This window comes from Atractosteus spatula, chromosome 14 (genome assembly GCF_055471065.1).
Source record: "Atractosteus spatula isolate fAtrSpa1 chromosome 14, fAtrSpa1.hap1, whole genome shotgun sequence".
In the NCBI taxonomy this organism is placed as follows: domain Eukaryota; kingdom Metazoa; phylum Chordata; class Actinopteri; order Semionotiformes; family Lepisosteidae; genus Atractosteus; species Atractosteus spatula.
In genome coordinates, this window is record NC_142719.1 from 7,872,019 (window position 1) to 8,154,104 (window position 282,086).

The window sequence follows — 282,086 nt, forward strand, 5'->3', positions numbered from 1 at the left end:
AATAGAAACGTGTAGTATTTTCGGGGTCGGCGAGGACGGACACAGAGATTCCTACAGTCGTTGAATGAAACACGTGCTTTTATTTTTCGGCACAGGCAGCACAGCACCCCCGCGCCCCTGCGCTAGCAGAGAGAGTGAGCGAGCAGGTAGTTACACAGCGATAGGGTGGCAATTGGGTACAAGTATAAAAGGGGTGCGAAAGCAGGGAATTATTTACAAGAATGCGGCCGATCTCACCAAACTGTACGCCCGTTTTGCAGTGGGTCAGCTTTACTGCTCAGCGGCTTTCCTAGTACCCCAGCCGGGCGCTCTTCGGCCGCAGCGCCAGGCGAATGCGCTACAATAGTAATTTCGTGGGTTTCATACAAGTTTAGAAGCATCATGAAAGAATCAAGCAAGATCTTCAGAACTTAATATTTTAATACCTTTGCAGTTTTTATTCTCATGGCGCCTCACTCGATATTACCCTTGGGGCGATGCATTTACAAGCTGTGGTTGTAATGTATGTAAAATCACCGTGATTGTAAGATCTATGGTTTTTATTTTCTAAGGCACGTTTTCCTTTGCTTTCCTTACCATGACACGCTGTAGCAAAACGCGTAAATGTGGGATACCATCGCGCCAAGCCCTCCGCAGCATGTCATGATAGGGACCCCATGTATATCGCATGTATATCGAGGCAGTGTATATCACGACTGGCGCCTTGCTTCCATGCCACCCTGGTACCGCTGTCGCACCAAAGGTCTCATATCCGGACATGATATACCCAGACAGGACGTGTAGCGATATATGGACTTTGTGTCGCGACATGGGGTCAGCATATCCTGTCAGGGTATGTCCTATCGCAACATATGGACTCCATGTCGGGACGTGAGTCGGCACGCATATCGCGATATGCAGGCTCTATGTCGCAACATGGCAGTGGGGCACTTTTTTCGGGTATGTCATATCGCGATATGCGGGCTCTATGTCGTGACATGGGGGCGGGGTACTTTTGACCAGGTATGTTCTATCACGATATGCAGGCTCTATGTCGCGACATGGCGGCAGGGCACTTTTGTCGGGGTATGTCATATCGCGATAATGGGGCGGGGCACTTTTGTCGGGGAATGTCATATCGCGATATGCGGGCTCTATGTCGCGACATGGGGGCGGGGCACTTTTGTCGGGGTATGTCATATCGCGATATGCGGGCTCTATGTCGCGACATGGGGGCGGGGCACTTTTGTCGGGGTATGTCATATCGCGATATGCGGGCTCTATGTCGCGACATGGGGGCGGGGCACTTTTGACGGGTATGTCATATCGCGATATGCGGGCTCTATGTCGCGACATGGGGGCGGGGCACTTTTGTCGGGGTATGTCATATCGCGATATGCAGGCTCTATGTCGCGACATGGGGCAGGGCACTTTTGTCGGGGTATGTCATATCGCGATATGCGGGCTCTATGTCGTGACATGGGGGCGGGGCACTTTTGTCGGGGTATGTCATATCGCGATATGCGGGCTCTATGTCGCGACATGGGGGCGGGGCACTTTTGTCGGGGTATGTCATCGCGATATGCGGGCTCTATGTCGCGACATGGGGGCGGGGCACTTTTGTCGGGGTATGTCATATCGTGATATGCGGCTCTATGTCGCGACATGGGGCGGGGCACTTTTGTCGGGGTGTGTCACATCGCGATATGTGGGCTTCATGTCATGATATGGGGGTGGGGGTGTTTTGTCGAGGTATGTCATATCACGATATATGGACTTAATGTCGCGAGTGGCGCCATGACTGTGGTGCTCCAGTCGCAATGGGTATCGCGATGTGATCGTGATGCGCGCACTCCTATCGTGACATGCTATCGGAGTCATGACCGCGCTGTGGATGCCATGACGTTCTTTGTCTGCTATTCAGTTTTGACCTCATTGCGACTTCATTTAGAATTATCAGTAATTGGAAACCAATGCAGGTGTTACTGCATATCCAGCGTGCTCATACAGCACACACAGTACACACGGAACCTCGGCTGTGGCGCTTTACCCTATCAGAGTTTCGATTCTCACTTTTCACCCAATCGCGGCCGAACTGTTGGGGGGTTTAGCCAGTCACGGGTCTGAGAGCTGTTCAAGCCAGCAGCGCCAGGTGGATCGGCTTGTTTACTGTAAATGAGAATCTTTTTTTAAAATGCTTTCCTTATTTGCACTATAACTACATCGGCTTATTTTGAACCGTCTTTATTGATTCACAATGTCCCGTACTCTTCGAAATAAATACATTTTTTATTTGCAATATAACCGTCTCCGCTGCTTTCTGTAACGAATACATGGTATTTGTTGAATTTTAATCGTTTAAGGTAGGGGAAACACCTTCTGCTTTGTGCTTCAAACATGAATAGACATGTAAAGTTTATTTTGATTCTATTATTATGCTCGTGCTTTTAAATTTTATTTTTTTTGTTAAATTATATCGATCTTGAAACGAATACTAAAAATGTGAATATGGGCTCTCGTGTTGTACCAGCGGCAATTTGGAAACTGGCGTCTCTTCACCAATGAAAGGAGTACACAAGCAATACATTTTCGAGAACATGGTTAAAAATGAAAAGAAAATATCTAACTCAATGTTCTAACATAGAAGTATTGGTTCTGCATGGTATTTTAAATACAATATTTCGGACGGATTTTGAATCTTGCGTTTTACGTTGTGTTCATTGTGTTTTGCAATAAATGATGAACTTCTGAGTAAGTCGTAAAATACTGAATAATCGAAAAGCAAGCATAAGAAATACTTAGAACTGTTACAAGCAACAAGTGAAAATGAGCTCGTGCAGCGTTTCTTTAGCTGAAGACAATGTCCTCATATGAGAGACCTTTGCAAACTAGCTGTCATTTGAACGGGAATTTGCCGACTCTTAGACAGTGACGAGATTATCGCCATATTCAATTCCAAGTCCCGACGCCTGCGTCTGGTCTAGAAGGCCAAAAGCTCACAACAGAGGCAGGCACTGATTGTTTTTTGTGTGTGTCCGCCGTGGCACAGTAGCGTTCAGCAGCCTAGGTAATTGTTGCTTAACCTCTGTGTGTATGTGAGGGAGACACTATGTATACATACATAAGGTTCCGCTAATTCTGCTGATTATACCGATCGAGGATTGTAAATTGGAGGGTGAGCACGAAGAGGTTCTAAAATTTCTCCTGTAAACACATTACAAGTTTTGGAATGCATGAATAGCATTAAGATAATATGGACGGATAGATGCGAGTGTGCGTTTTCCAGATAACTATTCAGATCGCCTCTGAATGCCCTGCAGTATTTTTAAGTGAACGACGTTTACAGAGCTAAAATACATCCAAAGTCTGTATTTGCCGCTTTTATTAGCACACTATCTTGCAATTAAAGGTACGATGAATTGGCACTGTAGTGCGACTGTAACAATTGAGTGTTAAGTCTTGTGGGAAGTCACGAATTTCCCAATTACTGTAGGTGTCTTTTGGCATCGAAAATAGAAACGTGTAGTATTTTCGGGGTCGGCGAGGACGGACACAGAGATTCCTACAGTCGTTGAATGAAACACGTGCTTTTATTTTTCGGCACAGGCAGCACAGCACCCCCGCGCCCCTGCGCTAGCAGAGAGAGTGAGCGAGCAGGTAGTTACACAGCGATAGGGTGGCAACTGGGTACAAGTATAAAAGGGGTGCGAAAGCAGGGAATTATTTACAAGAATGCGGCCGATCTCACCAAACTGTACGCCCGTTTTGCAGTGGGTCAGCTTTACTGCTCAGCGGCTTTCCTAGTACCCCAGCCGGGCGCTCTTCGGCCGCAGCGCCAGGCGAATGCGCTACAATAGTAATTTCGTGGGTTTCATACAAGTTTAGAAGCATCATGAAAGAATCAAGCAAGATCTTCAGAACTTAATATTTTAATACCTTTGCAGTTTTTATTCTCATGGCGCCTCACTCGATATTACCCTTGGGGCGATGCATTTACAAGCTGTGGTTGTAATGTATGTAAAATCACCGTGATTGTAAGATCTATGGTTTTTATTTTCTAAGGCACGTTTTCCTTTGCTTTCCTTACCATGACACGCTGTAGCAAAACGCGTAAATGTGGGATACCATCGCGCCAAGCCCTCCGCAGCATGTCATGATAGGGACCCCATGTATATCGCATGTATATCGAGGCAGTGTATATCACGACTGGCGCCTTGCTTCCATGCCACCCTGGTACCGCTGTCGCACCAAAGGTCTCATATCCGGACATGATATACCCAGACAGGACGTGTAGCGATATATGGACTTTGTGTCGCGACAGGGGGTCAGCATATCCTGTCAGGGTATGTCCTATCGCAACATATGGACTCCATGTCGGGACGTGAGTCGGGACGCATATCGCGATATGCAGGCTCTATGTCGCGACATGGGGGCGGGGCACTTTTGACCAGGTATGTTATATCGCGATATGCAGGCTCTATGTCGCGACATGGCGGCAGGGCACTTTTTTCGGGTATGTCATATCGCGATATGCGGGCTCTATGTCGCGACATGGGGGCGGGGCACTTTTGTCGGGGTATGTCATATCGCGATATGCGGGCTCTATGTCGCGACATGGGGGCGGGGCACTTTTGATGGGTATGTCATATCGCGATATGCGGGCTCTATGTCGCGACATGGGGGCGGGGCACTTTTGTCGGGGTATGTCATATCGCGATATGCGGGCTCTATGTCGCGACATGGGGGCGGGGCACTTTTGTCGGGGTATGTCATATCGCGATATGCGGGCTCTATGTCGCGACATGGGGGCGGGGTACTTTTGTCGGGGTGTGTCATATCCGATATGTGGGCTTAATGTCGTGATATGGGGGTGGGGGTGGTTTGTCGAGGTACGTCATATCACGATATATGGACTTAATGTCGCGAGTGGCGCCATGACTGTGGTGCTCCAGTCGCAATGGGTATCGTGATGTGATCGTGATGCGCGCACTCCTATCGTGACATGCTATCGGAGTCATGACCGCGCTGTGGATTCCATGACGTTCTTTGTCTGCTATTCAGTTTTGACCTCATTGCGACTTGATTTAGAATTATCAGTAATTGGAAACCAATGCAGGTGTTACTGCATATCCAGCGTGCTCATACAGCACACACAGTACACACAGAACCTCGGCTGTGGCGCTTTACCCAATCAGAGTTTCGATTCTCACTTTTCACCCAATCGCGGCCGAACTGTTGGGGGGTTTAGCCAGTCACGGGTCTGAGAGGTGTTCAAGCCAGCAGCGCCAGGTGGATCGGCTTTTTACTGTAAATGAGAATCTTTTTTTAAAATGCTTTCCTTATTTGCACTATAACTACATCGGCTTATTTTGAACCGTCTTTATTGATTCACAATGTCCCGTACTCTTCGAAATAAATACATTTTTTATTTGCAATATAACCGTCTCCGCTGCTTTCTGTAACGAATACATGGTATTTGAAGAATTTTAATCGTTTAAGGTAGGCGAAACACCTTCTGCTTTGTGCTTCAAACATGAATAGACATGTAAAGTTTATTTTGATTCTATTATTATGCTCGTGCTTCTAAATTTTGTTTTTTATTGTTAAATTATATCGATCTTGAAACGAATACTAAAAATGTGAATATGGGCTCTCGTGTTGTACCAGCTGCAATTTGGAAACTGGCGTCTCTTCACCAATGAAAGGAGTACACAAGCAATACATTTTCGAGAACATGGTTAAAAATGAAAAGAAAATATCTAACTCAATGTTCTAACATAGAAGTATTGGTTCTGCATGGTCTTTTAAATACAATATTTCGGACGGATTTTGAATCTTGCGTTTTACGTTGTGTTCATTGTGTTTTGCAATAAATGATGAACTTCTGAGTAAGTCGTAAAATACTGAATAATCGAAAAGCAAGCATAAGAAATACTTAGAACTGTTACAAGCAACAAGTGAAAATGAGCTCGTGCAGCGTTTCTTTAGCTGAAGACAATGACCTCATATGAGAGACCTTTGCAAACTAGCTGTCATTTGAACGGGAATTTGCCGACTCTTAGACAGTGACGAGATTATCGCCATATTCAATTCCAAGTCCCGACGCCTGCGTCCTGTCTAGAAGGCCAAAAGCTCACAACAGAGGCAGGCACTGATTATTTTTTGTGTGTGTCCGCCGTGGCACAGTAGCGTTCAGCAGCCTAGGTAATTGTTGCTTAACCTCTGTGTGTATGTGAGGGAGACACTATGTATACATACATAAGGTTCCGCTAATTCTGCTGATTATACCGATCGAGGATTGTACATTGGAGGGTGAGCACGAAGAGGTTCTAAAATTTCTCCTGTAAACACATTACAAGTTTTGGAATGCATGAATAGCATTAAGATAATATGGACGGATAGATGCGAGTGTGCGTTTTCCGGATAACTATTCAGATCGCCTCTGAATGCCCTGCAGTATTTTTAAGTGAACGACGTTTACAGAGCTAAAATACATCCAAAGTCTGTATTTGCCGCTTTTATTAGCACACTATCTTGCAATTAAAGGTACGATGAATTGGCACTGTAGTGCGACTGTAACAATTGAGTGTTAAGTCTTGTGGGAAGTCACGAATTTCCCAATTACTGTAGGTGTCTTTTGGCATCGAAAATAGAAACGTGTAGTATTTTCGGGGTCGGCGAGGACGGACACAGAGATTCCTACAGTCGTTGAATGAAACACGTGCTTTTATTTTTCGGCACAGGCAGCACAGCACCCCCGCGCCCCTGCGCTAGCAGAGAGAGTGAGCGAGCAGGTAGTTACACAGCGATAGGGTGGCAACTGGGTACAAGTATAAAAGGGGTGCGAAAGCAGGGAATTATTTACAAGAATGCGGCCGATCTCACCAAACTGTACGCCCGTTTTGCAGTGGGTCAGCTTTACTGCTCAGCGGCTTTCCTAGTACCCCAGCCGGGCGCTCTTCGGCCGCAGCGCCAGGCGAATGCGCTACAATAGTAATTTCGTGGGTTTCATACAAGTTTAGAAGCATCATGAAAGAATCAAGCAAGATCTTCAGAACTTAATATTTTAATACCTTTGCAGTTTTTATTCTCATGGCGCCTCACTCGATATTACCCTTGGGGCGATGCATTTACAAGCTGTGGTTGTAATGTATGTAAAATCACCGTGATTGTAAGATCTATGGTTTTTATTTTCTAAGGCACGTTTTCCTTTGCTTTCCTTACCATGACACGCTGTAGCAAAACGCGTAAATGTGGGATACCATCGCGCCAAGCCCTCCGCAGCATGTCATGATAGGGACCCCATGTATATCGCATGTATATCGAGGCAGTGTATATCACGACTGGCGCCTTGCTTCCATGCCACCCTGGTACCGCTGTCGCACCAAAGGTCTCATATCCGGACATGATATACCCAGACAGGACGTGTAGCGATATATGGACTTTGTGTCGCGACATGGGGTCAGCATATCCTGTCAGGGTATGTCCTATCGCAACATATGGACTCCATGTCGGGACGTGAGTCGGCACGCATATCGCGATATGCAGGCTCTATGTCGCAACATGGCGGTGGGGCACTTTTTTCGGGTATGTCATATCGCGATATGCGGGCTCTATGTCGTGACATGGGGGCGGGGCACTTTTGACCAGGTATGTTCTATCACGATATGCAGGCTCTATGTCGCGACATGGCGGCAGGGCACTTTTGTCGGGGTATGTCATATCGCGATAATGGGGCGGGGCACTTTTGTCGGGGTATGTCATATCGCGATATGCGGGCTCTATGTCGCGACATGGGGGCGGGGCACTTTTGACGGGTATGTCATATCGCGATATGCGGGCTCTATGTCGCGACATGGGGGCGGGGCACTTTTGTCGGGGTATGTCATATCGCGATATGCAGGCTCTATGTCGCGACATGGGGCAGGGCACTTTTGTCGGGGTATGTCATATCGCGATATGCGGGCTCTATGTCGTGACATGGGGGCGGGGCACTTTTGTCGGGGTATGTCATATCGCGATATGCGGGCTCTATGTCGCGACATGGGGGCGGGGCACTTTTGTCGGGGTATGTCATCGCGATATGCGGGCTCTATGTCGCGACATGGGGGCGGGGCACTTTTGTCGGGGTATGTCATATCGTGATATGCGGCTCTATGTCGCGACATGGGGCGGGGCACTTTTGTCGGGGTGTGTCACATCGCGATATGTGGGCTTCATGTCATGATATGGGGGTGGGGGTGTTTTGTCGAGGTATGTCATATCACGATATATGGACTTAATGTCGCGAGTGGCGCCATGACTGTGGTGCTCCAGTCGCAATGGGTATCGCGATGTGATCGTGATGCGCGCACTCCTATCGTGACATGCTATCGGAGTCATGACCGCGCTGTGGATGCCATGACGTTCTTTGTCTGCTATTCAGTTTTGACCTCATTGCGACTTCATTTAGAATTATCAGTAATTGGAAACCAATGCAGGTGTTACTGCATATCCAGCGTGCTCATACAGCACACACAGTACACACGGAACCTCGGCTGTGGCGCTTTACCCTATCAGAGTTTCGATTCTCACTTTTCACCCAATCGCGGCCGAACTGTTGGGGGGTTTAGCCAGTCACGGGTCTGAGAGCTGTTCAAGCCAGCAGCGCCAGGTGGATCGGCTTGTTTACTGTAAATGAGAATCTTTTTTTAAAATGCTTTCCTTATTTGCACTATAACTACATCGGCTTATTTTGAACCGTCTTTATTGATTCACAATGTCCCGTACTCTTCGAAATAAATACATTTTTTATTTGCAATATAACCGTCTCCGCTGCTTTCTGTAACGAATACATGGTATTTGTTGAATTTTAATCGTTTAAGGTAGGGGAAACACCTTCTGCTTTGTGCTTCAAACATGAATAGACATGTAAAGTTTATTTTGATTCTATTATTATGCTCGTGCTTTTAAATTTTATTTTTTTTGTTAAATTATATCGATCTTGAAACGAATACTAAAAATGTGAATATGGGCTCTCGTGTTGTACCAGCGGCAATTTGGAAACTGGCGTCTCTTCACCAATGAAAGGAGTACACAAGCAATACATTTTCGAGAACATGGTTAAAAATGAAAAGAAAATATCTAACTCAATGTTCTAACATAGAAGTATTGGTTCTGCATGGTATTTTAAATACAATATTTCGGACGGATTTTGAATCTTGCGTTTTACGTTGTGTTCATTGTGTTTTGCAATAAATGATGAACTTCTGAGTAAGTCGTAAAATACTGAATAATCGAAAAGCAAGCATAAGAAATACTTAGAACTGTTACAAGCAACAAGTGAAAATGAGCTCGTGCAGCGTTTCTTTAGCTGAAGACAATGTCCTCATATGAGAGACCTTTGCAAACTAGCTGTCATTTGAACGGGAATTTGCCGACTCTTAGACAGTGACGAGATTATCGCCATATTCAATTCCAAGTCCCGACGCCTGCGTCTGGTCTAGAAGGCCAAAAGCTCACAACAGAGGCAGGCACTGATTGTTTTTTGTGTGTGTCCGCCGTGGCACAGTAGCGTTCAGCAGCCTAGGTAATTGTTGCTTAACCTCTGTGTGTATGTGAGGGAGACACTATGTATACATACATAAGGTTCCGCTAATTCTGCTGATTATACCGATCGAGGATTGTAAATTGGAGGGTGAGCACGAAGAGGTTCTAAAATTTCTCCTGTAAACACATTACAAGTTTTGGAATGCATGAATAGCATTAAGATAATATGGACGGATAGATGCGAGTGTGCGTTTTCCAGATAACTATTCAGATCGCCTCTGAATGCCCTGCAGTATTTTTAAGTGAACGACGTTTACAGAGCTAAAATACATCCAAAGTCTGTATTTGCCGCTTTTATTAGCACACTATCTTGCAATTAAAGGTACGATGAATTGGCACTGTAGTGCGACTGTAACAATTGAGTGTTAAGTCTTGTGGGAAGTCACGAATTTCCCAATTACTGTAGGTGTCTTTTGGCATCGAAAATAGAAACGTGTAGTATTTTCGGGGTCGGCGAGGACGGACACAGAGATTCCTACAGTCGTTGAATGAAACACGTGCTTTTATTTTTCGGCACAGGCAGCACAGCACCCCCGCGCCCCTGCGCTAGCAGAGAGAGTGAGCGAGCAGGTAGTTACACAGCGATAGGGTGGCAACTGGGTACAAGTATAAAAGGGGTGCGAAAGCAGGGAATTATTTACAAGAATGCGGCCGATCTCACCAAACTGTACGCCCGTTTTGCAGTGGGTCAGCTTTACTGCTCAGCGGCTTTCCTAGTACCCCAGCCGGGCGCTCTTCGGCCGCAGCGCCAGGCGAATGCGCTACAATAGTAATTTCGTGGGTTTCATACAAGTTTAGAAGCATCATGAAAGAATCAAGCAAGATCTTCAGAACTTAATATTTTAATACCTTTGCAGTTTTTATTCTCATGGCGCCTCACTCGATATTACCCTTGGGGCGATGCATTTACAAGCTGTGGTTGTAATGTATGTAAAATCACCGTGATTGTAAGATCTATGGTTTTTATTTTCTAAGGCACGTTTTCCTTTGCTTTCCTTACCATGACACGCTGTAGCAAAACGCGTAAATGTGGGATACCATCGCGCCAAGCCCTCCGCAGCATGTCATGATAGGGACCCCATGTATATCGCATGTATATCGAGGCAGTGTATATCACGACTGGCGCCTTGCTTCCATGCCACCCTGGTACCGCTGTCGCACCAAAGGTCTCATATCCGGACATGATATACCCAGACAGGACGTGTAGCGATATATGGACTTTGTGTCGCGACAGGGGGTCAGCATATCCTGTCAGGGTATGTCCTATCGCAACATATGGACTCCATGTCGGGACGTGAGTCGGGACGCATATCGCGATATGCAGGCTCTATGTCGCGACATGGGGGCGGGGCACTTTTGACCAGGTATGTTATATCGCGATATGCAGGCTCTATGTCGCGACATGGGGGCGGGGCACTTTTGTCGGGGTATGTCATATCGCGATATGCGGGCTCTATGTCGCGACATGGGGGCGGGGCACTTTTGATGGGTATGTCATATCGCGATATGCGGGCTCTATGTCGCGACATGGTGGCGGGGCACTTTTGTCGGGGTATGTCATATCGCGATATGCGGGCTCTATGTCGCGACATGGGGGCGGGGCACTTTTGTCGGGGTATGTCATATCGCGATATGCGGGCTCTATGTCGCGACATGGGGGCGGGGCACTTTTGTCGGGGTGTGTCACATCGCGATATGTGGGCTTAATGTCGTGATATGGGGGTGGGGGTGGTTTGTCGAGGTACGTCATATCACGATATATGGACTTAATGTCGCGAGTGGCGCCATGACTGTGGTGCTCCAGTCGCAATGGGTATCGTGATGTGATCGTGATGCGCGCACTCCTATCGTGACATGCTATCGGAGTCATGACCGCGCTGTGGATTCCATGACGTTCTTTGTCTGCTATTCAGTTTTGACCTCATTGCGACTTGATTTAGAATTATCAGTAATTGGAAACCAATGCAGGTGTTACTGCATATCCAGCGTGCTCATACAGCACACACAGTACACACAGAACCTCGGCTGTGGCGCTTTACCCAATCAGAGTTTCGATTCTCACTTTTCACCCAATCGCGGCCGAACTGTTGGGGGGTTTAGCCAGTCACGGGTCTGAGAGGTGTTCAAGCCAGCAGCGCCAGGTGGATCGGCTTGTTTACTGTAAATGAGAATCTTTTTTTAAAATGCTTTCCTTATTTGCACTATAACTACATCGGCTTATTTTGAACCGTCTTTATTGATTCACAATGTCCCGTACTCTTCGAAATAAATACATTTTTTATTTGCAATATAACCGTCTCCGCTGCTTTCTGTAACGAATACATGGTATTTGAAGAATTTTAATCGTTTAAGGTAGGCGAAACACCTTCTGCTTTGTGCTTCAAACATGAATAGACATGTAAAGTTTATTTTGATTCTATTATTATGCTCGTGCTTCTAAATTTTGTTTTTTATTGTTAAATTATATCGATCTTGAAACGAATACTAAAAATGTGAATATGGGCTCTCGTGTTGTACCAGCTGCAATTTGGAAACTGGCGTCTCTTCACCAATGAAAGGAGTACACAAGCAATACATTTTCGAGAACATGGTTAAAAATGAAAAGAAAATATCTAACTCAATGTTCTAACATAGAAGTATTGGTTCTGCATGGTATTTTAAATACAATATTTCGGACGGATTTTGAATCTTGCGTTTTACATTGTGTTCATTGTGTTTTGCAATAAATGATGAACTTCTGAGTAAGTCGTAAAATACTGAATAATCGAAAAGCAAGCATAAGAAATACTTAGAACTGTTACAAGCAACAAGTGAAAATGAGCTCGTGCAGCGTTTCTTTAGCTGAAGACAATGTCCTCATATGAGAGACCTTTGCAAACTAGCTGTCATTTGAACGGGAATTTGCCGACTCTTAGACAGTGACGAGATTATCGCCATATTCAATTCCAAGTCCCGACGCCTGCGTCTGGTCTAGAAGGCCAAAAGCTCACAACAGAGGCAGGCACTGATTGTTTTTTGTGTGTGTCCGCCGTGGCACAGTAGCGTTCAGCAGCCTAGGTAATTGTTGCTTAACCTCTGTGTGTATGTGAGTGAGAGACACTATGTATACATACATAAGGTTCCGCTAATTCTGCTGATTATACCGATCGAGGATTGTAAATTGGAGGGTGAGCACGAAGAGGTTTTAAAATTTCTCCTGTAAACACATTACAAGTTTTGGAATGCATGAGTAGCATTAAGATAATATGGACGGATAGATGCGAGTGTGCGTTTTCCGGATAACTATTCAGATCGCCTCTGAATGCCCTGCAGTATTTTTAAGTGAACGACGTTTACAGAGCTAAAATACATCCAAAGTCTGTATTTGCCGCTTTTATTAGCACACTATCTTGCAATTAAAGGTACGATGAATTGGCACTGTAGTGCGACTGTAACAATTGAGTGTTAAGTCTTGTGGGAAGTCACGAATTTCCCAATTACTGTAGGTGTCTTTTGGCATCGAAAATAGAAACGTGTAGTATTTTCGGGGTCGGCGAGGACGGACACAGAGATTCCTACAGTCGTTGAATGAAACACGTGCTTTTATTTTTCGGCACAGGCAGCACAGCACCCCCGCGCCCCTGCGCTAGCAGAGAGAGTGAGCGAGCAGGTAGTTACACAGCGATAGGGTGGCAATTGGGTACAAGTATAAAAGGGGTGCGAAAGCAGGGAATTATTTACAAGAATGCGGCCGATCTCACCAAACTGTACGCCCGTTTTGCAGTGGGTCAGCTTTACTGCTCAGCGGCTTTCCTAGTACCCCAGCCGGGCGCTCTTCGGCCGCAGCGCCAGGCGAATGCGCTACAATAGTAATTTCGTGGGTTTCATACAAGTTTAGAAGCATCATGAAAGAATCAAGCAAGATCTTCAGAACTTAATATTTTAATACCTTTGCAGTTTTTATTCTCATGGCGCCTCACTCGATATTACCCTTGGGGCGATGCATTTACAAGCTGTGGTTGTAATGTATGTAAAATCACCGTGATTGTAAGATCTATGGTTTTTATTTTCTAAGGCACGTTTTCCTTTGCTTTCCTTACCATGACACGCTGTAGCAAAACGCGTAAATGTGGGATACCATCGCGCCAAGCCCTCCGCAGCATGTCATGATAGGGACCCCATGTATATCGCATGTATATCGAGGCAGTGTATATCACGACTGGCGCCTTGCTTCCATGCCACCCTGGTACCGCTGTCGCACCAAAGGTCTCATATCCGGACATGATATACCCAGACAGGACGTGTAGCGATATATGGACTTTGTGTCGCGACATGGGGTCAGCATATCCTGTCAGGGTATGTCCTATCGCAACATATGGACTCCATGTCGGGACGTGAGTCGGCACGCATATCGCGATATGCAGGCTCTATGTCGCAACATGGCAGTGGGGCACTTTTTTCGGGTATGTCATATCGCGATATGCGGGCTCTATGTCGTGACATGGGGGCGGGGTACTTTTGACCAGGTATGTTCTATCACGATATGCAGGCTCTATGTCGCGACATGGCGGCAGGGCACTTTTGTCGGGGTATGTCATATCGCGATAATGGGGCGGGGCACTTTTGTCGGGGAATGTCATATCGCGATATGCGGGCTCTATGTCGCGACATGGGGGCGGGGCACTTTTGTCGGGGTATGTCATATCGCGATATGCGGGCTCTATGTCGCGACATGGGGGCGGGGCACTTTTGTCGGGGTATGTCATATCGCGATATGCGGGCTCTATGTCGCGACATGGGGGCGGGGCACTTTTGACGGGTATGTCATATCGCGATATGCGGGCTCTATGTCGCGACATGGGGGCGGGGCACTTTTGTCGGGGTATGTCATATCGCGATATGCAGGCTCTATGTCGCGACATGGGGCAGGGCACTTTTGTCGGGGTATGTCATATCGCGATATGCGGGCTCTATGTCGTGACATGGGGGCGGGGCACTTTTGTCGGGGTATGTCATATCGCGATATGCGGGCTCTATGTCGCGACATGGGGGCGGGGCACTTTTGTCGGGGTATGTCATCGCGATATGCGGGCTCTATGTCGCGACATGGGGGCGGGGCACTTTTGTCGGGGTATGTCATATCGTGATATGCGGCTCTATGTCGCGACATGGGGCGGGGCACTTTTGTCGGGGTGTGTCACATCGCGATATGTGGGCTTCATGTCATGATATGGGGGTGGGGGTGTTTTGTCGAGGTATGTCATATCACGATATATGGACTTAATGTCGCGAGTGGCGCCATGACTGTGGTGCTCCAGTCGCAATGGGTATCGCGATGTGATCGTGATGCGCGCACTCCTATCGTGACATGCTATCGGAGTCATGACCGCGCTGTGGATGCCATGACGTTCTTTGTCTGCTATTCAGTTTTGACCTCATTGCGACTTCATTTAGAATTATCAGTAATTGGAAACCAATGCAGGTGTTACTGCATATCCAGCGTGCTCATACAGCACACACAGTACACACGGAACCTCGGCTGTGGCGCTTTACCCTATCAGAGTTTCGATTCTCACTTTTCACCCAATCGCGGCCGAACTGTTGGGGGGTTTAGCCAGTCACGGGTCTGAGAGCTGTTCAAGCCAGCAGCGCCAGGTGGATCGGCTTGTTTACTGTAAATGAGAATCTTTTTTTAAAATGCTTTCCTTATTTGCACTATAACTACATCGGCTTATTTTGAACCGTCTTTATTGATTCACAATGTCCCGTACTCTTCGAAATAAATACATTTTTTATTTGCAATATAACCGTCTCCGCTGCTTTCTGTAACGAATACATGGTATTTGTTGAATTTTAATCGTTTAAGGTAGGGGAAACACCTTCTGCTTTGTGCTTCAAACATGAATAGACATGTAAAGTTTATTTTGATTCTATTATTATGCTCGTGCTTTTAAATTTTATTTTTTTTGTTAAATTATATCGATCTTGAAACGAATACTAAAAATGTGAATATGGGCTCTCGTGTTGTACCAGCGGCAATTTGGAAACTGGCGTCTCTTCACCAATGAAAGGAGTACACAAGCAATACATTTTCGAGAACATGGTTAAAAATGAAAAGAAAATATCTAACTCAATGTTCTAACATAGAAGTATTGGTTCTGCATGGTATTTTAAATACAATATTTCGGACGGATTTTGAATCTTGCGTTTTACGTTGTGTTCATTGTGTTTTGCAATAAATGATGAACTTCTGAGTAAGTCGTAAAATACTGAATAATCGAAAAGCAAGCATAAGAAATACTTAGAACTGTTACAAGCAACAAGTGAAAATGAGCTCGTGCAGCGTTTCTTTAGCTGAAGACAATGTCCTCATATGAGAGACCTTTGCAAACTAGCTGTCATTTGAACGGGAATTTGCCGACTCTTAGACAGTGACGAGATTATCGCCATATTCAATTCCAAGTCCCGACGCCTGCGTCTGGTCTAGAAGGCCAAAAGCTCACAACAGAGGCAGGCACTGATTGTTTTTTGTGTGTGTCCGCCGTGGCACAGTAGCGTTCAGCAGCCTAGGTAATTGTTGCTTAACCTCTGTGTGTATGTGAGGGAGACACTATGTATACATACATAAGGTTCCGCTAATTCTGCTGATTATACCGATCGAGGATTGTAAATTGGAGGGTGAGCACGAAGAGGTTCTAAAATTTCTCCTGTAAACACATTACAAGTTTTGGAATGCATGAATAGCATTAAGATAATATGGACGGATAGATGCGAGTGTGCGTTTTCCAGATAACTATTCAGATCGCCTCTGAATGCCCTGCAGTATTTTTAAGTGAACGACGTTTACAGAGCTAAAATACATCCAAAGTCTGTATTTGCCGCTTTTATTAGCACACTATCTTGCAATTAAAGGTACGATGAATTGGCACTGTAGTGCGACTGTAACAATTGAGTGTTAAGTCTTGTGGGAAGTCACGAATTTCCCAATTACTGTAGGTGTCTTTTGGCATCGAAAATAGAAACGTGTAGTATTTTCGGGGTCGGCGAGGACGGACACAGAGATTCCTACAGTCGTTGAATGAAACACGTGCTTTTATTTTTCGGCACAGGCAGCACAGCACCCCCGCGCCCCTGCGCTAGCAGAGAGAGTGAGCGAGCAGGTAGTTACACAGCGATAGGGTGGCAACTGGGTACAAGTATAAAAGGGGTGCGAAAGCAGGGAATTATTTACAAGAATGCGGCCGATCTCACCAAACTGTACGCCCGTTTTGCAGTGGGTCAGCTTTACTGCTCAGCGGCTTTCCTAGTACCCCAGCCGGGCGCTCTTCGGCCGCAGCGCCAGGCGAATGCGCTACAATAGTAATTTCGTGGGTTTCATACAAGTTTAGAAGCATCATGAAAGAATCAAGCAAGATCTTCAGAACTTAATATTTTAATACCTTTGCAGTTTTTATTCTCATGGCGCCTCACTCGATATTACCCTTGGGGCGATGCATTTACAAGCTGTGGTTGTAATGTATGTAAAATCACCGTGATTGTAAGATCTATGGTTTTTATTTTCTAAGGCACGTTTTCCTTTGCTTTCCTTACCATGACACGCTGTAGCAAAACGCGTAAATGTGGGATACCATCGCGCCAAGCCCTCCGCAGCATGTCATGATAGGGACCCCATGTATATCGCATGTATATCGAGGCAGTGTATATCACGACTGGCGCCTTGCTTCCATGCCACCCTGGTACCGCTGTCGCACCAAAGGTCTCATATCCGGACATGATATACCCAGACAGGACGTGTAGCGATATATGGACTTTGTGTCGCGACATGGGGTCAGCATATCCTGTCAGGGTATGTCCTATCGCAACATATGGACTGCATGTCGGGACGTGAGTCGGCACGCATATCGCGATATGCAGGCTCTATGTCGCAACATGGCGGTGGGGCACTTTTTTCGGGTATGTCATATCGCGATATGCGGGCTCTATGTCGTGACATGGGGGCGGGGCACTTTTGACCAGGTATGTTCTATCACGATATGCAGGCTCTATGTCGCGACATGGCGGCAGGGCACTTTTGTCGGGGTATGTCATATCGCGATAATGGGGCGGGGCACTTTTGTCGGGGTATGTCATATCGCGATATGCGGGCTCTATGTCGCGACATGGGGGCGGGGCACTTTTGACGGGTATGTCATATCGCGATATGCGGGCTCTATGTCGCGACATGGGGGCGGGGCACTTTTGTCGGGGTATGTCATATCGCGATATGCAGGCTCTATGTCGCGACATGGGGCAGGGCACTTTTGTCGGGGTATGTCATATCGCGATATGCGGGCTCTATGTCGTGACATGGGGGCGGGGCACTTTTGTCGGGGTATGTCATATCGCGATATGCGGGCTCTATGTCGCGACATGGGGGCGGGGCACTTTTGTCGGGGTATGTCATCGCGATATGCGGGCTCTATGTCGCGACATGGGGGCGGGGCACTTTTGTCGGGGTATGTCATATCGTGATATGCGGCTCTATGTCGCGACATGGGGCGGGGCACTTTTGTCGGGGTGTGTCACATCGCGATATGTGGGCTTCATGTCATGATATGGGGGTGGGGGTGTTTTGTCGAGGTATGTCATATCACGATATATGGACTTAATGTCGCGAGTGGCGCCATGACTGTGGTGCTCCAGTCGCAATGGGTATCGCGATGTGATCGTGATGCGCGCACTCCTATCGTGACATGCTATCGGAGTCATGACCGCGCTGTGGATGCCATGACGTTCTTTGTCTGCTATTCAGTTTTGACCTCATTGCGACTTCATTTAGAATTATCAGTAATTGGAAACCAATGCAGGTGTTACTGCATATCCAGCGTGCTCATACAGCACACACAGTACACACGGAACCTCGGCTGTGGCGCTTTACCCTATCAGAGTTTCGATTCTCACTTTTCACCCAATCGCGGCCGAACTGTTGGGGGGTTTAGCCAGTCACGGGTCTGAGAGCTGTTCAAGCCAGCAGCGCCAGGTGGATCGGCTTGTTTACTGTAAATGAGAATCTTTTTTTAAAATGCTTTCCTTATTTGCACTATAACTACATCGGCTTATTTTGAACCGTCTTTATTGATTCACAATGTCCCGTACTCTTCGAAATAAATACATTTTTTATTTGCAATATAACCGTCTCCGCTGCTTTCTGTAACGAATACATGGTATTTGTTGAATTTTAATCGTTTAAGGTAGGGGAAACACCTTCTGCTTTGTGCTTCAAACATGAATAGACATGTAAAGTTTATTTTGATTCTATTATTATGCTCGTGCTTTTAAATTTTATTTTTTTTGTTAAATTATATCGATCTTGAAACGAATACTAAAAATGTGAATATGGGCTCTCGTGTTGTACCAGCGGCAATTTGGAAACTGGCGTCTCTTCACCAATGAAAGGAGTACACAAGCAATACATTTTCGAGAACATGGTTAAAAATGAAAAGAAAATATCTAACTCAATGTTCTAACATAGAAGTATTGGTTCTGCATGGTATTTTAAATACAATATTTCGGACGGATTTTGAATCTTGCGTTTTACGTTGTGTTCATTGTGTTTTGCAATAAATGATGAACTTCTGAGTAAGTCGTAAAATACTGAATAATCGAAAAGCAAGCATAAGAAATGCTTAGAACTGTTACAAGCAACAAGTGAAAATGAGCTCGTGCAGCGTTTCTTTAGCTGAAGACAATGTCCTCATATGAGAGACCTTTGCAAACTAGCTGTCATTTGAACGGGAATTTGCCGACTCTTAGACAGTGACGAGATTATCGCCATATTCAATTCCAAGTCCCGACGCCTGCGTCTGGTCTAGAAGGCCAAAAGCTCACAACAGAGGCAGGCACTGATTGTTTTTTGTGTGTGTCCGCCGTGGCACAGTAGCGTTCAGCAGCCTAGGTAATTGTTGCTTAACCTCTGTGTGTATGTGAGGGAGACACTATGTATACATACATAAGGTTCCGCTAATTCTGCTGATTATACCGATCGAGGATTGTAAATTGGAGGGTGAGCACGAAGAGGTTCTAAAATTTCTCCTGTAAACACATTACAAGTTTTGGAATGCATGAATAGCATTAAGATAATATGGACGGATAGATGCGAGTGTGCGTTTTCCAGATAACTATTCAGATCGCCTCTGAATGCCCTGCAGTATTTTTAAGTGAACGACGTTTACAGAGCTAAAATACATCCAAAGTCTGTATTTGCCGCTTTTATTAGCACACTATCTTGCAATTAAAGGTACGATGAATTGGCACTGTAGTGCGACTGTAACAATTGAGTGTTAAGTCTTGTGGGAAGTCACGAATTTCCCAATTACTGTAGGTGTCTTTTGGCATCGAAAATAGAAACGTGTAGTATTTTCGGGGTCGGCGAGGACGGACACAGAGATTCCTACAGTCGTTGAATGAAACACGTGCTTTTATTTTTCGGCACAGGCAGCACAGCACCCCCGCGCCCCGGCGCTAGCAGAGAGAGTGAGCGAGCAGGTAGTTACACAGCGATAGGGTGGCAACTGGGTACAAGTATAAAAGGGGTGCGAAAGCAGGGAATTATTTACAAGAATGCGGCCGATCTCACCAAACTGTACGCCCGTTTTGCAGTGGGTCAGCTTTACTGCTCAGCGGCTTTCCTAGTACCCCAGCCGGGCGCTCTTCGGCCGCAGCGCCAGGCGAATGCGCTACAATAGTAATTTCGTGGGTTTCATACAAGTTTAGAAGCATCATGAAAGAATCAAGCAAGATCTTCAGAACTTAATATTTTAATACCTTTGCAGTTTTTATTCTCATGGCGCCTCACTCGATATTACCCTTGGGGCGATGCATTTACAAGCTGTGGTTGTAATGTATGTAAAATCACCGTGATTGTAAGATCTATGGTTTTTATTTTCTAAGGCACGTTTTCCTTTGCTTTCCTTACCATGACACGCTGTAGCAAAACGCGTAAATGTGGGATACCATCGCGCCAAGCCCTCCGCAGCATGTCATGATAGGGACCCCATGTATATCGCATGTATATCGAGGCAGTGTATATCACGACTGGCGCCTTGCTTCCATGCCACCCTGGTACCGCTGTCGCACCAAAGGTCTCATATCCGGACATGATATACCCAGACAGGACGTGTAGCGATATATGGACTTTGTGTCGCGACATGGGGTCAGCATATCCTGTCAGGGTATGTCCTATCGCAACATATGGACTGCATGTCGGGACGTGAGTCGGCACGCATATCGCGATATGCAGGCTCTATGTCGCAACATGGCGGTGGGGCACTTTTTTCGGGTATGTCATATCGCGATATGCGGGCTCTATGTCGTGACATGGGGGCGGGGCACTTTTGACCAGGTATGTTCTATCACGATATGCAGGCTCTATGTCGCGACATGGCGGCAGGGCACTTTTGTCGGGGTATGTCATATCGCGATAATGGGGCGGGGCACTTTTGTCGGGGTATGTCATATCGCGATATGCGGGCTCTATGTCGCGACATGGGGGCGGGGCACTTTTGACGGGTATGTCATATCGCGATATGCGGGCTCTATGTCGCGACATGGGGGCGGGGCACTTTTGTCGGGGTATGTCATATCGCGATATGCGGGCTCTATGTCGTGACATGGGGGCGGGGCACTTTTGTCGGGGTATGTCATATCGCGATATGCGGGCTCTATGTCGCGACATGGGGGCGGGGCACTTTTGTCGGGGTATGTCATCGCGATATGCGGGCTCTATGTCGCGACATGGGGGCGGGGCACTTTTGTCGGGGTATGTCATATCGTGATATGCGGCTCTATGTCGCGACATGGGGCGGGGCACTTTTGTCGGGGTGTGTCACATCGCGATATGTGGGCTTCATGTCATGATATGGGGGTGGGGGTGTTTTGTCGAGGTATGTCATATCACGATATATGGACTTAATGTCGCGAGTGGCGCCATGACTGTGGTGCTCCAGTCGCAATGGGTATCGCGATGTGATCGTGATGCGCGCACTCCTATCGTGACATGCTATCGGAGTCATGACCGCGCTGTGGATGCCATGACGTTCTTTGTCTGCTATTCAGTTTTGACCTCATTGCGACTTCATTTAGAATTATCAGTAATTGGAAACCAATGCAGGTGTTACTGCATATCCAGCGTGCTCATACAGCACACACAGTACACACGGAACCTCGGCTGTGGCGCTTTACCCTATCAGAGTTTCGATTCTCACTTTTCACCCAATCGCGGCCGAACTGTTGGGGGGTTTAGCCAGTCACGGGTCTGAGAGCTGTTCAAGCCAGCAGCGCCAGGTGGATCGGCTTGTTTACTGTAAATGAGAATCTTTTTTTAAAATGCTTTCCTTATTTGCACTATAACTACATCGGCTTATTTTGAACCGTCTTTATTGATTCACAATGTCCCGTACTCTTCGAAATAAATACATTTTTTATTTGCAATATAACCGTCTCCGCTGCTTTCTGTAACGAATACATGGTATTTGTTGAATTTTAATCGTTTAAGGTAGGGGAAACACCTTCTGCTTTGTGCTTCAAACATGAATAGACATGTAAAGTTTATTTTGATTCTATTATTATGCTCGTGCTTTTAAATTTTATTTTTTTTGTTAAATTATATCGATCTTGAAACGAATACTAAAAATGTGAATATGGGCTCTCGTGTTGTACCAGCGGCAATTTGGAAACTGGCGTCTCTTCACCAATGAAAGGAGTACACAAGCAATACATTTTCGAGAACATGGTTAAAAATGAAAAGAAAATATCTAACTCAATGTTCTAACATAGAAGTATTGGTTCTGCATGGTATTTTAAATACAATATTTCGGACGGATTTTGAATCTTGCGTTTTACGTTGTGTTCATTGTGTTTTGCAATAAATGATGAACTTCTGAGTAAGTCGTAAAATACTGAATAATCGAAAAGCAAGCATAAGAAATACTTAGAACTGTTACAAGCAACAAGTGAAAATGAGCTCGTGCAGCGTTTCTTTAGCTGAAGACAATGTCCTCATATGAGAGACCTTTGCAAACTAGCTGTCATTTGAACGGGAATTTGCCGACTCTTAGACAGTGACGAGATTATCGCCATATTCAATTCCAAGTCCCGACGCCTGCGTCTGGTCTAGAAGGCCAAAAGCTCACAACAGAGGCAGGCACTGATTGTTTTTTGTGTGTGTCCGCCGTGGCACAGTAGCGTTCAGCAGCCTAGGTAATTGTTGCTTAACCTCTGTGTGTATGTGAGGGAGACACTATGTATACATACATAAGGTTCCGCTAATTCTGCTGATTATACCGATCGAGGATTGTAAATTGGAGGGTGAGCACGAAGAGGTTCTAAAATTTCTCCTGTAAACACATTACAAGTTTTGGAATGCATGAATAGCATTAAGATAATATGGACGGATAGATGCGAGTGTGCGTTTTCCAGATAACTATTCAGATCGCCTCTGAATGCCCTGCAGTATTTTTAAGTGAACGACGTTTACAGAGCTAAAATACATCCAAAGTCTGTATTTGCCGCTTTTATTAGCACACTATCTTGCAATTAAAGGTACGATGAATTGGCACTGTAGTGCGACTGTAACAATTGAGTGTTAAGTCTTGTGGGAAGTCACGAATTTCCCAATTACTGTAGGTGTCTTTTGGCATCGAAAATAGAAACGTGTAGTATTTTCGGGGTCGGCGAGGACGGACACAGAGATTCCTACAGTCGTTGAATGAAACACGTGCTTTTATTTTTCGGCACAGGCAGCACAGCACCCCCGCGCCCCGGCGCTAGCAGAGAGAGTGAGCGAGCAGGTAGTTACACAGCGATAGGGTGGCAACTGGGTACAAGTATAAAAGGGGTGCGAAAGCAGGGAATTATTTACAAGAATGCGGCCGATCTCACCAAACTGTACGCCCGTTTTGCAGTGGGTCAGCTTTACTGCTCAGCGGCTTTCCTAGTACCCCAGCCGGGCGCTCTTCGGCCGCAGCGCCAGGCGAATGCGCTACAATAGTAATTTCGTGGGTTTCATACAAGTTTAGAAGCATCATGAAAGAATCAAGCAAGATCTTCAGAACTTAATATTTTAATACCTTTGCAGTTTTTATTCTCATGGCGCCTCACTCGATATTACCCTTGGGGCGATGCATTTACAAGCTGTGGTTGTAATGTATGTAAAATCACCGTGATTGTAAGATCTATGGTTTTTATTTTCTAAGGCACGTTTTCCTTTGCTTTCCTTACCATGACACGCTGTAGCAAAACGCGTAAATGTGGGATACCATCGCGCCAAGCCCTCCGCAGCATGTCATGATAGGGACCCCATGTATATCGCATGTATATCGAGGCAGTGTATATCACGACTGGCGCCTTGCTTCCATGCCACCCTGGTACCGCTGTCGCACCAAAGGTCTCATATCCGGACATGATATACCCAGACAGGACGTGTAGCGATATATGGACTTTGTGTCGCGACATGGGGTCAGCATATCCTGTCAGGGTATGTCCTATCACAACATATGGACTGCATGTCGGGACGTGAGTCGGCACGCATATCGCGATATGCAGGCTCTATGTCGCAACATGGCGGTGGGGCACTTTTTTCGGGTATGTCATATCGCGATATGCGGGCTCTATGTCGTGACATGGGGGCGGGGCACTTTTGACCAGGTATGTTCTATCACGATATGCAGGCTCTATGTCGCGACATGGCGGCAGGGCACTTTTGTCGGGGTATGTCATATCGCGATAATGGGGCGGGGCACTTTTGTCGGGGTATGTCATATCGCGATATGCGGGCTCTATGTCGCGACATGGGGGCGGGGCACTTTTGACGGGTATGTCATATCGCGATATGCGGGCTCTATGTCGCGACATGGGGGCGGGGCACTTTTGTCGGGGTATGTCATATCGCGATATGCAGGCTCTATGTCGCGACATGGGGCAGGGCACTTTTGTCGGGGTATGTCATATCGCGATATGCGGGCTCTATGTCGTGACATGGGGGCGGGGCACTTTTGTCGGGGTATGTCATATCGCGATATGCGGGCTCTATGTCGCGACATGGGGGCGGGGCACTTTTGTCGGGGTATGTCATCGCGATATGCGGGCTCTATGTCGCGACATGGGGGCGGGGCACTTTTGTCGGGGTATGTCATATCGTGATATGCGGCTCTATGTCGCGACATGGGGCGGGGCACTTTTGTCGGGGTGTGTCACATCGCGATATGTGGGCTTCATGTCATGATATGGGGGTGGGGGTGTTTTGTCGAGGTATGTCATATCACGATATATGGACTTAATGTCGCGAGTGGCGCCATGACTGTGGTGCTCCAGTCGCAATGGGTATCGCGATGTGATCGTGATGCGCGCACTCCTATCGTGACATGCTATCGGAGTCATGACCGCGCTGTGGATGCCATGACGTTCTTTGTCTGCTATTCAGTTTTGACCTCATTGCGACTTCATTTAGAATTATCAGTAATTGGAAACCAATGCAGGTGTTACTGCATATCCAGCGTGCTCATACAGCACACACAGTACACACGGAACCTCGGCTGTGGCGCTTTACCCTATCAGAGTTTCGATTCTCACTTTTCACCCAATCGCGGCCGAACTGTTGGGGGGTTTAGCCAGTCACGGGTCTGAGAGCTGTTCAAGCCAACAGCGCCAGGTGGATCGGCTTGTTTACTGTAAATGAGAATCTTTTTTTAAAATGCTTTCCTTATTTGCACTATAACTACATCGGCTTATTTTGAACCGTCTTTATTGATTCACAATGTCCCGTACTCTTCGAAATAAATACATTTTTTATTTGCAATATAACCGTCTCCGCTGCTTTCTGTAACGAATACATGGTATTTGTTGAATTTTAATCGTTTAAGGTAGGGGAAACACCTTCTGCTTTGTGCTTCAAACATGAATAGACATGTAAAGTTTATTTTGATTCTATTATTATGCTCGTGCTTTTAAATTTTATTTTTTTTGTTAAATTATATCGATCTTGAAACGAATACTAAAAATGTGAATATGGGCTCTCGTGTTGTACCAGCGGCAATTTGGAAACTGGCGTCTCTTCACCAATGAAAGGAGTACACAAGCAATACATTTTCGAGAACATGGTTAAAAATGAAAAGAAAATATCTAACTCAATGTTCTAACATAGAAGTATTGGTTCTGCATGGTATTTTAAATACAATATTTCGGACGGATTTTGAATCTTGCGTTTTACGTTGTGTTCATTGTGTTTTGCAATAAATGATGAACTTCTGAGTAAGTCGTAAAATACTGAATAATCGAAAAGCAAGCATAAGAAATACTTAGAACTGTTACAAGCAACAAGTGAAAATGAGCTCGTGCAGCGTTTCTTTAGCTGAAGACAATGTCCTCATATGAGAGACCTTTGCAAACTAGCTGTCATTTGAACGGGAATTTGCCGACTCTTAGACAGTGACGAGATTATCGCCATATTCAATTCCAAGTCCCGACGCCTGCGTCTGGTCTAGAAGGCCAAAAGCTCACAACAGAGGCAGGCACTGATTGTTTTTTGTGTGTGTCCGCCGTGGCACAGTAGCGTTCAGCAGCCTAGGTAATTGTTGCTTAACCTCTGTGTGTATGTGAGGGAGACACTATGTATACATACATAAGGTTCCGCTAATTCTGCTGATTATACCGATCGAGGATTGTAAATTGGAGGGTGAGCACGAAGAGGTTCTAAAATTTCTCCTGTAAACACATTACAAGTTTTGGAATGCATGAATAGCATTAAGATAATATGGACGGATAGATGCGAGTGTGCGTTTTCCAGATAACTATTCAGATCGCCTCTGAATGCCCTGCAGTATTTTTAAGTGAACGACGTTTACAGAGCTAAAATACATCCAAAGTCTGTATTTGCCGCTTTTATTAGCACACTATCTTGCAATTAAAGGTACGATGAATTGGCACTGTAGTGCGACTGTAACAATTGAGTGTTAAGTCTTGTGGGAAGTCACGAATTTCCCAATTACTGTAGGTGTCTTTTGGCATCGAAAATAGAAACGTGTAGTATTTTCGGGGTCGGCGAGGACGGACACAGAGATTCCTACAGTCGTTGAATGAAACACGTGCTTTTATTTTTCGGCACAGGCAGCACAGCACCCCCGCGCCCCTGCGCTAGCAGAGAGAGTGAGCGAGCAGGTAGTTACACAGCGATAGGGTGGCAACTGGGTACAAGTATAAAAGGGGTGCGAAAGCAGGGAATTATTTACAAGAATGCGGCCGATCTCACCAAACTGTACGCCCGTTTTGCAGTGGGTCAGCTTTACTGCTCAGCGGCTTTCCTAGTACCCCAGCCGGGCGCTCTTCGGCCGCAGCGCCAGGCGAATGCGCTACAATAGTAATTTCGTGGGTTTCATACAAGTTTAGAAGCATCATGAAAGAATCAAGCAAGATCTTCAGAACTTAATATTTTAATACCTTTGCAGTTTTTATTCTCATGGCGCCTCACTCGATATTACCCTTGGGGCGATGCATTTACAAGCTGTGGTTGTAATGTATGTAAAATCACCGTGATTGTAAGATCTATGGTTTTTATTTTCTAAGGCACGTTTTCCTTTGCTTTCCTTACCATGACACGCTGTAGCAAAACGCGTAAATGTGGGATACCATCGCGCCAAGCCCTCCGCAGCATGTCATGATAGGGACCCCATGTATATCGCATGTATATCGAGGCAGTGTATATCACGACTGGCGCCTTGCTTCCATGCCACCCTGGTACCGCTGTCGCACCAAAGGTCTCATATCCGGACATGATATACCCAGACAGGACGTGTAGCGATATATGGACTTTGTGTCGCGACAGGGGGTCAGCATATCCTGTCAGGGTATGTCCTATCGCAACATATGGACTCCATGTCGGGACGTGAGTCGGGACGCATATCGCGATATGCAGGCTCTATGTCGCGACATGGGGGCGGGGCACTTTTTTCGGGTATGTCATATCGCAACATATGGACTCCATGTCGCGACATGAGGGTGGGGCACTTTTGTCGGCATTGGGCCGGGGGCGGTTGTCATATCGCGATATGTGGGCTCTATGTAGCAACATGGTGGCGGGGCACTTTTGTCGGGGTATGTCATATCGCGATATGCGGGCTCTATGTCGCGACATGGGGGCGGGGCACTTTTGTCGGGGTATGTCATATCGCGATATGCGGGCTCTATGTCGCGACATGGGGGCGGGGCACTTTTGTCGGGGTATGTCATATCGCGATATGTGGGCTTAATGTCGTGATATGGGGGTGGGGGTGGTTTGTCGAGGTACGTCATATCACGATATATGGACTTAATGTCGCGAGTGGCGCCATGACTGTGGTGCTCCAGTCGCAATGGGTATCGTGATGTGATCGTGATGCGCGCACTCCTATCGTGACATGCTATCGGAGTCATGACCGCGCTGTGGATTCCATGACGTTCTTTGTCTGCTATTCAGTTTTGACCTCATTGCGACTTGATTTAGAATTATCAGTAATTGGAAACCAATGCAGGTGTTACTGCATATCCAGCGTGCTCATACAGCACACACAGTACACACAGAACCTCGGCTGTGGCGCTTTACCCAATCAGAGTTTCGATTCTCACTTTTCACCCAATCGCGGCCGAACTGTTGGGGGGTTTAGCCAGTCACGGGTCTGAGAGGTGTTCAAGCCAGCAGCGCCAGGTGGATCGGCTTGTTTACTGTAAATGAGAATCTTTTTTTAAAATGCTTTCCTTATTTGCACTATAACTACATCGGCTTATTTTGAACCGTCTTTATTGATTCACAATGTCCCGTACTCTTCGAAATAAATACATTTTTTATTTGCAATATAACCGTCTCCGCTGCTTTCTGTAACGAATACATGGTATTTGAAGAATTTTAATCGTTTAAGGTAGGCGAAACACCTTCTGCTTTGTGCTTCAAACATGAATAGACATGTAAAGTTTATTTTGATTCTATTATTATGCTCGTGCTTCTAAATTTTGTTTTTTATTGTTAAATTATATCGATCTTGAAACGAATACTAAAAATGTGAATATGGGCTCTCGTGTTGTACCAGCTGCAATTTGGAAACTGGCGTCTCTTCACCAATGAAAGGAGTACACAAGCAATACATTTTCGAGAACATGGTTAAAAATGAAAAGAAAATATCTAACTCAATGTTCTAACATAGAAGTATTGGTTCTGCATGGTATTTTAAATACAATATTTCGGACGGATTTTGAATCTTGCGTTTTACATTGTGTTCATTGTGTTTTGCAATAAATGATGAACTTCTGAGTAAGTCGTAAAATACTGAATAATCGAAAAGCAAGCATAAGAAATACTTAGAACTGTTACAAGCAACAAGTGAAAATGAGCTCGTGCAGCGTTTCTTTAGCTGAAGACAATGTCCTCATATGAGAGACCTTTGCAAACTAGCTGTCATTTGAACGGGAATTTGCCGACTCTTAGACAGTGACGAGATTATCGCCATATTCAATTCCAAGTCCCGACGCCTGCGTCTGGTCTAGAAGGCCAAAAGCTCACAACAGAGGCAGGCACTGATTGTTTTTTGTGTGTGTCCGCCGTGGCACAGTAGCGTTCAGCAGCCTAGGTAATTGTTGCTTAACCTCTGTGTGTATGTGAGTGAGAGACACTATGTATACATACATAAGGTTCCGCTAATTCTGCTGATTATACCGATCGAGGATTGTAAATTGGAGGGTGAGCACGAAGAGGTTTTAAAATTTCTCCTGTAAACACATTACAAGTTTTGGAATGCATGAGTAGCATTAAGATAATATGGACGGATAGATGCGAGTGTGCGTTTTCCGGATAACTATTCAGATCGCCTCTGAATGCCCTGCAGTATTTTTAAGTGAACGACGTTTACAGAGCTAAAATACATCCAAAGTCTGTATTTGCCGCTTTTATTAGCACACTATCTTGCAATTAAAGGTACGATGAATTGGCACTGTAGTGCGACTGTAACAATTGAGTGTTAAGTCTTGTGGGAAGTCACGAATTTCCCAATTACTGTAGGTGTCTTTTGGCATCGAAAATAGAAACGTGTAGTATTTTCGGGGTCGGCGAGGACGGACACAGAGATTCCTACAGTCGTTGAATGAAACACGTGCTTTTATTTTTCGGCACAGGCAGCACAGCACCCCCGCGCCCCTGCGCTAGCAGAGAGAGTGAGCGAGCAGGTAGTTACACAGCGATAGGGTGGCAATTGGGTACAAGTATAAAAGGGGTGCGAAAGCAGGGAATTATTTACAAGAATGCGGCCGATCTCACCAAACTGTACGCCCGTTTTGCAGTGGGTCAGCTTTACTGCTCAGCGGCTTTCCTAGTACCCCAGCCGGGCGCTCTTCGGCCGCAGCGCCAGGCGAATGCGCTACAATAGTAATTTCGTGGGTTTCATACAAGTTTAGAAGCATCATGAAAGAATCAAGCAAGATCTTCAGAACTTAATATTTTAATACCTTTGCAGTTTTTATTCTCATGGCGCCTCACTCGATATTACCCTTGGGGCGATGCATTTACAAGCTGTGGTTGTAATGTATGTAAAATCACCGTGATTGTAAGATCTATGGTTTTTATTTTCTAAGGCACGTTTTCCTTTGCTTTCCTTACCATGACACGCTGTAGCAAAACGCGTAAATGTGGGATACCATCGCGCCAAGCCCTCCGCAGCATGTCATGATAGGGACCCCATGTATATCGCATGTATATCGAGGCAGTGTATATCACGACTGGCGCCTTGCTTCCATGCCACCCTGGTACCGCTGTCGCACCAAAGGTCTCATATCCGGACATGATATACCCAGACAGGACGTGTAGCGATATATGGACTTTGTGTCGCGACATGGGGTCAGCATATCCTGTCAGGGTATGTCCTATCGCAACATATGGACTCCATGTCGGGACGTGAGTCGGGACGCATATCGCGATATGCAGGCTCTATGTCGCGACATGGCGGCGGGGCACTTTTTTCGTGTATGTCATATCGCGATATGCGGGCTCTATGTTGTGACATGGGGGCGGGGCACTTTTGACCAGGTATGTTCTATCGCGATATGCAGGCTCTATGTCGCGACATGGCGGCAGGGCACTTTTTTCGGGTATGTCATATCGCGATATGCGGGCTCTATGTCGCGACATGGGGGCGGGGCACTTTTGTCGGGGTATGTCATATCGCGATATGCGGGCTCTATGTCGCGACATGGGGGCCGGGCACTTTTGTCGGGGTATGTCATATCGCGATATGCGGGCTCTATGTTGCGACATAGGAGCGGGGCACTTATTTCGGGTATGTCATATCGCGATATGCGGGCTCTATGTCGCGACATGGGGGCGGGGCACTTTTGTCGGGGTATGTCATATCGCGATATGCGGGCTCTATGTTGCGACATCCGGGCTGGGCACTTTTGTTGGGGTATGTCATATCGCGATATGCGGGTTCTATGTCACGACATGGGGCAATTCACTTTTGTCGGGGTGTGTCATATCGCGAAATTTGGGCTTCATGTCGTGATATGGGGGTGGCGGTGTTTTGTCGAGGTATGTCATATCACGATATATGGACTTTATGTCGCGATTGGCGCCATGACTGTGGTGCTCCAGTCGCAATGGGTATCGCGATGTGATCGTGATGCGCGCACTCCTATTGTGACATGCTATCGGAGTCATGACCGCGCTGTGGATGCCATGACGTTCTTTGTCTGCTATTCAGTTTTGACCTCATTGCGACTTGATTTAGAATTATCAGTAATTGGAAACCAATGCAGGTGTTACTGCATATCCAGCGTGCTCATACAGCACACACAGTACACACAGAACCTCGGCTGTGGCGCTTTACCCAATCAGAGTTTCGATTCTCACTTTTCACCCAATCGCGGCCGAACTGTTGGGGGGTTTAGCCAGTCACGGGTCTGAGAGGTGTTCAAGCCAGCAGCGCCAGGTGGATCGGCTTGTTTACTGTAAATGAGAATCTTTTTTTAAAATGCTTTCCTTATTTGCACTATAACTACATCGGCTTATTTTGAACCGTCTTTATTGATTCACAATGTCCCGTACTCTTCGAAATAAATACATTTTTTATTTGCAATATAACCGTCTCCGCTGCTTTCTGTAACGAATACATGGTATTTGAAGAATTTTAATCGTTTAAGGTAGGCGAAACACCTTCTGCTTTGTGCTTCAAACATGAATAGACATGTAAAGTTTATTTTGATTCTATTATTATGCTCGTGCTTCTAAATTTTGTTTTTTACTGTTAAATTATATCGATCTTGAAACGAATACTAAAAATGTGAATATGAGCTCTCGTGTTGTACCAGCGGTAATTTGGAAACTGGCGTCTCTTCACCAATGAAAGGAGTACACAAGCAATACATTTTCGAGAACATGGTTAAAAATGAAAAGAAAATATCTAACTCAATGTTCTAACATAGAAGTATTGGTTCTGCATGGTATTTTAAATACAATATTTCGGACGGATTTTGAATCTTGCGTTTTACGTTGTGTTCATTGTGTTTTGCAATAAATGATGAACTTCTGAGTAAGTCGTAAAATACTGAATAATCGAAAAGCAAGCATAAGAAATACTTAGAACTGTTACAAGCAACAAGTGAAAATGAGCTCGTACAGCGTTTCTTTAGCTGAAGACAATGTCCTCATATGAGAGACCTTTGCTCACTAGCTGTCATTTGAACGGGAATTTGCCGACTCTTAGACAGTGACGAGATTATCGCCATATTCAATTCCAAGTCCCGACGCCTGCGTCTGGTCTAGAAGGCCAAAAGCTCACAACAGAGGCAGGCACTGATTGTTTTTTGTGTGTGTCCGCCGTGGCACAGTAGCGTTCAGCAGCCTAGGTAATTGTTGCTTAACCTCTGTGTGTATGTGAGAGAGAGACACTATGTATATATACATAAGGTTCCGCTGATTATACCGATCGAGGATTGCATTCTAAATTGGAGTGTGCCTCTGTGCTGGCAGGACGGTCAGTTAGAGCCCGTGCCACTCACTTTTGCAGAGGCCCACCCAAAAATCAATTCAATCAACCTTGCTCAGCGGCCCAGTGGAGTAGGATTCCTCTGCTGGCTCGCAGGATACAAACCGGCACCCTTCCAGCCACAGGCGCAGATCCTGAGCCACAGAACTACCACACTGCACATTACAAATGAAATATATTATTAAAGTAGTAACAGCGATGTGATTATAATTACCCATCTCTACTTAAGACTGCTTTCACGTTCACAACAAAAGTTACTTTGTTCATTCAAATGTTTCCCTGATCATAGCCTGAACTCTGAATTGCAGAATTCAGAATCCTATTTGCAGAAGGTATATTGTTCCATCTAGAATGCTTTATAATTGTATGAATAATTTACTACCCATTTATTAAGGGTACTTTTGCAATCCTAAACTCAAATGTTTGCTGCAGTCAATGTATTGAAAGCACAATGAAATTATACATAAAGAAGCAGAGAGATCTTAATTAGTCATTAAATATGAAGTAGCCTCAGCTTCCCAGCTGGACAATGAAATGACAGGTTGACAGAAAAAATACTACAGCAGCACCTTAACTCAGAGCTTAGTAGTAACCAATGAGCAGTAAGAGACTAATACTTTGACTCATGATTTTTAATCATGTTAAGAGTTTGTACAAATATTTATATGGTATAGCCATATCACAATGCAACTCACAACTGGCAACCCACTGAAGCTTAGCAGGTGTGAGTCTGGTCAGTATGTGGATGGGAGACCTCTTGGGCAAAACTAAGGTTGCTGCTGGAAGAGGTGTTAGTGTGGCAAGCAGGGGGTGTTCACCCTGTAGTCTATGGGTCCTAATGCCCCTGTATGGTGATGGGGACACTGTACTGTAAACAGGTGCTGTTTTTTGGATGAGACGTAAAAACCAAGGTCCTGACTCTCTGCTGTCATTAAAAATCCAAGGGCGTTTCTCAAGAAGAGTAGGGGTGTAACCCTGGTGTCCTGGCCACATTTCCCATTGGCCCTTACCAATCATGGTCTCCTAATTCACATCTATAAATTGGCTTCATTACTCTGTTCTCCTCCCCACTGAGAGCTGATGTGTGGTCAGCGTTCTGGCGCACTATGACTGCCGTCGCATCATCCAGGTGGGGCTGCACATTGGTGGTTGTGGAGGGGAGTCCCCATTTCCTGTAAAGCACTTCGAGTGGAGTGTCCAGAAAAGCGCTATATAAGTGTAAGCAATTATTATTAATATTTCGATGAAGTAAAAACAGTTATTATGACACCATCATTCTTCTAAGAGTAAAACATTCATCATAGAATTACTCTTTCTCGACACAGTTAAACCACAAGAGGTAATACATATCACTCAAGTTAAACGTGTATTCTGAACTTCAATATATTTTCTTGTAAATGTTGACTACAATATTACAAATACAAAACCAAGCTAGAGGTTAAAGTTTCTGTACGACAAATAACGAGATATAGGCCTAATTTTCCATTTTAATCCCTCACTTTTTGATGTATTTTTGGCTCGAATTTCAAATAGTTACATTCGATCTTCAACGTGCAAGTAAAAAATACGGTAAAGAGCAAACCTCAAAAAACGAAAATTATAAACTCTTCTTTTCGGAACATTACGGCAGAGCAAATTGTAGCGTTGAAGTTCAACCGAACTACACACTTTGGCTTTTCATTGGTAACCAATCAAAATAAAGAATTTCTGTAATAGACAGCTTTATTATCCAATCCAACACCGCAGAGCGTCTTCTTTTGCCAATTAGATTTATCAATAGGCGGAGCGTAGAGCACACGAAAGAAAGACTTGTTAACGGTTACAAGAAGCAGGGGAAAGTGTGTGAAGAGTCTTGTAAACTCATTTTCAGGTGAACTTATTTATGGTTTCGTTTACAAAAAACAAAGCTTTCGACGTAATTCAGTACCTAAAGGTAAGAGTTAATTAAAAGCGTTCTTACCAACGATTCGTACACAGAATATATCGGCTGTAATCGGCAGGTTATATACATTTGAAATGGCCAAAATGTAACTAGATCTTTGCTTAACATTAAGTTCAAAATACATAGTTATTTCTCTGTAATACTTTTGAGATTAGAAAAGTGGTTCTGTTTTTTACTTTGTTGCTTATGAGAATTATTTTGGATGTAATGTGCTAGTTAAATACAGCTGGATATGGCTTTGATCGAAAATGTATCTTTTTACCACCATGAAATTGTTTGTTACCGTGTTTCCAAGTCCTGCCTCCGTTGATCTGCAGCTGTTTTGTGTGGATGTCAGGAAGCCCTGTATCGCTGCCCAAAAGCCCCACTGCTGTTGAACTCACTGCGTTAAAATAGAGAAGAAATCACTTTGTTACAGTGCGTGGAACAAATTGTTTATTTTTGTATATGTGGTGTTCACTGTGCTAGACTATGAAGGTTATTGGTGTTCTGTTTTTTATTTAGGCATACACTCGATTCGTGTATGGTGCTTTACTTTTAAATGTGCAATTAGTCATACAGTTTTTAAGGATCAGCTGAGGTTATTAATATTAAATACTTCCCACTCTAGAGAATCACGATACTTTTGCTATCAGAGTATGGGATGCAAAACCTTGATATTTAGCTTCTGATGGGTGAGCTTGTCTGTTGGAAACTGCCTGGACTGTATTGTGTGGATTTAAAATCAATATTAATTGCTTGAGCTGTGTATCCAGTCTCCCATTAAAGTTATGGAAAACCGTAGGGAAAGCACAACTGTCGGCATTAATTGACTGCGAGTCTGCTTTAAGTGTTTTGAGCTTAATTGTAAATGGGGTGTAATTGCTGTGTGTGACAGTAATTCATATAAAATAAAACATTTAGCATTTTATTTTGCATTAATCTATTGTTATTTGGAAAAAATCAAAACCAATAACAGAAGGCTTTGAAAGATGTCGTGGTAAGGTCAGTGATCATGATTATTATCTCAGATATTGAGATATTCAATGTAAAGGAATGATCTGTGTGAATTTGATGGTATTTGATAGTGTGCAGTAAAATCTAATTCAGCTATCATTGCAGGTGCTGCAACAGTCTATAAAGCAGTTTTTTCAATGTTATACAGTAATTCTTTTTTGTTTTGGAACAACCTTAATATAATGTACAGAAGAGATTCCTCCTCATTTGGGACCTGAAGCCGTGTTCAGCTTACTTTGAATGGTAAACATTAATGATTGCAGCTGTTGTCAATTGACTGTGATTTCTCACTTTGTACAGCTGTCTGTCCTGTTGCTCCAAGTTAGGAAAGGCCACCCACGGTCATTTATTATGTGCCTACTGCACTGGTTAGTGGTTTCAGTTTGCTCAAGGGGGCTCAAATATTCCACTTTAAGGGACTAATGTATGCAGGGTTGGTCCAGTTAGTTCATGTTGGATTTGTGCTTAAATGTGTGGAAAGAAAGTCACTGTCTCTTTTAACTTGGAGGTTAAGAGGTCATAGTAATGTTTTGCTTTTCTGTTTATTTCTGCTGCTCTGGTTTTGTAACACTGCTCCCTCTTCGTGAGGCTTGAGTAATAACCAGCTTAAAGCAATAGATAGTGTTCCTGACATAGGATCCCCTTCATAGCAATACACAGGTCCCGTGACACAACATTTGAAGCTGTTTTACAGGAGGAACATTTGGTCCCTGGCGATTTGCTTTTTTTAATCCCCGACTGCACTCGTCTGTCTGTGCATTGGCTTTATTAGTGTAGTGGAGAGAACATTGTAGTTCAGTGGCTTTAGTTTCTAGTCAAGACTGCAGAAGTGCTTTTCTGAATAATTCTTTGGAAGCTGAAAGGGAGATGGAGATCAGTCCCTTAAAATTACGATTTCAGGTGCATGTTAATAAACGTGTAAGTATGTATGGCTTAGCACAGTTGAATCCCAAGTGATTTCAGCTTTTTATTTTGGATTCAGCATATTAACAGGCTTGTAAAGATCATGTCATGCCTGATTTTAAGTTTTAGTCAGGGTATTTGGAGCCCTGGAATTGCTTTCTTCAGTAAGGTTATGGATTACAGAACTGCAATTTTCTCTCAGGTGTCAGTGAATCAAATGAGCATCTTGCAGAGATCTCAAGACTTGATGTACCAGCACCCAAACCTTTCAGGTGAATATCAAAGATTGGTCAGATTGTTGATGTGATGGTGTTGCGTTGAGGTTTATTAAATTCTCAAAAGCCTTTTGTAAGCAACTGATGGGAAGATCTACAGTGATGTAAACGTTCATGTTAGTATGGATTTGAGTTATAATGTGGTACAGGCATACTTAATGGTTCATATTTTGTAAAGGTAAGTTTTATGCTTCTTTTTTATAGTAAAGAACTTTTCTCTCCATATAGCTGCCTTGTGTTAACTATTGGAGAGAATCCCATCTCCAGTATTTTAATTTTAATTTCAAAAAGACCCTACTGTAAACAACTGAGAAATATAGTATGTAATTTAAGTTTTTCTAGAACCTTTTTAACACTTCTCTGTTTAGAAAGATTGGCCTGTGAGCAAAGAATGTTGTTTATGTACAGAACTGGTAACTATTTTTTAATGATGTAATATTTGGTTTGTAAGCCCCATATTCTGGGATTAATATGCAGTTGAACAGACTAGAGCCCAGGCGTGCACGTGGCCTAGTCGTCCTTATCGGACATCGTGAGAGTCTCCGCAGGTCTGACTGTTTTGGTGTCTCCCTCTGTTGCGCAGCAGGCTGCCCGGACATGGAGTGGCAGACACCCGCTGTGTCGGAGAAGTTCCAGAGCCGCTTTGGGCGGCGTCCCAGCACCGCTGACAGCGGCGATACCGGACTGGGCACCACCCCGTCGGACAGCACTGAAGGTGAGAGCAGCCTCTGTCCGGCAGCCTAGGCACCGTGCTCTTGCTGTAAAATGGGCTTTGTCTAAAGTACAACCGCGTGTGGTTGATCTCAGTCTTGGAGAAGTTTGATATGTCATGCAAACTAATGTGTGTTTAGGAAAATTGCAGTAGCATTTATATGGTGAGTTTTCACACGTGACTGCAACTTAAGCCTATGTCTTTGTTGGCACACTGCTCTTTTTGCAGCAGGAGATTGGACTTTGATTTTTCCACAGTTTAGTATTTATGGTATTGTAAGACTCCTGGTTTCCAGGAATACAGGATATTTTTAAGCTGGTGATGTTGTAATGTTCCAGGGATACCCAAGTGGTGTGAAGGGAGAATATATATTCACTGCAGGCCAAGAATATCTTCCATGAGTAAACCTCATGATGAAGAAGTATCAAATTGGAGGCCTAAATGGGAAAAGTGGACTCATTGTGATATGTAATGTTTCAGGGACGGTATCGCCCGTATTGGAAACAAAGTAAGATGTCAGCGAACATCCTAAAGCATGTTTGTATTTGATAGCAAAATGACCAGGTTAGGCAAATCCTAGCCTTTTACAGTACTTGACTACCGGTTTGTTTTGTGTGCTGCTCTAAACAGTGTGCACTGCTGAACAGGGAGGCACTCCAGGCATCTGTGCTGGAGATGCCAACTATGTGCTCACTGACGCAGTACTTTCTGTGCTGAGGATACTAGGGTTTCTCTTGCTCAAGAACACATGCCCATGAGCTGTCAGGCAAATTATACGTTCATATCTATCAAGCAACTACTGTGAAACTTTCTGGAGTTTCTGCACATACCCAAATGCAATTGTGGCTGGCTTGAGGCAAAACCTTAACCAAAGAGCTGCATATGCATACTTCTTATTTTGAAAATACCTGAAACTTTACCATGCTGGGGGTGGATTTTTTTAAAGGTATTCCTAGTAACATGTTTGAATCAGATTTGTCTTTTTCTCCTTGCGGCTTAAATTAAGTAGACCAGATAGTCTCTGTTATTTGTACAATCCAATCCTTACGAATAGCCTATAAGTAGCAGGAAATCAAAACTTTTCTCTTTATATTGGAGTTGCTTAGCCTTGTTTAGACTTGACTCATAATAAAAGAGCAATTGATGTCGGTATACCTTAAGGGCATGGTTATGCTGTAGCTTGCAAGTGAGTAATTCTATTTTATTTAGTTTCAGCTTTCATTTGAACCATTTTAAATTTGATTTTTGATTGTCTAATGTATATGCTTCTGCAGCCATTGGATCGGATCCTGTTTTCAAGACCTTTAGCTCTAATTTGATTTGTAAAGGTTTTTGCAAAAAGCAATATTTTTAAGTGCACTGTACAGCTTTTGAAGAAGGGTAAAAAACACGGACTGAAATAACAAGCTTATACAGATCAAGGCATTTAGTGTAACCTGAGAATGAGGGGCTATTAATATCGCTAACCTTTCTGTGCGTCTTCCTGTGGAACAGACAGTGAAGGACTGGAAAAGGGGATAACAAGTGTAATCTCTCACCCTCCTGTAATTTTTTGGAATATAATTCTCTGCCACTGTATTGTGATGTGTGTGGGTGCCAGTGTGTTGGGCAGCTGTAGAATCATCTTGGAATTCAAGGTGATTGCTGAGCTCTGCTGAGTGCCACATAAGCAGATCCTGAAAAATGAGCACTTGTCAGCATACAAAATGAGCCTTCGTCATTTTCCTTTTGCTTGTGCGAATGGAGCCGCAAAAACTGGTTGTCTTTTTCTGATAATTGAAACTAGGTAAGTTGACTTTTCAGTGTAATTAACCTTTTAATCCTAATTATTATAAATATATTTTTATTTAAAGGAAAGCATGTAATTCTATCTTAATTCACAAAAAGCTAATGTACTCTTCCCCTTTCCCATTCTTTGTTGGTGTTAAACATTTATTCTGTTATGCTCATTTTTTTCTTGTTTCAAATTCATTGTCTTTTTTTTGCTTTAAAGCATTTATGAACTCTGAATTACTTTCATTCAGTGTTACTAAAAGTGCTGGGCAGATGTATGTGCTATGTACCAGACAGTTCTTAAAGTTTTCCTTTTTTGTTTCAGTTTGAGAGCTGGAAATCATTTATTTGGTTTGGCATAAAATTTATTTCAGATCCTCAGCTTATGTAATATCATGTTAATTTAAAAAGGCATATGCATGTCTTTGGTACTCTGAAGAAGCTGCTCATTGTCTTTGAGATTGGACCCAGCTGTTCTTAAAACGTGAGAGACACCCAATTTTGTTTTTTCCCACTGTTAAGAAAAGGGTGGTCTAGGATTGTAGTTGATGAATTTCTGTGTTGCCACATAGATCTTAACTCCATGTCCAAAGGAAGATTTCAAGCCAGAGTTTATAGGCAATTTACAAAAAATAGCAAACTTCCCCAGTTAGCTTAAGACTTTTTAAGCACATTTAGCATGGCTGATGTTCACCATGTCTTGTTACAGATTTCCGCAGTTCCAGTGGCAGCCCCTCCTTCCAGCCAATTAGGAGCCAAGTCACCATCCCCACTGCTCATGTCATGCCCTCCACTGTGGGCATGTCGCCTTCCAAACTGCACTCTGTGGGCAAGCACCAAGCCTGCACTCAGATGAATGGGGCAGATCAAGACTCCAGCAGCAAATCCTCTCCCGTCTCCAAGCAGGAGTCTCCCAGCCCTGAAATGCGCACTCTTGTGAATGGAGATTCCAATGCAAAGTCTGCACCTGGCGATTGCTTGAGTCATTACAGGACTGTAGTAAATGGACTAGACCATTCCCTCTTTCCCAACAGCGAGCATTCGCGCCTGGACGAGTGCAGGAAATTTGACATGCCTGCTATCGAACCCACTCTGAACCAGTCGGCACTATTGAACACTTTTTATGCAGACCCCAGGTACCGCCTGCAGCTGAGCAGCCAGCCTGATGGTACTGAGGCAGGGAAAGAGGGTCATTGCTCTGTGGACACAGCCTACAAAGCTCTCCCAGAAAGCAAGGCCGCAGGCTCTGCCTCTGATCTGTGTGGGCAAAGGAACGGTTTCCTCCCCAGTTACTCTAGTGCTGCGCCTGGAGGACCTCACTCTGCCAGTGCTTTCACAGCTCCGCAGGCTTTACCGTCCCAGCTGTGGATGAGGGAGCAGGTGAATGCCAAAGGATACGACTCCAGGTTGCTGGATCGCTCCTGTGACCTGGCTGCCTGGCAGCAGCAGAAGCAGCAGCTTGAGAGCATTCGGCTGCAGATGGAGCAGATGCAGGTAAGGTGCTATGTTTCAGTGAGATGGAAAAATAAGCCATGACAATGCCTCACGGCTATATATTGAACAGATCTAAAGTATTAAACTTGAGAGATTTTTGTTAATGCAGCTCTTTCTATAACTCAGGAAAAGGCTGATCGCAAATATGTATTAGAAATATTCCTCTGCTATTGCTAATTTGTATTAGTGGTATTTTTTAATGTGCTATAGCTAATATGTCTCAATGTTTCAGTTGCTCTCCTCAGGCTCTGGACAATATTCTTCATTGTATCCCTCTGTCCTGCATCAAGAAGGCAATAAGTGGGATGCTGTAATTAAAGCTAACGAAAGCCTAATTAAGGAGAAAGAATTGGTCATTGAAAGGCAAGTACCTTGTACTGAATCCTTCTTAATTCTGAGTGCGCGTGTGTGTGCACAATTAGTCATTGGTGAATTCATGAATTTGACTTTGCAAGGAGGGATATGAAGGTTTGTGGGGAGGTTCCTTTTTTTCTAAGAATTGCCAAATTTACAGCAACAGAATGAAATATATTTGTGAAAGGGCTGAATTGATCATCCATCCATTTTCTAAGCGCTTCATCCAATTTAGGGTAACAGGGGAGCTGGAGCCTCTCCCAGTAAGCCACAGGCGTCAGGCAGGGTGCGCCCTGGACGGGACACCAGTCAATCGCTGGACACACACAGACACCAGGGAAAACTTGCCGAAAAGCCAGTTAACCTCCCAGTATGTCTGTGGATTGTGGGAGGAAACCCAGGGCTCCAGTGGCTAAGCACTGCTGCACCGTGCTGCCCACTAAGCCGATCATAAGAAATTTATATTTTGGTTGTATAGATGTGATGATTCAAAATGGTAAGATTCCTTGCTTGATTTGGACTCCAGGCAGAAGCAGCAGATGTCTCAGCTGGAGCAGAGACTGAGAGAGAGTGAACTGCAAGTCCACAGTGCTCTTCTTGGCCGGACAGCTCCCTATTCTGATGTTTATTTACTGAGACTGCAGGTAAGATACTGACGGCAGCTAGGAAAAAACTGAGGTATTGTAACATCCTGTGAGAATGAGGACTCTAGTAGCACGTCTTCTAGCCTATAAAAGTTACTTATAGGGGTCTATCTTTTGTGAGATGCTTTTAATCTTATTTTAAATTAATCACCGGTTAATCAGTAATATGTGAGACATGTTGTCACAAACATTGAATATTTGAAAATAATTAATTTTCTTTACTTGTTCTTTATTAGATATTGGGGTCAGTATGAAAAGGCCTCAGTGAATTATCCTGTTTGTTACTGCTTCTAATGAGGCCGATGAAGCCATTTTTACATAGCTTACAGTCTGTATTCTAGCACTGAATTATTAGTGTGCCCATTAACTCTTTGCTCTTTATTCAAAAGGAAGTGAAACCAATGTGTAACTGAAATATTTGTTCTCTGAGCAGATTCAGCCAACTGTTACAGTTGTTATTGAATGCAGAATGTCTGGCAGTGTAACAGAGCTATGTAGGAAAGAGCTCACCTAACACTGAAGTTAATGCAGGTCACACCTGTCTTCTGTTAGATCTGACCCCAGCTGTTACACAATTATATCAATTTGGCAGATGTATACCTAGAGATAGTATAGTAGAAGCGATGAGCAAAGATTGATTGCCGGAAGAGGATTTCTCTCAGTGATGAGACCTTGCACATGTAAATCAAATCCCATAGCCTCTCCTTCTGCCTGGTGTCCACAGGAGGCCCAGAGGGAGAACACGTTCCTTCGAGCGCAGTTTGCCGAACGGACCGACGGCTTCAGCAGGGAGAAAGCTGAGTCTGAGAGGAAGCTTGCAGCAGTTGAGGCTGAGCTGCGCAAGTTAAATGACACCTTACATCAAATGACACAAAAGCATGCAGAGGAAATGAAGAAGCAGGAGGAACGGGTAGGAGTCTGAAAATAGACCTTATATGAGCTCCAAGGGTGCATGGCCAATCCGGATATGCTTTTAATCTGAAGTATCATAGTATACTTTAAGGTGTGAGAATCTCAAAGTACTTTAATTTGTTGATAGTGAGTTAAAAGCCTTGTAGGGAAAAAACCAATCACCTTAGTTTTAAAAACAATTGTTTAGGGAGTCAACAGCAAAAAACCTGGTTCTGTGGCCTTTTACTTTAAATTTTGTAGACGCAGAAAGAGCATAGCATCTAGATTTAAAATGCATCATAGTCTTGCTTTATGTGGTCAATGTTGTATCTGATGGGTAAGCGGGTCAAAGACTTAACATTCTGGATCAGTGGTTCTCAAACTTTTTGGACCAAGTACCACCCCTAATCCAACCAAAACATCCAAGTACCACCTACAAGTCATCATCTCATAGGAACCCCAGAAATTCTCAGTGACCAACATGAGCGCGCGTGCACACACACTCACACATACATATAATAAATATTATAATAATAAACTTTATTTGATATAGCGCCTTTAAAGGTGGCTTCTCAAAGTGTTTTACAGAAAAACAACATTAACAACAACTAATAAAAAAGCACCATTTCAGTGAGAGGGGTGAGCCTGTTTAGTTGAGCAAAGCAGATGTGAATTAATTTTTCGAGCCTTGATACAATTCACAACAGATTTTAAATCGTCAGGCATGTTCTTGACGGCAAAGGTCTCGCGGTGGATGTTGTAATGCGTCCATTAATTTCTGGAGCAACCTCTCTAATTCATGCAACTACACCGTTATGTCGGCTTGTCATTGCTCTAGCACCGTCTGTACAAACTCAGACGCATTTTATCCAGTCGATGCCATTATCTTCGATAAATTCATTTAGAAGCTGAAATACGTGCTCTCCTGTAGTTCCTGTTGGTAGCGGCTTACAGAACAGAAAGTCCTCACGGGACGTACCCTGAAACTCGTATCTAATGTAAACGAGCAAATTGGCCAAATCGACTACAGACTCATCTAATTGCAGTGAAAAACATCTGCTCATCTTAACGCGCTCTGTCAGCGTACTTTTGATATAATCCTTCATTTCAATAATTCTATGAATGACTGTGTCTTTCAGGGGGAGGGGGGCAGCAGGTCGAGCTGTTTAGCAGCTTTTTCTCTACACATAATATGTGTCAGCTCTTTTGCCAACGGTAAATAAGGTTCTTCAAAAATAGTGTAGCTTACCTGCTTTAGCAATCCGCAAGCTTGCATTTTTCCACGTTTCCGTTTTTATTTCCGTATTTATTTAAAGTTTTTATTTCATGCGCATGGGAGCGAAACACAGAGACGCTCGGTGTATTTTTCTCAAATTAGAACAGTTCTTAAATATTTTTCTGTTATCACGCTTTCGTATGGTCACAAGATTACCTGCGTTCGTAGCACGTATTTCTATGCATTCCTGTGTTTACAACGTTGGCATTGTTCCAAAATCACGCACATTCTCCTTCCTCCCTATTTGCTGGAGATACAGTAGCTTTTTTAAATACAATTGGTCACTTGCATCCGTAGCACGCATTCCTATAGAGTGGTATAGAATTACAGAGTATCTCTTGTGTCCACTGAAGTATTAGCGCGCACTGTATTGTAGTACGTAGGCTGCATATTCGACACGTATTAAAATACAAAATATGAAAACCCGTCCCGATTTTTCAGCGCACACGACACAGTTCCAGGGTCATTTGGCGTACCACCTGGCGGCACTCCACGTACCACTGCCGGTACGCGTACCACAGTTTGAGAACCACTGTTCTGGATAATGTGTTGGACTCCATGTTAGTATTCTAGCAGCTGATTTCTGTATTGACTATAAATCTATACTAAGCATGCAAAGAAACCTATCAGAGAAAAAAAAGTATACATATTTAAATATAGGCTAAATATTTTGGTGTCATTTTTAGCATTCTTGGATGACTAGAATAATCCTGAATGTCTTCGATGGGTGCATAAGCACTATGGCATCTTATTAGTGAAACAGCTAACTAGGCTCAAACTACAGATGTACTCTTTGTATTACTTCCAGTCTTAGCCACACATGTTACTAGTCAGTGACTTTCACACAAGACATGCTGTTGATGACAGATGTCACAGGTTAATTATGTTGATTAACATGTTTGTTCATTAAATTGTCAGTGCACCTACAATGAAAAATGTTTTTCCTAATTACTGAGGTTTGTTTTACATCTTTTGATGATTAGTGTGTATCTATACCTTCAAGACAGTCCATAGTTAGTAGTTGATTTGACATGTTACTTGTGAGTGTTTGAAAGCTGTACAAATGCTTTTTGACTATATACTGTATGGTATCTTTTTGCCCAGACCTGAGACAAATTGAAGAAGTTAATCTAAAAGCATAGCTTCCCCTTATTTAGATTGTTTTGCAAATTTCTTCATTTCTGTTCACATAATCTTAAGGGGGGTCTTTTCTGTGTTCACCCACTTTTTGCAGGTTCGCAGCAGAGACAAGCACATCAACAGCCTGAAGAAGAAGTGTCAGAAGGAATCTGAGCAGAACCGCGAGAAGCAGCAGAGGATTGAGACTCTGGAGAGGTACCTGGCTGACTTGCCAACCCTGGAGGACTACCAGAGACAGAGCCAGCAGGTAGTGTGCTGCACAGTTGATCTCTCAAATCAAGTGTTTTTTCCCCAAGCTCAGATAAAGTATGGAACAGCTCTTTGGGGTGAGGCGATGTCATGAAAGGGTTTTGTCTTGCAGCTGAAGGAGGTGGAGGAGAGGTCCAGCCAGCTGCAGGACACTGTTTCTGATCTGGAGGCCAGGCTGGTGGAGGCCCGGGCCGCGGGCCGAGAGCGAGAGTCTCAGCTGGAGAAGCAGAGGCAGAGGGAGCTGGAGCTGCTGTCCACTGTGCACAGGTACACCGCTGCACTGAGCTCAGCAGAAGTTCAACACTTCTGTCCTCTTCAATATTACAGATGAAGTAAAACCCAGTTGTGATCATGTTACTGATGCTATTATAAATTATATGGTGTAACTCAACTGTGCATTTTTATCCTCTGTAGCTGCAGTGTCAGGTTTTAAGTGTTACCATCATTGTTCTGTGAGCACTGTTTTTTCCATAACTCCAGCCCTCTTTTTTCAGTTTAAATCATTGGTCAGTCTAAAAAGGAAAAAAAGTGGGTTTACTGCCATTGTGGTTATGCATTTGATTCTTGAAGCGTATTTTCTTGTGAGCAATAATTAACCTACTTATCTGTTGCTGTGACATTGCTGTTCCTTTAAAGCATTCTTGCAAATGTTTAAGTGTTGTGCAGAAAATGGGTTAAAAACATCTGTAATTGAAGGGGATTTTGAAAGTAAGAATCATGGATCAAATCATGGTTTCATATGTATGTACGTCGTAAATGTATTGTTTGAATCAAAAAATAATTTTAACTTTTTTTGACTGAGACATGTAGAACTTGAGACATGTCAAATATTTAGGGCTGTAAGCATTTAAAATGCATAAGATGGAGCGAGTATTCTTGTGTTGGCGGAATGAGGGCTCAGTCTTATGGGCTCTGCCGTCTCAGTCTGCAGGAGAAGGTGAAGGAAAGTCTGGAGGATGGAGCTAGACTACCTTCGGTGGACATGGAGAAACTGAAATCTGAGAACTCCGCTTTGAAAGACGAGCTGCAGAGGGTAAAGAAGGTATGTTACAGATCACTCAAAGCACTTAGGTGCTTAAATCCCCACAGAAAGCAATAGGGTTCATTGTGCGTAGAGACTGTAACTGGTGGCTTGGTTTGATGCCCAGTTTGAGAACCAAAGGATATGCTTAAGTTTAGACAAGGTACTGGGAGAGTAAAATTACACTGCGGTTGTGTGTGTTGTTACAGCAGGCATACCCTCTCCAGCTTTTGTTACAGTCTCATGTTTATTAGGTGAATTACAGTTGTTGCATGATGTTATGGACTCCTTAGCGATCACAGTGTAGTTGTGTATTGCAGATTGGTAGATTTCAAAATGTAAATGGGATTAAGTTGGTGTTTTCAGAGGATTTCTTTTCCTTTGTTATAAGGTTATGGAAATACAACAGAAGAAAATGGAACAACTTGGGTCCCAAATAAGAGTGAGTAATACTACTGTGTGACATTTCCTAGTCAATCTCATAAACCACAAGTGAGTAAATGGTTGCAATGTGAAGCGTGAATAGATTTTTTTACCCCCTTCCTTAGTTTCTTTTTAGACTACAGTAAACTAAAAATTAAGATAATATTCTCATTGACAATGCTGTGAAAATACCCTATACACAGAACCTTAAACATTTGAAGATGGTCCATGCTGTGAAACAAGTCCCTGTGAGTCAGTCCTGAGCTGCGATTTCTTCTGGCGTTGCTAGTCCACAATCTTCTCGAGCCCCTCAGAGCTAACAGGGTGTGTGTCCTTGAGAGCGCTCCAGTAAGCAATTGTGGGCTGATGTTGCTCTTCCTCCAGGGGTTGCAGGAACAGGTGCTGCAGGAGGAGGGCACCAGTCAGGCCCTGCGAGAGGAGCTGGCAGGGAAGGACAAGGGGCTGCAGCAGCTCCGCTCGGCTGTCAAGGAGGTCAGTGAGAAGCACGGGCTGGGAGAGAGAAACCAGCTGTCTGATTTGTGTTGGGCCGAGTGATGGTTAGCACCACTGCCATACAGCGTAATGGGTTTGAACCCAAGGCTTTATACCATCAATAATTTCAAAATGCTAAAAAACCTACACAGCACCCAGAAAGACAGTTTTGTAAAAGAATGTGCAAAAGAAGCTACTATTATTGCTTTGATATGTTTGTTTGTAGTTTTTGAACCATTGACTAATTGATGTTCTACTCTCCTGTGCTGCACCGAGTGTAAAAGAAATGGAGCCAAGTGAGAATGAAGAGCTTCCTCTCACTTAGGGCCTCAATGTGTAGAGCTATGGTCACATCTTTCTGGTGTATTTATTGAATCTGAAAATGTACGTTAAGATGTTACCATTCTTTTGTGTGAGTTCCAGTGTAAATGCTCATGGGGTTATTAATGGATCTGGATGTGTTTCAGCTTTCTGCACAGAACCAGGAGCTGATGGAGAGGAATCTCACGCTGCAGGAGAAGCTGGGCCAGCCGGATCGCAGCGCCCCCGTGGCACCGCAGAGCGCCCAGCTCGCACAGCGCCTGCACAGCGAGATGGCAGCCTGTCTCTGTGACCTGCAGTCCCTCTGCAACATCCTCACCCATCGCGCTCAGGGCAGGGACCCCAACCTCTCCCTGCTGCTCGGAATAACCTGTAAGGCCCAAACTTGACAACAACCTTTTCTTTCTTTCAGATGATTGTCTAAATAGGGTTTCTGCAAGTAACACATTGAAAATTCAAAAGAGCAAGAATGTATTTTTATTTGGCCTTTATGACAAATGTGGGATTGTTTTTCTTTAGTAGAATAGTAATGTGCTAGTGTCACTTATAACAGGGTGTTAGACACTTTTAGTGGTAAAGTACACAATGGGTAAATCAAGCTGGAGATTTATTCATTGCGATAACGAAAGGAGGACAGACAAAGTTAACAGGTTAATCTCATCTCTCACTCACTTTGCCAAGGACAGCAACAGGCTTTTATTTTAGAAGGTGGGCAAAATTTATATACAAAAACATACATTTTTATCATTTGTCAGTAACAGTTTGTTACTTTATAACTTGAAAGAAGATCAGAAATAATGGCAGTTAGGTCAGCCCTGGGTAGATAATCAAGATATCTATTTAGCTAAGACCCCTATTCCCTTTCATGCTGCTAAATCACACGTAGGATACATGAGTTACACCTCCAGTCTAAAGAAAACACCTTGGAGGAACTTCGGTCAGCTGGGAATGCACAAAAACTGTAAAACAGTTCTTGATGGCTTCATTGTTAACTCCTAACAGGCATAGGTTCCTTCAAGGCAGTGAAAAAGTCCAATCTCTTCCATGTTCCCCAGCTCCATTTCCAAAGTGTCACCCATGAAAAGATAGAGACTGGGTGCCATCTGACCTTCTTCTATTTTCTTGAGCTTTCCTATCCACCATCAGTGTTTTGTTAAATATACAAAAGCTCATTTTGACATGTTGTAAGTATTTTACCAGCTGCTTTCACTCTTTTAGGCCTTTAACAATGATCAATAAGATGTATGTTGGGAGCCCAGTGAGTAAACCAACATTCATGGTGGGTTTTTTTTTTGTCCTGCAGCTACACAGATGGCTGCCGATGACCAAGATGACTGGCAGAACCCAGAAGTTCTTTCCAAGAAGCTGTCGGAGGTCAAACAGCTTCGTCAAGATGTGGAAGGGCTGAGGACCACCATATTGGACCGATATGCACAGGACATGGGTGACAACTGCATCACACAGTAACCAGAGCGGGGCTGCAGAGGGATGTGGCTTTCTACCTGAGCCAGGCAGTGCCTTAAAACACAACATATTCTCAAATGAAGCAGCTACTCTTGTTCAACACTAGATGTGGCATAAATACAGTCTTAAGATTTAGTTATTTAACAAATCAAGAGTCCTACTTATGCCTGTTTGTTTGGAAACTGTCAATTCTCAGTTTTACATTATCGTCAGACTTCAAAAGTACCAACATTCATTCATTGTGGACACTCTACAAGGGTGTAATATTGGGCAGAGAAAAAATATCTTAATGATTTTTTGTTACTTTAAAGTCTTCAGTAATGGGCAACACCCTCAGAAACTGTCTAAGGAGTGAGACACATTCTTCTATGACCCCATATACCCCGTTTACTATTAACACTATTATTACTATTCAAATATGTTCCTGTGTGGGATGCTTTGATGTGGTTGACAATCAACTGAAAATGTTCAAATGTTTTTGAGTGTCAGAAATGTAATGATTGATTGTAACATGCCATTTTTTATGGTAATCAACTGTAGTATAAATCACTGGAGTGGAATGGTGGGGGGGTAAGTGAATGGGACTGGTCCAGTCAAGTTTACACATTTAGGGTTTAGACTGCAGGACAAGAGTGCTCAGTGTTTACCGTGCTTCTGTACAGCCTCATTGTTTTCCTAGCTGTCTCTTGTGCTACGTGATCTTGTGACGGCAGGATAGCCATATTCTAACGGTCTTCAAATTCATCCTTCGTTTTTTTTCTGTGACTGTGTTAGTATTAACACTTCACGAACCTTGTAAAATCTTAAATCCAAGAAAAAAAAGGAAACATGTTCGTTTCACTGATTTGTATGCAAAATAAGTTAGTAGATCATCCCAAAGAAAGTTTTGGAAGAGATGAAACAGTTGTTGCCCAGGAGTCACAGGGGGCATTAAAGTACCTATGTTTTCTTAAATCAGTACGTTCATTTTCCTGGAAGCACAGTACAAGTTGTTTGGCAGATTCTGCTGCTGTAGAACACTTCCATGCTAGCTGAAATAACTGAACTTGATTTTGTGTTCCTGTAGCAAACCTTATGGTTTCCTAAATTACTCTACAGTTAATTTAATAGAATCCATCTCCTACATTTGCTGCTTTTTGTGCACACTCTGCAGCTAAAGGTCACTTACTTTTTTGTATTTTACAAGTCTGCAACAGTAGCAAACTAAGGTGCTTCAGTCTACCCACTGGAGCTATCATTTGGAATTTTGTTTAGCAGTGAGTAGCTGTGTATCTGGAATATTTGTTCTTTATTTTCCAATCTACTGATTTCAGTATCCATTTGTTGTAAAAACCTATATCAGAGAGGGTTTTTTTTTACATTCTGAGATTCAGCAATAACTGTGGTCTGAGACTCTTTCAATGTAGTTTCACAAGGGAAGAAAAAATCCGTACCAGATCAGCAAACCTTTTGGTTTACAAATGAGAAATTGTTTAGAATCAGTAAGGTGATAATTACAATGGAATAACTAAAATGTGAAGACAGAATTGAACTATAGCCTCTGTTCTGGGCAGTCAAAACCTAATGTATATGCCTATAGGTGTTGAAGTGGAAAATATGCAGAAATGTCAGGTTCCAGCTATGCGCATATAACAATCAAGCCTGCGTGATAACCTTCCAAGCATGCACCCTATGTATCTGGCTAATTTTTATAGGTAAAATTTCTTTTCTAGACATTAATTCTAGACTTGTGTCAACATGCACTGTCCATTTCCCTGACTTATACTATCTGGCTGTACTCGCACAAGCATAGGCAAGTTTCTAATGCAAGAAAACTGTATTAACAGTCCTTTACGGGACAGCAGACGAATAATGTGCAGAACAGCAGTGTCAGTGCCTTGTGCATTGAGCATTGAGCAGAGCGCAGTGCCCTTGGACAAAAACAGTTTTAGAAATCTGTACTTCTCTTCAGGTACACAATTTAGTAATCTGGGACCTTTTGATCCCTGTGTATTTTTTGCACATTCTAGGAATCATACAGTCTGGCTTGGCATAATCTAATTCATTGTTTAGCTTGTGTACGAGTTAAAAATGGTTTCTGACAAAATTTTTGTAGGGTTACCAAGGATAAGATTTTGGCAACTGCAGCTTTTTTAGTGTGTTACCTATTCAAAAAAGTGTTACTTTTAGTACAAATGAGGAAATACTGTTAAGTGACGCCAGCAGTTCAGTTATGTGAGGGTCAGGATGAGTGTTCTTGGGAGGCTTGTTGTGCAATGGCCCCACAATCCAGGGCCCTAGTGACACTGTAGCCAACATAACATTTCTGGGCATTTGAATAAAATACCTTGACTGAATGAATGTAAAGTTCCTATGAGCTTGCTAATCTTCGAGCCATTCAAACCTGCCTTGTTTTTCTTAGAAAGTTGTAACAAGACAAATGTTTATATTAAGAATTTATTTTTTTCTTGAAATGTATTTATACTTTGTTTAGAAATAAAGCTTTTTCAGTAAAATAAAATGTTTGGGTGAAGTTCGTGCTCCATATCAGGGCTTCCTGATTCTGCATCCTAGAGGCGTGTCTGTCCATTCATCCTGCATCAGAAAGTCACCTGTCCTGGGCAGTGTACTAAATCAAACATCGCTAATCTGGAATAGATTGAGGTTTGATAATGGAAGCAGATCTATGTTTGGGTTGTCCCAATCAAGTTATTGATATTGGTATTTGTTTTAATGATTTTTTTAATGATAAATATTGAAATTTGTTTCAGGTCTAAAGCAATAACCCTAGAACACCTGCAGCAGTGAGAAGACTTAATGGGGGGAAATTACATGACCATGATGCTATACATCTCTAAACGTTTTTCTTTTTAGAATGTGGACTCATGAGCTGGCAGCTGTTGTGATACTGTTAAGTGATCAGCAGCATCAATTAAAGTAGTTTTCTAAAAGAGTTCAGTTTTTAAAAATAGTCTTTACTTAAAGCTTCACTACATCTATGAACACCAGAAGTCGAATCTTGCATGTTTTATTGATTTTACACAGATATTTTAAAAAATGCACTGTAGTAAGTTCTTCTGCTGGTAAATTAGTGTCGAGGTATTACTGTGCAACTGCAGAGCTCTGAAGTGTGGAGGTTTAAGCGTTATAGACATGTACAGGACTGACATCTTTGCCTTCCATTATCCCCGGACTAATCCTATTCATCTGCATTAAAAGGGAACTGGATCACACGCCCAGTTTGTCTTGGGGAATTACTGTACAGTTCAATGTTTTCCCCGAGGGCGTTGAAAGAGATTTACCTTTGCTTTAACCCATTCGTGCCAACACGGGCTTTTCTGCCTTGCTGATAATAGAAGCTTATATCCTACAATTGTATTTGAAGACGTGAGCGCCCCCACTGAAATAGAACCCTTGTCTATATCTTTTCAGACTCTTAAAAAAAATCGACTTCAAATTCTGGCCGAAAGAAAAACAAAAACCCAAACAATTCGAGTTTTGGATTGGTCGTGTGCGGTGTTGTATCTTTAAGAGCGGTGCCAGGGCGCTGGTTGGTGTCTTTATATCACATGGTAAAGAGCGATTTGCGAAAAGAGGAGAGGCGATTGAAGGGAAAGAGAGCGGCTGCACGGAGCAATCCCAAACAGATACCGAGAGCTGCAGCAATGGGCGTAAAACTGTACTACACCACCGTTACCGCTTCTAGAGAGGTAAGAGAACCCGCCTGGCTTCACAATGCATTGCTGCATCTCTGAAAAGCCGCCCGGCCTTTGAAGTGAACGGGCATGCGTTTAAAAGCCCGAAGCGGTGCAAGACACGCCCAGCTCCCTATTATTCGTCTCATTTCTGGGCCGAGTGTACCCTAATCGAATTAGTGTTGAGGAATCCGAGAGCTGTTGCCTCAGGGTGCATGAAGCCCGATTGTGTCTGCGGGCTTAGCATGTGAAGGGGCGACTGTAGCGGCGTTAGAAACTGGGTACAAATAAACGGCACAGGCACAGTCCTGTGGCAAGTAGGGAGGCGGAAGTCGTATTGTTCCCGTTCTTCATTCTGCGGCTCGTTGTAGACCGAGCTCGTTAAGGTCTTTGAAGTGAGCGGCGAGCGGGGACTAGTGTGTGGAAAAGTACTGGGTCGATTTCTGCGTCGAAATAATCTATTTGCAAGTCCGGATGGGGAAAAAAGGGAAGTCTGCAAGTGAATGCAGAAAGGCACTGGGTGGTTTCCGGATATTGGTGTATAGCGCTGTTAGTTGGAAGTAACCTGCAGTTTGTGTGGGGAAATAAGTAGTGTATTTGCGCACTGTCCACGTAATCACAGATGCAACCGGAATATGCGTTTTGAATCTGAGCTAGCTACCTGCCATACCATGTGGAGACCAGTGTTACAGAAACAGCTAGGCTGTCAGATTTTGTCCTTCTGATGGAATAAAGCGCGCTGTTTCAAAAGGTGGTGATTTTTTTTTAAGTCTGAGCGGTGGGTCCTGTCTGTGGCGCGTCCAGACGGCGTTCCGCCTACAGCTTGTGACCTGAAAGGATTGGACGACAGACCTGGGAATTACTGCAACCACGACGTTTCTTAAATTAGAGGACGAACTTCACATCAAAGCCGTTTAATCATTGTCTTGTGATAAGAGTGCATTTGTCCCCGCCCATTTAAATCCCCCTAACGTTTGGATTTTAACACTGAGTCCGATTACGGATGTTTCTCTTGAAATGTGTTGGTAAATTTGCTTCTGTTTCCATTCTGTTTGACCTTTTGTAGAGATAGGGTGCCGTTCCCAGTATGGGAGTGTTTTTGGGTGTGCTCAGCTGAGGTTCAAACGGGCCTTTTCAAATTCCCTACCACCACAAATGGAGACCATTGTGCAGAAACCACGCATCCTGTTTCCATTTCAAAAGTTATCGGTTCCTTATCTTGTATAAAATATGATTCACACCATTTTCCTCCGTATCAGCTTTTAAATCATTAACACGAACGACAGGGATAGTTGTACCGTGTTGCAGTATCACGGTAAATCTCAAAAAGTGAAGAATGCGAATTGTATCTGCTTCACGTCTGAAGTGTAACCGGCCCCTTGAGTCGAGCTCGGTAACCCCAGTTGCGGCTGCAGCTTCTCGGTAGTCCGTGCCCCGTTACTACAGGCTGTCCGCGGCGACCTGCTCACCCTCCCTCTGCGCCGCAGATTAAATCCCAGCAGGCCGAGGTGATGCGGATCCTGGAGAGCAAGAGCGTCCAGTTTGAGCTGATCGACATCTCCGTGGGCAACGAGGTGCGAGAGGAGATGAGGAGCAAGGCGGGCAACGCCACCGCGGTGCCCCCCCAGATATTCAACGGAGACCAGTACTGTGGGGTGAGTGACCTTGGCTGCAGTCGGCTCCCGGTGCGCTCAATAAGGAGTGATTCCTATAATCCACGAGCAGCATGTGCTGCCATCCAAGAATGTGACCTGAATATGGGGTGTCTGAAAGTGCTCCCTTGTTTTTGGATCAGAGGGGTTCCCAACCTTGGTCCCTGGGAGTGACCCCCATTTCAGCTTGTCTTAGAAGTCACCCCGGGTCACCTGTTGCTTAGAGACTGGGAGTGTTGCCGAATATTTTTAAATTCTCAAAATCAAAAAAAAATCTCATCTGTGTTCCCAACTACCTCTGAATTACTTGACTGAACCACCTGTTTAATTGATCGGGGTGGGGTTGTTTCATGTTTTGTATTTCGATGTAATAGTTAAATCAGATTTTGATTTGTTACTTGTAAAATCGACTGGGCTGTGCCCGCACCAGCACCAGGGTCGGAGAGCTCAGGTTTCGACCACGCTTTGCTAAAAAGCTTCGTTCTGTGGTCTTTTCGGTCATTGATAATTGTTACTGGAGGTTTGACCCTCAAATTGTCCAAACTGTGCGATTTATTATCCCAAGGAAGACATTGGTCTAACTGGTATAAAGTAGAATTGAGGTTTTCAAATTTTGCATCTATAGATGTTTCGAAAACGCAGTCAAATCCACATGGGCTTAGTTCGGCTACGAAAAAGCTGTACAGTCACTGCGTTTGCCGATCTGCCTCACCCTTCCTTCTCGGTGTGAGTTCAGCTGGGAAACCGAATCAGAGCCGTGCTTTCAGAGACTTTCCGTGCAGATGAGATTTGCTCTGACTCCTGTCTCGGCCAGGTCTGGGAGAGCAGCTGTTGGGATGTCCCAAGGCGAGTCAGGTCTCAACAGGAGATGATGATGGAAGAGGGTTCACTGCGTCAGTGGCGTTTTACTTGTTGAAACAAGCCCGCCTGTGTGCTGTAACTTTACAGGTGTACCTCAGAGTAGGGCTCAGCCCAGTGCGCAACAGGGAGGCATGTGGCAGATTCACTCAGGGGTGTGGTGATCAAGTCAAACCGTGGCTTCAGCATTCCTGCGCAATTTCTGCCGTCTGACAAACTATCCGCTTGGCAGGAAGTGAAGCTGAAAGGAAAGGAAGTTTAACTCCCGTCGTTCAGAGCCATATCCCTGAGAGTTTGTCTTCGGTGCTCTTGAGTGGGAGAGTTACGTGATTAAAGGTAGTGTTGCTACTCTGCTACACCTGACTTTGCCACTACTTACAGTCCATCTTGGCGTCTTTGTTTCCTTTCGGTAATGCAGGGAAATGGCTTACAAGCAGGGTTAAAATGTTGATCATTTCCAGCTTTGTGACATGATGAAGCTCGGTTTGTGTGGATTAGGATCTGCGCAGCCTCCAGGGGGCGTGTTGTCCAAGTCCAGTCTGAAGGGAGGAGACTGGGGGAGGGGTGAACGCACCGATGGCACACTGACGCTCTCCTGCGTCCTCTTCTCCCAGGACTACCAGATGTTCTCCGAGGCAGTGGAGGCCGACACGGTGGAGAAGTTCCTGAAGCTGGAATGAGCAGCCGGGACGGAGCCTGCCCGCCAGCGTCCTTGCCCAAGCGCCATGCCGAATGCCAAAAAACCCAAATCAATCAAGCACGTCTTCGCTGGTCACCCAGGCAGAGCGGTCCTGTTAACCTGCTGAACGCGGCACTCTTACCCGCCTGGACCTCCTTCTCTTTCTGTTCTCCTCTCTTATTCACTCCCCACTCCTCCTCCAGAAAGAGTAGAAAAGGCACTAATACTCGTCTTAACCATTTGGGATCAAGTGAAGGTGTGTGTGTGTGTCGGGGGGGGGGGGGGGTTAGGTTAGTGTGGTGATTAGATTAGCTGACCTTGGTGAACATGCGCACTTCATGATTAGACCAATTCTGCTTAACACAACGGACAAACTAATTACTTTCTGAAAGACAAATGCTTCAATGTATTCCCCAAAGCTCCCTGAGATTTTTTTTTCAAATATTATATTTTCGCAAATCTGCAATGCTGTTCTGAAAAGCATGAACCACGTTAAACTTCTTGCAACAAGGTCAATCTGGGGACTCAGATCATCAGGACCTTACATTTCAATTCTGTTACATGTTTAAACAAAATTCTGTTGAACTGTTGCACTGCAGACATTTAGATCATTTAGCTCAGTAGTACATTATGAATAAATGCTAATGTCTGCAATTCACTTTTAATCTCTTGCTAAACCATCATGCTTCTGTAATGCAAAAAAGCTGTACACTATTTACAGTTCTCCAGCTCAGTATACAGAGGATTGGAATCTATTACAGTACTCCTCTGGACAGTATCTTAATTGGGAATGCCAACAATTTGTCATTGATTATATTTGGCTTTCATAATAGAGTGCAGTCCTTTTAAATACCCATATATATATATGAAAGCTCTGCCCCATCCTCACTTTTCTAGGAGGTACATTTTTGTGTCCTCTTAGCAGTTGTTTTTGTTAATGTGAGTTTGGAATTCAGACCTCCTTGGTGTGCCTTAAGGCCCTAGTCGCACATACTGTAACTGAGAGACTTTGCCTCTAGCTTGTCATTTGCTTACACTTTGAAACATGGATTCTTGACATAGCTGAAACTTCCCTAGGAGGTAAAACAGGGCTCATTTGGTGTAGCTCTATTGTGATGTCATCACCCTTGGGTCACATGATCACTGTGGTGGGTGAATGTCCTGTGGGATTGTGGGATTTCATTCTCCTCAAAAGTGAAAAGGTTGACACGATTGGCTGAAAACTCACTAACAGATGAGTTGCATGAAATGAGATGCAAAGGGAAAAAAATAAGTGTTATTTTACTGCTGATCTGGGCTTGTCATTTTGACTGAATATATTAGAAGACCTGTCCCAAACTGTAATTCTGATAGAATTAAGTTGATTTATTTTCTACTTATGCCATTCCATGAGATTGAAATCGGATGTTCAGGTCGTTGAGTTTTATTGAGATGCAATATAGATTAGTTTTTGTAGGTTTTAAATATACAAATCAAATGTCAAAATATCTCAGTGAATGATCTAATTTGTAAAAAGCTGAATTTATTGATTGTGGTGAATCAGTGGTTCCCAAGAACATAAAATAGATTTACAATAATGCGTCCCTTGAAAAATTAACTATGGACAACAAATGGATTTGTTTCCATTTTAAGATTTTATCCATTCTGATCATTAAGATTTGAACCCATCTTGTAGATTACTCTGGACTCCATAACTTCTTTTTTTCAAAATCCAAATGATCTGAATTTTTGGTTCTGGTTTGACATATAGGAAGATGAGCTGTATAATGGAGTTATACATATTCCCTTGTGTAAACTCCTCAGGTGTTACACAGCCCGGATGCTGTAAATGCATCAATGCCACACTTGACTTCCCAAGCTCGAGAATCCCATTCAGTGCCTGTCCAGCTGATGCAATCGATTCATACAGGGTGGAGTTGTTTGCATTGGCTGGAATTTGAAAGGAACAATTTCAGTGAGGCGGTTTTGGTGTCTTTTGGTATCTCTGGTAACTGTGCTAACTCTTGCAGGTAATTCAGGAACCAACAAGGAGAAGTCATATAAAGGCTCATGTGACTGTCAGGTCTGATTGGAGTCACATTAACCCTTTTTCGCCCCCTAAAATAGGTCAACTCAAGTAGTAACCCTAAAAATCAGGAAGCAACTGCTTGTCCAGGTACCCAAGTAGTGCCATGTAAAATTACCTGCCTTGTAGAAGATTAAAATGTTTTTGGTTTGAGGGAGATCCCCTGTTCAGATAAACCCCTGCCACCCTCCTACTGAAAAAGGGAAATCTGACAGTCCAGGTATATTGTATGAGAGCATAAAGTATTGAGATCGTCTGTAGTTTCCATAATTATTCCACTCTTGAGTGAACGCATAAATGCCATGTCAAGAAGTCCTTTATTTCCCCCTTACTAAGTTACTTTCTTGGTTATTGATGTGGCCCCCATTCACATAAATGCGTAATACATGCCCTTGTAAAAAGGTTGGCACTTAGTCCTGTCACAGGGACTATTGAATCCACTTCAGGCTGCTCCGAAATCTCTGCGATCCTCCTGCTCCACAGTGACCTCTACAGCCCGATCAGCAGAGTTGGAGTAAAACTTTTAGTGAAACTGCCTGTGAGAGACTCCTGGCACTTGGGTGTTCACTCAACACCTCTGTCAACCAGGAAAGGATGGAGGATGACTGTAATTGTGTTAGCTTTCCCACTGAAGAGTAGTGTTTACATGCTTTTTAAGAGAGGACAGTCTTATTCATCTTGAGGTCACACTAAACAGTATTTAAGTAGGATGACAAACCAAACTCCACTCTTTTGCTGGTGTTTGTTTGGCATATTTTATATATTTTTAGCATCAAATAATTAAAACCCTTTTTTTTCTATCCTTTGCACAAAACATTGGTTATACCTGCCACTGCTGTAACCCATATGGACCCCAAGTACACAGCTTGCGTCTTGTATTATGAAAACCATTCAATTCAAAATACTTTATTCATCGCAGGGGTTGGGGGGCAATTTGAGACCATCAGTATTGCAGCCTCTCTCATAAGGGTCTTAATAAGAGAGTATTTGGTGATGCTTGGGGAAAATAGAACAATTTAAGCACATATCATCAACCAGCTTTCCAAAAATGATCTTCTGTACACTGTGCAAAGTACATTATCTATAGCAGTGGCCAGTGTTTATTGTGCAATGCAGTGACTAAAGTGGTTTTGAAAACTCCTGGTGCACAGACAGCAAGAAGTTCAGCATGTGAGAGTGGCAGGCGCACAGGAGGATTCTGTGTTCTGTGAAGTCCGGTATTGGCAGGTACTGTAAATGTGCAGAGATCTCCTGGAGCTCACAGCTCTCGGAGATGATTGCTCTTTCCTCTTCATCACCATGCTTATTTTGTACACATGCTTGTGACATTCCATTGGTGGTCCACTGTCCTCCATGATCTTTTGCTTTGCCTTTTGGACCAATGCCCTTCTTTTGGCCAAGACATAAAATGCTGTTGTCTTCCAAGAAGATGATAACTATATGGGGAAATCAATAAAAAATGGAGAATTGTGTAATGCTTTGTGTTTGGATTTTTTTTTCCCTGTGATGTGAAACCGCTGAAAGACTGAGCTTGAGACTCCACTGTTTTCTCTGTAGGTGACAGTCTGTAACCAGGGAGTCCAATGTCAAAGACAGTAGAGGTCTGAGTGCATTGCCTGCAAAGCAACAAGTAAAGGTTAATTCCTTGCTGAGAAGCAGAAGGAAGAAACAACATTTCGACAATGTGAACGACACCTTTTATATTTTTTTGTTTTACACTGTCGAAACAGAAAGAAGACAGAAACAGACAGAAGATCGGTGCAGTAAAGATCAAAGACCTCTACGAGCTGCTAGTTTCCCCTCTTACTCAGTATTTCAAACCCCTCCCAGCCATTATTTCACTGGCCTTTCTGTCGTTTTACAGGAGTTTCAGGACTCCTACTCCAGGAAACCATGAGAAGCAAAGATTATCGCTAAAACAGCTCCGTGAACTTGGCTCCCCTACAGAAAGCACAAACGATTAAACCCACCTCATTCGTTAGTGCTGCGTTTGTGCCGGTTTGTGCCGTCGATAGTAGCGTTTATGCTGCTTTCGTTTCCAGGATATACTGTAGCGCCTTGTTTTTTCGGGGTTGTGACGTCACTCAGCCCCACTACAATGTCGTAGGGAAACCAAACCGGTCCCGTTCGTTAGTGCTACGTTTGCCGCTTTCGTTCCCGAGATATAGCGCCTTGTTTTTCCGGAGATTACTTGACCATCCACGGCGACTTTGACCTCCAGTGACCCCGTCTACCGAGTTCAGGCGCTCTGTTACAATTTAGTTTGTACCCTTAACATTTTAAAGACAATCAATATCCATAAACATATGAGCCTCCTTAGATGTAAATAATACTAAGACATGACGCATGCCAACCATCTATGACATAAACCTGTGGTCTTAATGTATGTAAAATCACCGTGATTGTAAGATCTGTTTTTTTTATTTTCTAAGGCACGCTTTTCTTTTCTTTCCCTACCGTGACACGCTGTTGCCAAATGCGTAACTATGGGATACCATCGCGATAAGACCGCAGCATGTCATGATAGGGACCCCATGTATATCGCATGTACATCGAGGCAGTGTATATCACCATTAGCGCCTTGCTTCCATGCCACCCTGGCACCGCTGTCGCAAGAAAGACTTCATATCCGGACATGATATACCCAGATAGGACGTGTAGCGATATATGGACTTTGTGTCGCGACATGGGGTCAGCATATCCTGTCAGGGTATGTCATATCGCAACATATGGACTCCATGTCGCGACATGAGGGTGGGGCACTTTTGTCGGCATTGGGCCGGGGGCGGTTGTCATATCGCGATATGTGAGCTCTATGTCGCAACATGGGGGCGGGGCACTTTTGTCGGGGTATGTCATATCGCAATATGCGGGCTCTATGTCGCGACATGGAGGCGGGGCACTTTTGTCGGGGTATGTCATATCGCGATATGCGGGCTCTATGTCGCGACATGGGGGCGGGGCACTTTTTTCGGGTATGTCATATCGCAACATATGGACTCCATGTCGCGACATGAGGGTGGGGCACTTTTGTCGGCATTGGGCCGGGGGCGGTTGTCATATCGCGATATGTGGGCTCTATGTAGCAACATGGGGGCGGGGCACTTTTGTCGGGGTATGTCATATCGCAATATGCGGGCTCTATGTCGCGACATGCGGGTGGGGCACTTTTGCCGTCGTATGTCATATCGCGATATGCGGGTTTCATGTCGCGACATGGGGGTGGGCGTTTTGTCGGGGGGCACGCAATATCGCGATATGCGGGCTCCATGTCGCGACATGGGGGTGGGGCGTTTTGTCGGGGTATTTCATATCGCGATATATCGACTTAATGTCGCAACAGAGGCGCCATGACAGTAATGGGCAAGTCGCAATGGGTATTGTTGTGTGATCGTGACATGCTATCGGAGTCGTGAACGCGCTGTGGATGCCATGACATTCTTTGTCTGCTATTCAGTTTTGACCTCATTGCGACTTCTCTTAGAATTATCAGTAATTGGAAACCAATGCAGGTGTTACTGCATATCCAGCGTGCTCATACAGCACACACAGTACACCCGGAACCTCGGCTGTGGCGCTTTACCCAATCAGAGTTTCGATTCTCACTTTTCACCCAATCGCGGCCGAACTGTTGGGGGGTTTAGCCAGTCACGGGTCTGAGAGCTGTTCAAGCCAGCAGCGCCAGGTGGATCGGCTTGTTTACTGTCAATGAGAATCTATTTTTAAAAATGCTTTACTTATTTGCACTATAACTACATCGGCTTATTTTTTAAACGTCTTTATTGATTCACAATGTCCCGTGCTTTTCGAAATAAATACATTTTTTGTCTGCAATATAACTGTCTCCGCTGCTTTCTGTAACGAATACATGGTATTTGAACAATTTATAGTATAGTTAAGGTAGGGGAAACCTTCTGTTTTGTGATTCAAACATTAATAGACATGTAAAGTCTTTAATCATTATATCATTATGCTTGTGCTTTTAAATTTTGTTTTTTAATGTTAAATTATATCGATCTTGAAACGAATACTAAAAATGTGAATATGGGCTCTCGTGTTGTACCAGCGGTAATTTGGAAACGTCACCAATGAAAGGAGTACACAAGCAATACATTTTCGAGAAGATGGTTAAAAATGAAAAGAAAACATCTAACCCAATGTTCTAATATAGTAACTCCTCCCTAAATGTAAGACTGTTTATTCGTGTGAAGGCTGCAAAGTCTGTGGTCAACTGATGAAAAGATCACAACTAAAAGATCTGGTGGTCGTGACTTCGCTGTTTTTCCAGGAAAAGAAGGCGCTATATTGAAATATATTGAAACATCCACCCACCCGACCATACAGACTCGGAAAACAAATTGCCCCCATTGTTTTAATCACAATCAGGAGTTCAAGTACCGAGTTTGTTGATACCCGTAAACTTCCTTGTAGATAGTCACGTGATTACCGGGGAAAAAAGGCGCTATATCTCGGAAATGAAAGCAGCACAAACGCAGTACTAATGATTACGGTGAGTTTCGTCGTTTGTGCAGGATAAGCAAACATGTCTGGGTCATTACATTGCAGACTGCAGAAAACTCGACTACACCCGCAACTCTTCTGATTAGTGTATGTGAAATTCGTGACAAATGTAATTTTCCTGCTCGCACAAACGCACAGAAGACACTGATAATAAATGCAAAATCCACCGCCGCCCTCCACCCGGGCAAACAGAGGATCACAATTGCAGAACTGTTACTCTCGCACCGGTAACACACGCTTGAACTCGGCAGACGGGGTCACTGGAGGTCAAAGTCGCCGTGCATGGTCACGTGATCACCGGAAAAAACAAGGCGCTATATCTCGGGAACAAAAGCAGCACAAATGATTGAGACCGGTCCGGTTCCCCAACAACGTTGTAGCGGGGCTGGGCAAGGTCACCCCCTGTAAAAGAAGACGTTATATCTAAGGAACGAAAGCAGCTGGGAAGTTACTTTCAACGGCACAAACGCAGCACTAACGAATGAGGTGGGTTTCATCGTTTGTGCTGTCTGCAGGGGGGGCAACTTCACGGAGCTCCTTAAGCTTTGATCACATCTTCCCCCTTCTTTCGGCGCTTGACTAAATTCTTTTCAATTTCTCTCCATTTCCAGGTTTCAGCTTGTTTTCACACCCCTGCCTTCATTTGGACACCCTTTCTCACCTGTGTGCCCGTTCTGTCCTGCTCTGTCCGCGCTCTCCTGTCCTATATCCTCTCTCCCTCACCCTTGAAGAAGGCTGCCTTAGTACATTTGCTGCTGTCTTGATGTCACCAAGGCACCACCGAGCTGGAACCCAACTTCTTTTTCTAGAACTGCAGGTTTTTTTAGAGTAAACAAATCCATTCTAAAGAACACCCAGTTTTATTTATTTTTGTCCACCCTCTGAAATAAAAAAAAGTCTATTAACATTTAGGACAACATTTTAGACAAACATTAAAATGCAGGGGAAATGTCAAAAACAACGCCTTAAATCTGTCGATACAATAGTTAACTTTTCCAGCCCTAAGTGTTGTACTTTTTTGAATAAGGATGTTTGAAAAGGGGCTTTCAAAAACTTTCCTTTATTATTAACAGGCAGTAGAAGAGTAAAATAACGTTCAGCTTATGGGAATTTTGTTAACAGGGCCTGTAAGAATGGCAAATTATAGCTAGTACATTGTAATTTGTTGTAATAAATGTGATTGCTATGGGAGAACATAGTCTCTGTAAATGAGCCAGCTGGTGGCCTGCAACAGTGGCAACTTCCCACCCCCCCAAGAGCCCCCTGCAGTGAAAGCTGCGCAGAAGACAGACTGTTCTTGCAGTGGTTTCAAAGGCCAGGCTACCGGTGTCCTGAGCTTGGAAGGAGGGGGACAGTATAACTCTTCCTAAGATGAAAGAAGAAGGCAAGCTCTTCTCCTCCTGTTGCCCCGGGCCGGTGCTGACGGCGGTCAGTGAAGGCCCGTGGTGTTCTGGCCGGTCCGGACTCGGAGGAGCAGAGTGGCGTTGGGCGTCAGGCCGCACTGCTGCAGGGTCTGGGACCCGTCGCTGTACTGCCTCTGGGGAAAGGCGCTGATGATGTCATACTCTGGGCAGTCTTCTCCCCTGTCAGAACAGAACGGCATTGCTTCGGACCTTATTCGTTTTTACGGTTAGCATAATTAAAAATAATAGTTCAGGTGGGTAGCTGCGTCAGCATGCTTAGGCTGCAAAGGAACAAGTCTGCCCTGTCTTTCTCACACCTGAAGAAGGCTCCACGGCCGAAACGTTGTTTTTTCTTTCTTTTCTTTTAACCCTATTACTTGTTCCATTAAAAATAATGACCAAGTAACCACTAAAATATATCAGAGAAGTGGATGCTCCCTTCTACCATGATAAGCCATGGTTGTTAAACTAAATTCATAAATGAGCAGCACAATAGGTCAGTAAAGTCCATCTTCACACAAGAGCGGAGAAAGCGCACTGGACAACGGGACGTTGCCTCTCGAAGAACAGCAAGTTGTAAAGAACACGTTCACTGCCATGCAGAGAGAGGAGTGACCAAAGGGCAGCTGCAGAAGTGGTGGTGGGGTGGCGGTGGGAAGCAAAAAGCCATATGCGAGGGAGAGAAGGGTCACCTACCGTATCCATAGTGTTTCAGGAGAAGAAATGTGATCGGGAGTGATTGCTGATTACTGGTAGCCGCATGCGATTGAACTTGGTTGTTGTCATACCTCCAGAACTCTCCTTGTAAACTCCATAAAGACTTTCCAAAGTGCTATTATGATTAGATTATCGATAATGATAAATGCAGTATTCTCACTTTGGGTTTATTAGAGGGATGTTTGGGTATATAAAGGGCTTTCGCAGTGTTTGGTAGTAGTCTGGGGAGGTAGCTTGTTGAAAAGACCTATGTGGTCTCCTGCACTGTTGGGTAACACCTCCTTAAAATTGTACGTGTTCCGATCTCTAGAGGTAAATTATGATGGTAATTCTGTTATTGGATTCCCTTGAGTTTTATGAGCTCAGTCCCTAGTTGTGTTACACTGCCCTTTATGTAGCTCACATACATAATATCTCAGACATAGATTCCTTTTTCTATGTTGCAACTGATACACATATCGTAGCTGCTGCATTCATTTAGAAATGTCCAAATATTGTTAGCAGATTCCTGCAACATTTGACACACTCATTAAATTCTCACCTATCCTTCACAGGATGTAAATGACTCAGATCTATCTTTATAACCATCTGTCAATGTTACATTAATAGCCCATGACCATATTACCGCCTATGACAATAATAATAATGTCCATGACATTATTAAACCAATTCATTTTGGCTGACACTTTCTATCTAAATATATATATATATGCAACCATGTATACAGCCAGGTATTTTACTGGAACAAGACAGCAACCCACAATCTCCCAGTTACTGGTCCAGAACACCTCATGACTGCTTCCTACAGCTACACTCATAGTCCCTACCAACACTATTTCCAGCAGTTCGGCTTCTTTCTTATGCTTTTAATACGGTTATGTGGCCTGGGTTTGAAACACGACGGAAATCAACACAACCAAAGGAACTGGCCTGTTTTTAAATTTCACATGTCCCATACAGAGTGGAGAGTAAAGCATGCAGATGTGTCTTTATGGTTTTGAGCATCTGGCTACAGTGGCAGCCCCACACAGGCAACCTACCTGTGTGTGTTGAGGTACTGGCGGAGCTGCCCGATGGTTTCTGAGAAGAGCATTTTGACGATGAATGTCTGTTCGCCGTCTTCTGACTTCACCCGCAGCGTGGAAATGTTCTGTGGTGTGGGAGGGCGCTTTGCCACACTCATTTCTAACCTGTAGATCAGGCAGGAATTTGTGGGAGGAAAGTTCAGACAGCATTACACACTGATAAGGATTTATGTTACAGATTGTATAAGTGAACTGGGTGCAGCACGGTGGCACAGTGGTTAGCAATGCTGCTTCACAGTGCTGGGCCTCTGGGTTCAATTCTTGGGGTGCTATCTGTGCAGAGTTTGTATGTTCTTCCCATGTTCAGTGAGTTTCCTCCAGGTGCTCAGGTTTCCTCCCAGTCCACAGAGATACTGGTAGGTTAATTGGCTTCTGGGAAAATTGGCCATGGTGTGAGTTTGTGTCTCCATGCGCCCTGTGGTAGGCTAGGGTGTAGGCTGCATTGTGCCTGTTGCTTGCTGGGATAAACTCGAATTGGATGAAATGGTTAAGAAAACGAATGGGTGGACAAGGGTGTCGGTTCTACCCTTACTCTTTTTCAGCGGCTAAACTGAGCAATGTCCCAAGACCGGAAGTTTTTACACAACTGCACCCCCTGTGGTTTTTTGACCCACCCCTTTGATCCAGTGTTGTGTTGGGAGGCCCATCAGTTCTCTGCATCAAGCCTACAGGTGCAGTAGCGACAGTGGTCCCATACGATTGGTGGCATTAAAAAATGGGCATGCATGTTTCCTTCATCCTCGCCTTGCTTCAGCTAAATTTGCTGCAGTGAGCTGAGCTGTGAACGACACCTTGTGATTCCAAGTTTGAAAGGGGAACAGGGGATGGTGTGAAAAAGACGCTCTCCCAAACTGAAAATTAATCGACTGTCAATTTCCCCACCACAGATTAGTTGGTGACAGAGTTAGCATGTTCAGTTACACTGTTACAGGCCTTCGGCTTGATAAAATGCCAATGATATTTCGAGAGTGTTTCTCAGCGCGTTTCCACTGACCCCTGTGTTTGAGGAAAATGGGTCTTGCCCTGTACCTCTGCTTCATGGCCTGTAGAGCTGGCGTCTCTATGAGGACCACACTGCGGCCCTGGGTGCTGGAGGTCCCCTGGTGCGAGGAGAGAGGAGAGAGCAAAAACCGAGATGGTCAGGCCAGCTTCATCCCAAGAGTATCCTGCCTGCAGGGTTAGCTCAGCTGGCTCAAGGTCTGGATTTAAACCTTGGCTCTTGCATCCCAAACAAAATGCAAGTGGAATGAATTTAGAATGCATGAGGTTTGTGCAGCTGCAGTGTGTGAAATCTTGTTGGGTAAACTTCACCTTGTGAATCAGTGATAAACACTGATGTTGTGTTATTTTATACTGACAGTATATGGTACAGCAAATGTTCTGAATAACAAGCAGCAGAGAAACAGGAGTGAAGGAAATGAGGAATATTTTAGTTCAGATTCAGGTTCTGGTGCCAAGGACTTGTGTTTTCCCTGCCTTACCTCCAGGTTTTCCCTGATAGATCCCCGGATGTCTATGACTTTGCCTTCCTTGATGACAGCCTTGGGCAACTTATTTAAAAACTGCTCAACAGACAGTTTAGGACCTGGGAGAAGCAAAGAAGCCAGTTTCACAGCCCCTTCCAGCACAGTGCACTCAGTTTGTATGCACAGACTCGGCTTAGATCAATGAAGATACTTCAAGTTGACAAATTGAACAGTTTGCAGTGTAACTGTACCTCAGTGCTTTGGCCACAGTGTGATAGAGAATATACAATGACACCTTACTTTATGACAAGTTGCTTAGCATAAGGTTTAGTGAATAAATAGTGGCATATTTTTAACAAAAATATACATAATATAAACGAATAATAAGTGTAATTAACAAATAATTCTTATTAAATCTAAATATATCTTTGTCTTTATGTTGAAAAAATAACAAAAGAACTATAATCCATCACAGTGCCTTGAAACACTCTTCCCATGTGACTATGATGTCACTATGATGTCACTGTGATGTCACAGACCTGGCAGCTGGCTCGTCACTTGTGAAGCCTCAGCCTTGTCAGTGGAGTTTCCTGGGATTCCTCCTACAGCCTGCCCCTCCCCAGGGAACTCTGTCCACCGTTGTCTCTCTCTGAATACCTCTGCTCGCTTGTCAAATACCTTAACACACATACAGGAGATAAAAACAAGATAACTTTGGTTCAGAATTCCCTGAATGTATATATAACTGTTAACTGCTAATTGGATTTGTGGTTTGAATGTGCTGTCATATCAATTATAACAATGGGTATTTGTTAACAGTGGTAGCTTTGCACAATTTTGGATCGCCATAATATCAATATACTGCATGTTTCTCAATGTTATGGGAATATACAGTAAATAAAACTTGCATGGGTGGTAGCCAGTAGGTGTCACTGTGGTTGTACTGCACAGGTGGAAGACAGCATAAGAACTGCAATCTACGTAGACATGTAATGAAGTCAATGAACGCTCACTCACTCTTGAATCGTGTGTAATATGTTTGGGGATATTTTTGTTTAGGCTAACAAGAGTGAACTACCTACATATTACCAAAAATAGTTTACATTTGCTCTGAAACACAAAAGAAAACTTGGAATTCTCCACAGCACCTTAAGCATCTGCTTTTGACTGTGTTTTTTAGGGCACATTTAACATGAGTATGTGAACTGAAACCCACAATATAATAAACAAGAAATGATTAAGATGAACTTAGCCTTGGCTGTCTTTCATTTGAGCATTAACTGATTATTGGTGTACCACAGTATTTTAGAGCTACTACAACATCTTTTGAAGTGGTTGTTCAGACTGAGTGCGGTTTTTCAATTAAATTAGGAGACATAGGGAAGATGCAGCTTAGTTGTCATTCAGGTTTTTCATCTTCCATTAGTACCGCAATTTGGACAAGATGTAATTCTACAAGCTTTCCAGTTCATTGCTACTCACCACTGATTTCAAACGCCTTTCAATCGATGCATTTGTACCTTACTCATATCAGGCATTGACCTCTCCAGTTTCTCAGTTCGCATCATGTTTTACATGTTTTACCAGAATATTGCAGTCTGCTCACACCCTGTTCCAGATTACTGCAGTCTGCTCACAACCTGTTTCAGATTACTGCAGTCTGTAATTTTACCATACTTTTCTTGTGTTATACTCCACTTTACACTGCTTTTATCATGGTATTCCACAGCAAAGTTTTAGCAGGTTCTAATTATCAAACAGGAAATGACCTAGAGACCTAATTAAGTCAGAGTTAGGTAAGAATGTATTCTTCTTGTGAAGACAGGATGGGTGAAGATCTGTCAAAAACGTTATTGTTCTCTTATCTCTTGCTGTCTTCCTGTTTAGAGATACTCAGGTCACGTACTAAACTTCAGTATTTCCATTACAGACAGATTTGACACCATGTAAGGAAATCCATTTAATGGTATATTATTTTTAACTTAAGGGGAAACTAATCTGCTATGATTAAAGTAGATGTGGAGTCGGAACTATTTATTTTTAATACCTCCAGTATTTCACAATGCCCAGAATGTTAATTTACTGTAAAGACTCTGAAATTACTGCACCTTAATTTTTAGAAACACTTGTAAGACCATAGTAAATTTGTTTTCCCATCATTTCAAAATTTCTGACACACTTCTCTATTTTATGACAATATATGGAATTCTAATAAAGATGGAAATAAAAAGATGCAAGGCTATCATTCTTTAAAATGAAGGCTCCTGCACTATTAAACTGTATGCAGTCTATTCTGGAGCACACTGGGTGACCCCTCCAGTGACTAACATATCAGGAAGCTTTAACGTACCTCAAAGGGCACGCCTTCAGGGAATCTCTTCTGAAGCTCCGATGGAAAGTATCCATCCATCAGGTCCTGCACACATTGCTGAAATCACAGGGGCACACAAAGGCGTTAAGCTGCCTCTGGAATTTGTGCAAGAGCACCTCCAGCCCAGCTGCAGCACCTGGGGCAGTTAAATCTGCAGGCCCCTCCACCAGCAGCTCTACTAAAAGAGTTTAACAGTGTAATCAAAGTCATTCTGCAAACAGGGCCATTGGAAAAAAAAAACATGTTAGTTTTTAGAAAGCCCTGTGCTACGTCTTATAAAATCTATATTTTTTTTTACCTGAAAGAAGGTTGCCTTCCCTTCTTAAAGCTGTCCTTGTGCTTGTTAAGCCAGAAGTCTGGATTAGGAGGGCGGGGTCACCATGCAGCTGTCCAGTGTGCGGTGCCTTACCTGTGTGCTGGCGTCCTCGTAGGGGCGGAAGGGGCCGTTGAACATGACGATCCCGTTCTTGAAGAGGTGGAGGGGGAGGGGAGTGTGGCGCGCCAGCCGCGCTCCCCCCGCGGTGCGCTCCACGTGCGACTCCCCCTCCCCAGCCAGGACATTCAGGTCCTTGATGTTCTCCAGGACGAGGTCAAAGTTCACGTGGAAATCCCGCACCACCGAGAGACCTAACACAAGACACAGAAAACACGGAATCGCCAACATTGTTAAATACAAAATAAAGGCGTGTGGCATTAAAAAACAGGCCTTTGAAGGTTATATAATAAGGTTCCATATAAGGTAATAATACTCTATCAATAGCTATTATGAGCTGCTAAAATTTCATGGTACCACATACAAGGAAAGTGGACGGATGTGAGATGCACTTGATTGTTGCTGGACAATTTAACTTGTGAATATACTTTGAATTAAAAGTATTTAAGAGATGGAACAGCAAGGACCAAAGTGTTCAGTTTAATACTGTGGAGTTCAATTATGTCTGTTAGTGAAACAACTTGTAGTTGGAGCACCTGTATTTGAGCTAGGTACATGGCAATTGCATTCAAAAATGAATGCAGGCCAGTGGAAGGCCGGTGCATAACTCCTCAGCTGAATGACACCTGCCATGGCCAGCTAGCAATTTCAGACTGCAGAAAGACAGAATACAGTACCTGGACGCCACTGGGTCTGCCTGTCGTGGGTATGAACTGAGCTGTGTTCTTCCCTCTCTCCAACCCACACCATCCCGTAGTCATTAAAGAACCTCTGCCAAGTCAGAGGGGAAAACGAGTTGGTTTTCTCATAACTACTGATGTCAACATTCTCACACTATCACAAACCCCTACTCTCAGATGTGTGTTGGGGGAGCTTATGGGTGTAACTCTCACAATAACGTAAGACCTGTTTTATGTTTGTTTTTTTCAAGCAGGATCCTAGAATCTCATCCAGCATTTTCTGGAAGCAAGCCAGGGCATCATCTTCTATCATGTGGGTGGGTGGCTTGTTCCATGCTCTTCCAACCCTTTGTGTAAAGATGGGCCTCCTGCTCTAAGTTTTAAATGATGCCCTCTGCAGCAGTGTTTTACCTCTCCAGACAATTTCCACATCTGCGGAAGCTGAAACTTGTCAGTGTCAGTGGAAAGTATTAGCACAGCTAAAAATCTCGAAAATACAGAGCCAGATGGAAATATATAGGAACGAGGAGGCAAAGTGGCTAAGAAATCAAACTGATAAGCAACTGCAGAGGTTGGCAGTACTATTACATTTGTAAGAAAGTAAGAAAAAATGAGGAAGGGAATTATGGGGGGTGAAAATGAAGAACAGTGAAACCAACATCTTTGTCGTTTTTGCATGTTTGCACATGCGGTATCTCCCTAAACTGAGTACGTGCCTTCTCACATATGTTCATGTATATTTGCAAAACTAAAACCAAAACCCAAAGTATTCTCAATTTTTATTCTCCCCTGAAATGCACAGCACTCCCCTTCCCCTCTAGCATTCTGCGTCTCCTGAGGAAAGAGATTCTAACAGTGCAGAGGCATTATATTTGTTAGAGGTGGATAATCCTGTTTTTATCACCATGATTCATAAGGTAGCATTGCAGGCCTTTGTGTCTTTTCTTATTGTCCTTTGGGATCCAGCTCTGAAACAATAATAATAATAATAATATAGTTAAGCTAAGGATGCTGTTGAAAGCGGTGTTAGTGGGCCCAGTAGGGGGTGCACACCCTAGAGTCTGTGTGGGTCCTAATGCCCCAGTATAGTGATGGGGACACTATACTGTAAAAAAAGCGCCGTCCTCCGGATGAGATAAAACCAAGGTCCTGACTCTCTGTGGTCATTAAAGATCCCTGGGTGTTTCTCAAGAAGAGTAGAGTGTTAACCCTGTTGTCCAGGCCAAATTGTACCTGGCCTTTACCAATCAGCCTAATATTGCAGCCTAAAAATCCCCATGTTTGAATTGGCTTCATCACTCTGTTCTCCTCCCCAGTGACAGCAGATATGTGGTGAGCGTATTGGTGCACTTGCACTGCTGCTGTTGTACCATTTAGGTGGGGGCTACACATTGGTAGTGGTGCAGGGGTGTCCCCGTTTCCTATAAAGCACATTGAGTGGATTGTACAGAAAAGTGCTATATAAGTATAATATTAATTATTTAATAATATTATTTACAATAATAATTCCACGCAATTCTATACTATTTTTCATAGTAGACAGAAAAATTCAACCACGTGATCTACAGTACATCTTCAGATCAGATAGATAAGTGAGAAATTACCTCACTAATTGAGTTAAGGGACGCCTTTAATTCTGCACCAAGAAATTCAAACAAGTGAGCATGTGTGCTCACGCACACCTGCGAACCATGTGGTAACACAAGTGATCTCACCTCCATCTCCCAGACTTGGTTTTGCAGCTGAAGGCACCTCTTCTCTAGCTCTTCAGTTCTGTTAGAGTCTGTGGCCGGGTCTATTCAAAAACAAATGGGATATTTTTAATTAAAGGTGTCAGCTCCTGGTGCATAAAAATAAACTGCAGCTTGATCTGCATTTGTGTTCACAGGACAAGCTTCTTCACATTCTCTCTGAGGCTCTTTGTGCTGCTTGGTGTGAGAGCTTCTTGTGAATCATGCTCTAATGCCATACTGAGCAACTCCCTCAACCTGACATTAGAAATAGGTAGAGGTTAGAGTGAGGAGCTGTGTCAGCGTACATGCTGCAAAGGAACACACAGGGGTTGCTTCTACACTAGAAATTAGAAGGAAAAAAAAATATTTCTCCAGTGTCGCCTTCTACTGCTGGAGATATTATATCATGCCTTACACTGCTGAGGAAACTCAAGCATGCAACTAAAAACAACCAAAAAACACACCACCCCTTGTCTAGTTATAAAAACTGGGCAAAGATGTACCAGCCGTAGGAAAAGCAAAAGTAGGTTGTTGGGGCGTAGTTGTCTGTAGCACTCTGGTCGTACTTTTGTTTCAGTAAACAACATAAAATAACCTTTTTACTTGTATTGGTTGATTATTGTAACCAACATTTTCCATGGAGGTTCTGTGAGCTTTTTTTGAAAAAATACAACCGACGTGGGTTAAAAGCCACATCCTGCCAATACTACGGCTGACTCTTTAAGGTCAGTAGGGCAGTCATATTGCCATCTCTCCAATGTAGGAAATGTTCAGATTAAGATCAGAAGACTCTGTTGGAATTCATTAACAAGGTTTGTGCTTTATTATTTTTCTGCACAATGTACTTAAGAGCATGTAAAATCTGGCTTTGTTTGATTATCCTGGGATCAAAGGTGTTGAAATGCTGAACACTGCTACACACAGGTAATATGCAAGGTCTTCATGCCCAAGTGATCTTGTTTCCTGTGTCCAAAATAAGATTTATCTTTCTAAACCAGTTCTTTAATCCTGATTGACTTTTCATGGTTGATTTCAAGAAGGTTTATGTGAGTAAAAAGACAAACTGAAGAACAATTTTGATATCCTCATTTGCTTTCATTTCCCATCTCTTTTTTTTTGGTTTTCATGTTTTTTGGATCTCAACTACAGAACTGACTTTGAAAAATCTCTATACATTTATTCATCTCATGTTTATTCACTTTTCAACGTAGTCACGCCAAGATGCTAGACTGCTGTGGCCTGCATTTGTATAGTAACAGCAGAAACTGCAAAGACCACAACTCCTGCTGTGCAGAATACCTGCTGCGCTCACATTAAATGTCTCCAATAAACTTTTAAAAATAAGAAAATATTTCTAAATGTGCTAAAAATACTGTTTATTTTCAATTTTTCTGATGTTGGCATCTCTTACAAAAGTGGTTGAAGAAATAAGACGGACGAGAACAAGAAAATTAAAAACAAGGGTTTAGAATGAAGAAAAAGATGCAAGATGCAGACACACAAAAAAAGCCTTTTGAAGTAAAAGCCTTTCTGGAGTGTGGATTTTAAAGTGCTCAGGGAAGGTGACTCTCTGGTATCCTTGGGGACAGAATTCTGGACGTCTGAGGTGCACCAGGAGAAGGCCCTGTTACCCACAGTATGTAGACGAGCTTGGGGGATGAAAAGGGAGAGCCAAGTCAGACAAATGAATGTTGCAAGGTGGGGAGCAGGAAGATAGTAAATCAGACAGGTACTGAGGTGCCAACCAATGTAGAGCCTTAGAGGTGAACATAAGGATATTGAAGTCAACACGATGATAGACCAATAGATGGTCATAAGACAAATACTCTAGGGAAAGTCAACATGTAGGATCAATGAGTAACACATAACCTGGGGTAAGAAATTATAACACTCTGAAAGAGACAGGTAAGTTGATCAAAATAAAACTGTACCTAATGGGTATGTGCTGCTATATCTGAGAGAATTTTATTCCCCAAATTTAGGAGTAAAATGACTAAATCATGCTTGAATCTATCTTGATTTGTTTTACACAAAGTAAAGAGCTTTGGATTTGTTTAAAATGTCCCGAAGTTCAAAAACACAAAATGGATATATTGTAAATACGTGCTCTGTGGTGCCTGTGCTCTATTTCCTGCCCTACATGCATGTTACACACCCCATTTTAAATAAGCTGTGGAATTTCCCTCAGTAAAAAAAAAACAATGTTGATCTAAGGAGCTTGCTTGAGAGACAAAGATAGAAAAAGAGAGTTATACGGAAATAATGAAACAAACTTCATGATCTGACATCCTCCCCTTGTAACATTTTCACCTGCTACTCATTAGTAGAACCAGGAACAAGAAAATGTATTTATTCAGAAGCTTTCATTGACATCACATCATTCTTCATACTGTATGTAGTATGTCATTAATCTTATGGACTTTAGAATACATTCACAATGGTTATTTTTATAGCAGATGTACTATATCTGTGCATATTAGTGCACACGTCTATAAAAAATGTTGCCTAGTGAATCACAAAATTCTTTTATGTATTTTTTAAATGATACAAAAATATAAACAGGTAACATTTATCTCTAGAAGTACATTTAAGCCTAGCTTGCATATGTTCAAGGCACACTTAATGGCACTAAAGAGTACAAAGAGAATTATTCTATAAGATTGAATATGTTCTGCAGTTCTCTATGAAGATTCTTAGAATTGGGTTGTATGTTAAACAGTGAGTCTTTTTATTTCTAAAAGTAATATTATACTATAATTGTATTTTGGTTTATTTTATAATGATATTTTGAGGAAAAAATACCTTTAGAATTCTGAAGAATTTTGACCTTCTCCTTGAGAACCACAATCAATTTCTCCTGTTCGGTGAGGGTACAAAAATACAGACAAAAGAGGTTATTTAATCTTAATGACAGTTACACAGGATTTATACTGGCCAGACCTTTCATTCAAGTGATGCTTAGAGACATATTTTCAGCATGTGGTAAAATTATCAGTCAACAGTAGATCATTTTTTAGGTGTATGCACAGTATCCACTAAATCTACAGTGTTTATCATTCCAGCTATTCATTTATGCTGCTGAGGGGTGATGGTCAGCACTGCTGCTTCACAAATCTTGAGTCTTGCATTTGATTCTGGACTAGTGTGTCTGTGTGGGTGGAGTTTGCATGTTCCCCCGTGAGGTTTTTCTACTGCATGTGTGCAGGCATGTGCTATGTACGTACATGTTCACATATAACGTTCATATATAATGTGAATCCTTAAAACTCTGAATTTCTTAGACTTTTTATTACCCATTGAATTACTGATTTCAAGCTGAATACATGTAACCTGCCAAACTACTCTGTTAAAACTTAATTCTCAGTATTGAGCTATTAAATCATACTGGGGAGCCCTGAAGGTCAGCATTAACTTAGCCAACCATTTTCCTCTCACATTTTGCTCAGTTTCTCGAGCCACAGAACCCTCTTCTGCTTTACGTTCTGGACAAGAAGTAAAAGCGAGGTCCTATTACAAGAGGCTTAGAGTAGTTGTTGAAAATAATCAGATAAGAGATCAGCTGTGCAGATATGATTAATTATTAATCATTCAAATTAGTAATTATATATGCATGTGCATGTTCACTTAATTGGATGTTATCTGTGTATGCAACAGCTAGGTTGCATAAACTCAATAAATGGAAATTCTTAACTGGTTCAGGAAGGATAACAACAGATAAGCCCATCTCAGCCAACCCAACTGTTCTAATTTACAATCATTACTGACATTCGCTATAATGTACTGTAGGATGTTTGCACACACCTCTTCTTACAGTTTTGCATCCATTCTCTCTCCACCCACCCCTTTCCAGCTACCTGTTGGCTAATGTCTCTCTCTGATTGGGAGTCGAGCCTCCTTCAGAAGCCAAAAAATTATACTTCAAGACTCACATTCGTGAACTCTCATTTACAAGCCAGGATTCACCTTTTGTTGGATTTCCTGGGCTTGAGACTTCAGCTTGAGTTCCTGCTGGGCCAGTTTCTGCATCATGGAGGACATGAGTTCAAAATCACTGGGTCCAGAGCCTAAGAATGGAGACCACTGCCTTCATCAGAGAGCACAGGCAGCCAGTTCTGAGGTGGCTCTACAAGTGGCTCTATCTTGCTTTATCTTCATTTTTTACTGCAGTAAACATCTAGAAACATTTCTGATATCAAGGGCACAGCTACAGATGAAAACAAAAATCTCATTATCAGATACAGAACTATGATTACATTAAATTTAAAATGAGGAGCTGTATGTGAACAGCTTGTTGTTGAAATATTTAGGTTCAGTGTTGACTACCAGAGAACTCCCCCACACATCCTGTTAGTATTTATGTTCTTTTGCTCTCTTCGTTGGAAACCACGTGATTCAGAACAATACTACATCTCTGCAGTGAACAATCACACTACATAATACCTTGTTAAACCCATTTAAAAGCTGTGGGGGTGTAGAAAAAGCTACTCAGCCATGTTGTTGAAACAGATACCTTGACGTCTTTCAAGAACCTTTGGCCAAGACACAGATTTTTTTTTTAATAATTGTGTTTTAAAATAAAAAAGGGCAAGCTCTAATATAAGCAAACTTACTAAAAATAATTGAATTCCCAACTAATAAAACATCATCATGCATTATCAGATTTTCTGTATATTTAATGATGACAAATGCACTTTCAGATGTAAAGTAGGAAAACTTGGCAGAGCACCAAATGTTAATGCAAGATCTTTCTTACAATGCAACTGTTGCAATGTTCAAGGTACAAAAAGGGTGCACAAAAGAACCCCTGACTTGAGTGCACTTTGCAGTCTAACCCTATATCATTCTTCCAGCAGGACCTTGTGCAGTGGAGGCTGCAATGAGAGCACTGGTGTGTGGGACTGAACTGCATGTTGCACCAGTTTCTTAGGTTTTCAATGGAATTGATATTTGGAGGTTGCTCAGGCCAGAAAAGGTGATGTGAGACTCCCTCCACCTGCACACATTTACCACAGCCAGCTCCATGGGACCAGGGTGGGCTCATACATTGGCCAGTGAGAGAGTAATAACCCTAGAAGCGCAGTGGGAAGAAAATTCACCATTGGTGCTGCTCTTTTTCAAGGTGCCTTTTGAGCTGGCCAATGAAGAGTCATCGGACACCACAACTGCAGGTCCCACTCGGTCAGCACTGAGGATGTCATTCAGCAAGGCCTCTTCATGTTCTAGTGAGTACAAACACACAGTTATCTTGTCACTTTCCTTGTCTCTCCACAGATCAAATTAGCAGCTCTGAGTCAATGCAGTCAGTATTGCAGAAGAAGGCATGAAATTTCAGACAAAAGACAAAGAGGTAAGACCGGCCATAAGATTATTTATAATAATACAATAGTATCTAATGTTTAAAATTAAGTCCGGCAAGCAGAACCCAAGCTCCAATAATAGAAAACAGAAACAGAAACTTCTTCTAAATCAAAACTGTTACAAGTGAAGGACACAACCAAGCATGATTAAGTAGGAAAACCACACCATAACTACATGCAGCTATATCAAAAGCTAAGTCCCACTCTGTCTCACATACTGTAGCAGCAAAGTTGAAGAAATTATGCATTTTTCATCACCAGAACCTTCTCCAAATACACTCCTCTGGACAGAATGGGTTCGTGAAGGAGGGGCCCCATTCCTGCTCATCAAGGAAGGAGCAGTTTAGGGCTACCAAGAAGCCTGCCAGCATGTATTTGAGAGGTGGTTGCAAAAAACCCAAGTGAACATGGTAAGGGCATGCAAAGTCCACACAGAAGGCACCCCAACCCAGAACCCAAAAAAGGATACTGCAGAGCTGCAAGACAGCCATATAATTTGGCTATATTAGCCATATTAACTGCCATATCACTATGCTGTCCACACTGCAGTGTAGAAAATGTATGCAATAAGAACAATTTGTACACTGTTTTAAATAAGGAAAATACTATGGAAGCAGTCAGTGTATGAGTGTTTTTTTAATGTACACATTTTTTTAAAAGCTGTTTTTCTTATTAGGTCTATCTCAAAAAATGATCTGAAAAAAAAAGCATTTACCATAGTTAGTCCTGTGTTTCTCAATTTTACACTGATCTTGCAAATCGATGTGTAAAGCTGTGAAAGATACTGCGATGAAAAGAGTACTGTAGTTATCTTTTCCTATCATGACAAAACCTGTTATGTGTTAGTTTACACACAGCAGAATGATGCATGCAATGTGTACCGATGTGTAGTCAATGCAGGAAGATGTGGGACTACTTGCCTGAATAGGGACTTTTTTTAAATGGCACTGCTCTTCGTCTGTGGGAACACAAGTTAACAGAAAATAAAAACAGCGCACAAACACACAGCTAACACCAAATATCACTAATAAAATAAACAGGAGTAAAATTATACACCACTGATACAATCAAAGACAGATGTTTTCTTTATAGCAACTTAGTTTGTTTTACAGAAATGTTTTGTTAAGGTTAGTACATTGATAAGCAGTAAATTGAAATAACAGATGTACAGTACAGTACAGATGTACAGTGTGCAATATTTCAAGAAAACATCTGTGAAAGCAAAGTATAATGATATTTATCTGTTTTTTATTTACCCATTGTTCTGTGACTCAGGTAGAGGTGTTCTTCTGTTCTTTCTCAGTGTAGAGAGAGGAGAGCTCATCTTTCAGAGTTGGAGAAAACAAATACACACAAAATCACTCTCTGTGTGCACAACAGAATTCAAAGATGCTGCTGTCAAATAAATACAGCCTATCTGAACATTTGTTCTCTAATTTACAGATTCCCCATAGGCCCAAAGCCTGTTACAGCTTTGCTCAAACCAAACTCTCATTTACACAATTGAATCCCAATTATCTGACTCCTAAAGTTGTCTCAAAGATGGGATTAACTTGAAATGTCTGACTGTTTTAAGATCTTGAACATGTTTGGGTTGTCTGATGTCTATTGTATTTCATAAGAAAAATAAAATTCCAAACTTTCAACTTGTTTTAGCAGTTTTTTAGTTAAGACTTCATTACTTAATTTAGTAATTAAGGTCATCAGGAATGAACCAACTGCAGTTTGTGTTTCCAGATCCATTATTAGGAATCCCAACTCTATATACCTCTGTTCATTATGAACGTTTAACTACTGAGTATGTCTATTATTCTCTTATTCATCACATTATCTCACTCATCTGTTATTACACTCACCTTATAGTGTGAACTAAATCTCTCATTTTAAATGTTAATGCAAAAGCATGCTTATACAGTATAGCTTTATATGCTTGGCCAAATCAGGTGCCTTCTAGTGATTATGTCATATTTTTTATTATTTTGGGTAAGTCACTTTGGATAAAAGCGCCGTATATTGATATAGGTTATAATTCCGGATATTTACATAATGACACAATATCTAGAGACATTAATATGTCTGAGTGACCTGTTAAAGAAGGACAGCACCAATATTACTATGTGACTGTTGTGCAAATGAAATACACACATCAATTCATAGCGCAGAATAAATGATACATTTGAAAAAAGCGAAACTAATGTTTGTACTATTGAGAATCGGAGACATCGCGCTTTACAAGTATTATTTTTCAAATACAAAAAAAACAGCGCTTGTTACCGTTTTTTTTTAAATTTAAACAGCAGGGCACATCATTTGTGAGCAGTTCCTTAATTACCTCTCCTGGTTTTGCGAGTTCGTTTCCAGGCGGAATTGTTTGGTGTTGGTTGCCATTGGCGATCCAGGCTGTGGTTTGCGATTGGCCGAAGCGCGGTGATGTCCGACCTCAACGCTGCCGCCCGAAGACTTGTGGGATACTGGGAGAGTACAATGGGAAAAAAAAAACTTTTATTATCGCAATGTTGCTCATTTTATTTCTTTTTTTAGAACTGGAGCAAGTACAACATGCATAAAACCCTTAACGTCTTTGCTGCAGTCCAAAGTGTGTAGAATATAGCCAGAAGGTTACATGTGTTGTGTTCTATTAAATCAAAATGCAGTAAAACTACACCACCGATAATAATAATAATAATAATAATAATAATAATAATAATAATACCCCCTCTGGTTTGAAGGTGGTAATATTTACGCCGTTAGGTCTTACACACTTTATATAGACTCTTAGAGACATTTCCAAGTCTTCTAGGGTTACAACAACAACAACAATAATAATACAAGCATTATCCTTTATTACTTTGCAATATCCATATTACATTTTCTATAATAGAATAAAACATTACATTTCAGCTTCCGGTTGACGGGTTAGGCTCTGGCTCCCCCGCGACCCTAAAGGCTAAGAAAATGACGATGATAATTGATTGATTGATTCATTGATAATATTTCTAATTATTTACTACAGTTCATGTTCCTTGATTGACCAGATCTTGCCTCGACCACGCCACCTTTACAATACCTTGAGCGACAGAAGTTTTCTGGAGAAATCTTTCTGGCTTCCTTTATGGTTGGAATGATTCCCTTAAAATGTCCTAATTTGTCTCATGACGAAAACTTTTTGATTAATTCAGATTTTACAGGATGCAGTCTGCGGGCTTTTATATCAAAATAATGACTTGTCTGCTCGTAGCAACGGGAAGAGTGCAATAGTAGATGCCGTGTCGCACATGAGATGGTGTAATGAGGCCTCCAAACTGCAAACGCGATATACTGCACGTCTCATGGTAGTAACCATTGTGTTCTGATCATGCGGTTGGTGAAATGTTAGAGTCTGTTATTTAATGCATCATTGCAGATGAGAGTATCCTAAAAATTAGGAATGGTAACTAAATCACAAACTATAACAAGCTATTGGACATTCAGCATTCAGCGCCTAACGTGGGTTTGGGATTTTCATTTTGGGGGTGAGGTTTGGTGCACGTACTAAAATAAGACGAGGCAGCAAAATATGGCACTTATGGTCAGATACAGTATATATATATAATACCATAAAAACGGACAGTTAAGAAGGTAATTAATTTCGTTTTCATACTTTTTGTTAGGATTCAACAATTGCTTTGTTTAAGCAATGCTTAAATTGAAACGAAAGCGGTGCCGAAGCTCTACCATCTAATCGTAACAACGCTACGTATTCAAAGTGGTCAATTGTTTTGAAATAGTAGCTTATTGTGCTTGTTAACGTTACACAGTTACTCACATACTGTATACCACACAGCTATATTAAAGACTAAGAAGTAGCTTCTGCCGTAAAATACACTAAAAGCAGCCAGCCGAAGGATTTAAAATGCCTGAATATAGACTCACTCCAACCTCACACAGCCCTTCGCACTGTCACACTGGCAAGAACATGAACACTTCAGAAGAAGTCACAAAAGATAGGTTCATCTCGATGCGCGAAGCTTCCGAGAATTCTAACACTAGCAGGCGGTGCATTTATTGTGGCAAAAATGTGTTGTGAGCGTTTACACTTCTGACGCCTTTTCCTCCACACTCACGTGCATGTCTTCTACTGAGATAAAAACAAGCACAGAAGTGAGCAGTTGAACATGCTGTGGCGTCCTTCGCTAACTGCAGCCTAATCTAAGAGGCCAAGTTCTGGTTTAATAACCATCAACATTACGATCATAAGTACTGTTATTCTTATGTTTTTTTAATTGCATTTAGCTGATGTCAGGCAGAGCAGTAGCTTTTTCAATGAAATGAAAAATCGAAAACAGAATTTGGGCTCGTAAAGAAGAATATTCACTTCTCCTACCGTACGTCTTGATGCCAAAGAGCACCTTTCTAATCTGAACAAGATTCACTGTCACGTTGAAAAGAGCGGGAAAAAGCCCACAGTCGTTAAAGCAAATGAAGAAAAATCAGTTTCGCTTTTTCCCGGAGATGTGCTCTGCCTGACAAAAAGACAATACATTTCAACTTGAAATTCAAGTCAAATCTCTGCATAGGGTACGCCGCGTACGGTTTTTTTCAGTGAAACTGAGAGAGATGGTTGACCTGTTTTGGGTTATGTAGTACATTTCTAGAACCGTTTTGGATTATTGTTCTAACTTTGAATTTCGGTTAAATCAAACGGAATTAATCTGCGAATTCTACGGTACGAATTCCTCACAGGAGAAGTTTTGTGTTCAGAACAAGCAGTCTTTTAAAAAATTAACAGGCATGGTCAGCACCTCAAAAAGACTAAGCCTGGCAGAACACATTTCTCGGTGCTTTTCAGCACTTCACTAAGTGGACAGATGTTTGTCTTTATACTGTATTTGCATCCTTCCATGCTTCCATCAGCACCTTTGAAAAACGTTTCAGTTTTATTTCTACCTTTTTTTACACGTGCTAGCAAGATTTCAAGCGACCGACCGCTCAAAACTGTGAGAGCACGTCACACGATACACCCTTCCTGCAGAGCAAAAGCGCTCAGCGGGAAGACAGATAACAGAACATCATTATTAACAGCCCTCGGAGAGCAGACACCGTTTCACCATGAGCCGACGTTTGGTTTTCTTAGTTTTTGTGTCGTTGATGGTATTATTGGCTGTTGTGGAGGTAAAAATGCTTTAGCCGTGTAGACAGTTAGCCAATATTTGTATTTTCGTTAGAGAAAGTATTTAAATAGTTTTGGTATAGTGTTACTTTATGCCTCTTGTATTGTCTAGTTCTGTAGTGCATTTAGATTATAATCCAAAGACTCCGTATGTTAATATGCGTGGTTAGAAATGTGAACAATGTGTAAAGTCAAGTTAAATGTGCCAACATTTACTCCGTGTGCTTCCGTGCAAAATCGTGTTTATTCGCCTGCTCAATATCAGCAAATAGCGGATGTTCCGAGAGCTGGCTCCCTTCTTGTTTCAGAAAAAAAACAAAATCTATCTGTAACTTCATGTGATTAACGAGAAACAGGTTCTTGTGTTTCGGATCAAGTGTTGGATTCCACGCAAAGTTACTGCGTGTCTAGCGGTGACTTATTTTACCGTCTTCTCTTTTAATTTTAATAATAATAATAATAATAATAATAATAATAATAATAATAATGAATAAGAATGTCTTTCGGTACATGGCAGCAGCGATTTTTTTCTGATGAACACTATAGAAACACTCAATTTATCTTGATTTTTTCACCTTTTACAGGGAACAACAGTTACAATTCAAAACCCCCCAGACGTATGTATAAATTTATTTCTTGCGTTTTCTCGTCTGTGGTGTTTAGAATTCGTCTTTCCTGCTGCCTGTTTCTATGGGTGTAAACAGTAGTAAATATATATTTTCTATGCGCCTTTAAAAGATACAGTCGCAAAGCGTTTGCTACCCGTTGTTTCACGTTTTAATAAATCCAAGAGAAATTTAGTTTAAAAAATAAAATTTACTAACTAGTACTACTTAGAAGCCAATTAAAATTATTTTAAATTTAAGGAATTGTGAATTATGATTCATAACAGCTTTTCAACTTTTTTCAACAGTTTATTTTCACATTTCTCAGCATCCCAATTTAACATTATTTTTTATACTTATTTTTAGATAACCCAAGGTCTGTTGTGAAACTATAAAGAGATTTGATTAAGAAATAAGGAGCCAGAGTAAAGGAAATGTCCTGTGTTGTACTTATTGAATAAGCAATATATAAACTAAAATATATTTTTTTCCAATTCAATTCAATTTATTTTTATATAGCACCTTTCATAACAAGGTTGCCCCAAGGCGCTTAACAATGCAAGTGACCATACATGTTGTCAATACAGAACAGAAAAGACCAGAAGACAACGGAGGAGAGGAACCAAACACTCCTTAGTAAGGAGAAAAAAAACCCTAGGGGTCCAAGGTCAACTGGATGCCCAACCATCTTTGGGCATGCTAACATTATACAATTAAAAAAAAGGAAACAATGAGGGTATTAATCCATCAGTGCAAACCAGGGAATTATTAGACTTGGGCTCTGTATATACCAGTGTCATGACAGCAGTGGTACGGATTACGTTTCTCTTTGAAACTTTGGGCGTTTTGAGCCGTAATCAGTTTGTAGCTGTCAGGCTTTGAAGCTTTTTTAGCTCTGAGCTGTCCTGGTGTTGAAGTTGCCTGTTTGCGTGTGGGCGGAGGAAACGGGAGATGGTCAGCTAATGAAATAATATTAATATTGTTTAATATAGTGTCTTTTTTAAGACGTTGTAGTTGAGTTCTGTTTCATAACAGCTGACAACTTCCAGGTTTTTTTTTTTTAACTTTTCACAGTATCTCCATTAACATTATTATTTTTTCATTCTTATTTTCAGGGAACCACCAAGAAAAAGGTAGGCCTTGTTGTGAAACTAATATTTGGTGAAGGAATATGGAGCTGAAGTGAAGAAAACATCCTGTTTTAATAAGCAATATATTTATTAAATGAATGATTGTTTTAATTTAGTGTAAACCAGAGACTGTTACACTCGGACTCTGTTATATATACTGTAGCAGTGTCTTAGAGATACATAGCATACGAATCATAAAAAGTGCTAGATAGCACTGCTTATTTTCATTTGTGAATTTGTGAATGATTTCTTTAATTCAGTACAAACCAGGGAATGTTACCCTTAGACACTGTGTATACTGTATACGAGTGTCGTGTGTCAGTGGCGCTTCTTTGTGGAACACGGGGCGTTGTCGATTTGTAGTTGTCCAGTTTACTCTATTGATGATTTTTGCCCTTTCATATAATTTTGTTAGCTCAGTGAAGTTGCTCCCCAGTACTAACAGCACAAACAGTGAAACTCGAATTAGTTAGTGCTGCGTTCGTGCAACCTTCGTTTCTGAGATACAGCGCCTTATTTTGTCAGGGGGCGTGACCTCACTCGGCCCCCCAACGACGGCGCAGGAGAGAATCGAATCGAACCGGTCCAATTCGTTAGTGCTGCGTTTGTGCCTGTCTGTGCCGTTCAAAGTAAAAGTAAAAGTAATCTCGGAAACGAAAGAGGCCCAAACGCTACTTTCAACAGCCGAAACGCAGCACTAACGAATGTGGTGGGTTTCATCGTTTGTGTGTGTGTGTGGTGGGGGTGGGGAGGTTCACTGAGCTTTTGGAGCTAAGCACTTGATGTCTTTTGCTGTTCCATGACAGCCGACAGGCGCGGCGGACACGCTGGCAGCCCCGCTGATCCTGCAGCTGGCCGGGACTCTCTTTCCTCTGCTGCTGCACAAGCTCTTCTGACCGGCCTGCCTTCGAGGGACCGGCCCGTGCCAGGCGGAAAAGGACCTGCCTTAGAGTCTCTATCTGCCAAATACAGAACCACATCTGCTTAGGAGCACATATACAAACTTCTGTTGTTTAAAAATGGGCAAAACTACGTGTAATCTCAGAGTGACAGGCAAGCTTGGTGATGACCTCATTGTACGGGAGTACTGGTGGAACAGCACAGTGAATGTTTCTAAGGTACCTCTGCATACTAGCGGATTCTTTGCAAATTACAAATTACATTTTTCTGTGTTGAACTAATGCCGTGAAGTGGATTGGTATGATATTTTCTTACAACAATAAACGTTTTTGTCTTGGCACTCTATGGTATCTTGTTCTTTCAGTGATCATCATGAAGGGTTGTGGTTATCAATCAAATTCATTTCTAGAGTGATACCTCAAAGCACGGTGGAATGTGTAGAACAACAAATGAGAAAAAGCAGGTCACAAACAATAAGTATGCAACATTATCACAGTGAAACTACACGAGGTGTCCTCAGGAAGAGCCATGCAGGTATCTGTACACTTGTCGAGATGTCGGCAAGAGACATTAACGCTTCCTGCAGTGCTGTGAGTCTGGAGCCTGTACTTGTGAAAGCACACCTGAGATTCCTGTTTTGTTAGCTAAGGCCTTTGGGGTGTTTGCAATCTTACAGCCTCTACGACCCCTGTATCCTTAACTGACCACATCAGGTCTATGATTATCTGTCACATGTCAGATTCACAGATCACATGTTAGGACGTGGTTAGCATTGCTGGCACGCGACTCTGGGGCCCCTGGTTCAATTCTGGACCTGCTGTGCTATCTGCATGGAGCTTGTATGTTCTTCCTGTGTTTGTGTGGGTTTCCTCCTGGTGCTCCAATTTCCTCCCACAGTCCAAAGTTTCATTCAGGAAACAGCTGGATGATACCCTTGGATCTTTAAGAGATGGGCCAATGGTCTGCTCTCATTTGTGACTTCTCCTATGTTCTTACAGCACCATAGAAAGTGTCCTCACTAGTGGCATCACTGTGTGGTACAGCAGTACTACCATACATCACAGAGACGCACTACAAAGGGTTGTGGCAACAGCACAGAGGATCATAAGATGCAATTTTCCATCAATCGGTGAGATCCACACCATCCGCTGTCATGACAAAGCCCAATCCATCATTCAGGATCCAATCCAACCATCCCGACCACAAACTGCTCTCCCCCCTACCCTCTGGCAAGCGGTACCGCACTGTTAAAGCAAGGACCACTAGACTCAAGAACAGCTTCTATCCCTCTGCAGTACGCACCCTCACCAGCTAACTGCAGGGCCTCAGACTCAAAACACACCTGCACCTTGTGTTGTCTGCTGTACTGTGTTAGTCCAGAGAGATCAGCGCGATTAGGAATTCCAATGTACGTGTGCATATGGCAATAAACTACTCTACTCAGTCAGGGTCTTGGGTTCGATCATTGTCTCATGAACAGGGGAGCTGAGTCCATCATATTCTCTGCCTAGAGTAATCTCCACTCACCCCTACTGAGGACTGATGAAACAAGCCGTGCTTACCCACAATCACACTCGATCAAAAGGTCGATTTGAGACTTTCCTGCCAGAAAAACGACGAAAGTATTTCACGCCGTTCAAGCTATTCCCGCTTCTAAGTGCTGCAACTTGTCTGATTTGGAGGGAGGTTCCTAATATCTGGTCCAGCGCAGCACGGTGAGCCAAGTGGAAAATGAAAGGAGTAATGCAATTAAAAAACATATTTCAGTTTTTTCACTGTATCACTCAAATACAGTATCTTTAATTAGCGTGACTATTATGTGTATATTTGCAGGAACAGATTTATTTTTCCGCCAAGCAACCCTTATAGTTCAAATATTGTATGCGATATTATATTTCGAAACAGACCGCTTCTTCTTTTTAAGGAACGCGTTAGAAAAATCGACGATCTACCAAACACGATTCTTTTTCTAACGCGGATCTGATGAAAAGGTAGCGAAGTTGCCCTCCTAGGCGGCAGGTGGCGCAATTGATAAAGCCGTCTCTTTTGGAACAGGAGCAGGAAGAAAAGTTGTTAGAGGAACGTACTGATGTGAACTTTGACAGCGAGTAGTACGTCGTCTTAAGTTTTACATTGAACAGGCTATTTTATTTGGGGGAAAAATGAGTTGCTTGTGGATGGGAAATGTGAGTCGCATCTTTGTTTATTCTTCTGTGGGCTTCCTGAAGTGTGCATGTGTTTATCAAAGAATGAAATACTAACGGACTGTTCAAATTATTTGTGAGCAGTAATGTTTGCCTTATTTACGACTTAGGAAAATAAATAATCGCAAATAGTTAAGCTTACGTTTTGATTGATTGTTGCCTTTCAGTTCATAAAGACTACCTTGTTGCTATTTAACGTTTGCTTAACTTTCGCGATTGTGTAAGCTATTGTTCGGTTGCGCTATTCTGTCGTTGATGAGTCCATGCTGTATTTTGGATATACTGGGATAAGAGTTAAAAAGCTACAGCAAAAAACCCTGTTTTGTAAACGAGTATAACGTCCTTACAAGATAAAAAGATCATAATATAAAAAATTAAAATGCGATTAAAAACGATTTTATTGGTTCATGGAAATGCTTAGTGTTAAGGGCTAGCTGCAAGGTAGGGATTACGTTTTTGTTATAGAAACACACTCAAGAACTAATACATGGCCAATATAGGCCTTATTTGTTAAGGATGGGAGATGGGAAATAACTAATATGTATTAATTTTTATTAGAGACAAAAAATAACTACCTAGCTTTACGTAGGTACATTGTTTCATAACTGTAACTTCCTGCTACTCCATTCATTAATAACTCTAGTTAGTTATATATGAAATAAAGTGTTAATTGATTTTCCCCCAAAAAAGTGCATAAACAAACAGTGGTTAGCAGTGCTGGCATCCTGGGTTCGATTCCAGACCTGGGGTGCTCTCTCGTGTGGAGTTTGTATGTTCTTCCTGTGTTCATGTGGGTTTCCTCTGGGTGCTCTGGTTTCTGCCCACAGTCCAAAGACATGCTGGTCAGTTAATTGGCTTCTGGGAAAATTGGCCCCGGTGTGTGTGAGAGTGTGAGTGTGTGTCTGTCCTGTGATGCTTGTTGCTTGCTGGGATAGGCTCTGGCCCTCCTACGACCCTGAATTAGAAGAAGCTCTTAGAAAATGGATCGATGAACTGTTTGCATCGATTGCTTTTATGCAGCAAGTCATTTCAAGTTGCCGTTTCTTGTTGGGACGTGACCTTGTCGCACTGTGACCCTGAAGTGTTACGGATTGCAGTCAGGCAGTTTGCTCCTGCTGCAGGATATGGGTGCCTGAACGTTTGCCGCCAGCGTCGTCGGGCTGTGCGTGGCTTCGGGTCTCTTTTTTTTCTGTGAGTCTTCTGACGTCTCCTTTTCGCGCAGCTGGAGCCATATATGGATGAGAAGTTCATTTCTCGTGCCTTTGCCACCATGGGGGAGCTCATTGTTGGGGTGAGGATCATCCGCAACAGGATGACTGGGTAAGACCACATTGGAAGTCTCGGCCCGTCTAACAGTGCCTGTGAAAGAGGGCCAATGTAGAGACTGGCTAAGACTTTTCTGAGCTAGAAGTAGCTCTCCTGCACCTTTCTCCTTCATACGTCAATATTTAGGATTGGTTCTTTTGCATGATGTGAAATGTCCAATGTGCATGTGAGTAAAAGAGGCTCACTTAGAGCTTTCTTTGAGCCTGTTGGATTTTGGATCTTCTTAACCCTTGTGGGTCAACAGGGAACATGCGAAATAGTGGTATCTCTTGCCTCGTGATGAGCTGCACATTCGTTTGTCTTTACCCTCTCTGGTCTTCTTGTTCAGCCTTGGGCTGTCTGCTTTCTGTGACCATCCTGTGCTCCCACTTTTCCTCTGTCTCTCTGTCCTGGATTTTAGCACCAGTTCTTGCTGTTGTTATTTGTTTGTGAAGAGTACCTTTTAAGAACAGTGGTTTTTGTGTCATATGACATGCAATGACCTACAGCCCTGAATTTGACTTGTGTGTTCATGGTTTTACAGTTCTCGGTTTTGTTTTTCCAGAAGTGGAGCGGGTTACTGCTTTATAGAGCTCAGAGATGAAGCGCAAGTTGAGAAGTGTTTGCTTAAAATCAACGGCAAGCCGATCCCTGGAGCCACACCTGTACGTACTGCTGTTCTTTACCAATATGTCAAGGCCTTTTTATCTCTTCAGATTGCGGAGTTAAAAATAATCCCTGAATGCATATCATCAGTGAAATGTTGCAGGGATTCTGGAGCAGGCCTGTAAGACTTCAACTTACTGTACTATTGACATTGTCTGATAAGTTTTAAGACAGTCGGTCATGACTCATGGTCGTCTGATTTTCTGATATCAGAAGTCTGGGTGTTTAATTCTTCCAGGCAGTGGAGCTGTATCCTTTCACAAGGGACTTCAATCCTTACTTCTCCATCTGTATGAAAGATATCTCCTTATGTCTTTCATCTGTATAGCTGGCTAGTGCCCATCTAGGGATAGTTTCAGTTATTCTCTGACCTCATGGGCTGATGGACATCTCAGTGATGTGTCATGGTTGTCACTTCTCTGAAGATGCCTTCCTATATGGATGGAAATGACTGATAGTTGATGGATGGACATGATGGACATGAAGTTACCGCTGCTTAATTTGTGCGTTGTTTTTCAGCCCAAAAGATTCAAGCTAAACCGGGCGAGCTATGGAAAACAGATGGACAACAGGTAAAGTTGTAGATCGAAATTGGCTGCTTCTTGCATGTTACCAAGTAGAGCCTGTGAGCTGCAGAGACATGTTCATCTTCAGAGTTGCGCAAAAATCTTTATAAATTACTAGGACCTGCAAACTTATATGCGTATAGTGTGTGAATAAGTGTTAAACCAGGGTTTCATATGAACAAAGAAAATATTAACGATATTCAGATTAGATGGGCCTTTCTTTCTGAAAACAGATATTTCTGGTTGTGGTTTATTTTTAGTTGTACTGATCTGTTCACACCTTCATACAAAAAAGAAGAGCAGTTTGTCTGAACTCTGACTTTGCTCAGAGAATGTTGCCTGTTGTTCTCAATGCTGAAGTCATGTGTCCCACCCGCAGCCCTGACTTCTCACTGTTTGTTGGCGATTTGACCCCGGAGGTGGATGATGGGATGCTATACGAATTCTTCCTGAGCCGCTACTCATCCTGCCACAGAGCGAAGGTGGTACTGGACCATCTGGGCAACTCCAGGTAAGGATTTGGTACCAAATACACAGCAACCAAACTTGGATGAGCTCCCACAAGGAGCAAACGGTATAATTACCTGTCAGTAAACTCACAGGCCTGTGCATTAAAGGCTTGCGGTTCTCAGTATAAATGCACTTCTACGAGTTGTTTTTTTTTTTCCTTCTGTTCACCACAACCCACAACAGCACATTGTGCCCCTTATCTTTGGCTGACATAGTCACAGTAGAATGTTCTGTGAAGGAGGCTATAGGTGTCTAAAAACAAAAGAGACAGAAATAATGTAGGGTATGCAAGAAGCCACAGCACAGTTCAGAAATGGGTTCTCATTTGTTACAAAAAAGACTGTTTTCTGGAGAACACACAAGAAGCCTAAATAGAATTATATTACTTGTTCATATGCTTAAGAACCTGTAGAAAGACTTTCCTCACAAATCACAGTTGCTTTTTTTTGACAATGCAATCTCTGTCTTTTATTTATTTTCCACAATTTTACATACAACCAATGTCTGTCTCTTTGCAAACAATAAATTTAGAATGCTGCCCAGGTTCTGCAAAAAAATCTATGTAACATAAAGGCAAATACAGTGGACAAATTGCTCTGTGGAGACAGTTTGTTTTTCTCTTTTCTCTTTTTTGTACCATCTGTGAAAGCAGTCTGTGTGGCATTGTCTTTCCATCACTTTTTGCCCCCACCTTTGTGTCCTCCCAGCCTAATGACAGAAAATGAATGAATACAGAGGTCTGTTTCTCACAATTCCCCCTGCAAAACCGTTCTCATTTTCACTGTTACCCAGGGTGCTCCTGGGATATCTTGGCCGAATTGAGTCTTTCGACTGTGTCCTTAGTAACAGAACTCCCATGTGTGCATATAGGGACCTGCAGTTTTGACCACTGGGCAAAATCATCATGTCTTAAGTATAGTTAGTGTTGTACTCAAGCAGGGAAAGACTAGTTTCCCTCTGGTGCTGTGTTGTCTGATGGTCTGGCGGTGCCTGAGGTGACCTGGGCGATCGTGAATTCCAGGGGCTGCGGGTTTGTGCATTTTGCTGACGAGCAGGAACAGAGACGTGTTCTGCAGGAGTGCCAGGGGGCTGTGGGCCTCGGAGGAAAGGCTTTGCGGCTCAGCCAGGCCGTAAGCAAACCGTAAGTGCTTGAGTTCTGTTTTGTTTTTGTGAACGTTTTTTTTAATGTGTAGTAACGGTACCAACCATAGATTGTGACAAGAATGTCTCCCTGAGCCGCTACCCCTCCTGCCACAGAGGGAAGGTGGTACTGGACCATCGCCATGCCACAGGTGGTGAACTGAATACCTGAATCCCAGCCCCAGTCCCGATCCCGGGTCCCTGTGCCTTCCACTCCCACCCAGGAGGGCCGCCCCGCCCTGGGCTTGGAACGTACATCAGTACAAGACAACAGAAATAAAAAAGCAGTATTAGCAAAATGGGTTAGAGCAAAAGGGATATCTCAAGAGTTTGAGAAACTAAGTGAAAAGACTTCAGTAGAAGATTTGTAATTTCAGTTTGAGACTTGAAGAAGCAAACAGCCTGGATTCCATCACTGTGGGCCGTTGAAAACCCCAGAAACAAATTGTCTGAAAACTAAAGGACCCAGAAGATTGCCAGCACAGAGCTGTTATCTTCTTGGCTGCTGCAGTACCTGCGAGCCAAATTCTGCTCTGTAAAATAGAGAGTTTCAGTAAGGATAGTTGTGGGAAAACAGGGATATTTCTCTCGGGTATGGACATTACCATGTCTGATGGAAAAAGGTTCCCAGGGAAGAAACTAAACCCAATGATTTTTTTCCATCTAGAATATCCTGTAACAGGTAGAATGTGAGTGATGCTCTCCAGGGAACTCCTTAGGCTTGCATAGTGGCTCGTATTTTTAGACCAAAATGAAACAAAGAGCTTGAAATGTCATACAAATTCTGAATATTGTAGTGTTCTTATAGCTCATACAGCTTTGAGATACATCTGCAATGGTATGTATTTCCTGTTATGATCATTGTAGAGAAGTGAACAGGTAATTACCAGTTAAAAAAGAGCCATTATGAAACCGAGGAGACTGTAAAAATCCTTTTAGTTTCAGTTTGAGATATTTCTCTGCCAAATGCCAGACAGTAACTAGGGTTGGGCTAATAGAGTGGTATCATGTGTTTCAGAGCGTGATAAATACCCTGGAGAAAGGCAGATCCAGGGAGGTAGCATTCAGTAAGATTTTTTTTTACTTTTTTCTTGAAATGCTTCTGAATCTACTTTGTGTGCTGTATAGTGTGTCAGAGAAGTTAAGAAGATTTTATGGTCAGAAGCTGTCCAGCTTTCAGCACCTTTATTCTGGGCTAATGCTCAGCTCAAGTCAGCAGTCACAATTAACCAGCAAATGCCCTTTTGCATTAATTACTTTTTTCTTTCAGCAACAGGGGGATCACATCAGATGCCTGCTATGACCAGTCTTATTCCTATGGCAGCTATAACCCATACTATCAGCAGTACCTCAACTACTACACACAATGGGGTTATGACCAAAACACGGGCAGCTACAGCTACAGCTATCCTCATTATGGCTACACTCAGAGCACCATGCAGGTACAGTACAACTTGACATCAGTGTTCTCTATGTTTTGCATAAAGGAAAAGAAGGACAAGAACTTGTGATTTTTACAGGTGGTACTTCTTTAGCCAAAGAGGTGGGTAGGTCGTTTCATACTTCTGTAACTGTTGTTTAAGTCAATAGTCTGGCCTCTTGTAAGAAAACTATCTAAATACCACACAGACTAGATAGGCCAAAAGGCCTAATGTCTTTTGCAAGCATTTGTATGTTCTTATATCATAGCCTCTCATAATATACTCAAGTAGGCTACTTGTTTATCTTCATGTAATGGGGAATGGGAGTAAGAGTTTTGTTTCTTTCTCGGAAAGCTGCCTAACTTATGCTCTCATTCTGCTTTGTAGCACCACTGCCACAGCTCAGTTTGAGCTCACAAGCTCTTCTACTGCTTCTGAATGACTTGTGTGGAATTTGTACATTACATTCTCATTAGTTCATTCCTTTTTCTTTGCTTTCAGACTTATGAAGAAATAGAGGATGACGATCTGGAAGGTATGCTCTCTTTAATTCTTTCTGTGTGAGCGGATATTCTCTTTTAACAGCTTGACCTTGGCAAGATATTTTAAATGCGGTCATGATCTTTTGAAGAATCATGTACTTTGGGGGTTTTCATTTGGGAGGTAGTCATACAGGCCCCGGGCTGGTTTGCTCATGTTTCACAGGCTGTTTGTCCCTTTGTCTCACATGACCTGCCTCTGAATTTCAGATCCCAACCCTCAGCTGGATGTTGCTGAAGCCAACAGACAGTTCATGGATCAGAGTGAGGAGCTTTATGATGCCTTGATGGACTGTCACTGGCAACCCCTGGATTCTGCTTCCTCATCAATTCCAGTTTCATACTAGTGCGGGATGCATGCTATCAGAGCACAGCTTTGAATTTGTTGTGGCCCTTTCAGCTGCACTGCCCATTCTTCAAGCCTAACGGGCAATGTGCAAGAACCATCAATTAACACCCCTGGAAACAACACAGAAAGCTAGGTTGCTCTTTGTACAACAACCTAAGCAGAAACAGGGCAAGTCCATTACTAAAAGGTGTACAGTACATCAGCACAGTCCTTCACTGATGCCTGGGGGTACAGTTCATGCTTAAGGTGTGTTTTGTTTAAGAAAAAACCTGTGCGATACTGGTTAATGACTTTATATGATGCCCTTCAAACTATGGTAATGTGACTTTGAGGCTTCTAAAGTTAGACCTTATGCCAGATCCCAGTTTGTCTGCTTTTGTTGACATAGTTACATATCGAAAGAGGAAGATGTTTTTTTTTTAACATCTTTAGGTCTTTAGATTGAAACCACAGCACCGCTTACTGTGGTATCTGAATTTCTTTTTTTAGAGATACAGTCCCAACCATTATTAAAAAGATTATTGCAATGTAGAAGTACATTGTACTTATGTAGATGTTTCAGAATTCATGTGTTGTGTATGTGTTGCTTTCTGCATAAAGGAGCAAGGGATTCCTAACATACTGACTGGTCAAGGAAGGGTTTTACTTATTGTCCTAGATAAACAGGAATGAGTGATTTCATGAGAAAGTGGAGAGCCATTTTAACATCATACAGCTCATTCTGAAGTATTTCTCTGGCACTGGCACAGTGTCTTACTGGCACTGTCTTATGTTCTTGATTCTCTGGTTCAGTGCTGGCATAGTCACAAGCACATTGGTTGGGAGAGGCAGAAGCAACATGTTCATTGACTCTTCCTGTGTCTAGACTGCGTGACTGCCTTCAGCCAGACCTCTTTTCAGCTGTAACACTCTTCTTAAAGGTTGAGCTTAGTTGATCATGATCAACGCTGTTCTTTTTGTACAGTTAAAAAATTGAACTAATTTATGTTCTGCGCATGGTGTTGAATTTCAGTCTCATCCTGTTGGTTGGTCTTGATATGTTTAGATTACTCTTTAGAGTGTGTTCTGTAAGTTAATGTTTAATGGATATTAATAATCTATTTACTTTAAATTGAGGTTCTACAGGATGTATAATCAATGGTGTTTTTTTTAATTGGGCTTGGAATAAACATTAATGTGTGCATATAGTCAATATTAACATTTTACAGAACCTCATTTTGTTGTAAATAGATTGTTAATAGTACATTAAACCCTTGTTAATACAGCTTAATATGGAGCATTATCCATTTTGTTGTAGGTCATTTTGTAATATCTATAAAATTTACACCTCTTCCTTGGGGACAATATATGTTTTTCAAGTGTAGACCAAAATCTGATTATAGTACACATATCCTAATGGGAGAAATCCTCCAAAAGACCTGATCTGGGTATGGGGCAGGGGCATAATATTATTATAATTCCTCTGTTTCCTTAATTGGCATCAGTAACAGTTTAAAGGCCAGAATGTGGAATGTGTAGTTGTGTTCTTTTGTTCTTGGCATCTGAAGAGAGTAGAGTGTTCTGTGATGATAACCGTATCATTCTGATCACGAAAGGTGAGCAATTAAATATACTGTACAGGACAATATTCGCTGCATCAGTAAAGAAATGTTAATTAAGACTCCCATGTATATGTCTTAGATCCTTAAGAAAATAATTAAATTGTGTCTTGCTTACTACGAATATTTTTAATAAAGATGTTTCAAGTTGATCAGTATCGTCTCCTTTTGCATAATGGTCGGCTTAACATTCTTTAAATTGCAGTGCTATTTCTAAATGTGTACTGTACTGCAATGAAGGAATTCCGGAATGGTTTGATATAACAAAAAGATACTAGCAATTAGAACGCTATTCAATTTGTGTTGTACTTTTTATTCTGGTTTGCGTGCCTTGTATGGCTGTAGGAACCAAAATACTACAGGTCAAATATTTGAGTCTTTTTCAGAAAGGACCAGGGATATAGCCCTGTATTTCTCGAATAGTTCATTTTAAATAGCCTATAGCGGGCTGAGATCTCTAGTGGGCTGAAAGGATTTTGAAATATTAAAAAGGAGTGAAGTCGTTGGAATATGAGCTAACCTATTGAGGAAACTGAGGTCCTGTAGACAGATGATAAAAGGACAAAGCCATCTTACTACACCCTACAACACTTTCATTCATATCAGCCGGTTTCCTCCCCTCTCGGACATCATGTGAGGAGAGGAGAGGGTCTTTGCAATTACTAGGAACCCTGTGAAAGTCACAAGACACCTGGAACTCTGCCCAGGGTGAAAGAGAGTCCTGGTTACAGGAAATCCTTGCTGTTTCCATCCTCCTTGAGCATGTAAAGGGTGCATCGTAGCTCTCTTCGACAGCAAAGGCAGGATTGTGTAGCCTTTGAGTAGTACTGCACACCGGGAGAGAGCAGATTGTACTGTTGCACAAACAGCCAGGCTTTCTGACATCCTCCCCAACACTGTTCGCTGTGGTTCTGAAAAATAGGCACATTTTCTCTCAATACAGGAACACAACTCTATGTGGGAAAGGTGCTCACAAAATGATCCAAGTACACATTAGCTCCAAAAATAATGATTGCATTTGTCAGCGAGGCGCGTATTTGTCCGTTGGTTCGTATAATTTGATACGAATGAGGTTCTAACAAACCTTCATAAAGCCTTATTTTTATTGGGATCACTATGGAATTATAGCACAGAATTATAGCATTCTAGACGGATGGTAAATCCCCCCGCCCGATTCTGGATCTCGCTTTAAAATACATATAATAAAACAGTAAGAGCCGCCACGGAAAGACACGATGTCCTGTTTTTGTATTTCACTTGCTTGCCTTAACTGGTTAAATTGAAATAGCCGGCCGGCTCAATGACGTCACCTTCCACACTCAGGGTCAGGTCTATGACGTAGCGTCTACCGCTCTGGAGAGGCAGAGAGGAAGCTGTTAGTGTCATACTGAAACTGAGCTCTACGGACAAGTAAGAGTTTAAATTGTATCAAATTACTGCATGCCCTTGGAGAGAAGAATCGGTTTAGCACTGTTTATACCAACCCGGTGCTCACCTATGCAAATCGGCTAGCTTAATCTTTTCTCCTGAGAGGGATGTCAGCGGTCCGGATTTCTATCGCCTGTGCATGTAAACAAGAGAAAATGTGCAGTAACGTACGGTGGTTATTTAATATACTTTGAGAAACACGTTTTTAATGGAAAAAAAAAACGAAACTTGAAAACTGTCCCGGGGAAATTCATGTACAGTTGCACATACGGTTGAACTGAATAAGGAAGTGCGATCTCGCTCAAAAAAAAAAACCTGCGCTCTTGGTGTCAGGCCGATCAGGGCTGTCCTCGTTTGCTAGAAACAATTGCAGCTGTAAAGAGTGAACGGGCCCTGATAAGGGCTGCAGAAGACCTGTGTACTAGTAACCGTAAAAAGGGATCTGCGAACGGTTCGAGAAAATCGAAACTGTTTCGACGGACAGAAAATTGAGCTGTTACATTTTTCACAAACCGCGTAAAGCACTACTGGCACTCGCTCTGGAAGGCGCAGGGCATTGTACATTCGTAGCACAATGCAAATAACTGTGTGCTTAGTTTTGCTACATCTCGCATCACAGTCCGGCAAACGGACGTGTTGCCCTAAACTGGGTCATCTCTCTCTGCATCATTTATGTCCATGGATACTTCAGGCCCCGATATATCATCGAGACGTTTCTCCATGAACTCGTAACTGTGCGGGCACATACATATTAACCACTTCAGAAGCGTTTCGTGTTTGTTTGTTTTGTAACGTGTCACCCGAATTTAAGGGCCCAGGGTGGAGCGACTTAGCTGCCAAATACTGCGCCTTTGTCAAATCGCTGCGACGCGCATGCGCGGTGGGGAGAGCAAGCATCCTTCCTGCAAATTTGTGTCCGAGTTCAAACAAGCGAAAACGGCGTTTGGCAACACTGGGACATAAGCGGTATGGGTTGTTGTTGCTAGTACCGGAGGTATGTAGCACGATCCTATTTACAGTAGTAGGAACAGCCTTAAACGTATCTCTTTTATGTTGTTAAGCAAATGTTAAAATGGCATCTGACCTGTGTAATGTCATGCTATACATTGTCTCTTTTTTACTCTACAGTAAATCACGGCTTCCTTTTCACAATTACTCAGAGGCGTCGTTCGTAGACCGAGTCTGTGTGCGTTTGTTAGTAGCACAAGTTTAAATGGTACTGAAAATGACGCTTAATTACTTTTTTTCTCCCAACGTTAACGATCTGAGATAAATAGCTACCACGCCTACTAAGGAACGTTTGAGGCGGTTTAAAAATATCGAAGAAATGATGATAGGCCTGCGGGTTCCGTTCGATTAGATGATTTCATCGTTTAGTTTATCTCATGCATAACTTTCCGTTTCTATCTTTGTACGATAACCTAATATCTGTGGCCGCTGCTGTCCAGTTTTACAGCGGTGTGACAAGATTAAGCGCTGTTTGCGTTTAAAATAACTGTGATAGGAAAATTAATTATGAAAGTGAGTAATTACATAATATAATCTATTAAAATGTATTATTTATTTTTAAAAAAAGATCTCAATGAAATGAAAGTGGAATGCAGTTACAAATGAGTTTAAGCCCCACTGGGGCTTAATTGCTGTTTAATTCAAGACCAGGCTTGTGTGTTTAACAACACAAGAGGAAGTGAACTGCCTTTGAAGTTTTTCTCTTTTAAACCCAGTAACCCTGAAACTCTTGTTGATAGTGGAGTCATTCTGTTCCTGTGTCAGCCCTCATCTTTTGAATTTGTGAAACAGGTAATGACAGGTGTCTTGAGTTTAAAAACACAAAAACCTATAAAATAAACAGTCGCATGACCCAATCTTAGAGTTCAAGGCCTTTTCCAGTGCATTTGTTTTTCTGTTCTTCTGTTCGGTTGCCATTGAGTATCTTCAGTCTTGATTGCACATTGACTGCCATGTGTATTTTCTTTCAGGTGCTGACAGGAGAAGACGCATTCATTTCTATACACCTTGCTGAGCTCTCCAGGTTCATATCATGTTCCTCTGACATTGCATTGAGTTTGTTTGCTGTCTTATAACTTCACCTCCACACTTCTGTTTTACAGTGTTGGTCTTGCCCTGCAACTGCTGCTGATCAGTAATAAACATAGCAAGTGTTGCACTAAAACAGGAGGCAGCTCCTTTCGATGGCAAATCTTCAGAGTTACCAGAGGGCCAGATTAGAACGGGGGCCAAAATGATCTGTGCCTTTCAACGTTCCAATGTTAAGGCGGTGTTGCTTCCGAACGCAGTGACTTTTTGAGAAAAATAAAAGAATTGTAATTAACATAATATGATTATTATTGCAAAGGAACGAGTAATAGGTTTGTTCCATGCTGAAAAGAGAAGACAGAAAACACAGCGTTTTGGCTGTGATGATTTTTATTGTGTGTCTTCTGCATGATGTTGTGCTGCTCGGATTGACATTTCTACTGGAAGTGACTGCTTCAGTATTTGGAGATTTAGCGAAGGCGTCTTAATGCTTATAGCCAAGCAGTGTGCAGAGGAAGCATATTAGCATCTAGGTGCTGAGGAACAGTGTCAGACTGCAGCCCCTGTGCAACACTGACAGTTTATTTTCCTTTCCATGTTCCACACTAGAAAAAGGTATGGGTAGAATAAGTAGATCCTGACTGCTGACAGTCCCATCTGTGGCAGTACCTGAGGACGGATTAAAAGACAAACATGCCAAAGTGTTCTGATGGTAATGTGTAGGATGATGATTATTTGTTTTTTTTTAACGTTCTTGTAGGTGTGCAGCAGCTGAGCGGCCTGTCCCTTCTGCCCCTCCTTGGTCCTTTGTCGAAGGGCATTTGACGCCACTCCCTGCCATCTACCACCATGTCACACGGCAGAGACGCCTACCGCTCGCAGCCACGCGATTTCAACACGCTCATTCAGATATGCAGCTCCAACATCCAGAAGATCACGCAGAACAGTGAGTGTCAGCCGGCGCAGAACCACAGACCCAAGCCCTCGCTGTCGGGCTTAGATGCGCCGCACAGCTCAGCATAGAACTTCTGGAACTCTCGGGCATTAGAAAGCAAAAAGGCGTAAAGATCATGAGCAGGATAGTGGTGCAATAGTTTGCATTTGCTGCCTCCCAGCACAGGGGCCCTGCATTGAATTCTGGACCTGGGGTGTTGTCTCGGTGGAGTCTGCACGTTCTTCCTGTGTTTGCATGGTTTTTGACCGGGTGTTCCAGTTTCCTCCCACAATCCAGCAACATACTGCTTAATTGGCTTCTGGGAAAACTGGCCCTGGTGTCTGCCTGTGTCTGTGTGTGCCTTGTGCTGGACTGGTGTCCCTTCCAGGGTGAGTCCTGCCTTGTGCCCATTGCATGCTGGGTTAGGCTCCGGCTCCCCCTGCAACCCTGAATTCAAGAAATGATCATCTCCCTCCACCCGGATAATTGGAAAAAGATTAAGGAAAAAGTTTTTGCCAGAATGTGTTCATACTAATGATTTTTTTCTCCACCTTATTCACAATGCCACCCCAAAACAAAGATTATTATAAACATTGCAAATATAAAAAATATAATTCCTAGCATGCCAGTGTGTGTACACATTTGCATACGTATATGTTCACTATTATTGTTTCTGATTGTTTTTTAGTCTTTTTCTTAAATTATTCTTTGGTTTTCATGTATTCTGTCCTCTTTTTAATAATTGTACAGATATAATTTTTTCTATGCTGTCTTATTGTTTTACTGTTTTTACTGCCCTTCATCTGAGTTTTTTTGTGAAATAATTAAAAACACTTGCATTCAAAAATAGTTTAATTTACATTTGAAATGCTTTATTTCCACCAATCAGTTCAGTTGTTTCTGACAAGGGGATGCCCACAATATTGCGTTCTGCAGTTCCCTTACCGGTTGTGTGAAAATTGGTTTGATAACAGAACAAGATTTGCTTAAATTTGTGAAAAACACAGAAGTGAAATGTTCTGGTAGTCCGGAAATTGGAAATGACTGTGTTCTGGAGCACCTGTAGTTACGGGAGGCTTGTCAACCATGAATTTCCTGATCATTGGTTTTCAGCTGAAGCACATCAGTGTGGGTTTCTTTAAACAGTGGTGGCTGTGGTGTGCAAGTAGCGTATGCACTGCATTGCGTCTCTCTTTTGAAGATGTTTTGTATGTATGGAACACTGAAAATGTTTGCATAGCATCTACGCTTGGGAAATTATCAGTGAAAAGACCAGTGTTTCACAGGTGCTATGGAGCACTGCTGCTTACACACTGCACACTGTTACAGCATGCCAGGATATAAATAACTAAACGTGTTTAATCTTGTGCATCCATTTGAGCCATAGGCTTCACTAACACGTCAGTGGTGAAATACCGCTGTTTGGAATGTAAGTGCACACACACACGTGTTCTGCAGAAAAGTCAGTTAAAGAAGTTATTTGTTTCTATTGCATATGTCTGTGTGGTTAGTGGATGCTGTGTGCTGTTAATAGGGTAAATGTGCAACCTTCTTGGACTGGTAAGGTTCTTCTGTTTCCACTTTCTCTTAAAGACCTGGAATACTTTCGTAATGATCATTTTAAGCAGGTAATTTGTCAGATTAAGTAATTTAGAGATCACCAAAATGGTTTACAATCCTCAATTGTAATTAAAGAGATTATTGGCTTAATTCATCAATAACCTACTGGTGTTTCCAGTCAGCTGACCTATGAGACTAACTGGACAGGGGCTGTCCAGGACTGGACTGTAATGGGAGACCTCTTTTATATATGATGTATGAGTACTTCTTAGCTTTTCTTGTATATTCATCCCTGCTCTTTTATTGTGGTCAACAGCTGGCCAGATCAAAGCCATGGTCAACCAGCTGGGCACGAGACAGGACACCAGTGAACTGCAGGACAAACTGTAAGTCTCTGCCTTGGGCAGTGCTGATGCTCTTTCATTACTCCTGTCTTGGGCAGCAGACCTTTGTGACCAAACTCGCACGCCATTAAAGAGAGAACTCAGATGTGCAGTGCTTTCCAAACCATCCCGTTTGATCAGGCTTAGGTGTGCACTGGAAGAGAAAACCTTAGATGACCATGTTAGGGCATTTTGCTGGTAGACTCATCCGTCCCCTATTTGTGAATCAGAAGCCCATTCAAATTATGAATTGAATTTCAGTTCTAATAATTGAACTCGCCCAGCTGTTCAGAGCTTGATCTTTTAATTTTCGTTCGTTTGAATATGGCGATGTGAACAGGCGCTTGGCATAAAGGAAGCGTCTGGCGTGAGAAATACAGGACACTGACTGGCACTTCACCATATGAGTTCCAGTAACAGTCAGGGTAGATTTGCAATCTTATTATCTTATTATCTTACCCCCCCCCCCCGGACACAGTTCTTGGCACTGTTGATTGTAGACTGGCATTAGAGTGATCCTCAGGGCCAGGCCTGGGGAGCGAGCCAGCAGCTGCGCAGTGTAACCCTCGATCTGCCTGTTTCTGCAGACAGCAGCTGCAGCACTATACGAACCAGCTGGCCAAGGAGACCAACAGACACCTGAAAGACCTAGGCTCACTGCCGCTGCCCCTGTCGCCCTCGGAGCAGGTGAGGGGGGGGGTATTTTTATTCATGGCGCCTGGGTTGGCACAACTAGATGGATGTCCAGAGGCCCTCAAAAATAGATGCAGCTGATCGGACGTCTGGAGGAACGTCTCGCCTTCCACTCCTCTCATCCCTTCCTCTTCCTCCACGCAGCGGCAGCAGAAGATCCAGAAGGAGCGGCTGATGAACGATTTCTCCGCGGCTCTCAACAACTTCCAGGCCGTTCAGCGGCGCGCCGCGGAGAAGGAGAAGGAGTCCGTGGCCCGGGCCAGGGCCGGCTCGCGCCTCTCGGTACGTCCAGCGCAGGCCGCTCTCCGCGCAGGCCTGCTTGTTCTTCCTCTGGGCTTCCCCTGGCCCTGACGGTCTCTTCCTACTGCCGCTCCGGCTGTCAGGTTGCACAGCGAGTTCCAGAATCACCTGGCCGGCGCCATGCAGGTCCGGACCTCGGAAACTCCAGTTTTTCCTTTTAACAGGCGAAATCATGCGTTTTGGTAGAGCGGGTCAGAAGTATTGTTAAACCCTATGATTTTTCCAGTTTGAAGTTTGAAGCGATTCGTTTTTTTCTTTTGGCTTTTTGGTTTTGCAGGCTGAAGATAGCAACCGAGACGAACAGCTTGTGTCATTTGACAAGTAAGTCGAGAACTATAAAGCCGTTTCGTATTTTAACTCCCTAACCTTCAGGGTCTTGCCTTGTCAACAGTGTGCTTGTACTGTATATTATTTACACACTGACCTGCTCGGGTGGAGCCTTGTGTGATGGCAGCGTACAAAACAGTCGATGAAGGAAACTCCTTGTTTTCAAAAACTTCCCAAACCTGTGGCTGTAACAGTTTTATTTTTATATTTGATACCAAAATGTCACAATAAATGACTGTAATATAAGAGCCACAGCTGTGAGGGTATAGTAGCTGATTTATTTTAATTGCTTTAGTTGCCTCATAACCATGGAGGAGTGCAGGATCCTTACTTCTCTAAGCGTTGGATAACAGAGATTTGTGGGTGGTAGCCTGCGCTTCTCAGGGTCTTTTTTTGGGTCCTGTATGTGGGGGCTCCATGCTGACACCTGTGCCTGCGCTCTCTGGTCTCTGTCCCCCTCAGCAATGATGAATGGGGCCAGACGCAAGCCCAGACTGAGGAGGCTGCCATCACTGAGGAGGACCTGGAGCTCATCAAGGAGAGAGAGACCAACATCCGACAGCTGGAGGTGCGACCCCCCGAAACACACGCCCTTCCTCCCCCTCGGCTCAGACATTCTGATCACCTCCCACCACTGCTCAGACATTCTGATCACCTCCCACCACTGCTCTGACATTCTGATCAGAAAGGAGGCAGTTCAACCCATTGCTCTTATTTGGTTTTGTTTCTCTTGTTGTTCCATAGCCTGGAAAGATTTTGCTAATACCCCCAAGATATGAATTCCCCTTTCTGACTGGGACGGTTCAGCATAGACAGGCATAGTTAATCTGCACAACTCAGCATGCTGGGAAACTGGATATCCAGGAGAAGGAACAAAACGGGAGAGAACGTGCAGGCTCCACACGCGTGGGTGGCCCAAGCTCGAATCAAAGCAGAGCTGTGGGACAGCTGTGTTAATCATCCCACCAGTGTGTGGCCCATTACAAAGCAAAATCCAGAATTCACCCGATCCTGATTGTGGATTTAAAAAACTGAGCCCTGATGCACATTTTCATAAGCTGTGTCTGTGCCACATGTCTGCATTCAGTGTTTAATATCAGTTGATCGAGTCTTATTCTTTAACCTTCAATTTATTTTGTTTTTTTGTTGTAGTCGGACATCATGGATGTGAACCAGATTTTCAAAGACCTCGCTGTAATGATACATGACCAGGGTGAAATGATAGGTAAGCACAGCACTATAGAGGGTCTTTGTTTTCAGAATCTGCATAAATGGACAAAACAGGAATAATATAGCTGTCAAAATGCATTGTGAGTTATTATCTGAACTGCACTGGACTTCATGTTAGTGTTAGCACAAAGCAATACAAAGGATTAACTGTACCGGGATTTTGCTTTTACATCCCTTTTAAGGTGATTACTCGGATACAAAGAAGTGAACAAGGCTGAATCACTTTCCTTTCAACTCATAAATTGCTGGAAATTCAATGCAGGTTTCCCGGTTCTTCAGATTTATCATTCTGATGCCTTCCCAGAACTCTCCAGCCCTATAATCATATTGTCGCAGAGCTTTGATGACGACTACAGAATTTCCCTGTGTGATTTTCCATCTGCTACGGATCATTGCCAGTGATGTCTTTCTGCTTCCTGATTCACAGACAGCATTGAGGCGAATGTGGAGAGTGCTGAGGTCCTTGTCGAGCGGGGTACTGATCAGCTACACCAGGCATCGCATTACCAGGTGAGAGACTGTTGCAGCCATGCAGTTAATGCATTGCATGACTAATCATGTGCACATGCTGGTATTTTGCTTACCCCTCTTATAGGTTGTACCCTTGTTTCTTTTTAAGGAAACCTATATCGGTAACCGTGTGAAAGAGATTTTAGTTTGGTTTGCTGTCTGGCCCAGCATTTTTAAATGGGGAGAAGTCTGAGAAGATTACAGACACCAATACCCTATCTTACTGGCATCTAGAAAGTTACTGATGCAGCTCCAGTAGGCATCAAATCAAACAGTCGTTCAGGTTGTTTTGCATTCTCTACCACTTCCTGTATAATGTGAACTGCAGCACTGTGAAAAATATTTTTATCTTAAGGCTTCAGAATGAAGCTTTTGCCCTTAAGTTTGCAGGTCTAGCTATACTTGCGAGTCTGTACTACTGTGGTCTCAGTTTAGACCTTTATTTGCTTCTGGGACTACATCACCTAACATGACTTAGGAGTCACATGAGCCTGGAGGTGAAAGGCAGGACACAGAGGAATTGGCACCGAAGTGAACTATCGGCTCATTCTGTCCGACCTCTTTCAGAACCCTCTACAGAACAGAGGTCTCTTACCCTGACCCTAGAGAGCCTCTGACTGCTATGTCCGATACCAATCTATGACACTTATAGATTTGAGGGGTGATCTATATTTGTCATGGATCAGCTAGTGACAATGATGCCATGTTGAGTAATTAAGGCAGCAATTGATTGAGTCGTGAGATTTGCCTGCTTTGCAAACCGGAAGACTCCCTGTAACTCTTCATGGGCTTGTGCCTCCAGTGTTAGAGCCAGGCCACATGTTTCCCCTTTTACAGAGGAGGGTGCGTTTAATAACGGGCACAAATGAATCCTGATTTATAACAAGGAATGACAAAATGATCAAAATGATTAAACACCAGAACAAACTACCCAGAAATGCTGCGAAGAGCTAGTTTGTGGGATTCGTAATGATGGAAGGCTATGTTAATATCGGGCAAGAATGGACAGATTTGGTTTGTAATATCCTTTCATTCCTTTCACGCTATAAAAAAAAAGAAAAGTAAGCACACTACAAGGAATGTGCTAATCCCTCTCTCCAGGATGACAGTTATAAATACCTGAAATTATCTCTGGTTTTTAGAGGGGAGCTGGAGAAGGTTCTGAAAATGCACTGCCTTTGTCTTTCAGAAAAAGTCCCGTAAGAAGATGTGTATCCTGGCGCTGATTCTCTCTGTAGTTGTGGTAATTCTGGGTATTATCATCTGGCAAGCTTCCAAATGACGAGCCTTATTTCTCATTGTCTTTGAACCTGGATTTCTAAAGCGGGAGGGGAAATTTTAGAGGTGTACTGGTGCAGAATGAACTGTCCTGATGCATTTTAAATGAGAGTGCAAAAAAAAAGGCACACTTCCATTGGATTAAAAAAGTTTAGAAGTCTACATGAAGACAAGGTAGTATTTTTTCAGAAGTATGTCAACTGTATTTATAACATAATGAAGAAAACAAAGACTGTAATTATACAATGTTTTTCTCCTGTATTTTGATTCTTTGATTCTAGAATATTTACTGCACTAACACTAAATTGTACTTTATTGTATTTTGAAATCAAACTATGTATGTGTATGAGTTCATGCAAGGCTGCATCTGTTCACTTTTAATTATACTGCCACAATGTTTTTTTTAAATGTATATGTACATATTTAACTCTCAGTGAGCACAGCACAGTACATTGGGTGATTGTCTTTAGTGTCCCATTAATTCAGAGAGAAAACAAGCGCAAATATTTATCCTATGGTTTACTAAGAATATAGAAAACTGTAACTAACAAAAATAATGAATCCCATTCATTCGCTTGGAAGCAATAATATTTCTTTAAAGTATTATAACTTCTGGGAGTTGTGCATCTTTTGATTCAGTTGTGCTTGCTTCATTACGTTTGTGACTTTTTTTGTAACGTACTTCACCAAACAAAAGAAATACTGCAAATAAGACTTTGTGTGTCTTACAGTTGTTAGTGAATTGAACAAACACATCCATTCAGACTGAGACTGTTTCAGCAACGATGCCCACTTGTCATCTCTTTGCTGTACAATTATCATGCTGCCTTTTTTATGATTACAAAATGTAAGTAAAATAACATTAATGTCTCAAGCAGGCTTCTCTTTTATCTTACTGCAAGATTTTAAGCACTCTCTCTAAGGAGCACCTGAAGAGCAAGTGTCACACTGACTTGTGTTCTGAATAAAAGGTCATGTCCACATTCAATAGGACGTGCAGACTGTCAATTGCGATAAGTGGTATTAGGTAGAGATTGAAGTAGTTCAGGTGGGTAGCTGCGTCAGCATGTGTAGGCTGCAAAGGAACAAGTAATAGGTTTATTTTATGCATGAAAAGAGAAGAAAGAAAACACAAAGTTTCGGCCGTGGGGGCCTTCTGAAACGTTGTGTTTTCTTTCTTCTCTTTTCAGTATGGAATAAAGCTATTGTTCCTTAGGTAGAGATGGTCTTGCAGCACTGGTGGAGGGCTCAGGCTAGAATAAAGAGAGGGGGAAATGTAGATCTCCACTAGAGGTCGCTGCTGTCATGGTAATTCTATCAAGACGGTTTTGATAGATCTCTTTTAACGCCGTTCCTCTTGAAGAAGGAGAAGCATATTTTGCCTGCTTCTCTGAAAGGGTTTTATTTTATTTTTGCCTTTCTGTTTTTCCAAGTTTTGCTGGATATATCGCCCCTTAAGGTGTAACATCACATATTAATTTCGTCTGGCGTTGGCCTAAAGTGGCCTCTGGTGCTGTAGCTCAGTAGACTGTCTGGCCTCTCCGCAAGAGGGAAACGTTAGCTGTGCGGTAGGGATGTGCGTGGAGAACCAGCCATCCCTGGGGCACAGAGCAAGGCTTAGCTGAGTTCATTTTGGAATTTCATTTTAGTCCCCAAGTTCTACTTGTTAGAAAGTTCATCAAAGATGTTGGGATGATGCACACCACCGGCTGCCCTACTAAAATTGTTCCACAGTTTTTACCGTTCTGGTACAGTAGGTATATCAGGTACAGCCACTGAGAAAAGGTATGAAAGGATTCCAATCCAAAGATGCCCATGTGGAGGCAGAAAAGGTTCTAGCAGTAAATGCGCGGCTGTGCTTTTCGTTTTTACTTTGTGCTTTAGTTTTGTTAGTTTGAACCTAGAACATTGAAGTTTCGGGCTGCTGTTGTTCCGATAAGAAAATCAGCCCTGTGATCAGCAATGGAAATGTCTAGTTTCTCGTGTGATGCCACTAAAGCTTTTTGTGCTGCTGTTGATGTTTCTCATGTTGATGTTTCTCAAGGTAGTAGACCTTGTGCTACAGAGAGTCTTGTGTTATCTCGTATGCAGTGCATATTATAAATCACTCTTACAGGCTTTTGTGCACGTGGGAGGAAGGGGTCGAGGTTAGTTTCACATTCTGCAAACCAGACCAATCTGCAAGGCTGCAGAATGTGTTGTGCATCCAGAACACTGTTAAGGCAGTGTGGAACTTACAGTACTGCGAACTGGTCGTTAAAAACCCACTGCGATACAATTGTTTGCTTAGAAATCCCCAGTTCTTCTCATAGGACTCTTTATTGAAACTTTCGTTCTGCCTTAAGATGAACTGATTATTTTCTTCAAAATGCTGATTGCACAGAATTGAAATGGAATGCTATCAGCGGCTTTCAGAAGAGGGGTCTAGTTTTTCTCATGGTGTAATTGTGAATTAAAAAAATGATCCAAACTTTGTATAGAGCATTTGAAAAAGGACTGATGTATTTTTTTTTTTGCTTTTTAGGCCATTTACAGAACTGCTCTAGCATGAGTGAGAGTGTTATAACTAGAAAAGCATCTAGGAGTTAGTAATAGATTGATTATACTGTAGCTTCCTGTACAGAGCATGGTACTCTCGCTCACTGAGAGACACCATGTAATCCCAATCTGTATACCCCCAAGACTCTGTCCACAGACAATCCATAGACAGCCAAGGTGAATAATCTGAAGTTTCAGTGGGATTGTGAAAGGCCTAATGTCTACAGATCTGTGCAGAACTTCGACATGAGGTCGGCAGATTGGTCTTGAGAGTGGATGCTGCACACATTAAAACAGTTTGGCTTGGAAAAAAATCTCAAATTTGTAAGTTTGAAGGAAAATCTGTATCATTGTTAATGAAAGTAATGCAAACTAAGTCATTTTTTGAAGTTCCTGAAAATATTCTGTAGGTTTTTGGAGTAAAGTGAATTATGAAAAATTGGGTTCCGATTCAGAAATGGGGAAATAGGAAGCAGAGGTTTAGAGTCAAGGTTTTATTTTGAAAGATGTAACGGAGCGACTGTAACGCAATGCTTTGTACAGCATGCCTAATAACACCAGCATTGTGGTAGTCATTGTTGTCACTTGCAAATGCAAGTGGAAAGAATATCAATATAACCTGTGATAAACAAAAACGTTTGGTTCATTTTAAAGCAAGAAGCTGCACTGCACGTCTCTGGTGGGGCTGATCTGTGCTGGATGCCGAAGGTGGGCTTTGTGTGAGCTAGAGAGGGCTAATTAGGTGCCCTCATCCCATTGGCAGTCTTTTTCAGCCTGTGCTCGTCTGCGGGCTTGGCCTCCCACAGTAATGAAGCTGCGGGTTGTGCAAGAGGAAGAGACCTGCTGCTCTTTCTGTGGTGCGCCGACATTCTGCTTAATCCACTTATGTAACTCCTGCTGGGGGTCCCTGGGGGGATGTGTCCGTTTTCGTTAAACACCTTCCGATCGCTTCACATCGTTACTGTGTTTAGTCAGGGCTGAGGAAGGTGGTGTGTGGTGGGGGGGTTCCTTAGTCTTGACTAAATTAACTGAATCTCTGCTTTGGCCAGCCCATGAATGCAAACCCACTGACCTTCTGAAAAAACGATTTTCGAGGGCACATGCAAAGTCATGCCAGTCCTTTATTAAAAACGGATGTCTCAGTTCTTGGTGGGGGAGGGTATTTTTAATTGCCATGTGAAAATGATGTATCCCCACGCAAGCCTGTAGTTGAAAAATCTTATTCCCCCCCACCATTAAATATTCATGTGATTGGATGATCTTGGGTCTAGACGTATACAGTATTTCTTAAACTATGATACTTTTGTATTACATTGACTTTATAGGAACTATAGCATTAATACGGGGATGTTGCAGCTATAGTACCCCAGAAACTGTGATCTGTTTTTGTAACTTTACACTCTCAGCACGCCTAATGTGAAGCTCCCTTTTGGCAGCAGTAAATATGAAGATATCCAACTTCAGAAGCTTCTTTGGCAAGATTTGCATGTGCATATATTGATATTAAAACCTTTCATGACAGCAGCATAATGGCAGACCGATCTGTTTTGCTGTTTAGTACCAAGGGGCTGGGCAGCTGCAGTACTTAGCCCTTGCAATGAAATGTTAGCCAAGATCTTTGTTGTCAAGACACATGGAGCGTTCTGCCCTGTAAACTCCAGCGGCATAGAGCGGGCAGGTGGGTTTAAAGAGTAGATATTTAAGTAAGGAAGCATAGCTGTGGATCTAAGGTCACGGCATACTAATAGGAACTGGTGGAATGGTGCCATTCAGTTGATGCAGCGCACTATCTTTAACCTGGTTCCCAGGCAAGATCTCGGAGAGAAACCTCTTCTCGAAGGGGCAGCTCTAGTTCAGTGACATATCAGTGTATTTTTGCTTTCTTTCCATCTGTCATCTCTGCTGTGACGTGGGTGAGGATCCCAAACGACATTTTCCACCAGCCCCATGCTGTGGCTATAGCAGACCTTCGTGGAGTCATGGGGCAATTAGAATCGGAGTCTGTAATTTCTGCCCTTTGCCTCTGTAATTCCTCTAAATTAGGGCTTGGGCTTGGTTTACATCAGCAAAACAAAGTATGAAATTTGTATATTGTAAGGTTTTGTGGTGAACTAGGAGCTCCCACTTAAACTGTCACTGATCCCTCAGAACCCTCTATTTGTCTGTCTCTGATTTTAGATGCAGCATAAATGAGCAACACAAGTTAAGATCAAAACATTTTAATTTGTCAAAAGTCACATGGCCTGGCTGTTTTTTTGCACGTTTTGTGTGAAGGTCTGTGTATCTCGCGATGTTCTTTGACAGTGGGAGATGGCCGATTTGTGGGGGGAAAAAAAAAGTTTAATGACAGAGTAAATCTAAGGGTGGAAAAAAAGGCACTGAACTTCATCTGTTAGTTTTAACGGGCTGTGATTCTTTACTGCCAGTGACAAAATGAAAACCTGCAAAATATGTTTTATTTTAGAGGTGGTGTAGGGTGGGGGGGGGGGAGGCCTTTTGGATTCTCAAGTCTTTAAAAACAGCAGCCACTTGAAGCAAATGAACAAAAGCAGACAGCTGCTGTCTATTAACATTTCTGAAGAGAACATGTTGAACCATTCGTCTGATCGGTTCATTTCCTGGATGATATTTTGGTGTGGAGAGATGCTTCTTATCCAGCCCTGGGGAGCCGCTGAACAAGCGGATGAAGATTTTGACAAGACTAGAAACACACATTCTTCTAGAACAGGGTGTAGATTCCCAGCTCACCTAGCTTATGTGTTGGCGGGGACTGGTGGACGGATGTTAGCGCAATCTGAGTGTTCAGTTCTGCCGATGGGCTTTGTGGCAGAACACCACTCTGTGCTTAATGGATATCACAGCACGTGCTCTCACCCAGAATTTTAGAGCCAACTAAAGCCCCCTGAAAGGGCCCATAGTGTTCTCTGGACTTGCTGCTTATCACCCTCTTATTTCAGTGTTTCCTGGGGTCCAGTGAGCTCAACCACCATTATGTACAGTCTGTAAACAACACTCTTCTATTCTGTGTAGCTACACTTTCCTTTGCAGAAAATCTACTTGCTCTGAACAACAAACGGTTATCTGGGGAATGTCCTGTAGCAGTGGGATTCTCTGCTGGCTAGAGTCCCATGTTTTTTCAGTAGGTCTGTGTACATCACAGCTGGCAACTACAAAGTAACTCGTAGTATCAAAGTACACTCTTTGTTGTTGAGGAAACATTTTACATTTTACAAGCAGGTAACTGTCATCCTTCATGTACAAAAACTGACCTGCCAACATGAGGTGTAATGTATACTGTATAAGCTCTCATCACAATTGCTTTGAATTGTAAGGTTATTACGGTTACTGCTACAAGTGTCAAGTATGAGACATCTCCTGGAGTGCTGGCAGCCGGTCCTTTCGTGAAACTGCTGGGCTGCAGGTTCAGGGTGTGTGCGCACTTTTGCACGAAGGACTGCGTGTGCATCTTTTAGAAGTGGTACGAAGCCTGTTTGCAGAAATGTTGTCGTGTTAACAAGAGGCATGCAATCCCGACTCTCCCGGGGCGACGTTTGGCACAGCCTTAACTTAAAAAATGAAACCTAAAGAAAGGCACACCAAAAAAAAATGAAAAGGGGGAAAACGTTTTCTTGCAGCCCGGAAGGAAGGGAAATAAATGGAGCTCCCATTGGGGTAGTGTTTGCATTCCTTCGGCTGGTGTCAGACTTTCCATGAGGTTCATCCGAGGATAATCTGAACCGTAACGGGGAGCAGATGTTGGTCGCGTCTAGTGCCCGGGTCTCTGAGGGCGAAGACCCACACTGCCTGTGGGAGCTGGCGAGAGTGGGGGTTCGGGCCGCTCTCTCTTTCTCCACCGCTGTTTCTTTGCATTAACTCGGTCCGTCCAAAGAGGGCTCATCGCGCAACAGTGTGTCTGTATCCCTCGCGGTCCAGCTTCCAGACCTGTGCGTTACCAGGTCAAACGTCAGACCCCGTGCGCTCCTCTTGGTAAACCAACTTTTGGTTCTCATGTTGTGAAGAGTTGGAAAGGGATAGAGAAGAGAAGACATTTTCTGGACAGTCAAATCTCGTACCTTCTGTTATCACACCTCAGTGTATTTTACTTTCATTCCCTTAAAGGCAGTTATTCCTGATCTGTGCTGCGGTTGAAGCCTGAAGACCTTGCTCCTCGCTTTCAGGATAAGGATCACCATGTTGACATTGCTACTACAAAGGTTTACTTATTGTATGTTCTACAAACATCAAACATTGGGGGATTTCAGCTCCTTGATGACCATCGACAATCATTAATATTTAAATCCTCTACAAAAATCTGCATATGGATCCTGAAAGTAACAAAGCCTCAAACCGTACATACATAGCATAGTCACATAAATAGTAAACGTGCAGCCCTTAGTTTTGGGCAGAGGTCAATGCAGATGTGGAACTCTTTTCCACGAAATGTCAGCATATTTTACTTTGATTAAGCATGTGTTTAATGTGTTTAATTGTAAAGCTTCAAAAGACCTCTCAGCAGAAAGCATGGCTTTAGGTTTCCTGAAGGTTAATTGGAATGTGCTACTAAGCAAAAGTATGGATATCCAACATGGTTTGAATGAATTCTCCACGCCTTTATACTCTGTTATGTATAAAACTTGCTTTATAAGTCACATGATAGAAATCCATTGGTAATTTAATTTAATAACTGGAGGACAAATTAGTTCTCATTCTTTCCTTTAATACAGTAGCTCCTGTATTAGCACACCTCCTGTGCCAGCAGCTCTTGTTGCCTATGTTTGTCTGTCATTGTATAATTTATATTTATGACGATGTAATCTCTGCAGCCAGCGTGATAAGGCTCTCTAACAAGCCAGTTGCTTTTATTTATATCTGTTATTGCACACAGCTGTGGGCAGTGTTCACAAAACCCCATGATCGCCACTACAATTTGCCACGGGTGTCAGGAATCATTTAGGCCCCTTTTTCAATCCCAGGGAAAACAGAAACTCCCGTTCCCTGCGTGTCAGCCAGAGCAGGGCTTCTCGTGTCGTTCAGTTGTTAGGCAGGGCTCGGCCCCCTGGGTCTGCATGACTCGCTGAGCCTGTGCAGACAAGAAGGGGGACTGTGAGGGCTTTAGTCCAGCACAGGGGTCTGACTGCGTGCCTGCAGGGCTCCACAGCACAACAGCTTCAAAGAGCTGCCTTGCTGGGGCCACATGCACAGCGTGCTGAAATGCTGGGGTTCCCAGCCCTGGTCCTCAGGTTACCTCTTGTCTTCTGGTCTTCATTCCAGCTGAGCTCCTTGTGGCAGGGTTCTCTGCAGTAGAGTGTCAAGACCTTTCTTCTGCTCTTAAGTCAGCTGGCATTAGAAATTCCTATGAACTCTGAATCATTCCCTCATTCATGTGGGAGGAATGTAATTAGCTAGACCTCTGCAGAACCAAGATGTCTTTTCTTGGGAAGGGAAGTTTGATAAGTGTCAGGCTCACCTGTGTCAGGACCAGTCCATAATTGGTCACAGTTGTGCCGACAGAAATAAGGCAGATTTCAGAGGCAATTCCAAACTCAGTGAGCAAATTGAATGGATGGAGCTGGAAGGAGTTCTGTTTTAGTAATTGGTACTTTCTGCCTTCACCGACAGAGCTACAGTAGAGAGGTGAAACTAAAGGCTTCAGTGTGTGAACAGGCTGAAAAGGTCTAATTGAGCAGTCAATTACTGGGATCAAAAACTCACTGTAGTGAAAACCACAAGAGCCCCAGATCCAGGGCTGGGATCCATTGCTCTTTTTTGGACCCCTCAAAGTAAAGATATTTGATTGTCTTAGCAAAGTCCTTTCTGTTACAGTGTGTTGCAGAGTCTCCAAGAAAGGTTTTGCTCTTTTGTGTGCCTTTTATTTAATATGACAACGCTATCCAAGAATGGATAGGGGTGACTGATCTCTAAAAAAATTCCTAATTTTTTAGCCACAAATATTGCAGAAAAAAAATATTTTGCAAGTTCTTCCCTGTGTTGTGTATTTTACATTCTGCCTAAGATCTGATAAAGCATTAGTGTGCTTCAGTGAGGCTGTTCTTAAATGTCTGATTCTCAAAACAAATACCAACCGCTGATATGTTAAGCAGAATACCCTCTGTTTGTTTCTGCTTTGTTTCCTCTTCTGCCTTATTATGAGCAGCCACTGTTGATTGTGTGAAACTGACAACACTACCAACAAGATGAAAGAGAAGCATTGTGGTGGACTGGGTTTAGACTTGAGGTTCAGAGCTTGTTGCTGTAAATCTGAGCTGTCAGCAAGCTTTGGGAACATGGTCAGTGTTTCCACTGGAGTCAACACCAGGGAAGATATTCTGAGGTGGAATGTCTTCTCCCCAAGCTGCTGTTGTTGTTTTGATTGCCCCATAGGAACAGAGGCCGGTAATGATCCCCCTGTTTGCACATGGTGGAAAAACTTTCATTTTTCTAATAACAGCTGGCAGAGGCTGCTGGGAAGCTCTGTGGCCCCTTGTCCGCATGCTGTGGGTCAGTGTTGGGCTTTCCACTACATTTTCCATGCTGGATCAGTGCGGATTGTCCTTAATGCAAACCAGATGCCAGGATTCCCCCAAGGATCCGGATCTTTGAGCCATTGTGGAATATTGTCATTCCTTCCATGCCAGAGAATAATGTTCAGAATATCACCAGCAGGAGCCATAGGAGAGTTTCATAAAGCCCACCTTTTCCTTCATAGACAAAGCTACTGTTGTTAATTCATAAGCCATTCTTCTATAATTACGCCCCCACCACACCCCTAACTGACCTGCTCCTCCAAGTGTCATCTCTGTATCTGTATTGTGCGGCTATCGTCCATGTGAAGACACTGGAGTGTTTGTCAGATACTGTGGTCTTGGTGCGTAATGTATGAAAACTGTCACAGGAAGTTCTTGTACAGTTCTTTGGCTGTGTTTAAGATAAGGTTGTGCACTGAAGCATGAGGGCCAGTGCAGTGTTTCATAAGTGGAAATCTGGCTCAGTGTTGAAGTCCTTTAGGTAACCCAGAGAGATGATGTGATCTGCAGTGTAGGTCCCATCAGCATGGAAACCAGTGGCTAAGTAACAGTTGCAGAATGAGGCCTGTGAGCTAAAGAAGATGACTCAATCCAAAACTCCTAGATCCATCAGAGTGATATCCACAGTCATCAGGCGCAGCTAATGCAGTGGAGCATGTGAGTTGGGTATGAGTCTGAATGGCAGTTTGGCCCCCACCAGGGTTCGAACCACTGTTCTTCAAGCTCCTGCTGGTCCTACAAAGCTGCACAGTGCACCGGCGGGCAGACAGACTCAGTAAGACTGGCCAACACGTTTATAACATCTTTCAAGCTACAGAGGTGTAGGTCCAGTGGGACAGTGGCACCCAGCAGGGCAGATCTTGTACTGCATTCGTACACATGGGCTCGCTTGAGGTCCAGTCCTCACAAACCAGCTATGAGCCAGGATGAGTACTGCGCCGCAGAGCACTCGCACGCCGCCAGGATGATGGAAAATGTAACGAGCGTGTGGCAGTTAGTAAACACGTGAGCCAGGCGTGTCCCAGAGGAACATGAGGACGACATGGATCAAGCCCATCAAGGTGTCCCACACAGCTCCTGTCAGGGGCGTGGGAGCCCCCTCAGTACGTGTGCTCAACCTCTGCCACTGGCGCCACAGTGCCACAGCATCTCGGCAGGGCACTCGTGCCTGACTTGTGCCTGTCTGTGCGACCCCGAATTTAGGGTCACAATGATAAGGCTTCAGATGGACAGAGCATCAGGGTGTGGGTCAACTGATATCTAACAGTGCTTAGATCAAACAGATAACAGACACCACCCTTAATAATATCTTTCACAATGACAGGAACCTGCTTGACTCAAAATGTAAATGTTCTTTTTCTGGGCTTTACTTTCCCACCAGTATAGTATTACTTTTTTCCTTCCAGAAAAATAGACATGCAATACACATGCAACCTTAACTGTTCTTGAGTGGAGTCTTGAGAATGAGGAGTCACCAAAACTGAAGTTTGTCTGACAGGCATTGTTCACATTCTCTTCCAAACATACAGTACCTGCAGTGCCAGGAGGGACAGGTTTGTCAGGGAGTGCTGCACAGCCTGGTGGAATCCAGTGTCCAGGACCAGCATTGCTAGATAACCCTCTAGTCATTGCAAGACGTGACAGGAGAAAACAATGTACTGCATTCATGTACACCTGTTGTGGCATCTAGAAGTTATTTTAGTGTCTGTGTAGGTGTCCATCCATTGCATATTTAAAATCAAAAGATGATTGCAAGGGTTGCACTGTGTCAGAGTGGTTACTATTGGTGCCTCAGCGCTGGGGCCCTGGGTTCAATTCCTGGGGTGATTTCCTCCCACAGTCCAAAGACAATTGGCCTGGTGTGACTGTGTGTGTGTGTCTGACTGTGTGTGTGTGTGTGCGCGTGCGTGCCCTGCGATGGACAGATGTCCCATCCAAGGTGTATCCTGCCTTGCACCTGTTGCTTGCCAGGATAGGCTCCGGCTCCCCTGTAACCCTGGATTGGGTAAAGCGCTTAGAAAATGGATGGATGGATGCTGACAAAGTCAGTTGCCCACTTCGAAGCACTGCAGCTTGCAAACCCCACACAGCCTAGCAGAGCACTTTGCAGATGGTGGGACAACAGGCGCCAGGCCAGTGTCATCGCTGGTGTCTACCAACTGCATTTCTCAACAAGTCAGATCTTGGACTGTTACTGAGTGCAGATACCGTCCGTTCCCCTTCCGATTCATGACCTGACAAATACAGCAAGCTGCAAACGAGCAGAAATTCTATCCAAATTGGACATGACATCACAGTGAATAGGGTTTATTATTTCAAAGGACCGCTCAAGGCACTGTAGCCTGCAGTGTGTTTTACTTCTCTAAAGCATACTGTTCCACAGACTGCAGGTTTGCGGAGAAAATACCACAGCAGTATTTTTGGTCATGAAAACCCTCATTATGTGACTGAGGGTTGGACAGAGAGAGTGAGTGTGAGCTTTTGTGTCAGTGTTGTAGTTACTATTGTACAGTTTGTTTGTGGAAAGTAGCTCTTGCTCTCCACTAGAGTCTGCAGCTCCCTGTACACATGCCTGAGCAGACACTGACTTCTGGGATATGTCTGAATGGGTAAGACGAAACCTGTTCATGTCTGTGATTCAGGTCCAGAGCCTGGTTCTGTGTGAGGATCCATTTTCTGATTTGCTGCTCTTAATGTTCAGATGCTAACACGGCAGTAATACTGGATTTTGTTGCGTCACTGACTGTGAGCAGATCAGAAAAAAGGGGACCCTGGAGCCATTTTGCCAAAGTGCTGTGATTCCACTGTGGGGTACTGCATGTCACTGTCTCTATGATGAAAGTAATCCCTTTGCACTAAACAAGCTCAGGGGAACATGTGTTGTGAATATGCTCTTTTTTTGTGGGTCGGAATGCTTTCCACAACTGCATTCCTCTGATGTTCCAAGACAGAAAATTCATTAGATCCTTATACACATATAAAAGGCACCATGAGGGCATTTCCCTATGGGCAGCTGTACATGCCGGAGAGCGGTATGTGACCTCAAAAAGTGATGTTAGTTCCATGCTGTTGTCCATGGGAATGTGTTCCTTGATATGCATTTTGCATGTGTTCAAACACGCATCACTCCGCCACTGCCCAATCCCTGTTTCAGCTGTCTGAATAAACGAGCCTCTGTGTTCAAGCATGTGGAAGACTGGGGAAGGGCAGTTTTGCCAGGAACAAGTTTGCTTTAGCTTTCCAACCTGATCCGATAGTGGAATGTTAGAAGTCATGGACTGGCTGATGTCATTGCTCTCTCCTCCCACGCTGTGGCTGGCCGGAACACTGATTATCTCTCCCCTGCGGCACACATTGAAATCATCCCTCAGACATCTAAGAGATTGGAGCCCAAAAAACTAAACAGAGCTTTCTCAAACAGGGCCGTATTCACATGTCCCAGAGTGGCAATATTATTGGGAAGTACAGGGGCTTGTGTTTGCAGTCTCCTGTCTCCTGGGAAGTGAGACCCATGTGCTGAGCAGGTGCTGGAGGATTGCACTCTGCCTCCCAGAGTCCCACACTCTGACATATAGGGACTAAATGGGAATCCAGTTAGGCTTAAGAACCATCTTCTATACTATACAACATCAATATGTGATACTGCAGCATACATTGGTATATCCTTAATGTCTTACAGAATACACTTCTAATTTAATTAATTTTTAGATTTGGCCATACATTTTTAGTCTTTAACCATGCATCATATTTTCTGAATATCTCAGTTACAGATATTGGCACTAGACAAGATTAATTATTCTAATATTTCAAGTAAAATAAATGGAGTTTGGCCAAAGAAGTTTGGAAAACAGGTGAAATTTTAATCTCTTCACCTTCCACTCTTACACAGACATTGTACACCTCCTGAGCACCCATTGCACTCATCTCATCTCGCACCCCTGCACCACTCCACTGCTCCACCTCATCTTCTCCCTTGCTGCAGCTCCCTGGCTCATTCCTCACCAGCGAGGAGGTGTTCTGCCATTATTGACCTTACAGTCAGACTGCCTTTTGCTCAGACAGACGTGTTCCATCAGATTTCAATATGCTGCCCCTAGACATTCTGTCACCTCTTTGCATTGTAATGTGATCGAAGTGCTTAAAATATTGTTTAGTTATGCTTATTACTAAATTATACCTTTTCTGGGTGCATTGCACATTCATTCATCCTAGTCAGTAGTAGATAAGACGTTCCGGTGAATTAATCAATTTAAGATTCTTTCATGTGTATGGACCTGCTTCAAACTTATAGATGAGTGATGCATCTACAGTAGTTCTGTACCAGTTATTTTTCTCAGCTTTGGCATAGGACATTGAGGCATAGAATTACAGAAGCAGAAGCTGTATGTCTTTATGTCTAGGACTCTGGTGTAAATGGTTGGACACCTAAAGTCTTGCTGAGAAATGGATCTTGTTTTTCTGGTAAAAAACAGTCCAGAAAGTTTCTAGCCATGTAGAAACCTTTCTTTTATTTTTATCTTGCAAATTTATGAAGGCATCTTGGCTCAATATTTATTTCAGGAATGCTGCACAGTATATTTTTATTTAGTTCTTTTTTTTTCTTTGGCTCAGAGAAACAGTGAAGGAAAACATAGTACCTAGGATGGGCAGATCTCCCAGATCTAAAAATAGGGATATAGGGTTAGTCAGGGTGGTGGGGGGAGAGTGGTTGGGAGGCAGCTGTGTTTTTATTCGTCTTCAAGGAATGCAAAGCATTTGTGAGCTTGGGGAAGATGAGGAATAGGACTGAAGAGTCTATCTCTGGAGTCGAGTAGATTTCTCCTCTCCAGCGGTTTGATTGCCCAGCGCAGACGGAGAGTTTTCAATGGCGCAGTGCCCCAGGAAGACAGACAGGAATGTGCGGCATCTGTTAGGAAAGATTATAGTGCTATTTCAGTCAAGTACATAAACAGAGGAGGCTTCAATCTACCTGAATGGTAGGAGTACAGAGCCTGCAAGGTGGTCTAGGAGTTTTCGTTCTGCTAGGGATGACTGAGGGTCCTAGTTTTTAACTCCTGGTCTCTCCCCTGTTGCTGTGATTTGGCTCTGGTTTGGTCATTGAGAGTTAACGGTGTATGGTTGTGTTTTGTGTCCAGTGATGACGTTCCTTCGAAGTGCCAGGTTGGGACCGAGATTGTCCGGGCAGTAGTGGACTGCTGGCTGAGCTGTGCTGGGCATAATAGTGCGTAATAGTGACCCCTGCAGTCTGCTGTGAGATTGCGGAGGCGTTGGAAAGCTTTGCATCACTTGGACAATCAGCATTATCTCTGCTGTAGGTACTGGGGAAGTTACATCATGAAAAATTATGGATTGCTCTGACAATGCATGACTCAGAGGAAAACCAGCAGACAGTTTAAATCTGTACTGTGTTAGTACAAGGGTCATAGCAGTGAACAAACCTGATTAAATCTTTGTGAATCCAACTTGGGAAGGTTTAATAATAATTTACTGTTTTTTTAAACTAAGACAGTTCTGCTGTGTATTCAAATTGAACTAGAGAGAGGCTAACCCCAGTAGGGTGCTTAAGTTTGTAATAAGAACGACTACTCATTCCAGGGGAACATCGATGCAGGACATTTGTACTGTGCCTTGCTTTTCTATAGACAGCTTAACCAAAATGTGCTGTCTATGTTAGTCTGCTCAATCGGGGATTGGAAATCATGTTCGAGTACCTACAATTGATTAGGCAGTATGAGATTACTTAAACCATTCGACTTTTTACCAGTGAATCAGGGATTTTCTTGTGTATTTCATTAAGCTGAACATCAATGTTACGTCTAATGTACAGTATAGTAGCTGTGTAGCATCGCACTACCAGCAGATCTAAATCCCCTGCTATGTGTTTTTGTTACTGCTGCATTCAGCAAAATCATATGACCAGTAGTATACAAAACAAAATCCAGGGTATTACTTAAAGCATCAAATATTTTGGGAGCCTCACCCAGATACTAGCACAAGATTTCTGTCCTCAAGGAGTGGGTTTATGCCAAATCTTAAGAAGTGGGAGAAGAGATTATTAATCTTGAAAAAGAGAAGCTAAAATGCATGAAATGTTCTTGATGTTATCTGGCAGCTCAGTTGATTCATCTGGGGCCAGCTGGCTTGGTTTTCTTGTTATTCCAAATGGGGCACCGTAGACTTCAAGAACTCCATCAAAGGACCAGAGAGTGACTTCATGGAACCAGAGCCTGTGACCCTTAGCTCTCACCACCAGAGAAAACGACATGCTTTTGGGGGAAGGTATTCAAGCAGGGGAGGGCTGAAGGAGAAATCGAGAGGGGCCTGGGAGGGGGGGCAGCTGTTTGGGTGTGTCCCCTGAGCTCAGGGGAAATTGGGCTAACCACCTCATCCACCTTCCCTGCTAATTCTTTCCAGACAAGCCAAATATTGAACCTGGAGGGCTTTCAAAAGCCTCTTCCCGACTGGGTGTGTGAAAATGCTGCGAGGATTCCTGGTGTCAGGGCGGTGGGGGGGAACAGATATTCCACTTCAAAATCCCCACTGCACCTGAGGAGTATTGCTTTCAGTGAGCAGTCGTGCTGGGCCTGTGTCACTTCCCTCATCCATGCTTGACTGCTGTCAGATTCCGCTCTCACGAACTGCTCACGCACTGCAACATTTCTGCACAGAGCCAGCCATTCAGAGCCCTGGTGCCGTGCAGTGAGCAACCCCAGGCAGAGTGGAAGTAGCCAGATATTCCAAAACATGTCAGCGCGGCAATAATAATGTCACTTTTCTACACGGAGCTCTGGAGGATTGAGCAAGACCAAAACACCATGCGCTGTTTATTTGTAATTTGTTTTTGCTCCGTGGGTTTTGAAAGTCCTTCCCTTCATCCCTACAGTGGATCCTGTATAATGAGTAATGGAGTGTCAGCTGCAACAGGGTCAAGCACAGATGGGCAGCTTCTGTCCTGCAGCTGCATTGGGTTCTGTAAAGGATTCCTGCTTCCTGCAAATTCAGCAAATGGGATTGTGGGAGTCACGTTAATGGCACAACAGGCACAAGAAGACATATCTCAGTGGCTGATTTGGCAGATAACGGCTGCAACAGAATGAGACCTTCATTAGTCCTCGGTCTCCCGGCCACTGGATCAAGGTGCTGTCGGGATACATGTGGAATCTGGTGTGCTAGCAGCTTCCCCACAATGAATGGTCTCTTGTACAGGCATTCCCCCCCCCCCCCCCCAGCACATTAGCCAAGCTACTGGCAACAGGAGTAGGATAATGACGTCTCATAGTCGCAGTCTGTCACAAGAGGGATGTTAGACACTTTGTTGGGGCAGAAGTGCTTTTTGGCAGCTGTAGTTGCAAATGAGCAGCTCTTTATATGTAGAGAGGAGGCTGGATAAGATGTCCTATACATAGTCTAACTCTTCAGTGCTTAGTCACATCCTAATAGATCATCTTTCTTCGGTCACAAAAACAACAGCTACCAGATATTGTACATATTGGACTTATCAGTCATCATGGGGTTAAACAATCATTGCCAGTCATGAGGGATGGCCAACCAATAAATGTTTTGTGTCACTTCTGGTGCGTCTTCCATTTTATATTCTTAACAAGGACAGTTGCTGTTGTAGAGGGCTTTCTGCGTTGTGGCAGAGCACACTAGACCAGTTTTGTGTGGAGAAATCAATAATGTAGACCCCCTGGAAGGGATACGGAACTCACTCTGTGCACACTAAGCTACAGATTTCAGTCGCAAGGTCATGGCTGGCCCGAGAACATCACCTTGGGGTCCTGTCATTGTCATATTTTCACATGTTCTCTCAGGAGGAAATAATCATGGGTGGTTGTGGCCTCATTCACAGTCCCATGGTCCCAGAACTGCTGGGACTTTACAGAGAATCCACAGCCTCTCCGATGCCCTGTGTGGTCTGGACATCGTGATACAGAAGCAGCAGCACCACAGTGTGAGCCTTGGAAAAGGCACCTGTGCCGTCCAGAGCTGTGCTTCCACGATGGCTTTGGTGGGCAGAAGCCTGTTTATTTTCTCAGCGGCGAATCACAGGATGTTTTTCCATTTACAATATGAGCACATTTCCTCACCAACAGTGCACTCAGATACTGATGCCCCCCCCCCCCCCCCCCCCGGTGTGCACCAGGAAGAAGTTTTTCTTCCTGGTGCACACACCCTTCTCCGGAGACAGGAGCAGGAACAGCACGGGATTCAGTCCTGCCATTTTAAATCTGCTCCTCTGTTTTTCACCGAATGAGGAGGTTGTTGAGGGCGAGACAAGAACATTTTCCCCATTCCCTGTAATTCTTATTCTTCCTTCTGTTTTCACTGTTTTTTTTTCCATTTAATTACACTTCCTTCTCTTGTCAGGTTTTGCCCTCTTATGTTATCCAGCGTAACAACATTTCAACAGTTCTGTCTTGCCCTCCGATAAGCTGATCACCCTGCTGTTGCAAAAGCTCCTTTCTTTGTCGCTTGGGGGAACAGAGCCGAGAGAGGCATGTCTGTCTCACTCTCTCCACTTTCTCTCTCCCCCTGTCTGTGACTCAATTCCCTTCACTTTTCCCTGGAAAACAGAGTCTGCTGGAGTACTTGGCATTCCTGTGGCTGGCCAGGCACTTCCTGCTGCTGGTGGAAGGCACGGCTGCAGCAGGGAACATTCCGCACGTCTTGCTGTTGTTTTTGTCATTGCATTGCAGCCTTGGCGTACAGGTCCATATTGCGTCTCCTCGGATCCGTGACGCTGGGTGTTAGTGACCGTAGTGACCACTGCTGTGCGGCAGTCGCCCACGTCGGCCTTGATCTGCTTTTTCCACCCTCTTGCTCCGACACCAGTCGCTGGAGTTTCCAGCATTCTGCCCCCTCGGTGAACAGGCATTTTCTGGTGATAAACCAAAGTCTGGGAGGATAAATATGGAGCAGCGTAGTGGCATAGAGGTTAGCATTGCTGCCTCACAGCGCTGTGGCCCTGGGGTGCTATCTGTGTGGAGTTTGCATGTCCTCCCTGTGTCTGTGTGGGTTTCCTCTGGTCGCTCCGTATCCTCTCACAGTCCAAAAGGCGTGCTTGTGGGTTAGTTAGCTTCTGGGAAAATTGGCCTTGGTGTGAGTGCGTCTTTGTGTCTGTCTGTCTGCAGGTGTACCCTGCCTTCTGCCTGTTGCTTGTTGAGACAAATGGATCATTGTTAGGAAAACTAATTGAAAATAAAGATCTTTCAGTGCACACCCTTTAACTAATACTTTGTGGAAGCACCTTTTGCTTTTGATCACAGCAGTGAGTCTCTTTGGATAGGTCTCTATCAACTCCAGCACACCTGGATATTGCAATTGTATCCCACTCTTCTTTGCAGAAGAGTTTAAGCTCAGTCAAATTGCAAAGGTGTGTAGACTTTTGATATCCACTGTATATTGATCTTGCTGATCAATAATTAATTAATTTGGCTTGGTTCAGTCAAATCCTAAAGTTGTGCATTAGAAAACTGTTCACAGCCTGAATAGTTTTAATATGCAATGAGGAGTATTTTCAAAACGCAATGTGACAGTTTCTGATTACTTAGTGTCCATTGGAGGACAAATCTGCACACAGTATTACCATTTAAACCCATCAGGACAACGGAAAACCAGTTTATAAATCTGAAAATCCGTTACTGGTAAAAATCATATTTATGTTTTTTCCAAGGAAATTTATTTGATGGCTGTTTTTCTAAAACTGTTTGTCTTCTGTTTCCATTAAAGTAGGTCTTCTGCCAAACTCAGAACTTCAGCCTCGATGTTTCACTTCCAACTTTCCACAGGTTTACTTTAAATGGGTACAAACAGATTATTAAAATGTGCCGTGTAAATTAGAGTGAATTCTATTAGTTTCCTGTTGTGAGGCAGCAAAATGTAGAAGTGTATTTTTTTAACTGTATGTATTTCTTATTTAATGTTTAGTTCCTAATCCTCACTGGATGTGGGATTTCCTTAGTTTATATACTTTACTGACCCCAGAGGAAAGCACGCCGCCTACTTTATATGTAAACTGTAGTACTGTGCATATTTGAATCATGGCACTGGAACAAGATTGGAGTCCCCTTGGTAATGCCCATTTTATTTTCTCACTTCCTCTGGTAACTGTTGATTTTACACTATGCATCCCAAAGCTATTTACCCACAGGTGCTGCCTTAAGACAAAAGTGACCCAGCACCGATTTATTCTATCCATTTATTACACGTAATGTATTTTACTTTTTGTCAGAATATATCCAAAGTACTTGTGCACCTGTAACGCCTTATCAGACAGTCGTAGAGTTTTAAAACATTTTTGTCTGTCCATCAATCCGTCCATCTGTCTGTCCACCAGGTTGCCAGGGTGACACTCACGTTTAGTGCACAGAGCTGGCCCGTAGGAAAAGCACAGGCCTGGGAGAGAGCTGCTAATCTACTAGGCCCGTTTCCCTGGGAGACTGAGCAGGAGCAGGCTGCTGTTGTCCAGCAGTGTAGTAAACACCCCTGAGGACTGCAAACCCCCATTGGACCTCCCCTCGTCGCCGCACTGACAAAAACAGCCTAGCAACACTCCTTCCCTCTCAGCGGGGCATTTTTAGTGTTTGGGTGTTTTTTATAGATACCAGCGCACATTGCATCTTGTTGCCGTGGTGCAAAACTAAATATATAAGTAAATAAACAAATAAATAACACGCCGCAGTGGCAAACTTCAAACCCCTCCTGCAGTCTGAGTACAGCTGAGCTGGCAGGCGGGGAGTGCGTTCAGCTTTTCATTGCAGGGGACTGGGGGAGACCACAATAGAGGTCGGCTTGCTGTGATCTTTCTGCTTCATTCAGCCCTGTCATGAGCCTGTGGTTCCTTCTGAGGCCTTTCGGGTCTGTGTGCAAGATGCCGGCTCAGCCTCTTGTAAATTCAATGACATGGAACTGTCCCCTGAACGTACATCTCGCTCACAGATTTATCTACAGGTTTATATAATATGTTCCATGCTTATGTACGACTGATCCCTTTGGCGATGACATGTCTGGTCAGTCACATCGCAAAATGTTATGGTGTTTGCTTATGGGAAGAGGTTGCTGGCACTCGGTGTTGGGTTTCAGAAGAATAAATGATCACACCTCTGGTACGCAATGACGTACAACGTAGCTTTTAGAGGAAGCTACAGTAGGTATCTTGTTAGCTAGACAAACTGTAACCAGGATCAGTATGCCTAGTTGACAAATAAAGTTGCCGAGTTGCCAGTCAAAATTCTGTGGACAAGCAATAGCGAATCAATAATTTTATTTCATTATTTTTTATTCTTTTGACTGATGCCTATAACTAAAGGAAGCTTACAAAGGATAATGCAAGTGTATTATACATCGCCAAACTAAAACATTAGAGAATGGCCAATCCTGTCAAAGGAAGTGGGGATGGGCCAGCATGGGGTATATGTTCCTGAGAACGGCAGTGTAACAGCAGTCCAGGCCTTTTCCTCCATGTGTTGTGCTTGGGGGGGATATACATGATTGTTGGTGCTCGTGCCTCTTACAGGGGCGAACAGCAGACCTGACTGACGTGTCAATTCAGAAAGGCTCAGGGCAGGTAACCTACCAACAGGCAGCACAAGTCTGGCCACAAGAAACTACTGACCTAAAGGGATTGGATGGCAGCTTTCATCTCTTGCCAAAAGACCTCTGAGTGGTTCCATAGGTCCTTCTCTGACCGCTTCGTATATTTTGAAGCTGCAGGGTGTGGCCAATGTAATCACCGCTCTAGGTGGGTCTGTAATGTTGTGACAAGGCAGACTATACAATACAACCTTACAGGGAGGAGTGGCTCTCTCCTGTCAAGGAGTCCTGAGCTGGGAGTGATGTTGGTGATAACAGGAAGCCCGAGAGACACAGACTTAGAGGGAATAGTAAGCTGAGCACCATGACACTTCTTTTTGGCATGGGTACTGTGTGAAAGAAGAGCTGTAGGAGTTCAATGAATAAATAACAAGGTCATGCTTTTCAACATAAAATGTCATCGTATCCTCTAGAGGAGGCAAGCAAGGGCTAGAGTTCCAAGCGGTTAACCAGAGTCATCCAGCAGATTTAAAACCAAAACAGCATACGAAAAATCAGCCTTTGAAGTGGAGTTGACTTTTTGCCACTCTATCTGAAACGGAGTGGCGATGCAGCGCCTCGGGGGTGTGTAATTGCTTTTAAGAAGGGAGTTGCTCATTCCTGGTGCTCCTTTTGACTGTTACGACATTGGCTTCCCAGCCAGGGAAGTTTGCATGCAACAGCTGTTGTGTGTAGAAACCCAGTAAATGAGCTCACGAATCTTGAAATATGTGTATTTCTGAGGGGCTATTGAAAGACGATGAAATGTATGGCACTGAACTCCAGCACCACCCTACAGATCGATTACTCTACAGAATGCAGTTCTCTCCTGGCCTGGATGATGTCCTTATCACCTCGACATGCCCACACTCATCTGCCCATGGCCAGTGACCTCCACCTCTGTGCAGCTCCAGGCTTCCACATTCAGTTCGGTTGCATGTTTTATACCCTCCCTTCTGTTTGAGACACTGAAGACCTGGCTTCAAGGATTTGCTGAGAGTAAACAAAAGTTCCATCAGGTCTACAGACAGCACACAAACAGCACAAAGATTGAAACGCACTGCTCTTGTTTGTTGTCCATCTGTACCGTTGAAAGTAGTGTCTGAGGTGCTTTCGTTCCTGAGATGTGGTTCCTTCTTTTTTTCGGGGAGTCACGTGACTCTTGTCGCCGTTGTAGGTGGGTGACATCATGCTTCAAAAAAATAAGGCGCGATATCTCAGGAACGAAAACAGCACAAACACTACTTTCAATTGCAAAGCCCAGCACAAATGGAGCACAAACAAATGCAGTGAGTTTCATTGTTTGTGCTTTTTGTAGGGGGCCAGCTTCACAGAGCTGCTGAATAAGCTTTCGTATTAGGAAAAGGAGAAAAAACCCATGCACAGTTGACTTGGACTGGATACAATCTGAACCCCATAATGAGGACTAGAAACAACAAGCCGAATGTCTGAGCTAACTCATACTATTCAGATTCTCCAATTGGGTCCCTAAAGGTCATATGGGAAGAAATTATAGTGTTACAGCTATAGGCGACTAGTAAGTGTTTCTAAGAATTTAGATAAAGTGTGTGACACCTGACAGTAAACACTTCTGGCTTCTAAGCAGAGGGTACATGGGAGCTCTCCTAATCAAAAACAATTATAATGTTTACATTGGTACCCCTAGGTAATTAAGTTGTGGGTTAACGATTGTCAATGAACAGTCCATGGCTGCACAGTTTTCATGTTACAGTGGTTCTAATAGTCCATTTAAGTTGTATTTTCAGCCTGTATGTACACCCAGATGCTAATGTATGCATTGTGCCCCAGTATTCTGGTGCCATCTTGGTAAAAAAGCCAGCAGCCATATAACCCTGCAGCTCAAAACTGGCAGCCCACTGAAGCTAAGCAAGTGTGAATCTGGCCAGTACCTGGATGGGAGACCTCCTAAGAAAAACTAAGGTTAGTGGGGCAGTAGGGGGGGCGCTCACCCTGCAGTCTATGGGTCCTAATGCCCCAGTATGGTGATGGGGACACCATACTGTAAAAAAGGCACTGTCCTTTGGATGAGACATAAAACTTAGGTCCTGATTCTCTGTGGTCATTAAAAATCCCAGGGTGTTTATCGAAAAGAATAGGGGTGTTACCCCCAGTGTCCTGGCCAAATTTCCCATTGGCCTTTACCAATCACAGCCTCCTAATAATCCCCATCTATGAATTGTCTTTACCACTCTGCTCTCCTCCCCACCGATAGCTGGTGTGTGCTGAGCATACTGGCGCACTATGGCTGCCGCTGCACACTGGTGGTGGTGGAGGGGAGTCCCCATTACCTGTAAAGCGCTTTGAGCGGAGTGTCCAGAAAAGAGCTGTACGAGTGTAAGGAATTATTATTATAAATCGGACATCAGACCGATCGTTTAAGAGGCATTGCTGAGCCATGCTGCTTGAACAGCGAGATGAAGCAGTTGTTTATAATGGTTCCATGAGATTCAAGCCAGTTGTTAAAAATTGTACTCTGTTTAAATACACAAAGATAGACGTAATAAAAAGGCAAGAAGGTGGTGATTTAAAACTGTACCATTTGGAATTGGAATGTTTTCTGAAAACACTAGGTTGCCACCTGGGTTACCCTTTTCCATGGTCTCATAGGCAGATATACCTCGCAGAACGAGTTCCAAATGCTATAACTCTTGTTCAAATCCTCTGATCGCTGAGGAGAAGGCTTGGCTAGAGTCTGGCGCTTCTGCATCTTCCAGCCCACCTCATAAATCCAGCGGGGCTTTAGGTGGTAAGGTTTTCTTACATGGTCGATCAAAGCTGTCAAAGGAAGAAAAAAAAACCTTTCAGAAGTCTCCTGATCTTCAGTAAACACCCCTCCTGCTATGTGTGTTATTTTAACATTGTGAACGGATAATTTCATCCTGACAGGAACTGGCTCCCTTACTGATAGCAGGTCAGTGTTCCTGGACTGGAATTACTGGATTTTTTTCTCTTTTCTTTTAACGTCCTGTCTTCCTCTTCCAACGCACAGTGTTGGCTCCAGTCTCAGTGCACAGCCCAGTGCCATTCGTAGCAGGAGGTGGTCATAAGACAAAACCTGCATGGATCCCACAAGGCACTGCCTGCTGGGGTTTGGAGCACGGCCATGTACTGACTCCAAGGGGTGGGGGACTGACCTCTCGTTGTGCTCCCACTCCATCAACACGTCCCTGTGCTCTCTGGAGAGAAGGCTGATTAGCTGCTTGCTAGATTTGCAGAAACTTCAACTCCAGTGCTTCTAAAAGCTGGGATTTCCTTTCAAGAGGGCTCCTGTCTCTCTTATTATTGTTGCAGTTATGCTGACATTTGGAAAGACACACGCCAGCAATACCAGTGGAAAAGAACAGCTGTGGGCAATGGTTCCCAGTCCTGAACCTGGAAAAACACTGTGTCTTCTTGGTTTTGCTCCATGCAAGTCCTTAATCACAGACTAACTGAATTTGATTTCCTATTTGGTGTGTATTAGTTCATTTGCTCTTAAAAGGTCAAATGGGATTTATATTCAGTATAAACTCTGTACCATTATCTGAGTTTCAGTGCTGCCTCATTGAGATGAATTGCCTGAAATGCAACCAACTGGCCGTCTGCAGAAGGAGAAAGAGCTCATTGTCAGCAGTGTCTTTACCACTTGCATCTGTTTACTATCAGAGGATCAGCTAGTAAGAATTAATAGCAAGCAAGTTGAGGACAGGCTGTGTAAAGATGTGTGTACAGTTTATTGGAAACGGTACCCTTGAAGCTGGATAGTTCTGACCAAAGAAATAATTAAAAGTCTAAGGACGCAAGCAGATCAAATAAGTAATACATTAGCAGTGGATATTTGAAACTCAGCAGGAACAAACAGTATTCCTCTAGGAGCAGGGCTGGGAATCACTAAGCTAAGAAAGAGACGCAGTGTTCCTCCAGGACCAGGGCTGAGAGTGACTGGAATAGAGACACAGTGTTCCTCCTTGACCAGGACTGAGAGTGACTGGAATAGAGACACAGTGTTCCTCCAGGACCAGGGCTGAGAGTGACTGGAATAGAGACACAGTGTTCCTCCTGGACCAGGGCTGGGAATCACTGGGATGGAGACACAGTGTTCCTCCTGGACCAGGGCTGGGAATCACTGGAATAGAAACACAGTGTGTCACGAATGGTATTGCCAGCTCAGGTGGATGAGCACACGCTCTTTCTAGATCAGGGCACATCTCTTTGGCAGGAACATCTCACTACAGAGCCCGATGCTCTTCAGCCACTCTTCAGGGGATGATTGAAACAATAGGTCATTGATGAAAAAAAAGCAGTACCTAGAAGCCAATTCGTTACAGTATATACCTGGCAGTTAAATGGTGTTAATAAAATCAAATAGTGTGTCCTTATGTATCTGGATGTAGGAAACATTAGAAAAAGAGCTGCCCATTGGGTTGCTAGTAGCTTTATTGATCAGAGGCTGTCATCCAGCTGTTTCTTGAAATTTACTAGTGCATTCATTACCCACTGACCCAGACAGTCATAACCATTCGATTAAATGAACAGCTTCCCATCCTTATTCCCAAATTCCCCCTTCCTCCTAATTTCCATCTTGCACAGAGAGGAAGCGGTGTTGTGTTACCGTGTCATCATTGTTGGGAAAGCTGGAATGTCTCTTGATGAGTCATGGACTGAGCACGCTCGAGCCAGGCTTGACGGTGGTGATGTCATACGGAGGGACTGCGGGTTCAGTTCACCGCTGAGCCCACCTGCTTCACACGGGTTATTGCCCCTGTGTTCAGTGGGCAGTCGTGTGAAGCGTTCTTTATTGGGCCAGGTGAGTTAAGCTGTACTTGCGCCGTGATGTGAGTAACAGATGTTTACGAGCTATGGCCTGTCATTTCACCTGCATCCCCCTATGCCCTAGGGGAAAGCTCTAGCCAGCCTCTCCTGCTGAAGTCATTTTTCAGTGCTGTAATTGATAGGCTTCTCAAATACTCCCAAGTCTGCAGCGCTTCCTAAACTGTTTTCTTTTCAAGAAAGAGTTCGACGAGACTTGCTCTTCACAAGTTAGTCATCCTAAACTCAGTGGGCGATTCTGGGGCAATGCACATCTTCCATTTGTCTGGTCTCGCCATAGGATGATATTCAGACAGGCACAAAACTAAATACTGCCTTGTGACACCGTGGACTGAGTCTTTGCATCAGTGAAAGTGAGTGCTTTTCTATCAGTGCGTAAGGGCGGGAAAGAGTTTTTCATCTGGAAATCAGCACAATATGTCTGCCACAAGAAAGGCCCATGTACACAAACTGCACATGAGCATGAATGTATGGTGATGCTGTATGAAGTGAATATCTGTATCGATGCTTGATAACAAATCATTCACTCCATGGTGGCATACATTTGATGAGCTCTTTCATAGGAACAATTGGTAAAAAAAGTGATATGTAGTGTTACAGGATTCAAGCTGTCAAAAGTCAATTTTCCCGTCACTGATAACTGGCCCTGAAAATTGTCTTCTTGCAACTCCATTACTCCAGATCCTGTTGCCATGCGCAACCAAGTCAAAATCCAGCTCAAAGTTTTGGCCCTGTATCCCCTCTCTTTCTCTTCTGCGGGATCCCCTTTCTGTTTTCCTCGTCCCAGAGTCCGGTCATTCTCCACCCTTGCCCCTCAGTGATTGAGTGAACTTACCACAGAAATCAGAGCTTCTCAGTCCTTGACTGCTTTTTGGCACCAGCTCAAGATTAATCTGTCAAGACAGCACCTGTCATGTCTCAGCTCTGACCTACATCTGTCAGTGACTCCTACACTATATTGCACTAGAGTTTCTAAATCTCTAACTGGTAATAGAACTTGCTATTGGCACTTACTCACTGTTAATGTGGAATACTTACCTACAGGGTGTTTGCATTACTTGTCTGGTCCACACAATTTGTGTTGCTCAGCAGATAAATAACAGTACTAATAACGAGTCTGTCACGGGAACCGGTTCTGACTCCCATGAAGTGCGTTGTTAAGGACCCTATGCGGGACGGTATAATCCAGGAGTGACTGGAGGAGGACATCAGGGATGACCCGGTGAGGAATGGACAGGGTGACGGACAGGGGGGCGGTGAAGACTGTGATCCGGTGCATGGGGGGAGCACAGGCAAACGAGTCCGAAAGGAAGTCCAATGGGGGAAATCAGGGAGCAGTCCAGGGTTCAGGTGCCATGAGATCCATCAGAGACGAAAACAATTAAAAACAGGAACGGGGAACGGGGACCAGGAACACGAAGGGTGAAACCCATAACGGGACAAGGCGCTCCGAGCCCCGGGCTCAGTAGGTCAGGGCGTCTGGAGAAAAGGCCTTGCCCTCGGACTACTCCTGAATCCGGTGGATAGGCGGGCCTTCAGACATCCGTCTTCCAAAGCTAAGCCCTGAACTACGGAGACGCCAGGCTTAAATAGGGAGACGGGAATAGGTGGGATAAATAAGGCTGGGGAACACAATGAAAAAGGTAGGAGCACCCTCTAGAGGAGGGATGACACTCGTGACACAGTCTCATTAGAATTAGGTGTTGACCAAATTACTTTGAGCCAGCATTTTCTTAGATCTGTGGTCTCCAAAAGAAGATGTGCTACTGGCCCATTGTCAGAGGTTAAATCTCCTGAAGCCAAAAAGCATTGAAACCAACAGGGCAGTCTGTCCAAGAAAGAACGCCTTGGAGCACAAATGAGAGACGTGGAAGGAAGCCAACCACATACAATATGTGCTGATGGGGCATCTTGTGACGTCTGCCTCCCAAGTCGTTTCCAAAGGCAGGGGCTGACAGGGCGAGCTGTCAAACCTCAAGAGACACCACCCACGGGTGGCACAGCCTGGACACCTATTGAACAGCACGACAACAGAGGGCACCACTGGCGGCAGAGCAGCATACCAGTGCAAATCTTCCTGTTGCCCTTGCGGAACAGCAGAGGGCAGCATTGCTGATGACAAAGGTTTCATTTTAAATTAATCAAACCCTCACAGATGACTTTCATTTAGACCCATGTGAAGACGTTGCCTGGTGTGTTTTGTCTGGGTTGTGTATCACTCCCTTAAATTGTCCTGTTAAGGAGGTGAAGGTTACCTCCTTTCATGTCTTTTAGCTTGTAACACTGTCCTGTAGATGTGATCTGCATCGTTTCTTGTTGATCCTTCCTACATTCGGTGCTATGCCACACTCACTGGAGGTTCAAGAAAGCACAGCTTGTGGAAGAACTGAAGTTGTGTGGAAGCATGTAGGAAGCTCCCAACACTGGGCAGCCATTAACGAAGCTCTTCAAATTGTGCACTACGGACACACACTCTGGCCCTTTCTTTTATCTCACTGGGCTCCACAAAGCTGTCGTTTCCCAGAACTGTTGGTGATCACATCAAATAAAAATGCTAACACTCATGGAAACTATTCCTTATTGTCTGTTGTTGCACTTGTAAAAATATTTAACTTAGTGGATTCTGAGATTTGTGAAATAAAGCCCTCTACTAGTCTCTGTATATCTAACAATACATCTGGCAAAAGGGTTTTAAACAAACTGGTGTTTCTCCAGCAGACCGGACTGGAATTGTCCCCATATTTACTGGAAATTGTGGTCTGGGAAACAGAGTAAAGAAAATGGATGTTTTTTTATTTTTTGTAAAGCTGGATTGTTTGAAAGCTGAGAGGTGTTTTGTGGGTCACCCCATGGTTAAATATAGACGAGTGTTTATATGAAGGTCAGAGGGCCAGCACGGGCCATGGGTTTTGGTTGGGAACCTTCGATAAAAAACATTTTGAAGGCAGGGGTTTCCACTCAGTACAGAGCCTCTTTCTTTGGGCCACCTGGTGGGAGGGAAGCTGTTTCACAGGTGTGGAAGCTGAAAGAATGGGGAGGTGGGGGGAGTCGACCACCATTGTGAGAAACATCTGGACAGCAGATCACAGGCTTCATGGACCCCCCTGTCTGTCGGTCTGTCTGTCTGGGGGCAGTGACAGCATCCTCCAGGGAGCAGGCCCATGTTCCTGGTGGAGCAGACTCCATGCAGGCAGTCTATTTCCTCTCATAAAGGTGGATGTGGAGAGGTGCCCCTCTGTATTGGGCTAATAGACCGTTTTAATGGACTTCACACAGCTCCCAGTACGAACTCTGCGGGTCGCCACCAGAAAAATAATTGACGGCACTCCAAATATGAAACAGAAGCTGCTCTAATTAGGCCACAGCATTGCTACTCGTGTCTTTTTCTGTGCTCTTCTGTTTCACTGAGCATAAAAACCCAAAGACGTTACAGAGACTTTGCTTGCTGGACCAGAAATGTAAAGATTTTTAAATCCGTAATGCAGAGAATATCAAAACAGACACTAAAGTATTTCAAATATAGAAGTATAACGAATATAATATTAAAAATATTTTATTCCTTATTTCTTGCCGTTTCACCTTACTAGGTCTAGTACCATTCTGTAGGTGAGGCTTGAGATGGATTTCTATTTATGAATTATTTATCCATTTTCTATCTGCTTTATTCAATTTACAGTTGCAGGGGAGCCTCAGCCTATCTCAGCAAGCAATGGGCGCTAAGCAGGGTACACCCTTGATGGGATGCCAGTCCATCCCAGGGCATACACACACAGACAGACACACTCACACCAGGGACAATTTTTCCAGAAGCCAATTAACCTGCCAGCATGTCTTTGGACTGTGGCAGGAAACCGGAGCACCTGGAGGAAACCCACACAAACACAGGGAGAACATACAAGCTCCACACAGACAGCACAGATTTCAACACAAGGCCCCCAGCACTGTGAGGCAGCAATGCTAACCACTACACCACCTTGCCACCCATTTTAAAAAATATACTCTTTAAGAAAAAACAAAAAAGAAATCCAAAATTGAGTTTTTCACTGTCTAGGGTACTGCTAAGATGTCTGGAAGTGAAGCTCACTGATGCCAAATGCTGCAGGTCAAGACCAGAGTCAGCCTGCTTGATTTTCAAGGGGAAGAAGCAGACCTCATCGCAGCTGCCCAAGCGTGGTGAAGAATGTGCCCTTTAACCTGAGCACAACCTGGGGAACACAGAGACAGAATAAACTGACCAGGAGTCGGCATCTATTTTTAGCTCTGCTTTTCACCTCATTAAAAAGGATGTTTCTACAGCCACAGCAGGCTGTCAGCAGGCAATCAACCAGTGCCAGAAAAACACAGACGAAGGAAAAAATGTCTTTAAAACCCATCTTCATTCCAGCACAGTGGTTTTCCAGCCTATTATACAAATTATGTAATAAAGCCTGAATTTTTGCTCTCAACAGTAAGTGCCTTCTTTTTTTACAATCAGGAATTTCACTGGTGCACTTTGAGCATCTTCCTGGGCAGTCAGCATCAAACAGTTTATAGATTTTACAGTTAACATAGCTCACATAGCTACATAGCAGGCATTTTATGTGCCTATGCCGTCTTTGAGTAAGTGCTCAGGGCAAGACCAACAACAAAGTGAAGGAAAAATACAAGTATGCACAAACAGGACTTTGAGTGTTGGAACATATTTTGACTTTATTGCATCCTCCCTTTTATATTAGTCAGGAGCCTGTTAAGTTGTCTACTGTCTAATTCCAAAATATATTAAAATATTAAGCAGTTACACATTACATATTAGTATAGCTGTATTTTTTCTAGGGGTTTTCTTGTGGCTATCTAAGATTGAATCAGACTCATCGTTAGTTGAGGATGAATAGAATAATATCTCAAAATTCACATACTAGAAGTTAGTAAATAGCTTTAGTACTTGACTACTCCATTATAGCTGAGGAACGCATGCTGGTTCAGTTGTATGGACATTGATAGATATTTGAACTGACAATGTTGGATCCCTGTTATTTGGCTAAGGATAACACAGTGAATGCTGTGATGTTTTTGTAAGCTGTGTACTGTATTTATTGTGTGCAAATGCCACTTGATTTATTTCCGAAACCATTTGTCAGTTTCGACTTACATACAGTATGAAATATATCACTGAAAATGTGCCTTGCCATAATTTTTCTCATTGTCAAAGGCTTGCAGGTATTTTTGCTCCTCCAGGAAATAAAACATGGAGTGATTCAGTGATAGGTTTATTCATCTCTGCACGTATCCTCCAGTTATCACTGAGCAAGTGGATCTGATGAGGAAAACCCCAGAAACTCCATCCCCAGAAATCAAACCTTCCAAAAAAATGGGAAGAACTTGATTTACAAAATGTATGAAGAACATGTCTGAAGTGGTTTACATATGTTGTTCTTGCATATGGCCCTTGACACTCTGGGGGCAGGTTCATAGTCAGGTACAGGTAGGTACATAGACAGGTACAGGTAGGTACAGTACATAGACACATAGATAGGCATATGCAGGTACAGTACATAGACATACAGACATGTATAGAAAGTACATAGACACATAGACAGGTACAGGTAAGTACATAGACACATAGACAGGTACAGGTAGATACATAGACAAATAGACAGGTACATGCAGGTACATTGGCACACACAGTACACAGGTGCAGTACACAGACACCTTCCTGAAACTCTATGAGAAGGGATGAAGGAGCTAAGGAAAGCTTGCGTCACGGATCAAAAACAGCCCCTGATCCTGGGTTGAATTCAACCTTCTGTCCCAGTGTGGGATAGTGAGACAGGATCTGTGGCTTGGCACAGGTGTGGAGAATTAGAACTCAATAATTTATCTGGTTGTAATGGAATGTGCGTGTGCATGGCGGATTTTTATATAACTGAGATTCTGCTTGTACACTGAACATCGCAGGAGCACATACAGTACAGAGATCTTTTTGGCAACATTTTCTCAGACCTTCCTACAGTTAATCTGCCTTTTGTTGTCTTGGCTGGAGGAGGGGGAGGCAGGAGCAGGGGGGCTATGCTGTGTTTTTTAATACTGCGTCCCATCATGAATGTACTGGCTACCTTGGCCCACAGGACTGGTAGCTGTGTTGAAAAGATTCTGTTTCGGTCTGGTGTTAAACCATTTTCATGACCTTTAATCATGTTAAACATAAAGTAATGTCAGGCCAGTACCCGTCTTGCTTAATGGCCAGAATACCATGTGGTGACATGCCAGTGGAGATCTGGTTACCTGTATGTCAGCATGAACTTAGACACTGCTCCAGTGAGGCACTCATTTTGAACTCTTCACATTGCCAGTTGTCTGCTTTTAATGTGGATATTCCATTTAAATAAGGCAAACCAATTTCTATAATCGAGTACATATTTGCTGAGAACTTAAAAGCAAACTTGCCATTAGACAGGATTTGATGAAATACTATTTGACACCACCTCTGGACGTTGAGAGATGGAAAAGGTAGGGGAGATTTTCCACTGCTTGTTCTTGCTGGTGGCGTGGGAGACAGCAGTTATTATTAATATTAACATATTGATGAGATCTGGGCAGCACGGAGGCACAGAGGTTAACATTACTGCCTCGCAGTGCTGGGGCTCTGGGTTCAATTCCAGACCTGGTGTCCTATCGGCACACAGCTTGTATGTTCTCCCCATGTTCGTGTGGGTCACCTCTGGGTGCTCTGGTTTCCTCCCACAGTCCAAAGACAGGGTGGGCTGCTGGGAAAGCTGGCTCTGATGTGTTTGTGTCTGTGTTTGCCCAGCGATGGACTGGTGTCCAGGGTGTAACCTGCCTTGTGCCTGTTGCTTGCTGGGATAGGCTCCTGCTCCCCTGTGACCCTGGAATTGGAAGAAGCAGTTAGAAAATGGATGGATATTAATCAAACCCAAGGTGACTTGCATTTGCACCCTTTAATACGGAGGGGCATTTCGCATGAGTATGACTGTGCCCCTTCCAGGATCTGAACCCGTGCAACCCTTCTAGTTTCGAGTCCTAAGCCCTGGTGGCTCCTCTGTGCTGAGATCTCGCTTGGCGGGCAGGTTGTCAGACAGTCGCAGAGTGCTTGCAAGACAAGGGTGCTGGAACGCTGGCTTCCTGTTATGCAAGTCATGGCCCACCACAGGCATCTGCTGCAGATTCTCATGGTGACGCAGGGAAGATCGGAATGGCAGCGCACTGGAGGAGCGCTAGCTGGTGTGGTTTCTTGTTCAAACAAACCGCAGCAGGCCCAGCTCCTGGGAGAACAGTACGCAGCGGAGTGTCCTTTCACAGCTCCAAGCGGGCTCGCCTCCAGACTCCTCTCAGCCTCAACGGGCCATATTTCAAAACATCGGCAGGGTAAAGGCAGGTGGGTACACAGCGTCTCAGTGTGCTTTGCCTTGCAAGATTTTCCATGCTCCCCCTTGACAAGAAGTGTCAGCTCCCATTATGGTTCATTTTGCTGCCTGTGCTGTGTAGCTCTGCATTGCATTAAAATGTTTTGAAGATTTTTTTCCGACCCTCACTATGCTATGCCTGCAAGAACTAGCCTCTTTAGATGGGCAGATGGTCAGGCAGGCAGACAGATAGTTAGCCAGGTAGAAACAAATCAATGTTTAATAATGTCAACCTTGTCTACAGACTGAAAACCAATTTTTTTCTTCATCTGATAGATGGATAGGCAGCAGGTTCCTCTTAACAAAATGATGTCATCACACGCTTGCATCTAAGAAACAAGTTTAGACGACAACCAAGAAGAACGTGTGTTGTCTAGTCCATTTTTTTAAGACAGCATCCATATACTGCCATACAGTAAATGATGAAATATGCAAACTCGCGTAACATGATCTGGGCCTCAGAAACAGAGAAAAGTCTACACCTCATACCCTCTGTACTTTTTTATTGTTTTTGGCGAATCAGCATTTAACTTTGAAACAGTCCACAAAGACAGCACGAAGGTGGCGACTCCCCTAGACCTTTGATGTGCCAGCGTGTTGGGTCAACAGTGCAGTAATGTGAGAAGGACCAGCAGTCTGAGGGAAAGCAACTGCGTGAGAACAGGGACTTATTCACAAGGCAGAGCAGAGGGCCTTGCCCTGCCGTAAAGCCTTCACAATAATAAATATGGGGATAGACGGTGAGATTAACGTGTAAAACAATGTCTGGAAAGAGAGAGGACAGGTTTGCCTGTGTATCAGGTCACTGTAACTCAAACCCCCTTCGGAGATTTTTGCTTTCTTTTTCCATAGTTGTCCGTGAGGACCCGAATCAGCTGCCTGTACACTTCATAGACACTTACCCCAATATTGACAAGAACCTGGGGTGCTGCTTCAGAGGCCCGTGCGGGACCCAGAGCTGACTGTTCACACCCCCTGGAAGACGGCTCTTCCTCCCGCCAGCGACAGAAGTGGGCCACAAGCGGCAGGGGTAGTTTGTTTGGCTCATGTTCCCCAGGGGGAGGAGGGGGGAGGCAGTTCTGCAGGGTAAGGTGAGAAAGGATGGCTAGGTTTGCTTGGTAATGATGAAGTGAAGAAGAAGAAGAACGAAAGCTTAGACTTGGTGTGTATACAGTACGTAGAGGGTTCAACGAAATTAGTGCCATCAATCAGGCCTGTACAACATATCAGTCATATTGTATCACCTTGATTTTCAGTCTTTTGCTGCCATTCGCCTCAGGTTTATGAGGCTGGGGATCAGCTCCATCACCCAGCCCAGAGCTGACTGTCACTGCCATTTTGAAGTCTCAGAGCTGACTCCAGCGGTAGACTCCTAATGCAGCTACTGTACATCTTCATCAGCACTGTTCGACGTTCACATCATTGTTTTAGCAGCGACATTGAAGCCTGACTTCGGTGTTAGTCTATGAACTCTGCACTTTCAGCAGCTGTACATGTAAATTTATTACATGGAACATTTTTATGATGCTTTGAGACATTCGTGTATCTGCCTACAAATTAAAGAGGGCTCAGTTAAGCACGAGGGCCGATGCTTTGTGATTGTGGTCCTGTGTTTGCACTGTTGTACGAAGGAACTGAAACTGCAGAAAGACCTTCGTCTCCCTGTCTCTTCCCCAACCGCGCTGGGAGAGCTCAGAACCACTGGACTGCTGAGCACCGTGGGAATCCACAGTCCAGTCCGGTCCCAAAGTCTGGGGGGCTACTTCAGTCTGGAAGGAAGGGCGAAGATAAAAGAGCGCTCTCAGCTGACACAAGGTATAAAACCTGCTGATCTAATCTCTCGCCAGTCTCCTCAGCCTCTCCTCCCCAGCACTTTCAACAAAAAAGAAATTCCGCCAGCAAATTTCCCCGGCCGTTTGCATCAATATTTGTTCAGTATTTTAATTTGCTTCTTTTTTTGGTCTTTGTTTGTTCGGCTGGGCCTCACAAAGACCCAAATCCTGAAAAGAAAAGAATTCGGCCCTGTCTAATGCGATTAAGAAACGGCCTACCTAGCTACCCATGCTGCCGTGCGCTCCCAGTGAAAACACTGACTCATGGTCAGTTAGCTGGTGCCAGGTGTCCAGGTGCTGACCTTGCAAAGCAAATGTACTGGAATTACCCACCCCCCCAACATCTCCAGTTAACAATTAGCATTTTACCTAATTATCCACCATAGCAACTGCAGCGCTGGACAAGGAATGATACATTTCAGCCTGAGGGTTCAAAGGAGTGATAGGTGGAAAGCTAATGAACAGTTATTGCTTCTCATTCAGAGACCTTACCAATGCAAATACTTGGTACTGAAGTGAAAATCAGGAGCATTTCTTTGTAGCAAGTGCAGGATTTGTTTTCTGTCACTTTGCCCGCTAGTTCTTTTCCTGTTGACGTTGTTCTTCGTTGGAGGAGCTGTCTGTAGCAGACAGGGAATATAACAGTGAGGTTCACAGGGAGCTCTCAGTTGTGTCTTTTAATTGTGCCCCAGTGCCTATTGAATGTAAGAAGATGTCCTATGCATGCTAACAAGGACCTATAGGTTCATTACTGCAATGTGTACATCATATTCTTTATCTTAAGACTTTTCTCCAAAGCCATTCAAGGCCTAAATGCTTTGGAGGTGAGCATGAAATGTGAATTAGCTCAAATGCAGAGTGTGCAGGTAGCAGAGCTCAGGACACCTATATAAAGTCAGGTTTCTCTGCCCAGTCTAGTCTTGTGCTGGAAGGATTGGCATTCCTCTCTAACCTGCTGGGCAATAAATCCTGCAATTCTAACAAGTCATTCTGAGAAACACTGTACCATTGCCAGGACATATTGGTCAAGACAAATCTTCCCACAGAAGATTGTTGCCGATTTCCACTCTTAGATCAATTTAAGATTCACAGAGACGAAAGACAGACAGAGCAGAGTAAGTAGCGTCCTTTTGAAGAGACTCTGAAATGAACTGTTGTTCGGTACTGTAATTCCAGAACCTCTAAAATGTGAGTTGTCATATATTAATTATCCTTTTACTGTATGTCTTACTGTCTGTTTCTTTTACCTATAGGCCTAGCGGTGGTGAAAAAGAACGTGTGTGTTATATATAACCTAACAATGAAAACATAAGCGCAGTTCTATGTTATACAACAGCCTTTGACATTGATGGCAGAGGTTTATGGGCAGGACAGACCGGAGGAGCTGTGGGAAGGAGTCTGGGAGGGACACTGACCCTTGTGGACACTGTTCACCTCCCCCACCCTCTGCTGTTTAGCTAATCTGCACCTATGGGAAACAGGTCATGGGACATGCAGTGTGGAGCACCCCTGTGTTTATCCCCACCCCTTCCTCCACGGCCGCAGGTCCCGCCGCCCTCTCTGCACTCCAGGATACACACGTCTCCCTGCTGTCGGCGCCTGCAGCAGAGCCTCGGCAGCCTGCCGGCTCGGACCCTGTCTCCGCGCGAGCACAGTCCCGAGCTGAGCGCCGAGAGGAGGCTGGGCGTGCAGCAGCCCCGCCCAGCGCCCAGTGTGGGCATCCCCAGAGGGCAGAGGGGGTTTCTCCCACAGGCAGGAGGGTCTCCACCCTCCCCGCCATCTCTGCCAAAGTGTGTGTTTTCCAGGATGGGGGACGCCAGGGAATTCAGGTGTGTATGTGGGTTTTGTACTGTGCATGGCACGGCTCCTATTCTACTGCTGTCTGTTACAGTATCGTTGCTGCTTAGTGTGTTCAACATCCTCATCAGGTGATCTGTCACACACTCTTCTCTGGGGCAGTTGCACCCTCTCTCCCCAGCCCCTGCAGACTCTGACCCCTTAACCCTGTGCTGCGAGATGTCAGGTTATCAGTGGCAAATGTTCCCCCCTCTGTCAGCTTTGGAATAATCTCCATGCTGGGAGCAGTGCCAGGCACAGGGGCCACCTGTTTGTAAAGCCCTAAACAACCATACAACGAGACTGAAAGAGATAGGCTGTTTTTCTGGCCTTTCGTTTTCATCTCTCTCACAACAGCCATCCACCCACTCATTCTCTAAGCACCTCTTCCAGATCAGGGTCACAGGGAGCTGGAGCCTGACATCAGACAGGACCCCAATCTAGCACAGGGCACATGCAGACACAGACACACACACACACTCACACCAGGACCACTTTTCCCAGAAGCCAAGTAACCTACCAGTCTGCCCCGGAGCTGCAAGACAGCAGTGCTTACCGCTGTGCCACCCTCTTCCACAACACGTAGAATGCAGAGATTGTTGAGGCCGGTGGAATGGAACATCATCCCTTCCTAATGTTCTGTTACAATAGGAAAGGAGGAACAGTGGTCAGTGTTCTGGACCAGCAGCTGGAAGACTGGATGGACTGTCTTCCAGAAGTTATTGAAGGCTGAGGAAGAGGGGTCATTCATTTGTAAATCACTTTATAAGTAAAACTGAGAAAAACAAGCGGCTCTCTGTCCTGCTGGGGATTTTGAAGCAAAGTAGTGCAGGCAGACAGGAATTACTGTTAGACCTCTGGTGGCATAATTTGGTACTGCAGTCTGCGGAAAACTGGCTCTGGCAAGTACTTTACAATACTAACGAGCCATATAACTCCACCACAGAGGAAATGAGTATTAGGGATAATTATTCTTTGAATGAAGAGCAATGTATGTATCAGAGTGGGATTGATTATTTAAATATAACAGTTCTACCACTCAATGTGATTCTGATACTACAAATGTCAGAAGAGAAGCAGGTATCCTACACTCGGGCAAGGCGCAAAAAGTAAAGGATTTGATTGGTTCTTGAACCCATTATGATGATGTAATTCCCAAGCAGTATTCCCCTGTGACAGGTGGCCCAGCCTTTTAGCATAGGGGAATTCAACCCCTCCTGATGAAGCGCTATGTGGCTCAGGGGCTGGGAGGTGACTGAGAGACACGTGTCAGCAGGGATGAGTCACGCAGACATGCCATGATTTGAGTCTGCACCTGCACCTGAGACCCGTACAGCTCACTTATCCAGAACAGGTGTTGCTGAGCATGGAAAGGGCCTAATCCTCACGAGCATGCCACCACATGTGTCATATAGAGGGGTCAGCCGGCCATGACAGTGACACATTCATCAAAGCAGTTAGAGAAGCATATGAAAAAACTCTGAAATGCTACATCTTGCTGTTTTTAGCAAAGACGATCCAGAGATAAGGCAGATACGGTCTCACAGCTGGCAGTCTTGAGTTTGAAAGGAATAGGGAATGTGTACTGCACCAGGCACTCGCAGGACAAATCAGATTGGTCTTGGTGTTGACTTTTCAATAGACACTTCCCCACCTGTGGAGGTGTGGTGGAAGAGATTAGCAGGCACTGAAAAGGGCTTCTATCACAGATAACCAGCAATTCTTGAGGCATTTTGTGTCTATTTTTTGGGGGGGAGGGGGGCTTTATTGGTAGCAATTTCTGAAAGGAGGATATGTAGCTCAGAAACTGATACAAAACTGTCCTTTCATTGCTTCTGCCACATTTGCACAAGAAATGACAAGATATTTTCTCCATTCTACTAAAACAGAGCTGCAGCTCTGATAGAGCTCTTGCTCCACTGTGTGCTTTGCAGTTAAGACCTATTTGCGTTGAAGCTGAGCCCTTTAAATGTAACACCTTGGTTTCACAAGGCTTTCTGTATTCATTACACTGTATTCATGAGCCCTGGCCAGCATGTGTTTCAAAGGTGTCTGGAACAGGGAGAACGTGCAAACTCCAGACAAACGGTGCTCCAGTCTGGTAACGGATGCAGGACCCAGGAGCTGTGGCACAGATGCGTTAATACCCACACTACCTGTGCTCTAGCTGTCTCATACCGCATTTAAAAACATGATGCGATGTTATATCGAGTGGCAGACAAGGAGAACTGATTTCCAACCACACGATTTCCCACAAAACGATCGGAGAAAGTTTAACTGTGACTAAAACGTATCTGAAATCGGCATTACATCATATAATTACACTACATGTATTCAAATGGAATGACATACATTTCTAGAAAAACTATACCTTAGCGAAACACTGAACCCCCCTGTGCTCGAATGTGATTATTTCATTACTACACGTTTTCCGTTTTCCACGTTTGAACACGAGGACGTTTGAATCTCAGTGCTGTTACATTCGAAACGAAAAACAAATATCACAGTCTAGCGAAAAAATAGACACATAGCACATCCGTTTTTCCTGTCGTTTTCTCTTTAGTGGTTGCGCTGAAGCCACCGGTGAGTCGCAGTGCAAACATTTGAACAGTACGCTGGTGATCAGAGAAATATTTGAGATTCTTTCGCTTCCCATCCAGTCTGGACATTTACAGAAATACACCCCCCCCCCCCCCAAAAAAAAAAAAAGAAGGGAAAGAAAACAAGCCGGCGGTCGGGGGTTCTGTTTCTAAAAGGAGGACTTGAACCAGTTCCAGATTGGACACGCAGCTTCGACAAACCGCTCGCCTCTCGGGAATTGGAAAAGCCGTCTGGAATTTGAATATTTTCGCCCCTTTAGGTCACTTGGCATGCCACTGATTTCCTGGGCAACACCCCTTCGCAGCGTATTTAAACGGAGGGAACTTTCTCTGTTTCCAATCCAAACTCCAGTCCTAACGACAAATCAGGAGTGACCACGAAAGAGCGCAGCGAACCGAACCGAACCGCACCGCTACTGCAACAGCAACAGCAACAGCAGCTCCTAGCTCCTAGCTCCAGCTCCTGCCCGCTGTCTGAGTAAATCTCTTGGAATCGTCAACTCGCAGACACTGTGAAGATGTTTGGGAAAGCTACTGCGAAGGGGTTTCTTCTTCTGCTGGTTGTCTACACGGTAAGGTGCCTCAAGAGCTCAGGAAAGAGCTCTGCTTGATCTCTTTGGTTATCTGCTCGGTTAAGGTGTTCGGTACGCACCCACAACCTCGAGTCCTGCAAATGTGGCACACTTGTTTTAAAATGCTATTTCATTTACGTCAAGTAGACACTCTGGTCTCCTGTACCGACTAGTCTTGCGTGTATGTTGTGTAGGACTGAAGCTTTCACGGCCACCAAGTTATTGTGTGTGTGGTCAGCGATTAATTCGTTTTCCCCGGAGCGTCGCTGAACATCTCCAGCAGGTTTTTGAAGTGCGCTGTTTCCAGTAAATCGATACAATTGTTTTCTGCACAGTATCTGGAGTTGCTGTGTAACTTAATAACAGCCGTGTAACCAAACACATCGCATTACTAGTAGCATGAAACTGGTCAACAACTCGCGCGTTGAGAACGAGAAAATACTCCTGTTTCGCGTTCACGTTCACTTCAAGTAAAAATAAAAAAAAACGTATTTGGGTCTTGCAAAGGTTCCGGTTACGTTTCTTGCAGCAGTAGAAAAATTAACTTATACGTACAGTCTTCATAACCTGTACCAATGAACAACAGGGTCATATTTATCATAATGCATGTTTTTTTAAAAAACGTATTCTGCAAAAGGGAGAACTCTTATGACGAGAATTGCAGGTAATATGAAGCTAAACGCTGGAGTGCCTTAACTCCAGGTGTTTGTTAAACACGTCCTGTGTTCCTGTAAATAACGTATCCAGAGAAACCCGCCACTGTCACTCTTAACCTCTCACCTACTGAACCTTTGGAAACAAAGTTGAAGTCCGTGTTTTATCGTTTCCTAATCGTAAGAGTATTGCTAAGTAACGAAACTGAAAGATGTATAGTGTGTCACCGCATGCGTGTACCTCCTGTTGCTATCCCTTAGGTATTTCTTCAGCTGGAATCATCAGCCTTCTTAGGCGTTAAAATGGTTGCTTGTGTAACGCGGTGTTTCCACCTGGCGGGTGTAAATTGACACTACAACCGACAAGGGACGTTGTACTGCATTCGTTGCATCTAAGATAATGTAATAAACGACTACTGTTAGACGATAATATCCTTTGTCAAGCTGAAACTTTTCTTTGCTAAAAAAAAGTATTGCAATGTAGGCTCAGACGTCGAAGCCTTGTGTTTTTTGAATGTTTGTCTACTGGTAGTATTTGCATGTGTTTTGTCTGGAACCTAAGCTGTCGCTTGAGAAAAAGCGTTGACCGGTAAAAACCCTCTTTAGCGCCGCCTTCTACAACCCTGACTACATGATCAGTAGAAGTAAAAGCTTATAGCAATAGTACTTCACGAAAGCGCAGCGGTCGTGATTGTGGCTGTTTCACGGTGTCCGCGTCTCTCGTCCCCCTGCAGACCCGCGGAGAGGACTGCTCCTCGCCCTGCGCCTGCCCGCCGGATCCCGCTCCTTGCCCGATCGGCACCAGTCTGGTTCTGGACGGCTGCGGGTGCTGTAAGGTGTGCGCCCGGCAGGCCGGCGAGCCCTGCTCGCTCCTGGAGCCCTGCGACCACCACAAGGAGCTGTACTGCGACTACTCCATCCTGAGCGACACCGACACTGGCGTCTGCATCGGTGAGTCAGGCTTGGCGCTCACGACTGCCGGTGAACAGAAAGAGCCGATTGTTTTTTTTTAAAGGAGCGAGCAATCACGAGCTAAAAAAAATACGCACCTTCATATTTTGGATTTTTCTGCTTCACAATCGCAGAATTGTGGTTCGACTCCTGGTTTAAATGCAGTGCTTTAGAGTCCGTCATCACTAATTTTGTATGAGTCACACTCCCGAGGCTGTACAGGGCGACCTTTGTGCAATCCCTCTGTCCATGGTCATAGAGTGTTTCATAGGGTTGATTTTGATGCGCTCTCATGTTCAATTATAACATTTCTGCCTGAGAAGTTCAGTGCTCATTAAGGATGAGAAAAGGCTGGTGTCTTCAGTAAAGCTGGTCTGGAGCCTGTTGGCTGACTGTTCCTAATGCGTAACCATGACATAATGTAAGACACCGAAGACTGAATTTTGGAGGTTGTGCTGTAAAACAATTAGTATTTGCCCAGACATGCTTTAAACACGTGGGGGAAGACCCGGACCATCTTTGAAGAATTATACTCCACTTGTTTTGGGCAAAAAAAACAAAGAATCCATGGACAAATGTAATGCAAGTTTTTTTTAAAGAGCTTTCAATTATATTTCCTGAGGGAAGACGGCAGCCAAATTATATTTCATCTCAGCTTCCCTAAGGTGTGATCTTCCCTCCCATATTTTCAGGAGAGCCAGAAGTCCCCTGTTTAAGGCTCTGTTCCTCTAGATCCCCTGTGGTGTATTCACCTGTGTCTCTGTGCAGGAGACCTGCAGAAGGAAGTCCGCTCAGCTGACACAAGTGCTTACAGTAGCTCGTAGAATATGGGGGATAGGCTTTCCTGGGTTTAGTTACTGCTTTCCCTGCCTCAATGCACAACATCCTCCTTCGCCCCATTGCCACCCCTGCATCTACCTCCAGGGTGACTCTGCACGCTGGGGGTCCCGGCCTAATTGACCTGGGGCAGGGGGTGGGGTGACCCTCAGCTAAGTCGGTAGAAGCCAAATTGTCTCCTGTCCCCCGTTCCTGGTCCTGTCCCCATTCTCCCATTCCCATTCCCTGCAACACGTCCTGACCGCAGTGACCCCTTGGGGTGTTGCTCTTGCTCGAGACGTGTCCTCCTGACCGGCTGTTTCTCTCCCCCCCAGCCCGCGAAGGCATGACCTGCGACCTCGGCGGGGTGATCTACCGCAGTGGTGAGACCTTCCAGCCCAGCTGCGGGCACCAGTGCCTCTGCGTGAATGGCGAGATCGGCTGCGTGCCCACCTGCGCCAACGACGTGCGCCTGCCCTCGCCCGACTGCCCCTACCCGCGCCGGGTCCAGATCCCCGGCCAGTGCTGCGAGGAGTGGGTGTGCGACCAGACCCCCCAGGAGAGCCTCTTCCAGTCCGTCATGGCCGGTACGTCAGCAGACAGCACCCAGGCTGGGGCAGCACTGCGCTGGCCGTGCTGTACAGCACGACTGCAGGGCCCTGCAATGTCTTGTGGGCATCCAGAGCCCATATATTTCCAGGGCTGCCAGTAGAAACCTTTCCTCTGGGATGCAAGAAAGATCACAGAGGGGAGCAGGCAGTTCGGGCCCATCTAGCCTGTGAGATATGTAGAAACAAAGAAATTCGAGTCTGAAGTGTTTGTTCGTCCAGCCAAGCTTTATTGTATGCATATAAGGACCCACAATAAGGACCATAATAGTTATAGTACCTATCGTAGCTCAAAGGGGATATGGCCCTACAGAACTTATATATACGTTATACAAACATTCACCATTTGGGTAAAGATTCACCATTTGGGGGTAAGTACAGGGGATAGCATCTGTGATCAAGCAAGCGTGATGGTCACAGTTCAGCATGTAAAAGCTGTTAGCAGGCTCCATCAGATAGCTCGTAGCGAACTGACCCAGGAATGTCACCCAGCTGTGTCTTGAGAGAAGCCAGGGGAGGGGATCAGCTTCAGCAACATGGCTGGGCAGCTTGTTCCGCACCCCCACCCACCCACTGTGTGAAGAAGTGCCTCCTGCTCTCCGTTTGAAACGCACTTCCAGCTGGTGCCCCTCTGCTCCGTGTCTGGCTGTTCATTCTGATAGCCTCCGCTGGGCTGACCTTGGCTGAGCAAGTCGTTGTGCGAGGCAGTGACGGCGTGAATCACGTGCATGCAATTGGATGTTGGGTTTAGGGTATTTAAATGACATTGGAGGAGTGATCCAAAGCATGTCTTAAGTTTGCCTTTGGAAGCCTGTCTTTGTAGTGGGTTGACGGGAGTGAGGCAGACCTCTCGGTGAAATTGGACCCAGTTTGCTTGGATAGCCAGGCCAGCCTTCAGCCCGCATCGCACCGTAGTTTGAAAGTCTCGGTCGCGGCTCCTGCTCTCAAACGCTCTCTGTTGCCTTGCTCTGACCCTCAGTCCCTCCCCGTCTGTACCCCTCAGTGTACCGGGAGGTGCCCGCGTACGGCCCGGAGCCCGAGAGCCCGCGGGACAACTGCATCGTCCAGACCACGGAGTGGAGCGAGTGCTCCCAGACCTGCGGCATGGGCATCTCCACCCGCGTCACCAACGACAACGAGCAGTGCCAGCTGGAGAAGCAGAGCCGCGTGTGCATGATCCGGCCCTGCGACGTGGCCCAGGAGAAGGGCATCAAGGTGGGTGCCAGGGCAGACCGGTCTGGATGCTGGGCATTATGGGATGCTTGTGTGTAGTGAGAGGCCAGTCCGTCTGTCCAGCCGCCCCCTCGTGTCCTGCAGGAAGCTGGTAAAGAGGAAAGCTGTAAGGGGTATTGCCTCCTGACTTTTAATGGAGTTGATAGTGGAAGTGCAGGAGGGATGACAACAGCCGAGGTCAATCGGACGCGACTGTCTGTAATTTGCAATCACCGCTGACGTCATTTCCTCTCCTAAAACTTTATAAACACTCTACTTGATCCCCTTCTCTCCCTTGCATCCCTCTTGGTCACTCCCCTCTTTGCAGGGGGGTCCCAGCCAAGGGGGTTAAGCTATATTTTGACTTGAACTCTCCATAATCCTTTCAGTTTACCTAATTCCTGGGTGGTGTTATTCCTAGTGAAATACCATATGCTATCTGGGTTCAGTTGCAGACCTGGGGTGCTCACTGTGTGGAGTCTGTATGTTCTCCCTGTGTTTGTGTGGGTTTCCTCCCACAGTTTAAAGACACGCTGGTCAGTTGATTGGCTTCTGGGAAGACTGGCCCTGGTGTGAGTGTGTCTGTCCTGCGATGGAATGGCATCCTGTCCAGGGTGTATCCTGCCTTGTGCCTGTTGCTTGCTGGGATAGGCTCCGGCTCCTCTGTGACCCTGAATCGGATGAGGCGGTTAGAAAATGGATGGATGTTGTAGTTTGTGCTTGGGATGGGTCACATCGCCTTTTAGAAGCAACAGAGGCTGTAGCTGTGATTGGGATGCACCGAACATCTTTGGCCGGCGGCGCCGTATCACAGTCTCGGGCTCGTCTGTAGGGCTCGTTTTATCCCACACTGACGCGCGTCTCCCCTGCGTCTCCCGTCACAGAAGGGGAAGAAGTGCATCCGGACGCCCAAGACCCCAAAGCCCATGCGCTTCGAGCTCTCCGGCTGCACCAGCACCCGGGCCTACAGGCCCAAGTTCTGCGGGGTGTGCATGGACGGCCGCTGCTGCACCCCCCACACCACCGCCACGGCCGAGGTGGAGTTCCGCTGCCCCGAGGGGGACAGCTTCCGCAAGAAGATGATGTTCATCAAGACCTGCTCCTGCCACCACGACTGCCCGCGCGACAACGACATCTTCCTCAGCACGCACCGCCGCAGGATGATCGGGGACTATGACATCTGAGCCCCCCCCTCCCCGTACACACACACGCACACACGCGCATGCAAAGACCCGGAGAGACGCCAGCCCCGCGGCATCTCTCTCTGTCGCGTAAAGAGGAGTGCACTGAACAGAGATGCCCGTTTGCATGCTGTTTTGTTTTCTTTCTCTTTCACAGAGGAGTGAAAACCCCTCTTCCTCAGTCCCCGTTTACTTTACAATCACACAGCCCCCCCAATATTTGATATGAAGGAAAGTGGCCTTTTACGGATTTCGGCTTTCGGAGATGGTATGTTATTGGAATTTCTGTGGTTGGCCTTGTCGCAGATCTTGTGTTCCATTTGGACACCTTCCACTTAGGGGGGAAAAAGCCTATCTTCTGTTCACAGGGCATGTCCTAGATGACAAGTCATTTTTAGGTATTTAACGCCCCAGTGAAAAGCACTGTGTTTTCTCTGCTTGCACAGACTAGTCTTTCGATCAGTATGTTCAGTCCTGTCTCAGTGTGCAGCTCGTACAAGACTGGAATCTCTTATTTGCTATAGTGCCCTTCGTAACATTTTGCCACGGAGCGTTTGTCAGAAATATGCAGCAGGGATGTCTTCCTGCCATCCTGGGCCTGTCATCAGAGTTATCTGACTGAGGTAGCTGAGGTTTCCGGGATCTGATGTCACGGGCCATCAGGACATGTGCGCTTGGCGTCAGAATGCAGTGCTGGGATCCAGGCAGTGGGAGGGGAGGGGAAAGGGTGTCTCAGTGACCCGGCAGTAATCGGTCCAATGCTGGAAGAGCACAACATATCCTGAATCCTTTGCTTGTGCCAAATGTTTATCACCACGGTTGGTTGAATGACTGATCAGATTCTATCTAGAGTGGGGAAAAAAGACACGCGCCTGTGTTCTTCAGATGTCAGTAATCTCGGTAAAATTTCAGGTCCACAAGATCTAGTGGCCACTGCGAACACGACACGCCTGCAGACCATAACACCAGCAGAATTAGATCCGTGCCACAGCCCCACCTCTCCATAGCACTTACTTGCAGTCACTCTGATGCAGTGACTGCGAAATGCTGTATGTCTGAATAGACGAATGCCCCGAGAGCATTGCCCAGAGTCGGCTCCCTGTCCTGAGAAGAGGGGGGGGGGGTTTGTCTCTTGGTGATGCAGTGAGGGACCTGACACGACCTCCTGAAATGCTTGTAGAGGGAGGAAAAAACCTATAAAAGAAAAAAACAACACATTGAAAGTGTGGCTTTTTAAAAAGAATTACTGTTAATGACATTGCTTACTGTATATTTAAATAAGAAATGCGACTCTTGAGAAATGTGCCTTTGTGTAAATAATGTAAATAGACTGTGTACAGTTTTGTACTATAATTTATGTTATTAACTCCAGGCATAGATGTATTGTACTGTATCCTTTATGTTTCACTGCAACTGCTTGTGTTCTCCCAAGACACAAGTGAGTAAATATTTGTTGCACTTTAGTCGGTTTCCAATAAAAGTGTTATATTTTTTGTATATTCTGGTCTGTTTCATCCCTGAATGTGTTTTTTTGTGTTGGGGGGGGTGTGGGCAGAAGTTATTTCTATACACAGGAGTAAAAACTGAGGCTGGCTTGGTCTTGGTTCGGCTTTTTTTCATTTCTCACAAGGGAGTTTTGTGCTTTCTGGAAGCAGATGGCCCTAAGAGTTGTTTCATTCGTCAGCTCAGGAAAAAGCAGACCTACAATTTTTCCCACCCCTGTCAGGATACGATGCTTAACAGATATTCCCGATAGATATTGGAAACATCTTGGTATGCCTCTCGTTACGAAATGGAGGGGATTGGGAAAGAGCATGAAGTTGATATTGAGGTGCCCTGGAGGTGGTTGTTCCCCTCTCGGAGTGTTAGTTTGGTGTAAGCTTTACGGGGGAAATGTAGTAAAAGCACCTGGCGAACTATGTCGGGGCCGGACTGTGAGGTCTCAACTGAAGAAGAGGCGGACTTTGCGCCGAAAGAAAAAAACGCAGTTTAGCTGCGGAGCCTCTTCCGTGTGTGGGGAGAACTGTAGAAAGAATTTGCGAGAAAAGTGGGATGAGGTGGAAAACGTACTAAAAAATGGGCAAGGAATTCCCCTTGAAGTCTGGAAGGTTGCAATCTGTAAGGGAACAGAGAGAGTTAGAGAGAAAAAAATAGTTCGATCTTCGGAGTGCGAATCCTGATTAATGTTAATTTTGGCTTCTGTAGTCTTTCTGGTGTGGGGGTCTCTGAATCTCTGTGAAAAGATGCAGATAGAAAGGGTGGTGTAAAAATACTGTTGCTCTCCTTTCATTTTACTTCTTGGCACGGAATTAACCTCTTTTACTTCCCCTCCGTGATAAACAGGCAAGCGCTTTCCTGAAGCTTGTGTCTTGAATTGCTTTCTGCCAATCTCCCAACACGCGGATAAAACGAGGCGGGAGATAAAGCTCGGTAGAATGCACTCTTCTTCTGCTGTCCTACATAGATTATAGAGCCGTGAGCATCGTTGAGTGCCACATAGATCGAGCCACAGCCGTAGATTAGATGGACCTGTAGTGTGTGTTGTCAGCTGTGTGCAGAGATAAATCAGGCAGGCAGGAGGGGGTTGTTAGAGTGCCCTCTGCTGGCGATAGGTGGAAATGCACTGAGGTGACGCAGAAGTGCTCAATACTAGTTCATACAGAACTTAATGTGAGGATTGGGTATCCATGGGAAGCGGTTAAGTGCTTCAGGTGATTTTGCTTTCATAAGTAACATCACTGTCTCCGTAGCCATTGCGTAGGATCCTGCAGAGAACAAGACTCAATGCACTATAACTAGCAGTGACTCTAAAATACTGTCCTGTTTTTTCCTTTCATGTCAACTTCATGAATAGCCACGCATCATGTAAAATGTAACTTCATAAGATCTATGCAATCCATAGCAGTATGTTTAGATGAGGAGGAGTTAAACCCGTAAACAATTACTTTTAGATACACATTCCAGAATCTTAAAAATTAACAGGAGCTAGATATCAATTATTTAGTCTATTCTATTTAATCTTATTCCTGCATCGGGGAACAAAACAAGTTGCATGCGAGTTAAAAATTAAAAAGAAAAAACACATTCTGTCTGCTGCTGAGCTGGGGGCCGGCTGGGTGCAGGCTGAGCGCCATAATTTCTCTTATCTGCGCTTGGCAGCTCAATGCAGCAGGCAGTTCTGGGAAGCTAATCTTCACTGGGTGTATCTCTCTGGTACAAGTGCTGGTCCAGCAGACACAGGAACCTCGCCTGTTCTCGGGGAGTGCCTGTCAGTGTTGCACTCCGCACTGCAGTGCTGGCTCAGAGCCTTTCACACAGAAGACACAGGCCTGCGCCAGGAGAGCAGCTCAACATCTGTAAGGATCCAGGCTCTTTATTAGACATTTCAGACTGGGCTGTGCTGCAGAATGAACGAATTTTTACAGCCCTCCCCACCCCCTCTGACAGCCGTACACGCATCTCAATCCCCCAGCTGAAAGACTGAAGTCTCATTGATTTCACACTGGGCTTTTCTCAACCAAACCTGTGCAATTCAGAAACACTGGACAAGATTCATACTGCCAGGGGTTTGGTCTGAGACCTGGCAGATTCCTTTCCTGTAGGGTCTGGTTTCTGTTGGTTATTGATGCAAGCCGAGTAATCAGTTCAACAATTAACCAGAGGCAAGGGAGCATGTATTATACTAGATGTTGCTTCACCCATTTTGTTTCAGGTTTGTCCCAGCAGAAAAGAGACTCAACAGTGTGACTCAGCTACCGTGGTGAAAGCCAGTTTCCTATAGAATATTCTTTGCTGTTGTGTGTCAACACTCTGGGGAATGGACAATGTGGCTGAGCCATAAAATACAGTGCTGTTCTTAAATCGCTTCCATCCATCCCTTTTTGTAACCAGTTTATCCAATACAGAGTCACAGGGGAGGCAGAGCCTATCCCAGCAAGCAATGGGTGCAAGGCAGGGTACACCCTGGATGGGACACCAGTCCATCACAGGGCACACACAGACAGGCACACACTCATACCTACCAGTATGTCTTTGGACTGTGGGAGGAAACTTGAGGTCCCGTAGGAAGCATGCGACATACAGAAAGCGGATCCAGAGCTGAACCCAGTTGATTATTTTTTTTATTGTTAACGAGCATGTTGCTTGAGCAATCGCCTCCACAGAAAGCCATGCGAGCAGGCTGCGCCCTCCCTTTCACGCCAAGCAGCACTGCAGGGGGTCCATTCCGCTGCTCGGCTCCTTGGAACCGTTCCCACAGGCACCCTGGGAAGGAGCAGCCCCCTCTGTGTCTGCAGGTCGTAAGACACAGAACATAACTCTGGCGCAGGCTCCCGTTAAGGCAGGTTCAAACTATCTCCACTGGCTGTCCGTAGACGGTGTGTGTGGGTGTAAAACAGCAGTAAAAATAGACCGACCAGAAAAAAAACAGAAGAACATAGAGGCTGTTAAGAAAGCAGAGAGGCTGGGAATGTTAGGGGTGGGGGGGATCTGTTTTGATTTTCTCTCCAGTGTAATACCATACCAACCCGGGGACTCTCTTCCAGCAGGCAGGGCGAGGCGTATGGACATCGCGGGGGACAGACACTGGGACTGGCACACAGGCCTCCTCCTCTCTCTTTCCCAAGCGCCCCAGCAGCTTGGACGCCGGGTTCACTGACAGGCCGGCTCCTATGGCTGCTTCTCCTAAAAGCGGGAGGCAGATGTGAGCCTGTCCTCTCCCTCTCCTCGCGTTCCGGGATGAGCTGCCGATCAGCTGAGCTTGGCGTGGATGCGCGATCATCCGTCTGTAACGCGCAAGGGCACAGATGTGTGTACACATCCACGGCATGTACTTTCATGCCTCCCTAAACACCGGGGCTAATGTGCTGCCCTGCTGCTGCGATTGATTTTTAAATTTATATGTTTGATTGTGCTTTATTTCCCCGCGGTTAATTACTGCTTTTCATTTTGAACAGATGTCCACTGCTGCATTCTTAGGTCACAGGTAGGCAGGCGCTGCAGAAGATGTAAATGTGAAAGAGTCTAATGTGTTCTTAACAAGAATTTCTACATACGTTATTGAGGATCAAAGTGCCGTTTGTTTGCCTTGAACACTGGCCAACGTCGCATTTCCTTACTTCATCGGCATGATCATTGTAGTCTTAAGATTAAGAAGGTGAAGTTTCAGGAGGAAGAAAATTTAGTTGTATTCTGGGTCCGACTAAATCCGGTTTGAGTTCTTTCGTAGGAGGCAACAGGAATACTCATTTTGCCGCAGGACTTCTATGACCTTTCCGTGGGTTGGGCATATAAAATATGATTAATATTATTACAGATGGCGTTTATAGAGCCAGAGCTATGGTTTTCGTTGGGTGCCCCACTTGTTTGTTCGTGCGTTTAAGCGGGACAGACACACACCTGCAGATCAAAGACGGCCCTCATTCTAAATTTCTAACCTGCCGAAAGGACGCCGCGCTGTCTCTCAACCAACCTTGACACCTGACTCGCCACCCCACCTCTCCTACACCTGCGTTCCAGAGCCTTCCTCCAATCTGCTCGGTATGTGGGCGGGGTTTATGGTTCTTCCCGGTGATAGGCCGAGAGCGACACCCCACCATCGCCCCCTCCTTCTTCCGTGACGTCATTCGAGAGCAGGAGGCAGTATCTGTGAGAGAGCCGCAGAAGTAAGGCCCCCCAACTCTTAAAGGGGTAAATAACATTAAAAATATTACCAAGCGGGAATTGGGGACTGCACTCTCACAGCTGTCAGGTAAACAAGTTTGTGCAGCGTCAACGTCCAGTTTGTGCCTTTCGCTTTCGGTGTGCTTTAGCTTTTTGATGACTGTCACTGATTTTTACTCTGCACGGGAATTTGTAACTATGCTGCCATGGCTATAATTAAGGTTTAAACATTTGTGTTTCGGCTTTCGCTTAATTTGACATGTTGCCTTGTCTGGCAACCGGAAAGCGGCTATCTTGTAAGTTAAGGTGTAGGTCTTTCTGTATTTTGGGGGGCTTTTTTTGGGATAGGTAGGTAGCCAATTCCTGGTTGGGGGCTTTTCCAGCTAAAACAACTTGTGTCCCGGGAGGTGTGTATTTAGGGGTGGGGGGTATTCCAGGTGATTGGCCGTGGTTAATGAGTCATTTCAGGGCTGTGGTGGCCGGAGCAGGCTAAACATTATGGGCATCTGCGATGACAGCGCGATATTGAATTTCCGGCTTTAATATCGATACAGTTGCCTTGCGTATCACCTGCAGCGGGCGCGGATCAAACAGTCCCGGTCCAGAAAGATTTCATTTAAGCCAGTGCTTGTGTAACTAGCTGCGTGCTTGATGTCCTCGGAGCATCCTTCCTTTTTATTATCGGCCGGGTGTAATACATGCCGTAGTGTAATATGCGCCTATTATATAATTCCTTGCGTAGCGCTGAGCGCATTGCCCGGTAACAGCTGCTGCTGCATGCAGAGGCAGAGCGGCTGTTGGTTCCGCGCTCAGTGGAAAACCCCACCTCTCGCCTCTGTAGCAGTAGGCTGTGCCTGTGCAGATTCTCGCCTCGGCTCCGGGGGACGGAGAAGCAGCGCTGCAGCTCTGTGCCGGGGGCAGCACTGCAGATAGTAACTTCCCTCTTTACTGATCTCCTTGCCGTCTTACTCTCAAGTAGGCAGAGGATGTTGCGTGTGTGTATGGATGGTGGTGGGTGGAGGGGGTCAATGTTCATCCTCAATACCTGTTCAGCAAGGCTCTCTCTAGGGACTGTGGCCTGTTTCGGTCACCCCCAGTTTTCATTGCCTTCACTGCTGATGTGAAGTTTTAAAGTTTTTTTTTTGACACCTCCTTCTCACCGATACATCGAAAGCAGGCGGCGCCCGGCGTGGACGAATCGCCGAAGCGTCTTGTAACGCTACATCCCGGTGAAGCCAGCTTTCCTACAGCCCAAACAACAAGCTGCCTTTCCCAGGTTTTGTGAAGCCAGATGTAAATCATTTATTATAGTTTCCGTGTTTTCGAAGTGAGCTGCTATCTGGTTTCTTGTCAAATTGTTTATAACGTTTGATTTTTTTTAACCGACATTTCCCAATTTTACCTGCAAGCGGATGAAGCGGGTGGCTGTGTATCTAGTACGGAAAACCCCAGAAAAGTGAACATTTTACAGTCTTTGCTCGCCTGCTGAAAACAGTAGTGTGGCAGTGGGAGGCAGTACAGACACTGAGATGCAGAAATCAGTCTTCCAGAAGGAAGGTCTGGGAATTCAGTTATTTAAAGCTGAAGATGTTATTGAAACCGAGTTTAAGATGGAAGGGAGGTGAAGATCACAAGGACAGTCCTTCTCCACACCCATGTCCACATGAATATGGGAATACAAGCTCGTTTTCCCAAGATCCAGTGTCCTGAGGTGTTCATCCCTCACAAAACAGGTCAGTCCATAGCTATGAATCGGGACGGTCCCTTGTTCATACGGAGACGAGGCCGCAGTTCAGCAGAGTTCAGAAAGGGAGTATTTTGCTTCCAAAAAGTGTTTTTTTACTTTGACGTGTTCTAGAGGTTGGAAGTGGGGGGTAGTGGTGGCGTGTGCTGGAGATGAGCACAGCCCAGAGAGCAGTTGAAGAGGACGCAGGGCTCGCCTGCCTCAGGGCTGAGGGGCTCGGGGCACCGGCTGAGTCGAGGGCTGGCTAGGTGCCTCAGGAGTGACGCTCACCTGAAAGGCAGGTAGAGCCCAAGATGCCACTATGCACCCGTACCTGGGGTTACCTTGGCGATGCCCGGCCACCTGTGCCAAGGTAGGCTTCAGCTGGCCTTGCCTGTGGTGGTGCAGGGGACCCCGGCGCTGGCCTGGCGCCTTTACCAGGCGTGTTGTTGAGCAGCATCACTCCTCCAGGTGGTGCTCACTCTCCTGTAAGGCACCGCGTGAGCACCTTGAGAAGTCAGCAAGCTGAGGGGGTCGTGATCCGCGGTCGGAACAGAGCCACAGCTCACAATTCCAACTCAACAAAAAGAAAATCCAGGGACCGCACCCCCCCCCCACTTGTATCTCACCCAGTCCCGTTGGCGCACTGAGGTCTGGGTCTGGATGCACAGTGTAGGGCTCGTCTCCTGTTCCTCATGTCCAATTTTTGGCCGGGTGGCTGTATCGTGAGAGACGCGTTAGGGAAATGGAGTCTCACACACACACAGGAATTAAACAAAGACTTTGAAAGCTAGAATACCTCCTACTGGCCACCTAGATATCTCCTAGCAGCAATCTGTAGTTTCATTCTGCTGAAATGGAATAACTCCAGGTTGAGCTTTGAGTGGGCGTTGGTGGGGGAAGTATATTAGTGTTGCACAAACCATTGGCCTCTCCTAATGGTGCGATGCTAATTTGAGTCCCCTTTGACAGGGAGGCATCCTCAGATGTTTTGCTCCAGAGCCATTTATATTGCTGGCTAATAAAACCAATAGGAATGTAATATTTAGAACATAATGCAAATCATGAGACCTGAAACCCTATAACAATGCAGACAAAATAATACCCTGCTCCATTAGATTTCTTTATGTAATCCTAAACCTCACTGTGGGCAAAGTCATTTTCTAATTCTTCTAGAGCCTATGGACAGATTGTAAGGATAGTCTTTTTCTGAGTGCATTTTAATGTGGAGAGCACAATTATTTCTTCGGGGATCCCAGGATGTTTTGGCAAACTTGCAGTTATGAGAAGGAGGGAAATTAAATGCAATCCCAGCCCTGTTTCATTTTTTTGTATTTGTGCCTGTTTTGTGTCCATGCTTGTTGGCAGCAGGATCGAATCTAAAATCATCAGTCCTTCGTTTATGACCGAACCAAGAGGTGAGAGCTCTTCCAGAATGCATGGAGCAATCCAAAATCAGGGAAATAAAACTGAATGGGCGTCTGCTGGGCGGGTCTGGGAGCGTCTGTCAGGGCTGCCACAGTTCTGTAGCACACTGCATCATTTTTTTTTGTGGCCAGCTGGAAACAACCCCAATGTATCTGTGTGCTGTGAAGGCACTAGGTGAGCCTCTTGCAGTCCTCCTGGCCACTTTGATGTTAGCTGTCCAGATCTGGACGGAGATAAAGGGGGAGACAAGCGAAATGAGGCAGTGTGCTGGCATTGGGCACTAGGAAATAGACTTGGCTGTGCGTCAGGCCATCGCTTAGTCCCCCGTGTTTGGAGTTGCCTTCTGAATAAAATATCAATTAGGAGTTCAATCCACAGGGGCGGTTTAGCACAGCAAGGAGCTGCAATCCGCTTTCTCTTCCCATGCCTGCCCTGCAGTCTCTTTTATACAGCTCACAACAGCCCTGACCGCTCTCACTGCATCTCCCTGGCTGTGGAGTCAGGATCTGAAGAGTCGGTAAATTCAGAAATGATTTCAATAGCTCTTTGGAGAGTTATTTAAAGTTGTCAAACTGTTCTTTTCTCTTGTGCGGTAATGTTTCGGAGGTCACCTCTGAAGGGTGATCATGCTTTTCCCCTGGAGTTTCCCCTCCTGTTGTACAGCAGGAGATAACGCATCCCTTCTTTCCAGGGACAGAGGCTCTCCTGTAAGATAATTTAAAATAATGAAATTGGGCTTTGAAACCCAAGCGATGCAGAAAATGAGCATCATCATACAGATTTGTGAAATCAATTTTTATTCATCGGAAATCTTGGTGATCTTGTAAGGAATCCAGATGGGAATGCTTATTAGCGTGAGATGGGCGAGTGGTGGGGCTCTTCGTAATTGTGCTTTTTCTTTGCTGAACCACATCTTCTTTGTGGGAAGCGCCATGTATCTGATAACCCTGCCTGTGCTGTCTTGTGCTCCTGTGTTTTGCTGACCTCTCTGCCTGCTCTTCTCTCCCTGTGTCCTGGCCTGGCCTGCCCCTGGATGGTCCGGTGTCCGTGTCTGCCAATGGACTGGGATGGTGTTCCTCTCTCCTGGTGAGTGTCTACTATTTCACTCTTCGATATTCTCATACAAGAGCTGTTTACGGGGGGAAAAGGCTCCGCAGAGTTTGCTGTCCTGGCGGCTGGGCTGCCATTAGGTTTGGGAGTGGTGCCCGTCACGCGCGGCTGTGAGAGACCTGATGCCCCCTTCCCTTCCGCTCTGTGGGATGTGCCGCTTGCTTATATCTGCCCTCTCCTCGGGTGGGGTGCAGAGTTTTGGGGTGCTCGTGATCAGACCCATCAGTTGAGGTGTGGGTGCTTAGGGAGCTACACCTAAAAGCCCCTGTGTACACAGGTGGGTGCTTGTAGTCCTGACGACAGGTGCCCATCGAGTCTGTTACGGTGTGATTTACGACTGCAAGGACCTGTCTGCTTCTGTAGGCATTGTACAGGTCATTGACTAGTGCCACAGTGTGTTTAAACTCCACCACCTGGCATTTAAACTTGAACTGCCGGAAACTGCTTCATGCTTCTGTTACAAAAGCGCAAATAATCTAATAGTTTCAGCCTTGACCTTTAGGATCAGAAAGTCTTTTCCTTTCTCTCTCTATTCTTATCCTTGTTAAGATGATCCTTATGCCTGGAATGCAACCTGACTGCTCACGTATAGAAAAAAAAAATCTGATTCAGCTCTGATTGGTGTGGGTGTTGCATGTTCGTGACGGTACTGTGTCGTCTGGAAATGTGAGTTGTCAATCACAACAACATAGCCTTGCAAACTATTGCTGGCTTCGATGTTGCTCGGATTAAATACTATAGCTTGCTTGTATCGATACCCCTTTATTCCAAACTCTCATGCAGAGGTGTCCAGTCACATGGCAGGAGTCTGAGTTGCTGGGGTTTGGGATTTTATTTTCCTCAGATTTACAACTATAGACCTAAACTCGTATAGATGCTTTTGTTGTGCATCTTTTTGTCTGTCCATTAGGCTTTTATAGTTCATTGGGCTTTACTGTGCATGCTTATAGTTTTCCCATTAACCTTTAAAACCTAGATTACCAGTAAGTGCCGTACTTTTAAATGTGATTGTGTGACATTTCAGAAAGTACTTCTGATGGGTTGTGGCATTTCTTGGCTCAATGTTAGAGCTGGGAAAAAAAGACTCCATTCTGTGTCTCTTGAAAGCAAATGGACTCTGCTGTTATTGCTGATTAAAGCAGAAACAAAATCTGCAGTTCCAGAAATTACCCTCTGTTAGCATGGTGGAATACGCATTGTACACCCTAATCTTAATTTTAGTTGTAGCTGAGACTGGCAGCATGCTCTACATTTGCTCATTCTATTGACTGTGTGGGTCCTTCTGCTAGTATGCACCTATACGTAGTGGAAAAAGCTTCTGTTGCTTGTTTTATCAAGTGCTCCCAGATGCATGTCTCTGAGCAAATTGCCGGGTCTCATGGAAATTGACTTCAGCAGCCATGCTGAGCAGCTCGTTTCAGTCCTCAACCACTCTTTGCGTAAAGAAGTGCTTCCTGGTGTCAATTGTAAAAGCACACCCTCTTAGTTGTGGCTGATATCACGTGGTGCTGAAAGCGGGCTCTCAGGATACACGCATGACCTTTTGAAGTAATGTTGCGTCAGCGGCTGTAGCTCTTACTTGTACCTAAGTGTCTGTGAGCAGGCAGGACCCATTGGGTTGTTGTTGTCTTTGTCCCTCTTGTGCACCTCCTCGTTTAAGCAGCTGTAAGGAAGGGTAACTCATTAACTTCGCCATTGCTAGCTTTTACAACTGACTGATTTGCATGTGTAGCTGCCCTGCAGGAGCACCAAGGGCATATGGGGAAGGGCTTGTTCAAGTTTCTTGTGCACTGAAGACCGCTTTTAAAAAAGTTGTTTTAACTCTCTTTGTTTTAGGCTGCATTAACAAATTGATATGCCTCACCTGCTTCAGGCTTTTCTCTTATTGGTGGTGTTTGATTTCTGTTTGTGGATTTAGATTACACATGAGTTATTTTCGGGTCCCCCCTTCTAATTGAGACCCATCTCTGCAGGACATATTGCTTTTTGTGTGTTGTAAATGTCCAGTCTGTATTGTAAAATAAGGTGGATGTTCTTCTGATTCCTAATGTATTCCTACTGATCCGCTCAGATGTGAAGAGATTCCACAGAGGGTTGTGCTATGTGGATAGTAGTATTTGAGTGCAGACAGGTGCGTGTTAGTCTTTTCCTTCATTGCAAGGGGAAAATCACATTGGTAAAACTTTTTTTTTCTAGAGTACAGGATAAAACTAATACCTGCAGATAAAACACAAGAATTCCAGATGATTTAGGGCTTTTTAAAATATCTGATGTAGTGATGCTGAAGAAAGACACCATATTTTAGTTTTTGTGATTCTCTGTTAATCAGAAGCTCACTGTAGTATTATCATTCTATTCATTATTAAGGTTTTGGCTTGATGCAGATAAAGTTTGCTGTTGGGTTTAGTTACTCTCAAGCAGTATCACAGTGAGCTGAGCCCTCGCCACTGCATGCGTCCTGGTCTGTGTCCTAGTGGTTTTGAAACCAGGCTTTAAAGGTTTTTTCTGGGAGGGGGAAAAGACTGCAGAGGAGCTTCCCTTTTCCTTTTCCAGAAGGAAAGAGCAGGTTCGACAAATTAAAACCCTCCTGCTTCTATTTGACTGGGGCTTCTTTATTTTACATTTGCCCCTTTTTCTGAAGTTGAATATTCTGGTGGAGCAGTTTGGGGTGAAGCGGTGTCTCACCTGGGGTTGAAACCCATGAACCCTAACCCATGCCCCACGTGGGGATGTGGTTTGGTTCGAGCATTTTCCTGTCAACAGGTGAAACCCTGCAACACCAAATCGGTAATCCACCTGGAGGGGTTGAACAGAGGATCTGGCAGTCAAACTGAATTCTGCAGAAGGCTGCCTGAACAGTGGGACAATCTCTTTTGTAAAAAAAGCAAGCGATGAGGGGAGTGCTGAATGACGTGTGTGGGATGGCTGTGGACCGCTGGCGTTGACCCAGGTGCCCAGATAGTCTGTTTGCCGGCCAGGTGCCTCCACATAGCTGTCAGGTACTCGGGATTAGCACTTCTTCTGGCTTTTACACCCCAGTCTCGTCTGACGCGTCTGGGGACCGCCGGGGGGACTTCGCTCTTGACCTGGGTGTGACTTTCCGATCGGCTGGCGAGGTGCTGCATCTTGGGTTCAGAGAAAAACACCGTTCCGGTTGGCGTGTGCAGCCCGGAGCAAACCAGTGTGCGGAGTCAATTTACATGGATGGACTCCGGGAGTTTAAGGAATCGATGTCTGTTGCAAACGGAAAGGCAGGCGGGCAGCGCTGGTTTGGAACTGGCTGCTAAAGGAGGCTGTATTTTACTCTACCAGCCCTGTCTGTCCCTCTGCTGTCCTGACATGTCCTGGCCCGGGGGAGTGAGACTAAATTACAAGTCAGGACCCCCTCCCAGGAGTGCTCCTTTGGGCCAGGGTGGCAGACCAGACTGGGCGCCTGCCCCTCCTGTGCCCAGGCTGTGCACATCCCACTGCCACCGTGCAGGGCCTCCTGGGGCTCATTTCATTTTCTTTGTCTTGTAGTTCTTTTGCGCTCAATAGAATGGGGGAGTTCTGGAACGGTTAGGCCTTTGAGCCTGTCTCAGGACCTGCAGTGCAATCTGTGATTGCCAACATATATGTGATTATTCGGGCAATAGTCCCAATTAATACCCAGCTCATAGGGAATTATCAGAGATTAGGAGGACCATTTTAAACTGGGTCAGAGATGGGGCGGGGGTTTAGGAGTCTGAAATTTGACCTCGCAGTAATCCCCTGTAATTGCACATTCCGAAGTGCCCCGCGGTGTATGAAACAGCCTTCTGTTTTCCTTTGAGTTTTAGAAACTCGCCGAGTAAAAGAGGGCATCCTGGGTCTATCGGTGTTTGTTTACTCAGACCTATATTAACGAGGTACACCCCTGGCATGCCGATAACTGCTTTTTCATGAGGGGGCCGTCCACACGCGCGGTGCACACGCGTGGAGAGAGAACGCACCGTGCCGTGAGAGGTTTAAAAACGGTATATTGAGCAGTTTGAAAAGCCCTCGTTTTTTTGAGGGGGGGGGGGGGACGCGCCCGTGAGGAGAACAACCGAAGCCCTCCCCAGCTCCTCTGGCGTGGGACGAGCGGCGGTGAGGGGTGCGACGGGGCGGACAGCCAGCCAGCCAGCCAGCGCGCCCTTATCTCCCCGCAGCACACGGCTCCCGCGGCTCATCGCCGGGCTGCAGCAGGGCGGGTCCGCGCGGGGTCCAGTCCCCGACACCGGGGGAACAGCGCCCGAGCTCTGCTCTTCCCGGGTGCGTGTCTTTCCTCAGGTGCGGATCCGTACAGGGTTTTCAAACCAGGGCTTCAATGAGAAAGTTGCATGAAAATGACTTTACATCACAGCTACGCTGAATACTTTCCTTACTTTTAAGGTGTTCCTTTGCCAACAGACAGCAAGCTATGGATTAGATTCTGTTACGGGCCAGAAGCAGAGAACTTGCGAGTCAGCCCTTCGTGTAGCGCCGGACCGGGATGAGTTGTGTCAGAAACAGGGAGGGAGGGAGAATTGAAGAAAATGTTAGGGAGAGTTAAGGTTCAAATTTATAGCAAACCTTTTCAAGCCTTCTGTTCTAATTCTTTTCATTCAAGACCCTGGAATTATGTGCTGACCAGTTTTAATCACGCAGTCATTCATTTCTTGCAGTGTTGTTTCAGCACACAAAATGTTTCTTCATGGCAGCTGTGTGGGGGGAAAATAGAAATTGTTTTGTATTCACAGCACCTTTGTTTTTGTAGTACCAGCTGCCTTGCGATAAGACTATGGAAATCTTTTTTTTTAAGACAGAAATAAGTACAGTGTGTCCTATCAACGACAAGATGTTTGATCTTACTCTGGATCCTTGGAGCATGTGAATTAATTGAAGCATTTCTACACACGTGTTCTGAAGTGCTCTGCAGTTTGTTCTTGTCGGTTAAAAGTTTACTTTCCAGTTTCTTTGAAGTTGAGGGCGGCAGGATAACAGTTCACAAATTCACAGCAAGTGGGCATCACCACCCGTGAACTTTCCCCAGACAGGTTTCATTACGGATTGATGAAGCACACGAAGACACGTTTGGCTTTAAGTGTGTTTGGAGCTGCCCTTCCTTTTTATAATCCAATCCAGGAAGGAAAAGCGAAGTGACACAGGAGTGATGGCTGTCTGAGGTTTGGAGTGTCGGTTTTGTGTTTGCCCAACAGATGGCAGCAGAGAGCCAGGACCAGCTAGCGCTGGAACAGGTGAAATGCGGGATTAATGAGAAGCACAAAGCACGTGGACATCTGTAAAGAATGTGCTCTAAAAGATGATCTGTTTATAGGAACACTGCTCCCAATATAAAGAGAGAAAAAGTTTTTTTTCCCCCTCAACAAAACTATTCTGAATTCGTTTCTAAAAATTTGGAAATGTGATTTATATGGTTGAAACGGAAATTTAAGCAGCTACATGTTGTCGGCAGATTATACATCTTTTAGGGACTATATATACATCTATAGGAGTGCAAAGCGAATATGAGAGTTGTTACTGATAGATTTTTAAAATACAGTGCAGTGTAAACAGAAGGAGTTGATGTGCCAATGAAAAAAACAAAAGAAAGCCCAGTGTTAACTCAGGATTGCATGGGTACAGTTGCATGTATTATCTGGTCATAGGAGTTATTCAGGACCACTGCTCTAAGGAATCAGTTAAGAATCTGTTGTCTTTCTCTGATTTTTCCTCAGCCAAGTTCTTGATCAAAAGCTAATTTTCTTCTTGAGGATTTTTTTAAAAAGCTTTAAATCAGTATGAACTGCTCTCATTGAGGTGTGGGAGCTGAAATATAATACAGTGATAACCAAGCAGAAGTAAAAACACTGGATCACTGTGGGATAGACGTGTCTGATGCAGGGATTTAGAAATAAGGAAACAATTTCTTAATTTCCAAATTTAAGGAGAAACTAGATAAAGTTGTGTATACTGCAAGTGAAATAGTATCCTGTAGTATATATTTTAAACCAAGGACTGAGTGCAGGAAAAGTCTAAACCTTTCTCCTAACTGATCACTGATCTCCTAAGCAAGGAGATCAGTTCTAGACACCAATTTCTGTAGCATTCAGTGCCCATTTGGAACAAAAACCAGCAAATCCAGGTGCAGGATTGAGACCCACTGTCCTGAGTGATTTAAGTTGCAATTCATTCCACCGTGCAATGAATTGGAAAAACATTATAGCCGATCGGACCATGCTTTTAAGAGTGATTAGGCAGATACTGCTCAGGAAAGATGAACATTTCAGGGTAACTGTGGCTGTTGAAGAAGAGGTTTGGGTTGATGTCGTTTGGCTGCAGAGCTTGTTTGGAGCAGAGTGCTCTGTGACCTTTGTCCCTTGTAACTCTTGTAGGCTGACCTCGGTGATGAGCCTGTGATTTATGGTTCTTTGTCACAGATGCTTTTCAGAGCACGTCTGCCAGAGACACAGGGTGGCTTCTGGAGCGCTGATCCTGGAGCAGTTCTTGGAATGCGCAGGAAACTGGTCCGACCACAGTGTTCTGTCTGCATGATTTCACGGCAAATTAGCCCCTGGATAAGGATCTGAAAGTTATTGTCACTGGTGCAAAGACCCAGGAGATACCCAAGACCAGGGCGGAGAACAGCTGTAAGGCCTGTGTGCAGAAATAAATCCTAGACGAGCAGATCAATTACTCACAGCAGTTAGCACGGGTGATTAAGAGTCCAGCTTAAACAAAAGCCAGCAGACACCGGAGTCCCCCAGGACCAAGACTGATGTAAACTCACGCGTCGTAGCAGGAGGACCCCTCCAAGGTGATCCCGTGTTCCCGCACCGGCTGGCGGGATGTGTGTCGCCCACCAGATGGGCACAGGCTGGGCCGGGGTGGTGCTGCAGTGATTTGTGGAAGGCCCCTCACCGACTGTGAATTACAAGAGCTGACGTCCTTGGGCTGGCGCCAGAGTGGCATCGCTGTGTCTGAGCTCCCACAACGCCGCTGTCCGTTCGGCCACGGGGAGTTGGGAAAAGGGTTTTCATTTTTAAAGACTTCAATGCTGCTGTGGTTCTAGCTGCAGGAAGGATTCAATGGGGGAAAAACAAATGAATGGGGCAGTAATGAGGACCAGTCCCATGTCATCAATCCCTCCCTGTGTTTCTTGTGCTCAGTCTCTGTGATCTGCTTAGTCTTTCTCCTCTCTCATCTTCATCTCTCTCTCTCTGCGTCTGTCCCTCTCTCCCCTTTCCGGTGTTTTTCACGATCTCGATCTCACTCCCTGTCTGTTGTACCACAGCAGTAAACCTGATTTGTCACTGCAGGTCTAGCAGAACCACAGCTGCCTAAGAAGACACCAAAGCACAGTGATCAGAGCCAGGGTTAAAGACATCTGCCGTCCCTCATGAATGTCTCATGCCATATATACCAACCAGTATACACGGATGGGCCTGGCAGTTTCCATATGTTGTCACATAATAAACCCTGTGATATGATAAATACATTTGAAAAAATCTAATGCATATTCTTAGATCCAATTAAAAACAAACAAACAAACATGATGCTCAAGAAATACTAAACTCATTAACAGGACAGTGCAGTGCGGATGAGTCCGTTTTTAAAGTGGAGAACAGCCCCAATCCCTGCAGTACACAAGCCATCGTGCGTGTGTCGTGTCCGGCTGTGTCTCCTGGATACGCAGCTCTGAGGTGTGGTGGACAGGAGGTCCTGTTCAGAGCTCAAACTCTTCCTGCTGTCCACTCTTACTTACACTTTACCCGACCGTCAGGATGACTTACACATTAGTCTTTTGTCAAAGAAAAAAAACGTGCGTCAGTGCCAGATTGCCACTTTTCTTGGCTTGAAAATATATATTTTTTAGCTGTGTCCACCTTCTAGAATCTTTTCAAAAAAGCTCTGCTGCTATAAAGCAGCCAAGCAGAAGTGTGTGAGAATGCCACATAGTAAGATAAAATATTTACATTCTCAAGAGTTTGTTTAATGAATAATAGGCATTCAACCCATGCGCACGAAACACTGTTCTAGAGTATAGTACTTTAAATGATTAAATATTTAGTGTCGTACTGCATTTGTAAGGACTTCAGTTCTGTTATTGCAGTGTGTGACATATCCTTGAAGATGCTTCTTTCTTATGCCCACAGATGTACATTTGTCAAAGACGATTTTATATGTTGCTTTTTAAAAATATACCTGTGTTTTATTTGTTCCTTCTTTGATGTGATACTCGCTGTGTAGTTAGACAAACGTAAAACCTTTGGATCTATTTTTGTGACCAGGCTCTCGCTAGTAAAGAGTTTGAAGCCATGTTCCCTCCTGTTTCGTATCAAAGGTGTTTGCTTTCTGGTATTTAGACCTCTGTCCCTAATTCGTGCGGCAAGACCAGCAAAACTGAACACACCGCAGAAGGCCTGTTTTTCAAACTACTCACAGCACAGTGAAAGTCGTGGCTCCGACTTTCACACCTCGGGGAACTGTAGATGGAGGAAAAAGCTACAATTAGTAAAAATATCTAGCTTAGAGTAAAAGAAAGAAATAAACTTGGTAATTCCAATTCAAGATCTTTCTTTTTTGTATCAGGAAGGTTTTTTTATCAGTCGGTTTTAATGTAATGTACTGAGGTGTTTAACTAAGGCAGAGGACAATACCTGCTTTTGTTCTCTGTGCAAGTAAATGAGAAGAGATGATGAATCACTCCTCAACCACTGATGGGTTATTAATTGAGCTTTTCCATATCTCCTGTTTTTCATCCTCTGGTGGAACAATATTTTGACTGTGTGGAAACAGTGGAATAAAGTTGTTTGCAATTTCACCTTCTTCAAGATTAAAACATTCCTTTCCAAATAAACCTAAATACACCAGATTTAGGCAGAAGCAAAAGATCACAAACAACTATGATATTCGCAGTAGCATCTATATATTATTGTTGCTATTCTACAAAAGCAAGGCTTCCTACATTTGGTGCTGTGTTTAGGATGATGGTACAAACAGCCTCATTATATAAACCACAGATGGGTTTTCGAAATTGGTTCATTGTAAAACAAAGGAAAAACAATGACTGCTCATTTTGACATCAAGGATGGCGATTATGTCATCTTTAACAGGCCGTGAGAGGTTAGAGGCGAGACGCGGAGGGGAGAAATGAACAGCCATGTGCTCAGCTGGCGTGCAGATCCTTGCTGAAACACAGGGCAGGACGGAGACAAAGTGAGGGGGTGGGGCTCCGTGTACCCCCCCGGCCCTCTCGGGACTGTGCGTCTGCTAGGTGCGCCCGATTAATTTCACTGGGGGTCTGGCTGAACACCTGCTCCTTGCATTAGCGAGAGCCTCTGCAAACTGCTCCCCACAGCAGCCTGCTGGCCTCCAGAAGCAGAGACACTAGCCACTGCTCAGGCTAGGGTCAGACACAAACAGGCGTGTGACTGGCTGGCTGTCTCTTTTTGTCTTGTTTTTTATTCCTCTGCACGGTCACAAATGGTTTCTAAATAATGGGAAACTATCTTGTTGAGAGATTGCAGTCTTATTTCTTGCTCCCTGACTCTGGGTGCCTCAGTTGTGTGTTTGCTTGCAGGAACCATGCAAGAGACGGCCCTCCTGTGGTCTTTGATGGGACATTTTTCATGTCTTGCCTGCGGACAGTCCATATGATTGGACATGTGGATGTTTTTTCCTCCTCTCCTTTACCGTCTAGACTTAAACAATCATCAAGAACAGGGTTCAGCAACATTTCATGCTTTACCGTATATATATTTTTGGACCCCCAGACAAAATCTGGGGGGGCGTATGAACAGTGCTTTTGATTTTGTGGAAAGCACATTTCTGAATCCTTTTTGCAGGCAAAGTGTGATCGATCTAGCACTCTGTTCTAGTCATCCTGGCACAACGTTCTAGAAAATATCCACCTGCAATTCCATTTTTTCAATGTTACTTTAAACAGAAGGTAAACCTCACGTTATTATAGCAAACCAGGATTATTTCAAAAGTGAAAAGTGCAAAATTGGATAATTTCAGTTATCAGGATTGTAAAGGGAACTACATGATGTATAAAATCACAGTATTGTGAAGTGTAATGCTTTCTTTCTTCTTAGGTATAATTCACTGTGATTATCAAAGCAAAGTTCATAGAATATCACTGTAGTTTCAGACACTGCAGAAACTACATAGAACACAGTTCCAGAGAACATTGATTTATGTCTGTTCATGCTTGTATATAATGTGTGCACAAGGTGCAGTGAATTGATCACAGAAGAGAGACTTTCAGTTTCCTCTGCCTCCTGTAAGCTAGACGTTCAGCCTGTCTACATAAAGTGATCAGTAAGTCCAAAGACAAGATGTAGAAACTCCTTTTTTTTTAATTGCAGATTGCAATTTAAGATTTCGACTTGGAAAATCCCTGGACCATTTTCAAAGTTTTGTATGTTCCCCCCAAAAGCTTTGATTTGCTAATTTTGCACTCTTTGGGTAAAATTAGCTGGTTTGCACTTTTTTGTGAAGGATGATGTACTCCTAACGTTTCCTCTAGGAGACATGCACTGTAAATGTCTGAAGGCAGCTGTCCTACTGGGCAGCCCGCGGTACTTGCTATCTGTGCCTATTTCAGGGAAGGGATTGAGATTAGAAAACCGAATCATGACATTATACTTCCAAATAGCCTCTCTCGGGGGGGACTGGTTAAAAGTAGCTTCAATGTGCCAATTACTAGCAGGCTCTGCCCCCAGAGAGCTCTGCCTCTTGGCTTTGCGGTCTTCCCAGTTTTCGCTTTGTTTCTTGTCACAAGCAGTCGCTCCACAAATTATTGATGGGTACATCTCGCCGGGACAGCACGGGAGGGGAAAAGCTTTGTTTTGTTTTTAATGGGCATGTATTTATTTTTTAGAAACCCTCACCCCTCCCCCAGCCACACATGCTCCCTCCATTAACTTAAAAATGATATTTCAGATGACGGCGACCGACTGTTCTTTGATTTATAAGTGTGGTCCAGGCTGCCAGCGTGTCCCCTCGGTCCTGCAGGGAGGTATTTATTATTTATAAGAGTTTGCCGATGGGAGGGGTTGTGGGGCCGGGCGCTCACACAAGGGGGGGATTTCTGCTGGAATGTGTTTTACGGAGAGATCCCGGAGGTGACGCGTTTGTGGGGGAGTGCCAAGCCATTGTCTGCTCAGTAAGACCCGTCCCTCCCGTCCTGTGAGGAGTGACTTTGAAAACTTGTGCTTTTTTATTGTCTCTGCGATACCCCCCTCCCACCTCCTCCACCACACCCAGGTCCCTCTGAGCCAGCGCAGTTTGTGGGGTGATTTATTTTGAAGGCTCCTAGTTGTCTCTCCTTGCTCCTGCTTGAACAAATAACTTCCACCTCAGTGGTTCTCAAGCTACACATCTTGGTCGAGCCAGTCTGTCTCCTTTTGTTGTGTGTTTTCCTTATAGGCATTTTTTAATTACCTTTACATGTATTTCTATGTATATACTGTATTTAAATACTATCCATGCTTTATTTTATCGGGACCATTTCTTTTTTTTTTTAAAGTGGTCTGTTCCATTCTGGTAGGCAGGTTAAAGATTTATTTTAATTTGAATGAAGGCCTTGACGTGGAGGAGAGGTGAATAGTGGACAAAAGGCCAGTTCCAGCCCTTCATTGAGTGTTTTATGGGCTCGGGTTGAAACAGGGCCTTGAGTGGGATCTTCCATTCATTTTTAGCAAGAAGGCAGATTTAGTAGATCCCTTGGTGATCCTAGGCTCGGGGATATTTCGCTTTCCTGAAATTACTTTCTGAAAGTTTCAAGAAGCTTTGGTTGTGACCTACAAGTATTCAACTTGACCCCCGCTGTACACAATGTTTGTAATCCCTAGCAAGACTGCCCTGCTGTGCTGAGCTGTGAGGGGAAAACCCACACTACCATATTAGGAGTTAAACGTTTTAGGGTTAATGTTGCAGAGGATGCTACCTCTTAATTTTCTGTGCGTCGTCAGCCTCCAGACGTGAAATACACAAATCTTCCCATTGCTGTGTGTGCAGTAAGAAAGGAATCTGTGGGAAGAATTTAGCACTGACACAAATGCATATAACTCACTGAGAATTTCCAGAAGATCTGGTGGTTGGGATCCATTCATTCAGCAAGCTTCATTCCGAAAGCTAACGCTAATCATTTCATGAGTCGTTCAAATGCACAGGGGAAAGTGACGTTCTGTTGTAAATAATATATAGTTATGAATAAATCCCTGTTTTGTGCCAGCGGTTTGTGAATTTATTATTGCTCAGGCTGGAGTGCGACATGGGACCAGGTCGCCTCAGAAGGTGTACTATACGAAGTCTGCGGTTTGCGGTAGCAGGAATGTTTCATCATATATATAAATACTGTATATCCACCTGCTTCTGCAACTCGAACAAACGGCGTTTTCTGCAGTTCAGGAAATTCTACTAATTCAGCGGTCGGGCAGGAAACAGGTCCGTGCAGGCAGCGGCGCTATGAAGTCTTTTATAAAGTAGCAGGATAACAAGAAAGAGGCTGCGATCTGGGCACAGCACCCTGTTGAGCGCTGCAGCTTCTGTCTTGGCGCTTTCAATGGTCCAGCGGAGCCCAGCGCCGCGATTGGGGGGATGGCGCAGCCCGCAGCGACAGCATTGGCTGCTTCCCTGGACAAAGTTCGCTCTTTGCATATGGAGCCCCACCTTTTTACGCGAATCTTGAAACACCAGTGAAAAAAAAAAATAGAGAGAGAGAGGGGGGCAAAAAGGAAAAAAAAACACACACACACATGGGTTTGTAAGACCGTACCGTGCCGTTCATGAATGGAATATCGTTGGCCATCTGACACGTTTCCAGCTCAGGATTTATTTTTTCCACCGGCGATACAAAGAAACGAGAAGGTAAGGCCAGTGCTAATCTTTCACCTTATCGGTGTCCGGTATTACGCGTTGTGATGTGGTGAGTGTGTGTGTGCGGAAGGGAATTTTTTTATTCCTTTTTTTTTTACACACACGGCGCCATTTTCATCCATGAATCATTTAAAATACCTGCCTCAACACCACTACTACCCCCCCCCCTTCCAGGATAAACAACCTTGGGAAGAAAAAATTGGAAATAATAACTGCGTAAAACCCGAAGATCTAAATATAGACGAGTAAACGGGTTAATCCTGAGAGAAGCGGTCCGCTTGGTATTAACAGGCGACGCTACAACGTGCCGAATCTATCGCTTCCGCCGCTGAAACCTGAACGTTTAAATGCTACACGCATCGCAGTACGATAAATACAGTGAGGTTATCAAAAGCCTGGTACAGCTGAAGTCGTCTGAAATGCGTTTTAATTTGCATTACGAGGGAGTGCGTTCCAGACGCATCATTCAAAACATGATGGTGCCCACCGTTCAAACACGCGTCGGTAAAACTTGCAACACCTACAACCTAATTTTCATTTATCGCCCCCCCACTCCATACTCCAGGTTGGCTTTTGCAGATATTGAACAGTCGGTATTGATCATCTTTTTGGGGGCGGTTTCATGGGAATTGCGTTGTTTTTTTTTTAAGAAGAGCGATGAAGCGCAGGCTTGGTGTCGCAGCTCACTGGTGGGTTGAAGCACAAGTTTTCCATGCACGGGGTTTGTAACCTCTTAGTCCGCAGAGACATTTCGCTTCTGCGAGATAAAAGAGCCACGGACCCCCCCTCCCTCCCCCGAGGCCGACGGGGAAGGGGAGAAGACTTCTCCGCCTGCCCCAGATTGTAAACCTCATCCTTCCCAGTCGCGTTTGCGGCGCAAACCTGTACAAGAAGCCTTTCCTTTTGTGTTTGGAGCTGGTGTAGGGCTCGGAAGTGTTTTGTTTGTGGGGTGTTATTTTTGTGTCAAGAAAATAAAAGTATAGACTTTTCATTCGGTTTAGTTATTGAAGATCGAAAAGGGGACGTTTTTATGTAGAAAAAGTGGGCATTGCTCCCACCAACGTGAGATTGATCTCCCTTGAAGTGTTGGATGCGAGTGACCACGGTTTTTTTAAATTTCCCCTCGATGGGGAAAACGCGTTTAATATAAAGGCAACTGAATGCAAGCACAGAGTTTAGGGTCTCCTTTCACTCTCTCTACTGTCACTTACACGGGTTATCATCTTTGTAGTTGAAATACAAACTCCATTCTTCGGGTACAAAACAAAAGAACAATCACAAACACGACCATTGCCGGTCCTTCACCGAGGGGCGAAATTGGGCACTCTTTTATCCAATTTGAAAGCCCTCCTAATCTCATTTGTTGGTATTCATTTGGGATTGTGACATTTTGCGCTTCTGGTATCCAGAGTCGAAAGCTTGAATCAATAAAGTAAGACACTTTGTTTAATGGAGTTGGTCTGAGAATAAAGATGATGACAAGGGAATAAAAATCTTGCGAGTCTCGTGAAAGATCAGTCGTGTTCGGATTGATTGAAGTATTAATGACGTAGAAATGTATAAAAATGACTCGTTTTCTGCTGAAGATGTTTTTTAAAATTTTGTCGCGATGCAGTTTAATTGTAGCAGATAACTCCCGGGAGAAGTTACAGGGTGTTAAAAAGCACAGCTGTATGTCGTTAGTTGTTGGCAATACAGTTAGTAACGCATTCAGTGCCTTTTTATGAGCACGGCACTTTCTTGCTAGCAAAACACGGTTTGTTCTTCCTTTGGTTTACCAGATGGATGGATATGGGGGGGTGAGATGGTGAGGATTTTTTCGTGTGGTTTCATTGCTTTTAGTTTTTTTATTTTACACGCACGCAAATCCTAAAAGTAATTTCGACGTGCAAAATAAACATTTCCTTACGCAAAGATTCCGAGGTCTTGTGAGCTTGTGAGACGTAATTGCCCTTAATCGCAGGAGCTCAGCCCTGTCTTTTGAAAGCGAGGGTTAGAATTTGCCCCTAACTCCTGCTTTACTTGGACTTGGCTGCACATTAACTTTCCCCGCTGCGCAAGCGAAACTAGAAATAACGATAAATTATGTTTTTGTGTATGTGTGTGTGAAAGGGCTGCCGACCTTTGTAACACGTAAAACCTCCTGCCTTCAACCCTTCAGCCCTCGTCAGGAGCGCTCCCAGTGTCCTGTCCCCTGCATTGTAATGAGGTTAGGAGCTGGGTGTGGAAAAGGCTGAGGAGGGCAGTACATGTGTCCTAAACTGCCTGGATCGACACATTCTCAGATGAAACTGACGTGCAGAAGACCTAGAAGCTTCTCTTGCAAGGGCTAAAAGCCTTTTATCTGCTCCAGTTCTGTCCCTGATGTTATTCTAAACATCATAGTTATGTTAGCTAGTTTTTTTCCCATAATGGTATGATCTGCCGAAGACGGAGCTCAGTGCAGTGGACGTCGGGAAATTCCCGAAAATGAAAATGTCCCTGATGTAGACGAGAACTCCTGGGCTGTGGAGGTCTTCGGGTCGTTTTCCTGAAGGATGGCCTCCAGCTCGGAGTCGCAGGGCTGGGATAGCCTGGGTCTGATCCCTCGGTCTGTGGGAGGAGCGAGGCCAGAGCACGTCGGTTAGATGATGCCGCACGGAGGGGCGGCTCCAGGGAAACAAAAGGTGGAGGGGTATCCCCAGAGCCCTTAATGTGCTGTCGCCACACTTCACAGAGCATCGTCAAAGACCTCCCCCCTCCCCGCGCACACACCTACTCCCTCTTGGAGAAAATATGTGACACGCTGTAGTGCATCTGGGGGTACTCGTCTGTTTCATATCACCCCCCTGTGGTAGAACAGTGGTGCATTAGAGAAGCTCTGAGGGAATCCTCCAGTTCTGCAAACATTTCTCTGGTCTATTTTAGGTGTTTAAAGACCAGATCTCCTGAGAATATCCTCTATATACAGTATTAGTGTGTTGCCCGTTTGAAGATAGTCATTGTCATGGTCATTTTGATTCTCTTGTGTCATGCCTGGTTGAGTTTGTGGTCATGCCGTTAACTCTGCACTGAGAGACAGTGAAGGACAATGGGAGATGGAGGGTACAGGCCTGGCTTGTTACAGGAGCCTGCAGGATGATCCTGAGAAACCAGGCTTACAGGACAAGAGCCAGGCTACTATAGGCCTGTGATGACCACAGTGTGACGTCATTTAAAAAAAACAAACATGAGGTCAGCCGTCCATTGTGATGTCACGTGCCGGCTTCAGAAAGATTCCGCCACTGTGGTCAGAGACTTCAGATGTATCACTCACTGAAGTATGGCTCTTCTGCTCTGGCACTGTGAAGCAGTCTGTAGGTAATCAGAACTATCACCCCATACTTGCTTGATTATTGCCCCTTGGACAGCATGCGAGCTGTGAGGCAGGGGCAGCCGTTGTGATGCAACTTGAGCGGTTGGTCATAATTAATCGCCATTATGCTGCAGCGTATGAAAGGCTAAAAAACTGCTGGCACAGCACATTTGCAGGCGTCCAGTTCCAGACTGCGGTTCAGCACTGTAATCTCTTTATTGGACCACTGAATGGCCCTTGAATTTCAAAGCAAGAAGAAAACCTGCATTTTCACACCTTCTGCTGTCTTCTTTCCAGAATTTTAGATTTACTGTTAAACACTGCTTTCTTTAATTCTATATGCCTGATAAGAACAGCAGACCAAAGTAAAGTCTATAAAATAAGACAAGAGAATGTTGGAAAACTACATCGATGACTGGGATAAATGACTGTCACTTCAGCATTGGAGATGGGGTACCATGCAGGGCAGGGAGAGATGGTGAAGGAGGTTTTTAGATCTGAAAAGTGTTCCCAGCCTGTGACTGGGTACTGCTTGGTTGTGGTGACTCTGGAGAGCTGTGCTAAGTGGCGAATGTAAACAAACATTTGGGATGTGTTAACTACTGTTCTCTGGGGCATGTAGGGTCCTGGTATCTTGTTCAAGTTTGTTTATTTGTCATTCCAGCCGTATACAAGTATACAGCAGAGCAAAATATCGTTCCTCCTGGTCCACAGTGCACATACAGACAGGCAGGACACTGACATAGACATTGTAGACAGGATACACATGGTGCAAAATGCAGATAGTGCAAATACATAATACAGTATACACAACACACTGGGGGGATTTAAACCCTGTTTCTGGAATTGGGGTGGGTGCAAATAGATTCCAGGGTGTTAAGGAGCCTGACAGCCTGTGGGAAGAAGCTGTTCCAGAGTCTGCTGGCCGTTGATGTACAGTGGGGAGTGATCAGCGTGGGCCCTCCTGAAGTCAATGATTATCTCTTTTGTTTTGTTTACATTCAGCGATAGGTTGTTGTTTGTGCACCAGTCCACTAGTTGCTCCACCTCCTCTCTGTATGGTGACTCATCGTTGTTGCTAATGAGGCCCACCACTGTCGTGTCATCGGCAAACTTGGTGATGCAGTTTGAACTGTGCTTGGCAGTACAGTCCTGAGTCATCAGTGTGAACAGCAGTGGGCTGAGCACACAGCCCTGGGGGGTTCCTGTGCTCATGGTGCTACATGGTGTTCGGTGTGTTATTACCGATCCAGACTGGCTGAGGTCTCTCGGTCACAAAGTCCAGAATCCAGTTACAAAGGGAGGTGTTAAGGTTCAGCTAGCTCAATTTTTCTGTCAGCTTCTGGCAGGTGATTTTATTAAATGCTGAACTGAAGTCAATGAACAGCATTCTTACATAAGAGTCTTTCTTATCCAGGTGGGACAGGGCCAGATGAAGGGCAAGAGATGCAGCATCCTCAGTAGACTGGTTAGGGAGATACAAGTGATATCCTTCTATTGTAAGATCTGCTGAATAGAAAGTCCAGTTAGCAGTGGACGTTAGAAGATTCCAGAATGGAGATTCCCATCACCAAAGTGTATCACTGGGTTGCATTAAATTCCTAACATCTAGATCTTTTCTAGATGGTTTCTAGATTTATGTCAGGAGCCCCAGTGTTTGGTGTTATCAGTGGCATTTAGATGGATATAGAAATTTCTATATAATATCTCGGTCCAGATACCTGCTGTAATATTATCAGTTAACAGTAGTCTGTCTTCGGAACAAGGTGGAAAAACATTTTGCTGTGTTTTCCTATGTTTAATCAAGCCCTTGAAACAAAAAGGAAAAAAGAGCAAATAAATGCACCATAATTAAAAAAATTCAGTTGGCTTTTTTCTACAGTCTATTTTTAGGATCTGGCATATCTGAACGTGTATTCCTTTGAAAAACATCTTCAGTTTCCTTTTTATAAACATAAATCGGGTTTGTCACCAAAACAGGAATCTGTTCTTGGCAGGGTGACTGCAGTGTTAAATCTTGCTCCTCGCAAGCCAAGTGTGAGGAGAGACTGCCGATAGTTATCCAGCACCTCGCCGAGATCCTTCTTCTTCAGTGCCTCTTAGCACAACATTGTCAGGATAAAGATGTATCGGAAAAAAAGAATTAGTGCAGCGGATTAAGGATACTAAATAGTATAAATAAAACAATCTTAGTTTCTGTGAAAGTTAAAAAGAGCATCTATTTGAGAGTTATGCTCTTCCACTAAAACAAAATTCAAACAGAAACCGCTTCCTTTGTGACATGGTGTAGTTGGATGACCGTGTTCAGCGGGGAGTCGGAGCTGGAGGAACTTTATAAACATGGGTCTAAAAATAATTCTCCTTGGCTCTGCTAGAGCTACATTCACGTTGTTTCACCTGATTCCCTTTGGTCAGGAAAAACAATTAGGGTGAAGAGGGAGAGGATTGAGGCCACAGAGTGTATACAGTCCAGGATGTGGAGTTCACTGTGAGGACTGGTGGAAACCGCCGCTGTTTTCACACTGACGGTGCTGCCTGTTGCAGATTGTGAGAGTTTGTCGCTTTAATTGTATTGTTTGGCCGAATTTTTGCATTTCATTTCCATTGCTGTCGGTGTGGAAGGTCCCATCACGAACCGCAAGGATTCAAGATTCCAGCTGGGCTCAGTCAGGGAGAGACCGGTGGTGTATTTGGCTCTGCAGAGATGTTTGACCATTTTTGTAGCACACAAGAGTTGCACTAAGCGATCCAGTCAGATGATTGGGTCAGGCTCACTTGGAGGTTAAAAATGATTGATTGAGGATGGTGCGTGCATTTGTTTATCAGCGTTTGAGTTCTCGTGCTCTTCCAATCACACAATCATGTCGAAGTATCGCACTTTTAATGTCTGACAGATGTGCGGCTGATTGGAAGCTGCAATACAACCCCAATGGCGTGGTTTGAGAAGCGGTTTTTCATTTCTTCTCGCCCGGTGCTGCTTAATTAATACGGATGCTTGCAGCTCTTCATCAGCTGTGTGTGTGGCTTTCTGCAGACGCTGTCTGTCTGAGCCCCCAGACAAAAATAATCTGCAGGATTATTTTTTCCTTGCAGCTGCAAGAAGGTAGCGCAGGCAGGAGTGCGATCTCGAGTGGGTTTTAAGTAGGATTCCACAGAGGATCCTGAGAGACGCAGTGGGCCACAGTGTTTACAGAACGGCAGAGACTTCATTTCCAGCTCTTCCACCTTACTAAGTGTCTCGGTGCAGCTGGGAGAAAGTTTTGCACTTTAACTTTGCGCACGGAGGTGCGGAGGAAGTTCTCCCAACTTTTTTTTTCCCCTTTGCACATCCTCACGGGATTGGTAAGCGTCAGAGATGTGTGAACAGCTTATTGCCTGCCTCATTTTCACTTTTTTTCATCCCCTCCTTCCTTTCTGTGTGTTGCGTATTTCCCAACTTGCAGATATCCTGCTAGAAAAAGATTTGATTCCCCTAGATTTAAGAAAAACATCACGTTTTGACATCACGTTGCATATAAGGAGTGCTCAGGAGACTGATCCTATAAGCAGGACCTGAGTTGGTAGCACTAGTTTTATATAGTAAGGTAATCCCTTATGAAGGACTGAAATCATGATGTGGTAAATATGCCTTGAGTACAGGTGGCTGGACAGAGCAGGTATCCCTTCTTCCTGCACGTGCTTTATGCTTCAGAGATTCTGGGGCTCCTGTCCTGGTGCTGTCCAGGAGTTGCTGTTTTCTGGTGGTGCGAGGTGGTGTTGTAGGTACGAGGGCACTGGAGGATGGCAGGGTCTTGTCTTTTTTATCCTCTTATCTGAGCTGCGAGCTTGGGGCATTAATACTAAGAGCAGAACAGCAGAAGTGCGGTTTAGCTCATGACAACCTGCTGTTCCTGGCCTGAGATTACTTCCTGGTTTTCTCTGGGTCGTGCTCTCTGTGTGCAGCATGTTCTGAGTGAGCAGAATTCACAACTGTGAGATACTTAACGTTGTGTAAGGCCGTATTTTAGTGTTTGAAGTCCTAACAGGCCCCAGTTGTACCAGCATACTAACCCTCTTCTTTCTCTTAAGAGATTTGTGCTCTAGATCTTTCTGAGAGAATTATGGAGCCAAGATGAGGCTTTTCCAGCTTTTTATAGATTTCTGTTTTGAAATCTGAGTGTTGGTTGCTCTTGTGTTTTACACTTAGACTATTTTTAAGTTGCTGTTTGATGTTTCTTTACCGATGCGTCAGCTCAGCATGGTCTACGGCCACAACAGAGTTTCAGATCTTTGCGGATGTGCAGGCCTGTGATAAACTCTGAAGTCCGGCGCTCGTTTGTCTGCAAACCCAAAGTGTTTTGTGGAGGTAGCGAAGGCCAGACGGCTCTCGAGTCCTTTTCCGCACGCCTGGGCAGCGAGCTTACTCTGAAAACAGACTCTACAAACACACAGTTGAGGGACTTGGGACTTTTGCATGGGGTTTCTAACATTTCTGGTTTCGATGCCGTGGCAATTGGAAAAATGCACAAAGAACATCGAGGCCCTGTTTGCAATCATTTCGATCCACAAAAAGGTTTTACTCAGTTAGACACATCTATTTTTGCCATTTTCTTTTCACTTTCTAATGGAAACCCATATTCGCTGAGCAGAGGCTTATTATACAGCAGTGATGTTACAAACTGCACAGAAAATACAGAATCCCCCACGGCTTCTAGTCTAGGTAACCAGCTCCCATAGCTTCCATGCAGGGTAACTGGTTCCATTTACACTGGTTACACTTTGTGCAGCAAAATGTTTATGGAAAGCAGGGTTCTTTTTTTTCCTGTCATGCAAAAATGTTAAACACATTTACCAGTTTATTTGGAGTCTAATTTCGTGGTTGTCATCATGAGAGAGGGGCGAGGTCTGTGCTCCAGGTGAAAGGGGTGTACAGTGATGTCAGCTAGACATTGATCGACAAAATGTCTGAGGCACAAAATCTGTCATTAATATCCAATTAAACTCATCTCATTGTGTGCATGTGCTACTCTGGGAGTTTTTCCTTGTGACATCGAGATCCCCTTTCATAAAGAGTTAATAATCAATATCTTTCCAGCCTTTAAATATGACATTTCTGGCGGCACAGGCTAGATGAAGGCAATTGATTTCCCTAAGGTATCGGTTGCTAAGACCAAACAGATTCTTCAAGTATTACAGCCGATGTATGTTAAATGGATTGGAGGGCTTGTGCTGCATAGATCAGGGATGGTCATCCTTGGCTGCTGGATTTCAGGCCATCTCAAGCCCTTGCTCCAGCTAATCCTTAATTATCGAAGTGACCTGCAGGATGTGGGCTAATTAAGCAATTAAGGATCAATTCAGTGCTTCTCTTATTGGAAGGCTCACAGTCTCTCAGTGGCATAGAGGACAGGTGTCAAGGTTGGACTTCAGAGGCATAGCCTTTACCTAGACATTACAGCTTAAATTCGGCTTCACACTTGCTAGCGGAAACAGCTGTTGTTTTCATAGATTGGTTGGGTTTTCTGTCCTTGACTGCCAACAGTGTACAACACTAGACTTTCAATGGAACTTAAAATTTCACTTCTGGTCAGTGTTTTATCAGCATATTCCACCTCTTCTTCTGTGTCAGTTATTGGCCATTTGAAGTGAAAAAGTTTTGCAGGGCCTGTTTGAAGAATGTGGAATAATTGCATTCAAATTAGTGTGGAGCAGTAGTATGCAAATCCTTCCACTTTACGGTCTTTCCATGTAACCAGTTTGAATATTTTCAGGGTTGTTTTGGGGTGGATTAGGTGAAAAACCATGAAAGCAACAAGGGAAACAAGCGCAGTAAGTAACAACACAAGACAAGGGTAAGGCAATAAAGCATAGCACAGAGGAGAGTTGTGTGCTAAAAATTCTCCACATGGTTAGGCATGAATGCAAAACTGAGGGGATGTTGAGTTTCAGATTCAGATTGGTTTCAATTTCCAGTTAGATTTCAGCAAAAACGTCCAGCGGCAGCACTCGAGCTCTTGGGTGGGACTTATGTGTAGACGGGCAGATGCTAAAAATCAAAATCTTATAGCCAGCAGCTATATCACCCAGCAACTCACATCTGGCGACACACTGGAGCCTGCGCCTGGCCGGTACCTGGATGGGAGACTCCTGTGAAAGCCGAGTCTGCTGCTGGAAGAGGTGTTAGTGGGACCAGTAGGGGTGCTCACCCTGCGGTCTGTATCGTGGGGCATTACGACCCACAGTGACGGGGACACTATACTGAAAAAAGGTGCCGTCCTTTGGATGAGACATAAAACCGAGGTCCTGACTCTCTGTGGTCGTAAAAAAATCCCAGGGTGATTACCCCGGTGTCCTGGCCAAATTTCCCATTGGTCCTTTCCAGTCATGGCCTCTTAATAATCCCCATCTATGAACTTCATGACTGTTCTCCTCCCCACTGAGAGCTGGTATGTGGTGAGAGTACTGGCGCACTATGGCTGCCGTCACGTCATCCAGGCGGGGGCTTAGAGGGGAGGGGAGTCTCCATTGCCTGTAAAGCGCTTTGACTGGAGTGTCCAGAAAAGTGCTCTGTAAGCGCGATGAACCGTTGTAAATGATAGAGGAGTTTGCTGAAAGCAGGTGTGCCCGAGAGCAGTCCTCTGTAAAGGACCAGGTGCAGGGGGCTCGTGACCCCTGCCTGACCTTGTGGCGCAGGCGGGCGGGACAGAGAGCCGATCTCCATTGTTTCCTCTGTGCGTGTGGGCACAGAGCGGCTGGCAGGCGTAATCCTGGGCCCCGCTGAGCACCCGCCCAGCTGCCTCGTCCCGCACATCAGCGTGGATCGCTCTAATCCCGCGCTGGGGCTGATTAACTTTAAAGCCCCCTCTAAATCCTTAAGCTCACTTTCAGCGCCCCAGCTCCGAGCCAGCGTTTGAACGGCATGTGTTGTCCTTCCTGCTTTGATTGTGGTGCTGGAGCTGCAGGGCCCTGCAAGTTGAGAGCGGCGAGGTGTAAGAAGGCCGCGATGACACGCGCCTTGTGCAATTCTCCCTCCTGCGTTGCAACACGAGTGCGGTCGTGCAGGCTCACCGGCACTCTGTGCCACAGCCAGGTTTTGGACTTCACATCAGTTGTGTGCAAAGGCTGTTTGAGAAACAGACACAGAATTGATTCGTTTTTCACAATTCAGGACCGCCTTGCATATTTATAGTAGAGAACATCTCAATAAGAACAGATCTTGGGTATTCCCTGCACACTAGGAAAATTTATCAGCATTTACTCCTGTGTTTTGCTGAACCATATTTTTCCTCCCGTTGCTTCGGTGCCTTGAGCCAGTTATTTTACAGCCAGCTCCGTGTCTCCTGATAGACACACGTGCATGCTTCTTCCGCAGTCCCTCTCGGAGCTGGGATTTGGCGCTGGATAGGAGCTTGTTTGCTCTGCTCCCGTTTCCCGAGCTGACGTTTGAGCTGTGGCCCACATACTGGGCCCTCTCTGGGAGTCTGTTATCGCTCTTGACCTGAGACGAAGGCTGCTCTGTCGGCCATGAGAAGTGGAAATGAGCTCGTAACTTCAACGTCAACTTTCACTACTGAAACGGCCAGCAGGTTTGTTTAAAGCCAGCTCCATCCTATCTGGGAAGCAGCATGGTTTTTCAGGAACCTCCTTGCTGATCCTCGATTTTTTTAGTTGGAAAAGGGACAAAAGCAATCCATAGACCTGCTGTCCACGTGGAATATACTTGCTCTCCATGTGGAAGAGCAAGTATATTTTCTATCTTTTTCTGAATTCTAGCTGTGATTTCTTGTCCATCCATCTATTTTCTAACCACTTCTTCCCATTCAGAGTTGCAGGGGAGCCGGAACCTATCCCAGCATGCAACAGGTGCAAGGCAGGGTACTCCCTGGATGGGACGTCTGTCCATCACAGGACAGACGCACTCACACCAGGGCCAGTTTTCCCAGAAGCCAGTTATCCTCCTAGTATGTCTTTGGACTGTGGGAGGAAACCCACACAAACACAAGGAGAAACACTAGGCAGATAGCACCCCAGGTCCTGAATTGAACCCAGGGCCCCAGCATTGTGAGGCAGCAGTGCTAACCACTGCGCCACCGTGCCACCCAATTTCTTATCCATGTTGTATTAAAAGGAACAAGAACTGAGAAACTGGGTCTTGCTTATAGAAAGCTGTGCTGCAAGCACCAATTAATTTGTCTCATGCTGTTATTTTTCTTGCTGCTTTGAAATTGGAATCCACCTGTGATGATAATGCAGTAATGTGTGACCTTTTGTTTCCCTCGGATCAGCCTCGACGGACAAGTTACATTTTCTAGGGATTATCCAGTTCAGCTTGGCCAGAGCCGCACCAGGCTTTGACTGAAAACATTGCACAAGGCTCCATACGCTGTCTTTGCATTTGGATATCGCAGTCAGCAGCGTCTCTTGACAGGAGAGTCTCCAGCCCTGTGCCCTTTACTTTCAGCCATTCTTTTTCGCATCGGAGCAGCAAGACAGCTTACTGCTGAGCAAACATCCCCGTTTCGTGAGCAGTCATGTTTTCGCTCATTCCATGTGCTTTGAAAAGCTGTAAAACGAGTGACCTGAGATAAATCGGTCCTCCAATATGTGATGCTGTGAAAGAGGCATAAATATTTGGTGACTCATTGTAACTGGAGAGCCATTGCCAGAATTATGTTGCTGCAAAATAAAAACCCTGTTTCACAGTATGGTTGAACTGGAGACGGGATGAACTAGAGGTGAGGCTCTGTACAGGTGTAGAACAGAGGTGGGAAATCGCAGCCTCTAGCTTAAATTCCATGGGCGATGTCACTGAAATACATCATGTCAGATGCAAGAACTACAAGATATTCTAGTCATCACTACATGAAAGGATTTCCAGGCATTTGCCATAACTCTGATGGATGGATAATTGAGACTAACAAAGTGCTTGAGTTCCCGATTTTAAAAACTAGTTTTACTGAATTGATTTGGAATCGATAATGAATATTAAACCAATAATTATCAATTAGGACATGTTTTATCTGAAGGATGGACTGCTGTCTCGACCTGGTTGTAGTCCTGTCTTAAACCCTGTGTTTTTGCCATGCCCTTGGTCAGGTAAACAGCTTTCACATGATGGATTAGCTGGCCTGGAGGGTCCTGGGTTCAATTTCCAGGTCTGTCACAGGTTCTCCTCTGGCTCTGTCTCCTCAGGGATCAGTCTCGGTCTGGTCCCCAAGAGGAAGGGAGCTGGGCACCTCACTCACATTAGTGTGTCCAGCTCCACCCCAGTGCTTCTTCGTACCGTATACACACAGAATAGGGAGCAAGATTATCCAAAGCACTGCTGCTGAGTCACTTACTGCAGGACCTTGATTTTCGCGTGTCAATGAGTCAGTCGCTCACTGTTACACTTGGTCAGTTTGCTGGCGGGACTGGGGACTGAGCCAGTGAACACCTGATATGGCTTGTGCTGCCTTTGCACAGCTAGTCAAATGACAGACCAGGCAGGAGCAATGAATAAGAATCACTCATTGCAGATCGCCCAGATCAGAGCTTGTCCTGGTTTCTGCAGAGTTAAGCAGACTTCAGAACATGTGAGTCCCCCCACTGGATGAGGCAACAGTCCAACAGTTTTAACCCTAGCAATACGGGTCCCCATTGCACAGCTGGGTGTAGCAACTGGGATAAAGTACCTCACTCAAAGTACATCAGCAGTGTGTGTAGATGGGACTGTCAGTTCTGTGTCCACACGCTTACCCACTGTCCCCACACATCTGCTGGAATGCAAACAAGATATACAGTGACCGAGAGGGGACCTGCTGCAGATGTGCATGTCTTTCAAAGGCTGAGCTTGTGCTGAGGACTGCAGAGTCCAACTGTGCACATCAGTACAGGTTTCCTCTCTGCTAGTGATGATTGTTTTAACCTGGGCAAGCTCAAGGGTTGGGAAGGAGTGATCACACTAAAATATCCCCTCTGTGTTTATTTTGGATTTGCCCTCCTGCCCGAGAGATGGGACTCTAGCTCAGGGAGGAAGTGATACTCTGCAGTGTGTGATAAAGAGCGCATTTCCCCTCGCTGCTGTGGTTACGAAACCAGCGTGAAAGAAACGCCTTTGTTTGTTTATTTCAGTCTCAAACCATCTTGTGTACTATTTGTAACTGAACTGTCTGTTTTGAAATCGAAATTCCACTGCAATACATTTTGGCAAAAGGAGGGCTGGAGGGCTTTCTCCAGCAGCCTTTTAAACCAGAAGAGATGTCCTTTGTGCTTGGAAACGAATGATTGAGAATGTGACGTGTTTTGCAGCACGCCAGAGTAGTAAAAGAACTACTAGGTGGTGGGTGGTGTATTGTCTGTGCCACTGTGAGCATCAGGGCTGTGGAGTGGAACAGTAGCTTAGCTCCAGACCTGGTGTTTGGGCTCAGCAGTGCCAGGGACAGAGCGCCGTCTGTGCCAGCGCGTTTCCTTTGTGCCAGGGTGCGTTCTGGGACTGGCAGGTGCACCGGCCTGCTCTCGGGGGAGCCCTGTGTTGCGCCACTCCCGCTGCGTGCTCAGCGAAGACCAGCCGCGCGCTGAGAGCAGGTGCTGGCAGGGTGGGGGTTTTGGTTTGTGAAGCACGCACGGGCACAGCCCTGATCAATGATCGTGATCGCCCCTGTTCCCCTACCACAGTTCCCCTACCACAGCTCTGCTGTACACTGCCGTCTTTTGGAGATCAGCATACAGCTGTGCGTTGGGTGTCAAGCAGAGGGGATTTGCATGGTAACAGAATGTCATTCAGTTCAATTCAATTTATTTTTGTATAGCGCCTTTCACAACAAGGTTGCCCCAAAGCATTTAACAAAGCTGTGTGACAGTACATGACATTACAATACAGAAAGAGAAAAAGTCAGAAGACAAGTTGTGTGACGCGAACAGAGGAGCTGTGGGTTTTGAAACAGTAACGGCTCCAGTGTTTTTTATTTTGGGGGTTACCTGCTAAGAAGATGAAACTATCAAACCATTTGCCTAGTGTCTTTTTGTAAAACATGCAATTATGGGATACGTATACGCAAGATCCACAATGTTTTTTTTGTTTAAAATTAATTTACCGTATCTCTGAGGTCTTTTGATGTGGTTAGATTATTACCTGCCAAAGGCGTACAATGGGATTTGTGAGTACTATTTTGCATTTTTTATTTTAGGTGGAAGAATTCTGTCCTGGTAAAAAAAAAAGTTGCTAATTATGGGCACTGTAGTGGATTGATGTCATGCAGCTGTGCTGAAAACAGTCCAATTAAATTGTCCAAAAATGGTCTGTTCTGAATCCTTAGAAATAAAAAAGGCAGATCTTACCTGCTTCAGTCAAATCAAGAGCTATTGATTGACACCCGTGATCTAACAGTGCTCTTGCACAGAAGAGAGTGGTCCCGTCGTGTACTGGTACCTGGACAGACTGACGGGCTGTGTGTTGGCCGAAGTGGGGCCAGAGCAGATCTGCCTCCTTCCCCTCTTGCACAGGCCTGCCAGGCCTCTCCCTCTGTTGTCCCACGCTGCTCTGAGCTGGTGCTCCTGCCACAGCCTGGCACTCCATCATGGTGATGACCCATCTGTCCCTGTGCGAGGCTGCGAATCCATGCACGCCGTTTCTGGTTCTGCCAGGCCGGCCACCTGCCCACCATGCCGAATGTGGCCCGGTGGCCCCCTGGTGAAGTCGACTGCCTCAGACTGCAGAGGAGAACTTTTCCACCTGGGTCACCCGCTTCTTCAGAACGCCAGGAGTGCGTAGAGTCTGGACCCAGCGTGTGTGTGTGTGTGTGTGTGTGTGTGTGTGTGTCAAGGTGGCTTGAAGATTTCTTTTTGGACAAAGGGGTTCAGGTCTGCGTTTTCCACTTTGAGATCTGGACCTGCTTTGCACTTTTTCAGAGCCTGTTGGTTAAGGACAGCTCAGCTCCTGGAGTTTTCAGCACTGTTTTTAATAAGTTCATTGAGTTAAACCCGGTCATCGCACCTGGGATGCTATCCCCTTCTCCCCATCTTTATGTGGGTTCCCTCTAAGGGCTCCTGTTTGCTCCCACAGTTCAAAGACATACTGGTAGGTCAGTTGGCTTTAGGGAATGTGTGTGTGTCTCTGTTTATGTCTTCCTATCTGCCCTACGATGGACAGGTGTCCTGCCCAGGCTGTGTCCTGCCTCGTGCCCGTTGCTTGCCAGGACAGGCTCCAGCTCTCCCGCCACCCTGAATTGGTAGAAGCAGTTGGAAGTTAGAAATGGATGGATGTAAACCCAGCTCTGCTGCCTGAAGCTGGAGGGTCTTAAAGAGCCATTTAATAAAAACGTGACAGCGCTGCGATGGCTCACATTGTTGGGGTGGATTTGATGGCGGAGATTAAGAGAGATCTCCTACCCCCTCCCCCTCTGTGGTGGATTGTACTCTTGGCTCAAGCTCACCACGGCAACAGAAACTGACGCAACACTGAGCGCCCTAAATAGATTGCACAAGTGGATCGAAATGACAAAAGCCCATAAACAACCTCCTTACGTGTAAAACCCTTGCCATCAGATTGCGCTTCGAGGCACAGATGAAGCTGATAATGACGATCTGTAGATGCACGGAGTTGGCGCTGTGGCCAGTGGCTCACACAGGTTCCACTCTTTTTAAGGAGGCATCACCTCTTCTTTGGTTTGTAAGTGCTTCACTGAGGGCTAATACATTATCTGACAGTAAGCTCTCTAGCCATACAGCAAGGGACCCTAGTTCAGATGGAGGGATACAGTAATGTAGGTTGTATTTCAGACAGCCTCTGTCTAGGTATTTTGGTAACTCTTTAGGAGGTGGCACAGTGCATGAGAAATGGCATTGCTGGGCAGCTGACAGGCACGCCATCACCACAGCTTTCAGAGACAATATATTTAGAAGGCCAACCAAAGGTGCACTCAAGGGCCTCCTCCGTCACCGTGCCAGTCACTCCTGTTCTGGTGTTTTTGTGAACACAAGGATCCACTTCCATTTGTAGCAGTCAGCTGGGGGCGGTTGAGTTTGGAGTTAGATGTCAAACAGCTGAGTGTGGTGATTGTCAGCAGGGTGATTGGGGTTCTGATCACTGTGATCGATACTGGAGTTAGATGTTGACGAGCTGAGTGTGCTGGTTGTTAGCGGTGTGGCCAGGGTCTGATCACTGTGATTGATACTGGAGTTAGATGTTGACAAGCTGAGTGTGCTGGTTGTTAACGGTGTGGCCAGGGTCTGATCACTGTGATTGATACTGGAGTTAGATGTTGACGAGCTGAGTGTGCTGGTTGTTAGCGGTGTGGCCAGGGTCTGATCACTGTGATTGATACTGGAGTTAGATGTTGACGAGCTGAGTGTGCTGGTTGTTAGCGGTGTGGCCAGGGTCTGATCACTGTGATTGATACTGGAGTTAGATGTTGAAGGGCTGAGTGTGCTGGTTGTTAGCGGTGTGACCAGGGTCTGATCACTGTGATTGATACTGGAGTTAGATGTTGAAGAGCTGAGTGTGCTGGTTGTTAGCGGTGTGGCCAGGGTCTGATCACTGTGATTGATACTGGAGTTAGATGTTGACGAGCTGAGTGTGCTGGTTGTTAGCGGTGTGGCCAGGGTCTGATCACTGCGAGCCTGTAGGGCTGTTGACAGCCGAGGTCTGTCTAGGGGTGCTACACGAGTGCTACACGAGTGGGCAGGGTCTCTGGAAAGCAATCGGAAAAGCAGGGCAAGCCTTAAGGTGGTATCTGTTTAATTACAAGAGGAAATCCTTTCAAACTGCGAAGAGTGCGTGCCCTGTGCGGCTTTGTGCAGCACAAGGGCGCTGCCGAATGGCTTCGTAATCTTCTTAGCTTCCCGGTTTTACTGCAGCGCCTGTGAGATGCGCGGAAGGCCGAGTGCGTGCGGCTCCAGGGCCACGTGCGGCTGGCAGGGACAGCTCACGGAAGGGGGGATTGTTAGCGGCCATTTTTAAGCCCCAGCGCTGACGACCGTGCTGACAAGGCGCGGGAAGCTGAGGCCCTCGTTAATCTCAGATCAGTTCATGTGTCACGTCACGCACAAGTGCAGTGAAGTGCCGATTTGCATGTATGCTCCGATAGGAGGAGATTGAGGAAACGCCAAAAACCTAAACACAGCACAGCAGCAGCCACAAGAACACGTTAAATAACATCCAACTTAACAAACAAGTCGGACAGAGCAGTGTGAGAAGAGAAATAAACCCATCAGGGTGAGCCAGTGGTAGGGGTAGAGTTCAGGAATCTGACTTCTTGTGGGAAGAAACTGTCTCTGAATCTGGAAGTTTGTGCCTTTATGCTCCTATAACGCTTACCAGAGGGAAGGGGAGAGGAAGCTGAGAAGCCAGGATGACTGGTATCCTTAGCAATGCTTCCAGCCTTCCTGAGACCGCGAGACAGTTGTAAAAATGTCCACATTGGAGGGGAGCTGTACCCCCGCTAATGGACTGGGCTGACCCGATCACTCCCCTGTAACGCCTTCCGGTCAGACCGCGGGCTGTTGCCAAACCACACTGTAATTATCTGAGGGCTCTAACGAGCGCCCGATTGAGCTGCCTGGGTCTGGCACGGCCGCAGAGAGAGAGGGACAAGGGGGACATTGTGTGTCCGGGCCTCTGTCCTCGGATGGCGTGGAATCCAGGTTAGGTGTGCTAATGAGGCTGTTGTCGAGAGAGCCCAGAGCACCTGACCGTGTGAGAGTGTGTGAGCTTTCAGCCTCAGGGTGCATTTAGGAGTGCATCAACATGTAAATCGTTCAGAAATGTTTGTTGGTGTACATTTCTATTTGCATATGCGTGTTCTATTAATGCATTTCTCTTACTTTTATCTCTGTCTTGTTTGGGGCCTCTTAAAACAGCTACAGTTTTTCTTTTAAAAAGCAGAAACTGTAGCTTCAGGCCACCGAAGGGTTTGCAAAAACAAAGGTTTGAATTACAAAAGTAGTTTTTAAGGTGTGTGATGTATTTTAAATCACATGCTGTTTGGGATACTAATGCTTAGTTGAGTCAGGTGCTTGGTCCTACAAAGAACTTGACAAAAAAACCCCATTGCATTTATAAACTCTGCAACTTTGCTTCATCTCAGTGTTAATTTAAGCTGCTTAAATGTTACACAGCATGACTGATAATTGCTTAAACACACACAGGCCTGAGGACAGCAAAATAATGTGGCCTAACCTTGAATTCACCCCCAGAGCTGTACGGAGACTTCTGCAGTGTCCTTTTGTGCTAATGGCTGGTTTCCAACATATAAACACAGTCCTGATAAGTGAGCTAATACCACTGTTCACTCTCAGTTTAGGAGCTGACTGTCACCATGAACAGACCCTACAGGGATATAAACCAGCCACAAATACACTTCAGTCCCTGACCGATCTAGGTCTGCCCTGCCAGATGTGAGCCTAATTACAGCAGTAGTGGCTCTTGACATAAAGTGTTAGGTTACTAAAGCAGAATGTCAAGAAATCGGCTTCTGTTTAAGAATTCCTTCTTGGATTCCTGGGAAGAATCCATTAAGACAGCCCATGTTGGCGTCTGTCTTGTGGTCAGATGGAGACCCCACTGTCTGTGGTATGTGCACCCTGTTAAACAACCCCACCTCCTTTAGAGAGGCAGAAGGCTTTGAGTCCAGGCATTGATTGGATTGCATTGCAAATTGGTTTGAGAATGTCCCAGGTCGTGATCCCATTCCATGCTAAGAGAAAGCAATTGAATCAGTTCCATCACCATAACAATGCGCAGGGGTGCTGTTAGCCAGTGGCCGTGCTGCTCTCTAAACAGGATTAATCACCCAGTCAGAATGAGTTTGCCAGAATGCACTGGGAATGTATATTTTGTGTGCTAAATGAAGAAGTGCTTTAGTAGAAAAATTCTAATTAAATTGCTGAGAGAAGACATTCCCTTTGGAGCATGAGGTTCAGAACCCATTTCGGCACAAAGATGTCTTATGATGTTGCTCTTGATACCCTAATACCCAAGCTGTGTTCCTTCACTGCCTGCAGGCTTTTGTCTTTGGAAGTGCGTTGGTCCTCTTTGGGGTTTCAGTACTGCCCTGCCAGCATGACGCAGGGACATCTGCTATGAGGATGGTAGTTTTGGTGTCTTTACTCAAACATGTTCCAGTCAGCTCGGCTTTCACTGTAGCAGGAACATTGCAAAACAAGGTTGGGAAAGCATTACAAAAAAAACCAACAGTGCCTCCCTATAGATAGTGAAGAGGTAGTATTTTTTCTAGACTTTTAATTTCAGTCCTGCAGCTTACATATTTCCTTTGAAGCCTTGGAAGTTTAAAATTGAAGTGATGGGTCATTCAGGGGAGAGTGACTTCTTGTGGCTGTTACAGTGTAGGCATACTGCTAGAGGATGTTTTTTTCTTTCTTCCATTTTGCATAAATAATTGGCTTTGCTAAAAGATGAAAGTGTCTGTATTGTAGATTTATACTATACCCGATGTCCTTTAAATAGTCCCCTTAAAATTCTACAGAAAAGTTGTTTTTTTCACCTTGTTTTTGTTCAAGACAAAATGTGGGCTGATCCTTTTGCTGCAGTTCGTTGGGGGGAAAGTATCCGTTGTCGTAGTCATAGTCGTCTAGTTCAGAACCTCTTGTCATAGTCGTCCAGTTCAGACCCGTTTCCAGCAGTGGGTTTTGGTTTTTAACAGCCCATGAAATCCTCAAAATCCTTGCCGGTTTCGTGGGCGACGAGCCGGGGTGGTACATGGGAAGGGGAGAGAGGAGGAACGGGACGCTGGGTCTGACGGTTGTTGCTCTTTTTCTGTGGCTGCAGCCCGCGCCATGACGACAGAAGCCAGCGTGGTCGGCGAGGCGGAGAGCCAGCAGCAGCCCCAGGAGCCCGAGGCAGCGCAGGACCCCGGCCCCTCGGAGTCCCAGAACCCCCCCCAGGAGGAGCCCCCCAGCTCGCCCCCGGAGGAGCAGCTGAAGCCCCGCAGCCGGTCGTCGGCGGGCCGCGGGCTCTCGCGGCTCTTCTCCTCCTTCCTGAAGCGCCGCTCGCAGTGCTCGGAGGGAGACGGCCCCGAGGCCGAGAAGGGGGACAAGGAGAAGAAAGAGAAGGAGCGGGAGCAGGAGGCACAGCCGGCGGGGCTCGAAGAGGAGGTGTTTCTCAAGGCTCCCATCGCGGCCCCTGAGCCCGAGCTGAGGGCTGAGGGAGACCCGGCCCTCGACTTGCACTCGCTCAGCAGCGCAGAGACTCAGGTGAGGACTGCCTGGCACCACTCCCTCACTCCACCACTCCATCACTCCCACACTCCACCACTACGTATCAGGCATGCATCTACACACACGTTTACACTCGCACACGTGTATGCACACCCATGTGCACTGGCACACGCACACCAGGGGTCTTCAGCATCGGGAGTTTGTTTTTCTCTGTGGGACGTCTGACAGCTGACGTCTGCGTTCATAAAAGGCACTTGTGAGGGGTACTTAGGCCTCCTCTTTCAATGCACTGGGAGATGCTTGCAGCTCTGAGGCAGTCCCAAAAGTTTTTTGTTTGTTTTACGCTCTAGTTTCTTAAACGTCCAATTCTGGCCAGCTCGGCAAGCTGAAGCGCTCCTAGTAAAAGCGTGGTGGGAAGTCCAATTACAAGCAGGAGTGATTACTGCGAGAGAGCTGTGATCCAGATTTCTGTGTAGTTAAGTGGGATTGATTGTGCCGTGTGCTGGAACGGGAGGAATGCAGTTAGCTTCACTCAGGGACACAAACACAATGGGATCTGGCTGAGTCATCAGGGAGCTTTATTCAGATGTGACTCATTTTCTAGAAGCCCCTGCTTGTACCTTACACAGCGGAAGCGCTGTTATTATTTTTGCAGCCTCCTGTTTTTGTGCCCAGTTTGGCCCAGACCAAGGAGAAGTAAATGCGTGTGCGTGCCTGTGTGCCCGCCTGCACTTGACACACAGTGTGTGAGGTTATTGTTTGGTTTCGCTTTATGAAGCTTATTGCATTTGTGACAGTCACTTGGAATGTGTTTTTCAGACCCTAAACACAGCTGGGAAGTAAATTGCATAAAAACACGTTAGCGAAGGAATGGGCAGAAAACAGGCCGTGGAACATTGATTGAATTTAAGCAACCATGACCAGATTGGCCTCTCTGACTCGTAACACTTTGTATGTTTTCCTGTCCCTGTTGAGTTGTGGCAGTGTTGGATGGGTACTTTCAGCAGCACTTTACCTGCCAGTGCACATTCCTGTGTTTAGAGTGCAGTTGCACATTCATTACATTCTTAATTTTTCTGCCTCACTTGAAGTGCCAAAAAAAAGTCTTTGCCCCAGGTAACTGCTATCACTCGTGCATTACAAGTGCTTCACAGGTTTTCCTGGTATGGGCAGTGTTGTCCTTCTGCCTGTTACAGTAGTAATAATACAGTTTATTACAGTATAGTGTAGCCTTTGGCAGTGTTCACTACAGACATGCTAAGCTTTGCCTTTGTACTTTCAGAGCTAATCAGCTATATACTCGCTGGCCAAAACTTTAGAATCCCCCCCAGCTAAATGACTTCTGCCCATTGCTTGCTGGGATAACCCCGGCTCCCCTAGGACCCTGAATTAGAAGAAGCAGTTAGAAAATGGATGGATGGATGTTGTTGCATCTCAGTTCAAGCTGTTTTGTTGATTTCATCCCCCAAGACTAATGGGAGCAGCTCGAGACAAGTGTGCCAGCACGCACAAGTCCGCTTTGTTAGAGATTGTTTGCATTTTTTTTCCCATTTTCAGTAGGTTTATTTTGGTGGACTTAGCACTGCTCTGGCGTTTTACTGTTGCTGTTACAGAGCACAAAGTAATGAATTTGCTGCCTGGGACTTTGTTAACAGCGCCTTGTCTTGCGCTCTCCAGGACTGAAGTGTGTCCGTGTAGCAGAACGACCCGTGTCTGTGCTAAGAGCCTCCTTAGGGAGATGCTGTGTTGCTTTCAGTTTGCAATTGTTAGTCCTGACAGAAGCTTTACATCAGGAGTTCCTAGTCCTGGTCCTGGGAGCTTAATTACTTAATTAAAGCCTTAATTTAACTAATTAGCTAATTGATTGGAATATTTGAAAGTTTTCTTCTGCTCTAAAATTTGGAATTGTATGTTACTTGGGAAAAGCAGCTATTGAAAGACAATACCCAAGATGTTTAAGAGGCCAAAGCTGGCCACCTTGGTGCAGGAGGGAAGGTGAAACAGCATCCACTGAGCTGCTGCTGTGTGTGTGTGCTGTTCCAGCCTGCCCAGGAGGACCAGGAGCACAAGGAGGACCCGGACACAGAGAAGGACTCGGAGGAGGAGGAGGAGGAGGAAGGAGGCGCCGAGCAGGAGGAGGAAGAGGAGGAGGAGGGAGCGGAACAGGCTGAGGAAGGGAAGGCGGGGGGTGAGGTGGAGAGCAAGGCGCCGGAGGAGCCCCGGGCCCCCAAAGCCCCACGCAAACCCAGAAGCATGCACTGCAGGGTCACGCTGCTGGACGACACTCTGTACGAGTGTGAGCTGGAGGTGAGGCAGCGCCAACACCCGAGCATCCAGCTCTCTGCTCCTCTGTCACTGGGAGAGGGGTGCCATGCTAGCTCTCTGCTCCTCTGTCAGTGGGAGAGGGGTCCCATGCCAGCTCTCTGCTCCTCTGTCAGTGGGAGAGGGGTGCCATGCCAGCTCTGTGCTCCTCTGGAAGATGCAGGAAGTAGCATCTCGTGGGTCTAATATACAGGTAGCTGTTGATATGCCCAGCTTTGAGGGTAGCCCTGTTACAGAGCACTGAGAAAGGCAGTGCCTTCTCCTGACCTGTTAAATTAACTCTTACTGCAGCTCAGTGTTGCATCTCCTCTATTCCCTGCACAGCAAATGAGCAGGCTTAAGACCTTTGGCATCTGTTTTCTTTGCTGATAGTTAAGTAATCAGCCATTGATGAATAGTATATTAAATAAATCTTAAATGCATGTTATACAGAGTACTATTAATTTATACACAGGGGTAAGTTAGGAGACTTCATCCTGTTTCAGAGAAATTCCTTGTCCCCTGTATTTTGGGTAATAGGAGAGTAGATTAAATATTAAGTACTCTCTGCTTTATTCAGGCTAACACAGTTGTGCTCCAGCAGCTGAGAGTCTGACAGGTTTCTGTCTTGGCTTTCAGAAACATGCCAAGGGCCAGGAGCTTTTCAACAAGGTGTGTGACCACCTCAACCTCCTGGAGAAGGACTACTATGGACTGGCCATCTGGGAGACTCCCACACAGAAGGTAGGAAGGGCTGAGAGTCGCAGCTCGAGCCTCTTCCAGAATAAACTCACGGCCTCACTCTCAGAAATCAACTACTGGACAGCTTATTTGGAGTATGTGCAAGTTGTTTTTGTACTCGGAATTCTGGAATTTTATGCAAACTGAAAGTTAAAATGGAACCTCCAGTATGTTTAAGAGCTGAAAACAAATTAATCTTATTATTAAGTCAGTCAAGTGTTCAGCATGTGAATGGGCCACAGGTCCAGGATAGGATCCCCTGACTTACACACTTGCATAAGTGTGTCAATAGACAGTTGTATTAGTACAATAAACGCTAATTATTTTTGGCATATTTTAAACACTCACTTGGAGTCATTTGTCTTTAACACTGTGTGCAAAGGTGTTCTGAGAATCACTAGTTCATTCTTGCAACACCTTTGCTCACAGAGGCCAGTGTTTTTCTGGGAGGCAGGATTGCAGACCGAGCAACACATTAACAATGTCTGCTGTGTCACTCTAACTCTATCTGCAGGGATTAATGGGCTTTTAAAATGTTCTGACAAACAAATCAAACATGAAGGAATTGACTCTTAAGGCTCTCATTCAAAGCCTGCAATGGCTCCAGCTCTTTCAGTGAATACACATAAATTTAAATGGAGCTTAGTCAGTACGCTGATTCTGTCTTGGGGACACAGCTGTTAATACCAACTGGCTCTCAAACGCACTTAAATGTATTCTTCTCGTAAAACCCCAAAATATAAAGTTGTGCAGTTAAAAATGACTACACTGAGCTTTTCCAGATATTCACATCAGGAATTGCCAGTAATGAAACATATGGAAAGAAGCTCAAATTTAAGAACAGTCTAAGAAACTATCACACTGTTATTCAAAGTGAAAAAGCACCCACGCATAATTCCTGTGTTAAACCTTTTTGAACAGAGACCCAACGGTAATGGATACGGTTTTAAATGGAGTTTCATTCTCTATAGACTTATTGGCTCCAAATAACTAATGAGGAGGTGTTCTTTTGAAATCAGGTGAATCTGACTTAGCTCTAAAATATAATTCAGGCCATTGAGTTTAGTATGCAGATGGCAGTTCATTTGTTGAAATAGAACAGCCAGATGTAAGGCACCAAATGAGAAGGCTTGCTTAATGTTAGGAACAAGATTGCCAAATAACCCCGTCAGAGTAATTAAACACTTTATAACTCCTCTTCTTCTTGAAAAGGTCTTAAAAAGCCTGTTAAACAACTGACAATCTGGATTATTCGTAATATATTTTTTTAAAGATTTAGAAAGGACCTTTACACATAAGTTTTTTTGATGTGAGGCTGGCTGTAGAAAGGAGAGGCAGTCCCTTGTGTCGTCAGCTGTAGCGTTGTAAATACAGTATGTGGCGCATGCAGGTCTCTGCCTTGTGTCTTAATTCCTACTTTTCTTCTCTGGTGCTCACAGACCTGGATGGATGTTACCAAGGAGATCAGGAAGCAGGTGCAGGGTGAGTCTTTTACTCAAACACTCGTATTTCTGTGCTTGTTCTGTTTTTACACACTATTCTCTCCTCCACCAACGTGAAACCCGACAGGGGATGTACACCTGAAACGTAGTTTACCTACTGGAGAATGGTTAAAGATTATATATACCCTTTCAGTTTATATAAAAATTATTTTGCTTCTGATGACTTTATTAGGAGTTAATTGATTTTTTGGAGGACATTTTCTCAAATTTGGTCCTTGCATGTTGTAATATGCACACATTAATGCTCTTTGGATACAAAAAGTGTTTCAAAAAGTGCTATATGTCAGTCTGCAGCCTGGGAGACTCTTAGCCTGGGAGAACTTAACCATTCCTCACTTAAGTTAGCAGCTTTTATCAGCAAGGAACATGGTTTACAATGTTTTTCAGTCAGTTAACAACTATATAGAGGTATTTTCCTGGATCTCTGGCCTGTTAAGCCTTTAGCTGTGAAGAGATTCTTGAAAAAGTCTGAATGATGAAAGGTTCAGGTGGAAGAGCAGGGTGTATCTCTGTACAGTTTGTGAACTTTTCACTTGTACTTAAGAAGCATGAATTTCCTGTTGCATTATGATCAGTTTGATTTTATCTGTGAATGTACGCTTATTATGTCTGATGCATTGTGCTTCCTTTGTGTATTTTAAATAATTGTATTACCTGTATTGGGAGAAACCTAAGACAAATTTCCACATTTAGTGGACAATAAAGTTAATCTAATCTAGTCATAAGATTTCTCTTGGTTCTGGGTTGCGAAAAACCTTGAGGCTTTAAGTGCAGTTACTGTGGCATGTTTTTGCCTTCAGGTGCGTAGGCATTAGGATTGTGAGCAATAAGATTGTGCAGTGCAGATTTCACTCGCTTGATCAGTGTCTGAGGTCATGAACAGTCTTCACCAGTGGGCCCTAGTTTTCAGGTGTATTGAAATTGCATTCATGCACGGCTGGAAAGATTGTAATCTGTTGCTCTACCTTGGAAGTGTTGATCAAGTAATACAACTTGCTGGGATACCTTTTCCATGCCAAATCCATTTTGACAAAACATGTCTCTTTGGGTCTGTGCCTTTACCCTTTAGCAGTAAGTGCTTGCTTGTGGTTTGAGGGCTTTGTGCAGAAAGAAGAGGGCTGCTGTTCTCAGTGGAAGTAAGGTTCTGTGGTTTTCCAGGTACTTCCTATGACTTCACTTTCAATGTCAAGTTCTACCCTCCTGACCCAGCCCAGCTGACTGAAGACATCACCAGGTAAAAAGACCCCTTCCTCCTTCTCCTGCCTCCTGCCTCTTTGGCAGTTTCTCTTGCTGTGCATGTGTCTCCTTCTTTAGGCATCAGAGAAGATTCTGATCTGATGCAATCTTCGCCAAAAAATACTGGTTTGTCCAAACACTCAGTGATCAAACCTTGCTTTGTTTGCCTTGATATCCAGAATCTGGGCAGACTGGCCAATGGCCAAGCCTACATTGTCCACACAGAGCTGTTGTGATCTCCGTATTGCACCGCTGAACAGAAACGTGCCCTCAAGCCTGGAAGGAGAATCCCATTCTCCTTCCCTGACTGGGGACTGGGTGTGTGGCAGGTGTCTGACGTCTGTCAGTTTCTTTAAGAAGCACAGAGCTGTGCCTTGGATGAACCTCTGACTGCGACTGGTTCTGTGCACGTGCACGACCCATCCGGGACGAGAGCTGGAGGGAACTTTTCTCTGCCCTCTCTCGCCTTGCAGGTACTACCTGTGCCTGCAGCTCCGGAAGGACATCCTGAGCGGCACGCTGCCCTGCTCCTTCGTCACCCTGGCGCTGCTGGGCTCCTACACCGTGCAGTCGGAGCTGGGCGAGTACGACCCCGAGCTGCACGGCGCCGACTACGTCAGCGAGGTGCGCCTTGCCCCCAACCAGACCAAGGAGCTGGAGGAGAAGGTGATGGAGCTTCACCGCACGTACAGGTAACTGGGTCGCAGCCAGACCATGAACACACACCCGTAACCCTCCTTCTGGTACACGGAGGAAGACTATGGAATGTGTTGCTGTTCAGAGTTGCCTGTGCTACTGTCTGCTTAATTGACATACGTACCGTATGTGAAGGGTGCTCCATAAATCTAATCTAAATAAAAAAGCTTATTTGCAGTTCTGGTCATGCTGAAGGATACAGCCTTAGAAGGAAAACATTTGTCCTCAACTGTACTGCATTTTCTGCTTGGTATTAGCCAAGACGTTAGCTGGAGATTTGTAGCGTCAACCCTGAGGAGCAGCTCGTAACGTTTTTGCCAGAAACGTCTTGGAGACGCGTGTTTTGGTCTCTGGGTCCGGGTGAAATCATTGCAGTCTAAGGCTGAGCGCTGTAGCTGCCCTGACAGTTCTCCAGGGATTCAAAAGATCACGTCCCGGCTGAGAATGTGTTTTGCGCCTAAAAAAAGAATTTTGATTAAAAATGATGAGTTTTTCATATTTATACGATATATTCTGCACAATCTTTAAAGATTAAACTTTCCACCTCCATGTGCCCCTGCCCAGGTGGGTATGACATTTGAAATGAGCTGTTGTATTTCAGAGCCAGTGTTAATGAGGTTGTAGATCCGTGACCAAGCTTAACTGGGGAGGACCAACTGTTGAGAGTATCAGCCTAGAGTTCAGATATTTATATGTGTGTTTATCCGCTTCACATCTCCTTTCAGGCAATGTAAATGGATTAAGGGGAAAAGTTCACAAGAGCCTCTTCCAGGCACCACTGGTAATTGATGTAAAGTTAATCAGGGGCATCAGTAAGCAGTGTACCCAAGCTGCATGCCTGGAAGAGCTTAATACTGTGCTGCAGCTATTTATAACAAACCGGAGGACCCCCCTCTGTGTTAACTGGTCTTCCCCTCCCTCCTATGCTATGTAGTGGACGAATGATGGACCACCTTTTTTTTTTTGAGTTAATCAATTAGACTGCAGCTCATGGGTTGTTGTGGCAGCAGTGGTGCATCCTCTTAACAAAGGCCGTTTTATGCTCTTTACTCTTTTCTGTTTTTGCACATACCTTCTTCATGGAGGATGTGCGTCACTGCTGACGTTTCTGCTTGTGTTTTTGCCGTGGTGACTTACAGTACTTGTTGGTTCATTTTCAAGCTTCTGAAAGACCTGCCCAAATCGCTTTCACATTGTGTCGCTTTTTTGCTTGTTGAGCACGGTGGCGTTACACTGATGCACTTCCCCCGGGTCACTTCCTCTCCCTCAGGAAGTTCTCATGGGAACTGTTCAGCCTGCAGTTGTCCTGAAGCCAATCAAGTAGCCATCTTAGCAGGAATGACAGCAAAAAAAAAACTTTTGAACACATGTGAGAGGATGTGCAAGAAGAAAGCACTTGGAACAAAAGGAATATGCGGATCGGATGGGCATGGTGCTGTTTCTGCCTCCGTTAAGAATTTTGCCTGCTGGTCAGTCCCACCTGTTGTTCTTGGCCCCGATCACTGACAGCACTGTTTCTGTCTGCCTGCAGGTCCATGAGTCCTGCCCAGGCGGACATGATGTTCCTGGAGAATGCCAAAAAGCTGTCCATGTATGGTGTAGACCTGCACCAGGCCAAGGTGAGATGAGGAGAGGGGAGGTGTTTTATGAAAGGTGGCAGACTACACCTGTTAGAAACCTGGGCAAGAAGGCAGGCAGGCAGGCAGCGTGACCACAGCACTAACATTTTCATTTAGCCTGCAGATCGTCTGCTTAGGTAATAGTTATAATAATTGCTTACACTTATATAGCGATTTTTTGGACACTCCACTCAATGCACTCTACAGGTAATGGGGACTCCCCTCCACCACCACCAATGTGCAGCCCCACCTGGATGATTTGACGGCAGCCATAGTGCGCCAGTACACACCACACACCAGCTATCAGTGGGGAGGAGAGCAAAGTAATGAAGCCAATTCATAGATGGGGTTTATTAGGAGGCCATGATTGGTAAAGGCCAATGGGAAACAAACACTGGATGGGGCAAGAGATTTTAACACACTGAGATGTAAGCAGGTCAGGAACATTTATGACAAACTCAGCACGGTAAACATTTCAAGGGCCAGAAGGAGATTTTTCCTTGCAGCCACTGCCACAAAGCTAAGACTTTAAGCCTTTCAGGGCCTGCCTTGTAGCTCTGATGTATGTCATCACAGTGATTTCCATATCACTGTCGAAGATAAGTGACAGGGTAATGGATCGTTATTTTCACCCTTTATGAAGCATGCCCTCATTGATCACTTTAGCTACTTGTTTGAAGAGCAGTGTTTATAACTGGTCCAGTGTCATAAGCCTTGGAGCTATCCATCTTTGATTGTGAATTCATTTTTAAAGCAGATTTGTTTAGAAGTAACCAATTGTAATCAAGCAGTGTTTGACAGTTTCATGAATAATACAACATCAAGGCTTGTGTTCTATCCCTTCATTAGAAAACCATACACAGATACAGGTAGGTCAATCTTAATTAAAGTGTAACTCTGAGTTCTAGAGAAAAGCTTTTAGATCCTGTTCTGTATAGGCAGAATCTGTTTTTTTTTTCCCCTGAAACAGAACAATTATGTTCTTGTAACTCCAGAAAAAAGTCCTGAAGGACATAGATCTAATACACAAAATTAGGTCAATTGGTTTGTATCAGGCCTAGGATTAGACAAAAGGTTGGCAGAAGGTGCCACCTAGTGGCGATCCTTTGAAACTACAGGTATGGCAGGGTACGGGGGCTTCCCCTGCATTCTCCGATGGACCCGTTAGGTTTTGTCAGTTTACTTTTTAAATAACGTGATGTAATAAAATGATAATTGAGGAAAATCAAAGTTTGCTGCTGCTGGCACAGAATGACACCCTCCTCATATCAAGGGCTTTGGGATTCTCCTGGAGGAAAGGTGCCACACAAAACACAACACCCATCCTAGTGTTTTACACCCCACAGGCTGTCGGTTCAATATGTGGTGCAATGGAAGAAAAATACAGCTTATTACAGAACTATAGGTCCAAACTGGACATGTGCTCATCCTCACGTCTTTCTAAAAGAGCTGCCCTCGAATTGAAACGTGTGAAAAAACAGTGAGAGCTGTGTGAAGACATGGTAGAGCAAATTAGAATGCAGAGCTGTTGCCTCTTGACTGCAGTCACTTTTCAAAAGGCATTATCTGTACGTCTTATTTAAAAAGAAGAAGATGCAGGCAGATGTGTGCAAAATGGCAGATTTGCCATCAAACTGCAGGTCCTGCGCTTCTGTGTTAATTCATTGCTAATTCATTTTGCTGATGCTTCTGTCCAAAGCGACTGACGTTTGCACCCATGTATACAGCTGAGTGCGTTACCGGAATTGTTCAGGTGAAGCACCTTGTTCTATGTACAGCAGCTGGTGGAGTTTGAACTCGCAGCCCTCTGGTTACAAGTCCAGAGCCCTAACCAGTTCCCCACACCGCCGCCCTGTGTGCTTGTGTTCAGGATCTGGAGGGTGTGGACATCACGCTGGGGGTGTGCTCCAGTGGCCTGCTGGTCTACAAGGACAAGCTGCGGATCAACCGCTTCCCCTGGCCCAAGGTCCTCAAGATCTCCTACAAGCGCAGCAGCTTCTTCATCAAGATCCGCCCCTCAGAGGTACGAACCCGCCGGGCGTCTGATGGCACACCTGCTGCCTGCGTCTTTCTGCCCCAGCCCAGGCCCTTGCCCCAGCACTGGAACTGCTTGGTGCCAGAGGGGTTTATCTGTTTCTCGTTCTGACCTGTGACCATCACTGTATTCCGTGTTTCATTTCCAGGCGCGAACAAGTATTCTGTGCCTTGATCAAAACTGTTCTTGTGCTCCAGCTGTTGTTTTTGTCATTATTATTTCCACTTAGAATAGAATAGCATTATGTTTCTCGTGGCCCTTAAACAAGTAAAAATGTTAGCATGGTCAAGTTACGTGTCCTTTTATGGTTGAGAATGAAGAAGCAAGCCCTCCTGTTGTGTGTTCTTTCCATCTGTGTCTTGTGTCGCAGCAAGAGCAGTATGAGAGCACCATTGGATTCAAGCTGCCAAACTACAGAGCTGCCAAGAAGTTGTGGAAGGTCTGTGTGGAGCACCACACCTTCTTCAGGTGAGACCTGAGGGGCGCAGCCTCTGCACTGACACATTGCAGTCACTAGAGGGCAGATGCTGTCTCGTGTGTTGTCCGGGGGCAGGAGCTGGGCGATCTTGCCTTTGTAGAGCTATGATACACCACGAGTATTCCAGTAGTAATTAACCGTCAAATGCTTTATTGACTTTGCTGTTGAAAATCACTTGCGTTTTAGCTGGAAAAAAGCTTAAAAATTTAAAAGCCAAATATGCCCAAATAAACATGGACCAGGGATGGGCATCTTTGGCTCTTGAGCTCTTCCATTCCAAAGTAATGTAGGGAAAAAGCATGAAAACGGATGGTTAATGCCAAGCATTTACAGTAGATGTGATTGCTGCTCACAGGATTGGGATTGGAAAATGAAAGGGCTTGATTGACGTGCCGTCTGTGGTTCACAGGCTCACCTCCACAGAAGCCACCACTCCGCGGAGATTCCTGGCCCTGGGCTCCAAGTTCCGCTACAGTGGGCGGACGCAGGCCCAGACGCGCCAGGCCAGCTCCATGATCGACAGACCGGCCCCGCAGTTCCAGCGCACGGCCAGCAAGCGGGCGTCTCGGAGCCTGGACGGAGGTGGGTGTGGACTGACGGCTGGCGTGACCCTCCCCCCCCCCCCCGCCCTCCTTGCTCCTTGAGGGAGAGGATGCTGGAGCATCAGCGCTCTTAAATGCTGATGCCCTGTCTCACAAGGCCGCAACATAACATCTCCTCTGCTTCTAGTGCCAAGACAGCTCGAGACGTTACTGACAAGGTTTTGGTCTGCGTTAAGAGTGGAGATTATAATGCATACTAGAAAATGCAAAAACCGAACTTCAAGAAAGCGAGGTTAGCAGTGAATGGCTAAACCAGGTTTGGTGATAGAGTGATAGAGGTATATATGTCATTATCTTTGCCATTTTCAAGCAGAGGTTTGATTGCGCATCTGCCTTGTTTATTTTTGCCTGTGTGCTCTCTCACCTCAACTCCCTTGTGTACCTCTGCATCCCACACATAAGCCCCGAGATGTTAGGAGCATTTCGAGGGGCCCAACAGGGCTCCACATCCACTTTATCGAAGCAGTGGAAGAAAGTCAGTGACCTGTATATGTGTGTGTGAAGCATGATGGATCTGCTAGGAGCCGTGAGCTCTTGGTTTCTAACAGAGATGCCCGTAGAACATGCACAGAGAAGCCTTTTCAGCAAGATCCATTCCTGAGAGGTACAAAACCGCAGTCTGTCTCATAACCCAAAACAGCCAGCAGTCACCTGTTCATCTTGTGCCGCATCCTGGATCCTTGATGCCCACCCTGAATTCCCAAATATTTGTTGGCTTCCTGGAGTCAGGCAGACAATCTAGGAGCGGTGCGCTCTGTTTCTCGTTGGTAAGCCTGTTACGACCACACCTTCCATTGTGCCTCCTATGCTAATGTGTTCCCATCTCTCCAGCTGGAGGTAAGTCTCCTCATGCGGAGCTGAATCCAGTAGAAGAGCGGAAGGAGGAAGATGATTGGTTTGTTCTGATGGATCCTAACCAATCACAGCTCAATCCCGAGCCCTCAGGTACTCTCTCCTGCTTTGCAGAGTACAGACTGTTCCTCCCACTCTTCCTCCCGCTGCCTCTCGCTTGTGTTGCAATCCCACCACTGGCCACTGCACAGCTATCCACAGCCCCTCTCCTCAACTCCCCACCTGGCCGGGTGTGGCCAGCACTGTCTCCTATGCTTGCCATTCTGCTGCTGGCGCCAGTCTGAGTTAAACCACTTCCGTAATGCTCACAGGCGTCTTAACAGCTGTAACTGAAAAGGGTTTTGTTAATTTCCTCGCCTACAGCTTTGCTTCTCTATCCTCCCTGAAAAACAGAAGGGCATGTTGCACCAGAGCCATGTATTTTGCCATTGAATAAGTTCTCGTCAGAGGTAATGACAGATTGACAGCAAGCCTTGAGAGCTCTCGTGAAACCCGCGCTGTTGTGGTGCTGCTCAGCTGTGGTAGATGTAACTCCCAGCTCCACGTTGGTTTGTAAGCTCATTTATCACTGCCACCTCTTTCACTAATGATTTTTTCAGCTGAGCTCCGGATGGTGTGTGCAGTGTGCAGCACTCTGAGCTCCTGGCTATTCTAAGGTGGTTTCGGGAGGCTGGGCTGAGTTGCTCTGTGCCTTGCCAGATGTGTCAGTGTGCTATGTGAAGAAGGTCAGGTACACAGAAGGGCTCCTGGGGCTCAGAATAATTGCTTCATTTGTTAGGCTCAAATCCTCACAAGCGTGTTGGGTAAGAGCTACAGGGAGGCTCAGCAGAAGAGCAGATTTCTTAGCAGAGTGTGTGCAAAGGCTTTTGAAATGCCTACTGTGTGCTTGTCAGCTTTTGGAACTTCATGAGTGTGGCTTCCAAGGGTGTTGTTTCCTTGAAGTTGAGGCTGAAAATGTGTTACAGCCCAGTGAGATGTCTGCTGAGCTGGATGGCTGAACACACCTGAGGCTATCCCGTTGCTGACCTGAACTCTAACTGGCCACTTGTCCAGCTCCTTTCTCCCCTCTGCACTCTGCTGACTGACGGATCTGCCGCGGGCTCTGGATGGGGTTATATGAAATGTAAAATGTGCTCTCTCTGGCCAAGAGATAGATGAGGAAGCAAATCAGCGTTTATACAGTCTAATAAAGAACATACCCCAGATGACCGAGATGTATTCTACTCCTAGGTCTGGAGTGTTCAGAAATGAGATTTTTAGTAAATGGATCTCTTATGCAAAAAGAGGCTTTTATAAGTGTGCTGTAGGTGGCAAGCAGAATGAAAAAATTCTATCATTAGCTTTACTATGGCATTCATCTGGCACTTTCTGAGGAAAGGTGTGGTTATCTTGCCCTTTGAGAGTTGAGAGTGTGCTTTATCTTTGGCTTCCTTCCCCATCTGAGATGGAGCACTCTCTGCAGAGGGGACCCCCAGTTTGTCTTGGGGGGACCGGCAGTAGGCTCGATGGTAAAAGAGTCCATAGCAGGTTGTGTGATGCTCTGTCCTGCCCTGCGCGCCTGCCTGCGTCCGGCGCCTGCCTGACCCCTCCCACGGGCCCCGTGGTCAGGGTCACTGCGCTTTCTGTGGAGCTGGTGATCACAGCTCGGCTCCGTTCTCTCTGGCTCGCCTGTCCAAACCGTCCGCTTCAGTTAATTCTCACTACGTTTGTCTTCGTTTAAAGCCGGGCTTGAGGCTGGGTTCCTGACATGTAGCACTTTTCACCGTGTGACTGCTGCAGATGGTTTGGGTTTGAGGGGGGCTTTAAGGCACTTACAGCACGAACTCTTGTCATATACTCCCTGGCCAGAATATTAGGAACCCCAACTGGATAGTGTGTTTGGGCCTCTGGAAGCAGAAAGAACAGCGTGAAAGGGAGTACGGCTTTTCTGACGTGGGTTTTTAAATACTTGTGTCCCATTTCTCTCGCATTTGGTGTCGTGAGGCTGTGTGAGATTGCACTGCGTCTGCTGTGGGTCTTCAGTAGGGAGCTCGTGCTTCACAATCCGGCTACATCAATATCAGCAGTGTTGCTGAAAAGGGTAAAAGACACGTTGCATTAACTATACTGTGCATTTACTGTACCTCGCAAGACCTTTTCTCCTTCAAGCTGCTGTAGTGCGGTGATCTCGGGGAGTAGCCTGTACCCATCCCTCCTCTAGCCATCAGCCTGCTGTTGTAAGGTGTCCCCATCTCCGCCGTGGCCAGCAGACGGAGCTGAAGCCAACAGCACAGCGAGGGCAGGAGGACTGGCTAGCATCTCCTCTCCACACCTCCTGCCCTCTCGCACAGAATACCCAGCCTGCCACTCAAACAAGAAGAAGCCCAGTTTGTCGTAAACACCTCTCGAGAGGTCCTGCACTTCGTCCAGCTCTTGCGTTTCGAGAAGAGCGTGCAGCAATGTCACAGACGCTAAGAAACTTCTTAACCAACTCTGCTGGAACAATAATGTTTTCAAAGAATTTGTTTTCTTGGGTAGGATGCCAGAAATATAACAGAGGTTAATGGAAAAAGTGACAGTTGAGCTTTTTTGGGCTTCCTCGTTGTCCGCCACACACAACATAGAATCACAGACTGGCTGTGCTGCCACCTGCTGGACACTGCCATAGTGACAGCAGGACAGGTGCAGGCCGAGACGGACGCACTGGGGTTTGAGAGCGTGAACAAGAGTCTCGAAGGATCCAGGCTGAAGCGCGCGCCGCCCAGCCGCGGCCTGCTGCTTTAACATGTCCCCGTCTCTCCAGCCGCCGAAGGAGCTACCCCAGCACCGCCGAAGCCAGCGGTGGATCAAGAGGAGAAGGAAGACGACTGGTTTGTGTTGCTGGACCGCGCAGCTTCCCAGCACACGCCTGAGCCCCCAGGTACCCCCTGCTCCTGCAGCTTCGCAGAGCCCAGCCATCCCAGTGCGCACCGGGGCCGCAGTTCCGAACCGCTTCTGCTTTTGAGACAGAACTCGGCTATCCTTTTAAAAAAAAAACCTTCCACGTGCTGTTCGGCGGCTTCCACCTGCTTTTTAAAGACGGGATCGGTGGTGTTGCTGAACAAGACAGAAGACAAGTTGCATTAGCTTTGCTGTGCGTTTACCCCTCAAGAAGTTTGCTCCTTCGAGCTTGGGGACTCTTGCAGCCTGGAGGCCGCTTCTGCATCTCTGCTAGTGCTCGTTTGTTTCTGCAGAAGAGCTGCCTTAGCTACGTCCCCAGCCTGTGCAGGCAGGTGTAGAAGTGCTGGCATGTGGCCTGTGCACGAGGACTGTTTGCTGCTTAAAGAGAGCAAAGTGTCGTCTCGCACGAGACGCGAGCTGCCCTCCTCTCCAGCCCAGCAGCCTCCCTGGGGGGGCTCACTCGTTCTGACGTGTTCCCACTCTCTCCAGCGGGGGGCAGTGTTGCCCAGCCTCGTCCCACGGCCGCGTCAGAGCGAGAGTGGCAGGATGACTGGTTTGTGCTGCTGGACACCACCCCCAGTTCCCCAGGTACCCCTCCCCCACACACACCCAGCGCCGCCCGTGTGGTGCTGCCACCTGCTGCCCATAAACTCCGGTTGCACCATAGCTCCCTTCGCTACAATCCGTCAGAACGTGCTTTTGGACTTCTCTGTGCTCCGCTCACCTAGAGGGTGGTGCGGTGTCTGTCTCCTGTCTCTTTCCGGGTGTGCTGCACACCTGTATCGGTGCAATCTTCATTTTGTTGTTGGTATCATTGCTCGTTAACGCTCTTAACCACAGTGGACGTCGATTTGTCGCTTGGATGCCAGTAGGTGTGTTTTCTTCTTTCCGGAGTTTATAATCAACCCTCTGTTGCATGCATTCCGCCAATATGGTGGAGAAGAAAAAACATTTTTTCTGAATTTCTTAAAAGGATCTGTGTTGCACAAATAAAAACATTGTTGGGGTTATTCGTGTTGTCCATGTACTGACTTTGAGCATATATTTTACAGTGTGCGATAGAGGGTTAAAACGGCTATGTGTGTGATGGGTGTTATACAGTGAAAGCCCTGTAGACTGCACAGAAAAAGATGCCACGTTAATCAATGAGCAAATTATAACAATTTTAAAATGTTTGCCCCTCATTGTTGACTACATATAATATGGTGATGCTCTATGATGCTTGAGTTAGACGGGTGCAAAGTGTTGTCGATTTTTTTTTTAAAGGAGCAGCTTTGACCTAAAGGTAATGTGTACAGGAGATAACACTGAGCATAGAACAGAGCAGACACCAACACAGCAGCAGCCCAGGCCTGAGCCAAGCTGCCTCACAGGGCTGCTGTGGTATTTCTGACATGGATTAGAAGTGTTGTGGTAAAGCTGGTTGATTCTTTTTTTCGGACTGTTGGTTTTAATGTGGCGGGACTTTGTGCGTCACGCAGAGTGACTCAACACGTGGACACGGGGTTCTGGCTCATAGGGTAATCTCTCTTCCTGCCCTGTGAGTACAGTTGGGCAGTTTTAATCTCTGGTCCCCCCCTCCTTTCTCCCCCAACAGCGGTGGTGCCAACCCCTGATAAGAGCACGCGCCCGGTCAGTGCCCCGGTCATCTCCCCTGTGCCGCGGGGAGGGGAGCCCAGCCTGCCGGCTCCTGCCTCGGCCGCCCCCCCAGCTGACCAGCGGGAGCTTCCCCCTGCCGCGCCCCAGCCCCCCAAGGAGGAGCAGAGGACAGCGGAGGTGAAATCCGAGTCCCCGGCCTCCGAGCCCTCCCGACCGGAGCCCGCACAGGAAGTCAAGGTACAGCTCTGATCGGCCCTGGAGGCACAGGGAATGTCAGATTACAGCACATCCATACCGTGCAGAGTAATCCCTGTGAAAGTGCTGTCTAATGCGGTGGAATACAGCGTAGCCACAGGTACTGCAGTGCAGTAATGGTAGTTCATTGAACAGCAGTGCAGTAATAACGGTACCATGCGTTTCGGTGAATTACAGTGGAAGACAAGCTGTTGTGCATTTCACAGTATCGCATTTTATAGTAAAGGTAATCTGTTACAGTGTAATAGCTGATCAACAAAGCGGTGGCTAGATTTCTTTGCAGCAATGCATAGTGCCTGCGTTTGTTAGCCCAGTTACCGTGTGTGGAGATGGGTGGGTAGGGGGAGTCAGAGTGAGGTGGGGAAAGGCTTTAGGATGCAGTTTCTGAAGTGCGAATCTGAGCGAGTTCAACTGAATTCAAGTAGAAGGGCTCGTTCTGTTTCCTTTTCCATTCTGTTAGTGGACAGTGATGTGCAGTGTGTCAGCAGATGATGTGATGCGTGTTGGAAGGATGCTGAAAGATTGATGCAATCGATTTTGCATGTAGAATCAAACAATAGATTATGGAACCGAACAGCCTTAGAACCTGGTAGACTCAAAGATATGAGCAGCGTTTGCATGTTTCTGCGTTGCTTGTAAAGGGTTAAATTCACTTTGCGGTCAGGATTACTGTTCCACTATTTCTGAGACATTCCAATTTACATTCTAGATTTTTCATTCATGACTGTACTTATTAGAAATCCAATAAATGCATATGCATATCACTTTAAACAAGCCCCATTATGTAATGTGAGTGTGTGTCAGAAATGAACCTGTTAGATTTATTTTTTTGATCCAAAATGATCGAAAAGCAGTTAAATGTGAAGGAGTACATTGGGTTATCTGTCATTGCAAGTATATATTTGAAGGGATGTTCTGAAGTTTCATAAAGTGGGTCCTATGCAGTGACGTTTACTCCGTTTTAAGGTTTGTTAATGAGTGATTAGAATTGCTGCTCCTGGAGTAGGACCTGTTGTCAATGTAGAGCTGTGCGACGGCTGTTTTACTGCTGCTGCTCGCCCATGCAGTGCCCCCCAGGTAAGTCACGCTGCGGTAGCTGTAGCAGCAACAGGCCCCATCCTCCCCCGAGCGTCTGACCTGTTTCTGTGCTGATACAGGTGGGGAGGGAGAGGAGGGAAGGCCCAGCAGTCACCGCCAGTAATGGCGAGAAAGCTCAGGTTTGTGTCCAGAGCCTGAGAAAAAATATTAAAAGCCAATCGACATTTCTATACACCCGTTTAAGAGAGCAGAGCGGTACTAACCTCCCTGCCTTTCTTTCCCTCTGCGGGGAAACAGCGCCCTCCGGTGGCGGACGAGGAGCTGGTGCGAATGCGGAAGGTTAGATCACAACCATTCTCCCAAACCTCCACCCCCCCCTCGCATCCCCCTAGCGGTAGTCTTCATTTCCAGCCCTGCCTCCCTACCCCCCCCCATCGTTTTGCTTAAAAGAGGCTCTACGCTGCTTTTCATTAGACCTCTGAGAAAATGCTCCTGTTCCCTGGGCCATGAGCTTCTGTCAGCGGGTTGTACAAAACACTGAGAGGCCCAGAGACAGCAGAGAATTGACTTGTTCTGTGCTGCCATGTCTGTCAGACTCCAGGCTCAGGGCAGAGAAACTCACCAGACCAGGATGGGCTGCTCCCATTTCTTGTGTGCTGAGTGTTCCCTGTGTGATCTGTTGCATGGGTCATTTCGAACCTGCTTGCTTTGTGGTTTTGCAGGTTGTGTTTGGGATCTTTCAGCGCGTATGTGCACCCGCAGAGTCAGCCTCTCGGTCTGCTAGGAGGCGTGACTGCGAGTGAAATAAGGAACTGGGTCAATTTGTTGACTGCATGCGGACAGCGTCAACTTTAAAACTTCCCCAGTCCTTTCAGAGGTTACAGAGGTGATTGATGGTGGAAGCAGGGGACAGATGAGAGAGTTTTATCTGCATGTTGATTTTTTTTATTTAAAAAATCATCCCAAACGTCACTTCCAACTAGTTTGACCCAGTGAAAAAGGCATGGACAAGAGTGACTAGTTGCAATCGAAAAGGACTTGTCCTTGCAGAAAGAGGGTTGTCCTACCTCCTGGCTAGCCACAGGGGTTCCCTTTAGACACCCCCCCAAGATAGTTCTCCATCTGGAAGCAGGAATTCCGAAACCTGCTGAGCACAAGGAAGATCGGCTGTGTATCTCTGTGCTGCCTGAAACAGTTTGTGAATGGCAGGCCCGGTCCGCTTCCCGTTTTCAAGGCGCTTATGCCCTTTTCACAATTATTAGACACATGCGGGGCCCTCACCAGTTTTTCCTGTTTATACTCTTTGCCCTCCTCGTACCTGCATTATTCAAAGTAAGAGTTGAAATATCAGGCTGAATTTTTCGGCTGAATGTAAAGAGACAAAAAAGCCTAGCATGGCGAAATGGTTTCTGGGTCTCGGACATGTGGTCATTCGTGGATGTGCTCCTCAAGAAGCCCGTGTCCGTTGACTAGTCCATGCCTCCCCTACCGACCTGAACCCGGCTGTGTTTTCATCCGGGCGGATTCCTCCATCACCTGCAGGACTAAGAGATGAATGAAGGGACTTTGAAACCTCCAGATGCAAAGCTGCCATGATTTTGTTTACCATGAATTGGTAATATAAGTTGAGGTGGCACAGTGGTTAGCCCTGGGGCCCTGAGTTTTGTCCCAGGCCCAGGGTGGTATCTGCGTGGAGTTTTCTCTGTGTTTGCATGGGCTTCCTTCAGGTGCTCTGGCTTCCTCCCACAATCCGAAGACTTACTAGTAGGGTAATTGGCTTCTCGGAAAATTGGCCCTTGGTTGTCTGTGTGTGTGCCCTGCAATGGACAGGCGTCCCTTCCAGGGTGAATCCTGCCTTGTGCCCATTGCTTGCTGGGATAGGCTCGGGCTCCCCCGCAGCCCTGCATTGGATAAAGGGGTTAGAGAACAGAAGGGATATAAATTATCCCAACATGATCATTAACAGATGAAGAGACCTTTTCAATAACCGCAGAATATATTCCAATGCTCTACCACTGTTTCTACTACAGAGTATCTCTTCATTTGGGATTTGTCCTTTGAGTGCTAGAAGTAAGTGCTTTCAGATCTGTCCTCAGCTTTAAGACAAAAACACACATTTCTTCAATTTAGTTAGCACAAATCAGATCTTCGTCCTGAAATGGACTGAGACATTAAAGCCCATTTGATGATAGATGCCCTTTTGTGAAAACACCCTTAAGAGAGTTTTGCTTGGCTGCATTTGTCGTTTACTCTACAGGCTAGAAAACGACAGATATTTCAAAGAGCTCTGTCATGTCTATGGAAACAACAGCGTGCTGTCTCTTTTAACTTGGGCCCTTCCACTCCTCACTGCTCGTGATCACCAGTCTTGTCAAACCATGTCTACCCCCTGACCCCTGACCCCTGACCCCGAAACGCCTCCGCCAGCCCCTCACGAGAGCGACCGCGTCTCTCGGCATGTGTCCTTGCGGATGCGCGGCCTGCTCTCACACACCTCCCATGGCTTCGCTGAAGTCGCATTTGGTTTTGTTTTGTTGCTGTTGCCATCGTTATTCTGGTCATTGTTATGGCATTAACTGCCATTTCAGTTGCAGCCTTTTTATCAGTGCCACAAGAACAACATTCAAAAACAAATGTGCTTTTTTTTCTTTTCTTTCCCCCTTTTTTCTTCATTTTTCACAGAAAAGAGCAAAGAAAATTGAGGGTGAAACTATATATATCAGACATAGCAATTTAATGTTGGAGGTTGGTATGAACTCTGAAGCTGCTTGTCCCAAGAAGTTTTTGTTTGTTTTTGCTCTGCGGCTGGTTTTTGCTGTTGCATGCACTGCATGACCTGATGTTCAACAGGCTTTTTTTCCACAAACATCGCTTTTCAGCATTTTTTTTAATTTCATGCGCACATGTTAGCTTTGCATTACCCTTTTAAGCTTTCGCCTTTTTCATTTTTCTTCTTCATTTTAAATTCTAGCTTCGAAGTCCCGTTAGATTCGCCTAGTTCACTTTTAACTGCTTGTTGCAAAATATATGATTGGGGTCTTAGCGCCTTGTAACAGCACCTCTACAGTGAAATGTGGAATTGGGCAAAAAGGTTTTCCCGTAACCTGGATTTAAGAGCACTGACTTGAATTTGATCCAAAGGTTTTTGAGAATTAGCTGCTGCATCTTATATTTTTATGTAAAAAAAAAAGTTGTTTTCAATTCAACCTGCATTTCTGGCACTGGCTTGAACTCAGTCATTTCTTAAATGGAACTGAACCAATTACTGATTTTTCTAAATCACTTGACAACAGCCTTCACATCTCCCCCCTCTCCTCCCAAAAAAACTTCTCTACCTTCACCTTCTCTTCCAGAACTGTGTCCCCTTGGACTCCTTTCCTTACTGTTTCTGTCTTGTCCGAAGATTAATGGAACTGCCTGTCATCAGTGATGACAGCGATGACAAATCGTTGCTCTGTGTACTGATTTTGATCCAAGGTGCAGAAACGGATTGGATCCTGCTCACAACTGGACCTTTTAGTGTGCTTTGCATGGCTCTGTTTGTTCAGAGGACAGCGTGAACCCTCAGGTTTGATGGTCTAGGCCTTCTTGGCAAACAGTTGGCCTCCAATTCACTTAAGAAACTTGAACGTGCGCCAAATTGGTTTGATTGCAAAGAAGTTATTAATGTAATTACACTTGGGGGGGAAAAAAAACATTCTTGGCATTACAACCCATGCATTACACAGCGGTACCCAGGGGAATGAAACGGGCCAGGGAGGAGACAGAGGAGGTTTCAGACATACAGTAGGGTCAGCCAGCAAAATCCAGGTGGCGCTTTGATAAAACTTGATTCTTCCCCTCAGAGGCTTCAAGAGAAAAGGCACTTCGACAGGGTAGCTCTCTTAAGAACGCTGTTGTGCTAAAGCGATTCTCCCAGTCATATATTTCTGCATCGGCTCATGAACTGTCCAGTGCTGACGATACAGCTGCTGCCGCCATCACAGAGCCTCGGCCCACTCCCATCACATGACCGTTGGCCACCAATCAGAGCCTCTCCACCACATCACGTCACATCCGTCGCCCGCCGACAGCCTCGTGGGCTTAGAAAACTACCTGCTTGCTCTCTTGTTACTGTGTCTTTTCCTTCTTAAGTCACTGTTGCGCGTGCCGGCGCTTTTGCTAGATTAGAACCCAAGACTCCTGTTGCACAGAAGGTTTGAGGTCTCCATCGGTGAGATAAGTGCAATGTCAAATTCCCAGCTATGGGGCTGCATTATATTGGTGTACAAGCCACGGTAGCCATTAGAAATGTATGGCTGTTGCTGGTGAGCAATATCTCTCTTAATGCAGGCCCACATGTACTGTATCCAGTATCCAAGCTCCTCGTAAAGACCTCACATCAGCTATACAGGAGATTTTCTGTTTTCTGCCTCAATGCACAGCTGGTGAAACACTAATAAAATGGTCCCAACTCTTGAAAAAACCCACTGATGATAGCTGAAGGTATGTAGGACGGTGAGTCAGTGTCCGGGTTAAGCCTGTGATGCCACAAAGCCATTAGATCCTAAAAGACAACTGGTGATCTGCAGGGCTAAATTTCTGTCATAGGCAAGAGAGCATCAGCTCCACATTGCCTATGTGATTGTGGACACAGTAATGGCCACTATCAGTCAGATAACCTGTACAGATAACTTGAAGGCAAGAGCTTGATCATGACCCATGAAAACAATTATTTGTATGTCAGTGTGGATGAGATTGCGGGTTATCACAGATTGAGAATGGCAGGAGCTCAGTCTCAGTCCTCAGCATTCTGATTCACATGGTGCATTTCCCATGCAGAGTTATTGGGACAGAACTCACTTTTACAGGATGACGCACATGGTCTGGAATCCCTGCAGCTTTGATAGAATATCCATTTTTAATCAATTTCTGTCAGTGCTGTCTTTTTTTTCGTCATAATGTTCACACCAGATATTGGTCGAGATTTGCCGTGCATTCACAGTGATCAGTTTGATTTTCATCTCTCTTTTTTAAAAAAGTGTTAGCACTAGCAGTACCAACTAATGGGAGTGCTTTCATAGGCTGTTGTGAATCTTGTATTTCATTCCAGATTAAGAAACCTGTCAGATTGACATTGCAAGACAGAATCTCAAGATTATTCAGTACTATTTCAAATGTAAAGAATTCTGATTCTGTCATGTAAATTAATTAAAAAAAGAGATAAATGGTGACCATTTTACTAGTGTTAGTATGCAATATAAGTCCTGCTTTGTTTACAAGAGTTATGTTTGTTGAAATTTCCCTTTTTATTAAAAATGTTTATGGTTACATTTAATTTCCTCTGAGAATCCCAGCTCAAGTATAATCAAGACTGTTATTTATTTTAAATGTTATGCTACAGAATTCTCTTAAAAAACTGAAGAGAATCTGAAAGCTATGTGTAAACACCTTGTTTTAGTGAAATTCCCAAAATTCGTAAATTCCTGCCACGTTCATCAAATCCATCAAATTGTGCAGGCAGACAGTCTTGTAAGAGGAGGTGAAAAATGTGTTTTCTAGCAGCAGAATCCACAGTGAAAGGTTGAAAGTGGAAGAGCATTTAAACATGTTTAGTGATGCGCATAATCTTTTAAGTGCCTTGAGCCATCCTTGGTCTAAAAAAGTTAATGTAGTTTTAAAGGAGCATGGGATTTAAGCCAAGACCCTTTAGATCTAGTGCCTCACATTTTGATGTTGTTTTGAAAGGTCAATCTCATCATTTGTTTTAGCCTAAGACTGTTGCACACAGTCCTCATCGGTTTTGAAGGGAAAGGGAATTCAAGGTTGCTGCAGTGCTGCCCAGTGTATTACAGTTTCTTATGGCCTGTGGCATTAAACTTCCTTGTCGTTTTTTCTCTTCGTTTGTCACAACTCCTCCCCTTCCTCTCTCTGTCCTGACATCTGTGAAACCTGCCTCTGCCATTCTGTTCCATCTTTTTTCTCTCTTTCTCCATTTTTTCTCTTCCTGAACCTGTCCGACTTGTCCCGATGTTTCCTCCTCTTCCCCACCTGTCTCCCCTTCTTCTCTTCTCTCTGTCCTGTTCTCCTTTCCTGCATCTGTCCTGCCTTGTCCTGTCCTCCTCCCCTCCTGTCTCTCCTCCTTCTCTCTCTGTCCTGTCCTCCTCCCCCCCGTCTCTCCTCCTTCTCTCTCTGTCCTGTCCTCCTCCCCTCCTGTCTCTCCTCCTTCTCTCTCTGTCCTGTCCTCCTCCCCTCCTGTCTCTCCTCCTTCTCTCTCTGTCCTGTCCTCCTCCCCTCCTGTCTCTCCTCCTTCTCTCTCTGTCCTGTCCTCCTCCTTCTTCTCTTCTCTCTGACCTGTCCTGCCCCGGCCCGCCCTGCCCCTCGGCAGGACCTGGACAAGACGCAGGACGAGATCATGCGTCACCACGCCAGCATCAGCGAGCTGAAGCGGAACTTCATGGAGTCCGTGCCCGAGCCGCGGCCCAGCGAGTGGGAGAAGAGGCTGTCCACGCACTCGCCCTTCCGCGCGCTCGGCGTCAACGGGCAGGCGCAGCCGGGCTCCGACGGGGTGAGTCCTGCGTCTCGTGCCGCTACGGGCAGGCAAATAAACCTGTTGCCGCATATTATCACATTGTCACAGGGCTCATTTAAAACTGCTGTATAGAGCGAAGAATTTGAAATATGCTGTGTCAAGTGTATTATGACATCCTCTGCCTTGTGGTTTGCAACAATGATAGGAACAGTTTGAAAATCCTTTTGCAGTCTATAGTGTCATTGGGAATACACAAGTAGGTTTTGATCTGGAGCGAAGAACCCCAAAGCTCATTAAAGTGATCACCAAAGTGCTCTTGACATGTCTGGACCATCAGTCCTGGTTGATCATTAGTAGGCCTCAGTGTTTATCTCCTGTTGCATGTATGAAGTAATTAGAGCTTGTGTCACTGTATTGGTACAAAACACCCACGCTGATAGGCAACTCTGTTTGGTTCACCTGCTGTCGGAGTGCACCTGTTTGAGTGGCCCACGATATGTTTAAAAAAGTGTTAAATCACTGCCAGCCAGTGTTAATCTCCGTTTCGTAGTAAATCTTCCTTGCAAGATTGTCCTTACCAGAAATGTTTCGCTGTTGTTAGACCATGGGTCGGTAACCGAATACGTTCTTCTTTTTAAAATTTTAGAATCTCCCCCATCATTTTTTATTATACGCACACCCACTTTGGAATCATCACTTGCTTTAAGATGATGAGATTGCTTTAGGACTCCCATGGGAATAATTGTAACCTGCAGAAATGCTTTTCCTGTGCATCCATCTGCAAAGTCATTTATCTCCACTCTTCCAGTTGGAGGGTTGGTGAATCTCTCACCTGCTGGCACCCAGCGAGTTGTGTCCCAGCTTCACGTTGGCCATCCTCAGCCAATTGACCAGGGCTGTCAATCGGTGACGTGACCAAGACAGAGTCTAGCAACATCTGAGACTCAGAGCTGTACTGTACCTGCAGTCCAAGCAAGAGCCTTTTCTCCTTAAAACTCTAGGCTAGAGTCCAACATAAGTAAAAACTACCACAGAAAAATGAGCACTCTTACCCCTTTCTAACGTGCAGTGTTTTGGGAGGACATTTAGGGGAGGCGCAGGAGAACTCAGAATAACAGTTAACCAAGCTTCACAGAATCTCATGAAGCACAGTGCCATACAGTTCTAAGGGTTAGTTGAAAACGGGCTTACATCTTTTGTTATTCGTAACATGCAAAAAATATTTTACAGCTGGTAAACAACTGTCACTCTTGGGATTGAGTCTCTCACTCAGTAGAGTGACTGAAACAGATAAAGATTTTTTTTTCTTTAATGCATAGGTGGCACGGTCACCTTTATTTGCATGGCAAGCCAATTGAAATACATGTGTGCTAGAAGACTAGAGAGAAATCCACAGAACTATCCCTGTTCCTTTACTGTGCTAGCGTACAGTGAACCAGTCTGGCCACTGAGTGGCGTCAGAGGCTGAGGTTCAGAAACTGCGCAGCGAAGCAGAGGTCTTCATGCTGCACCTGTGCGATGCTGCATCCTCCACTAGACTGTGTTACAGTTATAGGCTGTTCTTTAGTTCTGCGTTAGGAAACCTTTGGATGGTCTACTTTAGTTTTTACCTGATCAAGTGATGAATTGGGCTATTTTGAAAAAAACACAGGAAGTTATGGCTGATAAGACAGAAGCAGTTTGTCACAACCTCAAGATGCATAGAATAAGTAAGATTATATTATGCAAATGTAGTCCTAGCTCCTTTATGCACTATCACACAGCTGCTCTGCCCAAACTGCTCTTATGGTTAAGTCATAAGAAAAGGTGTTCAGATACAGTATATACACACCTTTATGTGTAAGTATGCCTTTAAGTTATCAAGTGATGAGTAGTGCATGGAGGCACTGGTGCAGACTGCCCAGCCCTGCCACCACCAGCGAGCCATTTTCAGGGCTGCGTCTGTGCGCCTCTGCTTGCCTCTGGCGCTGCGCAAGGGGAGGGGACACGGCAAGAGGAGCGACCGCGGTTTCTGAACCTGCCTGCCAGCACCGGGTGCCCCTGTCCGTCCTCCACGCAGGCCCGGGGTCGGCTCAGTTGTTTCGATGTGGAGTGAACATAAGAGCACAGGAAGACCCTTCGTGCTGGTTCACTGCAGACTGTAGTCAGATCAGTCCCTCACATGGCCCGCAGGGATAATTGTGGGCAGGTGCTGGCTCTGTGGGGTGAACCACAGCCAGAATCATATAGCTAGAAGAGGGATTTCAGGATGAAGAAGGTTTCGGGCTCTTTCAGTATAGGATGTTAATTTGCACTGTGGTCTATACATGTTTAACATGCATACATGCAACATAAGACCTGCAGACTGTTTGATTAACATGTAATTTAAGTGCGTTTTTTATTGGTTTGACTATAGCATGTGACAAATGCCTTAAGCAGTGCAGAAAAACAGCAGTGACCTCTGCATTTAACTCATCCCTCACTGTCTGTCCTTCTCTGGCAGTACTAGTCTTTACACTTTGGAGACTTCTTTTTTCCCTGTGCTTTGAACTTGATCTGCTGCCTCTTGTGTCTGTCTCATGTGTTTTTCTCTATCTGTCGCTCTACTTAAAATGTGTGTGCGTGTGTGTGTGCGCGTGCACAGGTGAAGGCACCCCCTCGCCCACCCACTGAGAGAACGGTTGGTGGCGACTCTGAGGTAAAGTTACTCTGACTTGGCGCTTTTAATGCAGAACTGCAAAAAACAAACGTTTCAAAACGCAGATATGACACAGGCGCTATGGCTATGGCCTAAACAGCTAATGGCCCATTGAACGCTGAGTTGCACCCTGCTGGCGTCATCAATGTCCTGATTCACAAGGCCTCCCCTTCTGCCTTTCCCCATTCTCCTCTCCTTCCTTTGCTTTTCCTCCTCTCCCACCACCCAAGAATGGCTCCTTCTCCGCTTGGGACACTCGCTTGTACGCATGGCTGTGTGTCTTGGAGCAAAGCTGCATGACTCTGTATAACCACTCCTTTATTTATGCAAGGAACAAAAGAAAGAAAACAGCAGACAACGGCGAACACAGTCCAAGGAATAACTGACCCCTCTTCTTCTCCATGTCGTTGTGTCTTCTCCCCTCCACATTTTCCCTTCTCATTATCCTCCTCTTCATTGACCGGTTTGATATTCCCTCCTCTTCTCTTCCCTTCTTCTTTCCAAGTCCTATTCCAGTGCTCAGTGTCCCAACACCCCTCCCCCTTCGTCTTCATCCCCCACTTCAGGGGTGTGCAAAGACGCCACCTCGCGGCATCACAGCGACCCGAATCACTTCATCCGCCTGAACCAGCTGCGCACCCAGTTCTTCCTGTCCTAGCGCGGAAGGTCTGATGACCATGGCCAGGCCCGAACTCTAGAGTTAGGATCAGCAGTGTGACTAGGAGAAGTCAAACCATTCAGAGCAGGGTTGTCTTCCCCCTGCACAGCTCTAGGGATTGATGCGTTCTCCCACTGATCTTAAATGATTCTCCAGAATCCAGAGACTGAAGAAGTCCGTACTGTAGGGCTCGCAATGCTCCCCTACCTCAACCTGCAGCTCCACTGCTCTCGGAGAGCACAGGGTAGTACGTCCTGCATGAGCACCTATTATTCTTATTTCTTGGCTGAATCTGGAAGCTAAAAGATCAAACATCTGGAAATGTCTCCATGCTGTACATCTTAACGTCAGTAAAGTTTCAAAAAATGAAAAATCCTTAAAAAATGTTGTCCAACTGCCTTGATTAAGGTATAGCCTGATTGGAAAGCTCTTCAATTGAAAATGTTTACATGGGTCTGCTTTGCCAGCGTGGATCCAAATGATCACAACGCCTGCTGTCTTGCCTGACTGTACTTAATCTTCTGCCTGAGACCCTCAGCCCGAAGCTGGAGGGAGAGCTCCACTTCCACAGCTTCGCTGCATGAATGGTAGCACTCTAAAGAACCGCACAGCCCACATCCGAGTAAAAAGGCTTGAGCATTCCCTTGGAAGAGCCTGCATAGTTCCACACCAAGACTGCTGAATATAAGGACACAACCAGGCAAGATATCAGCGTATCGGTGATTCCTGATTGCAGAAATCTGGTGCACAAACGGTGGGTTGGCCGAGTCAGACTGGTAGGTTTTACAGGTCTTACAGGTGCTATAAAGGTCCTGGGCCATTCACTACTAGTGAAGTGAAAGCAATTTCAGAAAAGCATTCCTTTCGATCAGATGACTAAAAACTCAATCACTGACCGGGTGCCAGCGTTTTCTGTAGTTTGGCTTTGCTGCGCCAACGTGTGTTGGTCAGCTTGAATTCACAGACTGCGGACCAGGACTAAGCCAGGATACCCTTCTCACCATGCATCCCACTGCCATACCAGGCCAGGGAGATGGATGTCCGTTGCATTCGTAGGGGTTTGTAGGGATCTGTAGGGATTAGATGCGAGCCAGCCCATGCACCATCCTTTCCAAACCTCGTGACAGCAACGTTGTCACGTTGACCTTTTCCCATAATTTCTCTCTCTGCTGCCTTCGCCAGAGTCGGCTCTCTGTGTCGCCGCTCTCTATCCGGAATGATTTCCCAGTAGGGTCTCCCTGCTGCCAGCAGCACAGTGCAGACCTAGTGTGTGCCCCCTACACAGTTCTGGACACTTAAAGTATTATTGCTGGACTTGTTCAGTGGGATCCAACTTAACAGAAAACTGATGAAACTGATGAAACGGTGTAAAATCTACAACAAGTAAGAAATTTGCCGATACTGCGAGCACAATTTCCTTTAAAACGATGATTGACCTGGGATATGTGAAATTACGTGGGTGTAAGATCCACTAGGACGTGGAAAGTTGTATGATTTTCTAACGGTTTCATAGATTCCACAAAACCCCAGGAGGAAGGGTACTCCTCATTTGGTTTTAGATGTTTGATGGGGGAGGAGAAGCTGCTTTGAATTAAGAGGGAGAGTTTGAATTAGAGAAGCTGCTCCAGTTCACCCCATAATCGTGCCCCTCGTCTCCTTTGCACACCCCACCCCCCTGACCTCCTCTCCTCTCCCCTCTCATTCCTGGTGTATCACTCTTGGCATTCCACCTCTCCCACACGTTCATCACTCTCTGTCTTTCTTGGTCTTCTGTCACGCCATACAGCCGAAGGGACGTCCTCTGTTAGTACAGGAAGAAGAGGAGATCGGGGAGGAGGGGGCGCCTCCGCCGGGGCCCCAGCGCGCCGGGGAGCCGTCCCGAAAGGTTTCAATCGCCATCCCCGAGGACGCCAAGCGCGCCAAGCCCTGCCAGCTCTACCCCGTCCTGGCACTCCAGAACCGCCGGCTCCCCTTCGTGGTGTCCTGCCTGGTGGTCCTGGCGCTAACCCTGTGGTGGCTCGTCTTCATATGAGGGGCAGCGGCCAAACACTGTTCCCCCTCCCCGCCCCCCCACCCCCCACCAAAAACAAAAAGACAAGCCCCGCTCCTCTCGCCACCCGTCCCGGCAGACTGGGTTCATTCTGAATCTTCCAGCCAGCCTGCGTGACCAAAGCCTCCCTCGGAGACGAGGAGCCGCTGAGTGAGCGAACGCGCGGGCGGGCGTGCGTGTGTGTTCGTGTGATCTCTCTGTGTTTCTTCCACGTCTCCTTCTCCTCCATCTGCTCTCTGCCGCGGAAATGGACCTTCACTTCCTGTCTCCTCTCCTCCCTTAGCCCCACCCTCCCGCCTGTCTGCCTTTCGCCAAGATTAAGCGGCGTTTCGCCTCGGAACGTTTCTGTCGACTGGTTGACAAAAGAGGGAAAACCAAAAACAATTGGTGGTTGAGTTCTGCTGGGAACCTGTCCCAGATTTAATCTCGAGTACTGTCGACAAAAGCTCTTTCAACACGGCTTCAAACCAGGCCGAAAACAAGGTTTTCAACTCATTAAGGACTTGCGATTTGTTGCTTTATTTTATGTTTGCGGATATGAACAAAATGTTAATGACTTTCAGCTGTCGCCTTCTGCCCAGGGGCCTTAAATTCACAGTCCAGTGCTTTTCCTATTTAGTGTCTTGTTTTTCATTGCACAGCAAATGTTTGCCGCGGAGTCTGAGGGCAATGTTCATCAAGCGCATTGGGCCCTGCGCTGATTTTTTTTTCTGTCCTGGAGAATGGTATGAAACACCCAGAACCAAAAAACATAGTCATAACATAACTGCTTTTGGGAACTGTACAGAAAAATGTACATGCCCTTTTATACCTTGACTGTGTCATTTTGTTATTTGTGGTGTTAAGAAGCGGATTTTTCAGTTTCAGGCTCGTGGGATAGGAGTGTGGTGCTGCTTTATCGCACACATCAGACTGAAGGCCTTGACATTAAGAACTTCACAGGGCTGTGGGTATTGGCAGATCAGTAATGTTGGAAATGGTGGTGCGTTGCCAGTCAAAACCTGGGTTATGTTTAAAAAGCCGGGTGTGGGCCAGGGCATTTTTTTGTTTCGTCTTGCGTGTGGTAGACGGGAGAGGCCGCTGCCATTTTTTTTAAAAATCAGAACCCCTTGGAGACTCCCGGAGCTGTGACAGGCAGCACTGCACAGAGCTGTCAGATCAAGGGCGGCTTCTCGGCCACTTTCCTAGACAGAAGTCTGAGTGAACCGCTGGCTTTTCCATGTCGGAGTCGGCCAGGAATGCAAGAGCCCTGGTTCCTGGGTTGTAGTTGGGTGGCACCGTATGAGCACAAGGGAGTATGTGTTGGCTGCGTGTCAAGTAATTCACGCGCGCCAGACACTCGGACTGGAGCAGCAGAATTTTAGGGGAGTTATGTACTGTATGGTTAATAACCGCAGAGTAATGTAACTTTTTCTGCCTTTTGGGCTTTCGGGGGTCCCCTTACTCAATTTCCCCCCTCAGCAATGATGAGTGTTGCTCAGGGGGTGGGGGGTGTCATGGTGGAAAGCTGTCAGGGGGCTGATAGGATACTTGATAGATTAAGTGAAATAAGTGGGACCCAGTTGCTGCTGCATCTTCCCTGTGGCAGCTGTGTTGCCATAGCAGGTAGAGGGGCTTAAAACTGCACTCAGGCCAGAGCAGTTCAGCTGGAGCTGAGTGGTGCTGGGAGGCAGTAGTGGCCTTTGTTAATTAATTTGTTAATTCCCTCATTAAAACTCATGGTGCAAGTTATCGGTGTTTGACCACAACCTTCCGGTCTGATGAGAAACATTTGGAGATGCTTAGGGGGGCTTTGTAGGATGAAGAACTAGGGGTGTCCCACTCATGGTCATGGACTAGTACAGCACAGCGGTCCCATTTTCCCAAGAAATCCCACTCTTAACATAGGTTTCTGCAGCAGTGGCTGCATCATTATCATCATCATCATCATCATCATCAGTATTACAGCCTTAATCTGCATTCTGTTCCAGAACAGGAGCAGAACATTTTCCACTCTGCAGTTCTCTACAGCAAGTATTATTCCCGTTTCACTTTCATAGGTTCCATTAATAAAATCTGCTCCATCCAAGGTGGAGAGGCCTGTGCAAATGTCTCCTCTGGAACTGTCCTACAGAATCGCACATTAAAAGTAGAATCTCTCTCTCTCTGCACATAAGAGGTGAGAGGGGGAAGTTAGTCAAAATGTGCCGGGTTTTTAAAGGCCTGTGGCCTTGAGTGAAGCAAAAGAAACTATTTGAAATCTCTCTTTTTCTGGTAAACCTCAGCATTTCAGGGACTGGTTTGAGAAGACAGATCAAAAGCCTTTTCCTTACAGGGTACAAAGGATTGTCATTATTTTAGCACAGGAGTGGCCAGGTCTTCGAGCCTGAAACACCATTGTGCTTTCATTACATCAGATCAATCCAAGTGTATCTGATGAGACCGATATACTGTTGTGCAGCTGGCCGGTAGTTTTAACTATTCACATTTGCCTTTGACCACTGTGAGGTGCACTTCAGTGAATCAGTGCAAATGTATGGACTTTCAAAAAGGACCTGTTCACAGCAGCCTGTCAGAGCTGTGGCTTTGTTGCTGGCGAATGGCAGCCTTACCCAGATGAGCGCAGTTCGTCAGGCGCTCACCACAGAGTTTTGTTCTCTGAAATCCAGTCCTTCTCAGCAGGGTTAAGGAGCTCTTCCATCTCTCTGGCGCATATGTGGGCTCGTGCTTCCCTCATACACTGACAGATTGTGAAAGCAGTTCACTCGTGTAACTTGAAAAGCAAAGTGCATGTACAGAAAACTGCCTCCTAGTACTGTACCACTACCTGTTGTAAGAGACCATCGCATACTGTTTACTGCAGGAAGCGCTGTATACAGACACTGATAAATTGTGGAAAATAAATCTATGTGTAGCGCTGATATTTTTAACGTGCTTCAAGTTTGTTTTGTATCAGTGATTTATATGCTGGGCGGCTCGGTGGTGCAGTCACAGCGCTGGGGCCCAGGATTAATTTCTGGACCTATGACCTCCACCTGTCTGTGTGGAGTTTGCATGCTCTCCCTATGTTCCTGTCTGGGTTGCCTGTGTGTGTTTTTTTCACATGATCGTTAAATATTCGTTTAGTACCCACATGCAGAAGAGCCAGATGTATTCTAATGTTACAGAGGGGAGAATTGAAAGTTGCATGCAATAGCTGAATAACATAGTGATTCCCAATGTATATGCTAGATTGATGAACAGATATTTTTTTCTGCTTGAGCTACAAGCCAGTTGCAGGCCTGTATTCAAACCCCAACTACTTTTGCAGGTCACTTGCTTGTCACCTTGGGTACTCGACATTGTGCTCTTATTTGTTCCCATGACATTTCAATAAGAGTAGGTGCGTTAACCCTTAAATTCCATAATCATGTATAACTACTGTAAATGTGCTCTGCTGTAGAAGTAAAAAAAAAAAGGCTGAAGCTATGAAAGTAAGGAGATAACTTGTCACTTGGCTAGTAGATGTGGAAATGGAGTTGGCAGAAAGGGATTTGACAAATTTCACCGTAAGTTACAAACGAGAGGAGGTTATTCAGCTTGTCTAGCCCATAGGGCCAATAGTCACTAACTGATGCAAGGATTTCGTCCTGAGCTGTTCTGAAAGAAATGGGGATTTCCTCTTCAACGACAAGGCTGGAGAGCTTGCTTCTGCGTTCTTACATCGTTCGAGTAAAGGAGTGCCTGCTGTTCTCGGTTTTAGATGCACTTCCACGTTCTTCGCACTTTAACCCTCTTATTCGTGTTTCATTGATAATGCTGAGAAGCAAAAGACACTATTTTAAGTCTTCTTCCAGAAAAATGTCTGCATTTTAGGGACTGTTTGAAAGGTTGAGGGGCTGGACTGAAGAAGTCCACTGGGTTGACTGTCGGTGCCAAGACGTTGGGCATCACGCCTTTAATCAGCCTAACTCTAGTTGAAATACAGTAGTGAGGCATAACCTCCGGGAGTGTCCCAGATAGTTTAGATTCCAAACTATGAAAATGAATTCATGAATGCATTTGTTAACATGATTTACGTATGGGAGCAAGTAATAGGTTTACTCCATGCTGAAGAGAGAAGAAAGAAAGCACATTTCGGCTGTGGAGCCTTCTTCGGGTGTCTTCTCCCGAAGAAGGCTTCACAGCCGAAAAGTTGTGTTTTCTTTCTTCTCTTTTCAGCATGGAATAAACCTATTACTTGTTCCTTTGCAGCCTACGCATGCTGACACAGCTCCCCACCTGAATGATTTTGGTATGTGTGTTCTGCAGTCCAGATGAGTTCACATGAATCCTGCAGCTCAGTTGAAAATCTTGCACCTCCTGGAATCGTCCTTAGCCAGGCAGCTGAGAGGGGCACACGAGGACGAACTACTTGTTAACAGGCGTGCGTTGACATGGGGCTACAAGGCCAATTTGAGGTGTCCTGATGTGGCCTTTCTCTTGCGATTGCAAAGTTTTCTGGCTTGATGGCCTGCCACGCTCGTTATTATAGCTGATTGGAACTTCTCCTGCCATTGGTTTCACTTTTGTTTTGCTTTTTTCTGTCGAGAATTTGCCAAGTTACCAATTACAACAGCTGCCCGGGCTTCTTGCTTCAGCGAGCAGCTGCCTGACAGGTGAACTCCGATTTATTTACAGAGAAACCCAAGCTTACCTGTGCCCATTGTCATGAAATGTGATTCCCTATAATAAATCCTCACAATCTGACCAAAAAAGCCAGGGGTTTCAGATGTTATCCTAGTCGCTATTATTCTAACATTTAGTACAGTGGGTGACACTAAACTAATAAGGCATTTTTACATTGATATTAGTGGAGATTCCTTTTTTTAAAAGTTACTGAAAAAGGAAAGACTTAGTCTTGAGTCTTGATCTGTATACTTAGCAGGTTCACTACCAAGTTTGCAATCAAGTAAGATAATTGTGTGTTGTGTAATTATTTATGAAACCTGTGCATGAGTTTTTGAAGTAACAGTTGACAGTAGGGAAAATGATCAACCTTTTTGAGTGTATACAGAATCTGATTGATGACATCTAGTGATTGATTTGCGTACCTCCATATTGACACAATGTTGTTTTTTTTATAATAGCCGTTCCTACACCTTATAATCAGCCCTTACATTACTTTTTTTTAAAGAAAACAAACAATATTTTCCCTTTGGGGATTGTCCTGTGTTTTGTCTCTGTAGAATGTATGTGCTATTCCTGACAATGAGCCTTTAGACATTGTGGCTCTGAGAGAGGACAATGGCCCAGACATCACCTGGGAGGGCGGGGCCCTGCTGAGCTCCTCCTCTGGGGGTGGGGCTTCTTGTGCAGTCGATGAAGGGGTGGAGTCATGTCATGAGGAGGAGGAGCTTGGTGGGGAGGGGCTCCTTGAGCAGGCGGAGCCAGAAGTCATACCCGAGGAACAGGCTGCACAAACCATCCAATCAACTGAGCCCCATGACCTGAGAAAGTGTGGCACCCCCTGTGTGTGTGGTGGAAGTGAGGAGGACCCTGCAGCAGAAGCATCACAGCCTTTTGAGGTTGAAGGAGCTTCCCTTGCCTCCTATTATGTGTGCGAGAATCGTCCTTTCCTCATTCGCTGCTTTCAGGTAGTATTTGCCTCCTCCAGTCCTGGGCCGCACTGTCCTTCCCATCTCTGTCTTGTGTGTGATTGGGGAAGGTGAAGGGGAAAACGCTCAACACACTGCATCAGGCTTCCCTGCAGCTCTGCACTCACACAGCCCGAGTCAGATGTCCAGCTTGCCAGATCCCACAACCATCTGGCAAGGATATCGGAAACAGATTGTCCACATACTAAGTGTGCAGAGGAATAAGGAAGGTTTTTACGTGGGGGGGGTTTGCCTGTGATGGTAGCTTTAGTATGCAAAAACTGTCCCAAAATGATAAAAAATTCACATCATTATAGAAGCATTATGATGTTTCCGTCTGATCTGACTATTCCACATGCTGTGTGTAAAAAAACACACCATCCTTGCCATTTGGTGGTGGTGATGGAGAAAATACCGTAGGTCATCTCATGATAAGGTTCCGGTGTGCTTAAACGTGGTTGCCGAGTTAAGCAAGTCACCCATGTCGTCTTTCTGAAATGTGTCTACAACGTTGAAACATTGTCTCTTATTCCTGGGCGTCTGTTTCTCATTCTGGTCGGGTCAGCTCGTTCCTCGATTGCGCAGCAGTTTCTGGTTCTCGTGTGTGAAGACGACCGTTGATTTTGCCGCAGCATGAAGAAGATGAATGCTGTCCCGTGACCTTTGACCGGGCAGTACTGGGGGAGGTTTCCTGACCGGTCTGTGGCCATGTGTGTACGTGTACTGGTGCCACAGCAGGCCACACTGGCATGGAGCCGTTCTCCAACACTTAAAGGAGCCGTGAAGCACTGGGCTGCAGACAGACTCCCTTTTTATTTGGGCTTTTCTGCATTTTTCGTGCTTTGCAAGCTGGGTCATTTGCACTTCGGCAAAAGCAACACAACGCTTACAACAAAGAAAACAGTTTAATGGTCTGATGTGCTTTAAACAATATAATTAATGAAAATGGACAGTTTTCTTTGTCATCACCTCTAAACGAATCCTGCAGTGCTGACTAAGGGTGGCCTACCCCCCAGCACTAGGAAAGTAGTATTAACAGCCTCGGCAGAGGCCCAGACTGTGCAGTATTATTGTGGCTTTTATTGATTAAAAGTGATTCTTGTATGGTCTTCTTCTTCTATGGTCTCAGATGAAAAGGCTGCTGGGTCATTCTAGTTCACCATCATTATTGATCCAACTTTGTAAAGAAGGCTTTGATTTCAGTTAGCCCACATCAAAAACCACACCTGACTTTAATGCGATGGATCGGTTGGTAATAGTAGATTTAACACCGTAATAAGGAGGTGATACCACACCTCTTTTCAAGTTTTACGAAGTGCTTATAACCGAGAGCTCTGGGAATTAAGCATACAGCTGCCATGCAGTGTGAGGAGTGCGTCACATGCTTTCCTCTTGAAATTGTTTTCCTGTGACGACAACTCTAATGTCATTTGTTTGGCCTGTTATCGTGAACATAAATCTAAAACACATATCTTTTTTTATTTTCAAAATCTGAAAGGCTACAAGTGAGCCAGTAGTTATACAAACATTAAAAAGTCTGGAATGGGATTTGAATCTGAGTGCACCAGCCTGCTGCAGTGGTTTTGAGTCGGTGGCCAATGAGAACAGTGGATCTGTAATCGTACCACTATGTAAGAATTGGGAATCTCTCACTGGAGCATTCTGGGAGCATGCGTGTGGCACAAAGTCTTTTTCGTTCTTCCTGTCTGTTGGTCTCTAATCAGGTGATGGGCTCTGTCAGTTCTTTCTCTAACTGATCGCATTGACTTTGCATGCAAGATGGCTCTTCAGATCATTGCCAGAGAGCTTAAGCCGAGCAGGTTCATGCGTTTTGCTCCTGATAATTCACTTCCTGTACTTGAGCAGAGCCAGTTTTTCACCTGTTATATTCTTGCATTAAAGCTATTTAAAGGGTTGTCAGCATATGTTCTCAGTATTTAATGCCTCTGTTGCAAACCTACAGTTCATACACTCACTTTAGAGTGAGCCAAGGATGAATAGGACAGGCTGTGAAGATCACAGGGCCATCAGCAGAACAACAGGGCAGAGTTTTGTCCAATTATATAATATATAATATATAATTATATAATCGGAGTGGCTTTTTCCAATGATGGATTTTGGTTTCAGACGTGACAAGTTGAGAGAATATCTTTTTCAGGTTGCCGTGCATGAGCAGGTGTCTTAAAGCTGGATCTCGTGCCTGCCCCTCTTATAATAAGTCAGAAATAGCCGATATTCATTCCTGGACTTGGGGGGGGGGGGCTACAGGGTCTTTGGTTCTTATCCCAGCTAGGTTTTGTAGAAGGTGATTTAAGTAATTTGTCTAGATTACCACTGGTAAGAGCAGTTTCAGCTGCCTATAAAGATGTAGCAATGTGACGGGGTGAGGAGAGCAGGAGAGAGGAACGCAGAGGGGGCCCTAGCAGTCAGGGAGAGACGGAGTGGTCCGCAGTCCCCCTCCCTCACCAGCTCCTCATTTTCTTTGCCCCTCTCCCCCTCCCCTGCAGCCACCCCTGGTGAAGACGCAGACGGTCACCATCTCGGACGTCTCGAACTCCGTCAGGAGCGACTTCAGCACCAAGGAAGTTCCCATTGTCCACACTGAGACCAAGACCATCACCTACGAAGCAGCCCAGGTCAGCAGCCCATCCTTCTTCATGGCCATGTCGTGCTTCTTCACCGCAGCGTCAGGAACGCCTTACAGTTCTGCATCGCCTCGCAGGCCTTTTAGATGGGGCCACTAAGACCCAAGGAGAAGAAAGAAATGGACGTTTTGCGTTTTATCTTTCACTGACGATGCTTTTCATTGGAGAAGTCCAAAGCTCTTGTGCTTGCAGGACACAGCAGATTTGATGTCGTTGCTTCAGGGTTCAGTGGGCCAGCAATCTGCCATTACAGCTTCGGCCGGGGAGGTGTTGCTGGAGGCTGTGTCTGACCATGATGGCCGTGTCGTATTTGTCTTCTGCAGCTGGAAGGCAGTCCGGCAGACAGAGACCCCGGCGTCCTTCTGAGCGCCCAGACCATCACCTCCGAAACTATCGGCACCACCACGACCACCCAGATCACCAAGGTCAGCGCTTCAGTGCCCCACAGGAGCTCGACCGCGGTTATCCCTTCCTCCCTCACTGGCGCACCCGCTCTCTCTCTCTTTGTCGCTCGCCTGCACGGTCTCTCCTTCGCTAAGTTACTGCCTCTCCCTCCTGTGTGGTCTGGTGGGGTCTGTGCAGTGTTGTTATGTATGACCCTGGAGGTGTAAGTCTTCTTGTGCGTCCCTCTGACTCTTCCTCCCCTTGTTTCTCTTCCAGACGGTGAAGGGAGGAATCTCCGAGACGCGCATCGAGAAGAGAATTGTCATCACTGGAGATGCTGACATTGATCATGACCAGGTACACCTCACCTGTCCATTGATGTAGCACTCCGTGAACTCAGTCCTAGAACTCAGTGTTACACCACAAAGGACTCGGTAGCTTATATCACAACACATCTTTTGGTCAAATAGAATATGTGGATCATGATTTGAAGACCGTATACAGACCGATAGGCTGAATCTCTGAAATATTCTAAGCATACATAGTACCAGTCTGTAAATCCATTTTGTTCAGCAGTGTTTAATAGAGCAGAGCAGGACTAGTTGGACAATACCTTTTGACCTTGTAATATTTTTATCAAACTTGCTGCAATATCCTGCATCATGTCACAGTGATGTTGCTCTGGAACCAAAATCTGAAACTGTTAACCAAGAAGTGACGTGTGTTGTGTTCTTTTAAGATTACAAGGGGTTGAGCACTGAGTTAAGGTGCTTTATCTGACAGGAAAGAATCTCCAGCTTCCTGAGACCATTGAAGAATTCAGTGGGAAAATCCCATTATTGTAAACGTGCTGTGCTTTCTACAAGTGTGTTTTACTTACATTACTGATACGGCAGGCTTCTTGACTGAATTATTTAATTCTGAAACTGTTTATAGATCTGCATTCCGAAACTGTTTATAGAGTAAAAGCTGAAGGTTCCCATTTAAAAGGACCCATTGTTTTATAGTTTTGAGTAATTTGGGTAATGAAAATCTTACGTCCAACCTTAACATCGTTTTATCTTATATAAAGGAATGGGAACCTGTTGGATGCTTATCTGTATTCTGATCTTTCATCGTGGCTTTTCAAATTGATCTTAAAATAACTATCTGAAAATGTGCTTCTCTAGTTCTCTTTTAATGTACTTGTGTTTGGTGATTCTCCGTTGATCTGTCTAAGAACGGACAGAGGACTGTCGATAAAACGCTGCTCTCGGAGACCTGCGATTCCGACTGATGTAGGTATGAGGAGAGCGTCGATACATTGACCTCTTTCATTCTCCTCACATAGGCTCTGGCCCAGGCCATAAAAGAGGCCAAGGAGCAGCACCCTGACATGTCTGTCACCAAGGTGGTGGTGCACCAGGAGACGGAGATCACTCCAGAGTGACCTTTGCAGCCATGGGTGAGCGTTACCTCCCACGCACTGCACTATGGGTAGTACACACCACAGGCTGCCAGGTGGGAACATCATTCCCATTGAAAAGCAGCACTGTTAAGCCACATTTTTTGAAATTCTGTGACTCTTTCCAATGAGTAAGTATTTTTAATGTAATGAAGTAATTAAAAAGTTCCTACATAACAATATATTCAGGGGCTTCCCCTCTTCATCAGGAATTGGTCTTGAACTGGTTATTGCTGTTAAGTCTCAGCAAAACTGAACTGGATATTTTTTAAAAGCCTTAAAAGCTCACAACTTATATGCTTGGTTATTGCATGAACGGGTAAGTTCTTTGTTTTCTGTATTTTCATGCATGTTGAAACACTTCAGAATATACGGACCCTCCAGCGAATAAAGTGTTGTGGACAGGGCACTGTAGAAATGCCCCAAGGGTTTGAAATGCTTAGAGCCCAATCCCTTCACGGTCTGGGCTGCCGCTGTGGTTGTGAAGTGTCCTTTCCTTGGGTTCAAACATCATTCATTAGGATTCAGGGTTGTTGTGGTCAGAGATGGCGATGGTCGTCTGTCTCGCATAATCAAGCTAACCACATTACCCCTCGCCGAGAGAATCTGTTTGCTAGACTCCTGAAATTTTGACCAACGTGTATTTTCACATTAATTTTATAGAAATCAGGCTCTGGCCTGGGGTCATTACTCCTGACCTGGCTCAAGGGAATTTTAAACAGATGCCTGCTGTTGGACGTGACATCTCAGAAATAGCTGGAAGGCAGGAGGACATCATCAGGGATAGCCACTAGGCACACGCATAAACCCCAGATCATGGCATTAACATAGAGTGAGCACAGTGGGGAAATGCAACTTGTGTGTGTCTCCTTCAGGGTTCTCCAGCAGTGGCCACTCCTATTACAATTTGACACATCTCAAACCTTCACTGGACTGTGCTGTGACTCCTTGCATCCCTACATTCTTAGGTTACTTCTTGGGCTTCTAGCTTGAGGAAGAACCTCCAGGCTGGGCAGTGAAGGAGCCTTCTCTCAGTGTCTCGGCAGTGGACTCGGTGAATAGGCAGCCTAGCTTGTATGGCTTCCTTTAGGTCCTCAGACCTGGCACGGAGGCCTCTTTACTGCTAATTGCCGCTGTTGCTGCAGATTTTGAGCAGGCCTGTCTGGCCTGTGCATGGTGCCACTTAGCGTGGAGGCCAGAATCCCTGAGCCGCACATGTGCTTGTTTTCGAGCAGGCCTGTGTGTTTACTCACGGCTGCCAGCCTGGCTTGTTTCATAGCTTCAGGGCTTCTTGCTGGATCGCAGTCGAGGGCGCCGGCCGCGGCGCGTGCCTTTTATCTGCGTGGCAACGGGAAAACAAATCCCAGCTTGGGACTGTGGCCAAAAGCACCAGACCGGGACTGGCAGCAATTACAGAGCAGTCTTCAGCAGTGAGCTCGGAAACCTGACCGTGGGGCCGCTGCAGACTCGATGAATGGGCGCTGGCTCTGGGGTGGCCTTTTCCTAAAATCAATCATCTTCCTGTCTTTGGTGTTCTCACTGAACTGCATTCCACCGGCTGCACTTGGCTCTCTTTGCAACCAGGGGGGCGTGCATGCTGTCCAGACTATGGCGCTGTGTGTGCTCAGGTTCTCTACTCCTACAGGCTCGTTAGTTTTGCTTACAGACAAGCCCAAGTCTGTGACGGGGTCATGCTGATCTCTGTCCTGCAGCCTGGCCCTCCATTTCAGAGGCAGAGGATCACACAATAACAAGGCATCTTTTGTCAGCGCCCGGCGTGTCTGGAGTTCCGTGCAGTGATTGAACAAAGGCATTCCCAGGCCGTAGCAGGAAAGGTGCATTGTGGTTTAGGGTGAGCTTTTTTCCCCCCAAAGTGAAATGAAAAGGTGCAGGGTTACAGAATTACCAGCTCAGTTCAGAAATAACAGTAGATGGGTAGCAACTCAATTGAGCAGACTTAATCAATTTATACAGCGGTCACCTCTGCCCAAAATGCATCTACAGATATACAGGTTTTTAGCACTTGCATATCAGTTTAATCATATGAAATTCATTTTCAATATCATTGCAGTTTCAAATTTAATAAAGTGAAGGTGATCATACCTGCTACTGTATGAGCTATTCTTTATTCTCTGCAGAAGATTGAGTACTTTGCTCAGTGACTGTATAGAGTAATAAATGTGTGATACAGCATGAAAACTCTGACGCCTTTACCAAGACCCTCCTCTTTTCTCTTGTGCAGGGGAGCAACGAGGCAGCGATCAGGAGAGTGACCGAACAGCCACCACGCCCCACCCCCCCCCAGCTCTACACCAGCCCTTCCCCACTCCTGCAGTGCAGCTTCTTCACATCACAGCTCCTCCCTGCCTGGTCAGCGATGGCAGAACAACCCCAGCAAGTCACCCCGACGCCCCCACTGCCTTTTCTCTCTACACCTCCAGTCCAGGTCCCTTCCAGGGTGACACTCCTCAGAACGTTTGCTGGGTTCACTGTCTGGGATGCACCACCCTTCGATCAGGAATCTATCAGGGACTCTGTGCAACTTCTCCCACCCTCACTATTCCTCCCCTTCTCTCCCCACACGTGTGCTTTTATCACAGAGGTCTGGCCTGCTCCTGCTGGTCACTCAGGATTGAGACCCACAACCTCTTCTTTTTTTTACTGGACTTCGGGATTTTTCATGTTTCTTTCTGCTTTTTCTTTGTCATTGTGGCTATTGTTAGATCGCCGTAGACAGTGGGACCTTTGTAGATCTTAGAGAATTTAGCTGAAAGAGACGACACAACCCCTTAGAGTAAAAGAAATGGCAGTCCGACGCTTTTGTCCTATCTGGGAGCAGGAATTGGAGCCGACGGACGCCTGTGGCATATTATACATACTGGGGCCATGTTTATTTTCAAGAATGTGTTGTCTTTTGTGCTTGATCTACCAGCCCTTAAATGGAGCCAGATATTTGGGTTAAGGAAATAGATCTTTTCTGCATTTTAAATAATTTCTCAAATGTATTGTGTGGCCGATCAAAAGAGACGACAACTCTGCAACCTGCCTCCAAATATGAAAATCCCTTTCAACCGCCAAAATGTTTCATTTTGTTCCTATAGCATTACAAATCTGCCACGCATTCCTCACACTTTGGTCCACGCGAACTGCGGATGAATAGTCCGCCAGGTGTTTTTTGCTGTTAATGTGTATTTTTTCACGGGGTGGAGGTACAGGGGAATATGATGCTAGGTTTTTAGCTCTCTTTCTTGTGTGTACGTGTGCAGAATTCTAGACAATGAGGCTTTTAATATGTAGTTGGGTTTTTATTACACAAACCAGTGACAAATCCAGTGACGATGCACCACTGCGGTACCTTTAGGTCTTTTATACTGTGAATTGAGGAGGCAGCTTTTCTGTCTCGCAATCCCATTGTGCATTTCTATTTTTTCAGCCAAGGGGGCAGTATATATATATATTCAGAGGGGAAAACAGGAACAAGTGCTGAGCAGACCAGTTGAGAAAAGAGCAAGACTTCAATGGATGGAGACTCTTAAAAATTCCCTGTTATCTTTCCACTGTTCCTGTTGGTGTGCTATTAGTGTTACTGCTGAAGAGCATGGTTATAACATAGAGAGTTTTTTTACTCGGTTTTAGAGCGGTGAGACTTTCATGGCCAGTGTGCAGTGTCCAGTGTCCAGTGTCCAGTGCTGCACATTCTCTTGTCGGTCCTGACCATGAGAAGCCGATCGGCTTCTGTCATCCACCCAGGCCCGGCACTGGGGAGCCTGGATCTGCGTGTGGGTGTGGCAAAGGAGCCCGTCTGCCCTTCATCATCCTGTACGGGCAGCACAGGGATCGCTTCCTGTGAGCCAAGACAGAACACAAACAGCTGGCAGGTCCAGATTGGAAAAGTGCAAAACAGCCATCAGGAAAAAGCATGCACCAAAAAAAACAAACAAGCAAAAATCAGCCAAAATTCTGTTCTCTGATTGTGTTTTATATACTGTCCCTTGAAGTAACTCATTCTCAAAGGAGGGGAACAATCTATTTTTAAATGTTTGATCTATTTTAGACTTTATGCTTTTATAGTATTCTGTACAAAAAAGTGTTTGTTCTTTTTACATGTTGTCTTTTTAACTGTGACATTTCCTTTAAATGGGCAGCATCAGAAGGAGCAGTTCTTTAAGAGCGTAAAGTTTTGCCAGTGCTGCTCTCTCTGCATCTACTGATGTTCCTTTGTACAAAGAGAAGCTGACTGAGTGCTGAATAAACTGCAGAGACACCTGTTTCCACACACATTCGCTGCAGAATGTGCCGTCTTGTCTTTTTATATTTTATTAATAGAGCTGGCTCATTCAGAATGACTTTTCTCAGTTGTTTTCCAAGTTTAAGATAAATCAGCTTAAGATAGGAAGGGCAAGCTTGTCCTTATAAAGACCAGTTTACGTTTTCTAAAAGTAACCTTGTATCGGTGTCATCATTTAACAGTTGTGCTAAAAGGAGAGTTTATTTTTATGATTATAGTTACAATCTTAACGCATATATATATTTTTACGATTAATTAACTGATGTAACTCTATTACAGGGATTATTCATTTAACAAGATTGGATTTTTAAATGCATAGGCCAACTTAAATTTACACCAGCAAAGTGCTAGGGTTCTATATAACTTATAGTTTTAATACAAAAGACTTCTGTTTCTCATCTCGACATGAGAGTTTTTATATAAGCATTTTGATATGCATTTTCTTAACTGACAGAGCTGAATAAAAAAATTGCATCCAACATGAAAGAGAACCCTCAAACCATTTCTGCGGAACCTCAAAATGGTCTTATTTACAGAGGCAAGATACTGTAGCTGGCTTTTCGTCTTGTGATAAACATTGTGAGATTTTTCTAAAAGTCCACAAAGCTTTCTGTAAAAAGAGCATATATATATATACACACTGTACAGGTCTGTAGTGTCATATTTTCAACACCACACCAAAACCCTCATTTTTCCTTTGTTGGGGCCCTCATGGGTTCCCTTCCTGAAGAAAATGCCATTTTTTACATTGTAGAAATAAATTGACATTTTCAATTTCTTTACAATGACACCTGTCATATCTACTGCATAATTAATTAAACTGATTTAGAGCAGTAAACCATGACACCACAAATAATGAACAGTGAAGGTTTTTTTCCAAAAGTATGCGAAGGCATTTGGGGGGGAAAAAATTGAGCATGTATTGACTGCAGTGTCCCATGACGTTTCCCTGAAAGTGAAAGATGCACACGGACTTGGAGGCCCTCCAGTCACTCTGCGGGGAAGGTCAGCTGTGACTGACCTGCAGGCTGTGTGTCATTTACTGACCGCTGATGGCAAGTCAGGCCATGCGATCCCTTTCCCAGTCCAGTATTTGTCTCTCGTCTTTGGAAATTGCCATTGAATATAAAGTCTCCGCAGTGACTAAAACAGTGCAGTCTTTATGGAAGCTGGAGTGCTTCCACAAATGATGTGAATCTGTTTTGACAGGCGTAACGCATTTCACTGATGTGCATGTGATGGGCAGCTGCCTTTAGCCTACATGACTGTTGCACTTCTGAGCCTTCCAGCTGTATTTTGCCGTTTCCCTTTCTAGGGTCCTGTAACAGGAGCTGTGCTGTCTGCATTGACCCCTTACACCTTGCCCTGTACTTTGTCTTGACTCCGCCCCCATCAGCATTCTGCTGGCGTCTCGTTGGCTGCCCGTGTAGGTGGCGTATCATTCGGGAACAGCTGGCTGTGTTGTTTCCAAAAAGGCCATGCAGGGGCATTTGAGAAAAGTCAGTGAGAAGCTACAGCATCAACAGCACGGCTCATCCGAGTGACCGAGATGTGAAAAGGACTCGAAGAGTAGTGGCTGATGTCAGTGCTATTTCTTTTTCTCTTCAAAATCAGCCCAGAAATCACCAGTGGCCAGTCAGGGTATTGAAATACCTGCAGCTCAGGAAGGAATAAGTGTCAGAGGCGTGTGTTTATTTACATTACGGCACATTTCCTTGTGTCGAAATTTATATGAAAAGAAGACTTGGGAAATGAACTTTATTCTGGGGGAGTTTGCACGTACATGTTGGCCTTGGTAAGTTGAATGTTATCACTTTGGGGAAAAAAATAACATTACAAAACAGGAGAAAACTGGCCAGAGTGAAGATGTCAAGACTGCAGAGAATGAGTTGGGTCCTTTCCTTTTCATTTATTCTATATACTTTTCAGTCAGTTCATGAGAGAAGGAGAAGAAGTCTAGTCTTTTCAAATGAAGCGTGATGGCTGTTCAAACCGTGGGGATAGGCTGGTCCCAGTGACTGGCCTTGGCTCAGTTTGTCACATGTTCTGAGCTACAGGTGACGTCAGCAGTTGAAAAGCTGTGTTTTGAGGAAAAACCATCAGGTTGGGTCTTTGTTAGGTAAATTTTACTTTCCTTTTATTGTTTGTATCTTTTTGTAAGTGTGCTAATTTATTTTTGTAAGTTTTTTTTAATGAACGCTTGGTCTGTTGTGTAGTTGTCACTGAACAAGCTGGTGTTCGTCGGTACTCTGAGTGTGTTGTATCTTCCGTCTTGAAACCAATCTTTCTGGTTGGCAACACAGGAACCCGCTCTCGGAGAAGGATCATTTATTTTCTCAAGCGTTTGGAATAATGAGACTGTAGAGAATAGAGGTGCACTTTTCCTGGTCATTTTTACTTTTTTGCTTTGGGAAAGAGACGACAAATATGCAGGATAAAAAGGATGCCAGAAACAATTTGTTTGTGTGTCTTTCTGGCAGACATCTGAAGAGCAGCTAAAAGGAATAGGGGAAAATTCAGGGCGATGAGTTTGTAAAGTCCCCTGGACTTGTCTCTTGTTATGCTGCAATTATAGTGACACATAGACATAGCTGTGTTGAGAATTCGATTCATGTATCTGTTTTCTTTCTCTGTTTTATTCTGAAAAAATGCTGGAAAATAAAAATGTCTCAACTGTTAACTCTTCTTGATAATCTGTGTTCTAAACCATTTGCCAGTTTCTATTTGTACCCTTCAGTGTGGAACCATGAATTAGTTTTCCCAGCTCACTGCCCGAGCCTAATGAAAACTTTGGGGGTCCCTGATGCGCATCAAGCTGAGGCTGTGCTGCTCTGCTGCACCCCAACAAACTCCCTGGCTTGGCTAGTTGCATGTCACCACTTGGGGAACCCCGGTCACAGTGATGTGGTCAGTGATGTGACCTGAGTTTAAATATGAACGTCTAGATCATGAGAGCTCAATCAGTACTATACTTGTGTATATACAGCATCAGAACCTTTTTGATCTCAGGGTTGTAAGTGACTGGGTTGTGTTCAGAACCTGTTTTTAAATAACTGCACACAGTGGCCAAAATATTAGCCCAGCCAGGAGTTGCTGGCAGTGACAGTGTTTGGGACAGTATCACGCTGCCCGTGTGGAGATCTTCTCTTTTTCTAGATTTCTTTGTGGTTTAAAGTATGGGCACCTGTACTCACTGCTGCCTGCTGTTAGTGTGATTCTCTACTCGGCATCAAGGACGCTCTGAGTGGCAGACAGGTGAGGTTGTCCACCTGCTAACGTACCCGTTCTCACCAGAGGTGTAAACATTTGTGTGTTAGTGGTCTCCTCTGGCCTTAGTGGCTGCAGCTTAGAAAAATGCCGTTGGGTTTCTCGAATACTTTGTCTAAAGCAGCCTCTGCGAATTGTGTAATTATTTAACATGCAGTGTTCCCATGTGGCCACCAGAGAGAGGTAGTGTGCCTGATTTCAGTTCACCGACTTCTAGTTGTCAAAATGGAAGAAGAGGCTTTAGGGAGAATCACAGCTGCTGGTAGCTGCAACAGAGGCAGTAAAATGTCACATGGTGAATTATTTTAAAGACCACACAGAGGCCAGTTCTGGCCATCTTAACTGCCCACCTCTGGTTCTTGGGTAGAAATATTTTTTCATTATATAAGCCTCTAGTTCAGTTGAATGGAACTCATGCTCCAGTTTCCTAAAGCATCAAATCTCCTTGTGCCTGTGCGGTTTAGTGACTATCCCAGTGATTTAAGAGAGAGCTTGTTCAGAATAGCTATCAGTGAAAACTCTCTGGCCCTTACCTGTTTTATTATTCATTTATCAAACACTTCCATACAGCCAGGCAATTTACTATGAAGTACCTCAAGGGTGGAATCGAGCCTCATGCTGGATTGGACTGTACAACCCTCCAGCTTCCCACACATTTTTTCCCCAGCCTCTTAACAGCCACAGACTTCAGTGATACAGTTTGTCCCTTTCCCCACTTATCACTGCTCCAGGCCACCTGCTAAGAAGACTCTGGGATGGAGAGGGACAGTGGCCTACATGTTGTGTCTGCGGTGCCTAGTGATGAGTGGGGCTAGACAAGCAGCTGCAGAGCGGTGTCCACTTCACAGCACCAGCTCGCTCCCTCAGTGTTGCTCTCTGCTCAGGTGCACAGGGACGTTGTGTCTATTGCCGATGTCTTTGTGCACCTTTTAATCTCTTATGTTACATCAACGGAATGGTTAGGACCGCAATGCGACAGGGAGCAGATGGAGAGAAACCTTTCAGGTAAGCTGTTTATCCAATTCCTGATGAATCCTAGTGCTGCGTGAACTAGACTAGTAACCCTAGTAACAGCCTAGGTGCTGTTTTGGTTTTCATATAGAGGAATCTATGTGAGGAACGAGCCCTGTTCTCTTATATTGCAAACTGCTCCCATCAGCATCACCACCGGCAAAACTAATTCCTTTCATGACTGGAGCTTCACTGCTGTCTCCGCTTGCAGTCAGTGCAAAAACCGAACAGCAAACAGGAATTCGTCCGATATCTCCTTTTATAATGCTAATAATGCTTCTTTATTAGCCCTATACAATTTCTTGCATTAGGAATTCGTCTTTTCGCATACCCCAGCTTTTCTCCATGGAGACACAGACAGGGAGAGAAGCTTGGGGTCAGAGCGCAGGGTCTGCCATTGTACGGCGCCCCTGGAGCAGTTAGGGTTAAGGGCCTTGCTCAGGGGCCCAACGGAGTAGGATTCCTCTTCCAGCCGCAGGATTTGAACCGGCAACCTTCCAGTCACAGGCGCAGATCCTTAGCCACAGAGCCACCGCTCCGCCCTTTTGCAGTGGACTTGGGCAGCATGTGGCTCTCGCCCCTTTCGACAGATTTCACATTCTGCCATCCTTCCCTTCCTTAAATGGAAGCGCATTTAAAACCAAGAACAGGAGGCGCTTCTTTACCCAGAGGATTGTGGGAGTGTGGAACAAGCTAAGCCATGTGGTTGAAGCCCATGCACTGGCTTCTCTCAAGAAATGGATCAATTAACTGCTAACTACCAAACAGTCTAGAGTAGGGGTTCCCAACCTTTTTTGTCAGCTGAACCCCTTCAACCTAAATTATTTTCCTCAAGTACCCCCTTGAGATTTTAACTAAATCAAACCTTTCAATAAATGTAGATAAATGCTACAGCAACCCTCTTCACATGCTTCTTTTCACTTTGTAAAATATTAATGTTACTACTGTTGTTTTTCTTATTCTTATTATGACATTGTTATTTATTAACAGGGCTATTTAATTTGACATTGACGTTTCCATCACAATCTCACGAACCCCCTGCAGTACCCTCACGAACCCCTAGGGGTTCGCAAACCTCTGGTTGGGAACCCCTGGTCTAGACAAGCCTAATGGCCTCATCTAATTCAGAACTGTTCTTGTGTTCTTACTCCCACACCCTTCTGCCGGCCTGCTTCTGCTCAGGATGAGCCCACTACGTGGTGTCATCACAGACCCCCTGTCTCGGACAGCACAAGGCCATGCTACAGCACATCTGTAGCTCGTCAGTCCCTAAACACCTAGGCGAACATGGCAGCTAGTGGACTGCTGATGAAGTCCTGCTTCCAAAAGAGCCCTCTGAATGCTGGCCCTCGCATGTTTTTAATGACCTAAAGGTGCTGCTTTTACCCAAACCAGCTCAACACTTTTCCCTGAAGCCGGAAATGACTTTTTTTTTCCCCCAAGAGACGTTTTGGACTAAACCCCTCGGAGACTGGAATTGGAAATTCCAGGATCAGGGGATGAGAGAACAAGCAGAGGTTTTGGAGAGTGAGCTGTACCTTGCCGGTGTTGCTCCAGCTGTTCCAGACTCGTGCCTGTAACATCTTTCCTACTGTTCACCTCCTGCCAAGAGTTTCATGTTATAAAGGCATTATCGTTCAGCGCAACAGGCCGTGTTCTCAGGGAACCCATCTATCGCATGTCACTCTCTGCTGCTGGAGAAAAGGCCTTTTGCCAAAGTCTGATGCGTTAGAGGTCCGGGCAGCTGGCTTATCTCCAGCAGTCGTGAGTGATGTCAGACAAACCACAGCTTTAAAAACATACCCCTGCTGGGTAAACTCAAGCGGACACATAAATAAGTCAGAGCTTGGCTGTATACCATGCCTTGTTTTGAACAGTAGTTTGTAAACAGAAAAGAACCATGTTGTTATATAATGCTGCATTTTTCTTCAGCTTTAAGGCTGTTAGGGGCTGTAAAGAAGGCTGTCCACTTCTCCACTGTGGTTTAGGTATCTGCAGGGAGCCTCTGGATTGTACGTTTGCTGCCTCACAAGTCACATCTCCGCCTCTTCAGCGGCACAGCAGGCGTTAATCCTGCAGTCCTCTCCTGGGATTCGGCGGCTGGGGTCGGGGCGAGGAGACGGTGCGGTTCTGACGCCTGTCCCCTTGCAGGGAGCAGCACGGGTGGATTAGGAACGCAAGCGCTCTGGATTAAGGGAGCTGATCCATGCTCTTGCATAATGTTCCAGGCCCCTGTGAAGACAGGCAGAGATGCCGGGCTGGGTAGAGTTTAGATGGAGAGGGACGGGGGTTGTCCGGCGATCGGTCAGCACAGGGGGACAAACCCCCTTCTTTCGGGGGGGGCAGAGGTCTTTTTACTTCCTTCACCTCAACCCAGAGTTTCTCACTCGTAAGTCATCATGTGTCATACCTGCTCACATTCGTGATCGTATACTGAATAGAATCCCAGCACTTATCATCAGCTGTGCTGAGGTTTTGGGCTGGCAAAAAGGCAGTTTCTAACTAGCATTAGTAGTGTCATTGCCCGCTATTAAACACATCTAGTCTTGCCCTCGCTGGCACAGTGTAGGCTAACTAGGGTTACTCGTGTAAAGCCAGGAGAATGAACAGTGTATTAAAACTGGACATTTTCAAACTCACCTTCTCCAACCCAAAATGGAATTCTGTGCAGTGGGCTGGACCCCAGCCATGGTGAGGGGCAGTGGTGTTGTCTTTGAATATGTTCCAGATGTGTTTTTGGAGCACTTCCAAATATGGGATCTTTTATTTCTCCAGTGTTATTTTAACTCAAAATCAGTGAAGTTGGAAAATATACAAGGACAGAACTTTTTGTTTTTGTTTATTCATGTAATGAGTTTATAATGCTGGCACAAGTATCCTTGAGTACTGATAAAACAGAACCACTAAGGCATAGTGTTAATCTGTACTCCAGTGCTTTTTTAAAATTCCCTTTCCTTCATTATGCTAGTACGAAGTTGTGTTAGACTTCACAGATGTAGTATATGTTTATTCCTTTTTTTGTTTTTATTTTTTTAGCTTACTTGCTCTATTTTTGCCACATCATATAAATTCTAATCAAAATTTGTTCATAAAAGCATCCTCTGCCCATTGTACCGCTACTTTCCTGTGGCAGAGCGTGGGAATCCTGGGTTGACTAGGCAAATAATTGGGCAATAGGAGTCGAGATTTATGAATCTACTTTCTTATTAAGACTGTTGATTAAAAATCCTTAACGAGCTAGAGGTTTCCCTGGCTGCAATGTGGCTCCATGCTGAAGTGTGGGGTCCTGGGTTTGGTTTCAGCCTTGTATGCCTGTCTGTGTGGAGTTCACATGTTCTCTTTGAGTTTACATGGGATTTGGGCAGCTGCTCCAGTTTCTTCTCACCCCCTGTGGGTTACACTGGGTTACACTTGACGTGCTAGTCTTTCTGGAGGGGGTTGTTCCCAGTATGGCCAGTAACTCGGACCAGTCAGCCTGGTGGTCTGAACGTTTTCATCTCATTTGAGGTCAATCCCACTTTCTTGGCCTTGTCCAAGGTGAATAATTAGGCTCCTGGACTGATTCTGTAGTGTCTCCTCCCAGCTGAAGGCAGTGAGCCAACCATAAAATGTTGCGTCCAGCTGCCTTCGACAGGAACTGTGCACCTCAAACAGAGTCCTGGAAGCATTTCTGCCACATGGAGTTTGTTAACGTCACAAGGAGGGGCTGCTGACATCTGAAATCAGACGCTCGGGCAGAGTGATTAAGCAGAGTCTTGCTGAGCTGATGGAAGCATGAGAATTGATACTGAGGGGGACAGGTTTACCTCAGACAGACCCTCAAGGCCTGCAGGAGGTGTTTACTCCTTGTCTCTTTCTCTCTCTCAAGTGAGCAGATTTCTCAGGTCGGCACATTTACAGGAATGCTTTGAAAGCATTTTGCTCTACCACTACATTTGCTGCTCGGCGATAGGGTTGCCTGCTCCAGCTGATAGTTGTGCGGGAGGTTTTTAGGGGGATGTATGAATGTTTGGCTGGGGGCGGGTGACATTCCTTCCCGGATTTATTCCTCCTGATTGAGATCGCCTGTGTCCAGGAGACTCCAGGACAATCAGGGACAGCTGACAGCCTCGTCTGCCTGCTGAACACCCACCTCTTTTGACGTTCTGATTTTCTTTTGTCTGGATTCCAAAAGAAAAATGTCTGTCTCGCACTTTTTCCTGTTGTTTCCCAGAGCGATCGCCAATCCTGGGAAGTGAAGATGACTGATTTTTTTTTCTCAAATTTCTTGGACTGTTGGACTGACTGTATCTACCATCTGCTCACTGAAAAGCAGTCTAGTGCCCCCCACTGTCTCTGAACTCTGACTGTGCTGTGCATGTAACACGTGCAGTAGAGTAGGTGCCCTTGGGTCTACTGATGTAAAAAATGCACACCAAAAAAAGTTATTTTTTTCCTGCACAGGAAAGAGAATTTGAGCAGCATCCTGCAGATTGCCCAGCAGATTGGGGGTGGGGGCAGAGGTTAATGAGGAATGTCTTCTGCAGTCTGGGAATGTAAAGTGGAGAATGGGGAGGGGACAGAGCTGCAGACTCCAGAGTTTCAGGAAAGAAATGCTAAAGACAAGACAAGAGGCTGCTTCTGGCAGGATTTCACAGACATTCTCCTTTCTGCTCCAAATGTGTTGCATGTCAGTTTGTTCTTTAATTTCTTAACTAGATCTTAATTACACGTTTACAGCACTCACACTCGTGGAAGTTTCAGGTTTCCTAGACTTGCTTCATATTTTATTCCATGGATGGCTCTCTGAAACACACTCAGTAGGTTATAAATTAACGATGCACAGACACAGGCTGGGATCACACGGTTTCAGATGCAAGCCCTTTTAATTGGTGAAATTCCAAAATCATAGACGCTGACACAGCATCCCTGGATGAGGGGGACTCTGCATCCCAGCACTTGCCAAAGAGATAATGTTGCTTTCTAAACCCTCGAAACGTGCTTAGCAGCTCAAGACATTTGGAAGACGTCCAATTAAAGGAAAACAGTTCAGAGAAGGCTCACCCTTCCTGGAGGGAGAGCAGAAAGCTACCTGGGCTCCCCGGCGCCCACGCCTGCAGAGCCCTGGGTGAACAGGAAGGAGGCTATGATCCTGACTCTGCACCATTCAGACGCAAGGTCTGATTTCCAGGGCAGCTTGTGTTCCTTCACAGTGGGACGGCATGTGGGACGCCCCCACCCCCTCCTCCCCGTCGACCGCTTCGAAGAGAGGAGGTGGAGGAGGAGGAGGACAAAGCAAGAGAACACTGCCCCATAAATCCACAACTGTCCTCGGCCTTTCCTGCTCACCCGTTTCCCACTTCACAGATACGACGTCATGCGAATAAGGCGTTCCTTACCTGGAGCAGGCAGGAGAACTCACAGGGGTCATGTTCCTTCAGGGCAGATTTGCGTAATAGTTCTATGTGTGTGGGTCTGGAGGAGGAGTATCGGAAAGCTTTCACTGTCCCTTCAGACTCATTTTGAGGATCTCCAGTCCCCCTCTGTCTTCAGCCCTGCAATCTTTCTCCTCTGCCTATCTCTGCCACTGCTTTCCTTCACGTGCCCCTCGTCTTCCTGCTCTCTGCCTGTCCCCTGGGCTCTACAGCACAAAGGTCCTGTCCTGCTGTCTGTTGGGGAGGGTGTCTTTTCCAGGGGCTATATTTTTAACAGTATCGTTCACCTTGAAAAAGTTCACCAGCATGCCTGCTCCGGCACCAAGTGAGAACAGGGGCTTGAGACTTCCAGCACACATAAAATATAAAAAATACCCAGGCTTCATCATAGGAGCTGGTATAGGAACACGAGAGTCTATATTGGCCTACTGTTGGATCACAATTTAAACCAAGGTTATAGTAGTTTGCAGAGGTTACAGTAACCCAGTAACAATGACTTGTGTGTCTGTGAGACTTAAACCTGACGGTTTTTTATGGTGTATGCCATTTCTAATCCAGAAACTGGACAAAGCTGGATAAACCTGTCTCATCTGTCTCAGTTAAGAGGACGAATAAACTGCCCATACTGTACTTCAACATGTTGAAATGAGAGCCGTTTGGAAGTGTGCTCACCACCATCATTTTTATGCTTTTGAAGGCGAAATTCTTAAGCTTTTCAGTTACAGCCACTGTGCCGAGTTTCTGTCTAAAAGTGAAAACCAAAGCAACAGTCCCTCGGACTATCTGTAGCCTGTTAGAGAAATTTGTATTGCAGACCACAGTGCTCAGCATGATGTCACCACAGCTCAGTGCAGAAGATGCTGACTCAAAACTCAGAATTTGCTGTCTGTATTGCGGGAGCAATAGATCAGCCAGAATTTCATCATAAACTCCTGAAGCTTTAGATGATGATAGATGATTGAATTTATGTTTTAAGGAAGCTTTTTTGTGCTCCCTGATTTAAACATACTATACCTTTGAAGTTTGTTAGTCTGTCATTGTTTCAATACCTGGACATTTGCCTTTTTTCAATCATATTCATCCTTCTGTACTTATAAAGAGCAGGGCAGTTCCCACAGAACATCAAAGCTTTTTTCCACATTTATAAATGTTATGTAAGGTCACTAAAACTTTTATCTTTAACATTAACATTTATGATTTAATTTCCATTTCAAACATCTTCAAAGTGATTTTCAAAGTTACTTAAGTTTTCATGAAATCTTTAAATATCAGTCATGCATGGATTTAACGCCTGTCTAACAAGTGGGTTGCTTGCTGACATTGTACAAAAGACTGACTACTTGATGTTTCTATTTGTATTACAGGCAGAATATTTATGAGGCCTTTGAAATAATTACACGCTACTCTTGAAAATTCTGATTTATGTTCCCCCTACCTAAAAATGAAGCATCCATTAAATTATTAATTCAGACAAAACTTTTATTTTGATCAAAATTAACTTTGATATGCATTTCACTTAGGTACTATTATAACAGGAGACAAACTGTTTGTGTAACCTGATTGTTTCTGAGCATATCATGTGTATCAGTTGTTCCTTTCATACAATGGTTTCATACACTTTGCTCTATTGCATATCAGTCAAATTAAGGACTCCACATAAACATCTTCATTAATGTGTGGTGGCATTTTTAGTTCATTTCGTGCACTTTTGAAGTCTTTTTGTGAAATTGAAAGATGTTGACTAGACTACCAAAAAAAAGAATTCAGTAAACTAAATCTTTCTGTAATTATCTTTATGCTTGGAATGAATTTGAGGATAACTTAATAAATGGATAACTTATCAAATTAGAGCAGTGATTAGCACTCCAAATGTGTAAGTGAAAGGTTGAGGGCTCAGATCCTAAGTGTGACACAGCTGGTGTACTCTTGAGTAAGGTAGAGTACTTCACCCAATTTGCTCCTTTAAACTACCCTGCTGCTTGAATGGATCTAGTTGGTAGTGGATTTGATTTAAAGCTTCAGCTAGAACATTAATCAAAGACTACTGACTGATATGTATTGCCCTGAACAGCTAGCAGGTACAGAGAGTGTGAGCAGTTAGGGACTTCAGGATACTTCAGACTCCTGGTATCTTCTGGCCCTTCAGTATGGCAGTTCCCAGTGACTGCTTTGGAAACACCCCTTTGATGGGATTTTTGTTGGAGCTCTTGGAATAACAAGTGAAGGCTGGGACAGTTGGGAACTTTCTCTGACCCCTCTGAGACCCCGCTGAGCCTCACTATAAATAGAAAACCTGGAGCAGAAGGCGAGTTTGTGCTTCTAGAAGCTCAGAAGGCACGGAGAAAGCAGAGGCAAGAGGAAAGACTCAGACTGGCACGAGTTTATCACAGCCCAGACTCAGAGACACTGGGGCCAGTGTTTTGTTTTCAGCATGTGTTGTCTGTAGTTGTATGTTCTGTCAGGGCAAAAGCAAATCTGAAAACCTTTGGTAATTGCGTTTAAGTGGTGCCTTAAAGTCTCCACTCTGAGATTGATGACTTTTCTCTGAGAGCCCACAAAACGAGAGGCAGCCATTTGGCCCATGTGACTCTATGGTGGTTTAGTAAGCAAGAGAATAAAACTCCTTCCAGCTATACAGTAACTTTAAGGAACCCAGATTTGGGTTATCAACAACATTTGCTGGGGAACCTGTTCCATACACACACAACTCTTTGTGTAAATGATTCTAAATCTCCACCTAAATAAACTATCAGGTTTTGTATAAAATATTTAGTTTTGTACTGTTGCTGTGGTGTGTGAAGAAGCCCCCCTGGATTGACCGAGTCTATATCCTCTTAATCTCCTTTTGATCTAGATTGAAATGCTGTATCTCCTTTAATCTGTTTATATGTTTTGCTCTTGTTTTTTGTGATATAGTGACCAGAACTTAACACAGTATCCTCTTTGATGTCTTAATAACGCGTTATCAGATTTCTGCACAATAATTTAAATCCACTCTTTTTACTAATACTGAAGTTGGCCTTTTTTGCTTCCCTTTGTTGTTTTAATGAGGACATAGAAGAATCCACATGATCTACACTAGTGTTATGTTCAGTTGTGGTGAGAAATACCAGCTGTTCAGCTAGCCAGTCTTGTGTTAAGCAGTGACCCTGTCCCAGTTATTGTCCTCTAACAGGGTGGGCTCCTGTGGCTGTCAGACACTGTCTTCAAGAGATCCGTGCCCCATTTTAAGTCCGGCTCTCTCCTGTACGAATCCTTCGGGTGCTTGTCTTGACATAGATGAATGAGCTAATTTCACAGAGGCTCTTATTCTTCCAAGGCTGAGCCAGACTCGAATTGTACTGTTTCTGACCCCTCGTCTTCACCAAGGTGAGCCACTCGTCAGGTGACACACATGCAAATCTTTGGCTATAAAAGGATTTGGTCCCTTTGGTCATGAAAACAGGGCTGGTGCGATGTCTTACAGGCCACCTGCAAGTAGGCTGTGTACTGGCTAGGCTGTCTCAAGTTGTATAGCATCAAGGCATGCCTGCTGACAGGTGTCTTCAGCACTCGTTACAAATAGGACGACAAAATAAAGAGCAGATACAAATCACTGTAAGTCCAGCTTTCCTGGAAAGAGAAACTAACTTCCACTTGAGCTGTGACCTACTGTAGAGCATGCTAACTGCAGCACCGGTTACAGTCGATCTTTGCTCAAGACTGCAAACTTGTGGCATTTCCCTGGTCCTAGCTCTATAGAGCTCATGACCCAAGGGCATGTGACTACCAAATGTCTGCAGCATCAGAAAAAGAGGGTGTTACTGGGATTGTCAAAGAATTCTGCAGTACATCTCTCTATATTGATACAGCTGGCCCGAGATTCTGTGTGGAGGGAAGTGATTTCATTCATCTTAATAAGCAGCGGCTTAAAAGATTAGGCGTGGTGACATATCGTTAGACTCAAATTGACAGTTTTTTGCAGGCAGAATTTTTTTTTACTTCCCTTTGATCCACGTTATCTGAAATTCTTCGACTTGTCTCATCTTGAAGTTAAGAACAGCACGTCCCTTTTGTTTTTTATGTGCTAACTCGGACAGGAGACCTCATCCTCACAAGCATGGATCGGCTGATTGGTTTATACACTCTGGCAGCTTTTCCTTTCCTATTTTAATCAAGTCCAGCTCGTGTTTCTCCGCTGACCTCCTTTCTGTCTTGAAATGACCAGCAGTTTACTGCTCTTTTCTAAGTCTTGGCTTGCATCTTCAATGCCCATCTCTACAGAGCCATTATAGTTTTTTTCTGTAAAATATTAAACACCAGCAGTTTACAACCATAACATTTTAATAAACACATGGATTTACAAACAATCAATATTACAGTAACAAGCAAAGCAAAATTTGACTTTTGCTCTTACAGTGGTTGGCTTCAGCTGTGTGTTTGAGGCTGTATCCGTGTCTAATTTAAAACTAGTGTCAGCTTAATTTTACAGAGTTCATTCCAGTTTCACAACAAGCATTAAATAAACACATTTTACTGAAAGCAGCACTGATGGAGATGTTTTGAATACTGATGGGACCCACATAATGTAAATCATACATACAGAATAAAATATCTAGCAGTTAACACAAACCAGGTGCTTTTTAACTGCTGATTTTTTTTATTTTTTTTTTAAAGGAATACATTTTGTGGCAAAACATAAACTTGCAATTTCCAAAAAGAATTCAAAGACTGGGTTGGATCGTGTAGTCACTGGGGATTTGAATTAGAAGTTGTTGAAAATGTTCTTTTGGGCTTCAGGCCAGTAGGCACTCATTTCAAGTACAACTGATATAAACATACGAGCTTTGTATGAATTGTGGCGACTGAAAGCTGTTTGGATCCCACATTAGCATTTGAGAAGGCATGCTTTCTGCTGGTGATTGTGAAGACTGTGTGAGTGTTATTTGGATAACCCAATGTTTTCTGATAGCAGTGCACTCCGTTGGGATTGATCTTCACTTAAAAACTACACAAGAAAAGACGGACAAGCTAAACCAAAGGTGGAAAGTGTAGAATAGTGAAGTTGATGCTTAGAGCAAGCACGTCAAAATTGTGGCAAGACTGCAGCACTCTCCACAAAATTCACTGCCTAAATCTTCATTAACACTCCTGTCATCCCTTCTGTAAAGGTTTTCACGTTCCTCGTTTCTTGCTGGGTCATAAGATGTAGCCTTGTCATTGTTCGCTCTCTTGTGAGTTAGTTTTGTCCAGGGGTCATGAGTTATTCACCTTGATAGCACACAGACATTTCTAATAAGGTAGGTCCAGTAAGTCGGCAGCAAAAATAGTACCTCAGAAATAACACGTTCCTCAGCTGTTCTGTGTAAAGTTGCCGGCCTGCCTGCTGAGGACACAGCACAAGAGCACAGCTGTAATCGTGATGCTAAGAACCCACCCAGCTGTGCTCTCCTAGGGTGTCCAACAGCAAGAGCACATCTGGGCTAGCCTCCAGTCTCTTCCCCTGCAGCCCAATACACAACAGCTGCTGGCTGTTCTAGCCTGTATGTGTGGTACATGATTTCCAAACCTTTTACGTAGGATGCTAAATTGTTTAAAACTCCAATTGCAAAAGAAGCCTTATCAGCAATAACTCTGTCAAGGCAGCTTGTTCTTAGTTCCTGTCAAGGCCTCTCTCTGGACATCTGGGGGGTTTGAATGCAGGTGGATTTCAGCTTTAATCTCTCTTTAGAAGCTGGTGAAAAATCCTGCTGAGCTGTCATATATGTGCTCCAATCTGCCTTTCATTTCTGCGAAGTAGCAACACAAAAAATAAGAAAAAAAAAACATTACTGCTAGCAATGGCCAAACCCCAGATCACGCCACTTATTGTTTAAAGTAAAAGATCATCCGTGGCGATATTAAATCTCTGCCCAGGACTGCCCCTCAGTCTCTCTGACTGCCGTGTCACGGGAAGCATTAATAATTGTTTTAATAAGCCTCAGCATCAGCAGCTCAAGTGTGGTGCTCTGACCTGGCCTGATGAATGCAGCACATTTGTGATCAGCTTTTGGGAAAAAAAATATCAAAAGAATTGACTGCTTTACAGAGGGGAAAAAAAAGTGGGATTAGGCGTACTAAGAGGCGTTAAAAAAGATTAAATTGCAAAACGTTCCAGTCGAACCCTTGCAGTGCTGATTTCGGTGTGAAATGCTAACTAAAAAAATGTTGTTCAATGTAATTGTAATGGAGAGCAGTGTCTGAATCTTAGGGTCAGATACTGGGATCTATTGTCTGGAGTACGTCAAGTGAGTTCTTCCCCTCTCCTGTTGTTTGAGTCACAGCTCCACAAACACTGGATTTGTCGGATCTCAGAGCTCTCCGAGTTCCTTTAGTTCCTTCTCCAGTGCGTTGCCTCCTTCAGGCAGGAACAAGTCTTTTCTCCGGTTACCACAGAAGTACAAACGTATGTGTAGAAAACAAAGAAAGGACAACCCTTTTTTCATCATCTATTTGATCTGCCATCCCCAGGGTCACCCGAAATCATATGCATTTATGATTGTAATATAAACGTATTCTGTGCATAATGTAAATGTAAAACATTGATCTGGTAAAGCTTTAAAGAAAGCACTTTAAGTTCTTGCCCTTGTCTTAAGTGATTCAGGAACTCTTTGATCCCTTGTTTTGTTTGTTTATTGCTACAGTAAGTTAAGCCTGCCGTCTTTAATAAAGCCAGTTGCACGTCATCAAAGCTCAGCGTGCAACTCGTAAAACTGGCCTGCATTCTTGCCCAAAACTTCAACCATCGTCGCTATCCCTCGTCCCTCGACCTTGTGGTCCTGGTTTCCTTCCTTTTCTCAGTCAACTGAAACACGCCTTTCTCCACATTCCTTATTGCTCTCTTTCTTTCCCTCTTTTATCATTTTTGAAAAACTTTTCATCCCTCTATCTCTTCAATCTCTCTCTCTCTCTCCTTTCCTCCTTCTCGCCCTTCCCCTGTCTGGACTTAGGTGGCCTCTTTATCTAAGCGCACATCAAACACTCTCTCCCTCTCCCCGAGTCTGGAGAATCACCGCCCGTCTCTGGGCAGCACCTGGGGCTCATTTACTTCTGTCGCTCCTCCTCGCTTTTTTGATGCTGTCATGAGAGGAAAAAAGGTTTTTAATTAGAGAGCGTTTTTCAATTTCTTAAAGACCTCCGGAGCACTCGAGCATGTTGAGCGAGTTCTTTGTTATCATTTAAATAACCCAGTACATTTCAAGCGAAGTGGCTTCTGTTCCTTTTGTGTATGTTCTCGCTGGCAGCGTGCATTTTAAAAACACGGAATTCTGACTTGGATAAGCTCTCGGCTCCTCGGAGCACGCCTCTGCCGCGTCCTCAATCACACGCTTTGATTATCACACGACGATTCGGGATCTGCGCGACCGTTTCAGGACGTTCAAAAAGAAGCTGACGCTCAGCTGCAACATTGTTTTTGGAAAATCCGGTTCCATGAAAGCATCTTTTTTTTAAAAAACAAGTTCACATCAATCACAGAAGGCCTCGAAAAAGTTTCCAAATGATGTCATAGTAATGTAAACAGATTTTAGGCTGGATTCCTCTAGGATTTGGGTCCAGTTGTATTTTGCAGAGGGAAAGGTTATCGTCGGGCTGGGGATTCATCAGAGCATGTAAAAACTCTTGTGACAGTTGCTATGCATTTACTAGTACTGGAAATTGTTTTTATTTGTCACTGAAATGTCTTGAGTTGCAAGTAAGCCGACACAAAATAGGCCCGACCTGAGGAAAGTTTGTACTTCATGGAGAAAAAAGAAGCAAATTGGATCCTTTAAATGATAAATTCCTTAAAACTGTATTGCATATTGTTGGCATTATCTATTCCTAGGCACTGGGTAACTGGGTTAAGTACAGCCCTCATAAAGCCATAAAAACTAAAACCAGTGATCACACTGACTCTTGTCTTTTACCACTCTGGTACTCCTGGTGTTGAGAAAAAGGTCCACTTCCTGTTCTCTGACTGGAACCTTGATCCCTCAGTGTTATTTCTGAGCTGTCACCTGTTGCAGTGAAAAATCTCGTCCTTCAGAAAGCAAACCTGCTCCTTTATTCGAAGCCATTTATTTATTGCTGTAGACAAGAAAAGTGACTTGGAGTCACACAGAACAAAAAAAAGGATTTGAAATAGTGCAGAAAATAAAAAGGCTGCTGTTCAAAAATGTTTCTTGTCGAGCATGATGGCTCACATAAGCAGCCACATTTGTGTTTGTTTTGTTGTCTCCCTTAGTTATTTGGTGACTGTGATTTTGTTTTTCTGGAGAAGAATTAGCTATTTTTTAGTGAATAAAACTGAAAGATCAGTGCAGACGAAAGGGAAATATTATTATAGGGCATCTTATGTAAGTACATTGTAATTATATCATGATGACTGCATACTTCCTAAATATGTCACATCGATAGGAATAAGAATGCTATTTTTTGAAAATGCATTTAAATTATTTAGATTTACTGTAAATGTGCACTGGTGTGCTTGTGTGCTTGTGTGTGTGTGTGTGTGAAAAATGCACTTTCCTTTGTCCCAGAAGGCTTGTCTGCAGGGCACCTCCAGTGTTTCTGGGTGTGTGGGTGCGAGTGTGCGTGTGTGTGAGGAGGGGGTGAGTGCTCTTCGGCTCCTGGGCAGTGCGAGCTCCGTGCCGTCAGTCTCTGTTACAGACAGGCAGAGCACATGTTCTCCGCGAGCGGTGACTGCGTCACCAACCGTACGAAGAGGGGATTGTCACCTCTCGCCACCAGGAGGACGTGCCTCTTGACTGCTGTCTGATAGCAGGCAAGGCTCTTGCCTCTGATACGGTCTGACAGCATATCCTATATACATATAGGCGACACAGGCAAAATTTCACCAAAAGCAAAGACTGTCCTTTTCTAAACTCATGGACAGCTAAGTTTCACTCATTCATTTTTTAGTTCTGTAGTTGCGTAATTCTAGCTTGTGGCAGAACTGACGTCACAGGGAGAACCCTTTGCTGTTTTTTAAAGCCTAATCCTATAGTCATTACTAATTTAGTGTTATATTGTTGGATTTAGGTTGTTGCTCTAGGTGATTCATACCAGTGTTTTAGTTTAAAACGAGTGGGTTTAAAATGTTCAGGTACGAGCTACTTGATGCTGGTTTCTCAGTGCACCGATTTACATATAACCTCACAATTGCCACCCAGACTGGGCTCGAGATCATAGGATAAGTGGGTGTGCTTGGGGCTCAGGGATGGCTTCACCTGTCCTCAGTGAGGACTCGGGAAAGGAAAGTCAGTGCAGCACAGTGAGGTAAAATCAGCTTTATTTCCCTCAATGGCAGAGTCTAATTATGTCCCTGTGAGGCTGCTGTACATCATAGACTGCTGGCCTGGGTCTGCTGGAGCTCATTCGTCATAAACAGCTTGCTCAGTGCACACAGATGCCACTGAATGCCCTACTGCTGCGGTTTTTACCAAATGTTGAATTTGTTCTCCTGCTGCAGTGTAGAAAATAGACATAAAGAACCTTTTTAATGTGCAAGAGATATTTACTGTTGTCTGTGTCAGTTTGAACGCAGTGTGCAAAAAGACATTTACTGGCAGTAAACTTGCCTTTTCATATACTGTGTATATAGACATCTTTTTAGCATTTTCATTTTATACATTCCAGCTTTGGAATCACCAATTTGGGATCGGCAATGACTCTTGTACCGTGCCTTTTTGTTATCCGTATTGGATGTAGATCAATATGGTGAACCAACACACACAGATACAGTATTACTGGTATCTTGTGACTTTTTCCAGAGTAAAGCCTGAGCTAAGATTTTACATCTGTGCCATAGGGATACACATTTTATAGCTCATGCCTGTGGACACACCGAGAGCACACATGAAACAGAGCTGCCTGCACACAAGAAGGGTTCCGACAGCCCGTGAAGAAGAACAGGACATTGATTACATTAACCTTTCCTGCATGCTCTCATCCCCTTCCCCCCTCCTAGTGTGATGACAGTGTTGGGGTCTCCTTTCATATCCCTGTGCCCTTTCCAGAGTCCTTGCCCCCCACCACCGGGAACGCAGACTGCAGGCGAGACTCAAAAACCCCTTGCTGATGTCCGATCAACATTTTGCCATGACACCTTCCTCTCACCTGTGAGGCCCTCAGAACCAACAAACATTTGTTAGGAAGCCGGACAGAGAATGAGGCTAATCCTCAATGCTTGTGAAAAGTGAGAGATGGGTTAAAGGCAGAGTAGTGGTTTAAAGAGCCTGACAAAAACAGGTCTCTGGCAGGGGCTGGGAGAAAGTAAAGGAGACAGAGAGAGAGAGACTTCAGCAACTTCTCTGGGACTCAGTGCCTCACAGGTCAGAATGCAGCCTTGCAGGATGACTTGACTTTGTTTAGCCCCCAAAAAATATTCCCACTGTCAAGCATGCGGCTATAGCTTTTTCAGACCTGCTAGAAAGAAAGGAAATGTAGAATTAAGAGGATTTTTCAGGATTGCTTTTTTTTTGTCATTTGTGAGTCATCTCTGCAGAGCCATGTGTGAGGTAATACAGTCCTACTTGACCATGTAGCTTTCAGCTGCAGTGTTCAGCTTTTTGTTGTTGAGAATTGTCAGAGATGTTTTTAAAAAGCCTTGGTTCTTGGTAGTCTCATAAAGGGCATTCCAGGGATATACTGTCTGCAAGCGTTGTTGTAGAAATACAGTAGCTGACGGTTTTAAAATAGAAAACAATGCCGTTCTTGTCACACTCAGAGGAAAGTGTGGTCTGCAGTGCTGCTTTCTCAGCAACTGACCTTACTTTTAAGGTCTCAAACACTACACAATACTGTCAGGAAAATGTATGTTTGTTGGTCTTACGAGTAGTAAATTCTGATGTGTCATGGTTCTAGTAAAACATGCTTCCTTTAAAGCTGCAGAAATGTTTCCTCTTCATATTAGCATCCTTTTTTAATGACTGGACAAGAAATGTTGTGAGCCGTTTGGAACTAGTAAACTAGTAAAAAAATGTGCTGGTCACTCACTTGCCCTCGCATATCTAATGTTCTTTAATATATTTCTTCTTTCATGAGAACGTCACAGATGAGAAGAGGCTGCTCAACCCAACTGGCTGGTTAATGTGCTTGTCGGTGGTTTATCCAAGGATCTTGAACAGTAACCAGAGTCTCAGCTTCCATAATGTATCTTTATAGCCTATTCCAAACGTTTTATTTATCATTTCCACAAAGAATCACCTCCTATTCTCAATCTCAAAGCAGATTTCTCCTTTGTTTCCATTTGTGCCCTCTGGTTCATCTTTCATTAGGTTATCAGTGATCACTCTGAACATTTGAATCAAATCCCCTGGTAGGCCTCTCTGTTTAAGACTAAGCATATTGATGACTGCTGAACAGAGGCCTTTGGCTCCATCAGACATCCCAAGCTGTCAGTGCAGAACATTAATTAAAGCCCAACAGTTATTCTTCTTGGAAAAAAGTGAAGGATAAAAGAGAGAAGTTAGGCCCTTTCTTGTTTGATCCTCTTGGCAGCCACCCGGAAAAATCACAATATCTCAGGAGCCGCAAAGAAGAAATAAATTAGTTGTCAGGAGTCCTGTTTGGGAAAGCATTTCCAAATTCCAAGGAGACTAACTAACTTCTCATGCCCATGTGGCCCTCAGAACCCACCACCCACCTTGAGCTCTGCCCCTGTGGCTCAGTCAAAAATGATGTGAGGGTGTACTGTATGTAGAGCCCACACATGAGGCAGTGAAAGAGCAGCCTGCTTTGAAAAACAGATCTGGAGTGCCACTCAGAAATAATGACTGGGGGGACAGTGATCTCTGTAAGGCATCATTGTGTCACAAATCATCACACATGCATTCTGCTAATATAAACAGTCATAACTATCTGATCTGCTTTCTAAATTTAAATCCCCACGATTTCTTTCAGTAAACATTTCACTTTCACTCTGCTGTGTGGCTTCTAGATTGGGGAGCAATCTTCCAAATGATCTGTTTCCAAAGTTTTGCATTTGCTTGTATTATTTCAAAGCGCTGTTAGCGGCTACCATGAGGAATGCCACATAAAATAGAGATTATTATTGTTAATATGAATTTTAAAAACTACTTTCATATGCTTCCTTTTACGGGTCGATATGTTTCTACTTTAATTTGTCTGAGCTATTCCTTGTCTTGTGAAGCAGTTTGGGATGCTTTTTATATAAAAGACACAATATAAAATTACAGTTAATACTTTTAAGTATTCTGCTCCACTGAGTCGGAGAACTGAACTGTGCGAAATTGTTGAAGGCAGTAGTGGGTTGTTAGGTGAGACTCCTTGGCTTACAGAGCACTGTGTTTGTTTTAATTTGACAGCCCCAGTATATCCAAAAAAACAAATGTTTTTAGACTTTCAAGGCCTCGTTCTGCTGACCCATGAAATGATAAAGCAAAAAAGTTATGCAGCACCTTGGGGTGGTCTCCTCAGAAGGAAATCTAAAAACTCTACAAATCAAAGCCCATTAAAACTATATTTCCGCCCTCCCCCAAGAAAAAACCCACCGGGAAGGTCCCGTTTTCCCATGCTCCTCCTGCAGCTGCAGAGAAAAATAAACAGCCTTCTGCGTAACCGTCTGTATCAGGCCCTTCATGGTCTGCCAGGGCCAGCGTCACATGTGCGTGGTCTTTTATTTTCTCAAACCTGTATTTTTGGGCCGTCAGGGTGGCCCGTTCTGCTAGCTCAGGACCATCTGGTCCCAGCTTTTTTTGTTTTTGTTTTCCACGGGCCGGCCCCCGTTGTGCCCGACTTGGGGAGAGAGGTCTGGAGGCAGAGAGGGAAGAGAAAAGCTGCAATCGCAGGCCATGTTAGGATGCTCAGGGGTATTTATAGAGATGCTGCACGACTGCTGCTGACTCACTGCAGAAATGGCTGAACTGTCACTGTTCCTGAGCTCACAGTGTTACTGAAATACGCCCTACAGAATGAAGCCTTATTCATTATCCTTTATATTATTGGTCATGGTGACGCAGTGGTTAACATTGCTGCCTTGCAGTGCTGGGGTCCTGAGTTCAATTCCAGACCTAGGATGCTGTCTGTGTGGAGCTTGTATGTTCTCCCTGTGCTCGTGTGGGTTTCCTCCAAGTGTTCCGATTTCCTCCCACAGTCCAAAGACATACTGGTAGGTTAATTGGCTCCTTCAAGTTGGTCCTGCTTTCTAACTTGGTTATTTCTTGGTCACACTGAACAAGTGTTTGGCACTCTGCTTTCGTGGCTCCTGTCAGCGGTGACTGTGGCGAAGGGGAGCTGTGTGGATTATTCTCCAGAAACACCTCCCTCCTTAGACTGATATCTCAGGTGACCTTGCTAGACGAGCTCTGTCTCCAGCAGGGCTGTGATAAGACCATTAGAGCCCAGGACATCGCCATCACAGCACGCCAGCGGATAAGGGGATTAGAACTTAAAAGCCAGTCAAAAAATCTCTCTGTGCTGGAGGAAAGAGAGGCAGAAATGACTGATAATGGCAGTGCAGGGAAATAGCCCAGAGCTGTGATGTGGTGTGGCATGACACCTTGTCTGAGTCTGTTCTGTTGTCAGTTTCAATTTGGCTACATTGTCAGTGTCTTCACTTGAGTTTTATTGTATTTAAAATGAAGGCAAAACTCCTCTTATCTTTAGAGTTCTTGATGAAGGGTCTGAAAGTTATGGTAAAAACGTTGTTGTTTTTTCTCTTCAGTGAACAGAGCAGGTGTACCCAACAACTCGAAATAGGGGCTGTGAAGGTACCCTTAGTTTAATCTGAGCAAACCCAAATGCAGTATTGTAGCATCCACTTGATATGACAACAATGGCCCTGGAACATCTTAAAACTTGTGTCCTGTCCTGTTACTTCCTCTCCCCGTGTTGTCACTGCCATCTGATCCGTCAGTCTGAGGCTCGACTGCAGTTTCCATAAACACCAAAATGTATTTTTCTTTTACACTGGTGCGCAGTGTTGTTTCAAGACAGGTTATATACTTGATCAATAAGTAAAAACACCCTGGTCCACTTAACATCGATTTCCTTTCTAAATTCCCTCTCAAACATGTCAAAACTTTGCAAAGATCATTTAAATTGCAAATCAGGTTAGCTCTTTTACTTAATAATGAACAGTGCGTAGCAGCCTATGGGCTAGATTTATCACAGTGATTAAAATACAAGCCCCTGCAGCATATGATTTCAGGAACAGCGAGTCTGCTGTGCCACAAACCGGCCTGCTGGAGGCTCATGGGCTGCCCGTCTGTCATGCCTGATCAAAGCTGTGCGAATTTTCCATTTGTGTCATCAAAATCTGCCTTTCTGTCTGATCCAGGGCGTATCCTGCCTTGCTCCAGTTGCTTGCCATTTATAGGCTCTGGCTCCTCCTCAACCCTGTTCTGGACACAGCGCTTAGAATTCCACTGATGGAAATCTGCCCTTTAAGAATCTTATCAAAGACTGGAGTGGATTTGAAGTATCCAGGTACCCTTAGAATCACACAGACCTATTTAATGTTTTACCCAAAGGGGAAGAAAAAAAATCAAATGGATAGCGCAGATAGAAATCATTTTGGGATTCTAAAAAAATAGCCATCCAAGTTTTATTGTCCTCTTTTCATGGATATTTCATTGTGAAAGGCCAAATATGTTGTTCGTTTGTAATGCAATGTTGGTGAATTTTCAATAACATTAAAAATATGCTTTTTTTATTTGATTATAATAGATATAGGGCCCAAGTTACAATCAATGCACACAGTAACATGCTTGGTAATGCTCTCTGAGTGCTCTTTTTTTTATTTTACATATATGAAGCCTACATTTCAGCCTTAACTTTGCCTGTCACTTACATACTGGAACATGCAGTGCACTTCCTTGGCTGTTCTCTCTGGCTTACTGATGACAAATCCTCCTTCATGTGCTTATGGCACCCACGTCTGTCGGATTTCCTGCAGCTCTTGATCGAGCAGGTCTTCAGAGGCGAGGTGACAACCGGCTGGGAGAATGACTGCTGCTCCCTCCTGGACCCACGGGTGTCACAGCACCCAGGAAGCCGAAATCAGCTCCAGAGCACAGCGTTCGGCAGACAGGAAACAGGGCTGCCGATGAGCTTTCTGTCCTTAGCAAGGGGTCTTTAGCACAAGACGCCATTATATGCAAAATTATTGTGCATTTGTACACCACCAGAACTACAGGAATCTCCAAAGCACAGAGGAATGATTTGCCTTCAGGAATTCTACACTTGCTGGTACCATGTTATATATGGTTGCATGCACCATGCTTGGAAAATGTATTTCACTGAAACAGTCTATAAATGTATGCAATTTTATAAATGCATTTGTAAAAATAGATGTTTTTTTTTTCAAAATGTTTATCAGTATAAAAATAACCTATAGATTTCTACAGATACATCTCAATTCTCTGTAGAAAAATGTTGGTGTGGTAACTGAAAATGTTGAAGGCATCTTTACACTCAACCCATTATGATTTTCACAATTAACCATCCAAAGCAAGGACATGTTATTGAAAAATTGTTCCAAGTGAGAATTCTTGACGCCTTGTGAGACTAACCAGGATTTGATGCTAACTTTACAGCTCTGTCTTCCTTATGGTTCAGAATTAAAATCAACGTGTGCACATTTGGAAGCCTGCATTGAGTTCAGAGAAATGACAGGTGCTCAGAGGAGTTGAATAGTTATGGAACATGTACATCACTGCAGGATGCTCATCACTCAGCTTGTTTCTAATGCGAATAATAAAGTCGTATCACAGTGGAACATACTGTACGCTGCACATCTCCCTGTTGAGTTTGGCGGGATTTTCCCCAACCCTTGTCTTTTTCTTTTTTTTCTCCTCAGCAAAATCTTTTGCATTTGCCGGCAAAGAGCGGAGTGAAATCCGACCAGTCAGGAGACCCTTAAAGCCTGTGTTTTACAGCAGGCCTTGCGAGAGGAAGTGAGAGAGAGAGAGACGGAGGTGAGCTCTAAGCCTCCCTCTGCAACGCGGCACACAGGAATTCTGGAGACATGAGGTTTTTTTTTTAATTCAGCAAGACGGTTATATTCCCTTTCTGTTCATGAGAATCATTTTGCATCTCAAATAAATTACTTTTTTCTTTTACTGGAACAGCCATACGTAGTATGAGTAATGTGCTGCAGTGTGTTTGATACACTTGGCCCGGCAGCTTCATGGACACTCCTCCCCAGGAGTGACATTAGCCAATACAACTGTGTGGTCCATGCTGCATTATTCCTTTATTGGAAAGATTATCCAGACCACAATGCAATTCAGCTTCAGTCTGAACCACATTTTCTCTCTTCTAATTTCGCAAACGGCTTTTGCCAGATCCCTGGACGTAGGTCTTTAATCCAAACACAGGATTCTTCTACTCAGCACATGATATAACTATGAAAGCTCTGGTGATTAACATGGTCTGCTAGTAGGAACTCACTTAGACATCTAAGAGCTGTACAGCAGAGGTGCTGTGATTGATGATTACCATGCGATTGTTTTTATTTCAGTGAGAATATTCAGAGGTACATTACAGATGAGGGATATCCTGGCACTGCTGTTAGAACACATCGCAAAGTAGGCCGAATGGGTCCCTTGCGTGCCCATTGATAATTAACTTTCTCACCACTTCCCAGCATCCTCCCCCCAGACTCTCCACAGACACTTACCTGTGCCTGATCTCTCATGGAAAGCAATCCCAGGAATTCATCGTCATCAAGAGTCGTATCACGACTGCTTAAATAAGCAAGCAGCTCTGACAGCATTGGAAAAATATGATTGTAAATTACAAAGTTTTGTCTTCGGCCAAAGTCCTATATAAAGACTACTTTAACAAAGTCATTCCAATATCCATTACTTAAGAGACTGCATTCCCAGTTAATCATGTACTTTGCAATAAAAGGGAAAATGCTCCAATATCAGCATAGGTCATAAAGGGTCATTTATGTCTTACTGCACATGGTTTCTTGGTACACTCATCTCTAACAATCCAGCTCACTCTTTTTCCACCATACTAATTGGATACGGCTGACACTTTCATCCAAAGAGACTGACATTTGCACATATTTATACATCTGGGGGCTTCAATGGAAGAATTTGGGTGAACTTTCTTGCTCAAGGGTACAACAGCAGAGTTTTGCCAAACCTGTGTGAATGTGAGCTCATGCCCCCAAATCGCTATTGCAACCAACTGCATCTCCATGCTGTCTAAAACATCCACTGGGGCTGTCCGTACGCGATGCGGTCGATTATCAGTACCCCCTGCCTCTAATTAACTGGTTAACCCCTGTGGTGTTTAAGTCCTGACTGAAGTCCTGGAGCTCTGTCATGGGGTTTTCTCCTGAGTCTCTGCTTGTCTTGCTGTGCTCCATTTCGATTTGCTTCTGCCTTGCTTTGCTTGTGTCTTCTCGAGCTTGCTCTGGATCGTCCTCTTACTTCGTCTCCTGACCAAGATCCTGGATCCTCCTCCCTGGCCTGTTCACTTTGGGACCACAAGGCTACGTACCCTCCCGTCTGACTCCGTGTTTTCATCTTTCCCCTTATCACCACTCTAATCTCCCCCAGACTGTGACATCAGTTACGGATTGATATCTTCCTTTAATAAGGATTACAATGGAGAATTTTGCGAGGTGTTCTTGTATCAAAAACTAGCTCAATTGTGTACCAATGTGACAGCATGTGGCAGATGTGCGTGCCCCTGTTTGGCTTGAGTTTCGATCCTGTCCCAGACTGGCTTCTTTCTCGCCTTTCAGATTTACTGTCAATCTCCTTCTGTGGGGATGTGAACTAACATTGGGCCACTCATCATTCAAGACCGGTTGCTGTTGGTGCCCACTAACTTTTCTCTGCCTATATGCAGGCCAGATTCCCTGACTTTTGCAACCACGCCTAATTTTGATCAGCTGGAAGCACGCTGCCCTGGCTTCACTGATGCAGTGGGTTAGGGATGTAATTCAACTCCTCTGACATGGAAAAAACTAGCTTGCAACTCATGGGTCGATTCTTTTCATTCAACATAGCATTTTTTAAATCATCCACAGCTCTTTGGGCCCTTAATATATTCCTGCCAAACTTTTGCCCAAATCTTGGCTTGCTCTACGCTTCTGTTGTTCTGGTCTAGCAACCCTGTTCTGTTGTTGTTGCCTTAGTTCTTTTTTCTCATGTTCTCCAATCTCATACCTTGATACAGTATATGGCAGTGAGCCTCTGGTATTTCCCATGTCCAGTGATAGTGCTGCACTGCTGATTGCTGTCTGAATGTTTGTCTTTTTAATGATAGGAAAATCTATAAATACATTTTAAAGAGAAACTATAGCATATATTTTTTCTCAGACAGTCGAAATGTTTTAGTGTAAGGAAGGATATTATGACTGAATTTTATTGAGCTGTGATTGAGAGTGCACTTACATTCTCTGTAGCAGCATAGTCTGGGAATACATCATAAAGTGATAAATATGGCCATGTTAAAACTGTCAAGTCAGCATTGAAAATCGCAAGCTCGCTCTCCTATATCCTTCCACACTAGAGAGTGAGCACTCTCTTAGGCAGGCCAGGCCTATTGCTGTTAATCAACCAACTTATCAATTGTTTCAGCTCTAACCATCTGCCAGACAGTATAAATCAATTAAAATGAGCAGAAACATGTTGTTTAGCCTTCTGCCATACGGATTGTGTCCTGTTAAAGCTTGTAAGATGTTTGCAGTGTGTGGTGCAATGTAAAGCGTGTGTATGAATTATTGTGTGCAACATTAAGGATAATTCCTGGTGCATTCTGTGGCACCTGATAAGTCAAGCTTTTGACTACCTTTTGCTCTTCGCTGTCTGTCATGCAGCACATTAGGGCTGGTAGCAAGCACTTTAAGATGGGTCAAAAGCAACCCCAACATGTGCTTGGTAGTAGTGGATGTTTTCCAATGGTGGACAAAATGAAATAGATGTTAGTGTAGGAGATGTAGAGATGTAAGTGTAGGAGTGATGTGCTGCCAGGGTCTGGTGTGAGTTAGAAGTCCAGCTGTAGGGTGTTGGGACACATTGGAATTGAGGAGAGTGTCAGGGAGCCCATAGAGTCAAGAGCTGCAGAAATCAAGCCTTGGTCTTATAGATGAATCACTCACTCAGTACTGAATATTGACAGAAAGTGCACTAATGCGGGTCATCTTTACAAGGTGAAAAAAGGGGTCTTAATAACATTTTTCACAGGGGGCTCAAAAGACGCTGGGATGCTGTTAACACGCTGACAGACTAGTCCTCCAGCATGACACATTTCCTATACAAGAAATTGCATAATTGTATATGCTGTGCAGAACATTAATTTTATGCAAATTAAGAAGTATGTCTTAAATGGCATGGCATTTGTCAGACGCATCAGTGCATCAATGGCAAGTGTTCATTACTTCTTCTCTGTGAGCTCAGCTGAAGATATTAAAACACAGTATCAGTTCTGAATGAAAAAATCGGTATTGCATTTATATATACAGTAGCATCCCATATGTACTGTATGTGTATAAACTAGAGATATAATCATCACAAAGGGGAAAAGGCCAGCCTGAAGTCAGTAGGTAAAGCTTTAAAATACTGTGCAAGTCTTTCATTAGGGCTCTCTCTCAGTCAAAACTCCTTATTCTTTAATTCCTGGCATCTGATGTTTTGCTGAGCTTGTAAAGACTAACCAAGCTGTGTATCTGTGCGGCTGATATTATCTTGTATTACTTCGTGACTCTCTTAATTTAGTACTTAAAGGTCAAGGAGACATTTTTCCAAGACGTTTTTCCTTTAAAAAACATTAATGTCTGAAGCATTCCATGAGATTTAAGCTGTAGCTGGTAATCAAAGCCAGTGACATAACGCGAGCATTATTGAACAGAAAACAAATCTGGCTCAAGCAGAGCTCTGAGACACATGAGGAAAAAAGAACACAAAGTATTAAATAAAATGTCTGATATTTTAAGGAAGATATCGACATTTTCAAATTTGCTAGCAATTTACATAAAACCTAAGTCATTAATGTTTAAGCATTCATCCCGGGAGTCTTTCTTTATCTGGATTAGTTGAAGGAAAGATTAGCTGTTGGGTCTCTCTCCGATTCTTTCTTTAAATTCAAAGCACAAATCTCAAAATGTTAACAAAACCTGCATGTACAGAGAACTCTAAAATTGGGGTAAATTTGGCCTATTCATCCAGTTTTTAAATGAGCTTCAGTCTCTCTACCACCATGTGCGGTGTTAAATACATGTCTATAATTTGCCTGGAAAGATTGGTAGGGAAAAAAAAAATCTCAAAAGCTCTCATGCAATCTCTACATTCCCATACAAAATTGATATCATTATGTAAGATGCACACCGCAGAGAGCCTACATAGTTTGGAGGGGAAAGCAGAAAGGGCCGGTTGTAAAAGTGGTTTTAAGGGGGAAAGAAGCCTGTTGCAGGGTTTAATTATGCTGTTTGATCTTCCTTTTCCCTGTGCAAGCTCCAACTTGACAATTGAATGTGGCCAAAAGTATGGGAAATCTATAGCAAGTAATTCCTGTCAGTGCATGGGGAAAATACCAGTGTAGACCAGTGTAGCTGCTGTCCCTGCAACAGAGTCACATGCAGAGCATCCAAAAGACATCCTTCTGAAGGATGGACCTCTGCACACCTCAATATTGTATCAACGACAGTTCCCTTACTCCAAAGGTTCAGAGGCACATTAAAGCCCTCAAATGATCATGAGCTGATATCAAATCAATTTATTGACTGCTCTCGTGCAAAACTCTTGAGGCCTTCGCTTACTGGAGCCTCACATGTCTCTTGTAGCAGTGTTGTGTGGCCTCACAACAAACCGCATGCACTACATTCACCCCATTATGTGCAGATCTTCCAGACTGATTGTCCAGATCCTATTACTTCATGCAATGCATCTGTAAAATAAGAAGCTGAATGCCCAGCGTTGATGAAAACAGGCAAGTTACTGCAGTAATTGGAAAAGGTGATTGGATTTGAAGTGACAGAGTGCTCAGATTTCCTGCTTCATGCAAGAGTAAAGGGTTGGCTGATGCTTGAACGCTGTTTTCCAATTGGCAGTAGGGTAAACAGTGTCAGGGCTTTTTTGGTGTACCCTACCCACAATCCAACTTTCCGAAGAATGCACCACTGTTTGGTAAAAGCATGTGATAACCCTATGATCTTCAGCAAGTTCATGAAAAAGTGTAGTTTAAGATGGTGACAAAGTGCTGTGAACTGAGAAACTATTTTGTGACTAATTTACTCTGATTTGAAGTGACTCAGTCCATTAAAAAAACAGCCATCCCTCCTCTCAAATACCAACTCAAAGCCTCATCAGTATAACAGAAGTTCTACAGACTCCCTGAAACCGTTATTTTCAACTATATAAAGCAACAGCTATTAAGTTGAAGAGTCTTTAGGAAGATGTATAATATTGCACGATGTGAATGAATTTGTATTTATCTCACTTGAGCTGTAAGTGCAAAAAAAAAAGCTTCAATTAAAGCTCACTACAATCTTACTCAGGTGAGGCAGCATTAAATTAGCAGCTTTGGGTGACTTTCTAGCACCTTTCCAAAACAACACTTCCGTTATTTCAGGAGAAATGTGTGTTATTAAAGTTTGCTGAATGAGTGGAGCTTCCCATGTGGCTCAACAGGTGATGGAGTTTGCTCTGAGCACAGGCTGCGGTCCAGGTTCAGACATCGTGTGAGATCCAGAGACTGGGTCATGACTGTGGCTGTCACTTCCCCAGAGCCAGAGCACGACTGACAGAGCAATGCCAGGGGCATGCTGGGATCAGACAGCCAGGGCTCATTTGGCCTTTGTAACATTGTGAGTTTTTTCTATATCCTCTCTGCCACTCTCCACCCATCTCTGCCTTTTATCTCTCATGTGGACTCAGAGTAATGACACGCTGCAGGTCCTTAAATTGCTTATACGAATCATAACAGTTGCTTACAAACAGCAATAAAACCCAGCATTAATAATAACCTATCGATCATTGAGAGGAAACCAGAGCACTCACAGGAAACCCACGTGAACAATGATTATTGCTGTTATTAATATTATTATTATTAGTGTTATTATTATTATGGAAGTAGTGAGGTTGTGGTGCAATACTTACATATGCTGGCAAGTAGAAGTGTGTGAAATTAGGATCTAACCTTCCACCCAAACTTCTGTTGTAAACTCCATTAATTTCAAGCTTACGTATTCATATTCTTCAGGAATAAAACAGTGTTGTTCTTTGAAACAAGCCTTGTTAATTTGCTAATCCTGCACACAAAGAGCTCTGCCAAACCCAGGTCATGTCGTAACCAAATGTGATAGGGGGGAGCCTTTAACAAAGAAATCCGCACACCTCCAGAATTTATTTGTGTCTGTTTTTTTAATCTTATTTTTCAGAAGATAGAAAGAGTTTTTTGTCTCTTTAGAAACCCTTCAATACATTTAAAAATGTCAACATTCAACAGACTTTCTGGATAGTGTCAGTGGAAAATATTGAGAAGTTCAACTCGGTAGCACTATGGATTGAAATCACACAAAGTCCTGAAAATAATATCTGAAGCTATATTTAAGATGTGAGGATGTCAGCTCTCTCCTGTAACATCCTCAGAATCGTCATTCCACACCTGCAACCCATCAACTCTGTCAAGCACAGCATTCAAGCCGACTCTCTATAAATACATTGCTGTAAAAACAGCTTGAAAACAATTATAACCAGCTTTTAGCTTTTTTTTTAGCTGTTACCCTCCATTTTACTACGAAGAATGTTCTCACTGGTTAAATGGCCACAAAAAGGAGCCTTAGCAGTGTTTTCGGGGCTGGTGGGGGTATAGGGCAATAGAGTTGGCTCCTTACTTTCACAGACGATCTGTCCGAATGCACCCTGTAACCTTCCTGGAGCTGAAAACTGTTTGTAGGCTTCAGGAATGTCTGTTATTCCTTTGCATATGTGCTTATTTAGAAAAAAAACGAAATGGTATGAAAAAGACAAGAAAATTAACATCTTTTTAGATACCTTTCAAACGCATTCAGCTTGTGTGAAGTATTAGCTGCACGTCGCCTAGAGGGGTGGCAGCCCTGGATCTTGGAGGCCAGAGGGAGTGAGATTATTGATCTCACGGTGACCAATCGATTTGCTTGTTTGAGCAAGTTAAAACGAATAGATCAATCGGTCAATAGCCACTGCAGGTGCAACGCAAAATATCCACACCCACGGGGTCTGCCACTCACAGATTCCACCCAGTTGTACTCCATCTGTGCTGGACAGAGCCCCGCGGGGCTGCCTGTTCTGTTTTTTTACAGGCTATAAGAATCGCAGAAGCATCTTGTAAAACATGAATTAAATGAGCAGCGATCACGAGAGATGGCGTACCCGCCTGGAAGGAACAATAAAACTTAAGAGGGTAGGAGGAAAAAAAACAACAACTTGGACTTCTAACGATCCCTGCTGGGGATAAAAACGACTTGGGAAATTTTGTCGTGTCTCTTCCTTCGAGGGCTAAAATTGAAAGAAGGTGCTGCGGTTTGATATTCAAAGCTGGCCTAGGGCTTTCTGTAAGGGGATGCATTGGAAGAAAAGGCAACAAATTGCCCGGAAGCTCTGGCAGGCAGTAGTATTATTATTTTAATGCCCCCCAGGGAGGCTGTGGGTCGACTGTCACTTAGCTACTACACAAAAGATTTCAGAGACAGATTGGAAAATAATACAAGCTATTTACCTATGACGCACTGCCTGTCTCAATAATACTATATATTCTGCACAGGTAAGGGTGCATACGCAGTTGACATACTGGAGTTCATTAGAGCGCTAAAGTGTTTGTCTCAGAAACAATAAGTTTTAACAATACCTAGTATTTGCATGTCATGAAAGAAAGACCGAATGCAGCAAGTAGCCAAGCTTTGCTCATGAAGAGGTGGCACTGGATTAGTAAAATAATGAATATGCAACGTGTAACAAAGCCCACAGATTTCCTCGATAAACTTTCAAATGAAGCAGTAGGTCGTCCTCATACACCACAATGTGGGCATAAGTATAGAGGGAGAAATTAATTTGTGTAGGCACACACTCATTATGCTTATTTTTATTACAGCTTCAACGAGTACTGCAGGCTGCCTACAGTACATGACAGATTACACCAGGAATGATCACTGTGCTGATCCAACTGGGACAGGAGAGATCTGGTCCAGGTCTCTATAGTCGCAGGAAACACCTTAATTCCAGTGACCTTTACAGCTGAAAAATTGTATTAGTCCATATTACACAGATAAGTAGAGACTTTTTTTGTAGAATCTATTTACAGAGTAAAATGATAGAAAAAAAAGGACCGATTCAGGAAGTTTCTAGGTCTATAAATAAAGGTCCCCCCTAGTATGTACTGTAGGTATTTCTAAACTAACAACGCAACAGGCTTTCTCAAAACTCCTTTGAGTTCCGTTGCCTTTATTAGAATTGTTTAAAAGCTTTCAGCTTTACAGACTGGAAGAGAGCAGAATTTTGCCACTCTAAAAGCACTATATAATATAAAACCACTACTGTGGCTCTCCAGTGCAACAGTTAAACACCCTTCTGGATTACAGCAGCATTTAGCCTCTCTCTTCAGACAGCTCCTCTAAGCACTTGTATGGTATTCAGACTAGTGGCAACATTGTTCTTCTGATTAGTAGGCGTACGGTTACTCATAGCAGATGCTTGGTCGTACAATCTGAGACAAAACTGCAGGAACCTTAACTGGACATGTTTTTAAGCTTCTGTCTTCCCAGTGAGAGGTCTCCACAGGGTATATCGTGAGAGCTACATTCATTCATCAAGGATGAAATGTTTACTTGTGAAACACCACAGGGTGGGAAGGATGTGATGGAGGACTGTAGGAATCTTTTCAAAAAATAACTATTGGAAAATAATGTTCATTGTGATAGAATTAAGAACCCTATTCGTTCAGATAATAATGAACGTCAGCAAGGTTACAAATTAGGGGAGTTTGTTTTGTCCATCTAGTTAGTTTTGGTTGCTGGTACCTAACTGGCCCAAGGATCTCATCCAGCCATTTCATGAAGTCAGTGTAGCCTACTACTAAAGGAACTGCATTAATTATCACTCAGAGAAAATAACAAAGAGCTGATTGTCATAAAATGTGAGGGGTGTGTTTAAAGGTCAAAGTTTTAAAAGGTAAGGATGCTATGTATTTAAGTACTAGATCAGTTTATTTCCTAGGCAGCCCCATTAGTTTTTAAAACAATGGAGGGACATCTTGCAAGATAAACAATAATTATAAAACAACACTGGATGCAAACCATGTTTAACAGTGTCATCCCACAGTTTAATACTTGGGTCTGAACAGCTGAACATAGCAGGACAATTCTGACTGTGGTTATTAATCTGATTGAGATATTGCTTCGAATACAATTAAAACACATTGCATTGTCACATGTAGTTTCCAAACAGACTGAAAGACAAAAATTACATTTTTTCTATTGTAAACAAGGGGATCTTCCCCAGCAATGAGAAACACAGAACACTGGAAAGCCCCCTGGACTTAAACACTACTGTATCTGGCACCACATGCCTCTCTATTTCCTTATTTTCATGCTTGCTATTTTTTTTTGCTTCAACCATACTACAGCTCATTCCCAGAACACAGCTCCAAAGCCAATGCAATTCTCAATCTGGGTCAACAATTCCCAGTGAATCCTGACAGATTATCTAAGGGATTGTACACCTCCATGTGGATGTAGCTAACAAGCAGGTATTGCAAAAGACAGGAAATCTATACAAGGTTAAAAATCAAAATGACAGTGAAGAATTGTCACCACAGTAAACATTGCCTTGTTTTTCTGATCCACATGTACAGACTTCGGTATAGCCCTTGATAGAGGGGAATGTTTGTCACCTCACTATTTGTTTTCTCACTATCTTGTACTGAGACCTGCGATTTTCTTAAAGTATCTGAACTTTGCATTGCTGTCAATGCACAGCTGTCATTTCATTGGGCACTGGGTACCTGGTCTTGATGCTGAAATTGACTCACAGTGTAGCCATGTCCTCCCATTCACATGTAATACTGCCTGTATACTGTGTTTGCAGTCTTACATTTTGGTATGTGATTCTGATACGTCCATTTTGGAAGAATATTTAACACACTCTTTCACAATAGGTCACTGGAATCTGCATCGATTCTCATATTCACACCTGAAGCCCCATCCTTGCTTAGGCCACTTGTTTCAAAACAGTGTGCAAGCAACGTTTTCCATCTGCACGTGAAGAGAACTTTAATGGAGGCCCCACAACACCTATAGTGTCTCTTGGTCCTGGGCCTCCGGAGTGGTCACTGAGAAGTGGTTTCTTTTTTAAAATGTATCGCCATTTGGGCAGCATTATGTTTTCATAACTGTACATCCACAAAAAGAGACGTTCTACCCCAGAGAAGAATGGGACAGGGAGTGTTTTGGTATATGGGTTTGACTTTCCTGGACACATAAACGTCAACCACAGAGTGTCAGAGCCTGCCAGTGAGGTCAACAGCAGACCTACAGGATCTTCAGTGGAAGGGGCCTGAACAGTTTCTCTCCCACTGCGAATACTGCTGTTCCAGCTGGTCCAGCAGCTTGTCCACTGAGTCCTCCTTATTCTCCAGTTTCATGTACCTTCTGATGCTACTGAGGTCCACTCGCGGCCAGCTGCGGTTCTTCCTCTCTTCCATGGGCGCCCCAGTCTGCTCCCCTCCTCTCCCCAAATCCAAAGACCGGGAGTGGCTGGACAAGTTCAGGCAGACGTCAGAACTGAACTCCTTCGTGCACGGTTCAGGGAGGAAGACAGATGTGTCTGTCCTGTCTGCAGGGTGCCCCTCTCTGGGGAGAGGATGCAGATTTGGGACAGCCCGACCTCCGGTTTGATCCCAGCGGAGAGCCGTAGTCCTGCTGCTCAAGCTGTAAGAACGCCTTGGGGGAGCATCTCTTCCACATTTCCCACTGGAGGACAGGGAAGGCCCAGCGTCAATCAGGCAGTTGTTGAGCTTGATCAAGGGCAAAGAGAGGGCATTGGTGCTGGAGCTGACCCTGGGCTCCAGTGTCTGGCAGGAAAGCACATTAAAGTTCCCGTCGCTGGAGTTGCAAGAATCCGAGTGGACACTGTGCAGGGACAGGGAAGGTGAGGACTCCTTGTGGTGCAGCACTTTGGTCTGGAGAGTATTGGGCTTGTAGCAGTCAGCCCACTTGCCCCGACCAGACTTCACCCTCAGGAGAAGAGACTCGGAGCCCGCCAGCTCCTCCAGGCAGCGGATGTTGAGATCAGTCGCGCTGACGTTGGTCATCCACTGGTAGTGCCCTGTCAGCACGCTGCCCTGCTCCTCTGGGGCGCCGGACAAGGTGCAGATCATCTTCTGTGTCTCGGCCAGGAGCAGCTGAGTCTCCCGGTCTCTGTTCTCGTACAGCATGGTGTTGGCGCAGATAAAGATGAACAGCCCCACGCCCATGATGATGGGGCCCAGGAGCTTCATGCGGTCACTGTGGATGAGGTTCTGGGAGGACAGGACTTTCTTGGAGCCCCCAGCCCTCCCCCCGGGCAGGGAGTCATTCAGGCCCACCCCAGACTGGCTCACCGCTGCTGCTGCCCGATGTGCCCTGTAGGGCCAGTACCCGGCCACTGCCAACGCCGTGCCCACGAGCACCACGAAGACGCCCAGAATCAGGAAAGCCCCCGAGGGGGACTTGATCCGCAGCTTCCCGCGGACGGCCCCTTCCTCCTTGCCTCGGAAGGCGAGCCGCAGCGGGCGCTGGCGGGAGGGGGGCGGCTGGGCCAGGCCCCAGGGCTCCTGGTTCCTCATGGCACGAGCTGCGCCAGAGCCCCCCGACGCCGTCATTCTTCAAGAGGAAGCTGTGGAGATGAAACGGGAGCCACCTCTTAATGCCAGAACCGGTGTGTGTTTCGCCCACAAACCCTTTCTGCAGAGCCGCTGCTCCGACAAAACCAAACGCAGTAGGAAGGTCATGAAAACCAGTGGCAACGCTGGGGGACACATGAAGACACATGCCTGCTCAGCTCTCTGCTTACAACGTGGACCCCCCTTACAAGCTTCAGGTCTGTCTGGACTAGAATTGCCCAGCATTCAATCTGGACAAAAATCAGTTCCATCATCCTAATTCCAGACTCTCTCAGGAACTTTAGCTAAAGCAACACTCACACATGACACAAAATTCTGCAATTTTTCCTTTCATGTTTGTACCAATGTTTTAAATGGGAGGAAATAATACCAACTAATGTGTAAACTATTGGCGTTTGAGGCCTATAAAATTGTCAATTTGTATAATTCTGCTTAGCATGTACTGCAGATAGTATATGGGAATAAAAATGTTTCTTTAAAACATATGGGACATTCATTTCCCATCTGCCCACAACATGATTCCTCTGTACTGTATGCAGTTAGAGCCTGGATTCGAACCCTGCCCAGATGAACCCTAAATCAGCTCTTCTGAAAGACCAGGTATTGTGACCACTGTGAGTAAATGAGTTGAGTAAACCACAGTAGAGTAAATGAGACACGATAAACTGGAAACACATCTTAAAGCAGTTACAAGCTATTTAGAGCCTGTGCATGTAACAACAGTGCTGCTTTTATCTTTTCACTTGTGGGTCAATAATATAGCAGTGAACCAGAATTTTATTGTCCAAATCTATTTTCAGAGAGTTAACAACCAAGGTCAACTTTATTTTACACTGCTCTTTCAGCTGCATGCAATTTATCGCGAAGCAAACTGTGAGTTTTAAATTGTAAGTTATTCATTTCGCTAGATCTGAAAAAATAAAATGGAAGTTCTTTTGTTAAATCTGGGAAAGAAATGGATGGATGGGGTTTAAACATTCAGTAAAAAAAAATGTGCTAACTTCAGAAATCTTGGCTAGTTTTCTTTTGCTTATAACAAAATATGAAGAATGCAATTTAGCTAAATTTAAAAAAAAAAACATTCCCTAAGATCTCAGTGCTGGCTTGTTGGTTGTTCCTAAAAAAGGTCATACAGTTCCCTCATCTGACTAATGTTGGAATTCTGCTGTCTTTTAATTCTAAACTAATTCTAAACTTAAAACACTAAAAGGATGATATTCAAATAACCAGGCTCTTGAGTCCTGTAGGACACAATAATTTTTTTAGCACCTGATATAGCATACACTTAAATTTATTCAATATAGTCGACGTTTAATTGTAATAGTATAAAACTACTGTACAGTACCTCAGGCGAGGCAAGGCGAAATACACAAAGGATATCTGTGCAGTAAGGTTTGAAAAACGTTAAGACTTCGGAGGATTTTAACTCTTTTAATGTCTTAATTTTTGGTACTGATCTAGCGTTTAATACGTCTATTATTTTTTAAACACATGTAAAATGTGCTGTTCTATAAATAGCAAGTGACTAGCTGTTCGGGTCCCAGTAACCTATATTTAAGAAACAATAAATGCAAGAAGTCGGGGGTTTTATCTGTGGTGAAAAAGACTCGTGTTTAAACCGTCTGCTGCTTTTGTAACTCAAAGAACGATTCTGACTTTTGTTTTTGATTGAACGACAGGAATAGACCATCAAGAGTCGCCATTTTGGAGAAAACGCTGAGGTACGGTCAGGTGACCCTCACCTGGTCTATCCCCTGTGAAACTAGAGTGCTGCCGAAGCGCTCGCTGTTCAAGGTGAGGTACTGAATTTAATGAACCTTGAATGGACTGGACTGCTAGTCTATTTCTAATTCTTTTACTGTTCTGAACCAGGAATGTTTTTATTCTTGCACGGAAATGTGCGCTTTCTGCAGTTTTAAAGTAAGCAGCCAGAGGCTGATTATTCAATACCGGTGGCCACCGTTTTATACCGAGTTTCAGACTCGGAACACTTACCTCCTTCTTCGTCACATAAATCCACCATAATGACATTAAATGTGTACATTCTCTATACACGATGTGTTTCTGCTCAGTGCAGAAAAAAAACTATTTCGGATGTTAAGCTAAACTGAAGTACTATATTCGCTATGGAAAAATAACCATTTGCTCGCTTTATATAAATAAAATATTTGGAGTGAGCCTAGTCTATTTAAAGACACAAGTAAAATAAACATTCACTGCAAAGCAGTTGCCTACAAGACGTCATTCTTTGCTTGAATATCTTGGGTCTGAATGAAGAGAGGAGGTGAAAGAGAATCACATATCAACATAAAAAGGCAGGCTACTGGACGGTTGATCTCAATGGATGGAAAAAAAAGAAACCTTCACAGAACAAAACTTACGATGATGTACCAAGCTTGCACATTTCAGTATGTGGGTGGGAGGAAATCTGTGTGGAAGCATCTTGGCATGCAATGACTGTTGTATGTTTACGAACGGACCAAGCATATCCGATAGACACGAGAAAACAATAGAATTACCATTTCCAAGGTTAGAGGAACACACACAGGTCACCTTATTGAAAGTTATGAAACTGAAATTAGGGCGTTCGCTGCTCATTGTATGTTGTTGTTTGTATTTACAATTGCACTTTCCCATTCTGCGACTACAGCATGTTAGAATCGGACTGGAATGTCTGCTCTAGACGCCCAGAGTAATTTCGATTGGTGATGCGCTTTTGCTGAACGGACCGCTAACAGGCTCGCTGAGAGCTAGCGGCTGACAGCTCAGCACACACACCCCCTGCAGAGGTAGCACTGCAAACGATCAGTCACTTCAGCTCCACAGCATCTCGCTCACTGTCCGGCTCGCGCGTAAAATGAACTGTTCCAAGGACCTCCCTCCCTCCCCGTGGACTCGCCCAAGCTGCGTAAAAACAAACACTCGTGCCTTTGGTTCGAGTTCAACTACAGTGGGTGGCCAGTGCATAGGGCTTAAAGCTGGAGTGCGTTATGAAGCATTTTAAAGTTGATCGCTCATTATATTAGGCGGAGCTTTTGAATCCAGGCAAGAAACAGGCTTTTCGGAGTGCACTTAGAAGGTGAACTATTTGAATGAGGGGGCTGTGTGTGGTGTTTGGCATGCCCGACTCAGTTTCCCGTTGCTCTGGTCTGCTTAAACTTCACGTCCTCGGCGGAGGACAAGCCACTAATCTGAGCACGGCTGCACTCTGCCGCATCTAACTCCAATACGCCGAAATGACGATTGACGTCGCTTGTTACACGATTTTGCAAATATGCGATAAACAAAAAGGTGTATTTTGATCACTTCAACGCGTTATATGAAAAGACACTCGAAACACAGGTTATAATGCCTCCCCTCCAGTTAGATCTGAACGATTGCAAAAAAGTTCTTCGGAGTCCATATAAAATGGACTCTTCGCATTTAATGGATGCACAACATACAAGCTGCTGGTGTAACCCATTGCTTTTTAGAACACTGACGAATGCGTTTTGGACACCTTTGTATTGGACACCTTCAAGGCTCAATGAGATACTCTTATTTAAGTACTTTCGTTGAAAAAACGACCCCGAACAACACTCCCGCGGTCGCTAGTAATCCAGCATTTGATACTGAAGCTCTGTCACACTTCTGATTTAAAAAAAAGTGAGGTGGAGACAGATCACCACAGTAGGGGACAAGAAATAGCAATGCCCTTCCCAGACAGCTTAAAACTATTTTATGGATACAGCACGCCTTTGTAGGCCAGTGTTTAATTAATGCACAGCAATAGCTGGCTATGTTCTTACAGTGACGAGGGGGCTAGCCCGTAAAACTACGTGCGAGTCGGAGGGAGAGAGAAGGCGGTTTGACTTGCCTTTGTTGCCGTGCCGCTTCGTAGCGTTTGCGTTTCCCGACTCCTCGCACGGACGGGTTTCGTGAAGACCACACATTGTCAGAGCGCAAAAACCCCGTTGTGTGTCAGGCTGTCCCCGCGGCAGGAAATCCAGGACCGCGGGAGAGGGCGCCGGGGACGGCACCCCGCTGGCTGAACCGAGCCTTGAAAACTTCCCTCGGAGGAGAAGGACTGGGGAATTCAGGAATCCGACTGAAGAGAAAAGTGACACTCTTCTTGTCGGGCTAGGAGGAGGGGTGGATATTCTGATGTTTTTTTAAAGAGCCCGGAATCCGTGCTGTCTTTATTTTAACTCCCACTCAAATTACTCCACTCCTCTCTTTATTTAATGCAGTATCTGAAGCGCCTCCTCTCCACCCCCGGCAGTAGATTTTGCTGTCAAGCCGCTGTCTGCGTACTGACAGCGAGTTGATTTGCGAAAGCTCCAGTTGTAGCGCGTTTGACGACCTTTTCCTTTCCAGCTAGAATGCGCTTTTCTTCATGTGCCAAGTCCCACCGCTGTAAATCACACGAACTAGACGTCATATTTAATGGCACTGACGGGGTGGCATTTATCGAGTTGAAAAGCCGCGGATGAAAGGTGGGGGGGATTGCCAACAACAGCTTTTAAACACTAATTTCTCCCGAGTGAAAATTAGACTTTCGACTTCAATTTGCGCATCCCTTGTAAGTTCAGCACACTTTCCGACTCTCTGGGTACCTCGGCCGTTCTGTACTTCCATCATATTAATGAAAAGTGAAGAAATCGATCGCTTAGAGTTTGCACCCGCGCAGCATAATAAAATCCCATTTCATGCATTATTAATAAACTAAAATGTTGGACAAACGTTTTCTAAAAACCGACGTGTTAGGAATACCATTTAGATGCGACGAGGGTCCCCTTTAATAAAAGTTCTTTTTAATTAAAAGGCTGGGATTTTTCACGAAGTTACAGCCGAGAATTGACTGAAATGCCGAGAGCGCTTTCTACTACAGTGGTAGCACAGCCTCGTTAACAGTCCACAGGCAATGGACATTGAAGGCTATTGGACTTTTTGGTTGGTACTCGTAAATCATTTTCGTGCAGCGCAATCCAATTAAAAAAAACAGCTGCTGCAAAATAATACTTTTTCTAGCAGCGGTAATTTAAAAAGAGAGGAGTGCAACACCGACTTATTCTGGCACATGTTTAATTATCTGCATGTTACAGTCCAACTGAGTTTGAAAAAATCTTAATTTGTCCCCATGGTGTGGAATGTAGCCTAGCCGATGTAAATGACGCAGTACCTTCACAAGGACAGCGAATACTACTCAACGAGTTTTCTTTTGTTTTTTAAGAATAACAACGGACCGTGTTTGACGTGCTTGACGGTTGCCCACGGAGGATCCATGAAGGTCTATTTTCCTCTCCTATGACTTTGACGCTTTGGCGGTGCCCCTGCTCTTGCTGGACTGCTCCCGGGCTCCTGGACCGCGCCGTGGAAACTCCGGTTCGTGGGAAACGAGTCCCTGCTCACGCCGCGCTGGGTCCCGGGATCACTAAACCCTGCGCACAGCTGTTGGATGACAGCGTACAGCCCCACTATGTTCCTTTTACAAGTCGATAAACAACATACGCGCACGGAAATGTCTTTACATGACCCCGCAGACACTAAGAGTACAATTGCTTACTATTTACTGTATTTAATCATAGTACTTCGCAAGCTTCCGGTTTAAAATACTACAGTGGAACGATTAGGCAATAAGACCAGCGTGGTTCCACATCCTA

General features: G+C 44.7%; 8 protein-coding genes and 2 long non-coding RNA genes across 40 annotated transcripts; 7 read left to right on the forward strand and 3 right to left on the reverse strand.

Annotated features, from left to right (window-relative positions):
- The first annotated feature begins 34,400 nt into the window (after nucleotides 1-34,400).
- cep85 (centrosomal protein 85) lies at nucleotides 34,401-51,449 on the forward strand. 10 transcript variants are annotated; one of them, XM_088933157.1, is made up of 14 exons: nucleotides 34,401-34,512; nucleotides 36,623-36,692; nucleotides 37,279-37,410; nucleotides 39,890-40,674; nucleotides 40,907-41,041; nucleotides 41,559-41,672; nucleotides 42,397-42,582; nucleotides 45,074-45,226; nucleotides 45,341-45,495; nucleotides 46,153-46,270; nucleotides 46,641-46,691; nucleotides 47,057-47,164; nucleotides 47,632-47,857; nucleotides 48,789-51,449. In XM_088933157.1, the coding sequence occupies exons 1-14, from the start codon at nucleotides 34,462-34,464 to the stop codon at nucleotides 48,950-48,952; spliced, it is 2,448 nt and encodes an 815-aa protein (XP_088789283.1). In that variant the 5' UTR covers nucleotides 34,401-34,461; the 3' UTR covers nucleotides 48,953-51,449. The 10 variants fall into 10 exon arrangements, with proteins under 10 accessions (XP_088789283.1, XP_088789287.1, XP_088789288.1 ...); XM_088933161.1 differs by having other exon boundaries at nucleotides 34,431-34,449; XM_088933158.1 differs by lacking the exon at nucleotides 34,401-34,512 and adding an exon at nucleotides 36,244-36,435 and having other exon boundaries at nucleotides 37,282-37,410.
- Nucleotides 51,450-52,459: 1,010 nt separating this feature from the next.
- sh3bgrl3 (SH3 domain binding glutamate-rich protein like 3) lies at nucleotides 52,460-59,352 on the forward strand. Its single transcript, XM_088931825.1, has 3 exons — nucleotides 52,460-52,638; nucleotides 54,111-54,278; nucleotides 55,748-59,352. The coding sequence occupies exons 1-3, from the start codon at nucleotides 52,498-52,500 to the stop codon at nucleotides 55,811-55,813; spliced, it is 375 nt and encodes a 124-aa protein (XP_088787951.1). The 5' UTR covers nucleotides 52,460-52,497; the 3' UTR covers nucleotides 55,814-59,352.
- A 4,475-nt stretch (nucleotides 59,353-63,827) lies between these two features.
- On the reverse strand, nucleotides 63,828-78,903 carry ubxn11 (UBX domain protein 11). Its single transcript, XM_088932482.1, has 13 exons — nucleotides 78,900-78,903; nucleotides 77,383-77,505; nucleotides 76,250-76,350; nucleotides 75,089-75,143; nucleotides 72,269-72,348; nucleotides 70,551-70,644; nucleotides 69,850-70,067; nucleotides 69,420-69,497; nucleotides 67,609-67,747; nucleotides 67,085-67,188; nucleotides 66,633-66,703; nucleotides 65,559-65,708; nucleotides 63,828-63,981 (listed from the first exon to the last, which is right to left on the reverse strand). Exons 1-13 carry the CDS (start codon nucleotides 78,901-78,903, stop codon nucleotides 63,828-63,830), a joined length of 1,371 nt encoding a protein of 456 aa, XP_088788608.1.
- A 3,782-nt stretch (nucleotides 78,904-82,685) lies between these two features.
- Nucleotides 82,686-85,767, forward strand: LOC148820529 (uncharacterized). The gene is made up of 4 exons (XR_016094094.1): nucleotides 82,686-82,794; nucleotides 83,377-83,409; nucleotides 84,513-84,530; nucleotides 85,334-85,767. It is a non-coding gene; the product is annotated as an uncharacterized LOC148820529 (long non-coding RNA).
- A 1,680-nt stretch (nucleotides 85,768-87,447) lies between these two features.
- Nucleotides 87,448-95,874, forward strand: LOC148820530 (tRNA selenocysteine 1-associated protein 1-like). 2 transcript variants are annotated; one of them, XM_088932452.1, is made up of 9 exons: nucleotides 87,448-87,613; nucleotides 88,854-88,951; nucleotides 89,502-89,601; nucleotides 90,122-90,174; nucleotides 90,548-90,679; nucleotides 91,700-91,819; nucleotides 93,095-93,260; nucleotides 93,741-93,774; nucleotides 93,989-95,874. In XM_088932452.1, exons 1-9 carry the CDS (start codon nucleotides 87,590-87,592, stop codon nucleotides 94,123-94,125), a joined length of 864 nt encoding a protein of 287 aa, XP_088788578.1. In that variant the 5' UTR covers nucleotides 87,448-87,589; the 3' UTR covers nucleotides 94,126-95,874. The 2 variants fall into 2 exon arrangements, with proteins under 2 accessions (XP_088788578.1, XP_088788577.1); XM_088932451.1 differs by having other exon boundaries at nucleotides 87,480-87,613; nucleotides 93,089-93,260.
- Nucleotides 95,875-97,042: 1,168 nt separating this feature from the next.
- stx12 (syntaxin 12) lies at nucleotides 97,043-107,279 on the forward strand. Of its 3 annotated transcripts, none has more exons than XM_088931541.1 (11): nucleotides 97,043-97,135; nucleotides 99,133-99,185; nucleotides 99,951-100,136; nucleotides 102,001-102,070; nucleotides 102,655-102,754; nucleotides 102,905-103,042; nucleotides 103,338-103,381; nucleotides 103,850-103,955; nucleotides 104,540-104,612; nucleotides 105,045-105,127; nucleotides 106,317-107,279. In XM_088931541.1, exons 3-11 carry the CDS (start codon nucleotides 100,040-100,042, stop codon nucleotides 106,407-106,409), a joined length of 804 nt encoding a protein of 267 aa, XP_088787667.1. In that variant the 5' UTR covers nucleotides 97,043-97,135; nucleotides 99,133-99,185; nucleotides 99,951-100,039; the 3' UTR covers nucleotides 106,410-107,279. The 3 variants fall into 3 exon arrangements, with proteins under 3 accessions (XP_088787667.1, XP_088787669.1, XP_088787670.1); XM_088931543.1 differs by lacking the exon at nucleotides 97,043-97,135 and adding an exon at nucleotides 98,065-98,147; XM_088931544.1 differs by lacking the exon at nucleotides 97,043-97,135 and adding an exon at nucleotides 98,878-98,953.
- Nucleotides 107,280-136,534: 29,255 nt separating this feature from the next.
- LOC148820532 (uncharacterized) lies at nucleotides 136,535-145,742 on the reverse strand. Its single transcript, XR_016094095.1, has 2 exons — nucleotides 140,174-145,742; nucleotides 136,535-138,734 (listed from the first exon to the last, which is right to left on the reverse strand). It is a non-coding gene; the product is annotated as an uncharacterized LOC148820532 (long non-coding RNA).
- ccn2b (cellular communication network factor 2b) lies at nucleotides 145,549-153,029 on the forward strand. The gene is made up of 5 exons (XM_088931545.1): nucleotides 145,549-146,111; nucleotides 147,499-147,715; nucleotides 148,867-149,118; nucleotides 150,143-150,354; nucleotides 151,236-153,029. The coding sequence occupies exons 1-5, from the start codon at nucleotides 146,058-146,060 to the stop codon at nucleotides 151,533-151,535; spliced, it is 1,035 nt and encodes a 344-aa protein (XP_088787671.1). The 5' UTR covers nucleotides 145,549-146,057; the 3' UTR covers nucleotides 151,536-153,029.
- A 4,139-nt stretch (nucleotides 153,030-157,168) lies between these two features.
- epb41a (erythrocyte membrane protein band 4.1a) lies at nucleotides 157,169-238,904 on the forward strand. 19 transcript variants are annotated; one of them, XM_088931677.1, is made up of 25 exons: nucleotides 157,169-157,281; nucleotides 194,418-194,824; nucleotides 196,832-197,095; nucleotides 197,729-197,833; nucleotides 199,270-199,312; nucleotides 200,491-200,566; nucleotides 201,042-201,260; nucleotides 202,796-202,883; nucleotides 204,754-204,906; nucleotides 205,289-205,386; nucleotides 205,806-205,978; nucleotides 206,830-206,943; nucleotides 209,633-209,749; nucleotides 210,259-210,357; nucleotides 211,367-211,605; nucleotides 212,781-212,840; nucleotides 212,959-213,000; nucleotides 215,344-215,406; nucleotides 219,029-219,208; nucleotides 229,744-230,151; nucleotides 232,659-232,787; nucleotides 233,120-233,221; nucleotides 233,457-233,537; nucleotides 234,511-234,624; nucleotides 236,867-238,904. In XM_088931677.1, the coding sequence occupies exons 3-24, from the start codon at nucleotides 197,042-197,044 to the stop codon at nucleotides 234,607-234,609; spliced, it is 2,742 nt and encodes a 913-aa protein (XP_088787803.1). In that variant the 5' UTR covers nucleotides 157,169-157,281; nucleotides 194,418-194,824; nucleotides 196,832-197,041; the 3' UTR covers nucleotides 234,610-234,624; nucleotides 236,867-238,904. The 19 variants fall into 19 exon arrangements, with proteins under 19 accessions (XP_088787803.1, XP_088787805.1, XP_088787807.1 ...); XM_088931661.1 differs by lacking the exon at nucleotides 157,169-157,281 and adding an exon at nucleotides 161,374-161,430 and having other exon boundaries at nucleotides 194,400-194,824; XM_088931662.1 differs by lacking the exon at nucleotides 157,169-157,281 and adding an exon at nucleotides 174,197-174,312 and having other exon boundaries at nucleotides 194,400-194,824.
- Nucleotides 238,905-273,751: 34,847 nt separating this feature from the next.
- On the reverse strand, nucleotides 273,752-276,423 carry tmem200b (transmembrane protein 200B). The gene has a single exon (XM_088932493.1). It carries the CDS (start codon nucleotides 276,421-276,423, stop codon nucleotides 275,104-275,106), a length of 1,320 nt encoding a protein of 439 aa, XP_088788619.1. The 3' UTR covers nucleotides 273,752-275,103.
- Between the last annotated feature and the right edge of the window lie 5,663 nt (nucleotides 276,424-282,086).

Excerpts from the sequence above, each read along its gene's own strand:
- cep85 (XM_088933153.1), top strand. The coding sequence starts at position 36,524 with ATGTCATGCCTGATTTTAAGTTTTAGTCAGGGTATTTGGAGCCCTGGA. Across the intron at positions 42,583-45,073 it reads TGAAGAAGCAGGAGGAACGG|GTTCGCAGCAGAGACAAGCA; the intron begins GTAGGAGTCTGA and ends CACTTTTTGCAG. Across the intron at positions 47,858-48,788 it reads CCTGCTGCTCGGAATAACCT|CTACACAGATGGCTGCCGAT; the intron begins GTAAGGCCCAAA and ends TTTGTCCTGCAG.
- sh3bgrl3 (XM_088931825.1), top strand. The coding sequence starts at position 52,498 with ATGGTAAAGAGCGATTTGCGAAAAGAGGAGAGGCGATTGAAGGGAAAG. Across the intron at positions 52,639-54,110 it reads CCGTTACCGCTTCTAGAGAG|ATTAAATCCCAGCAGGCCGA; the intron begins GTAAGAGAACCC and ends TCTGCGCCGCAG. Across the intron at positions 54,279-55,747 it reads ACGGAGACCAGTACTGTGGG|GACTACCAGATGTTCTCCGA; the intron begins GTGAGTGACCTT and ends CTCTTCTCCCAG.
- ubxn11 (XM_088932482.1), bottom strand. Across the intron at positions 72,349-75,088 it reads AATTCTTCAGAATTCTAAAG|ACCCGGCCACAGACTCTAAC; the intron begins GTATTTTTTCCT and ends GTTTTTGAATAG. Across the intron at positions 66,704-67,084 it reads CTATCAGGGAAAACCTGGAG|GGGACCTCCAGCACCCAGGG; the intron begins GTAAGGCAGGGA and ends TCCTCGCACCAG.
- LOC148820530 (XM_088932451.1), top strand. The coding sequence starts at position 87,590 with ATGAGTTGCTTGTGGATGGGAAAT. Across the intron at positions 90,175-90,547 it reads GGAAAACAGATGGACAACAG|CCCTGACTTCTCACTGTTTG; the intron begins GTAAAGTTGTAG and ends TCCCACCCGCAG. Across the intron at positions 90,680-91,699 it reads GACCATCTGGGCAACTCCAG|GGGCTGCGGGTTTGTGCATT; the intron begins GTAAGGATTTGG and ends CGTGAATTCCAG.
- stx12 (XM_088931541.1), top strand. The coding sequence starts at position 100,040 with ATGTCACACGGCAGAGACGCCTACCGCTCGCAGCCACGCGATTTCAAC. Across the intron at positions 102,071-102,654 it reads AGTGAACTGCAGGACAAACT|ACAGCAGCTGCAGCACTATA; the intron begins GTAAGTCTCTGC and ends CTGTTTCTGCAG. Across the intron at positions 104,613-105,044 it reads TGACCAGGGTGAAATGATAG|ACAGCATTGAGGCGAATGTG; the intron begins GTAAGCACAGCA and ends CCTGATTCACAG.
- ccn2b (XM_088931545.1), top strand. The coding sequence starts at position 146,058 with ATGTTTGGGAAAGCTACTGCGAAGGGGTTTCTTCTTCTGCTGGTTGTC. Across the intron at positions 146,112-147,498 it reads TTCTGCTGGTTGTCTACACG|ACCCGCGGAGAGGACTGCTC; the intron begins GTAAGGTGCCTC and ends GTCCCCCTGCAG. Across the intron at positions 147,716-148,866 it reads CGACACTGGCGTCTGCATCG|CCCGCGAAGGCATGACCTGC; the intron begins GTGAGTCAGGCT and ends TCTCCCCCCCAG.
- epb41a (XM_088931661.1), top strand. Across the intron at positions 205,979-206,829 it reads GTCTCGGAGCCTGGACGGAG|CTGGAGGTAAGTCTCCTCAT; the intron begins GTGGGTGTGGAC and ends CCATCTCTCCAG. Across the intron at positions 215,407-219,028 it reads ATAGCAATTTAATGTTGGAG|GACCTGGACAAGACGCAGGA; the intron begins GTTGGTATGAAC and ends GCCCCTCGGCAG.
- tmem200b (XM_088932493.1), bottom strand. The coding sequence starts at position 276,423 with ATGACGGCGTCGGGGGGCTCTGGCGCAGCTCGTGCCATGAGGAACCAG.